Source organism: Dermochelys coriacea, chromosome 7 (genome assembly GCF_009764565.3).
Source record: "Dermochelys coriacea isolate rDerCor1 chromosome 7, rDerCor1.pri.v4, whole genome shotgun sequence".
Taxonomy (NCBI): Eukaryota; Metazoa; Chordata; order Testudines; family Dermochelyidae; genus Dermochelys; species Dermochelys coriacea.
Genome location: NC_050074.1, coordinates 90,877,756 through 91,141,889, shown reverse-complemented (window position 1 = coordinate 91,141,889; position 264,134 = coordinate 90,877,756). Strand labels below are relative to the sequence as shown.

Sequence of the window (264,134 nt, the reverse complement as noted above, 5' to 3'; positions counted from 1 at the left end):
CAGTCGGGTGTGCTGACCAGAGCGACCCAGTGCCTTACATGCTGCAACCTGCACTTTGAAAAACCCTGGCCTAGAGCACCGAAGCCAGGCTACCCCCAGGGCCATACCCACATCCTGGGTTTGCTGGGTAGCAGGGAATGGAGGAAAGACCATAACTGTGTGCCCCTGCTCTTGATAATGCATCAGTCAAACCCCACTCCCAGGCCCCGCTCTAAGACTAACTGAAAAATCAAGACATTATAAATAAACCAACCAACCAGCGATAAGGGTGACTTATTCCACCTTCTGGTTTTTGAGAAGTTAGGAGGAAAGCCACTCATCTCCCCACTTGTGCTTAATCCGGTCAGGTTCAAAATTCAACCAACCAAAAAGCGGGAGTCCTCACTGGCTGCTTGGAAAAGGGTGCCAATTACCCTCTCCATGTCCCTCTCTCCCTCCCCACCCAGCTTGTGCTACTCTCCAGTCTCCTTCCATGTTCCTTACCTTCCTTCTGTAAGATCGCAGCTCTTTTATCTACACCTGAAAGGTCTCCCCAAGACTTCTCTGAGCTGCCTGGCTTTGTCTGGACCGGAAGCTAGTTTCATCGGCCATATCCATAGTGGCTGCTGAAGGGGAGGTTCTCCTTGTAGAACTCCTCCTATACAGCCTACACCTTCTTGTGCAGATGGTGGAGTCCCCCCGTGGTGCACCAGAGGTTGGCCCTGGCTTGTGTTACCAGACTCAGAGACTTTCTGGACTATGGTCTGACAGACTGGGTGGACTCCATGGCACTTGGACAGGGCATGGGGTTGTCCCCTCGGCGCTTTCCCTTTAGCATGTTCCAGGAGGTGAGGGCAGCTGTACCCCTGCTTCTCTCCCTTTTCTCAAGCAGGCCCTGCAGGAAAGTGCTCCCCCCACCTCTCACCCTGGACCTCTGGAGCTCATTGTTGGCCCACTGACCCACGAGCCTTCCTGGCTAGGCCCAACGCATCACCTGAATCAGCCGAACACCATCCAGCCAGTCCATCTACAAACTGCACATAGACAACATCTTTACACAGTCATGCCACATACTATCTACTTCCTTGCCCTCTTGTCCCATGCTGATGTCAAGTGATGGGACTTGCTGCATCTGTGGAGGGCAGGGAGCTCCAGTGGGGTAGTCTTTACTCCACTCTGGTTCCATGGTCACTGGAGATATTAACTGTCATTCCTTCATGGAGTCATGTGTACCTGATGCTGTTCAAGGAATCCCGACACCCATCGCTTCTGCGGCAAGAGGGAGACCCTGATGTAGAGTGCATCAGGATGCATTCCCTCTTCCAGCTTCTCTAGAACCTCATTGAGAGGTTCTGGCTGCACTTTTCCCCTCACTTCTTTATCCTCTCACATCCTATCCATCCATCAACCTCATCAGCCTCTTCCTGGCACTTGTCAAGATGGCCATCCACTAAACCAGGAAGAGGAAGTTGAATGGTGTTGGGGGAAGGGCTCTGCAATTGTGGATCCTAGTTCTGGTCCCTCGTCCAATCACACCTCCAGGCAGAGTTTCTCTGGGCAGTGTCCACTGACTCTTTAGACACCTTTGAGGAGCAGTCCAGAGTTCTCTGCTCAATGTCTCCTTCTAGAGCCCTAATTTTTAATCTTTGACCCACACTCCTGTCCTTGTTTTCTCATTTGTTGTCCCAAGAAGTCATTTGGGATCAGTGGTTCCTCACCAAGGGCTGAGGGGGTGGGCATTTAGCCTTGGGTGGGTCGAGGTCCACCATTTCCTAGATACCATAATAGGTACCTTCTTTCTTCCCCCATTTCCCTCTCCTTTTTTCTCATAGCCTTCTACCCCACCCATTCTATTTCTTGGCCACCCCCTATTCTGGTGCACCAACGCAGTCACCCACCTGCCCTTCTTTAGTCAATTCCTATTCTTCACATCCCCTGCCCCTCAGTATCCCTACTACCCTCACATTCTTCTTTCTAGGGGCCACAGGCCAAAGTGCTTCAGAGTTAAAGAAATTTCCTAGAATGCATGTGTGACAGACTAATACCCTTGTATTGGCACCCTACACCCTATTGTACTGATCTTTGTTCAAAATATGCCTTATAAGGTATCACTTAAAAACTCATAATTTGTCAGTCATTATTATCCTGATTCAATGTTGACATATTTTATGTGACATTATAATAGTACCCTGTATGGTGTTATTAACACATTCCAAACCCCACAGCCCTGCCCAAATGGAAGATGGCAAACAGGTCTGTCCTAGACAAAGGAATGGTTTCAGAGTAGCAGCCGTGTTAGTCTGTATTCGCAAAAAGAAAAGGAGTACTTGTGGCACCTTAGAGACTAACAAATTTATTTGAGCATAAGCTTTCATGAGCTACAGCATCCGATGCATCCGATGAAGTGAGCTGTAGCTCATGAAAGCTTATGCTCAAATAAATTTGTTAGACAAAGGAATGTGTGCTCTGCTTAATTTGCATTTAAGCAGTAAACAGAGGCAACAAAGAAAGCTCAAATGGGTGAGAAAAAGCCAGCAGGGAACATCATTCCCCACAGACTCTTTGTCTTCTAGTGCCCAGGTAGAAATGTTTTCCAAGAGGGGGACTGAAATGATAAAAAGGAGGGGCAAACATCTGCTCAAGGCACCCCTTTTTATCCCCCCCCCAATTGCATTCACTACACCTGAAGAGAAAAAGGAAAGAGTTGTTGGACTGTGGGGGAGGGATCTTGACCTACAGAGTTTGGTCAGTAAGCATGTGGTGAGAAACTTTGCTTGAATCTAATATAGTTTGTTAAATTAGGCATTAGTAAATGTTATTGTTGTTTTCCTTGTAACCATATCTGAGTTTTATGCCTCATTACTTGAACTTACTTATAATTCATCTATTTGTAGTTAATAAACTTGTTCTACTGTTTTATCTAATCCAGTGTGCTTAAATCAAAAGTTTCTGAATAACTATTTGAGATAATAAATTGGCATATTATTCTTGTTAGGGAATAATAGACTTGAAATATTTGTACTGTCTGGGAGAGGTAGGGCTTAAGTTCAGCCAAAGCTGTCCAGAGTAGAGCTCTGGTAAATATTTTCAAATCTGTGGGGCAGAAGCCCTGAGCCCCAGTGCCTCTGGGTGGGGCAGAAGCCCCCAGCCCCAGGGCTTTGGGAAATACTGTATAAGAATTTAAGCCCTGGTACAGGCCATGTTCCTGAATATGGGATGGGAGCAAAATGTGTGTGGTGTGAGAATGCTCTACAGCAGTGGTTTTCAAACTGCGGGTCGCGACCCAGTACCGGGTCATGGAATGTAAGGCACTGGGTCGCAGCGGTTCTGGTCCACAACACTGACCGGGCTATTAAAAGTCCCATCAGCGGTGCTGCCCGGCTAAGGCAGGCTAGTTCCTACCTGTTCTGCCTCTGCCCTGAGCACTAGGAACCAGCCAATGGGAGCTGGGGAGGGGAGTGGTGCCTGTGTCCGAAAGCTGCGTGCAGCCGCTTGTCTGCCTTCGCCTAGGAGTCATACCTGCTGCTGGCCACTTCTGGGGCACAGCTCAGTCCGCAGTGCTGGACAGGCAGGAAGCCTGCCTTAGCATCCCCGCTGCACCACTGACAGGGAGCTGCCTGAGGTCAGCTTATGCTCCAATCCCCTGCTACAGCCCTGACCCCACCCCAAACCTGGAGCCCTTTCCTGCACCCCAAACCCCACATTCTGGGCCCCACCCTAGAGTCTGCACCCGATCCCAGAGCCCAAACCCCCTGCCCCATCCCAGAACCCCCTCCCACACCCTGAACCACTCATTCCTGGCCCCACTCCACAGTCCTCACCCCAACCTCTGCCCCAGCCCTGAGCCCCTCCCAAACCCTCATCCCCAGCTCCGCTGGGTCATGAGCATTAACAATTTTCTTAAACTGGATCACCAGAAAAAAAATTTGAAAACCGCTACTCTACAGTGGAGACAGTGACATTTCAGAAAGTGGGAATACATAGGGACACTGCAGAAAGGAAAGTGTAGCAAAACTTGTGACAAAATTGCATGATATTCCACATCTACCATTAAATACTTGTTTAATCCACCAAATGGTCATCTGCCCTCATGACACCTGTTATTGATAAATTTGCCAAGTGAGGGATTTACGGTGAGGACACGTGGCAAGCTTCATGGTCTGAAGAGACCGTGACAAGTAGTTAGATTGTCTGAGACCCCACTCAACGTCATATCAGGTTTGATTTACTGCAAAGGCAACAGAGCTTTTTGAACCAGTTTTTGTACCAGACATGGAATTTGTGCTTCAGCGGAACTTCGGTGGCATTTTAGAGACAGTCCATTATGTCAGTGTGGGCAGCCACAAACCTTGACCCACATTGTTGAGGACTGCAAAATTACTCAACTTCCTGGAGGTCTCTGTGCCTTGAAAAATGGTTGATGATAGCTCTGTGGCTTGGGTTGATCTGATTGCCTATGCCAAATAAATAAACTGCAAAATGCCTGGGCATGGGAACATTCCAGAAAAAAAGGCATGAGGAGTGGAGCCCAAGAATGTCCCAGCACATTTGGGGTATGGGAACAATCCAGAAGGGATATTATGGAATGCATAGAGCGTGTGGGAATGTTCCAGAATGTCTGAAGTATTATGGAATATGGGAATATTCTGCCATGTCCTCTCTTTCACTACCAATGATTTCACATACAGTATTTTTGTGTGAACAAGCACAGAGAGTTGGTTGTTATGCGGACTCAATTGTCAAAAGTATAATTGGCATTCTTAGTACAGCACCAGGAGCAGAGTTTGTTTAGCTTGAGCTTCTGATTACAGTTGCATGGCTTTGGCTTTGCAACAGCAAAGACAAAATATTGAAGAGTTACTGGAATTATTAATATTTTGGAATGATCAGTAATACAGGGATATTACCACAAAACCATATTTATATCATGCATTTTAAAGGGAAAAGATGTTCTGTTCGAGAGTTTTGTTTGGCAATTCCTTTAGATGGGCCTCCAAAAAAATAAAATAGGGGTAGAATTCTGCATTCATATGCATGCTCAAATTCCACTGACTCCTTATAAAAATTTACTCCTCCTATCCTATCAGCCGCCCAACATCTTGTCTTTGAACAGATTTGGGAGTAGTGAATAAAAGCAACTTCTTATGTTTTAGGTGGGTGACGCACACGCCAGTAAGGATAGAGAAACAAGGAGACTTGAAGGGATAAGTAACATGGGCAAGAAAATAAGAAAAATGAGATTCAGCCTGGATCTAAGTAATAGCAATTGGAATAATGAATTTTGCATGGGAAAGCAACACTGAAAGTAGAAATCCTGAAAAATGTAAATGAAGTTACTTTGCAATGTGTGTAACCCGATTTGTTAATCATATCTTGATTACTTAAGAATTCCCAGTTATCACTCTGAGTTTTGACAGGTTCTTGTCTTAAGATAAGGCCCAGTATTCTTAAAATTACTGTTTAGCTGGGAACCCTGATATAAAGTAACACACACACTTTAGGAAGAGTTCTATATTCATAATAATTTATTAATACATTTAGCAAACACTCAACACAAACACTCAAACCCAGCAAGGTAAAGAGAGATGATACAAAATGTACACTTGAACATCCATATACTCACACCAGCCCTTGCAGAACAACCTAAAATGTTAGCCATTATCTTCCTCATCACCATTGGCCTGATCATCATTCTGGCACCTCCCAAGCACTAAATCTCTCTCTCCTCCTGTCCACAGATTGGGATACAACTTTTATAATATGTTACGCTGATGCCACTCTGTCTAATGCATATTCAGTAGGAGTTTCTCCCCTCTTACGTATTTGTATTTCCTCACTCTACTAATGTTGGGGTGCACTTCTCCTATAGGTGAGCATATTAATGATCTCAACTTATTATCATATATGTCAATTTGTAGCCATTGTACTCTTGTGGTCAGAATCTGCAGATGTTCCCATCCTAAAATATAAAAAAAACCTGGTGTTAGCTCATGTTCCTGTGGTTGGCTGGTGTTGTTAAAGACAAACTTCCCCCTTAAACACTCTAATTCAAGTTCCCCAAAATTTTGGGAATGTTAGGCCATTTATCTGCACCAAAGTTCATAGGCCTCAAGTCTTATGCTAACTGCTGAAGCCAATGTCTTCCAAAATACAGGTCTGTAGGTTCCTTGTGTTATTGCTAAAGAAAGAATTGCTAAAGATAGCTCTATAGGCTACATGTGAGATGGTCACAAACATCTTCTCACAGTGTAATGAAAGTCTCTGGTTAGGAGCAGCATACAGGTACACCATGACACATCAGAGCTAACTTGGCACAAAGCCATATTACAGAAAGCAGTGCTGCTGGATAGCCAACTCTGGAAATTGAAGAACAAAAGGAGATAGCCCATGGCAAGCCCTGTTTACGGAACTAATGCTGCTCATTGATTACAAGGCAGAAATAAAGCTGTCTGCAAAAAAAGACAAAAACTACAACAAAAATCTGATCACGGATGAGCTAAAATGAATTGGGAAAATCCTCTCATTGCTGAACAGAACTCCAGCACACAGCTGATTTGTTACCCATTATGTCAACGCAGCAAAAACAAATCAGAGGTATGGTCAATTTAATAAAACCATTTCTACATTTCAGGCCCCAATCCATCCAGCCACTTAAGCACTTTATTAATTTTAATTACACAAGTACTCCACATGAAGATCTGGATTTGCATGTGCATAATAATCTTGCACTTTATCTCTTATTCTCACTATGAATACCACTAGAAAAAACACTTGATTATCTCCACTTTTCCAGTACAAGCCAAAGGACCGAGGGGATTTCACCCTGCTCTCCTATGTATAGAATTGGTTAAAATCTCCACTCTAACTCCTCATGTATCTCAGAGTTACAGTTGCTTGCACAACATTACTTCCTCTTTTGTTTTATTTTATAAACTGCAGCTAATAATTTTTAAAGTAATATTTTCAAATTAATTATCTTAGGTTTCTTTGTCTAGGAATTTTACTTTAAAGTTTGATTTCCACACCCCCGATATTGGAGAAAGTTTTGGACAATCACTCCTTTTATATTTTCTTGTCTCCAAGTGATGTTCCCCCAATCCTTTAAATTGTTGTTTCTTTCTGTTTCTGTCTTCTGCCTCAGTCTCTCCCCCTTTCTCTGGAGTTGAATGAGATACAGTCTTCTAATGCTCCCTGACACAGGTGGGGCTGCTCCATAGCACCCCTGCTGGGCTAAGTCTGGCACTGCAGGCACTCTCTACTTTGGTTTGCTTGGAGCAGTCTGTTTGGAACAGGATGGCTGGTGCCATAAGTTTAGCCTCAGTCTTTAAACAGTTAAATAATTAACTCAGAATTTGGCTGTCTGTGCCTTGAGAAACACTTATTTGTCGCACTTGAATCCAAGGCCTTGACCGGCTTTGTTGGTTCCTCATTCCCAATCTCAATTTGCCTGCCCTCAGAGGCTGCAGGGAAGTTTTCTTAACTGGCCTACTGGCTCTCAATTGGCCAGTGTGTTTTCTTGACTCTTCTAGGCCTCTGAGGACTAAGTCTTGTGGGCAGTCCAACCTGAGTGGGTTTTCTTTGAGCAGGGTGTGTGTGTGTGTGGCAAAGTTGTACAATATGAGCATGAGGTCCTTGTTATAAAACATCACAGCTAAAGTGAACTACTTGTTACCAATATAAAAAAGGGTAACCAACATTTTTGGGGGAGCATGCCCCACCCAGTCCCTCTGCAAGATGTTAGTCAACCCTACCTACTTCCAGCATGGACCAACCTTTAGTGATTCTTGTTGTGAAGTGACATGCTATAGTCATGACCAATAGGTGGCTCAGAAATATTGATTTTCTTTTTTAAAATATTATTTTAAAACCCTTTATTTTCAATACACATCAGGTTTAAGGTAGATGGCATGTGTGATGCTCCCCAAGGATACCCAGGGTTGTGAGGCATCTTGCCACCAGCTACCCTTAGGGTGAGGATACCTTGTCTGTGCCTACCATGGGCCAGCTCCATGACTCTCCTAGATACTGGTAACATAAGTGCTCCCCTCTCAGTCCAAGCGTGCTCTCCTGTCCCTCATGCAGGCTTGTGATAGGCACATTCCAACCCCTGAGTTCTCAGAGCATCCCTTTGTGATATCTAGCCTCTTATCCATTGGATGCTCATAGAATTGCAGACTCCCAGTCCTCGAAAGGAAGAGTACACTGCAGCTTACTAATTACACCTCAGAACACAGCTCCACTTTATTCACAGCATTTAGGTTTGTTTAGTGAGAAAGCAAGTATAAGTTTGTTTAAAAAAGGACAGAGATTTAAATGACAGCAAACAGAAATATTGGAAACAAAAGGTTACATATAAAATTAAATAAATAAAAGAACACATGTTTTAGAGCCTGAACTCAACTCACAGAATGCCCTTTTGTTAAATGAGAGGTACTGCTTCCCCAAAATCCTTCTCATAGTGCTTTGCAGCCAAGATGGCTGAGATCCTCTTTTCATGAGACCAAGACTGCTACAGCTTGTCCACATAAAGAATGCCCAGGCACCCCTAAATATATTAGACCAGTCCCTTGTTCTTCACCTGTAAACAGTGTTTCCCTCCCTCCACCTCACTATTCACCCCTTCCTGTTCATTTCTTCTCTTGAAGTCACTGCACACCCTTCATTAGCATTTGACTCAGATGCAAAAAGGACTTCCATTGTAAGACACACAATGGTCAGTCAGGGAAAAGAGTGTCTCCAGCCTCCTGTCTGGTGGAAACTGTCTCAAGGCATGTCACCTCTGGGACCTCCTTTGATTTCATGGCTTTAAGAACATAATTCCCAATAGATATGCACATATCTCCTTATAGATTATCTACACATACATTTTTCCAATTATGACAATCAGGGTGACACAGGCTTTCAAGACATTCTCGAAGTAGTATGTAAATACCAGATCCAGGGGATCCCTGTAACCATTTTGCACTCTTCCAGCTGGGTTCAAGAGATTCTTGGGTCACAGCATCCGAATACTTGGCATGCAAGTGCTGTGCATTTGTGAAAATCTCTTTGAGAAATACACACAGGCAGCATGCATGCTATGCACTGGAATGACTCTACTTAGTCCTGTAAAGGAGCCAGCAGAAGTGATTTTTCTAACACTAGATCTTAGGATTTGGCAAATCAGCACCTTGCAATCACAAGGCACATTGCTGGGAATCTGTGGAAAGAAGTTTCAATTAATGTAGACATGCAGATACTGCTTAGGCTACAAAGCTGACAAACACAGACAAAGAAAAAGGGATAAAAAGGGTCAGTTGCTCTGTGCACAGCAACCACCACCATCCCCATTTCCCACTTCCATTATCCAATTATCTCTTCTCAGTGTCTACTTTCAAATCCATCCTTAAAACTCTCTTTACTAGGATGCCTGCAAAAAACTTGACGATGGTTAGGCAGCTGAGATCACTCCTACCAAACTGACCTATACTATCTTACTGTTTATTTGTACTCCTTCATCTGTCTACATCCAACACTTGTATTTTACATAAATGACCAGCCCCTCGAGGCAAGGCCCATCTTTTTTCTATTTGTACAGCACTTAGCACAAAGGGACCTCTGTCCATGACTACAGCTCCTAGGCATTACAATAATAGCGGTTCTAAGGCACCAGTTCAGGTACAGTGCTCTAAGGGAACACAGTAGATAAGCACCTGCAACATTAATCTGTTCATCTGGCAATGAATAGCACAACTGTTCGGGAGGGTCTTCTAGGCATTATTATTTCAGAGTACGAGAAAGAGAAAGGGAATGCTGTTCTCACTCTTCCTGTTCTTACATCTTTGGAGCTGTCAATATACATTTGGCAGTAGCATCCCCACTTATCACAAATGTATTGATTTGTTATAACTTGCACATTTAACACTCTCCTTTTTAATTTCATTATACAATCCTATATCTACCTCAAAAGGTATTATTTTTCAATTATAAACCATTTCTTCAGAGCTATGGATTTTAATCTCTCTTAGGTCTTTATGTTCACTAAGATCCTTTTGTCCATACAGGATACCTATCCATGCTCTAACCCTACTTTCAAGAAAAAAGAAAAGGAGTACTTGTGGCACTTTAGAGACTAACAAATTTATTTGCGCATAAGCTTATGAAAGCTTATGCGCAAATAAATTTGTTAGTCTCTAAGGTGCCACAAGTACTCCTTTTCTTTTTGTGAATACAGACTGACACGTCTGCTACTCTGAAACCTACTTTCATGAGGCATTTTGAGTAGAGGCTGGCCCACCTGGGCTTCCTGCCTTCTGCAGGTGGCAGCAGCTTCCACCACTTGGTGTCAGGGTGGGACATAAGGGAAAGGAAGTGCTCTCAGTAGTGTTGTGTGGCCTTAATTAATGTTTGTAAAATGTGTCAGAGCCCCAAAGAGGAAATAGTATAGTGCTGCAAAGTATAATTATCCCACAGAAGAATCTGGCTAAACCAGAACTTTGGTTCCACTGGAGATTGGAAAGGATGTGACATTTAGCAAAGTATGTCTCCCCACCAACCAGGATAGGGATATTTAACATACATAATAAGGATTATTGTCCATAATGACATTGCCTTAAAAGTTTTTGTGAGAGATTTACCTCCTAGGAGATCAGGTCTCTGACACAGCTAAGGTGATTTTAAAATCAAAGGGACTGACAAGTGATAATAAAGAGCTGCTCATTCAGACATCTAAAACTGCAAGGCTTTGGAAATACCTTGTCCTACCTTGGCATGGTTGACACAAAGCTAGAGGGGAAGAATGAATATATCTTGTGCCATTTCTGGCACATCAGATGTGACACATAAATCAAAGTGATTGATAACAAAAACACCTTGGATGAAAAAAAAGATTTTGAAAAATGGATGTGAATATTAGAGCTCATGGATGTGTGATATGGAGAGGACTAGTTAGAGTGCAGCAGGGAAAGTGCAAAGCAGCATGCTCTGCAATCCCTCACCATACAGCTCTACTAATGAGCCTCACTTGATAAATAAAACCCACCCTGGTCTTCTGGTCCTGACTCCCCATACAGCGCCATCATTTGCCCGTCAAGGTTCCTTCCCCACTCTGAACTCTAGGGTACAGATGTGGGGACCTGCATGAAAGACCCCTAAGCTTATTCTTACCATCTTAGGTTAAAAACTTCCCCAAGGTACAAACTTTGCCTTGTCCTTGAATCCTATGCTGCCACCACCAAGCGTGTTAAACAAAGAACAGGGAAAGAGCCCACTTGGAAACATCTTCCCCCAAAATATCCCCCCCAAGCCCTACACCCCCTTTCCTGGGGAAGGCTTGATAAAAATCCTCACCAATTTGTACAAGTGAACACAGAACCAAACCCTTGAATCTTAAGAACAATGAAGAATCAATCAGGTTCTTAAAAGAAGAATTTTAATTAAAGAAAAGGTAAGAGAATCACCTCTGTAAAATCAGGATGGTAAATACCTTACAGGGTAATCAGATTCAAAACGTAGAGAATCCCTCTAGGCAAAACCTTAAGTTACAAAAAGACACAAAAACAGAAATATACATTCCATTCAGCACAGCTTATTTTACCAGCCATTAAACAAAAGGAAATCTAACGCATTTCTAGCTAGATTACTTACTAACTTTACAGAAGTTCTGAGTCTGCATTCCTGATCTGTTCCCGGCAAAAGCATCACACAGACAGACAGATCGACCGACTGACCGACCGACCCTTCCCTCCTCCCCCAATTTGAAAGTGTCTTGTCTCCTCATTGGTGATTTTGGTCAGGGGCCAGCGAGGTTATCTTGGCTTCTTAACCCTTTACAGGTGAAGGGGTTTTGCCTCTGGCCAGGAGGGATTTTATAGCACTGTATACAGAAAGGTGGTTACCCTTCCCTTTATTTTTATGACAGCACCTAAGTCCTAACTTGCAATACGCAGTCCTGTTCCATTACTGCCCACACCCTAGCTCCACCTACACACCTCAGTCCTGATTTGCACTGGGGTCTGTCTTGAATGGTTAATTGTGGACAACTGTCACTTAAGGACTAAGCTGAGAGATAGGCAAACTCATTCTATTTATGATCTATATTACATTTCAGTCTCCTCTTTAGAGGTTAGAAATAATCCAAATAATGATTGTAATAGTTATCAGCTAAATCAGCATCTCTTCTGGATTACAGATGATAAAAAGTTTGACGCCAAAGATGTACATTCTGGTAATCTTTGTCAAAGTCTGGGAAAGGTGTTCAGTTAATTGCTTTTTTATTTCTATTTTCATACTCAAAATATATTTTTAGGAACATTTCCATGCCCCAAATGATTTTCCCTGAGTTCTACTACCTTGATGAATACCTAACAGAGAGCATCAGAAAGCATTCCAGCAGCAAAGTAAAAGAACTGATGGAAAAGCAAGCAGACAGTTGCTGATGCAGAGAAGCTGCTCCTAATAATATCACAATGTTGTTTATGAATATTAGCAAGCTGCTTCATTTGAATGGCTTTTTAAGAAAATGCTAACCAGGCATGAACAAAACCTTTAATTGTTGCACAGGTGTTCCATGATTGAAGTATGCTGCAGAGTTCCAGATCAAATGGAAAATACAAGTACTGGGTGGGAAGTGGAGGGGAAGTAATAGTACTTGTACCTTAATAAACACACTTTCTCCACACAACACAAAGGGATATAAAAACCAGCAAAACAAACTAAAAGACATGACAGACAGATTGTGACGGGGTTAACACTGAAAGAGTTAACTGGAGCTGGCATGCTCAATTAGGGAACCTGGTTGCACCTATAGGGTGGGCCAGGTCCAATTAAAGATGAGTTCCAGTTGGAGAAGCAATTAAGGGGTTACTTTAGACAAAGGAAGGTTGGAATACCCTTACTGTGTGGTGATAGAGAAAGAATAATAGTATAGTCCAGCTGTTTGTAGTAGCGAAGCTGGTAGGAGAAGAAGCCCAGGGGAATAATAGCTTTCTCTCTGAGGTAAAGAACTCTGGCAAAAACTTAGGAAAGATATGGAGAAGTTCCTGGAATGATGCAAGCTCCAGTGATGAGCCTTGAAGAAAGGGTAGAATCCTGATTTTCAGGAAGGTGCTTGCAGAAGATCAGAGCAGAGAGGGATGAAAAATTGTGCCTGAGAATGGTAGAACTAGCTTGAATTTGTTTTTGTTAGAAGTTTATTAGGGGATTTTAATTTAGAGCCCTAGGACCTTCCTGCCCTGAGAAAAGAGTAACAATAAAAGGCCTAAGAAGATAACGAGGGTTGGTGGTTTGAGATAAATACAGCTACATACTTGTGCTAGGAAGGAGGGGCCTGCAAACAGGTTCAAGAAGATGGAAGTCTACAGAGGCTATATAGAACTTGCCTGCTTACTGCAGGATACCTGTACTTGGGTTAAAACCTAGGGGAAAGATAGGATCTGGATTTCTCTGTAGGAGTCCTGATAAAGGTGGTGGAAAGACCCTGGAGAACAGGAGTGGAATGACCAGTGAGTGTGGACTTGGATCAGGGATTGGCTGTGAGGCTCTTGGACTTTTGTTTGTGGGACTCTCTTGCCCTTGAAAGGGTGAGACTCTAAAGTGTTCTGACTGGAGGGCTGAGTAATGAGATGATGCTGACCACCACAGGGCTGGAGTGACTTGGCAGGGGGCACAACATGAAGAGAGCCCGCTGTGCTATCAACAGCTGTGTGTGGGGGTGTGCTGACTAGTGAGTAGCTCTGACAGAGAAATTTCAGTCACTGGTTTTGTCTAGTAAGCATTCTTCTGGCTCTGATTTATTGCCGTTTCCCCAGTGATCTGCAGTGTAATCCTTGTCTTGACAAAATTATAGATCTTCAAAAATGATTTCCTGTATCTACCAATTTAAAGAGATTGGAGAGGATGCAGATGTACAAATATTGCAATGAGCTAATATGGGCATCAGGGTGGTGGAATGTTGAGAGGTGTATACAGATGCAAAATCTATATGGTCTCTTCAGATTCTTTATATAATGTGTTCTGCAAACTGCATAAATTAACAAATTACCCATAACATTTTTAGTGACTGACCAGTAACACTTTTCTGTTGTAGCAAAGCCAAATTAGTTTCAAGGAACTGATCAGTATGATTTATTCATTTTTGCTTGGTGTTTCTTCTTAAATGCACATCAATTTTCAATACAGAAGCTATGTTTAGAACGCAATTTAGTAAATTAATGCATTGTTCTTTTGAAAACATCCAGCTGTTGTTTCTTGAAAATGCCTCTTGTTCCCACTGCAGCTTTGCTTACTTTGTTGTGTATTCACTGCGTGGTAACATATTTCTTTAACAGCTAATGTCCTGATGAAAGACATTTTCAAATGGTCCCATTTGGGCATAAACTACTGGTTGCTCTTAAAATTTCTTGCTCATCCTGCTCGCCTGGTAACTTAATTCAAGGTACAGTATTGACTAGATGTGATGTTGTCAATGCCTGGAGAATGTTTTAAAAGTTGAAGTGACTTTGGTCTATTTCATTTTCCTTCCTTGTCTCTTTATTTCTCGTCTCCCCCCCCCCTTTTAAAATGAGAGATGTTACTGGCATTGTCCTTGTAGGAAAAATAGAGGCCTCACTTCCATTTTACTTCCCTTTACCTGATGCCTGTTCCTTCTTCCTCACTCACTTGGAGCCTTCATGATGCTCTACACTGCAGTGATGCCATGAAGAAATACTAGTCCAGCCATAAAAAAATCAAAATAGTGTTTTGGTCCCCAAGTAGACTAACCTGCCTTCTCATGGTCAATGGTTATTACATATGTATACGATGCCCTATGGGGAAGGGTGGGCCTTTATTTGTAAAATGGAGATAATATACCTGCCTCTCTGGGGCATGTTGGGGTTAATTTTATGAATGTCTATAGAATGCTAGAAGATGCTGAGCAGAAGACAGGGACTAATGCACCAAGTTTCCCCCTACAACTATTTATTTCCTTATGGTATCATTATAAGGTGGATTGTGATCCACCTTGTGGTTCTAAAAATGTGGGGGCAGGGAAACCTGTGCTCTGAAAGCTTTGAATACGTTGAGTAGGATTTTAAATTAATCTCCCCTTTGAAAATTTTGTGATGTGGCCACTGTTTTGTCCCTCTATTTTCCCCTAATAAAACTACTCTACACCACAACATTTGAAACAATATAGATATTGACATTGGTTCATGCAAGATGTGGTGTGTTGCAGTGCAGGCAGAAGTAAGATGCCCACAAAGATGTGGATGATTTCAGCCATGCCAAGTGCTTTATTAAAGCTAGTCATCACTACTTCCAGTTTTACAGAGATATACTGTTAACTCTTTCAGTGTTTTACGCACAAGGGTCAGTTTTCAAAGGCGAGAATGGTAATGTATTTCAGAAATTGCCTTCTTGTCAAAGTCAATTGAGGACAAAAATCATGGGGATTGAATATCTTAATTGTCATCTTCCAAACTAAGTGAGGCTCTTCCAGAAGAGAACTTTAGGTTGTACTAAAACTACTACTCCTTTTCCTATGTTCTTCATGATCAAGGGTGAATTAAGCTGTTCCTCATTGCTCCATCTGGAAAATGAACCTGTATTAAGCGATTTGCCAAAGATACAGGAGTTTGTGGCTGAGCTTGGAATGTTACCATGCCATCCTGTGCACTAGACTACCATGGCTTGTATAACATTTTTCAGGTCTCTGTAGTTCAGGGACGGGCAAACTTTTTGGCCTGAGGGCTGCATCAGGTTTCTGAAATTGTATCGAGGGCTGGTTGTGGAGGCTGTGCCTCCCCAAAAAGCCAGGCATGGCCCAGCCCCCACCCCCTGACGGCTCCCTGGGGACCATTGCTCCATCCACCCCCCACTTCCTGACTGCCCCCCCAGGACCCCTGCCCCATCCAACCACTCTTTCCCCCTGACTGCCCTGGACACCTCACCCCTAACTGTCCCCACCACCCCATCCAACCCCCTTCTCCTTCCTGACTGCCCCCCTGGGACACCTGCCCCCATTCAACCCCCCCATTCCCTGCCCTCTGACTGCCCCAACCCCCATCCACGCCCCTCACCACCCCCCAAACTCCCCTGCCCTCTATCCAACCCTGCCTACTCCCTGCCCCCTTACCGCGTTTCCTGGAGCACCGGTGGCTGGCAGCACGGCTGCACCAGGACAGGCAGCCGCACAGCATGGAGCACCGGGTCTGGCTGGGCTCTGCAGCCCTGCTGCCCAGAGCATTGTACCGGCGGCGAGGTGAGGCTGCAGGGGTGAGGGACAGTAGGGGAGGGGCCAGGGGTGAGCCTCCCATGCCAGGTGCTCTGGGGCTGGGCAGGATGTGGCCTATGGGCTGTAGTTTGCCCACCTCTGCTATAGTTGGTTAAAGCAACTATAAAATGGGCTAATTTGCTTCTTCAACTTCAGAGTGGTTGGAGATTGACAGATGAAACATTGAGCCACATTTTTCAGATGAGCTAAGGCACCGAGAAATGCAGTGACTCAGCTGTTAGGACCCGTGACCTAGTAGCTTAGGAATTGACTGTAGAAGCATTAGACCTGATTACTGGTACTTTGTCAGCAATTTTTCCAGTTCTTGGGCTAATGGTAGGCTGTGCTTTCATGCATGGCTCATTACCCATGTAATGAGTCATGTCCAGTGTGCAATGAGTGAGGCAGGACGCTGTAGAAGACACTATTGACTAGCCCTGCTCGTTACATTGGAGACTCTTCCAATCCATTTATCAAAAAAGTAAAAGCAAACAAAATAACCACAACCTATTTCTTCACTTATCTACACAGGACAAAATATGAAATGTGCTTAAAATAAGGAAAATTCCAGAAACCTAATTTAAAAACTGAATGTTGTCAAATAAAAATGCATCATTTTACAAAACCCAAGCATTCTAAAAGCAAGAAGGTATAACAATGAGCATATAGTAAACACTGTTCTTATTAGGTATAGACAATATACCCTTAACTGTGACCCAAAATAAATACCCTTTCATCACATTCAATATATAAAACTGTGTGGAGGTTCACATAACCCAGAGTGATGGCAGGTGAGGTGTATGCTCCTGACCTAGAGCAGAAGTTTTCACCAGGATAGCTTTAAACCTTGCTATTCTTCCCAAATCAACAACCTAGCAGCCTCTTAAAACCAGGCTTGTAGGAGGGGGAAAATGGAAAAATTGTTGACTCTCCACCCCACCCCACTTTTATTTTTTTTTAAATCAAGATTTCCCAGACTCTTCAAATACAGAACTGGCTCCTCATAACCTGCCCAGGACCCAATCAGAGAGCAGAGGCTAGCCTGGGGAAACCCAAAAGCTACAATGCAGAAAACCCTGCAGGAAATACAAAAGGGTACAAGTCTCCTTGCAGAGTAGTTAACTTCTGTGCATAAAACAGTAAATTGTATTAAACTGGCCAAGAGCCTCTGAGGCAGAGTGCCGGATCAGGAACCATAAGGACAGAGAAGCTACATATCGGGCTCAAGTTGGCAAAAATGAGCCTGAGAAAACTGGAAGATCTGGAACAGAGCAAGAAGATGAAATGTGAGGCTAGTAGATCTTCCTGGAAGGAAGATGTTTGTAACCGGATGACTGTCCCCTCTGAAGGAGTTAGGTCCAGTGTACCAGGGAGGATTACCTGCTGCCCAATAGGGCTTAAGGCAACCTACAGCCTATCAGGGTAATCTGATTATGGGTCATGAGACATTTTGCTGACATGGACTGTCCACAGGCACGGCTCCCGGTGGTTGCAGTTTGCCGTTCCTGGCCAATGGGAGCCGCAGAAAGCGGTAGGCTGCAGGGACGTGCTGGCCACCACTTCCCGTAGCTCCCATTGGCCAGGAACGGCAAACTGCGGCCACTGGAAGCTGCAGGGGGCTGTGCCTACTGATGGTCAACATCAGCAAAATGTCTCGCTGCCTGCAGTCAGATAACTCCGATGGCCCACATGCAGCCTGTGGGTTGCCCACCACTGGCTTAAGGGAAGGGACCTGGGCCTTATACCAGGGAAACAGCTGAAGGCTGTTGGAAGATGGCTGCACGACAAAGCCAGGTTCCTGCAAACCTCTGAGCTAGAGGGGACAAAATACCAGTGAGGCAGGTCTGTGGGAAAAGGCCAAACTCCAGGTAAGAGATGCTGGGAAAGCAGGAAGATAAACCTCCCCTAAGGGAGGACAGGCTGTGCCCAGCTTGCAACTGGGGTGAAGATACCATAAGGTTTTTTCTTTTGAAAGGCTTTGTGCAGGACTTCATAAGTTGGACCCCAGAATGGAAATGTTTTGAAATATCTCAGCTGTGAAGGCAAGACTGAGGCAGGCCTCAGCAGAGTCACACTTGGTGAGAAGTGGGTGCTACAGAGCAGGCAGTGTTTTTGTTTATAAATATCTTTTAAAGGCAACTATATGCAGTAGTGAACTCTGAGAATGGTTGAATTACAGTCCACCACAGCCCTGTACCATAGCCCCTTGCTGATGAGCCACCATGACCAATGATAAAATTTCAAGATAAGGAGGTGGTTTAAAATTAAATAGGGAAGTGACCTCTAATTTACAGGGAGAAAAGAAAGGTTCCTGCTTGCCATCTACGTGGCCAGTTGGAGGAGAAGGATGCAGTTTATTCCATTAGAATGACTGAGACAAGGGATTGGCCTTTGCCTTAACGTTTCCTGAAAGACTACATCTTATATACAGGATTCAGATTAAATTTAATCAGAATCCTACAAGCTAAACTTTATTGGCTCTTGTATAAAATCAATATGGATGTGAATAATTCGTTTGAGCCCAGCGGATTTCTGCCACAGAGAATCCGTGAGAGATTGATGATACTCTTTTTTACACATCCTAAAGTCACTTTTTTTTTTAAAAAGCCATATCCTCATGCAACAATTTTCCAAATGTGTTGCAAGTTTATAACTAATGTTTTTTGGTATGACAGGGTATGTTAATGAGAAGAGGAGGGTAAATTTGTTCCCCTCCCTTTAATAGCTATACAGACTGAATACCCTACAATAAGACCTCAATAAAGCTGATCCTCTATGGCTAATATTAAAATGTCTAATAATATATCTTAGTTTTAATAACATTATATAGGATCATAAAACATTTTGAGGAAAAGTATACAAATTGATATTTCCCTTGCTATATAATCATACTAATGGCATCCTTTTTGAGAAACTAAAAACTACTAATTTGAAGGTTAAGGCATGAAGCTGATGACTTCATTACCATAACTTTTCCTAATCCCAACTATCTGAAGCATGAGAGTCCTGAGATTTCTTCTTGAAACAGGTCCTGTGTGGCATTTGGCTTGGTTTTTAACCCAGTACTGTGCAATTTTTAGTAGGAATGAGGTGTCCTTGAATTGCACATCACTGAGAAGTGTACTTATATATGCTAAAAGTGTTTCAAAGTGTGGGGGGGAAATAGAGCTAATAGATGCATTTTCAATTGTAAACAGAAACTGTTTATTGGCCACAATTGCAGCAGTGTGACAAGTTATTAGATTTCCTCTTTTAAGAGTTCAAAAAGTGGAAGATGGATAATATTTTTAAAAGGGGAAAGGCCTCCCTGGAGTGGAGGCAGTGGAGAGGCAAGAAGAAAGGCCTCTGCAGAAGACCTTGGGTCAGAGGAAAAGTCTAGGTTTATATGTGGAACATAATCTGGAACTGCCTGGAAGGAAGAACCTGAATAAACCTTAAGTGTTGTATTAGTCCTTCCTGGGCTGGAAGAGACAGGCCAGCAATTCACAAGCAGTCCCACTAAAAGCTGTAAGGGGTGAAGGCTGCCACATGATCTATTAGCACCTGGTATGTCAGCAGCACAGGGGAAGAATCAATGTAAAATCCCACTAAACATGTCTTATACAAAATATCTTTTTTTTTTTTTTCAACAATTGAAATCAAGAATCTGGAGAAATAATAGATCAGTATATTGCCAATCACAAATGGATGGCTTATGCAATTATCAAATATTAAAATGCTAGTAATAGAGATAAGAAATAAAGAAAGTTGGAGGAGACTGCAGAGTCCACACTATCTCTACCAAGAGCTTTAGACATATACTAAGCTAATGAATAAACTCCAATCCAAATGCAGATCATCCGTGGATCAGACACCGGTAATGGCCCAAGTAGCACAGGGAAAGCATAAAACAATCCGAAGTTATGCAAGGTAGATACAGATGGTTCAGAATACTGTTTGGGATCAGTAGAATATCAGTGCCACCAGCAAGATGAACCAATAGGAGGTGCAAGAATCCACATCACAGCGGATGACAGTCTGCTATTGGACAAGGATATAGCACAGGGGAAACTGTGACAGATCGCAACCCTAATCTGTCTGCTAGATTTACTTCCCCAGTTTTTCTAAAATTAAATTAAAACAAGGTGAAGTTTCAATTGACTGCAATACCATATGTGAGAAAGTTGCTGACCTACCAAAGGCTATGACCTGACTCTAAAACACTCTGAATACAGCAGATGTCCACACCTAAAGATCAGTTCAGGAATTGTAGAGATGGTGACGAACATCCTATCCTGAAACATATGATGTGAATAAAGAAGCATCCATACAATATGGTGCCAGTGTGATGGGGCTTAGGGCATCAACCTGACAAAAGGGACAACAGGTATCTTTTGCATCAAGGTCACTGTTGCCAACCAACCAAAGACATACCTAAATTGAAAAGGAATGTCTTAGAATAGTGTTTGCAGGTGAAAAATTCAACCAGTATTTTCAAGGATAGGAAAAAAAATAGAGTAGAAAGCGATTAGCCTCTACACCATTTTTAAAAAGCCACTATCAGTGGCCCCAAAATGCCTTCAGAGCATACTATGGAAACTGCAATGCTACAGCTTAGATGTACATACCTGATTTCTTATCCAGAATAGCCTTGCAGCATGAAAATTGGGCAAATGAAAAAGAATGAGATCCTCAACCTGTCAGGAATATAGAAAATAGAAAGACAAAGCATCAACCCAGCCAGCTATGTGCCATGTGATGGAGTGACCACCCCCACACAGGACTGAAAGGGGTTAAGGTGACCAAGTAAGCCAATTAACTCCACTGGGTGCACCTGGAGGTGGAGCCCGGGAGCATGCTACTAATTAGAAGTAGGCTCAGCTGGACAGGAACAGGTGGGGCTAGTATAAGGCCCAGGAGTGGTGAGCAGTGAGGGGGCAGCTGGGAATGACTGTAGGAAAGCAGATAACAGTTAGTTACTTTCTGGGAAGGTGTAAGAGACTGTGGAAGACTTTGTTACGGCCTAGCCAGGGAACTTCCACTTTCTCGAGCCGAGAGGTTACTGTGGGATAGAGAGAGTTTTTGAAGGACACAGCTGCTTTGCATGGCCCTTTGCCAGATAGTAGAAAGCCCCCCTTTAAGAAACACCTAACTTTATATTCATGAGCTGTTTTTGTGTAATGCTTATTAATGCTGACTGTCTGCCCCTCTGTCGGATTCTGTCCCAGGCAAAGCTCCGGTGTGCTGGGTTCCCCGCCTCCATGACTGCAACACTTGGAGTCCCTGTTGCGGGTGGGTCACTAACCTTCAATAAAGCCAATAACTCACAGCTGTGTGTAAGCCTCGTTTTTCTCAGAGTACTTCTGCCAGGCCTGTGGTGCTTCGAGCACCTTGGCCCAGAACAGAAGGGGTTTTTGATGCTGGAACACTCAGAGAGAAGGAAAACCGGGTGTGGTAGGAAGCAGTCCAGAGAAGGAGCAGTGAAGGCTAAGAGAAGTGGCACTGAGGCAGTGGAAGGGAAGACTGCCTAGAACTGCGAGGGAGAAGGGAATTTGTTACCTTGGAAGAGGGAGAAGGGAATTTGTTACCCTGAAAGAGGGGAATGCTAAGTGACTTGCCCGGAGGGTTGAGTCACAAAGAGGATATTGTGGTTCCAGGAATGACAGACGAGCTGCAGACCTGTGAAAGAGACAGAACGATGGCATGGAAGGGGGCATTGACCTCGAGCTAATTCCCAGAATGACCAGACCAGTGGTGAGTGGTGTACCTATGACATGCCAGTTTCAAGGCAGAAGCTAGAAAGAATCTGAGAGCAAACTATATAAGACAAAGATTTAGAAGTGCTCACGTTGACTTTTCTGTCAGCATGGCCAGACACCAGGGGAGAAACTGCACCTGCCTTGCAGGGAATCCTGGAACTACAGAGAGGAACTGAGTGTTCAAAATAGCATCCTATATAAAGGCTCTAGAATCCTAATACCGAGATGACTGAGAACAAATTCTCTCAAGAATACATCAGAGCCATTCTGGAATAGAAGCATGTCTCTGGCTTTCTAGAGATGCCATCTCCTTGGTTGGTCATGTCTGGCCAGCATATTAAAGAAATGGCGAGCAGTTGTGATACATGTGAGGAAATGCAGGACAAGTAACGGAGGCAGTGAAAATACACAGCATCTCTAAGACCATGGAAAAAAGTAGGAATGAGCCTTTCCATTGCAAACCATACAAATTACCACATTATTGTAAACTACTTTTTAGACTTCTGTGAATTAGATGAACTGTTGAACTATATTGCAGTGACCAACATGGAGAAACCAATGAAGCATTTCACAGCTTAGGATACTATACCTGCTACAGGTTTCAGAGTAGCAGCCGTGTTAGTCTGTATTCGCAGAAAGAAAAGGAGTACTTGTGGCACCTTAGAGACTAACAAATTTATTTGAGCATAAGCTTTCGTGAGCTACAGCGGATGCATTCATTGGCATTTATCCGATGAAATGAGCTGTAGCTCACGAAAGCTTATGCTCAAATACATTTGTTAGTCTCTAAGGTGCCACAAGTACTCCTTTTCTTTTTGCGTATACCTGCTACCGTGTCAGACCCCAATTTACTTGCAAAGAGATTGAGTTCTCATTCCTGGGTAAATTTCATAGTCATACCACAGTCAAATGGAAAAGTTGAATCAGCAGTTAAAATTGCTAAGACTCTACTAAAGAAAGCTGCAGCAAGCAAAGAAAATATATAGCAAGCCTTTCTTGAGTGGAGAAACACTCCCACAGAAGGCTTTAAGAATCTAATCCAATGTGTGCATCTTGATATAAAACATACTTTGGTGCATATAACCCAAGCATTGTTACAGCTGGCAGCTGTGGAAGGAGTAGCAGACAAAGGGAGACACATGCTAAGGCCAAAGTTTACAATGACACACAAGCTAAGGATCTCCCAGAACTACAAATGGGAGACCCTGTCAAGATCAAACTACTTGGGACAAACCATGGACTTGGAAGCAAGCTACATATGAACAGATAAATCCTGTTCATATAACGTCCCAGTGGATTGGCAAGTTCACCCCCTACAAAGAGAGACATGGACATGCAGGGTGGTGAAATATGCACTCTGCTGAGATATGAATATCAAGACATAGAAAGAATGCAGGCCAATGAGTGTCCAATAGATGGTGGAACAAAATATCACCAAAAGAATTAAGTACAAGGCAGTCTCCTGTCACCATAGGAGACTCTCATTTGCTCAACATCTAACTGCCTTGCATTTAAGGTGTATGCAAGACTTTGTATTGTACTAAGCAGTGAAAGAGAACACTTGCTTGGTAACTTAAGGTATTTTCCTCTGCATTTGGGAGAGTTAATATGGGGAGGGGAGGGAGTTGGTAGTATGAAAGACTTTTTGCTAAGTGTACAGGCAGTTAATAATCTTTTAACGTTGTGCTCTCTCTTATGACAAAAGAAGTGCTAGCATTAGAGCTGGATGAATAACTGATGCTTTGTTTTGTTTGTTGGGCTTTTTAAAAAGCCGGGGGAGGGGAAATAACTTATTTCAGGTTAGACCAAAACACGCACTTAAATATTTTTTTGGTGAATCAAAGTAAACTTCTTTTTGGTCAAACAAAGAACCTAGTTCAATCTGAAACAGTTTTGAGTACTTAACACTTTTAAAATCAGAGGAAATTTTTAAATGAAAAAGCAAGATAAACTGAAATTGAAATGTTTGGAATTTTTTTCAAAATGAACAATTGTGAGAAACTGACATTACTATTTAAAATGTGGTGTTGCTGAATTTGCATTATTTTGCAGGAAATTTCAGTCTACAAATTTTGCTCACCTCAAGATACAATACCTACATTCTTAGTAGGGAGCACTAGATGGTGATGATGATTAGATATTTCCTTGAAGAACTCTATTTTCAGGAAGTGCTGGATGACCCCGCACTCTACATTGAAGAAGATATAAAGCCAGATTGTTGCAGTGTCCTGATGCTGTTTTACTAGTTGAACACTGTAACATTGCCTTCCCTCCTTCAAAATCCTTTGCAATGCAACATGCCTTATAACTGCACTACATTAGCATTTATTATGAAGAGATGTGTATTTAGCCATTTTGATCCTCTGAATGGACAGAATCCCTACTCCTCTTGAACAAAGCACACACACCCCAAGTTCGTCCTTCCCAGGGTTTGGTTTTCCTTTGTTCATTCTGAGGTACAACACAGCATAAACCACAGCCTGAGCTTGCCCCTACCTAAATTTTCCCTTCACAATCTGCTCTGTACTAGCTCATTCCATGCAAAAACAAGATTCCTCCCATCTTTATATCCTGTTAAGAGGTAATCCCATCTACCTACCAATGTAACTCGGCATACTTAGCCTGGATTTTGATTCACATTTAACCTGGGATAACTCAACAGAAGAGCCCTGCATTCTTGGGGGGGGGAGGATGTAAAAGTCTGCCACCCTGTAAAAGTATATAAAAAAAAGTTGAATGTTCATATATAGCAGTATACTTGCAAGTTATTTTCATGTTTGTTTTTAAAAATGTGTTTGTATTTTCACTACAGTATGCAATTGATTGTAATAAACTTTGGAAAAAATATTAATTACAAAAAGAAAGCTTTACTTTTGAGTTTAGTAGTATAATAATAGTTTTGATTTTTCTTACATTCTTACTATAATTAACAGTTCTCTTGCCTGTGCTGTTTAATGGTCAGCTAGAGCCCAGTCCTGCAAACTGATCTGTATTAACAGACACTTGCATCTCGTTGCCGTCAGTGGGGCTCTGTGCAAGTGCAATGTTAGGCTGTGTCTCTTTCCATGCAGGATCAGGACATAATTTGTAAATTATAGGCTCAATTCTGTGAAGAGCTAGAGCCAAGCTCCTCAAAAGTGTTTAATTCCCTTTGATTTCAGTGGCAATTAGATACTTAAATACCTTTTGAGGATCTGGGCTCAATTCTCTTTCCCCTATTGAGTTCAGTTGGAATTGAGAGTGTACATCAAGTCACAGAACTGAGCCCTTATGCATCTGCATAAAGTAATTAGGAGGTCTTGCATGGACAAATGCTTTTATCAGTGTTTCTGACTTTGTAATTAAAACTCTTGTACTAATACAGCCTTACTGATTAAAAAACCACACCTAGTTTACCTCTAATGATGCTGAATCACTCACAGTATGAGACTTGCATTCCTAAGCGCTTTGTACATCCTATAGTTTAGGACTGTATTTATGCACACACTGAATATGCACCATTCCATTATCCTTAGGGAAATTAGATCCACAGAGAGGGTTGTTTAAAGCCTTATCTTTTTAAACAAATCCATTTATAATAATGATAGGTCAGAGCTACTTACGACCTTAAAACCATAAAACAAATTAAATGGCTAATAGGAAACTAGTATTATTGGAGGCCTATGGAAGATGCATATGGAAAGTCTCCTTAGTACAGAAGAATAACACAGAAATGATGGGCAGAACATTTTCAGGCTTTTTTTAAATGAAGCCCAAGTGAACTATTAGAAATACATGATGAAGACCAACCATCAGAGCTTGATATTGACTTAGGAGACATTACTATGGAAGAAGTTTAGAAAAGCCATCAGTAAATGTAAAAATCAGAAAGCAACCTGGAGAAGATAACATTAGTGGAAAGCTGATTAAAGCAAGTGACAAAACATCTCCCTTCATCCCCCCCTGCCCAACATTCCTTGGCATTTTGGATCGAATATGGAGTGAAGAAAAGAACCCAACCCAGTGAAAGAGAGGCCTCGCTAACTAACTGGGAGGAATCACATTATCTCAATGCCTGGGAAAATCAAGTGCAATTTCAGTCTGGAACATATCAAGAAACAGAGCTCTTACTCAGAGAGGAACACGCAGGTTTTAGGCCACTGAGATCACATACACACCATATTGTTTTGTCAGACGTATTATAAAACAAAGCATGAAAAGGCAAGAACCTCTTGAAATAAATTTTGTAATTTCCAGAAGGCTTTTGACAGTCTTTGGAAAATTATGGCATACTGTGGAATACCAGCAAAATTGAGAATCATCAAGGATTTAATGATAATGCCAAATGTACAGTCAGAGATGTGGACAACAGGTGTCAATGCTTTTCAATGACAACTGGAGTAAGGAAAGGATGTATTATAGCCCCCACTATTGTTTGTTTGAACTGGTCATTGACTGTCCTGAGGAAAGTAACCAAAGAATGCAACCAAGAAATTTTACAGACAAATGGTAAAACCCAGTTAGATGACCTTGTTTTTGCTGATGACATTGTCCTGCTTAATACTTCATCGTTGCTTAGTGAAAGAAAAGACCCAGCTTTTGGCAGACACACATCCAAGTTGGTTTGTTCTCAACAAGGGGGGAAATGGTGGCAATATGCTGATGTCCAGCAACAAATATCAAAAGTAGCAAACAACTTTCATAAACTTGAAAAGATTAGGAAAAGTAGCACTAGCACTGAAACAAATATGAATTACGAGCACTGCCATCATGTCTGTCGTCCTTCATGAAGCAGCGTAATGGAAATCTACAATGGAATCTGATAAAATTAGTTCATTGGAATGAGTTTCTTGCAACATCAGAAATTCTAAGTAGAGCAACCCAATCTGAAGCATCAAACGGGTAAAAAGACAATAGTGGACATATTTAGGATATGCTTTGATGATGCCAGCAACATGACTTCCACATCATCATAATATGAATACCATTTGGAAAGAGAAAGAGGGTGACTTAAAGGAACATAATACAGAAAGAAGCCAAATCCATTAATATGGACACTCTGAAGCCTGAATAGACCAGCCCAAGACTGAAATAAATAGCTGACACTGGTGGATGCCCTATGCATTTTAGGGTATGAGAAGATGATAAAGAAGGAGAGAGGTACTGGACCATACTCCATAGTTGTATAGCTATGCCGTATTTTTACTTTTAGGTTAGTTATGTTACCATTTACATAGCCACTATGGGTTTCTCAAATCTTTTTGGATGTACAAGAACAAGGACCCTGCTCCAAAAAGCTTTTAAAAACTTGAACAGTGGATGTTTATAGCCCCTAGAAAAGTGGATCAAGTTATTCAGTATCAATAATCATTATGAATTTAGCCTGATCTTAATCTAATTGTTCACAAATTGATCCTAATTTCTCCAAATGCATTTGTTGTGTGCGTAAGTATCCACCAAATACTTTGGGTATGAAATTCAACAAGGCCTATACACTTCTGAAGTCCCACATAAGCAGTTTTGATAGCTATGCTGCCCAAAGGCTTTGAACGGGCTGAATTTCACCCTGATTGATCCTTTTCCTTTACTGTTAACAAACTGGTCTCAATGACTATTCACAATTTGTTGTTGATGTTATCATCTAAGTCTCATGATATTGGACCTGGTCCCTGATAGAACAGCTGAATTCTTTTAAACTGGAGAATAACAAATAACTGCTAATGAGTAATGGACTACTGGTACAAAGTAATGGACAAACAATCATTTGTGCAAGCTTCAGAACTTCAGGATTTGTGAACACTTTCATGAATGCCCATTCTGAAAAATAAAACAAATAGCAGGGGAATGAACTCATACTGGGCTCAGATTCACAAATAAAATTAATTAATCAGGCTTCTTTACCATTCTGTCAGCTCTGCTAGTGTATTTTATCTTGAATAAAGTAAATTAGACTAGTTTTGGATTTGAGCAATGTTTGGAGGCTACATCCCCAGACATCCAATAGAAAGGGAAATGATTTATTGAAAACGAAAGGTCTAGTCTGAGACAGATGCTAAAGAAGAATCTTAATTGGAATCCATATCTTAGACAAATTCTGTTATCTTGGTTATTTTCAGTGATTCCAGCAGAACTGAGTTGGCTCAGAGACTGCCTAGTGTCACAACTCGTTCAAAAACCCCTTTTTCTAATCTGGCCTGTTATTCCTTACAAATACACAAGGCTGAAATAAGGTTCAGTCCTTCCTTCCTGCCCTGTAGTTCAGCATCAGTGGTGGAACAAAAGATGCTGAGTACCTTGCTTGGTGGCTGTCATTGGTATGCTGAGATGGGAAAAACTGAGATGATTCGTATGGAGCAAAAAACTAAACAAAAACCTGAGGTGATTCCTATGCTGAGATGAAAAAAGTTGTTGGGACCCTACGGATCTTAGTTTGATAAGGGCCTCCACAGAAAAAGAAGGAGCTCTCACTTTGTATACAGACTGAATTTTCAGGCCATCACACTGTTTCTCAGTCTCTAGAAACAGTCTTCCTTAAAACTTAGTTTGCTATCTCTTTAATTTTGTGCCTTGACTGTAGAAGTACAATGCTATTAATGTAGAATTACTATACTACTGATGCAAAAATAATATGATTGGTACACCACTTGTAGTGACTGTGAAATTGAATTATAATCACAAAGTAATTGATACCCCTGACTCAAAATAACTTGTATTGTGACAGCATTGTCACTGCAGTGACTGTGAGGCAACAAAACTATGAAGTGAGTGTCCTGAGATCTGATGGTAAAGAGACTGTAAATTTAATATACATCGTTACAGCTGTGCAATGGACTGCCAATTCAAATTTACTCCAAACGGAATATGATTGCAATGACTGCAATATTATTTACAAAGCAAATAAGCTTCACCATGACTTTTGAGTGGATGTTTTCAGAACATGTAACAAGATCTGTAACGAGTGGATGTTCGTTTTAGGACTAGGGTTACCTGTGATCTTTAAATTTCGAACATATGTCAAACATCTCATCTTTTTAATCTTCTATAGTTTTTCTACGCTTTGGCAAGATTCAGTTCAGCCTTGCTACGTTAGCTGCATTTCCTGTTGGACTAGGGGGTAATTATATTGCCACTTTGACCACTCCAAGCTCTATTCAGGAACAAACATCATCCCTTTGGATGTAGGCCACGTAAACTGTATATAATTCTATGGTTTGGCGCTTGCAATGCGTAGTTTGGAGTTAAGAGAAAATGCCTTCTTGGGCATCAGAATTTCTCCGATATGAGGATTTTTAAAAGTTTGTTACCAATTAATCTGAAAGTTTCCTGTCTGTGGGTTACTGTAAAATTACATTTTGGCTACTCTGCCAAAGTCTAAGAAAATGCGACGTACAATATGGTAGAAGCAAGGAATAGGCTAACCATGAAATGTCTCTTCTTTTATGGGCATCACAATATTAGTCCAGTTATCAGAACCAATGTTAGTTGAGATGAGCTTCAGCAGTTGTGACCATTGTTGTTTAAAGTCCAGCCCTGTTTCCTAATGGAGAAAACCAGACAGAGAGACCGGACACGCACGCACAAGGAGAAAGCAAAGAACAGCAAAAAGTGTTGACAGGAACAGCACACGGTCTTATCTGCTACTCTCAGGACTTTTACAAACTTATCAGTTTTAAGGGTATTGCTTTTAGCTGCCTTTCTAGCCACAGGCTTACAGTAAAAATATACATTCTTGGCCAGCTAAGGCAAACTCTGCTATCCCTCCTTTTTCCTTCTCGCTACTGATAGAGAAGAAATAAGATAGGGAAGGAAAAGGACACACCGGGGGAGAGGAGGAAGGGAAAAAGTTTCATATCCCAGATGGTATTTGGGAGGTGGTGATGTTATTTGGGTCCCTCTCTTTGGCCCATTCTGGTCAGGACATGTCTCAGGATTAGGACAAGAGGCCCAGTGGTTTCACAGTGGATCCCAAAGCTACGGAAGACTGCGTGTGGCGGCCATGTTAGTGAAATCTGCTCCTTCCTGTTCTCCCATTTTTCTGTTAGCTAGTATTTGCATCTGCTAATTTTTCCTCCCAACATCTTTTTTTTGTGTTTTAAGTACCTCAAAAGACTGTGATGGGTAAAATAGCCCATTCCGTCATTATTTTGTCCACCAAGTAGTCCTAACTTCTGACATGCTGACTTTGGTTCATTGATTTCCGGTCCCACACTTTCCTTGTTTACCAGACATGATCTTAACACAGTCCTTGAGTTATATCAGTAGGCCTTTGCATTAAGACTAATTCAGTCTGTCTTCCTTTTTCATTTCTTCCCATCAACATTTATCAGTATATGTGACTGGAATGTTTCATAAACTTTTATCCACCATCCTATAGGTAAGCTTACAATTAGGGTAAATATGTTGAGGTCTGAGTAGGGAAATTTCAAGTGCAATAACATTTTAATGATTTATTTGACAAATTTTGGTTTCTTGCCAGCATTTTATTTACTTAGAGGTACAAAACACCTATTAAGCATTGACTAATTTTGTGTACTTTTCAAAAGGGATTAAGTGGTAATTCCATACTTGGCAGTAGATAGTATGTTTTGTGTGAATCAGGAAGACATTGTCCAGTTTTTGTTTTGGCCTCTAGATCTAATGTTCTGGGTTTTTTTTTTCCATATTTTAAGTTTTTTTTGTTTTGTTTTGTTTCAGATTCTACAAGTTAGCCAAGATTTGTTATGAGAATCAAAATGTGAGTTCTGGCTGATTCTCCCACCCTTATGTGCTACAGTTCAGTGTTTGGTCATGGTACTTTGAGGACGCTATGGTAAGAAAAAACCTGTACAATTAAAACTGTATTAATGTCCATATCTGCACCCCAAAGTGTAAGGGTGGATTGCTGGGCCAGAGCCTGTGCCAAGGGAATAAGGTCTCTACATAAATAACCCCGGCCCCCTGTAGACTGCTTGGAATCAGTTAGGTTTGTGGGAGGATCCCATGGCCAGCTCTGCAAGTTTGTGTGTTTTGGGGAGGGTGCGGGAGGATAAACCTTAGCTGTCCCCAAGAGAATGAAAGGAGAGGAACTTGATGAGGGGTTCCTTACAGAGATTCAAGTCTAAAGGAGGAAGGGACTTTCCATGGGAGAGGATGATTCAGATTTAACAGTTACAAATAAAATCAAACCAACAGTTCCTAAATCAGCTCTGAGCTGCAGTTTTGTATAGAGCTGTTCAAATAACGGACTTTTTGCTTTGTTGGCAGTTCTGGAGGCGGAAAAAATGTTTCAGGTCTAAAAATAGTTTTGGACAAAAAATTGTGCCCAGCTGTAGTTCAGTACAGAGCTGTAAAAGTAATGGTGTCAGTGTGCTCCCCTCCATGATGTCATCCTGCTGCGCACATGCAGTTGCCGCCACACTTCCTACCTTCAGAGCACTGTGCCACTACTGGAACTGCAAAGAGGAAGAGCAGTAGGATTCTTTCAGGGCCTAAGTAGCAGCTAGCCAAAAAGAATGGTAGGAGATCCTTGAGGGGAACCTTAACAAGCCTAACTAGGAGCGCACATCTGGTTTTCAGAGGATCAAGGGTGTAAACTGACAGCTGAAAAGCTCCTAAAAAGAGGAGTATGAAAGGCAGGCTATGAGAAAAGCCTTTTCTCAAAAACATGGGTGTTGGCTGAAAAAACCCTTCCTTTTGTCTTGTGGAATTTTAGCCTGAAGGAAGTAGGATGTCTTATGTTTTGGACATGTAATAGAGAACGTGTGCTGCCCCAGCAGTTGACCTAAAACCCTGTAATTATTGGTTCTTTTCCTAGCAAGAGCAGTTAGTTTTGGCACAATCTTGGTATGCAATAATAGGAAAAATAATCTGAGAGGAGAGAATAATGTCCTTTCACTTCAGTCTGTTCTTCTCTCCCTTGAATTCAGGAATACTGACTAAGGTTCCACCCAAGCCTATTATAAAGCTGAGTCACAGAAACATACTGAGTCACAGAAAACTGGAGCGGCATTAGGGAAAGATTCATGCACAGAGCTAAGCAATACATTAGCCAGTTAGCTCATAGTCCTACTCCTTTGGCTAATCATCATGTGATGCAGACACAAGGGATATGTTTCACAAGAGTTGGCAAAGTAGAGTGGCCTAGTTAAATCAGCTATGCGTTTCTATACCCAAATGTCAATGAAGACGCAATTTCTAGAAGCCTTCCTGGAAATACTTTTCTGTGAATGGTACAGATTGTAAGATCCTAAGGGCTTTCATAGTTCTCCAAAGTGTGACTACTCCTGTGCATGTGAAAATGGGGGATTGGATCAGGCATAGCATACCTATGTGCACCACTGCTTTCTGTGTGGAGTGCACTGGACATGCATGCTTTGGAGGATGGACTTCTGATAAATTTGGCTCAAGATTTACCACACTGGATTAGTTCATGTTCCATGTAGTTAATTAATCCATCAAGTCTCATAACTTGCCTCCACACCTAATACCTGATGCTTGAAAGGATGGCAAATGCTCACTTCTACTGTGCCTAGCCACTTGTACAATGTTATTCATGGGGTGAAAAATTCCTTCCTGTTTTCCTTTTGAAAGCTTGGGGTGGGCAATGCAGAAAATGTGAACATTATGTTCCAGCCCAGAAATCTAAAGTCTAGATTGATCATACACCTGAAGAAAATGGGCTGGGACAGAACAAAAGGAAGTGGCGGAGTAGTGATAGTAAGTAAACCTTGGGTTAGAGCCACATATTTTTGTTTTGTTTTTTTCTGTCATTTGTTTTATCCACTTGTTTTTGAGGGAAATAGTGGGGCATAGCTTTCTGGGAAGGAGTCTTTTCAGGACAAATTTAAAGGAAGAGATATTGAAGGCAACATTGACACACTGTATACTTTCTCTCTCATATGCATATTTTCCTTGTAATAAATCTTAAGCCAAACAGTCCCCTTTGGCCCAGAACTTCACATTCCTTCTCAAATATACTTTAAGAAACTCCTTCCTACACTCTTGGCATTGTACAGAAGGCTAAACAGGTGAGGGATGGAAAGTATTTGCTCAGCCTTGAGCACTGCTGCTATTTGCTCTGATGAGTAGCTCACAAAAGCTTATGCTCAAATAAATTTGTTAGTCTCTAAGGTGCCACAAGTACTCCTTTTCAAGAAAACGTACAGCCTGAATTATGAAAATTCCTGGGCTATCAGTGAAACGTAAGCTTAGCTTTCAATTTAGCAAGCAAAAGCCACCTGCCAATTAATATGGGTTTCCTTTGGTGTATATATTATAGGGAGAAACTTGGAGAGAGAATGCCTAGAATGAACTCCAAATAAATTTATGCTAATCTGATACTACAGAGGAGCAACAGTCATACCTTCATTTTTTTTAAAACCATGGACTCTATCCCCAATGCTGTTTTTGCTGTCTTTATTCCTTCCCTCTTAAGCAGACACCTTCATTCTGGCTGGGATGGCACTCAGCCAGCCTTATGGGAAGTAGGGTGAATGGGAAAGTAGATTATAGCACAAATGCTAAAAGCAGATCAGCAGTCACTCTTTTCCCAGGAGGCCTGATTCAAAGCCCATTGAAGCTAATAGGAGTCTCTACATTGATTTCTAGGGACTTTGGATCGTACCCAGAAAAAGGGCATCCACAGACTCTGGGATCAGTGTCCTCTCCTGTGTAATAGGCTTGTGCCTTTCAGTTGATAGAAGAATATGCTGTAGTGGAGAGACCTCAACGTTGAAGCAAAAACAATATGAATAAAATTATAATTTATCCTTATAAACAGTCCTTTACAAACCTGTCTGCACCTTTGTGGAATATTAAGATAGCTACAAGTTTGTGTAGCAAGGATGCTTGAAAATATAACACTACCTATAGTTATTTATATTATATAATGTTCAAGCTCATCAAAAGAAATTGCAGGAGGCTTCTGCTTTCTGTCACTATAGAGATAAGCCAAATGTGAGGAAGATAACCTCCTCTTAGTCATAAAACCATGTTTATTACCCCTAAGAGTGTTTATACATACTCCAGAATGCATTCTTTTTCATTCCTATTTTGCTTTAATTTTCACAGCAATGTCATTATGCTATGTTTTGAAAAGTGGATGTGTGAAAGGTGCTTTCTATAGAATATTTAATAAGAGTTTTAACTGCAAATTTTATATTGTAACTAATAAATACCATCTAGTCTAAAAGGTAACTAAACCAGAATGTCTTATCAAGACCAGGACACCTCCCTTTGTAAAAAATATTTGTTGCTACAAATGTAATCCTTGTCTCGAGAAAACCATGTAAAACATTTGTGTCTTAAGAAAAGACCTGATTTTGTGTGTGTGTGTGTGTGTGTGTATATATATATATATATATATATATATATATATATATATAAATAAAAAAAAAGTAAGGATGTGTTGCCAGAGCAATAAATCTAGCTTATGAAATGGGCTTTTCTACACTCCCAAGAAAAGTCTATAAGTAAGCCCCCAAAAAATTGCAAAAATATGCTTGTTGAAATGATTTTTTTTATAATCGCTCTAAAAACGTCATTGAAAAAAGCCTTTCGGAAAAAACATGCAGTTGGAAATGTTTTAAAACTTTCTGTTTATTCCTTAAATGTTGAAATGGCAAACACCTTTAAGAAATGCTGTAAGAACCCATTTGAGTGTAGAATATTCATATTAATGGAGAATTGATTAATTAGCTATCTGGCAAACTCAAGCAATTTCCTTTTCCCTCCCTCCCCCAAGTCAGGAAGACAAAAATAATCATCTTTCCAAAACTTATCAAGGATCAACAACTTTTTTAATAACTATTCAGGCTAAGGGTTCTTTTAAGAATTATTGAATTTTAAAAGGCTATTTTGAGAACTAAAAACTATATATAAAAACAGGAGTATTTGGATTTCTTGAAAACAATTTCATTGCCTGTTGAACTCTAATAAAACTGAAAGAATATCTCAGAAAATGGGCTGAATACAAAGGGTTAACAATCTAAATTTTAAAATGGTCTGAGAATTTCCTGCCACAAAGAAAATGCAACTCTCAAGGAAGAATTACAACCCTAATGCACATATGTATTAACAAACTACATGTTCATAAGACTAAGAGGCTCCTAACAACAAACCAGGATGGTACTGAGCCAGTGAAAGGATTACAGCAACTAATTTTAAATAAATCTAAACAAGCATGAAAAGGGGTTTATTTTCCTCTAATTTCATGAAAATAGAAAGGAGATGAGTATACAAACTGAAATGAGCACTATCTTACACATCCTCTGCTACCCCGCTTAAACACATCAACACACATCAATTTATCCTGACCATTCCTACAAACAAGCTGCCATAGACAGCTAAAGGAAGCTAATATCAGAGAAACCTCAAGACAACCAATCCAAGGAGCACCTCATGAAGACTTCAACTAAGACATTAACTAAGGGCATGGCTACACTTGCAGATGTAGAGTGCTTTGAGTTAAACCTGCATTCAGAGAGCGCAGTAGGGGAAGCGCTGCAGTCTGTCCACACTGACAGCTGCAAGTGCACTTGCATGGTCACATTTGCAGCACTTGCAACAGCATTGGGAGCGGTGCATTATGGGCAGCTATCCCACAGATCACCTCTTCCCATTCTGGTGCTGTGGCTTCTGGGAATGGGGCGGAGGGTGCAGAGCATTCTGGGTACTGTCCCAACACCCTGTGATGCATTGTTTCGCATCCCAGCAATCCCTGTCCTTCCGTCCACAATTGACGCCATCTTTCAATGTTTTTTGTACTGCGCGCTCTGTCTTCCCTTTCGGTCTGCGGGAAAGGAGCCTGAATTGCTGAGGAGTATGCTGACGATTCTCGCCAGCACATCACGTTTGGCAGTCGAGTTATTCCTTATGATCCAAAGTGACAGTGAGGGGTCTGACGATGATATCGACTCTAATGCATATGACACGAGTTGCTTGTGGCATTCACGGACATGCTCACCACCATGGAATGCCACTTTTGGGCTTGGGAAACAAGCACTGAGTGGTGGGATCACATCGTCATGCAAGTCTGGGATGATGAGCAGTGGCTGCAGAACTTTTGGATGAGAAAAGTCACTTTCATGGGACTGTGTGAGGAGCTCGCCCCCACCTTGCGGCACAAGGACATGAAATTGAGAGCTCCCTGACGGTGGAGAAGCAGGTGACTATTGCAATCTGGAACTACTGTTGCCAGACAGCTACCGATCGGTCACTAACCAGTTTGGAGTGGGGAAGTCGACAGCTAGAATCGTGTTGATGCAAGTTTGCAGGGCCATTAATCGCATCCTGCTCAGAAGAATCATGATTCTGGGTAACGTGCATGACATTGTGGATGGCTTTGCACAAATGGGTTTCCCTAACTGCAGAGGGGCGATAGATGGCACGCATATTCGAATTCTGGCACCAGTCCATCTGCCCTCTGAGTACATTAATCGGAAGGGGTATATATGGTTCTCCAGGCGTGCTTGGATCACCGTGGGCATTTCATTGACATTAACGCAGGCTGGCCCAGAAAGGTGCATGATGCACGCATCTTTCAGAACACTGGCCACTTCAGGAAGCTGCAAGCTGGGACTTTTTTCCCAGGCCAGAAGATCACCATAGGGAAGTCGAAATGCCCATTGTGATCCTTGGAGACCCCGCTTACCCTTTAATGCCATGACTCATGGAAACCCTACACAGGGACCTTTGACAGCAGCAAGGAGCAGTTCAACAACAAACTGAACCGGTGCAGAATGACTGTGGAGTGTGATTTTGGCTGTTTAAAGGCCCGCTGGCGCTCTCTCTATGGGAAGCTAGATCTGACCGACGACAGCATCCCCGCAGTTATATCCGCGTGCTGTACCCTCCACACCATTTGTGAAGGGAAGGATGAACGATTCACTCAGGCATGGAACTCAGAGGTTCAACACCTGGAGGCTGAATTTGAACAGTCAGAGTGCAGGGCTATGAGAGGGGCCCAGCACAGGGCTGCAAGGATTCGGGATGCCTTCAGGGAGCAATTTGAGGCTGAAAGTCACCAGTAATGTCTGGTGCCCTGCACGGGAGTGAAGTGCAGAGGTTTCAATGTTAGTAGGAATCTGTGTTTGCTACGCTGACTTGCAATGCCTCTTTCTTTCCTGGGCTAAGGTATCTTTTACTTTATGCAATAATAAATAGTGTTTTCAAAGCCAAAAAATCCATTTATTGAAAAGAAACACAATGGCTTGGGAAACACAAAGTGCAAGGGGGTAGGGTGGGGAATGGTACAATCACAGATTTTTGTATGTCCTGTTATCATACTCAGCCTTCCTGTCTGGAGTACTGTGCAATGAGTACTGCGCTTCAGGATGGCTATACTGCATGGTGATAGGGGTTGATTGCTGTGGGTAAAGGTCATAGTTTTCAGGGCTGGGTGGTGAAGCTACAGGTGTTGGAGGCAGCTGGTGGCAGTAAGAACTCGGATGTTGGCGAAAGTGGGTTGGAGGTGACATGGGGGCACAAGGGAAAGAGTTTTAGGACAAGGGCTGCAGTGGGGGCGGGCATGGTAGTGCATGGTTATGAGCACCTGTATAGAGTCTGCTTGGCGCTCCATTATGCTTAACAGCCGATCTGTGCTTTGCTGCCGGAGCACCATGCTGTTGTGCCAGCGCTCCTCGTTCTGCTGGAGGATTCTCCTTTCACTGTCCCACCACTCCTGCACTTTTTGATTTTCATTACTTGAATGCTGCATTATTTCATGCAACATGTCTTCCTTGCTTCTACGTGGCCTCTTTCTGATTCTTTGGAGTCTTTCAGCCGACGATAACATGGATGGCTGAGATCTCTGTTGCATTTTGCTTTTACAGATGCAACCTTCTTAACAGAGGCAGCATTGTTCACATCAGACAGAGCAATGATTCCCCCGTACTTGGGGGCAAGCACAGTCTACATAATAGCATAATTTGCCTGTCCCAAAGCGAGCGCATATAACCCACGGGAGTAAGCACAGGCTCAAAATGGTGAGTAAGCACAGGATCAAGCATGACTGATTGTTTCACAGCTGTACTGTCCTCTGGGTTTCTGTGGCTTGGGGAGAGCCAACAGCGGCAGGGGGCCCCTATACTGAACACTGTCCCCACATTTTCCACAGGAGTTCATCCTGGAAGATATCTTGCTGCTGAGGGTGACCTGGGAAGCAAGGGAGGGTCTTATATTGCAATGCGGCTTCCTCCCTGGCCCATATGCAGCTTGCCTGTGTGCAGCAATGGTCCTCCCCACTCCTCACGGGCCAGTGGCGCGAACAAGTTAGCCTGACTGGGACAAGGACCACAGTGGCTCTCCCAAGAAACCTGCGCAAGCGCATTGCCCAAGTTCTGGATGAGACCTTTGAGAGTGCACTGAGGCCAATTACCGTGATGTGAGAGAGCACATCAACGCCCTATTCCACATCTAGGCCTGCATGCAGCCCTAACCCTCCTCACCCCAAGAACCTGCACCAAATAACTTCCTTCCCAAAATAAAAGCTGCTTACCGGGAACCTCCTCTGGTGTTTGTCCTTCCCCAACCACTGGCTGCCGCGACTGGCTACCTTCCTTCTGGCTTGAGAACAGCTCCTGGATGCATGTATTTTGGGATTCCTGGGTGTCTTCCTCCACCTGAGCACCCTCGCTCCCTCTTTGCTGCTCCTCTTCCTCCTCCTTCCCTGTTGCACTGGGCTCTGAGGTGTCCATGGTGGTACTCGGAGTGGCGGTGGGGTCGCCCCCAAATATCACGTCCAGCTCTTTGTAGAAACAGCAGATCGCAGGGGCAGCACCGGAGTAGCTGTTTGCTTCGCGGGCTTTGTGGTAGGCATTCTGCAGCTCCATCACTTTAACCCTGCACTGCAGTGCGTCCCGGTCATGGTCATTTCCATCATGTCCCTTGAGATCTGCCTGAAGGTATCGTTAGGCTTGAGTGCAGCTGGGACTGGACAGCTTCTTCCCCCCAAACACTGATGAGGTCCAGCACCTCGCCATTTCTCCATACTGGGGATCGCCCGGAGCATGAAGGCATGGTCACCTGGAAAGATTCGCTGAGAGCACTCCACGCCTGGCTGAGCAAACAGGAAGGGAATTTCCAAATTCCCAGAGAATTTAAAGGGCGGGTCTGATGGTTGGTCACCTGACGGCAGGGCAGTAGAGTGCAAAGGGATGACCAGAGTGGCTAGAACAGGCATTATGGGACACTTCTGGAGGCCGATCAGAGTGCACTAACAGACCAGGGTGCCCCAACTGGTGCCGCGGTGTTCCAACAGGGGCGCACCAAACGTTATTCCACTTTGCGAGGTGGAGTACCAGGAGCGCTCTAGCTGCGGAGTCAGAGCGCTCTACGTGGCTTGCCAGCGTGGACGGGTAGTGAGCTAGTGAGCCCGAGGCTCCTTTAATGCGCTCTAACTTGCAAATGTAGCCAAGCCCTAAGACACTACCAAGGGATTAGATTTTTTTTTAAACTGTTCTAATGATTTTAGTGGTAACAGTATATGGACATGCTGTTATAACTTAAAATATTAACAGTTTCTCCTGTTAATCACCAAACCAATAGACCATGTGTTCCTGGATAGGAGACGAACTAACCAGAGAAAATAGTGGGATTCAACTGGATTTAAGATTCTTACTATTTATTAATGGGTCTGTCTCAAGACAGCTCTTTAAAAGGATTCTTCTAAGTGACTGATTAAATATCTTCTTCGATTTCATAGGATTTAGTAAAATTACTTAGCTTTCTCTTATACAAACTGTCTAGTTATTAATAATAACCAATAGGTTCTACCTATCCTTAAACTTCTTTTGTTCATTTATAAACAGTCTGTTTTCTTTTGATACACTAAGATTGAACTCTCTCTCAATAATTTTGGGAAATTAAGACCATGGTCTCAATTTACAAAGAGGAATGTCCCCCACCAAAGGTGTGTCTACTCTTACACGTGTCTCTAAGAGGTCCGCACAGAAAGGCACAGAGAAGAGATTATAACAGAAGTAACTGGTTTATCATTTGTGTTTTGTCATTTGTATTGGTTTGTTTAATGTTTTCTTTTCTTTAATAATAAAATAGCCCTGATTTTTAACTGATTATTTTGCTTAATTTTAGTCATGATGTCCCTTAAGGTATGTAAAAGAACTTCTGTGACTAAAACAGTGGGAGTCACACATTCCTCAATTGTCAGTAAGATAAATAATTAAGAGCTGGCCTACCACTTCTTGTTTTTCTAGACTAGTAATTTTGGGGGTAAAATTACTTTGGTGTCCAAGATAATTGAAAATGATCACTTTCTATCCCACAATACTGCTTACATGTCATGAACTTTTGGGCAAATTTTGTAAATATATTTTGAAAAAGACACTTGTAACTACACAAATACTGCATTTAATTAAGAACCTTAAGGCCCAACCTAAAGAGCAACTGCTAACTTATGCAAAACAGTCTATTTAGAGACAAATTGCCCTGTATTTTTATAGATTGTGTTTTCTGCCATTTTTTATTTGGGACATATTTGCAGGAAAGATGGTGATGATGAAGATGATGGTTTCTTAAAAGTGTGTCTGCTCCTGTTGCTGTTTTCTGCCTGAAATATTAATCCTCTATTTGTGACACATCTTCCTCCCATCTCTTCAATGTGAGCCCAGGTTCCATCGTAAGCCTGAATGTATACACAGCGATTTTTAGCCCCACTATTCCCAAGCCAGCTGCCCCGGGGCCAGCCACGGCTGTGCTGCAGGTCTTTTATCCCTGTGCAGATGTACCCAAAGGGAGCAGGTTGGGGGGAAAGCCTGAGATGGTTTGTAAGTAGCAGGAAGATCCCTGAGGTGAGCTGCTGGTGTCTCTGGGGAAGGGAGGCAGTGTGGGGAATCCTGCTGGGAAGAAGCAATCTAGGTGGACTTTAGAATGGCCTGAGATTGACAAAATAAATTACTTATTTAGAGATTTATTTGGACTTGCAGTTGGACCTTTTTGTTACTGTGGAAGGGGACTGAACTTTAAAGGGACCTGGCCATAGGGCCAGACCACAGAAGACCAAGATCAAGACAGAGACAGGCTGTTGTGGGGCCCCTAAAGTGACCACACAGGAGTGTTAGAGATGAGGACCTCTGCAACACCATGACCAGATGTGAGGGCAGGGGCGACGAGTTATATGGGCCTGTGGTGTCTGTGCTCCAGCAATATTCAGGGCCCGGGGTTCTGACTCCTTCAATGTTCAGGGACGGGTCTCTTCCCTGGCCCCACCTGCCGCCCCCATGTGCCTCCCCTGAAGTGTCCCCCGGCCCCACCTGCTGGTCCTGTGCGCATCCCCCATGTCTGCGCCTTGGGCAGTGGGGAGCTGCCCTGCTGCTCTGTGCTGTGCTCCCTCACTAGCTGCTGCTGGCTGAAATAAAGGGAGCGGTGCCAGCGGCAGGCTGAGGTGGCCACTGTGCCTGCAGAGGGAGGAGGCACACACGTAATGGCAGCCCTCACATCCCGGCACTCACCAGGAGACAGACAACTCTGAGGGGGCTTCCTGGAGTCTGGACCTGAGCAGCTGGGGTTTGGGTGAATGTTGGACTCATGGCGCCCTGCCCCCCCACCCGCAGTGACCACTCCTGCCCCACGCTTGGCAAGGGGCAGCTCCATCCCCCACCCTCAGTGAGGCTACGGTGAGGTGCAGCAGCAGGGGAGGAGGCATACATGATGGCAGCCTCTCCCCGGTACCCACCACAGGGGAGGTGAGGGGGCTTCCTGGACCTGAGCAGCTGGGGCTTGGGTGAGTGTCGTGACACCCTGCCTCCCATCCCGCCCGCAGTCCGCGCTCCTGCCCCAGGCTGGGCAAGGGGCAGCCCCATTCCCCACCAAACAACGATGAAAAGTGTTTGCTGTCTCCTGAAAAAATCGCAATAGAAGGGGCTACACTTTGTTTTAATTTTAGAAAGTATTTGCTTTTGAAGGTCATTGATCCAAGAGTGCTTGGTTGTTTCTGTATTCAAGAGTATTAGTAAAGTTGATATTCTTAGTTAAATATTTTTTTCTTACGATAGTGATATTGTGTAATATAGGGAAACTGTTAAATGCTTACTATTTCCAGTCCATTTTTACATTATTTAAAAAAATATATTTAAAAAAAATATCGGCTTACAAGGCAGGGAGGGGAGACTTGGACCCATTCTGGCACCACCAAAAATTATACAAACCTGCTGCCCCTGCGTGAGGGGGGTTTCCAGGAGGTCAGGGTGCATGATAACATGTTCTTCACTGTAATCCAAGGAAGTGGTTTAGCAGGAGTTAAAGCTAGGGGTCTTCCCACACTAGTTGTTTCCTAACATTTCTAATAGCACTCTTACTGTCCATGTCGACTAGCTAAAGCACCTAGGAAAGCCAGGCTGTCTATCCTCAAGATTAATATTTTGTCTGTAACCTGTTAGCTTTTCCATCAGCTGCATCAATCCCATCAATCCCAAACTGCATCGCTCACTGCAAACAATACTCTTCAGAGGGGAATAATTATTAGGATTTTGTTAAATTATTATTTTTGAGGACTTTCTTTTTCATGGAGGTTATGCCACTGTTATTGTAGCAACACTGTCACAGTGTTAGTAGGAGTTTCGCTATTTGGGACAAGAGGTCACAAGAAGCTGTAAAACAATATGGTACCTCTTGTCCCAAATGCTGAAACTCCAGTTAACAGTGCATCAGTGTTAACGCTATAGCCGTGGCATGAACAAATGAAATAAAAGGATATACCTCCACATGAATTATAAAGATTTGAAATATATTCCACTGGTCACAATACAGGAGCCATCAATATTCTCAACAAGTCTTTCCCCAAAGATTGTCACCACTGAGACTTTTCTGAAAAATGCCCCATTGTTGCTCAAGCACTGGTGCAGTTCAACCAGTGCTACCTGTGATGTGTGACAGAGTGGTGAATATGTGAGTGGCCAGTTTGAATTACGGTTCTATCAGCGACACTGGGAAACAACTGAAAAGGAGAAGTCTTTTATCTTTGGAATCCACCCGACCACTTGTTTCATCCATATTCAAGATGAAGAATATGTACTGAGGAAGCAATAATAAACCTTGCTTTTTGCAGAGATTTATTCAACATTTTCATTAATGATCTGGATGAGGGGATGGATTGCACCCTCAGCAAGTTTGCGGATGACACTAAGCTGGGGGGAGAGGTAGATACGTTGGAGGGTAGCAATCGGGTTCAGAGTGACCTAGACAAATTGGAGGATTGGGCCAAAAGAAATCTGATGAGGTTTAACAAGGTTTAACAAGAGTCCTGCACTTAAGATGGAAGAATCCCATGCACAGCTACAGGCTGGGGATCGACGGGCTAAGCAGCAGTTCTGCAGAAAAGGATCTGGGGATTACAGTGGATGAGAAGCTGGATATGAGTCAACAGTGTGCCCTTGTTGCCAAGAAGGCTATGGCATATTGGTCTACATTAGTAGGGGCATTGCCAGCAGATAGAGGGAAATCGTTATTCCCCTCTGTTTGGCACTAGTGAGGCCACATCTGGAGTACTGGACCCAGTTTTGGGCCCCCCACTACAGAAAGGATGTGGATAAATTAGAGAGAGTCCAGCAGAGGGCAATGAAAACGATTGGGGGCTGGGGCACATGATTTAAGAGGAGAGGCTGAGGGAACTTGTCCTATTTAGTCTGCAGAAGAAAAGAGTGAGTGAGGATTTGATAGCAGCCTTCAATTACTTGAAGGGGGATTCCAAAGAGGATGGAGCTAGGCTGTTCTCAGTGGTGGCAGATAACAGAGCAAGGAGCAGTGGTCTCAAGTTGCCATGGGGAGGTCTAGATTGGATATTAGGAAACACTATTTCACAAGGAGGGTGGTGAAGCACTGGAATTGGTTACCTAGGGAGGTGGTAGAATCTCCATCCTTAGAAGTTTTTAAGGCCTGGCTTGACAAAACCCTGGCTGGGATGATTTAGTTGGGGCTGATCCTGCTTTGAGTAGGGGGTTGGACTAGATGATCTCCTGAGGTCTCTTCCAGCTCTGATTTTCTATGATTCTATGATAGATGAGAATACAGCATCCAGTTATGGATATGATTCATCCAGTTTTGAAGTTCTGCTAGTAGGGAACAGGACCCCGATTTAACAAGATAATTAAGTATGTGCCTAATTTTAAGCACATTGATGTAAATAGAGTTGTATTGATATAACTTTAAGTCCCATTGAGGTAAATAAAGCTACTTGCATATTTAAATTTAGGCACATGCTTAAGTACCTTAATGAATCAGGGCCTAAATTATAAATGAGATTATACCAGCTCTTGGATTACCCTCCCAAATGGGTCCATGTAAAACAGCCTAGATCTTTAAGAAAACCTTGGGAAAAAGACATAAAGAGAAATGGATCAGTGTGACTAGTGCTAATGCAGTATTGGAAATTAAAATTTCCTTCTATCATGATGTCATGTGGAAAACTCCAGAACCGACGGGGAAAGGTAGAGTGAATGAGAGCTAAAATCTAACAGAAAATTTCCAGAATTCATCTTTGCACCACCAACAGGAGACATGGCCACCAGCCTAGAAAATGATCTAGTGATGTCTCTGACAGATGCCATGAAAACCATTCCCTGCAACTATCACACTTTCTTTTGCAAACTAATTGTGCCAAGCCTCAGTAAAATCAGACCATAATTCAGTCAATTTGGAAAACTACCAAAAGGACCAAACTGCATTTAAAGGTACTTAGGAAAAATCATTCCTCAAGACTGTTTCACCATTTGAAGCAATAAAATTCTTTGATAGCTCTGATAACTAAAACCAGGTTGGACGGAGCTACCCTTTAAAGTATAGGAATCTGTGCTTTGGACGTTCAAATAGGATATTGAAAAAATGTTTGAATAGATGTATAGTGGCACTTATATTGGCCAAAAATGAGAAACTTTTCTATGACCAAAGCTCCAGATATTGTACAAATGATATCAGGACAGACCAACTTTCATATGCCTGCCAACGTGCTAGTGACTGTTGTACAATCATACAAGCATACAAGCCAAATGCCTTCATATTTGCTTTCTCCCTTAAAAATTATATAAGAGCTCCCACTTCACATGTGTGGAGGGAGAGGAAGAAAAGTCAGGTCAGAGGCTTCAGGAAGGATTCTTCATCTGATAGGATTAGGTGAGTAGGACAACTTTATGCTGGAGGTTCCAATAGGCTTTGGCACTTAGCTGAGTCATGTTGGGGATGCACAGGCACTTGTTCAGATGTCTACTTGATGGACTCCATCTATTTAGGCCAGCCTAAAGTCTAAAACAGTAATACATATACACTTGGTGCTTTAAAAGGGTCCAATTTCACAAAGTTGAAAACAATTATGAGCCAAATCCATTGGGAGACAGAATTTAGAGAAAATGGTAATTGCTTAAAATTTTTTTACTAAATAGCCCCAAAGCCACACTGTTTAAAAAAACATCCTAAACATACTTAGAGGGGAAGTGAAGGCAGCTATCGAAAATCAATATAAATATAAAATCTCTATCTTCCTCCCCCTTCTCTCTCTCTCTGTATGTATGTGCGTGTGTGTGTGTGTATATATATAATATAAATAAAACCAATGAAAAAAGGAGAAGTTGATAGCAAAAAATATAAATCAGGAGCTAGGAATTATAGAAAATTGATGAGGAAAGCAAAAGGACAGAAGGAAAAATCTCTGGCCAGCAGAGTTAAGGAAAATAAGAAGGAAAGTTTAAACTATATTAGGAACAAAAGGAATCCTAACTATGATAGTGGTCCATTTGTAGATGTAAATGAGAGAAATATAAATATTAACGAAGAAAAGTGTTCTATAAATATATCTGTTCTGTACTTGGGAAAAAGCCAGATGATGTAGTCCTATCATGTGATGATGAAATATTTTTAATTCCAAATGTAACTCAGGCGAATATTATATAGCAGGTACTAATGTTAGGCACTTTAAAATCAGCAGCTCCTGATAACTGATATCCAAGAGTTTTAAAAGACCAGGGCAATGAGTTCTCTGTCCCATTAGTGTTTATTAGTTCCAGAAGACTAGAAGAAAGGTAATGTTGGAATGGCTAATACGGGACTCAATTAATAAAGATTTCAAAGATGGTAATATAATTAATGCTAATCAACATAGTATTTATTTTCCATAAACCTATCAGACTAATGTTCTTTTTTTTTTGGCCAGATTATAAATTTGGTTGATAAAGGTAACAGTGTTGATGTAATATACTCAGACTTTTGTAAAATATTTGACTTGATACCACATGAACTTTTGATTAAGAAACTAGATCAATACAAAATCAACATGGTACACATTAAATGGATTAAATACTGGCCACGTGACAGGTGTCAAAATTAATTTTGCGTGCGGAACTATGCTCAAGCAGGTTCTTGGTTTTATACTATTTAACATTTTTATCAATGACCTGGAACAAAACATAAAATCATTACTGATAAAGTTTGCAGATAATACAAAAATTGGGGGAGTGGTAAATAATAATGATGATGGGTTACTCATAGAGTGTGCTATGGATTGCTTGGGAAACTGGCTGAAAGCAAACAATATTCATTTTAATATGGCCAAAAGTAATGTCTTATATCTAGAAATAAAGAATGTAGACCATATTTACAGGAAGAAATTACTCTGAAAAGAATTTGGGGCCATGGTGGATAATTAGCTAAACATGACCACCCAGAGTGAAGCTTTGGCAAAAGGGCTAATGTGATTTTTTTGTATGTATATTACCTTTGTATTTGGCACTGGTGTGACAACTACCGGAATACTGTGTCCAGTTCTGGTGCAACAATTTAAGAAGGATGTTAAGTTGGAGAGGATTCAGAAAAGAGCTCCAAGAATCATTAATAGATTGGAAAACGTGTTATACTGATAGAGTCAAGGAGCTCAATCTATTTACATAAACAAAGAAAAGATTAAGATGATTTGATCACAGTTTGTAAATAGCTATATGGGAAACAAAAATTTGATAATGGTCTCTTCAGTCTAGCAGACAAGGATATAACAAGATCCAATGGCTGCAAGTTGGAGCTAGACAAATGCAGATTAGAAATAAGGCATACATTTTTGAAATTAGAACAATTTACTAAGGGTTGTGGTGGATTATCCATCACTGAAAATTTTTAAATCAAGATTGCATTTTTTTCTAAAAGCCATGCAAAGGTTTGAACAGGAATTAATTCAGGGAAACCCTATAGACTATGTTATACAGGTCAAACTAGAAGATCACGATTGGCCCCTTCTGGCTTTATAATTCATTAATCTTTTCCTAATCAACTAGTAGCCAGATTTCTAGCCTTTCCTTTAGGTCGCCAGTTCACACTATGCTCATTCTAGACAGCTGGTCTCTGGCAAGTTTCTCCTCTTGCCACTTATCTGTTTCCTAACTCCACCCCATTCCTGCAGTATCTGGCTTCCCTTACACTTCTGAATGACTGTCATCTTAGCATCTAGCTACCTTCATGATGGGAATCAGCATAGAACCCCTTCACGGGGCAATCTGTTCAGCCCACTTTCCAAGAATGTACTCCTTGACCAAATGATCCTTTTTTCCCTGGCAAGCTGTTTCATTCACCTGTGTTAGTTTGTGCATGATCCTGATACCGCAAAAAGCACAAGACCCTATACAGATGCTCATTCAGCATATGCCATGAGCTATTTGGGAGTGCTATTTCTGCTGTGGACATCTGTCTTTATGACCAATAAAATAGTACATCCTCCAACAACCTTGTCTCCTTTCTGCAGATGCTTGCTCAGGCCTTGCTTGACTGTATTGTGTCCTTCAGCCTTTTGGGTTAATGGATGTCTGGAGGTGCTCTCACCTTGTAGTTAGGCAGTACTCCTGGCTTACGGCTACTCCCAACTGTGTCTCAGGGGCTATACTGGATCACTTTTGTAGCACGAACTCAACTATGAATATGTCTGTTCAGTCTTCCACATCTCCCACTCACTTGTCTGAACATCATTGTGTTTCTGTTAGTGAGTCTTTCCCTCTTCTGGCTTGTGCTTCCTCCTGGCGCTTTAATGCCAAACCGTTGTAGGACCTGAATTTTACCCAGGTGTTTGCTGTGTTCTGGGAGTATTGGCAGTAGCAGAAGCCCTTTGTTTGAGTCCCGGAGACAACTGCTAGGATGTTGAGAAGGTCGAATTCCAGCTATTCTGCCATGAGTACATCCAGGCTGCTATTCAATCCTTTCATCATGCTATGAGTGCCTTGGAATGTAACATCATGGAAGTATATGTGGGGAACCTAGTGCAGATCCACCAGACTCTTACTGAGAAGGTGCCAGCTTCTGAGGTGCTTGCTGGAGGAGAAGGAGCAGGGAGCCCTGGTTTGGGCCTGTTTCACACACCTGTATAATATCAGTGCTTCCACATGTTTTTTATTTTGATTTGGAGAGAAAGACTGTGGACTGCCAGCAGATTCATTGTCTCTGGCAGCCTGATAGTTATCTGATGGCTGACTATGCAGAGATCCAGAAAGCAACTGTTTCCTTTTACAGTGTGCTGTACTTGCCTGAAGCTGTGATGTGCTGGTGATGGAGAAGCCATACCAGGGTTAACCCTGTCTGACTGGTGGGAAACAGTAGTGTCTGGATGCTTCTCTATCATTACAGGAACTCTCTGCTATGGTCCAGCAGTTCTGTACAGGCAAGACCTCAGGTATTGACAGGCTGTCCTCTGAATTTTTGAACATTTCTGGCGTCTTATTGGTTCAGATTTTTTTCCTGATGGAATGCGTCCAAGAGAAGGAGCTGCTTCTTGTGACATCCTGGCACCACCACTGTCATGTAATTATGATACATTTTGTACAAAGTATGCTTTGTGAAGTATCATTCTAAAAGTCTTGATTTGCTAGACATTAATATCTCGTTGGATTGAATGTGCTATAGTATGTAAAGTTATTAAGTGTGGCTATGTATATACTCCTGAAACATGTTGTGAGGTTAAGAACACCCACAAGCAGCCTTTCAGGTACAGCAATAAAAAGGCCAAACAATGTTAATGGCTTATTGAAAAAATACACAGAAGCACAAGGTTTACCCCAGGAACTGTGTACAATAGAAACTTCTTCAAGATAGCACTGCACAATGAGAACTGTTTGACTCAGGTCACAGCAAAAGAGCTTTCCAGCAAGTTGGAAGAAGATATAAAAGGGGGAAGTGACATCATGACTGGACCTCAATCCCCACACTAGAGGACACCTAAAAACACCTGAGGAACAAATACTGAACTGGGGGAAGTGCTGGTCCCAGGCTAAAGGAATTTCTAGCCTGTGTACGGAAACTCGGTGGACTGCTTGTATCATCAGCCAGGGTGGGATACTGCTAATTCGGACTCTATCTACCTAGTATTTTAGGCTTAGTTTTCATTTTTGTTAATTGGCTAAGTAATCTGCTTTGATTTGTTTGCTCTCACTTAAATAATTTAAAATCTATATTTCTGTAGATAACAAACCTTTTTTATATATTACCTAAAACAGTGTGTGTTGGTTGAAGTACAAAGGGAAAAAAATCTCAGCTCAGGAACAAGAGTTGGTGCACGTCCACTTTCCTTTGTAGAAGTGGTGGACTGTGTAATAAATTCATACTGGTCAGGTTTTTGACCAGGGCAGGATGGTACAGCTCTGGGGTCCTAGGTTGGGGAGCTGGGGGCATATTTTGGCTGCCGCCTCTCTATTGTGGGTTCATGAGTGGCTGGCCAGAGCATTCATGAACACAGATGGGGGTGATCCCTGCTTGTGGATGTTGGTGTGAGTGCAAGTCTGGAGGACTTTGAGAAAAGGTTAAAAATATTGGGCATATTTAGTCTTGAGAAAAGAAGATAATAGGCTTCACATATGCTAAGTAAGGACTGTTAGAACATGGGCAATGATTATTTGTTCTCCATCTCCACGGAAGGTAAGACAAAAAGTAATGGGCTTAATCTACAGCAAGGGAGATTTAGGTTAGATATTAGGAAAAACTTTCTAACTATAAGGGTAGTTAAGCTCTGGGATAGGCTAACAAGGAAGGTTGTGGAATCCCCATAATTGGAGGTTAAGAACAGGTTTGACCTGTCAGGGATGGTTTAGATTTACTTGTTCCTGCCTCAGGACAGGGGGCAGGACTTGATGACTTCTTGAGGCCTCTTCCAGCCCTACATTTCTGTAATTCTATATTTTTACTTTCATAAATGTTTAAATCTGGATGTGGGATTTATTGCAGTGGACCAGGGGAGAGCTTTTGATAGACTTGACGTGTCTTTCTTTTTAAAATATTGGAAACATTTTGGATTGGGCCAATTACTTCATTTTTTTTATTGTACCATAATGTTTTAATGTTTTAAAGATTTGGAATTGGAATTGGAATTAATTTGCAAACAGGATACAATTAACTTAGGCTTGAATAGAGACTGGGAGTGGATGGGTCATTATACAAAGTAAAATTATTTACCCATGTTTATTCCCCCCTCCCATGCCCCACTGTTCCTCAGATGTTATCGTCAACTGCTGGAAATGGCCCACTTTGATTATCACTACAAAAGGTCCCTCCCCCGCACTCTCCTGCTGGTAATAGCTCACCTTAAGTGATCACTCTCATTACAGTGTGTATGGTAACACACATTGTTTCATGTTCTCTATGTATATAAATCTCCCCACTGTATTTTCCACTGAATGCATCTGATGAAGTGAGCTGTAGCTCATGAAAACTTATGCTCAAATAAATTTATTAGTCTCTAAGGTGCCACAAGTACTCCTTTTCTTTTTGCAGATACAGACTAACACAGCTGCTACTCTGAAACCTAAAGATTAATGGGGGGTCTTCGCTGCTGCTTACCAGTACATAGACCTGCTCTTCAGGGGTTCCTTCTTTCTGGGATGTTATCTGCCCTGAGCCTGGAGCCATTCTTGTACCTCATAAGAAGCCCACTGACTGGCCTGCCTTTGCCCAGGGAGCCGGATGCTTTCCTGGTTTGACTGTCAGCCTATATTGATGACATCTCAGATTTTATCAGGTCTGAAGATTATGTACAGGCACTTTACACCTGTCTGCAAGTACACGAACAGGCTTCCTTTGCTTGAATCAATTGGGCAAAGAACAATTTGATCTTACTGGGATCTTGGCAGTAGGTAGTGGTTCCCAATTGCTGCCCTCATAATTCCAATGGGGGCATCTCTGGGATGAAAGTGTTTTATTTCTGATCTGAACAAAATAGATATGGGAAACGCTGTGGAGGGTGCAAGGCCTCTTGCAGAAATGGTGCTGGCTCCTTACTGGACTTCCTTTTTGGGGATAGGCTTTGGTTGCCAACAACTTCATGACCTCAATGTTGTAGCACCTACTGCTGTATCTGGACCCTCTATCAGAACTCCTGGACTGGATTCAGAGGCACATCAACCATTTTTTGGAACTGTTATACCTGGTTTCACTCTGATTTGCTGTTCTTGCTGATAGATAAGAGAGATGGGGTCATTGACTTAGTCAGTAGGGTGTCAACGTTTTGCATTTGGTCTGTTCAGTGGCTTTCTTTTCCCTGTCATGCTGGGGAGATGGGCTTTGACTCTCATTTGTTCTGCTAGGACATGGTTACTTAGCCTGGATTTACCTACATTCTGCAATGGCCTTTTCAACTCCTGGTGACTCCTGCAAAGTGCTCAGCCAAACCAGGCATTTTACAGTCCACGGCTCTTGGACAATACACATTTTTTAACCCCCTTTTCCCCTCCAAAACTATCTCCTCCAGGAACCTTCTTCTGCTTTTACCCAGGCTGGGTTGACCAAGCTTAACCTGCCCGATTGCTCCTGGTTGGTTGAGTTGGAGTTGGTGGCAGCCATCACTATTTAGATTGGCATCTGATCTGTGTGTTTTTTGGGTAAGAGCCTCTCTGATTTAGTCTCAATAATCTGCTCAGTGTCTGCAGAGATTTTTTGCAGAGGGCACTCCTGCATTCCCTTCACAAGCTATCTTTCCTTCTGTGACCAGGATTTGGTTACAGCTGGGCAGGCTCTTGTCCTGAAAGTATCTGACAGATGCTTTCTTTTCCACTTATGAATAGGGCCCTTCCAAATTCATGGCCATGAAAAACGCCTCTTGCAACATGAAATCTGATCTCCCCTGTGAAATCTGGTGCCCAGGTGGAGGCTCCTTCCCTGTACAAGACTCAAGATGCCAGTCCCAGCAGGGAATGTGGAGGGACAAGACGTCCTCTTCCCCTACAGGGGTCGCACCCAGGGCAGATCAGACCCACCTCTGGGAACCTCTCCGGGCTGCAGGAAGCTGCACAGCTCAAGTTGTCACTTCCCCACATGGACAGGCTACAGTTCAATCTGTCTCACACACACACACACACACAAACAAACCCCACACAGAGAGGCTGTGGCTTGAGCAGACACATACACACCCCTGAGCGGAAAGGCTGCTGCTCCAGCTACCAGTCCCCAAAGCTGCTGGGAAAACCATATATATGGTAACCCCCCCATATCCTGTGATCCTCACTTCTGCACTGCTGCTGGCTGTTGCACTGGCTTTAGAGAGCCAGCTGAACAGCTTGGAAGGCAGAACCACTGCGAGCAGCAGGGCAGAAGTAAGGGTGGCAATCCCATGACCCTACTACAATAGCCTTGCGACCCCCACCACCCATGGTTACAACTCTACTGTGAAATTTCAGATGTAAACATCTAAAAAGGTGAAATTGACTAATTTTAAAACCCCCTGGCTGTGAAATTGACCAAAATGGACCTTGAAGTTGGTAGGGCCCTACTTAAGAACAAGAAGCAGCTCTATGGTTTCTGAGTCAAGATGCAGCATTATGCTTCCCAATCTGATCTCCTTGATACTTCCTGGAAGATACATTTGTCCCTGAGTGACTCCATGTCCCTGGCCTGGAGGATGGTTTGCAAGTCTCACCTTCCTAAGCACTTGGGTAACTTGAGCAGTGGTGAGTGTTGCTTCTTGGCGCTACTTAGCGACCACTTTGTGAACCACATCACATCACCAGAGGAGTGTAGGCCGCACCTCTTTTGTTTGGCCCCAGCTATAGCCTTTCATTTTCACTTCCATTGTCCCTGTTTGATTCCTCTTTTTGATTTTTTGCAGCAGCTTTTCAAGGGTTTTTGCAGGTCCCTGTTAATTTTGGGAGTGAGATACAGCGCTCGCACATGGCCTGTTTTCTGCCTGGGCAATTTTTTTGCTGGGTCAGGCCAAACTGGCCTTTTTGACGGCAGGGGCAGAGGGGTATGATGCGTTGGTGCTGTTCTGTGCACTGCCTGCCCCTGGCCTACTACATCTTTTATAGCTGCTAGTCTGGCCGCCTTGTGGTTGATAGATGCGTTCGCAGTGTATTGAGTGAACTCGGCGGGGGTCTCTAAGGTGCCACAAGTCCTCCTTTTCTTTTTGCAAATACAGACTAACACGGCTGCTACTCTGAAACCTGTATGTTTTATATGCGTCCTTCTAGGGGTCACACGTCATGTTTCTCTCAGGCCCACAGACACATGAAGGCGCAGGCACCCTCCCCAGCTCGCTCGCTCTCCAGTCTCCGCCTCGTCCAGGGCTCCCGTGTGTGCGAGGCCGGGCTGCGGGCGGCGTGGGCGGGTCTCCGGGGCGGCCGTGGGGGGGGGGGGTCCCGCTGGCGCGGGCGGCTCGCTGCCGGGTCCCCCCGGGGAGGCGCGGAGCCCGCCAGACCAGCGGATGATGGCAGCTGCGCAGGACGACGCGGGCCCATCACGTGGGTGAGCCCTCCCCGCCCCTCGCCGTACGGGACCTACGGGCCGCTGCCGCCGTCGCCCAGGGGACTTCGCCAGTGGCCCCGCCGTGCGCCACAGCTCGGAGGGTCCTGCAGCCGCCCAGAGCCTCGGCGACCCGTCCCCAGCACCCCGACGCCCACCCGCGCTGGGCTTCCGCTGCAGGAGGCGGCCCGGCCCGGCCCCCAGCCCGGTGAGTGCCAGGAGCCAGCCGGCCTGATCCTGCCCAGGGTCCCGTGCCCCGCTGGCAGCCCCCGTCCCCGGAACCCGGCTGCGCCCTCGAGAGCCCGCAACAGCGAGCGCGCGCGCGCCTGTGTGGGGGGTGGCAGCGAGCCGGGGCTGGTGTGGGCAGCGAGCTGAGTCAGGGGGCTGGTGGTTAGTGAGCTGGGGAGGGGGTGGTTGGCGAGCCGGGACTGTGGGGGGATGGTTGTGGTGCTAGGGGATTACCGCGTTGGGGTGGGTGAGGGCGGGAGGTGAGGTGAGGGTGTTGGGTGGGTTTTTGGGCCAGGGAGGCTGGTTTGTTAGGTGGGGACAGGGTGTCAGTGTTCCAGGACAGGGTGGGGACGTGTCAGGGTGTGTGTGTGTGTGTGCAGGGAAGGAATGGGGTTGCTGTCTGGATTACAGTGTTGTGATGTGGCAGTGTCTGGGAGGCTGGAGGTTTAGTGTGCCAGATCAGAAGGTAGCTGATGAGAGGTGCTGGCAGAGGTTAGTGAACTAGGGAATAGCTAGTTTGCCATTGGGATTGGGGCACAGTGCCAGAGTGGAGAGGCAGCTGCTGAGGGATAGGGTTAGCGTGCCAGGTTGACCGGGGGCAGATAGGTGACGGATGAAGGGGCTTAGAGTGCTAAGGTGAGGATTGCTGATGGAGTTGCGAGGGGGGTGTGTGTGTGTGGTGAGAGAGAGAGAGAGAGAGTAACGAATGTGGCCCTGTTGGTTTTAAATGCTGTAGTGTCTGGAACCTCAAATTGCAACAAGGGGGCATATAAAAGGATGATCTTGTCGCTAGCCTTTCTACAGTCAAAAGGTAGTTTTAGGATTTTATGGACATTATCTTCAGTGATGGAAGTGGCCCAGCGATGTGTTTTGAGTTACAACCTGGGGCAGATAAGCAGCTGCAGTCACAAGTTCTGAATTCTTGAGGGAGGAGAATGGCATCTCTTAAGGCCAAAGCTGTTGGTTACATCTCTGCTTTAACCGGGGAGCAGTGAAATGGGAATAGTCAACCTAGATCTTTGTGGGATGAAATTCCAGGCTGAGCTGGGAATTCAGCAATAGGTACAAAATTCTCTTTTGTGAATGCTTACAGGCTTTCAGCTCCCCACAAGGCCCAGAGCTATGAGAAGTGAAGGAGGCAGCAGTAATGAACTCTTGCACACAGCTGCTTAGGTAGACTGATTTTGTTTCTTGGTGGTTATTGGAGGCACAGTTCCAGGGAGGCTGCCCATTTCTGTAAGGGAGGCCTGGACTGAAGAATCCTGGTGTTGCTTCCTCTGACTCAGCAGTCTTAGCTCAAAGACTCATGGATTGTGGCCCAACCACCCAAGAACTCCCCAGGAAGGGTGATCTGTTTACAATAGCCCCTCTAAGGACTATACTGGTGTCAAATTATAAAGACCTCATCTGAATTCCCATCTTCTATACACAAAAAAAGGCTAATTTTTGTTTTCTTATGTGACTGGGGAGGCCTGTACTGAAGAGCCCTGGTGTTGCTTCCACTGAGCCAGCAATCGTAGCTCAAGACCCATTGATTTGTGGGGAGGTGGGGGGTGTTAAAAGGCTGGGGATGGTTAATGTGCTTTGTGGTAGTGTGCTCGGATGGGTGAGTGCTTAGTGAGGGGTGTGTTACTGGGCCACAGATATGGGTTAGTATTACTATTCCCTCTAAGCTGTGCACGTGTGCGTGCGCACACAGATCCTAACCCCCCGCACACAGTGAAACACTGCGCGCACAAAAATTTGCACAGAAGTACAACAATTTGCACAGAAGAAATTTTTTGTGCACATGGCCTGTCAAAAATTTGCACAGAAGAATTTTTTTGCGCACATGGCCTGTCAAAAATTAGAGGGAACATTGGTTAGTATGCCTGGAAACTTCAGGTTTCCAGTTTCTGTTGTTAGGAGAAGTGTATGGAGACGCAGACACCCCAACCTCCCTTCCCCAAAAGTTTTAATATTGACTCAAATATTTTACTTTATTGGATTTTAAAATTATAAATGGAAATATGGGCCTGAAATTACAGCGCTTTCTGGTGTGCACAGTTTTATAAATAAGGAAAACAACTATATAACCATTGTAAAGGATGACAGGTATATACTTTATTTTTTGTGGAAAGGGATAGTCTCAGCTCAAATTTGGATTCGGATGTGAGTTTTGTAAAACAATACTTGGTTCTCTATTGCTCTTAGAGCTTTTGTCATGTCTTCCTGGAATCTAGATTGAAAAATAGATTTTTCAAATAAATAAGCACTGCCTTGTAGGGTTCATAATCCCAGCATTGAGCTACGCCTGGATCCTGCATTGACTGTAGTAGATGTTGGGAACTCTCGGTACCTTGCAGGATCAGACCCAATTGTATTAGAAGCTGAAAGTGAAACTGACCTGTCTATATGTCTGGGCGGAAAGATATTCAAAAAGTGTACAAAAATCTTGTAATTCTGAGGTGGTGGTGTAGCAAATAAAGACATTTAAAAATAGTATGAAACTGACATTATGCCCCTTAAAGTTTTTGGGTATTGCTTATAAAACTAGTGACCTAGGAGAGGAAATACCACCCAGAAAGACAGAATTAGCCTTTCAAATTTGTCATTGGGATCTGTATACACCTCCCAATTAACCCATAAAACTTTGCTTGCTGAATGAAGGGCCAAGTTTTGCTTATTTTTTAGGTAGTGTCTTTGTGTCTTATTTATATTATAGGAGCTTGTAGAGGGATCAATCAAGATGGAAGGCTGCAGTTTGCTAGGTGTTATCATCATCATCATGTTCCTATTACACCTCTGGCATTTAGGTCAGTGACAAAGCTCCTCCACTCCTGTCTGTTTCTGACAAGTCTTTCAATGGTTCCCCAGCTGTGCCCCAGGTTTTTCAGCTCGGCTTCCACAGCTCTTTGCCATGTTGTTTTCGGATGGCCTCATTTTAGCTTGCCTTTAAGTGTCCATCTTATTGCTACTCTGGTTATGGAATCAGTTTCCATCAGAAGCACATGACTGATCCAAGGCCTCCTGGCAATGATGGTGCTCAGATCCTCTTGGCTGCACTGTGTCAGTAGATCTTGGTTTGAGATTATTCGGTGCGAATATATGGAGGATTTTTCTGAGGCAGGTTGTATAGAATGAAGACAGTTTGGACAGTCATACTTACTCATTCCCCAGCATTCTGCACTATAAAGTAGTTTTGAAAGCAGGGTGGATTCGATTTAAATCACTAGTCAGGAAGACTTGATTTAATCATGAATTTCTACATAAAAGTGCATTCTTGTTGATTGTTATAACCTTAATACATATTCTTCACAACTTGGAGAGGAATGCAGGTTTCATTTTTAAAGTGATTTATTTTGAAAACTTTTCAGATTAGTTTTACAGCTATATCAGAAAATGAATGTTTGTTTGGTTATTTCATTTACCAAAGGTAATTGAAGCAGATATTTATGAAGTCAGTGGGAGGTGAACTATCTCCAGTTCAACAGGTTTATCATTAATATTTGGAGGATTTTCTTGCCATGCTGTATTAGGAGGAGAACATCACCAGAAATTAAATTGACTGTGTTAGCCAGGTCAACATGAGAAACGTAAAATATTGGCTTCTGCAATTAACTGGGTCGTCTTCACCTTCATTTTCCTGTTTGTTCATAATCTGGAAAAGAAAAACAAGCTTTCCTGCTTTTTCAGGTCCCAAACGATTTCTCAATTTGGAATGAATTAGTCCAAAGGAAGAAAATATTCTTTCTATACTGGCAGAAGAAGCTACTGCTCTTAAAAGTGAGATTATCACTTAAACGGTCTCTGAATCCAAGTGCTTAAGCGACTTCCGCCAGTTCACTGGTGTGACTTTCTTTAAAACATCATCAGCAAATGTATATTTCTTGAATGGTTCACCCTTAACTCTGAAGTTTATTATAGTTGGCGTTATGGAGGGATGATTGCTGGATGTCCATAGCCAACTCCTCTTCTCCAGCAGTTAAGGTTTGACCCTGATACCGAGTATTGAGAATATTTGCAAGAAAATAAGCTGGAGATAGTGCTTGTCCTATTTGGTTTTTTTTTTTAATGCTTGTAATTTAACTCTTACTGCATATTTCTCTTTTTAAGATCTCACTCAGTTCCTTCCAAATTTTAACAGCATCAGCAGTAAAACAGCTATTTCCCTGCATTTTGTTCAAGACTACAGAAATCGGCTTCAGGCTACTCGGCATGTGTTCAACATTTCACTTAAGCCCAATGTTGAGAATGTTGGCTGTGACAGTGCCATCTATTTTTTCACGATTTTGTTCACAAACTGTCAGCAGATTAGGCCAGTTCTTGGTATAGTGCTCAGATGCGAGTTTGATCACACGTCTTGTGGGAGAGTTAGCTTTATTCCTCCCACTTTTTTCAGAGCAGCTGCTGCAAAATGGTTGTTATGGGAGTATTTTGAAATTTCAGCTATATTATCTTAATTAAAGCTATCTTTAGGTAGTTTTCCTCAAAAAGCATTTTATCATCAATTTTTATCAACCCTGGTTGAAAGTACGCAGCTCTGATAGATCTTGAGTTGGGTTTTGGTGTTGTATTTTGATGGTTTCCAGACTGTATTTAAGCTCCTGAAGATTTTCCTGGCTTCATTGATTTTTTTATTCCGGATGTCCTGGCTCGTTCCACCATCCTGGCTGATGGTGCTGCCCAAGTATGTGAATGTTTCTACATTGGTGAGAACATAATCCTCTATCTGTACTGGTGATGGTGAGACAGTATTAAAGGTCGTGATATCTGTCTTACTGAGATTGATTTTTTTCAGCCCAATTTGCTGGCTAAATGTAGGTGTTGTAATACATAGTAATAGACAGTCTCTGCCTCAAGGAGTTTACAATCTAAATGAACAAGACAAGTGAGGAATGGGAGAAAAGAGGCGGTACTGTCACTGTTATGTTTGATGGAGAACTGCCATGCTGGTGAGTTACATAGGGATTGTGACTTGCACAGGATCACTTTCCAGATCTGGAAATTTGACCTACATATTCTGAGTCCCAATGCAGTGCTTTAACCCCAAGACCATCCTTTTTCTCAGATTGACTGGCATCAATATATCAGCCTGCATCAACAGAGTTCAGAGAGGTTGCATCAAATCTATTGAGGATTTTGAGTCTTGAGTAGGTGAAAATGATGATTGTTAGTTTTCTTTATAATAATTTGAAAGTTACAAAAAAAGGAATTGATCCTTCACAATTCAAGTCAGTCAGAGTTTTGCAATTGATCTTTGTAGAATTGGATCCCCTGTTTAGGGTTGCCAACTTTACAGTTTCTCAAAACTGGATGCTACAAAACTGCCCCTGCCCCCAACCAAAGGCTCAGCTTACTATAAAAAGAAGAGAGAGGTTGAAGGAGACTGTGTCTCTCCTGCTCCGTCCATCAGCAGCTCTGAGGCAAAGAGTTTGCAGGGAGCGATGGGGGCAAGAAGCGGGGGAAGGGGGAGGAGCTTCCTGCAGCTGGGGAGGTTCCCGGAGGTGGGTCTGACCTGTCCCTGAGAGCAGCCCGTGCAGGGGAAGAGGAAGTGTCCCTCCCCAGGCCGACCAGGACTAGTACTTGGGGGCCTCCAGCTCTGCCTCTCCCTGGCTCTGGGCCCAGTATTCTTGGGTTGAAGGGGCCTTGGGCTGGGGCAACAACGGAATTGTGATAACTGGACTTTTGGCCTCTGGTCAATTCTTCTAACTGGAGACTGTGTAGGCCTCCTTAAAACGGGACACCTGGCAGCCTTACCTGTGTTAGATTTACCTTGATTTTTTGTCTTTTGGATTGAAATTATGTATGCTTTTCATTTTAGGTTCTGTAGTTTTTTTGGCAGATAATGTTGCATATTATACCTCTACGGATTTAGTAATTGGAGAGAACATACAAAAATTTTATTTGGTTGAAAGTGGAAGATAAACACTTCATTTTTGTATTCAAAGGACTAAATCTGGAGTGACTCCATTGAGGTCTAAAGGTTTTCTGCAGGTTCATGTGTGTCACAGAATGAAACTTGGCCCAGAACTTTTTTAAAGTGGATTTATAATGTATATAACAAATTATGGTTCCAAGCTGCTTATACCATGTACTTTGTTGTTTTCCCCTTAGTGCCTAGAAGCTATGTAGAACTGTGTATTTTTTCATTAGTTAGTTTTTATTTTTAATTAATACCTATTGCATATAAGGAAATGATGTGTGTGTGTATATATAAGTTAAATTAAAATATTTATTGTAGAAGTTAAATATTTAATTTAGAAGTTTAACTGTAAATTAAAAATTTAATATGACTGAGATTAACACTTTATTTTCAAAAGACTGTATTGGGAACTTTATAATTACCCCCTTCGTTATTTGCGCGCGCGCACACACAAATTTCTTTGTGAATACATTGGAAACAAACGTGCAGCTGTTAGTGTTCAGCCTTCACTGAACAATTATTACCAGTATGAAGTATGACAGCTATTTTTCATTCTAAGTATGACTTCATTGGGACTTCTGACCAACATATGTTGGGCTAACATATATATCAGATTATCAATATCCTCTTTGCTTGTAGACAGGGAGGACATAAAAAGATTGCTTTAGGAGTGTAACTTTGGGAGCATGCCTTTCCTGTAAGGTGAAGGTGAAAATGCTGCACAAGGTATTATATTGAACCTTTTCCCTGTACTATATTAATATTGATTTTAACAATAAGCCTCATTGATATTGATTGTTTAGTCCCTTAAATATATTTCAGAATGAATCATTGTGTGGTCAAGCAACTGGCCGTATGATTTAACAGGGACTGCCCGTGGAGTCTAGCCCTAAGGAATCTTGGAGACATCTGTGTGGTAGCAATTGGTGAATAAAGACTTTTCAAGGGAATCACTGTATATCTTGTAAAATACCAATTAAAACAATCCAGGGGACTTTTCCCATCAGATTATACTTATTAGGGTAAGTCAGTCTGGGTTGTAAAATCTTGATAAGCCCATTTAAAAAATGCTAGATTAGTTGCTTGGTATGGTGAATATTGATTCTCTTCTAATAACTCTTAGCATGATACTTGTTTGGTTGAACAGGATTGTTTGGCTCCATAAGAGCCATATTATGTAGTCAAGTTTTTGAAGCCTCACAATGGAGTTGCCCTAAACTTTGTGGCTATCGCAACTATTGCTCATCTGAATACAAAGCACTAGCATACACAAGCATTATTCTTTATCAGAGAACTCTTTGCGTAAAAACCTGTACGTTAAGATGAGACTGTCCATTTTGGTTAAATCTGCTTATTTCTTCCTGTCCTCCGCCTGGTCCTTTTCATTTGTCTCCTGAAACACCAAGAGCTGTTGCTAGAGGGGTTTTACATTACTTAAAGAAAGAGGTAATGACTGCAGTATTCCATTTCTGGTGAGAGCAGACCAAGAGCTGGAAATCTAGGCAAGACCTTGTTCTAGTTGCAGTCATCAACCTCTTTGGGCCTTAATTACTACTAAGGAGGCATTATTAACAGAAGGTGGGAATCATAAATGTTTCATCCCTAGCTTACCTGAGTTGAAAGTAGATGAGGGATAATTACCTGAAGCAATGGCAGCTTATAGAAAAGCTGATGTATACCTGTACTACTTTGGATGGAGCATTTCTAGAACTTTCTGTTCCTGAGGCGTCTTAAGGCTTCTCTTCACTGTATGGTTAGCTCAAGTTATAACTTGAGTTTTCCCCCTTCTCCGCACCCAGAAATCTCTAGCTTGAGTTGAGTGGTGCTTTAGGCTTGAGCTAGCTAGGCAGTGGGGATAGGTTGGAGCTTGAGTGCTGCTGACCTGGAACTAGTAATACAGCGAGGATAAGTCATAACTGCTAATCCTGTCACTTTGCTGCTAATCAAACCTGTATAGTCATTTCTCAGGATGTGCTTTCTCAGCACCATTAGTTATAACTCTGTCCATACACAAAAATCTCTAGCTCAAGTTAAGTGATGCTTTAAGCTTGAGCTAGTTGGCCCATTGATAGGGCCTTACCAAATTGGCAGTTCATTTTGATCAATTTCACGGCCAGAGGGTTTTAAAATGGGTCAATTTCACCTCTTCAGGAGTGTATGTCTGAAATTTTGCAGTGTTGTAACCCTGGGGGTCCAGACCCAAAATGGGGTTGTGTGGGGTCACAAAGCTGATGTGGGGGGGTCCACAGGATTGCTACCCTCTCTTCTGTGCAGCCGTGGAGCTTCCTGAAGCCTGGGGAGATTGCCACAGGTGGAGGTGGGTCTGATCTCCCTCATGCTGCTGGGAGCTTTCAGAGCAGGTAGCATCCGCTGAACTTCCTATTGCTGGGGGAGGTACCTGGAGGAGGGTTTGGTCTCCCCGAGAGCAGCCGTGCAGGGGAAGAGGAAGTTCTGTCCCTCCCCAGCCTGTCTGGGACTTGCAGCTAGGAGCCTCTGGCGGGGCCGCTCTCAGCAGCATGGGGGAGGTTAGACCTGCCTTCACCTCCGGGAATCTCCCCGAGCTGCAGGAAGCTCTGCCTCTGCTGTCTTCAGAGCTGGTCTCTGAAGGCAGCACAGCCGCGGAGCTTCCAACAGCCAGGGGAGGTACCCAGAAGTGGGTCTGATTTCCCCCCGATAGTGGCTGAGCAGGCGAAGAAGAAGTCCTGTCCCTCTCCAGCTAGAGGCACCCCCAGCCCTGCCCCTTCCCTGCCCTTCCAATAGCTAGATTTCATAGGGGAGATCTGATTTCACGGTCCATGATGTGTTTTTTCACAGCTTTGAATTTTGATAGGACTCTACCCATTGGGGGTGTAGTGTGTGGATTGAAGCTGAAGTAATGCAGTCGGGATGCAACAGTTTGATTTACAGCAACTCATCATCTGCAAATCCAATCACTGTATTGCTAATCAAATTACTTTGTGTAACTCCAGTGTTTTGAAGTGTGATCCATCATTCTAATTCAAGCTAACTGTCGGAAAGAAGACAAGTCTTTGCAGGATTGAGGCCTAAACCCTGGCCTACACAACATATTGATCCAGTGTAACTATAAAACTGTATTTAAATAGAGTTAATTAAAGTGGTGCAAATTCCTATGTAGACACCTTTCTCCTTTCTGTAAAATTCTGTTTGTTTTCCTAATTTTTCCCCTTCTTTCCCTCATCCATTTGTTTTGATCATGTGTTGCATCCTGTCTGACATCTAGAATGTAAGCTCTCTGGGCAAGGGCTGTCTCCTTTATTATCCATCTGTACAGTGGTAGCGCAGCAGGGGCCTGACTGGAGTTTGTAGGTGCTGCCATAATACTAGCAAGATATTTCAAGCTCATTTTAAATAGCTATTTGAATAGATTCATAGATTTCAAGGCCAGAAGGGACCACTGAGATCTAATCTAATCTGACCTCTCGTGTAGCACAGGCCATACAACTTGACCAAAATAATTTCTAGAAGAAAAACATCTTTCTTTAGAAAAACATCCAGTCTTTATTTAAAAATAGTCAGTGATGGAGAATCCACCAGGACCCTTGGAAATTATTCCACTGGTTAGTTATTCTCACTATTAAAAATTTATGCCTTACTTTCAGTTTGAATTTGTTTAGCTTTAGGTTCCAGCCATTGGATAATATATATCTTTCTCCATTAGGCCTGGTCTAGACTCTGTAAGCGTCTACGCTAAACTGTAGCTCCCACCAGTGTAATTTGCACGCTGCACCTATTTAATAACTCCACCTCCGCAAGAGACATAGCGCTTAAGTTGATTTAGTTAGGTCAATGCAGTGTCAGTATAGACACCGCGTTGCTTACATCAAATGTTGCTGTCTACAAGGAGTGTAGTGTGGACATGTAAAACTGATTCAATTACTCCCTGGCCCCCATCTCCTTTCCTTTCTTTCCACATTTGCCATGCACTTGGTGCCAGGGGAGGGGATCAATATGGAGGACAGCATGAGGCACAGTTTCCATACCCAGCTGCTCATAGAGTCTGATTGCATGAGCCACCCAGCTATGGAGTTGTCCAAACTATTCCTGAGCTGCAGCACAGGGTACCATGGACGGGACGTGGTACAGGTGCAACTGGAGCCGGTACTCTTGTGGCCATTAATGATAGCAGCGGCTCAGACAGTTCTTTCTTCTAAACTCTGTCTGTCCTCCTCCCTTAGCCTCCATTCCTGGTCCAGGAACTGCCAAGCAAATGCCTGCTCCCTCACAGCAGCCTTGTCCTCAAACTGCCCACTAGCCTGGGCCTTGCTTCTTGCCATGCCTTTCCACTAGCCAGAAGTCCCTCTGTGTTTGGTACTAGACCTGCTTCTTGGCCCTGTCCAAAACTTCAGCCATCATTTCATCAAGAAATGCTCTTTCTTGGAATGGTTTGTGAGGGTACATTGGCCCAGGCTTCTGCTGAAGTGTGGATGAGTTGTAGCAGTACTGCAGTCTGTAGAGTTGAGGGGCCTGCAATAGGACAAGATATAGGTCCCACAGCTCAGTACAGGAGCACAGAAAAAATCCTTGTGGAATTTGAAGGATATAAAATATTACTTTTCCAGACTGAACCTTAGTATTTTGTGAGCGGGACCCAGCTGGGTTAATTGCAGCGAAAGAAGTGCAGAGACAAAGGTAAGTTTTAAAAATTGTAGCTGTTTTTTTTTTTTTTTTTCTTTTTTCCCCTAAAAATTTCAGAACAACTTGGGGGCAGTCAGTGGCTGTGCTACAGAAGGTTTCTCTATCATTTCATATGAGGTTTCATTTCCACATTTTGGAGGACATAAAATTCTGGTGGTGCCTGACTGGCAAAGGGAGATATTATTCCAAGCTGCCGCTGGGAAACCAGCAATGTATGCAGCTGAAAGTAGTCAAACATTTAGTGATTGAACAGTACATTTATGAGTGAGTGGGCTGGGCAGCTACTGAGGTGGTCCTGGAAAATGCACCCTTACCTGAAACATGACTATTTATCTGGAATTCCTGCTAGAGGAAAAATTTGCAGCTATCGGCACTCAGGATTGGGTCAGAATTCATGAGGGAATCAATGGGATACTGTGTTAACTTCCACATGGCATAGCTTGTTATGACTGCATGCAAAAATACAGAACTCCACGGTCATCCTCCTTGCCCCAAAGTACATTTCTGGATAAAATTTCAAACCCCAGTCATATTTGGGACAAATGATTTTGTCCCCTATGGATTACATTTAACTGAAATGGACTAATCTGTACATAAAACACATTTCTGCTTTCCTCCCCCATGGTTCACTGTTTCCAGGCAGCTAATTACACCACTGAGACAATGTAAGGTTATTTTTAAGAAACAAGAATGTACTAGCAAAAATCTGTGCTTTTTCAGTAAATATTCACTTTCAAGGCTTTTTTTTACTGTTTGCATTTCCTGGTTGTCATTTTGAACTCCCACCTGTGGGGTGGAGGAGAGTTATAGGAGGAAGGGGGATGCCAAGGTGCTGGCATCCAATCTGCTATTAGTGGATACATATTGCTAGCTGGGGCTTGTAATAACTTTTGCATTGGTTCATAGAATGGAAATCCTCCCATTCCCATATTAATAAACATGAAAATGGAGCCAGAAACTTACCAGGCTCTGAGGCAGCTTCTATCCCTTCTTTTTCTATTCCTGGTTATGTAGTGAGCCGTTTCTCAGAGAGGCATGGAAAAGCTCCTCTGAGTAAGGCACCCGGATATGCTGCAGCTGCTCCTGTGGCTAAGCCTGCTTTGGGACCGGTGTCAGCAGCAGAATCACTTCACTGGCCTCATTAGGTGCTGACTCCCATCTGTTCCCATGCTGGATTATGGGGTCAGCAGGTCCTCATTCAGGCTGACCAAATCATCATGAACCACCATAGGCCCTGTGGTCAGCTCAGTACCCAGCACCTAGTCAAACTCCTCATAAAATGGGCAAGATGTCATTGACTTGCCCAAGGTGTGGTTGTGATCCCTGGTTTTCCAGTACTTGGTCTTGAGCAATTTAATTAGTTCCCTATACTGGTCACTGGTCTGGTAAATTTGCAAAATTACCAGCTTTCTCATGCTTCTTCATTCTATGCGTGGTTATTCCAGGTACTCTTAGGTGGATAAGGGTGGATAATTTTTTTTTAAATTAGATTTTATTATTTACATTATATTTTTAAAAATCTGTTTAAAATGAAATCCTGAATTTTATACAAAACGTGGTAATGTCTAAATTTATAATCTCTTAAAATATTTAAATAAAAAAATACACTGCATCCATGAGCATTTTTCAAAAACGTTGAGTTAAAGGCTGCTTTTCCATATAAAGAAATGACCAGGAAAGACATCTAACTTCTGAGGTCAAGCTTTGTAAATGTGGCACAATAGGTCAACCTAAGTAATTTAGGAGACTGTCTCATTTTCAAGAGTTTTAGGTGAGATTAGGAATTTAAGCTCCAGTCACTTTCACTGAGGCATATCTGAAATATTTCCCCAGCTTCCCTGAATAATTAGTTCAATTCACTGAATACAGTTAATTTCTCTGTTCAATAAATAATTGAGTTGTGAATGTGAAACATATTTTGGATACATAAATTTCTCTTATCAAAACATTTAAGGTTGTTTTTCTTTAAAAAAATACATTTTATACTGTTGATAAATTGTATAGTCAGTTGCTTGACCACACTTTGGTTTGTTATGAAATATAATCAAGAGACCAAATAAATGTCAGTCAGTTTTATTAATATGGTACAGGAAAAAGTTCTATATGATACCCCAGTCTCCGAAGAGCAGTTCCATGCAGCGATGTAACGTTCACTTTATGCAGGTGTGTGCGTTCCATAATTACGCTTTTAAAGCCATCTTTTTATATCCAACATGCTTACCAGTAAAAGGTATTATATATGTCACCTGAAACTGGATTTAATTAAAAAGAAAAGGAGTACTTGTGGCACCTTAGAGACTAACAAATTTATTAGAGCATAAGCTTTTCACGAAAGCTTATGCTCTAATAAATTTGTTAGTCTCTAAGGTGCCACAAGTACTCCTTTTCTTTTTGTGAATACAGACTAACACGGCTGCTACTCTGAAACCTGGATTTAATTAATTAGCTTTTGACTTTGTTTCTGGTACCCTGATGTACCCCTTTATCTTTTGTTTTGAACTCGTCCATTCTAAATCATGAAGTACCCTTAACTTTGTTCTGAGCACATGCATTCCATGTATTATGGGGCATGAAGACACCTTTATCTGTGTATCAGGATAAACAGATTTTTTAGGGTAACTCTGTTTCTGTTGCTATGAGGAAACAGTTATATGTCCTGATACTAACAGTTTTCCGATCTAATTAAATCAAAGCTTACTTCAGGTAATGCAAGGCATTATGGGATACTTAGCATAAGTGAACAGGATTATAATAAAGGTACAAGCCAATTTGAGCTATATAAATGCCATATTAATACTTGATAATATGTATACTTAAAGGCTTGGAATATAAATTGTGAGTAGTATTATCAGCATTATATATATATATATATATATATGTATATATGTATGCTAGTCATTGTATGTTAGTCAGCAGGCGCCCACTTATTGCCTTGGTGATCATTCAAGGTGACACCTTTGCCAGACTGATATATGAAGCAGTGGTGAGGGCCTTTATATGTGATTTAAAGCATTATAACAACCTGCGTAAGCAACAAAGCATAATCAATACAGGTAAAACTAATACCCCTTGTAACACAAGTGTAACGCAACACTTTCAATGTCACCTCTATCCAGGTGTGGGAAATCAGTATTTCAAGATCCCCTCATGAATAAGGTTATTCAAGACGTGTTCTGCTTTTTGCATGTTATTGCTAATCTGAACAATGTTATGTCTTTTTTCTGTTTAGTACTGTTTTTAAATTTAAAGCAAGTGGGTTAGTATGTACATTAAAAACTTGGAGATAAATTTCAGTTTCATTCTGGTATTGGAGCTCTGTGGGTAATAGAGTTGGTTTGAAAAACTGGGGTAGGCATTATTATAGTGTGTCCCACAGTGTTATATAAATGGGGAGTAAACGGAAATTTGGAATAATGACATTACAAGTGAGGCCTCCATATAATTAGTTTCTACACAGTTGACATAGTGATGTCGACACCATGATAGAGGGTTCTGGATCACACGGTGTACCAGAAGTAGTGCTTACTACAACACTCTAGGACTTCAGAAAATGCAGTTCAAACCCACCATACCAGTTTGGCTCTTTATTCCCATCTAAGGGCTCAGTCAGAAGAGTTACTGGATGTGGTCTTTCAGTTTTAGCACTAGGTCCATGCTTTTGTATCCAGAGACTGCAGATTCAATCTTTGTAGTTTGTCAACCTCTGTTTCTTTGGGGTAAACTTCCATGGTGGGCATTTTATAACTTATACTAGCATAATTTGTCTGTCTGCCCCCACACTCCAGTGTGACACACATATCATGTGAGACAATATCTGTAGTTGGATCATTTGTGGGGGAATAATCCCTGGGCTTCTGGGTTTAACAGCATGTGTTTCCACTGCATGAACTGAAGGACTAGGGCCTCAATATGTAGGGTTGCTAGGCTTTCACTTCCATTGCCGACACTTTCCAAAAAGCAGGAAGTACCTTGAGTTTATCCAACTCATTGTGACTTAAAACCTTAATGGTGATCTCAGCAGTATTAAATTAGAATTGCTTTGCAAATGAATGGACTGGGACAATCAGAAGTGCTGATCTCATAGGAGAATATGAGGTTGCTATTGAAGTTTTACCTGAGAGAGTGAGTAGGATTAAAATGGATTATGGATTGCTTTCTCTATCTGTTGGAGATGGAAGTGAATACTTTCTTTAGCATCACATGTTATCAGCGGTGTTGTAGGCAATATGAAAGTGGCAAGGAATGCTGCACACTTGTCCCTTAATTTGTTAGTATGCCTTGAAGGAGTTGAATAGAAGGGGTTGGGTCCTGCAACCTTAACTGTCACTAAACATAATTTTTGTTTGTTTATATTATGGATCACATTCTGCTCCAGTGCTAATAAGCGATGGTCACATAAACACCACCCTATACCGGAAACCTACTGACCGCTATACTTCTCTACACGCCTCCAGCTTTCATTCAGACCACACCCCACGATCCATTGTCTAAAGCCAAGCTCTAAAATACAACTGCATTTGCTCAAACACCTACAAGATCTCTCTCAAGCGTTCTTACAACTACAATACCCATCTGCTGAAGTGAAGAAACAGCTTGACAGAGCCAGAAGAGTACCCAGAAGTCATCTACTGCAGGACAGGCCCACCAAAGAAAGTAACAGAACGCCATCACCTTCAGCCCCCAGCTAAAACCTCTCCAACGCATCATCAAGGATCTACAACCTATCCTGAAGGACGACCCATCACTCTCACAGATCTTGGGAGACAGGCCAGTCGTTGCTTCCAGACAGCTTCCCAACCTGAAGCAAATACTCACCAGCAACCACACAACAAAAACACTAAACCTGGAACCTATCCTTGCAATAAACCCCGCTGCCAACTCTGTCCATGTATCTGTTCAGGGGACACCATCATGGGGCCTTATCACATCAGCCAAACCATCAGGGGCTCATTCACCTGCACATCTACCAATGAGATATATGCCAGCAATGCCCCTGTGCCATGTACTTTGGCCAAACCGGACAATCTCTGTGTAAAAGAATAAATGGACACAAATCAAACGTCAAGAATTATAACATTCAAAAACCAATTGGAGAACACTTCAGTCTCTCTGGTCACTCGATTACACACCTAAAAGTTTCAATATTACAATAAAAAACTTCAAAAAGTTCCAGTGAGAGACTACTGAATTGGAATTAATTTGCAAACTGGACGCCATTAAATTAGGCTTGAATAAAGACTGGGAGTGGATGGGTCATTACACTAAGTAAAACTATTTCCCCATGCTTATTTTCCCCCCTACTGTTACTCTCATCTTCTTGTCAACTGTTGGAAATCGGCCATCCTGATTATCACTACAAAAGGTTTTTTTTTCTCCTGCTGATAATAGCTCACCTTTAATTGAACACTCTCATTATAGTGTGTATGGCAACACCCATTTTTCCATGTTCTCTGTGTGTGTGTGTGTGTGTGTGTGTGTGTGTGTGTGTGTGTGTGTGTGTGAGAGATCTTCCTACTGTATTTTCCACTACATGCATCCAGTGAAGTGGGTTTAGCCCACGAAAGCTTATGCTCAAATAAAATTTAGTCTCTAAGGTGCCACAAGTACTCCTTGTTCTTTTTGCTGATACAGACTAACACAGCTACCACTCCATGATACTATTTTCATTTGTGTGAGTCTAGAGCAACTCCACTGTCTTCCATAGAATTGTTCCAGAATTTATGTACTTAACTGGGAGCAGGATTAGGTCCCTTATATGCATGGCTTGAGTCAGTTTGTCATAGCCCTCTTTTATTATTTATCACCAATTTTCAATACAGGTTGCCTAGGGTAACAATAACTGCCTAAGAAAAGGTAGGGAAAAGCCAATGAATGCCATAAGTGAAAACATGGATTTTTTTATAAACATATATTAGTTTAGTTTATCCTTCTAAAAAGGGGTTGAGGTTTTCAAGTAAGGCCGGGGCTAGTCTTTTTTGAATGGTCTCCCTGTGATGAATATTTATTCTCAGTTGTTTATTTTTTGAGGGACGTGAAATAAAAATTGTTGCTCTTGAAGGCTTTTTTGTAAACTTTCTGAAGATTTTGCTTGCTTTATTAAAACTTTTCATTCAAGCACAGAACTTCTAAATGACTGTTCACATTTTAAATTCGAGTAGAGAGAGAGCTGGGCGTTTTAAATGTTTAAAATGTCTCTAATGAGCTTTATTTTTACTGTGAAATACAAATCTTAAAAATATATATACTGACAAGAATGAACTTGTGCTCCAGCATTTTCACATTAGGGACCTGATACTACAGTCACTGATTGAGTGGGCAGGGTAGAGCCTTGCAAGCCAACCCAAATCTGTCAGGAAATCTGTCAGGACTCGACTACAAGTGTGAGGTTCAAGGTCAGGTCTGAAAATGATGTGGCAATCTTGGTTAGGGTCAGCTGTGCTCAGGTCAGGTTTCGGCCTTTAAAATTAGGCTCAGGCAGGCCTCTAGGGCATGTTCCTATTGACTCTGTTGGGACTCTGTGTGGGCATAAGAGTCAGTACAGTTCTAGTTGCAGGATCTGAACCTAGGAATGCAATTACTGGATTTGTGAATGCAAATCTAGAGTTTGGTAGGTGTTTGTGCATTTTTATGGGTAGACATGTAACCACCAATAAAATGTTGATTTTTGCTTTACCACCGCAATATTACTGGCTTCAGTTTGTATAGATTCTTCATGTAGCTTTTATTAACCCCTCCAAACCCTTCTCCTCCCCCCCCCCCCCCAAATTATTAGAGTTGCTCTTATGATAAAGCCCTGGCTGGGATGATTTAGTTGGTGTTGGTCCTGCACTGAGCAGGGGATCGGACTAGATGACCTCCTGAGGTCTCTTCCAACCCTAATATTCTATGATCCTATGATAAAATTAAAGGATATGACAAAAATGAGCCAACATGTCCTAGGCATGACAGTTACTGGCATGCCTTCTGGTGAAGTTTTAAGAATGGGGTCTTTTGACATGTATTCTTCCAAGCTTTTTTCTCCTTTAGACAAGAAATCACCAGATGCCAAGTAAGGCTTTCACAAGGTTTATCTTACGTACTGAACATTTTATTGCTAAAGCAGCATTTTAAAAACAGCTGTTCTGATTGCTATGATTTATGTTGGCAGGGTGAGGGCAGCACTGTTCCTCCTTGGATGCCTTTCTGTTGAAGTGAGATCTCTTTGGACACCTCTCAGTGTTAATTTTTCAATAAGGGAAAGGAGCAGAACTGTTCAAGAATCTGGGGTAATTCTTGCCTTCCTTCTAACCTTGAATATGACTAATGATTATGTTGTGTATGTATTGCATATCAATGACCAGTTTTTAAATAGGGCAGTAAATATAAATGCTTTCATAATGTGGTGTTGCAAATGTCCCCATGTTATACAGGGGTCAGATTCTGCTCTAATTAAAGCCAGTGAAGTTTTGATATGGAATTCATTGCGAGAGGGTTGGGTCCAGTACATTGAAGACTTCATACTCTGCAAAGAATCAGAAAATTCATAAATGATAAGCCTATGATCTTAGTTACCTTCTCAGGCAAGATGCTGCAAATGCTAAGTATGAGTTGTGCTAAGTTTTACAACTATCTTTCAGAGCAATATTCTGATGATCCTCTTATAAGGGGCAAAGTGTGTATTTATTACATGCACACTGGTTGCCAGTTAAATTAGTATTGAAAAGTACAGATTGTCCAAGGGAATCTGGTTCAGAAAGATGGAGTAAAAAAACAAATTCTACCCCCTAAAGTAATACATAACTATTACACAGATTTCAATGGGAAATATATACACACATCTTCAAGCAGAATATTTTGTCCAAAAAACTTAACTCTTTTTTCCCCCCATCTTTTGAGTCTGACATTCAAGTTGTTTCTTTAGGCTTCCTGCAAGTTGTTTAATTTACAGTAAGATATTACTATTATTAAATCTTTAAAAGGATCACTTTCTTTCCCTTTTGGATGGTGTACTCCAGTGGCGGGCCACACACGTCCCGTCATGGTAATTTGCTGGCGGGCCGCCAGACAGTTGGTTTACATTTGCACGGCCGCCCACAGCTCCCAGTGGATGCGGTTTGCCGTTCCTGGCCAATGGGAGCTGTGGGAAGGGGCGCAGGGAGGTGATGGCCGCTGCTTCCCACAGCTCCCATTGGCGGGGAATGGCGAGCTGCGGCTACTGGGAGCTGCGAGCAGCCTTGCAAATGTAAACAAACTGTCTGGTGGCCTGCCAGTGGATTACCCTGATGGACCACAGGTTGCCCACCACTGGTGTACTCGATTAGGAACGGTAGGGAGGAGAACTTGCAGAAACAAGTATACACCTCACTGCAAAGGTAATTTGGCCATGTGACTACTTAGTCAATATTTAAAGAGCTCTCAGTTACAAATAAAGGGCCTCAAACTTAGGAACATGTTGAATGATTTCATTGTCTTAGAGGGCCAAGGTGGCTGAGGTAATAATTTTTTATTGGACCCAACTTCTACTCCTTCTGGAATTCTGTGCCACTGCACATATGCAGAATTCATGCCCCCTGCAGATTTCTTTGCTTCCCTGCAGAAAAAATGACTTCTGATGGGAAAGCAAAGGGAAGCCACAAGAAGGGTCACGCTCCCCTCCACTGCAGCACAGGTGCGTTGTTTTGGGAACCCAGAGCAGCTGGTGGAGAGAGAAATCAGGGGCGGGACTAGGGACACCCCGGCTGGTGGCTCCTGCTCTGCGCTGGGTTCATCTGCTAGTCCTGGTTGTCTTGGGGGCAGGGGAGGATGGACTTCCTCTCCCTCTGCAAAGAGTGGCTGGGGCCAGGTCAGACCCCCAGAAATTGCCTCTGGCTGCAGGAAACTCGGGCACTCCCTACCCCCGCTTTTTGCCCTCATTGCTTCTCAGCCACGGGGGACAGGTCACTGTATGGGGAGCTGATCCCCCATCCGCCCAACCCCTTTGCATCCGGACTCCCATATTCAACCCCCCCATGCTGATCCTCACTCCCCCCGCATCTGAACCCCCACCCCACTGAGCCTTATTCCCTGTACCCATACCCCCCCACTTAGCCTCTTCCCTTGCATCTGGACTCCCACCAAGCCTCCCACACTGAGTCTCCTGCACTCAAACCCCCACCCCGATGACCCTGAGCCCTCGCCCCTCTGCACCTGGACCCCCAACAAGCTCCCCCCATGCATCTGGACTCCCCTACCCTACTCAGCACTAACCAGCTGCATCTGCATCTCCCCCACCCTACTAAGCCTCGCTCCCCCACCCTGCTGAGCTCCCCACACCCAGACTCCCCATGCTGAGCTCCAACCACTTTCACCTGGACCTACACTCGGAACCCCGCAATGAGCCCCTGTGCATCCAGATTTGGCTCTGCACCCAGACCCCGAACCGAACCGCTCTCACTCAGATTGCCCCACACAGAACCCTCTCAACCCACATTTGGATCCTCCTACAATAAGCCCCTTGACACTTGGATCCTGCTGGGCTGAGCCTGCCTGCCTATACCTGGTTTTCCTGGCATGAAGGGGCAGTGCCCCAGGGTGTTTCTGGGGGCAAGCCCAGCCCTTGACCTGTGTCAGAGTCGGGTGAAGTCTCACTGCCAAGTCCGTGTCCTGTGGGAAGCTGCAGGGTGATCTTCCACCTCCGTGCAGCCAGTGGCCTGTGCTCTCCTCTGCCATGCTGGAACCTGCAGAATTTTAAAATACTGTGTGCAGAATTTTTATCTTTTTGGCACAGAATTTTTAATTTTTTGGACACAGAATTCTCCTGGGAGTAAACTTCTGTTGGTAAAGAGAAAAGTTTTTGAGCAGCACAGATGTTGCTTTTCAGCTTTTCGAATGTTATCTTTTCTTCACTTAGTTGGTGTAGGTAGCTTATGTATGTGTTCTGTTACAGAAAGCAAGTTGTTGTGGTCTGTATTTTACATGATTATGTAATTCAGCTCATTATAAAGACTAAACCACGTGCTTTACTAGCAGAAGGAAAGCAAGGTGATTGTGCTCTGTCTTTGTGAGTCTAAAGTTCAAAAGTGCAGGTGGACTGCTTAGTCTTAGTGATTGAAGCAGATAGTCATGTGCCATTTGAGCAATTGAGTGGTTCTGTTTTTCTCAATGCTATATAAGCAATACATGAGATTCTCTCAAGATTGTGCGTGTCAAGAGTCTGAAGTTTGGGTCAGCTGAGTATAATGAGATGTACTGTAAAGGACCCTGACTTTAAAAATGAAGTATGTTGTATTATATTATTCTAAAGGCATTTGTTTGTGGTTTTACTAGACTGTGTATTAATTTTTTCCTCCATTTCATATTTGTAGTGGGAGCTGAGAAGTAGGGGATTGAAAATTGGATTGTTTAATTTCTGAAAATAATTAGCAATTGAAGTGATAAAGAATTGTCACAGGTGAGATGAGGTGGCCATCAGCTGATTGGATTACATTTAGTCTAGGGTTTGAGGCAGAGCAGGAGTGTCAGACCTGATGAAATTGAGAGCTCTGAAACAGAGAGGTGTTTTTTTTTTTTTTTTTTTTTTAACCCAGAATAGTTGAGGATTCTTTTAATCAAAAACCCACAGTTTTGGAACCTATTCTACATAGTTTTTATGCACATTTTCTGTTTTTAAAAATAAAACAAAAATATGTTTTAAAAGATCCCCTTTTCTCTAATAAAATAGGCACCTTTTTGTGTATGTGTTACTCTAGATATCATCTTTCCAGTTAAAGAAACAATCTAAAATTACTGTACTAGGAAACTTACTGGCAGTCACCAATAACTATCTCCAACAGTACTTCTCTCCCCCATAATAAACAGTCCCTTTCAAGTCCTACAACTCCAAACACCTGAATAAACAGAAAAATCTTGCATCATGTCTTGAATGTTCAAATCTGGGTTACTTCAGTGAGGAATAAGTTCCAAATCTGAAAGCCCCTAATGAAGAAAGCGGTCCCAGCATCTCCCCTCTTATTTTTAAGTGAAGTGGCTCTTGCTCATTGCTTAAGCTGATCTCGGATGTGCAGTTTTGCATGGGGAGAGGCAGTCTTTAAAGTAGGCAGGTTCGAAAAATGGTAGGGCTTTATAGGTCAAAACAAACACCTTAAATTCTGCATGGAAACCAGTAGATTCCTTTGTTAGTGACATTGGTCAGCTGAGTAATTTCTTGCTGGATACTTTGATGTGAAGTACATATGTGCTTGGGGAACATAAATAAAATTTCATTCAAGTGAAAATCATTCAGAAAATTACTTACCCAATTGTATGTGTTACAATTATTTAAGGTTGACTACAGTTCCTTGTTCTGCCACTTGTTACAGCGTACAGGAAGGTAGACATGCTTAAATGTTAGTTCTTGTGTGTGTTTGGGCATCTGTGTTTGTACAGCCAATTTTGGGCTTTCTCTATTATCATATTAATAGTTACCCATTAACATGTAAGAAAATGTGCACTGTTCAGTTGATATCTCTCTAGAGGGTTGATGTCCATGAAGTTAACAGATCTGTAGAAGTATTAGAGGCCAACCTTGCAAAAAGTGAAATAAGAAGAAAGCTATGTATATTCTATACAATATATTATATTGCAATATATTATAAATGCTGTATTATGGGAATGATGATTAACCACCTCACCCCCAACTGTCTGTATATTAGCTTTCAGACTACGAGATGCTGGTATCCACAACAGAGCAAAGTAAGTAGATATGCTGCAAGACATGGCTGACACAAATAGGAATTGAGAAATTTTTTAAAATCTTCTGCAAGGATATTACTTGCCTTTCTAAAATCATATTCCTGTATTTAAGAACCATACCAAAGTGGATGACAAACTACTGGAGATACCAAACAAAAAAGTTAAAAACTAATCACTTTTGACATGATAGTCCTCATTTTATTTGGATTGTATGAAAGAGCATATCTGTGCTTAGGGAAGTGGAACATTAAACTTAAATCAACATAATAGGTAAATAAGTATAACAAAGTTCAAACACCCATATCTGCTGTACAGTGGAAACCTCATCTAATCATCAAAATAGAGAAAAGATTGGTGGGGAGGAAGAGAATTCCAACTGCCTTTCCCACCGAGGGGAAAGAAGGGTATCACACTTATTCAATAATTATTTAAAAACACAGTAAAGTATTCCCTTAACAGACACAATTGAGGTTGTGAAATACAAAAAATAGGGAAGTGGGGAATAACAAATGAGGCCAACTTAAAAAAAACCAACTCGTAATATTTAAGTCAGAAGAATGATTAGAGAAGCGCGGAGAGAGTTTCAGTCTTTAGGGCTCATTGCAGGAAAGGCAAGCTAATCAGGGACGTGATGCTGAGATTCCTAAAATGCAAGTGGTATCGGAGTGCAGATAAGTGTCAGCTAGACTCTAATATAGGTGAGACTTACACAATTCGGGGCTTTAAAAACTATTTATGCCAATTTAGAATCAGCTTGCTGCTCTAGAGACAGTGTGAATGTAATATGATTGCTCAAATCAGCTGTTGTAGGCCGAGCAAGCTACCAATGACAGAGAAAGGATGGAACTGCAATAATCAAGCCTCCTGATCATGAGGGCATGTTTTGCTGATTCATTACAGGTTAAATAACTCTGCGTATGCTGTACCTGACATGGTTTATCATTGACAGAGGATGGTCAAGGTTAAGCCAACATTCTTATTTTTCTTCATTACATCTGTATGAGTTCTCCTGAGTATGTCATTGGGGTCCAGGTGCAGCTGTAGTTGAATAGTTGCTGTTTCTCCATCAGCCCAATAGAACAGGAAAGTGGATTCTGAAGAGTAAACTATTAAATTGGTGGGCTTTGTAGGCATCAGTGTTAAATTGGCTAAAAATATGCAGGGCTTAAATGCAATACTTAGAGTGTGTGTGTGTGTGTGTGTGTGTGTGTGTGTGTGTTATATTTCTTAAGTCATTTACATGGAAGAAAGAAATTGAAGGGACAGTCAATTTATTTTTGACTAATTTAAAAAAAATCCAGTTTCTGTCAGAGTACCTTTTTAAATAATATGCTCTGAAAGTATTTGTAAGCAGTTATGTAAAAGTACATACGGGTTTTTTGCTTCTTGATTGATGTTTACAAAGTCTATTAGCAGTGGAGGAACAGTTTACCTATGCAGAGGAAACATTGAAACTGTACACAAAGTGTTGGAGGGTATGTCTACACTGCAATTAGCCACCTGCAGCTGACCTGTGCCAGCTAACTCGGCTTGTGGGGCTCGGGCTGTTGAATTGCAGTGAAGATATTCAGACCCGGACTATAGCCCAAGCCCTGAGACCTTCCCATTTTGCAAGGTCCTAGAGCTTAGGTTGCAGCCCAAGTCTGAACATCAACATTGCAATTAAATAGCCCCTTAACCCAAGTGAGCTCCATGAGCCAAAATGAGCTGGCATGGGCCAGCCATGGGTTTTTAATTGCAGTTTAGGCATATCCAGAGAGACAAGGTTGATGAGGTAATATCTTTTATTGGACCATATTTTATTGGTGAGGGAGACAAGCATTTGAGGTTACCCAGAGCTCTTTAGGTTTGACAAAGCATTCTCAAATATGCAGAATAAACAAGATGGGAAAAAAGAAATCTTTTTGTTAATTTCTGAGTTATAGTAATCATAGGTCAAGTACAGACGGTACAAAACTTTCAGACAAATGAGAGTTTTTTTCCAAATAGATAGTGACTATGTAAAGATAAAAGGAAGAAGATACTGAGGATGCCCTAAAAGTTAATGTTACAAACTAACTTTACACGAGCCTCAAGTTAAAATGCTGCGTACGTTTTAGGTTCAGAAATTTATTACAAACCAAAGTCTGTCTTAGGGCATGGCTACACTTGGGAGTTAGAGTGCATTAAAGCAGCCCAGTACACTCTAATTCACAACGTGTCCACACTGGCAAAGGATGTAGAGCGCTCTGACTCTGCAGCTAGAGCGCTCCTGGTACTTGACCTCAGTGAGTGAAATAACGTTTGATGCACCCCCGCTGAAGCACCACGGCGCCAGTGTGGACGTCCTGGTCTGTTAGTGCACTCTGATCGGCCTCCAGAAGTGTCCCATAATGCCTGTTCTAGCCACTCTGATCATCACTTTGAACACTACTGCCCTGCCGTCAGGTGACCAACCATCAGACCCGCCCTTTAAATTCTCTGGGAATTTTGAAAATCCCCTTCCTGTTTGTTCAGCCAGGCACAGAGTGCTCTCAGCGAATCTTTCCAGGTGACCATGCCTCCACGCTCCGGGCGATCTCCAGTATGGAGCAATGGCGAGGTGCTGGACATCATCAGTGTTTGGGAGGAGGAAGCTGTCCAATCCCAGCTGCGCTGAAGCTGTAGGAATTACGATACCTTCGAGCAGATCTCAAGGGACATGATGGAAAGGGACCATGACTGGGATGGGACAGGGACCATGACTCTGCAGTGCAGGGTTAAAGTGAAGGAGCTGCAGAATGCCTACCGCAAAGTCCACGAGGAAAACAGCTGCTCCTGTGTTGCCGTCTGTTTTATCACGGACTGAAAGACTCCAAAGAATCAGAAAGAGGCCACGCAAGGAAGACATGTTGCATGAAGTAATGCAGCATTCAAGTAATGAAAATCAAAAAGTGCAGGAGTGGCTTTTCTCATCCGAAAGTTCTATAAACTTTTTAATGTTTCTATAAACTTTTAATGTTTATGTTTATAAGCAGCTTTGTGACTTTGAGGAACAGCAGCATGTGAAACTGAGATCAGTGACCAGAAGATCACCATAGGGGAAATCAAAATGCCCATTGTGATCCTTTACACACAGGAGACCCCGCTTACCCTTTAATGCCGTGGCTTATGGGAACCATACACAGGGAGCCTTCACAGCAGCAAGGAACGGTTCAACAATAGGCTGAGCTGGTGTAGAATGACCATGGACTGTGATTTTGACTGTGTAAAGGGCTGCTGGCGCTCTCTCTATGGGAAGCTGGACCTGGCCGATAACAGCATCACCGCGGTTATATCCGCGTGCTGTACCCTCCATACCATTTGTGAAGGGAAGGATGAACGATTCACTCAGGCATGGAACTCAGAGGTTCAACACCTGGAGGCTGAATTTGAACAGTCAGAGTGCAGGGCTATGAGAGGGGCCCAGCACAGGGCTGCAAGGATTCGGGATGCCTTCAGGGAGCAATTTGAGGCTGAAAGTCACCAGTAATGTCTGGTGCCCTGCACGGGAGTGAAGTGCAGTGGTTCCAATGCTAGTAGGAATCTGTGTTTGCTACGTACGATACACTGACTTGCAGTTCCAGTTTCTTTCCTGGGCTAAGGTCCCTTTTTATTATTATGCAATAATAAAGAATGTTTCCAAAGCAAAAAAAATCCATTTAATGAAAAGAGAATGCATTTATTGAAAAGAAACACAACTGCTTGGGAAACAAAAGGGCAAGGGGGTGTGGTGGGGAATGGTACAATCACAGGTTTGCGTATGTCCTGTTATCATTCTCAGCCTTCCTGTTTGGAGTGTTGCGCAATGAGTGCTGCACTTCAGGATGGCTGTACTGCATGGTGATGGGGGTTGAAAGCAGAGGGTAAGGGTTGTAGTTTTCCGGGCTGGGTGGTGAAGCTACAGGTGCTGGAAGCAGCTAGTGGCAATAAGAACCTAGACGTTAGGGAAAGTGGGTTGGAAGTGACATGGGGGTACAAGAGAGAGAGTTTTGGGACAAGGGCTGTAAGGCGGGGGGGGGCGGCGCAGTAGTGCTCCGCCTGCATGGCTACAAGCGCCTGGATTGAGTCTGCTTGGCGCTCCCTGATGCTTATCAGCAGCTCTGTGCTTTGGTGCCGGTGATCCGCATTCTGCTGGCGGACCCTCCTTACACTCTCCCACCACTCCTGCACTTTTTGATTTTCATTAAGGGAGTGCTGCATGACTTTATGCAGAATGTCCTCTTTGCTTCTACGTGGCCTCTTCCTGATTCTTTGCAGCCTCTTGGCCAGTGATAACACGGACGGCCGAGATCTCAAGGTTGCATCTGTAAAGGCACAATGCAACACTTAACCGAGGCAGAATTGTTCACACCAGACAGAGCAATGATTCCCCCGTACTTAAGGAGGGCAAGCACAGTCTACACAATCACATAATTTGCCTGTCCCAAAGCGAGTGCGCATAACCCCCAGGAGCACCAAAATGGTGAGTAAGCATAGTGTCAAGGGGAACTGATTCTTTCATGGCTGTACTGCCCTCTGGGTTTCTGTGCCTTGGGGAGAGCCAACAGCTGCAGGGGGCCCCTATACCGAACACTGTCCCCACATTTTCCACAGGAGTTCATCCTGGAAGATATCTCGCCTCTGAGGGTGACCTGGGAAGCAAGGGAGGGTCTTCTACTGCAATGTGGCTTCCGCCCTGGCCCATATGCAGCTTGCGTGAGTGCAGCAATGGTCCCCCGCCCCTCACGGCACAGTGGCACAGACACGTTAGCCTGACTGGGACAAGGACCACAGTGGCTCTCCCAAGAAACCTGCGCAAGCGCATTGCCCAAGTTCTGGATGAGACCTTTGAAGAGATCACTGAGTCCCATTACCGTGATGTGAGAGAGCACATCAACGCCCTATTCCACATCTAGGAATGCATGCAGCCCTAACCCTCTTTGCCCCAAGAGTCCACACCGAATAACTTCCTTCCCAAAATAAAAGCCACTTACAGGGAATCCCCTCTGATGTTTGTCCTTCCCCAAGCATCGACCGCCACGACTGGCTACCTTCCTCCTGACTTGAGAACAGCTCCTAGCTGCATGCATCTAGGGATGCTGGGGTGTCTTCCTCCTCCTCCGCACCCTCGCTCCCGCTTTGCTGCTGCTGCTCCTCCTCCTCCTCTTGCCCTATTGCACTGGGCTCTGAGGTGTCCATGGTGGTACTCGGAGTGGAGTGGGGTCGCCCCCAAGTATCGCATCCAGCTCTTTGTAAAAATGGCAGGTTGCGGGGGCACTACCGGAGCACCGGTTTGCTTCACAGGCTTTGTGGTAGGCATTCCGCATCTCCTTCACTTTAATCCTGCACTGCAGTGCATCCCGTTCATGGCCCCTTTCCATTATGTCCCTTGAGATCTGCCCGAAGGTATCATAATTCCTATGGCTGGAGTGCAGCTGGGGCTGGACAGCTTCCTCCCCCCAAGCTCTGATGAGGTCCAGCACCTCGTCATGGCTCCATACTGGGGCTCGCCTGGCGCGTGGAGGCCTGGTCACCTGGAAAGATTCGCTGAGAGCACTCCACGCCTGGCTGAGCAAACAGGAAGGGGATTTTCAAAATTTCCAGAGAATTTAAAGGGAGGATCTGATGGTTGTTCACCTGAGGGTAGGGCAGTAAACTTCTAAGTGTGACTAGAGTGACCAGAGTGACTAGAACAGGCATTGTGGGATAACTCTGGAGGCCAATGAGAGCGCAATATAGGGCCACGGCATCTACACTGGTACTGCAGCACCCCAGCGGGGGGACATCAAACATTATTCCACTCTCCAAGGTGGAGTACCAGCAGCGCGGAGTCAGAGCGCTCTATGTGCCTTGCCAGTGTGGACGGGGAGTGAGGTACAGCACTCTGGACGGCTTTCTTGTGCTGTAACTCGCAAGTGTAACCAAGGCCCCAATTTCTCAAGCACTCCCAAGTCACAGTTCTGCAGACTGGAGATTTTTATTTACTTGATCAAACTATCCTATTTTTCTCTCCTCTCCCCTTCACAGCATGTTTAATCACACTACTTTCACACTAAACACACCCATAACAACAGGGACATTTTATAAACAGCTTATGCCTTTGAGGAAGAGCAACATGTGAAACTTACATCATTGTGGCAGCATAAATTCTGCTAGAGTGAGTACTGAAGCTAAAAGTGAGCTTTAAAGTATTGACAATATAACTTAAATGTGAAATTTCACTATTTAATTCGTGATCAAACTTCAGTCACTTTGGGAGAGAATTTGGGATGGAAATTGGTAGGTATGAGTCTCTCTTATTCCATTACTATCCCTCTTTCTTTGCCCTTTTCCCATTGAAGTATTTGTTTTAACTAGGGCTGTCAATTAATCTCAGTCAACCCCTGTGATTAACTGAGAACAAAATTAACGCGTTAATTTTTTAATTGTGTTAATAGCATACATCTGGTCGGAGGGAGGCATGGGCTGCAGAGGGACCTGACAGTGTCCAGTCAGATGCAGTAACCCAGTCTGCCTCCGGAGGGTGGGAAGAGGAGAAGGAGAGGAGAGAAAAGAAGAGAAAGTGGCTCCCATTCCGGCACCGGCAGAGAGGTAGGGATCTTGAACCCACCCTTGCCTCCAGTTGGCCCCTCACTCTGGGGATCAACCCCTTCTTCCCGCGCCATGCCCCAAGACTCCTCTAAAGAAGGAACAAAAGTAGGACTGAGTGGACTTGTAGACTCTACAATTTTACATTTTTATTTTTCAGTGCACTTACATGGGGGGAAAAAATCTACTTTTCTAAGTTCATGATAAAGAGATTGCACTACAGAATTTGTATGAAGTGAATTGAAATACTGTTTCTTTTTGTTTCTTTTTTATAGCGAAAATATTTTGAATAAAAAATAATACAAATTGAGTACTGTAAATTTTGTCTTCTGTGTTATTGAAATCAATATATTTGAAAACGTAGAAAATATCCAAAATATTTAAATAAAAGGTATTCTATTACTGTTTAGCAGTGTGATTAAAACTGTGATTAATTGTGTTTTTTTAATCTCATGATTAATCATAATTTACTTTTTAATTGCTTGACAGTCCTAATTATAACTTTATATATATATATACACACACACATTATTCATAAGCAAGAGGAGATCAAATGCCTTGACAAACTAAATAGAAACTTCGACCAGCAGCACTTCTACTGTGAGGCATAACTTTGTTTCAGTAACTGAAAATTATGCTTTCCTCTTTTAGCCAGGTCATATTGTGAGAAATTACTTGCACGGCTCTAGAAATAAAGCTAACTGGAAACTCCTGTATCCACAAAACCTGACCTTGAATGTATTTGTTCTTTTGTACTCGGATCTTCACTCGTCCGTGCTCAGAACAGTAACTAATTTATACTGGTGTGTAGTTTTTTTCATGCAAAGCTTCTATATTTATGCTTAGGGGAGGAGAGATTGCTATAACTTTTCTGAGGGTTTTATATATATCTTCATTTAGTGTGGCCCTTAGGGGTTACAAGTAAAACTGAGCAGAATAGATATTATGGAAGTAAATACGGTGTAGAAAACAATTAATGAAGGACTAGATTAAGGGAGTAGTAAATCACTGTAATACAGTACACCTCTTAAATTGCGAGCTTGAGCTTTGTGATGATAAAGTAGTTAATATACCATGGCTTTTGGCCAGTGTGAACTGAGCTGGGGATCTCTGTCAAACTAGATGGCATTCATGTCACAGCTACTCTGAATTCTCAGCAGAAGGAACTGAGTGGACATGGAGATTAAGCTACTCTTCAATTTCCTGAGGTGGAGTATCCAGCTGAAGGTTGGAAATGGTGTAGGGAAATTTGTCCTGCTGTTCGTGCTGTACTGATTTTCAGATAGATCTACAGTCTGTATGGTTGTCAGTTTGGCACACTTTGAGGCCCGAACTCACTAAAATATAAATAGATTTCATAGATGTGATTTAATTTTCCATTTCAGTTTTGTACATTTATGTACTGACCTATTTGCAAATTATTTTTTGATATATGAAGGAGGGGAGATTGCTTTTCAGGTGTGGGCTATATGATTTTATTTCAGGAACGTTTGCAGGGGGTGGAGATAAAATGTGGCCTTTTAAGATAAAGACCAAACCTCCATGGAGTTCAGAAGACTTTTCACTCTCTTTTTTTCATTGCACGCTGAAGCCCACAACTTAAAATACAACATTAGGGTTTTCACTAGAAATACTTCAGGAAACACTGCAGGTATTTTGATATGTTGGTTTTCTGCATTCTCTGTGTTACACTGGATTGCCTAATCTGTTTTGTGTAACCTTGTTTTTGCTTGTGTAAAGAAAAATGGAAAGCTAAGCTGTAGTTTTTAGTGTCGTGCTGGATTTTTGATTTGAATGGTACTGAAATATTTGCAATGAAATATATTTCCTTTTTTGTATGCTGTATAAAGCAATTCTTTTTTTAAAGAAAAAGTGAAACTGTAAATACTCTATTAGCAGTCTGATTCAGAACCTGCCTTTTCATAGGAAAGGTGTGCATGACTGTCAGTGTCCGAAGTAAAGTGATGTTTAACAAGTTTGTAAACTGTGTGGGGTTCAAATCCTTGAGAGCCTTTGTTTTTTTTCTGTTAAATGTACCTCGGCTACATGTTCAAGTACTGTAAGTAGCTTCAGGTTCTTATATAGTTTGAGTGAAGGGTGTTTCTCTTTGGAATTAGTTTGCTTTACCCCTTAGGAAGGCTAAGCACTTCTTAAATAATCTGTTTAATTAGGGTTACAATACGTCCGTATTTTCCCAGACATGTCTGGCTTTTTGATTTTTAAATCGCTGTCCGGAAGGAATTTTTAAATATCTAAAAACGTCTGGGATTTTGTCATTATTATTTTTCCCCAAAGAAGAGTGGATCATTCAAGAAAGAGAGTGAATGTTGATCACTCGAGAGAGTGCCTGCTTTTTCGCCCTAGCTCCCAGCGCTTGCGCCATGAAACAGCTGTTTCGCGCAGCTGGGAGAGAGGGGGGAGCAGGGGGAACGTGGCGCGCTCAGGGGAGGAGGCAAGGCCAGGGCGGAAATTTGGGGAAGAGGTCCAATGGGATAGGGAGGGGGCAGAGTTGGGGCGGGGACTTTGGGGAAGGGGTTGGAATGGGGGAGGGGAATGGGTGGAGTTGGGGCAGGGGGGCGCAAGCAAATTCCCCCCCCATGGAGTGTCCTTTTTTTTTTTTTTTTTTTTTTTTGGAATGTTCCAATATGTTAACCCTAGTTTCATAGTAAAGATTCCTTCAACTGCTTCTTTTTTCTTTTTTTTTGCATGTTACAAAATGTCTTCTGTCACAGTGCCTGCTTGCTTATTTAGTTCCCTTAACTGTCCCAGTTCTACTCCAGTTGAAATCAGAAGTAGAAAAGTAGGCAAATTTTGGAGACAGCACAAACTAAAGCTTCATTTTGTATATCTCAAAGTTCTACAGAGAAATAGCTTGTGTCATGTCTTAGCAAGCTTTTAGAGTAGTGAAAGAAATATGGTGAAAAGTACTTCGTTGTGCAGTGCTGGCCATCCAGTGAAATTTTTTTGGCATTTTTCTTTAATTTCAAAAGTGTATTATTTAGTAATGTTTTGCTGCAAATATATATGGTAGAGCAATAGCAGAAATTGTTTCCACATCACCTCTTTAGAAGAGGACAAGCTTTTTGTCCCCTTGTTTATTTTGCTAATATGTTTGTAAAATGATAGTGTTGGGGATGGAGGGTAATGGCTAATTTGACTGCTCATGGAAGAGTGTGACTGGTGGGTCCAGCTGTGGTTGCGCATTGCTTAAATTCATTGGCAGAGTAACAGTAAATTAAACCCCAAGAAGGTCTGTAGACAGAAAAAGAGCATTTCTCCTTCGCATCTTACCAAACTGAAGTCAAGAAGATCTGAATAATTAAGGGACTACTCAATCTTACAGAAAAAATGTATTTAATTGTACTGCAGGAGCAGCATATTCAGAGGAAAGACTCGAGGGTGTTGGTTTTCTATAAATGAGTGCCCTGGTATTTGGTAAGAAAGTGCCCCCATGTTGCTTCCCTCAGTCCTCCTCATTCCCTGGTTTTTCTGTTTTGTGCCTCTGCAATTTCACTTGAATACCTTGATCAGGGTTTAAGAGATTGTGCTCTGTGCAAACTACAAATTATAGTTGGTAGTAGAATGGGTCAGGGAAGGAGACACCACTAAATGGGAAAGCTTTGAACTCTAGAAACAGGGCCCCTCTTGATGCTCCTGGAACTGTAACATCCTTAATATTCCCGCTGTCTGACTTTATAGGACCAGGATTTCTAATTTAAGTTATACCAAATTATAGGTCTCTTATGTTGGAAAATGTCTAGTGCAGAATACTAAGCTCCTTGTCACTGATGATAGTCTTACTATTTAAAACTCTGGTCTTCAGAGAACATTTTTCTGTAATAGTTTCTTTCACATGTTGTGTGGTGTGTTGTTGCTTTTGGGATGGATATGAATGTTTAAGATGTGTGTTTGAGTATACAAAGATTAAATTTCATTACCCAGAGTTAAATTAAGTTCAAGAGTGTGGGAAATTTTCTTGCTCCATATGTGTACAGAACCCACTCTGTGGTAAACTCTCATATAGAAGGATTGTGCTTGTACTGCTGCAGCACACTGTCCTTCCTCTACCAACACCAGAGTGACACAGACAGTTTCATAGTAGTCTTTCCGTCAGCACCTCTCAGCAGCCCTGGAACATTTCATCCCTTGTTGGGAGAAGGACAGAAAAGAAAAAATGAATAGAAGAGACCAAGTGACCTCATCTTTCTTGTTTGCTTATTTCTCTCTCTCTTTCTCCTGCTGAGCTCTAACCACTTCTTTCTTCTTCTCAGCCTCTCACTCTCACCGATTCCTTTCCCTCCCAGTACAGACATGCTTTAGTCTTCTCTAGTTTAAAACAACCCACCCTTGATGCTTTTTTTCAAATAATCATCCAATCCCTCTTCTTTCCATTCATCTTCAGATTTATTGAACATGCTGTTAATTCCCAGGGAAACTGTACCTCTGACCCCTCCTGGTCTTTCCATGTGCATGCCCACTAGGTCTCAGGCCTCATACTGTCACCTTCCTCTTGGGATGGAATCATCCAATTCTCCCACCCTCAGATGTGGTGGCAGGTTGTAGTGTAGTGTAGTGTATCAACTGTGATCACCTCACCAAGTCTGACTTATGTCCAGACTCTGTTGTTCTGTTCTCTTTGGGGCAATGACCATGTAATCAGTGACCAAACAACTTCCTAAAGCAAAGCATTATTTAGAGCCAAAGCGCTTCAGAGACAAAATATCTTAAAAATAATAAAATAGGCTGTCAGAGGGTTGCTGCACCTGTATTCCCTTTCCTTGGTCTCTTGAGGACACCCACTTAAAGGTTTCCTGCTCCCAGCCATCACCTCTCCTGGGCAGAGACTTGTATCTTACTCTGTCCTGACCAAGGGTTTTAAGGCTGCACAGCTCCCTGGATTTAAAGACTACCTAAATAGGCCAGTGCCTGTGCTTTGCTTTCTCTCCAAAGACTATGATAACTATATTGCCCACAGTTATAAGTTACTACACAGGTTCTTCTGAACAAGCACATTTATTCTTAAGGTAAAAGCATTACAGTGAAAACAACAAAAAAAAATACAAGTTCCTATACACATGCTAAAAGCTTACCATAGGTTACCCATCAATACAGTGGGGCTCTAGTAGATCAAGTTCTTCCAAACCTTCTGTAAAGATTGGAGGCTCCTCCCCACCTTTGGAGAGAAAGTCCTGTCTGAATGCTGGATCAGAAAGAAGCCCTGAATCAGCTGAAACTTACCTAGATTTCAGTAAGGCATTTGATACCGTGCCACATGGGGAATTATTAGTTAAATTGGAGAAGATGGGGATCAATATGAACATCAAAAGGTGGACAAGGAATTGGTTAAAGGGGAGACTGCAACGGGTCCTACTGAAAGGCGAACTGTCAGGTTGGAGGGAGGTTACCAGTGGAGTTCCTCAGGGATCGGTTTTGGGACCAATCTTATTTAATCTTTTTATTACTGACCTTGGCACAAAAAGTGGGAGTGTGCTAATAAAGTTTGCAGATGATACAAAGCTGGGAGGTATTGCCAATTCGGAGAAGGATCGGGATATCATACAGGAGGATCTGGATGACCTTGTAAACTGGAGTAATAGTAATAGGATGAAATTTAATAGTGAGAAGTGTAAGGTTATGCATTTAGGGATTAATAACAAGAATTTTAGCTATAAGTTGGGGACGCATCAATTAGAAGTAACGGAGGAGGAGAAGGACCTTGGAGTATTGGTTGATCATAGGATGACTATGAGCTGCCAATGTGATATGGCTGTGAAAAAAGCTAATGCGGTTTTGGGATGCATCAGGAGAGGCATTTCCAGTAGGGATAAGGAGGTTTTAGTACCATTATACAAGGCACTGGTGAGACCTCACCTAGAATACTGTGTGCAGTTCTGGTCTCCCATGTTTAAAAGGGATGAATTCAAACTGGAGCAGGTACAGAGAAGGGCTACTAGGATGATCCGAGGAATGGAAAACTTGTCTTATGAAAGGAGACTTAAGGAGCTTGGCTTGTTTAGCCTAACTAAAAGAAGGTTGAGGGGAGATATGATTGCTCTCTATAAATATATCAGAGGGATAAATACAGGAGAGGGAGAGGAATTATTTAAGCTCAGCACCAATGTGGACACAAGAACAAATGGGTATAAACTGGCCACCAGGAAGTTTAGACTTGAAATCAGACGAAGGTTTTTAACCATCAGAGGAGTGAAGTTTTGGAATAGCCTTCCAAGGGAAGCAGTGGGGGCAAAAGATCTATCTGGCTTTAAGATTCTACTCGATAAGTTTATGGAGGAGATGGTATGATGGGATAATGGGATTTTGGTAAGTAATTGATCTTTAAATATTCAGGGTAAATAGGCCAAATCCCCTGAGATGGGATATTAGATGGATGGGATCTGAGTTACTGTAGAAAATTTTTTCCTGGGTATCTGGCTGGTGTATCTTGCCCATATGCTCAGGGTTTAGCTGATTGCCATATTTGGGGTCGGGAAGGAATTTTCCTCCAGGGCAGATTGGAGAGGCCCTGGAGGTTTTTCGCCTTCCTCTGTAGCATGGGGCATGGTTGACTTGAGGGAGGCTTCTCTGCTCCTTGAAGTCTTTGAACCATGATTTAAGGACTTCAATAGCTCAGACATGGGTGAGGTTTTTCATAGGAGTGGGTGGATGAGATTCTGTGGCCTGCGCTGTGCAGCAGGTCGGACTAGATGATCAGAATGGTCCCTTCTGACCTTAGTATCTATGAATCTATGAAAACTCAGGATATTTATCCAAAAGTCCTTCTTTTGTCTGTTTGGCCACTAGAGAATCCAGTTTGAACCAGAATATGCAAGCCTCCCCTGGCGATGATACTTCTCTCGGGAGCTTATAACCTGATTGATTTGCCTTAATCACCATCCACTATTTTTGTAGATCCTGGAGGAGCTGTGGTAATTCATCCCACTCTGAGTCCCTCCACTGGCTCTCCTTTCACCTGCATCAGATACTAGCTATTGCTTCACCTTTAAGATGCTTCATAACTTAGTCCAGCCCTAGATGAGGTAGTAACCTATCATGAGATTGATCCCTGCCTTTGCTCTGCCAGTATTCCCAGCCTTCTACAGTCCACCATTCAGCTTCCTTCCTAAACACCTCCATGCTTTCTCCTACTCTGGCCCTCATGCATGGGAAAAATCCTAGATAAAATCCAGATATCTATTACTTCAACCTCCTCCACATCCGTCCTTAAAACTCACCTTACCATGATCCCTACAAAACCCAAAACTATTCATCATGGCTAGGCAGGTGACTTAGTCCTCTTCCCCTTCTTTTCTTTTCCTCCTTCCTTACTCTTTATATCCAGTTACAAAACCAGTAACAAAGCTGTGCCAATTCTTCACCGGATTAATCTGTGTCTGATATTCAAATTTTAATTTTTTATTACACACATTGCTGAAATATCCATTCTCTGTAACCCTTACATAGCACTGGGATCTTCTTGGATGAATAAAATGTTTAGCATACTATATAAACTGATTATAGCGGACCTTTGGAATGCGGCCATTGCTAGAATGTAATGCGAGCAAGGTGTTATAGAACATAACACATCAGTTTAGGACAAGACCTGAAACCGAATGCTGTATCAAGTTGAAAATGTATGGGTAACACAGGTGGGCAGAATGTAACTACCAGAATTTTAATTTGACCAGGACAGTAGGACCAACACCCCTATTTTTGTGTTTAAAGAATAAATTGCTTCAGAATTTTTAATAAATACAATTTTAAACACTGTTATCTGTTTATTTCTAGTTTAAACAGGAATTATTTCAGGGAAGTTCTAAGGACTGTGTTACTCAGGCAGTCAGACTGGATGATCACTACGGTCCCTTCTGGAATTATAATCTCTTTGGGGAAAAAAGTCATCAGTTTCTCGTAGTTCATTCACAAAGTATATTACTGAACTTTGCTGGATGCCCAGGAGAAAAACCAAAAGGATGTCTGAAGAAAAGTGACTTGACATTTGTTAAGATGAGGTTCTGTTGTGGAGAAATATATTGGGAACTGACGAACAAAGTCTAATAGAAATGCTTTCTGCAAGTGGATCTGTTAATTCTAGTTTAAGAGAGGATATTTTGTGAGAGAGCTGCTGTGCGTTTCCATATTATTAGACAGCAGCATTATCATTTTGTCAGTTCAGACAATGCTATGAATGGATCCTTAGTTTGTTGTTCTCCAGCTGGGAATTTTGCTGCCCTGTTGTTTTTTTTCCCTATGGGAAATACTGTTTGTTACAGTCAAAAGGAAATGTAATATCTATTGTGTTTTTGGCCACTTGTTGAGCTCTGCTTGCAACAATGGTTCTGTGTTAAATGGCCCTTTGTGATAATCTGGGATAACTGAGTTGTTTTTTCCTAGACCTGTTTTTCTTTTTTTCACACTTTAAATAGCAAAAAAACAAAAACGATCACACATCATAAAGAACTTACAGTAGTAAAGGTCAAAGTTGTTTTGATTCCCTTGGTGTGTTTAAATCTAATGTACATAGGATGCAAATCAAGGAGAAGAGTCTTTAGCTGAACTGGTAGCCCTGTAATGGCTGGCCTGCAGGGAAAATAAAGTTTAGTTTTCATTTGATGTTCCATATTGGCATTTATAAGATTTGAAGAAATAAGATGTTCCCTTCTCCTACATGGGGGAAGAAAGCCAGTAGTTTAAGGTTTCTCAACCTGCAGATTGTAAGCACCTTCCTTTTTCTCTCTCTTTTTTACTCTCTCATCTGTGTAACATAATTCCAGGAAAGTCTCTGTGTGTCACTCTGAAACCTTTTATATCTGTAGAATCAGTGTGAAGCTATAGAAGCAGCTACAAGTGTAATTGAGAATTCTCTTTGTTCAGAATAGCACCAAGCTGAATCATCACTGACTTTCATGGTCTGTTACTGTCCAGTTTTTAACTTCTCAGCCATTTTGACTTTACAGATTACACCAGTTTTGTGTACAATGGCAGTAGGGCATGTATCTGTGCCGCGTCAAGAGTCCTAGATTATTGTTATTAAAAAAGTAGGTTAACCAAGCACCACTCTTACTCTGCAGCTAATTTGTATGTGACAGTTTCATGGATTGTATGAAGGAGACTGCTCAGATGGCGGATTACTTGGCCCAGCTGCCTTAGTTCTTCAGAAACACCCACACAGCAATACAACCAGAACACACAAATTTATCCCTAACACACATACAGTCCCTCACCGCAGTTTACACCTCACAATCACCACCAGCTGTAAGAAGCACAGATTTTACAGGATTGTCACTCTGCATCACTGTGAAGCCTAGAATATCTGAGTCAATATGAAGTGATAGAAGCAGCTACAAGGATGGCTTAGAGTACTTTTTGTTTAGAATATCACCCGGTTCAATCAACACTGGGCCATCTGAGAATCAGATGGAATGTTGGAGTCCAAAGTTTCTGTGGCAGTTGGAAAGAGACAGTTGATCAGAGAAGGTGGGAGGAACAGCTACAAGGGGTAATAAAGAGGTGGCTATACCTCCACAGCTCTGTGCACAAATTTAGGGGAATATGTACAAATAGCAATATTGCTCACTACAGCACATGGAACCAAAAGACCCCATTTTTGGCTTTTTTTTTATACATGACTTTACAAATTACACCTCTGTGACAGCATGGACTTCCTGCTACTAGTTTAAAAATAAGTTTCTATCCTTTATGGTTGCAGAGAGAACCTAAAAAATAGGAAAATCACACAAACTGATATGATGCCTCCCAAAATCTCAGCCTGAAATAATTGCTCTAAAATGAGTTTTCAGCCAGGGGCTGCAAATCACTGTTGGAGTCATGGTCACTCTGCCCCTCCTGTATTGGTAAATGGGAGTAGGCACCTAGATTCTGGCTACCTAGGAGCAGGGGTTAAGAGACACCACTTTGGTTAGTAGATACCCCTTTCCAGTTGCAAATATCTGCTGCTTTTATATTTCTAGGAATAGTTAATTCAGTTGTTACTAGAAGGGGGATGAGGTAACTAAAGCTATAAATCATTCTGTGTTTGGAATGGGCACAAAACAGTATGAACAGCTAGATTCAAGAGTGATTCTACTCTGATGAAGTGAGCTGTAGCTCACGAAAGCTTATGCTCAAATAAATTTGTTAGTCTCTAAGGTGCCACAAGTACTCCTTTTCTTTTTGCAAATACAGACTAACACGGCTGCTACTCTGAAACCTGTTACTCTGAAAGTGACGCTAAATTGGCATTGCGGGGATACGTTTGTGCATATTTTACTTGCTTACAAACAAAATGGCTTTTAACTGCTACTCTTGTGAATTCAACCTGGAATTTGAAAGTCCTGCTGTATTTGTTCTCGTCATCGGAGTTTAATAATGTTGGTGATTTGCTAGCCAGAAAAGTCCTGCTCACTCTCCCATAGCTGTATTGGTTCTGCAGTGTTATCAGACAAAATGTTAGGATTTTTTACACTAGCAATGGAAGCAGATATGCAATATACACAGTGAGCTTCTTGATTAAGCAAATGCTATTTTTACATATTCACAATTCTTTCTGACCATAACAGCACTTGAACCAGTGGACCATTTTTTCTGAAATCTGAGAGAGAGAAATTAGAGTTGTAGCCTGGGATTTGGGAGACCCAGGGTCAGATTCTATTCCACCACAGGTTTCAGAGTAGCAGCCGTGTTAGTCTGTATTCGCAAAAAGAAAAGGAGTACTTGTGGCACCTTAGAGACTAACAAATTTATTAGAGCATAAGCTTTCGTGAAGTGAGCTGTAGCTCACGAAAGCTTATGCTCTAATAAATTTGTTAGTCTCTAAGGTGCCACAAGTACTCCTTTTCTTTATTCCACCACAGGCTTCCTGTGTGACCCTGAGCAAGCCACTTTATTCTCTTTCAGTTCCGTATCTGTGAAATGGGAATAATAGCACTTACACATCTCACAGCGTTGTTGTGCAGATAAATACGTTAGTGTTTGAGACTCTCAGATACACCGTAATGGGGGCCATATAAGTACCTAAAATAGCAAAAGTATTAATCTCATATAAGGCCTGATCCAGCTCATAGAAATCAATGGAAAGGCTAAGTTAACTAATGTTTATATAACACTAGGAGATCCTCAGATGGAAAGCACTGTGAAGCAACTGCATGCACAGGGAAAAACTTATACAAAATTCTCATTGGTTCGCCTGACAACTCTGTTGACTTGGATCACTTTTTATTCCTTTTCTATTACTCTTCCTTATGAGCAAGTTCAATTAAAATGGAAGTAAAAATGGGTCTGGCTGCTAGAACTTTGTGAACACAATGGCTGCCATTATTCTGACATCAATACAACTGTGTTTTGTAAATTTTTGCAATGTAGAAGAGGCCATTTGGGCAAAGGTTAGATTAGGTTTGTTCTCATGCTTTTGGAAAGCATAGAGGCCACTAAATGCATGATGTGCTTTCGTGATATTCTGTCCCGAGCCAAATCTGGTATATTACGGGATTAGAGGCCTGTGAGGGACAGGTGTCTCGCTCCATCCAGCCTTTGTGTTTTAGGTCTTCTCGATTTTTTTTTTTCCCATCCTGCTTTTATTGGGTCAAAGTAAAATGTGATTTTTTTCAGGGAAGTTGGTAGGTGTTCGGTGCATATGACCATGCCACCTTGGAGAGTGTAGGGCAGGGGTGGCCAGCGTGTGGCTCCGGAGCCACATGTGGCTCTTCAGAGGTTAATATGTGGCTCCTTGTATGGGCACCGACTCTGGGGCTGGAGCTACAGACACCAACTTTCCAATGTGCCAGGGAATGCTCACTGCTCAACCCCCTGCTCTGCCCCAGGCCCTGCCCCCACTCCACCCCTTCCCCCGAAAGTACTGTGCCTGCCCCCTTTCCCCTTACCCCCCAGAGCCTCCTGCGCGTGTAAAACAGCTGATCATGGCAGGTGGGAGGCATGGCGGAAAGGGGGAGGTGCTGGAGGAGGCAGGGAGCTGATGTGGGGCTGCTGACGTATTACTGTGGCTTTTCGGCAATGTACGTTGGTAAATTCTGGCTCTTTCTCAGGCTCAGGTTGGCCACCCCTGGCGTAAGGCAACCATTTGAAAACACAGAACCGTTAAATTAGAAAATAGATCTATTCATTTGACTTGAATTCATACTGTTTGATGTTTTTGTTCATTTGACAGTGCTTCATCGGAATGGTGTCCAACATCTTTTCAATCTTGACAGTGAGTGGCCATGTCCCCTAGATCAGAATACTGACCACTATTGTATAGCCGTAGTTGATGAAATAGAAAATATTAATTCTCTTATTGGAGAATTTTGGCAGCAGCCTGCTTTCCAGATCTTCAAGGAAAGCCACGTGAAATGACACTTTCTGTCACTGTTCCTCACAGGGACACCCTCTTGTACACAGAGAAGAAATTGTATAACTGCTGCATCAGTTTTTTAAAAAGATGCTTAGACCTTTGATCTGTATATTAGACAAATCAGAGAACTAATTCAGCACTGTTTGTCTGCAGTGGCCTTAAGACTGGAGGTCTTCATGCATGACATAGAAAGTGTACTTTTAGTTATATACCTATATATTAGATAGTACCTACCAAAATCTGTATTGGAAAAAGGTGGATTAGGAAGATATAGTAATTAGGGACAAACTTTCTAACTAGTCACAATTTGGTACAGATTAGTAAATGTTAAGTGTCTCAGAGAAGTTAAGTAGAAGTAAAGTACAAATTTGCAGTTTCTCTGTAATTCAGAGGAAAATTACTGAATTTTTTTTTTACTCCAGCTTTTATGTTAAAATACAAATTATTTTTACATGCCTTGACTAGTTAGATCAGAGTTTCTATATGTTTCTAGTCCTTATAGTCAGAATGCAACTTGAAAATGAGAGAGCCCAATTTAAACTAATGTGTTATCTTCATGAGTCTCTAGACATCTTGAAACAAAAGCTGATGTATGAACTGCTCTAGTCATATAAATAGAGTATTAAATCTGAACCATAACAACGACAGCTTACATAGCAATATTGCTAACCATTTCACTGCTAATAGGCTGGGTGTTTCTGCTACAACTATGTGCTTATCTCACAGTCGCAAACTGCCTCCCACTTCTCTCCAGGTGATTGGGGCACAAGATGGGTATGGTTCAACTGAAAATGAAGAAATAAAGCAATACAAATAATAAGATTCCTAAACCCAAACTTGGAGTGGTTAAATAACCACTATTTCTTTGGAATTCTGTAGGTGTGCTTTCTCAGCATGTAGTTGCTGAGGTAAAGGTGGACCTCATATTGTAAATGAATAGTTATTTGGTGCAAAATTCAGTAGTACTTTGGAAGTATTGTAGTATCTTGTGAAAAGGTGTATAGGAAAAATATTACATAAGATAATAGTGAAATGCTGGCTAAATTCAAGGTCTGATTTTATCAAGTCTTTTAAAACCAAATATATAGGCTTGTGGCTCAATCGACCTCTGAAACTCACATCCCCTCTCACTATTAAGGGTGCTCTCTTGCTCTGAGGATCAAATTGAGTGTTTTGAAGTTGTGAATGTTTAACTAGTTTTTCAGTTCATGGAGTCATTTGCAGTTTTCACTTTTTAAAATGTTTCCTTATATAGCATGATCTGTGAGGCAAGACTTAAAAGTTCATTAATTATTCAGTTGGAGCTGTTCTGTGTTATATAGAAAAAGCAATATTTGACTGGCCTATGTAAGTGGCTTAGTGTGAGACAAGTATATTTTAGCGTGCTCAATGTCTTGTGACTCTCATAACTGAAAACAGTCACATGGGCAATAGTCTCAACTGTAGGTAGGCAGTATGTTTTAACCAGCAGGATTTCTTTATTGAGAATTCAGTATATTAATTTTGTGTGTAGAATGGCATCTTTTGAGCTCAAACTCATTTTCTCTCAGGCAGTTTCACATGTAGTTCATTGATCATGAAACATGACACCATTAAAAGTCAAACTAAGATATTTTAGTGGTTAAAACTTGTTTGAGTCACCTTATTTTATTGCAATAATTCGTAATAGTGCAGCTTTCTGGGGGCTTCAGAATGTAACGACTAACTTTCCAGTGCTCAAAGTCCTTCCAGGGCAGCATATGAGGTGCTTTGACAACTGTTTTCCTTATTAGAAAGATGAAGGAGACAACTAGCCCTTGTCATATGCATTTCCTATGCTGCCTGCTCTATTGATTATTAATTTAAAATAAGGTGAAGAAAAATTCAGAAATGTAGACTACCTTCGGTCTTCCTATGATAGAAATGAGACCTAACAAAACCCTTTTTGAGAAGTCTTCACTAACATTTTATCTTTAACTTCTAATGTAAAATGGAAATTAGATGGGTTAAGGTGGAATTTAAATAGCAAATAGCTAAAGACATAAACAACAGTAAATTTAAATGAATCAAAAGCAGGAAGCCTGCAGTCAAATTAGTGAATCTGGTTGACTATGGGGGACATAGGGGAGCAATTGAGGAGGATAAGGACATTGCAGAAAAGCTAAATGATTTCTTGGCATTAGTTGTCACCATAGAAGTTATGGTAATAAGCTGTCCTCTTCAGGTAATAACAGATGTTGTTGTCAAAAGAGGAGGTACTGGAACTAATAAAAAAATAGCACCAAATAACCAGGATTGGATGATATATATCAGAGTTTTGAAGGGATGTAGGAATGAAGTGTCTGAGCAGTCGGGTAATATGCAATGTCATTAAAACTGTCTACTATGCTATAAGACTGTATGGTAGCAAGTGCTTTTTATCACTCTCCAAAGGTAGTAGGGAATTGCAAATTAGTGAGTCTGTGCACCAGGAAAAGTGGCTGACATTAAAAAATTGAATGGTAAAACTTGCTTAAATGTGATGATGAGGTAAACCCACACAGCTTCTGAAAAAGAAAATTATGTTGCTTACTGATTTAGAATTTTTTGAGCATATCCAGAAAATAGTGGATAAAGGAGAATGAGATGACATTTACTTGCATTTTCAAAAGCTTTTGTTAAAATTTCTCAGATGCTAACAAGGAAATTAAGTAGCTATTGAGTGAGAGGTAATGTCATGGATTAGAAATTGGCTAAGGGCTTGTTTAAACACACAAATAGTACCTCTTTAACTATGTCAGTAAAGTTAAGCTGGTACAGCCTCTAGTGTGGATGCACTTACAATCAGTATAGCTTACTCCCATATGGGAAGGAGAACGAGCCATACTGTCTGCTACAAGGCATGTACATTCCAGCATAACTGTCTCCACAGTAGGGATTGTACTGGTACAACTAAGTTTTACAAAAAAAAAAAAAAAATCACACTCAACTTTAACTAAGACAGCTATCCCTGCTCAAAAACTGTGTAGACCAGGCCTCAGAAAACAAAAAGTTGGAGTATATAGTGAATTTTAATTATAGAAAAAGATGGGGATTCATAAGTTTCCATACTAAAAGTTACTGGGATTATGAAGAAGCTTCTTGGGCAGGTTATTCCATAACTGTCTGCCACAAACGTCTTGAAACTTTTTCTGAAACATCTAGTACAAGCCACTGTCTGAGAAAGAATGCCAGACTAGATGGGACACTGTCCAGTATAGGAGTACCTATGTTACTCAGTCCTTCAGACAAGTGTCCTGCCAGGTAAAAGGTAAAAATTGTTCATTTGTAAGCACAGCATTCAATTAGAAATACTTAAATCTACTGTTCAGTTGACTTTTTAATGAGCAAATGCCAGTATATCTTTAAAAATTTCTTTTTTAAGATGAGCTTCAAAAGCTGTTTTGAGTCTCTTCACATTTTTGGGTTGAAACTTAAGGTCTATGAAGATCCCCTTCTGTTTAATTTTTAATTTTTTTAAGCCCTTTGTTTTCACAACAAATTCCATCAACTCAGCAACCAAACAATGGCTCAGTAATCTCCTGGTCATCGCAACTCAACAAATCCTAAAGTTCTTCCTTAGGGCCACACAATGTATCAAATAGACCCTGGACCAAGAATCTTGCAACTTAATGTTGATGGAGTCTTACTGTCAAAATGCGAGTAGCTTGGAAACCTGCTGAAGACTCACAATATTGACATCCTCATGCTGCAAGAGACCCATGTTAGCAGTGGCCGACAGGCTAGGCACTACTATACCTATGGATACAACCTAACGACTCGCCATTATCATCCGAAATATGGCTTGGCAATATACATCAAAGACGCGTGATTTTAATGTTATTTCACCCACTGAAGAGGAGACCACATTTACCACAACCATCAAAGTAGGGGAGCTCCACATTACCAACATCTATAAAGCCCCTAGCACAAAATGGGCAAAACCAGGGCTACCCAGCACTCCTATTCCATGCATCTATATAGGAGATTTTAATAGTCACCACACTATGTGGAGCTATAAAACAAATGAAATGGATGGCAAAGATTTCATGGACTAGATAGCTGCACAAGACTTGCAATTAATCTATAAAGTAAAACTATGATCAATATTCCATTCAAGCCACTGGCATTGTGGGTACAATCCAGACCTAACATTTGTGTTTAAAGACAAAAGTGGAAACACTCTCATCACATCATGTGAAGTACTACCACCTTTTCTGAATAGCCAACACAGGCATAGAAATTCTTGTGTTTTTTCTGAAACTGGTAGCATGATGGAATTTTACTAAAGCTGATTGGGATGCCTACAGATTTTTGAGAAAACTGGTGCAAGGGTTCCGGTGAGACCAGAATGCTATCAAGAGTTTGCAGGGCTCCTGAAAGTAGTAGGAAAGAAGAACATTCCCTGAGGCTTTCAGAAAAAGCATACTCCTGGCTGGATGAAAGAGACGCAGGAGTTGCTCTGGCATACAACCAGACCAGGAGCTCTCAAACTGCAAAAAACCCACTACACTCCCTTGACACAGTAAGATGCCATTCCTGGCTTTTCTGTATGCAAAACCTTGATTTCGCACATTCAAGCCATCGAGCCTGGACACTATTGTGATGCTTTGAGTCTGCTAATCCCACAGAGTATTGGCCACCAAAAATTCGGGCAAACTCAGTAGCTTCCAAACTGGTGGCGCACACAAAAGGACCACTTGATAAACACACAAGAAGTGTATCAACAACTCTACCAGACACTTGAATCAGTCCCCTCAGGAGAACCTTCCACTATCAGCATTGAGGAAGTAAAAGAAGGACCTGCCGTGATGAATATAGCCCTGCAGGGATACACAATATATATCCATGGATATAAAGCGGATGTCTGTGGTGCTTCAGGGCTCTAATGACAATGACTGAGCCCAGCAGGGCCGTGGCCAGCAACCGGGCTAGGAACTGTAACGGCGAAAGCAGCAGTATGTTGGATTGCCGCTCTCAGGAACTAGCGCCCAGCCCAGGCAACTCCTCTAGCGTGATTGTGCCACCCCCAGCTCTACTTACTGGTGTGGGCACCAGGCTCACCGGCAGCTGTCCCTGGTCATGCTGGTATGTGCAAGCCACTCGCATGCTCCTGGACAGGAGTCTTGTCCACGCAGCAGTGTGTGACTCCTGCCCACGGATTTTAATTGTGTATCTGTGCAGGGTTCTAGGAATGAAAATGGAAGTCTGCAGGCCCTGACGGTATTCTGTCAGAATTCTTCCACCATCTTGGCCCCAAAGGACTACAATGGCTAGCAACATTGTATTCTGCTACCTTAAGGACAGTACAGATCCCTGAAATATGGCGTGAGGCAATGGTAATTGCCATTCCAAAGCCTGGGAAGCCCACTGACGAAGTAGGAAGCTATCGGCCGATTTGAACGTATCATGCTCAAAAGAATGAGAACGCCCTTTTACTGAGTCAATTATCCCTGTCAAACAGGCAGGCTTCCGACCAAAACGCAGTTGTTGCGACCAAGTTCTGGAACTCACAACTCACACTGAGGCTGGCTATCAGAAAAAAACTAAAGACTGGTGCAGTATTTGTCGACCTGTCATCTTCGTATGATACTGTACGGATTAAGGCCCTGATGCTGAAACTTGCAAAAACTGTACCTTGCTACCAAACACTTTGCCTGTTTGTGGACCATGCTGAGTAACAGATGCCTATGTGTTTACTTGCGTTATAAGACTGGATCACCCCATACCATAAACAGTGGGCTACCAGAAGTTTCTGTACTCAGGCCAACCCTTTTTTAATATTTACATAAGTGACATGCCTCCAATTAAATCACAAAAATTTGGATATGCAGATGATCTTGTCATGACAATCCAAGCACCAAACCTCCCTGACACTAGGAGGGTGGTGAAGCACTGGAATGGGCTACCTACAGAGGTGATGGAATCTCCATCCTTAGAGGTTTTTAAGGTCAGGCTTGACAAAGCCCTGGCTGGGATGATTTAGTTGGGGGTGGTCCTGCTTTGAGCAGGGGCTTGGATTAGATTCTCTTCCAACCCTAATCTTCTATGTTTCTATGAAAAGGCGGTAACTGAGGACCTCCGAATTATGGAACAATACTTCTGGAAATGGAGACTCAAACCAAACCTTGGAAAAATAATAGTAAGCAGCAAGCATTTTTCATCTCGATAATAGGAGTGCCAAAAACACAGTGAAAGTAGCTTTCTGTGGTAAAAATGTGCGACATGATTACGCCCCAATATACCTTGGAGTGAAACTTGACCACATCCTCACTTTCCGTGATCACCTTGAGAAGGTAGCTGCAAAGATAAAAATGAGAGCCAGCATAATTCAGAAACTAGGAGGTACAACCTAGGGTGCATTGGCATGAACGTTGTGAACATCTGCAACGACTCTTGTATATTCGATAGCTGAATATTGTGCACCGGAATGGAGCAGATGCATCCACACACGACTTATTGACAACCAGCTGAATACAGTAATGCGTGATGCAGTGAATCACTGGAACACTTAAATTGACTCCAACACCATGGCTACCTGTTTTGTCTAACATTGCTCCGCCGTCGATATGTCAAACTTCTGCAACACTCTGTGAAGGTCAGCGAATCCAAGAAAACACACGTCTTCCTATCCACCAAGACCTTGACAGTGCCCCCCTCCCTCCCCAGCATCTTAAGTCCCACAAGCCTTTCTGGGAACATTCACTTAGCTTCATGCAATCAGGCTGTGATCAGGAGGAGGCTTGGAAAGCAGAATGGGCTAAACACAACTTAATAAGCACCTTGTGCTGGATCCTGCTCAGAAGGTTCCTGGGTTCGACCTTCCATGCTCATCTTGGTCAACTCTGAACTGAATCTGAACCAACCATGGTAGAAGCAGACATCTAATGCACAAATGGAAAATCAAGGACTCCCCAGCTTGCGCGTGTGGCTCTCCATGACAGACCATCAAACATATCACTACCTACTGCCAATTTATAAATATGAAAGAGGCATCCCTGCTATAAATTTTGCCACTCCTGATGTAGCCATCTGGCTTGATAAACTTTCCCCTCTGTTTTTTCCACCAAATGCATCCGATGAAGTGAGCTGTAGCTCACGAAAGCTTATGCTCTAATAAATTTGTTAGTCTCTAAGGTGCCACAAGTACTCCTTTTCTTTTTGCAAATACAGACTAACACGGCTGCTACTCTGAAACCTAGGTGAAATTGTAGTTGTGGCTCTATACAGCTATACAAAAGAAGAAAAAGTTGCAAGTAAGCTATAGATGTTTTCTCTAAGGTCACTTAGATTGTACATAAGGATTAAAGCCATTAGTTGAGTATTAAGAATGGTTGCCAATACAAAATTTAACTGTCCTGTGATTTAAGGAACCAGCTTGTCAAATAACTACAGAATTCATAATCTTTATGAGCCACATCAAAATTACACCTCTGAGACCTGTACAACCCTGTTTTGTTAACATTAAAGCCAATGTTTGAAAACCATTGGTGCCTAAGATTAGACTACTAAATCTTAAAGGGTGCTAAAATAGAAGTGGCTTAATCTTCAGATATGCTGTGTGCACACAGCACCCACTGATGTCATTATGACTTACGACACACTTCTGAAAATCAGGCCACATTTATCTTTGTGTCTAAATATGGATCTAAGAATATAAGTTTAGGCATCCAGATTGGAAATATTGGCGTAAGACTTTCTAAATCCAAAACGTTTATTCCTTTTCTCCCTCATAACAATTATTAGTGTTTTTGTTGGCCTTGGGGTAGAAGTTGGGGAAGCTTCAATGGCATAATTAAGAGAAATGGCAAAGAATTGTTATAGTAAGGGAGCTGTAGTACCATGGACAGCTGAGTGCTGGAAGAGAGAGCTCCTGGCTGGCTGCTGGGACTGAGTACAAGACTTCAGCCCTATGGTAAGGGTGAAGCATTCGTGAAGGTGAGGGGGCCATGGGGAAGTAGCTCAGGGAATCATAGCAGCATTACGAGAAGTTGAAAGGGGAGACAGCGGCATGTGGCTGCTATTCATAGATTCCTGGGCTGGAACCTGGAGTAATGGGCGGGCCTGGGTCCCCTCACCAGCCACAGGTGGAGTGGCATACTCCCTGAGGAGGGAGTTAAACCTACTTCCAGAGAGGGGACTGAAGGCCCTGAAGATGGTCAGCAATTTACTAAACATTGAGCTGTATTGGACTTTAATACACTCCCAGAAGGGAAACTGAGTGGCCCAGCTGGGAAGCTGGGGCCGAAAGGGCAAAACCATTGCCTCCAGGGAGTAGGGTTCAGGGCTGGGACTGTTTAAAGACAGCAGACTGAGACTTTTTATCGTTGAACTGTTTATCCTGTAAATGGTTTTGTTTTGTTGAAAGCTCACAGTCTGTATTGACTTGACCAGAGGGCCAAGTCACTAAGATCTCCTGAGAAACCACTGACGGGGATTATCACAGATTGAGAGAAGTGCAGGCACACACCTGAACAAGGGGACGCTCGAGTGAGGTGAGTGCCACCCCGTTACAGATGTCTTACCTGTAATTTAGATCTCATTTTGCCTTTCAAGAGGTATTTTGTGAATTTAGTTGCATCATTGCCATCACTTTGGGTAATATTTTATCTACTACTGTAAATCAGTACTAAAATTACCTAAAGTTTGGAGGACTACTTTCTTTGACTTTTTAGTTAATTGCCATTCATTCAGCTTTTTGATACTGCAGTTTATACAATACATGTCTAGAAGCAGTTTGAGCCTTCTTTGCCTCTACTTATACCCACATATAGAAGCATAGTACTAATTAATTCAGTATTGCTATTTGTTCTAGAATCTGTACTGGATGGTTTCTTCAAGCAAAGCTTTGATTCAAAAGTATTGGCTTAATACAGAATATGATAGAAAATCAAGGCAATATGCTTAGACATTTCCTGTGCCTTGCTTTTTGCATTAGGCACACTTTTTGCTTGTAGGGTGAAACTACAGCATTTAATGCAGTAAATTCTTTGTTCTAAGGCAGGTAAGATATGCAAATATTCTTAATATTAAGCATCTTGGTGAAATATAAGACCAAAACCCAGATGCAAATAAAGTGTAATTGTTCTAATGGGATTCTGTATAAGCAAGCCTTTGCTGTCCTTGCTACTGGAACCAGTGTGGTCCATTGGAAAGGGTACCAGACTGTGAGCCACACAAAACCTGGCTTCTGTTACCAGGTTTGCCTTTCTTGCTGTGTGACTTTGGCAGGTGAGATGCTCTACAAAAGGAAAAGCAATTGGGCCTTTGACCTTTTCTGATGCTTTATGGTATACATGTTTTTGTTTCTTTATGATCCTTTAAGTTGTGTATAAAAAAATTCCTGCAAGGTGTATCTTGTTGTTTTTCCATTGGGATTTCAATTCTTACCTAGGCACTTTGACTCTTCATAGAGTACTAGAGATAGAGTGATATCATGAGCCAAGGGAATGAAAGTAGAGCTGCTAAGAGAAGGGATTTTGAGAGAGAATGGTTAAAACTCTGATGTTCAACAAACATTTTACTTCAGCGACTAAGATTTCAAATAAGGAAGTCCTTTTATTAAAGGTTCAGCACCCTGACTTCTTCATTTGAAGATTTACATCCCTTTCATCTCCTAGACGCCTTCCAGAAAATCAGTAAAAACTAAACTGGACACTCCTGATATTTTTAAGGTGTGTTTTTTTTGTTTGTTTTTTAAAAAGGATAGAAAAATAACATTCAGCCTTTCATCTAGCATAAAGATGCACAAACCTAGCTTTAAAAAAAATGTTTGTAGGTCACCTTTAACCTCTCTAATAGATTTTCCCCATCTCTAAAAAGCAGATGATGCTTTAGCATATATAAGGAAATAGCACTTTGCATCTCTAGATTCTAAGACTCTGCTAATATTACAGTGAATATGGTCAATGTACAGCAATATTGATTGCAAAGATACAAAACACATAAATAGGAAAACACTTAAATTCGGTTGCTCAACATGTTGCTAACAATGAAGGAATTTTGATGGTTTTCTTTGCATCCCTCACATTTTAAGTAGATTACTAGTGGCAGGGGCTAATAATTTTAAGTTACTGTTTTCTGAAGAGTAGTAGCAATGAGACTGTTCTGGACAAACCTCCGTAAAACTCTGATCTTGTCTTCATCAAAGACTCATTAAAAATCCTTGCCAACTTTTTCAGTTACATAAATATTAACGATGGAACACTTTTTCTCTTCTCCAGGCAACAGCAGCCACTAGCACCCTGTTAATTAAACTTCTCTGTTCCCCTTTCATAGACAGATGCTATGAATAATTTAGTCATCTGCTAATTAAAGATGAATGTAAGTTCAGCAGGCTGAACGTATAAGCAGAAATCCTGTAAAAGAGAGACATTTCCTTCCCTGGTAAATAGAAAGGTTTGATGCTAGATACAGCTGTATATCTGGCAATGGATTCTGTTTTGAATTCTTGTTGTTAAATGATTTGTGCTCAACTTGAAGACTACCAGCTAATGGTTGCACACTTTCCCCAATTTTCAAAAATAATGGTAGCTGTAAAACATATGGGCAATATTTATCTTTGTTTTTTGAGAAAATTAAATCCAAGGATTTAGAATTGTCGTGTAACAGGATGCAGTCTTTAGAATGTCTGGAATTGCATTTCTGTTAGTACTGGAAATGAGTTGGTTTAATTTCATAACTTTTTACATCATTTTCTTTAGGAAAATGTGAACAAATGTCCAAATCATTTGATAGCTTAATGGACGTTTAACTGGACACTTGCTGAAATGGTATCTTTATCATTGTATCATTTTTACCCTCATTCTGCCACTCATTTTCACTCATGTGGTGCATTACGCACACTTGTTAAATCTTAAATTGGTAATTCTTCGGGGCACTTCTTATGCTTTTATATAGCATCTAACAGCAATTTTGATTGGGGTGTTTGGAAGCTATTACAATACAAATGAGAAATAAATCTACTTTAAGTATCTAGTGTCTGTCGTCCTGTCTGGAGTGGCTCACAACTATGAGTGCCTACTTCAGGGTAGATGGTCAGAAAACAGGGCAGACACTCCATGCTGGTAGTGTGTTCTATCATTAGATTTCACCAAGCCAGTAACAAATGTGAACTCCTGGCTCACTATACCAGTCTTACCATGGAGTCACAGACAGTCCCCTTAGACTCTCCACTCTATTTTACCACTTAAAGAAACTGGACTTTTTGATAATAGGTCTCTTAAATAAAAAAGAAAAAAATTACCACATCAGGTTGCTCCCAGTCCCAAGAGACCCTAGTCACTTATCACAGATCAACTGGTACTTTAGATCTTATGCCAAGAACCACACTAGTAGCCAATTATATAATAAAAACTAATGAAAGTTTTATTAACTAAGGAAAGGAAGTGAGAATTATTGAGAGGTGAAAGCAGGTAAAATATATACACAGGTGAGTCATAGTTTCTAATTCAAAATGGTGGCAATGATGTAATAAACTGCCAGTTTCCCAAATGTCTTTTCAGGGTACCAGTTTGTCTCTGGGGATCTTTGCTTTGCATCTGGTACACTTCCCTGTAAGAATCCAAACAGAAGGATCTTTATGAATCCATACTTATAGCTTCTTGTCACAGAAAACAAGCTCAGAGGGTGACTACCTATGTGGGCTTTTCCTTTGAAGACCGAGAGCGAGGAATGCATTTTGAGTCTTTGACCTCCAGTCATCCCACACAATGACCACTTGTCATTTCTTTTCTCTTTTCTCTTACAGTTCTTCATTTGGGCCTGGTCTATATCGGCGCGGGGGGAAAGGGGAGGGAATCGATCTAAGTTACGCAAGTTCAGATACGTGAATAACGTAGCTAAAGTTGATGTACTTAGATCTACTCACCGCGGTGTCTTCACTGCGGTGGGTCGACAGCTGACACTCTCCTGTCAACTCTGTCTTTGCCTCTCACTCCAGTGGAGTACTGGAGTCAATGGGAGAGTGCTTGGCGGTTGATTTATCGCATCTAGACTAGACTCGATAAATCAAATCTGCTGAATTGATCACTGCCCATTGATCCTGCGGGTAATGTAGACAAGCCCTTGCATTCTACAAGGCTTCTTTCTCCTTTGATGGGTTATTTAGTTACAGAGGTATACACAATGTAAATGTTTGCTTCTACAGATAAGTGAAAACAATGCAAGTAACACCCCATTAGTTTTCAGGAAGTTTTAAACACAAAATACACTCTTATACATTTGACAATCATTTTGATCTATACTATTATACAAGTGAATTGGTCTGGCTTCAGCATGCACTGGCACCTGATCTGTCAGTGTCATACTCCTGTTATGTCGGCAAATACTCATTTCCTCTGTAGTTCATGTATTACTGATATAACTAAATGTATGTATCTTCTGATAATTTATTGTTGGAAGCTTTTTCACGGACTACTATTTTCAGACTTGTGTGTGTAAAGACTTATTCATGTAATAGTTTGCAAGTATTTCAGTTTTTGTATATTTTGAATAAACTGCATATTTGACAATAAAATAGGCAACACTTGCATAGTACGCAAAAGTTGTACATTTTTGTTCCACATCAATATATTGTAAATACATGGAATTCTGCAATAAAAGATGCTTTATTTGGTTTTGAGTGAAACTCCAGTTTGTACATATGTAAAAATATCATCAAAATGAGTTAATTAGTGCACACAAGGATAGAATTGTTAAGTCTTGTTTCAGTCTCCTCTTTAGGAATACTGTTGCACATTAAAAATGGTTTTAAGTGGTCATCTGGGGACTAGAATGTATTGGTTTCCATGTAAAGCTGGTCTGTAAAAGCTCAAATAAATTGTAAAATTAGCCTTAAGCACTCTGAAGGAGTTAACTGACAGGGAAATTCCTATTAGAAAGTAGTCCTTTGTGTAGGCTTCACTGCATCATGTTTGAAAAACATAGGAGTAGGACATATGCAAGCAAATGTCCATAAATGTCTAGTATGGACTTTCTTGTATCTTCCTATGAACCATATGGTACTGGCCACTGTTGGGAGAGTGGATTTGTTATTTCACTGGTCTGATCTGGTATTGCAGTTCCTGTTTCCATACAAGATGAAGCCCACAGTCAAAGACGTGATTAATTTTCTATTTGAACCTGGTTTTGTGCAATAGCTGTAGGACCTGCCCTTTGCCTCTTGACTCAGTTTGGGCATAATGTGACAAAGCAAGTTTATAGATATAAACTCTGCATTTTGCTGTTTTTGTCCAGCCTGGTTTTCCCTTCTCATGGATGCAGAAATAATTTTCATAACCTTAACTATTAGACCGTTCATTGCAGCAGCACTCTGCCAGTTTAGTTTTTGGTGTTTCAGAGCAGTTTGATGAGGCTTCTCATCTTTAATTTGTTTAATACTCTTGCAAATCTGTTAGAAAAAGATGCTGCCTCACACTTGCCAGTCATGTGATGTCATATGAAAAACATCAGATTAAGTGAGCTATCAGGGACTTTTCATTTGCCTTGATTTGACCATGTATAACAATGACACTTACTACAGTCTTACTATATCTGTTAGATTTTGGCTTTCTAAAATGACTTTTGCTTGTTCAGCCTTCTCTCATCAGTGCTGCTTGTTTTAGAGGTAGTGCCCTCAGCTGGTATAAATTGGAGTATCTCATTTGATTTAGGGGGAACTACCCTTATTTTATCCCAAGTGAGGATAAGTTTCATGGTGTTGAAATTAAGATGTTTAAACCATCTTTGAAGCTGTTTATCAGTTCTCACTAATGAACATTTGAAGTCAAACATAAGTATATGCTTTTAGGGTTTTCATTGAAAAATTGACAGGTAGGAACGATATTGGCTTCAGAAATCTGTTTGATATGTTAAGTATAGCTATAGTTTTAGATCTGTGTTCTTTTTTTTTTTTTAAATGTTACATTTTCTTTTTATCCATCATGGACCTGATCCAAAGTAGTAAAGGTATACTACTGCAATATTTTACCTATTACTGTTTAAACCAGGATCAAGTTATTAGAATAGCGATTCCAAAACTTTTTGTCAGCAAGACCCCATTTTAATAAATTATTTCCTGCTGGGACCCCAGACAGCATCGAGGATGCCATTATAAAGAGAAAAAATGGCATCCTTCACACAACATGATCTCACACACGCCATATGAGAGAGGTCTCGTGACATGGAGATCCTAACCTTGTGTGAGGTCATGCTGCATGAAAAAATGGTGTCCTCCGCACAGCGTGACTTTGTGTATGGTGTGTATATGAGGTCTTGTTGGACATCTTGGAAACTGCCAACTGATGTGCTTAGACTACCTCTGAGTCTGTTTCCCCTGCAGCTTGGGACTTCAGAACCCTGCCTGGTTTAAGTCAGAAATGCTTGCCTGCTACAAACCCAGACCCAGGTCTGAACAATATCCCACAAAAGCTGTGCAGGCTAAACTGAAAACAGCTTAAGAAGTGTTCCTGTCTTCAACACTCAGATGCCCAGCTCCCAGCGGGGTCCAAATCCCAAACAAATCTGTTTTACCCAGTATAAAGCTTATACAGGGCAAACTCATAAATTGTTCCCCGTCTATAACACTGATCGAGAGATATGCACAGCTGTTTGCCCCCCCCCCCCCCAGGTATTAATACATACTCTGGGTTAATAAAAAAGCGATTTTATTAAATACAAGAAAGTAGGATTTAAGTGGTTCCAAGTAATAACAGATAGAACAAAGTGAATTACCAAGCAAAATAAAATAAAACAAAACACACAAGTCTAAACCTAATACAGTAAGAAAGTGATTAATGATGAAATCTTACCCTCAGAGATGTTCCAGTAGGTTTCTTTTACAGACTAGCCTCCTCCTAGTCTGGGTCCAGCAATCACTCACACACGTGGTTACTGTCCTTTGTTCCAGTTTCTTTCAGGTATCCTTTTGCGGGTGGAGAGGCTCTCTCTTGAGCCAGCTGAAGATAAAATGGAGGGGTCTCCTGGGGCTTAAATAGACTTTCTTTTGTGGATGGAGATTCCTCCCTCCCCCTGTGTAGAATCCAAGCTACAAGATGGAGTTTTGGAGTCACAAGGGCAAGTCACATGTCCATGCATAACTCAGAACTTTACAGGTGGCAGCCCATTGTTCACGTGCTACCTTGAATGTCCTCAGTTAAACTTCTTATAATGATTGGAGTCTTTGAAGATCCATTGTCCATTAAGTGTTTCTTGATTGGACACTTCACTTGCAAATTCCTTTCTAAAGAAGCTGACCAAATGCCTTACTTAAAGCTGACCAAATGCCTTAAGGCTACTTAAAATCAAACAAGTACACAGCCTATATTCATAACTTCTATTACAAAAGTGATACAGGTATACAAATAGGATGAATATATTCAGTAGATCAGAACCTTTGCAGAGATATGTTACATGGCATATGTAGCATAAAACCTATTCCAGTTATGTCATATTTACCTTCATAAGCATATTTCCATAAAGCACTATGGGGTGCAGCGTCACCATACAGTAATAGGTAAAATATTGCAGTAGTATGCCTTTACATACCTGAGATAGATTACATAGAGGGATGTTTGGACACTTACGGATTCTTCATCTTGTCGTCTTCCAGTTGGTTTCCCTTGAAACTGACACTGAGACTTGTAATTTGTTGGTAAAGGGGTGAGGGAATAAGTAAACATTTAGCAGGCTGATGCTGAACAAATAAAGTAACTATTACCCTGATTGTCTGTATTGGTTGCTGATAAACCAACAGATTAAATTTCTTGCTTACAGTTAGAGCTGAGCAAATTTTTTACCAAAACTATTTGCAAAAAAATGAAGATTGGGTGACACTGAAACACTTCATTAATTTGTGTTGAATTCATTGTTTAGGTTAAACAAATTCTAAAAAAATCTCCAAAATATAAACGTTTCATGTTAACATTTTAAAACTAAATGTTTTGGTATTTTCAGTTTAGAAAGACTTTCAGTTTAAAAATTTCCTCTAGTTTTTATTAAAAATTTATCAAAAGGGTCAAAATCTAACCATTTTAAATGGCCAAAATCTAACAAAACATTTTGATTTTTTAAAAAAAATAAAACATTTTGTTTGAGCTGAGATTCTTTATTTTTCAAAATGACCAGCAAATAAAAAAAAAATCCATTATTCGCCAGCTTCACTTGCAATATATATAGTCTTTAATCTAAGCTAAAGAGTCGAGCAGTAACCACATCCCCAATATTTTTCCTGATTAGTTGAAATAGCAAGTTGAGCTGTCATTATTCAACGTTGAGATTCCATCTGAATCACTCCTGAGATGGGGATTTAATTGCTTTCAGGACAGATTAGAGAAAGTCTACAGTCACTAATACAGGGACTCCAATAGAGCCTGGTTCAAGTCCTTCTTACTCAGAACATATGAACAACCATTTTTGCTGCCCTTTTATTAGCAGTTCCTCTCTGTGACTCCCCCTCCAACCCCCATTTTGGCTTGGTTGGCTGCTTGTGTGACTTCCATGCTAACATAAATATCCTTTGTATTAGCATTTGGCTGGATCTATTATAATTGAATTATTTGTTTTAGGACCAGGAGTAATCTTTACAACTTTTGTTCTAATATTTTGTTTGATGTCAGACTAGGTGAAATTATGTTTAACTTGGTATTACTGATTTTGGTTGTATCGATTTTTATAGCACTTCGCATACAGTCATAACTTTTCACTTTTCCCATTAAGGTTGCTGACAACTTAGTGGAAATGCATTTTGGCTGACTGGTTCTGAGATCATCATGAAAAGTACTCATGAACTGTATTTTATATGCTGTAGTTGAAATACTGTATGTGTGAATGGAGTTTAAGTGCAAAGAAGGTCATCTTTGCAGAGAGACATCCTTGCCGATCTCTGTGGATTTTACTCTTCTGCAATCTTCCTTTCTTTTCTCCATGTTTCCCAAATAAGGAGTAAACAGAGGCTGAACTTCTTCTTTGAGTAATATCCCTGTGGGTGCTCTACTTCTGGTTCTCATGTGCCCCATGTACCTTCAATCGGAGAATTTTGCAAGCAATATTCATTCAGTCCGGACATGTGCTCTATACATCCTTGTGCCCTGCACTAAAGCTCCTGAGATGGAGCTATAGCATGTCCACCTTGAGCATACCTTGTCTATAAAAAAATTTTCTAGAGTAAGTTTAGCTTAGTATAGTTGTTTAGTTTTACTAGTGTGAGGACTATGCCTTTTTTCCTTTCTCCTCCTTTTGGTAAGGATTGCCTTCCTCAGGCGGGCATGTCCGGCTCTCTGGGCTTCAAATGCTGCTTCATTTGCTGGGAGGCCATCCTGGTTAAGGACATCTACTCCAACAGTGTTTGCTGCCTGGGAGAGAGTCACATCCCACAAAAGTGTAACTTCTGTTTAGCCCTTAAATCCAGGATGAGGAAGAACCGGGAAATCAAGATGGGACTTCATATGGTGGAATGCTCCTTCACACTGTTTCCAAGCCAGGTCAGGAGAACTTGTCTGTACATTAGTCTCCAGGCAGATCCATTGCCTCTTCAACGTCAGCTTATCCCTCCCCTAGAAAAGGAAAGGCTTCAGAGACCTCCAAAGGTCCCAGAGAGAGGAGCTGCAACTCACCTCGCTGAGAGTTTGCCCCTAAAAGACCTTGATTCCCCCCCTCTGGGTCGATGGTCTTGGAATCGTTGACGTCTTTATCCATTATTGTTTAGGCTACAGATTCCTCCACTACCAGTGGAGTTGGGGAAGTCTGTAACTCTTAAATACGAGCAAGCTTCCATACTAACTGGGTATGTCAGGCTGTCATTGCTGAGGGGCAGTTACTAGCTAGGACATCACTTCAAGCATCCTTAGATGTGGCAGACAGCATGGCTCGTTCTGTCTCAACAGCGGTAGATATGCACAGGGCATCATGGCTTCAACAGTCCTGGTTTTATCTACTGCTGGTAGATAGCATGGTTCTCAGAGATCCCGCCCAATACAGTTTTTGGTTTTTTTTTCTGGTTCCAGAGTCCTATTGAACCCCCATAGAAAGAAGCACTGGTTCTGCAGGAAGAGAACCACAAATCTATCTGTTTGTTAGTCTTTCTAAGGTGCCACAAGTCCTCCTTTTCTTTTTACAAATCTATCTGGTTCAAATACACAACCAGCTTCATCATCAAAAGACTAGTTTTACTGGGCTGTTTGAGGGTTTGAATCTTCCCCACTCTTTAGTCTACCAGTTGCAGTAGTTTGCCCACCTCCCCCCATATGGAAACCAACTCTCCCATTTTCAACAAGCAGGGGAATAAATTACTACAGACAGATGGGTTTTGGAGAGGGTTACATCAGGATACACCATCCACTTTACATCCCTCCCCCCGAACCTTCCCTTCCCCTCTTCAGAGACACTTCTCATGAGCTCCTGCTGAGACAGGAAATAGATTCCTTTCTTCCTCTAGGAGGAGTAGAGCCTATCCTTGATCAGCATAAGGGGAAAGGTTTCTTTTCAAGTATTTCCTTGTGTCAAAGGAAAATAGAGGGTGGAGATCAATTTTAGATCTAAGGTTGCTAAACAAATTTGTAAAGTCTCAAAAATTCAGGATGGTGATTCTGGCAGTGATAATTCCTTCATTAGTCCAAGAGCATTGGTTTTCAGCCCTTGATCTACAAAATGCATATTTGCATATTGTGATGCAATCATCTCACAGAAGATGCTTGTCTTTTGTGATAGGCCAGGATCACTTCCAATATCAAGTGCTTCCTTTCAGAGTCTCCTCAACTCCGAGTGCTCTAAAAAAAAATTCTGGCAGTGATGGTTGTTGAATTTTGTTGGGAGAGAGTTGTATTTCCATACCTTGACATTTGGGTGTTCAAGGGTTGGTCTTATGAAGAAGTGCTGTCAGCTACCCAGAAGGCCCTATTTTTGTTTCTATGCTTAGGCCTCCAGCTCAATGTCTAGAAGTCCACACTGAGAGAAAACACACTTCCAAGGGGCATCCTTGGATACGCTGACTGCCGGAGCTTATCTTCTCATGGACAGATTTGTTACTCTATTAAACCTTATCAGAACTATTCAAGTAAGGCTTCAAACCTTAGTGAGGAACTGCCTCCAGCTCCTGGATCACATGATGGCTTGCACTTTTGTCACAGACCATACAAGATTATACATTCTCTGTTTTCACGGGTGGCTCAGAATAGTCGGCTCACTAAACAGACACAGCTTAGATGAACAAGTTTTTGTTCCGCCCCAGGTGAAAAATCCCTTGATTGGTGGAAAGAGCACCACAACATCAACACTGGTTTTCTGTTTCTCTGGCCAGTGCCAAAAGTTACCTTAACAATGGATGCATGACTGCTGGGATGGGGGGCACATATTGATGCTCATGCAATCCAGGGAAGATGGTCACCTGTTGAAACTAAGGGTTGTCAGGAATGTCTGTCTCCTTTTTCTGCCTTTCATCAGAGGAAAGTCTGTTGAGATCATGATGGACAATGTAATCGCATGTTTTTATATCAACTGTCAAGGAAGCAAGAGATCTCCCTTTCTAAAACAATAAACTTAGGGAATTGGTGCATAGTCCATTGCATTCACATTTCAGCAATGCTCTTTTCCAGAGTGCAAAATGCCATGGATAATGCCCTCAGTAGGCATTTCTCCCAGGACTACAAATGGGAATCGAATCCACAAATCCTACATGACCTGTTTTAATGTGGGGATGTCTGGAAGTGGACTTTTGCCACTGCACAAACAAAGGCTTGTCTGTCCTATTAAAGAGGAGGTGTAGGCCTCCATCCTCTGTGAAATGCCTCCCTCCTATCTTGGATGAAGGGCCTGTATTAAGCATTTTCCCCAACACCGCTAATTCTAAGGGTGAGGAACAAGGTCAGGCAGGACAAAGCCAAGATTACCCTACTAGTCCCAGCATGGCTGAGACAGGCATAGTACCCGTACCTGTTTTCAGTTGTTTCCTGGTTCAATGATCAATCTTCCATGCATCTGTGATCTGCTTTCACAAGAAGTTGGCTGAGTGCGTCATTCCAACCTGGAAGTTCTCTATCCGCAGGCATGGCTCCTCGATGGTTTGTGGGGATAGAATCTACTTGCTCTGAAGAGGTACAGCAGGTATTCTTAAACTGCAGGAAAGAATCTACCCATAGTACTTTCCTTCAGAAGTGGAAAAGATTTAGCTTTTGGTGTGAGCATCCGGAACTCAGACCTGAATAGTCTTCATTTTTGCTTATCCTGGTTTACCTGCTGCAGCTGAAGAGAACAGCTTTATCAGGTGTCTCAATCAAGGTTCATTTGGCTGTGTTAACAGCATTCCCTTCTCCAGTAGAAGGGTTCTCAGTGTTTTCTTACTCTATAATGCAAAGGGTCATTAAAGGACTTGGGAACCTCTTCCCTCAAGTTTGGGAGTGGGTCAGTCTAAATCTCAGAGGTCTCACAAGACACCGATTTTAACCAAAGGTGACCTGTTCCTTACTGAATCTGTGTATGAAGATGGCCTTTTTAATAGCCATTACATCAGCTCGAAGAGTTAGAGAAATCAGGGCCTTGATGGCAGATCCTCCTTTCAGGGTGTTCTTCAAGGACAAGGTTTCCCTAGGTTCACACCCTAAATTCTTATTTAAACTGATGTCTGAATTTCAGCTGAACCAGACTATCCATAAGGAGGTTTACCTCCTCTCCTGTGCCTCCCCACAACCACATAGCTCAGGACAGGGAGCTTCTTTCTATACCTTAGATGTGAAAAGAGCATTGGTCTTCTATCTAGATGGACCAAACCATTTTGGAGGTCTCCTAGACCAGTGGTTCTCAACCAGGGTACACGTACCCCTGGGGGTACGCACTGGTCTTCCAGGGGATACATCAACTCATGTAGATATTTGCCTAGTTTTACAAGAGGCTACATAAAAAGCAGTAGAGAAGTCACAAACTAATATTTCATACAGATAATGATTTGTTTATACTGCTCTATATACTTTGCTTGCTATGAAAGAAATCTCCTCTTTCCTGCCAGGGGATTCGCCCGTTCTGCAAGGTCACAATCAACATTTGTGGATCCACTTGAGAACATTCCAGTAACTGAGATTTGCAGAACTGGTACGTAGTCTTCAGAATGTATTTTCACCAAACATAATGCCTTGGTCCATGCCTGTGACACGTCAGTTGGCAGTGCAGTTCTGTCCTCAATACTGGACTCTATTCCAAAGCTCTCTCCTCCTTCTAAAGATACTGCTTGGAACTCAGTGGAAAATCCATAGGGATGGTACTCACAGAAGAATAAGAGGTTACTTACCCTGTGCAGTAATTGTAGTTCCTTGAAGTGCGTCCCCCTATGGGTGCTCCACTGTCCACCCTCCATCCCCTCTACTTCAAAGTTTCCTTGGTGGACTTTGTGCTAGAGAAGGAACTGAGGGCAGTTCACCTGCACAGCTCTGTATAGCCTTGCTGTGGGCACATGTGGATGCATAGGGTGCATGCGCAGGCCAAACAGACACTGCTAGTAAAAAAAAAAAAAAAAAAAAAAAAAAAAAGCTATTTATCTAAAATGAGATACGTGCTACGTAACTCAAAAGTTTCTATTAGTAAATAACAGATTTAGGCCTGAATCCATATGCTCTGCTTTCCATAGAATTACGAGTTTGCAAGCAGTCCACTTGACTTGTTTTCATTTCTTCCATTTTGTTACAGTTTTGAAATTGTTCAAAAATGTGGTGAATCTTTTTTGTGTTCTCAGATTTGTCCTGAGTTTAGACTCGCCTTTTTAGTGTCCTGTGTCACGTTTTTGTGTGACAGCTTTTAGTAGTAATAGTGATTGTCTTCGTTTTGCTTTTAGTCATAAAGTGTCTTGTTTGTCTCCAGCAAATTCTCTTCCTGTGTCGGTTTCGACACTATAGATATAGCCCTCTCTCCATAGATATTGAGATGAAGTGTTTACAGATCATTCAATATGTTGAAGCAGGGTGACTTATTTGTGTTTTAATTAATGCACAGTAGTGCAGTCTTAACTGTTACATAGTCAGCATCCTTAGGTTAGCTCTCATACAAGATATTTTTTCCTTTCTATTGTCTTGTTAAATATTTAACTCTTTCTGTTTTTGTGTTTACATAGCCACTGGTGTATAGTCATACTTAATTATTTATAAGATGCACTAACACGTTTTCCCACATCTAATAAATACTTCAGGTGTGAGGGATGTGAGCAGCATGTTAGGAGATTTGCATGATATCTCAACTTCATGGTTTCTGTCTTACACCCTTTGAAAAATGCAAAGAGAAGTCCCCTTAAAGGTAGCCTGATAGTAATATGCCTGTCCTAAGGCAGGAGTATGAGATAAGTGTGTGAATGTAAAAATAATAATAATAATAAAAATAAAATAAAATAAATACACATGTTCTTACAACTCTGGTTGAGTTCACCTAGTGGCCAGTCGTCAGGCTGTTTTATAATTTGACCGAACCTTTAGATCTCCTGTGCATCCAAGCCAACTGAGTCTGGACAGAGTCCAGGTGTGGTCTCTGACTATATGCATGCTCCCAGAGGAAGATTCTCTGTGTGAAGCCCTTCCTTTGGACATAAGACTCCACTGTCCAACTGCCCTAGACCCTAAGACCAGTACTGAACCTCCCAAACCTCCCCTGTCATTTATACATGCTTCCCACAGAGCTCCACCCTTGTGAGTGCTCTGTTTTACAGTTTATCTCCTCAGGGACACATGGAGTGTAAGGAACAGGCATTGCACAGGAACTGCTTCAACACACACACTTGAACTCTCTTGTGTTGTCTCAGAATACAGATCCAACAAAACAAACACCTGAATGCAAATCTCTGCCATGACCCAGAGTTCTCAGATTCTGTTCAGTGTCCTTGGGGCAAGAGAAAAGCCTCTCTTGCCTTGTTGCTCCTCCAGCTTTGTCCTTCTGCTTCTGGTGATGAAATGGCTCCCCTTGCTCAGAGAGTATGTCTGTTTTAAAAAGCAGACTGTAACACCTCGACTGTTGCTCCTCCTGTTCTTGGATTTTCCATGCTGCAGTGCCATATTGAGTTGCCGGCAGAGGGTGTGATGGGTTTGGTCACAGAGACACCCTTGAGACTGTCACCTGACGTGTTGGAATTACCTCTGAGCCCGTTTTCCACTGCCAGCTTGGGACTCCAGAACCCTTGTCTCACTAGTCTGCTGCAACACAGGTCTGGTCCCAATCCTTTCCCCTGGAACAGTTCTTGTTACAGCTCCGGTGGTAACTCGGGGATTTCTCATGACTGGCAGTCCCCTTTGTACTGTTCCACCCCCTTTTATATCTTTGGCACAAGGCGGGAATCCTTTGTCTCTCTCTGGGTTCCCACCCTTCCTTCTAAATGGAAAAGCACCAGGTTTAAGATAAATTCCAGTATCATGTGACATGCTCACATGTCCCGTGAGACTTCATTACTCACTGGCTGGCACCCACGGGTATACAAGAAGGCTTATAAGTAAACAGAGCCATTTACAACCAGTTGTCCAAGTTAATGGGATCAATGAAGATTCCAAGCCACCATTAATGGCCTACACTTTGCATAGTTACAATAGGACTTCAGAGTAATACTTCATATTTCTAGCTTCAGATACAAGAATGATACATTTATACAAATAGGATAAACACACTCAGTAGATTATAAGCTTTGTAATGATACCTTCCTTACAAGAGAGCTTTTGCATAAAGCATATTCCAGTTACATTATATTCACATTCCAAGCATATTTTCATAAAGCATATAGCGTGCAATGTCACAGAGGGTCATTAACAGTCAATGATTCTGCAGATAGCAATTCAGTTGTTCCACTAGTGTAGAACTATTGTTTTAGATTGGTCTACATTACCAAGTTTTACCAGTAAAACTTGCCTTCTGTTTGCCCAGCCTTGTGAGTCCACACTCAATTTTGAGTCCTGTTTCATGCCTGCTCTTTCACCTGGCTCCTGACTGTCAGCTACCAAACTGTGAACTTCTGTTGGTCAATTTAAACTACCTCTGGCTCTTGGCACTCTTCCACTGGTACAATGCCTGTGTGGATGCTGCATTACCTGTACCAGCAGCAATCCCACAATTCCACTGTCCTTGTGGCAGTGATGGTTCTGGTTAAATGTTTGAACTCTTCTGCCCTGGGGTCACAGTGTCCGGAAAAGCTCACCTGCCCTCTTTCCCTTAAAATCCACAGCATGTTTTCGAAATGCTTCTCTTCCTGCATGTCCACTGCCAAATTGCAAGCTTCCAGAGCATGATTACTACCTATTTCTCAGTTGTCAAAGCAGCTCTCTTTCAATGTCTTTGTGCTGGACAGGTGATGTGAGCTCAGTCTTGGAGTTGTGAGCCATGGCCTTCCTCATCCAAAAGTTCTGCAACCTTTGCTGGTCGTCCCTTCACAGACCCAGAAGTGCTGCTCCATGTGTGTAGCTGGTCAGTGAATGCCTGCAGCAGCCAGCAACTGTCATTCACTCTCTGAATCATCCACTTCTCATTTTTCATTTTCACTGTTGCATAATCCATCTGGTGTGGTGGAAGTTGTAGTTCCACACATACAGGAGGATTAGTCACTCTGTCACTAAAACAGAAAAGACTGCTGCACTGATCTGTTCAGTATCTGTGCTTCTGATGGTCAAATAGCAGAGAGATTGAAAACCAGAGTGAATAAGAACAGTGGGATGGAACAGAAGAAATTGTGGGAATTTGATCCTGTCAAGGTTCCTTCCCCACTCTGAACTGTAGGGTACAGATGTGGGGACCTGCATGAAAACCTCTTAAGCTTACTTTTACCAGCTTAGATTAAAACTTCCCCAAGGTACAAACTATTTTACCTTTTGCCCTTGGACATTATTGCTGCCACGACCAAACATCTAACACCGGTTACTGGGAATGAGTCCGTTTGAAAACGTCTTTTCCCCCCAAAATCCTCCCAAATCTTATACCCTCTTTACTGGGGAAGACTTGATAAAAATCCTCACCAATTTGCATAGGTGAACACAGATCCAAATCCTTGGATCTTAAGAACAATGAAAAAGCAATCAGTTTCTTAAAAGAAGAATTTTAATAGAAGAAAAAGTAAAAAAAAAAAAAATCACCTCTGTAAATACCTTACAGGGTAATTAGATTCAAAACATAGAGAATCCCTCTAGGCAAAACCTTAAGTTACAAAAAGACACAAAAACAGGAATATCCATTCCATTCAGCACAGCTTATTCTCTCAGCCATTTAAAGAAATCAGAATCTAACGCATATCTAGCTAGATTACTTACTAAGTTTTAGGACTCCATTCCTGTTCTGTCCCCAGCAAAGGCATCACACAGACAGAGAGAGAGGCTTTGTTTCTCCCTCCCCCCCCCCAGCCTTTGAAAATATCTTGTCTCCTCATTGGTCATTTTGGTCAGGTGCTAGCAAGGTTATCCTAGCTTCTTAACCCTTTACAGGTGAAAGGGTTTTTCCTCTGGCCAGGAGCGATTTTAAAGGGATTTTCCCTTTATATTTATGACAGACCCCAACTCTCAGAATTCACCAAAAGCAGCACTGGTATCCTACATTTCAGTTCAGAAATTTCAGGCAGTGGCACAGTGTTCACTGGGCTGCCTACCTAAAATGCAGGAAACAATCTGTCACTGTGAGGATGTGCTACACCATCAAAGGCAGCTACGTATGAACACAGTCAAGTAACATACTAATGTCAGCAGCTGTGGGCAGCAATTTTACTGGTGAAACTTTGTAGTGGTAGATGTGGTCACTGTCTCCCAGGTCCCTGCTACAAAATGGCTGACCTAACTCACAGTGACTATTAGAATCATAAATGGTATTACTAAAAAAGGAATGAATTGACATGCCTTATTCGCCAAATAGTCACTTGTCTTTTATTGTCATCTCTTGAAGATCTTTCATTGTTCACATAGCTCATTCAGATTGCTTAGGAACATTTTTTCAGCTGTAGATAATCTAAGGACTTTTCTACATAATGGGATAATGTGATCTTCGGGGGTGTGATTTCTAAGCACATTAACATGTTGCACATTAATTGGTCTGTGTAGACCATCTGGTGTGCACTAGTGCACTTTAATGTAGATACTGTTTCAAACAGCACTTTGTTAAAATGCACCAGCAGAGTCTACATGGACCAAATAATGTGCAACACGTTAGTGCACTTTAGAAATCACACCCCACTGGAGCACAATACCCCACCCTGTAGACAAGCCCCACATTTAAGAATCTGTTCTTATTTTCATATTTTCTTAAAACTTGGTTAAGGCATGATCAATGACTATTTTCCCAACGAGACAAGCGGACAAGTAGCTGCAGAACTCAGGATAACTTTTTCTATTCCCTAGCAGTCTTGGTCTCAAGATTTTTGGTGGCAGTTCTGTTGAAATGAATGGTATCAATGATGTGAGTAAGCTGTAAAGTCAGATGCTTAAGTTGTAGCCACTTACCTCTTGTATTTTCAAACAATTATAGACTTCATATACAACAGATCAATTGTATTTAACAGTAGGAAGTTGTTTGATGATGAGTCATAACTCTGTGATTATTTTGTTAGCACAAAACAAAACAAACTGCCAGAATGTAGACTTGTGAAATAATTTGAAGGGTTGGGCAGGAAAAGGCTATTTGTAATAATACAGAATCGCCTTAATTATAATTAAATTAGAGCCTCCCTACTACTAATGCCACATTAAGGTCTTGAAATGAAATACTCAAGTCAGGAAATATGATAAGTTAAGGCTTCTATTATGATGAGGAGTTCACTTAATTACATGTCCTCTGTGTTTTATAGTAGGCACTAGTAATGAACAATACCTGGATGTTTACTTTTTCAAGAGATGAAGTAGAAAATTCTACATGTGTGCAATTTGGCATAGTTGTGGGAGGAAAAATAAAAAATTGTTTTATTATTTTGAGTGGTTGGCTTTGCAAACTTAATGTTGCACTAATAGTCACTTTTTTGTGAAGATGGATCCAAGATGCAAAGTTCAGCTCTGAATTTTGAAAAGAACCCTCTCTCTGCCCACACCTACACTAATAAGGGACAGAGTAACTATGGGCCGAGGGGGGGTGGGAGGAGAGGAGAAGAGCATGTGGTGTGTGGGAGTGTTGTGTTCATTGTGTTGTATCAGTCCATTATGGAAATACAACTCAGTTATGAGATTTGGATCTGACTTTAGAATCTGACACTACACTGAAAACAACTTTCACCTCCAACAACATATAAACTCAAGAATATTTGATTCTGGAGTTTTGGTTTGAAACCACTCTAGATTCTTGCATTTAATTTCTGGGGCCATTTTTAGACTAAAAGGAAAAATTCTGAGGAATTCATTTGCCAAGATACAAGCTCCATGGGTTTAGCCATTGGAGCTAGTAAATTTATTGCCTTGGGATTAATTAGTAGGTTTGTAAAGGTATAATGATTCTGGAATCCTTAGTTGAGAGCTAAGCAACAGTCCTTGCTCCAAAGTTATTCTACCTCTCAGGCTTACAGTTTCCTCCTCAGAAAATGAGTTAAATTCCTATACCAAAAAACCTGTACAGTTCACTGTGTGCACTGTGGTCTTACAGCAGTTGAGACTTGTGTGGTTGTATGTTAAGGCACGGTCATAGGATACTCCTGTTCTAAAATTGCACTTCACACTTTGATGGCATACTCAAGAACCATACAGTCCATCTGAGCCATGTTATTTTTAAAGAGAATCTTCCCAAAATGCTGTGTATAAAGCTCAGCTGCACTATTTCTGGCAAAAGCAACGAGAGAGTTCTTCTCCCTTTCTTTCTCCTTGTCCTTTGCCTGAGGGATCAGAGGTACAGTTTTCACTCTTTTTAATGACTTGTGAAATGAAGACTCTCCTGACCCTGGAGTCTGAAACAGACGAGTCAGGAGGAGCTGGTGTCAGTTTTGAAGTTTCTGGGGTTCTCAGCCTTCCCACTAGTCTGTGGAGTAGCATCAGCACCTGAATGGAGAAATGTCTGCATATTCTTACAAGATTTTCCTCTTTTAGTTTTCCTTCTTTCCCGGAGAGAGGGGGGGAAAAGGAACCCTCCCCACCAGTTCCACAGAAGAACAAGATGGAAAGACACACAGTCTTCCATTAATTTCTCAACGGCCTCAGGAAAAAAGATCCCAGGTGCAATAATTGGCTCTGTCACCACCTTGTCCCCTTGTGATTCTGTAGTGAACTGGATGGGTGGACAACTGAATTTAGGAGAAATGAAGAAAATGTGGGGCCAAATAAATGAGTTGGGAAGGCAGGAAGGAAGAAAATGGATGGTGAGAGAGAGTGGAGGAGGTATCTGAGAGAGAAGGGGAAAGATAATCCTAAAGAAAATTTGAAAACTAGATGGGGAAATAGAGGAAAAAGTTGAGATTTAACAGGATGTTTGAGATTGAGATTAACAATTGCTCATCAGTGGTGCCGGAAAGACTGCAACATTGTGTATGGTGGGTAGGGGGGTGTACATTTGAGTGGCATTGTGACCTGGTGCACAGGTTTGCAATGCTACTCAAATTTAGCTTCCATGTGACTAGAATAATCAGAGGTATAGTTTTCCATCCCAAAAGGGAAACTTACAGGTCAGCCATGTGTGTGTTCTGTTCAGTGATATCCCCTACAGTGCTCAGAATCACATACCTTCCTTTGCTTTTGGTTCAGACATTAGACCCAGTGTGAAAGTGCAGAGCCATTTTACTGACTTTACTGTGAGCAGCCATATCAGACTGAGTTATAAAAGGAGACTAAGGATCTCTCTGAGGAAAGGAGATAGAAGATAAGACACGAAGGAACTTTGGCTGTGGTTTGCATGTTGCTCTAGGATATAAAACAAAATTTCACTCTCCTTTCTGAGTATTTTTGTTATTAGGTTGGTGCGTAGAGGCAGAAGCACAGAAATGACCTGGGAACTACATCCATTCACACCTCCATCCAGTGCTAGAAAGTAACTTTCTGGCCCGCTGGAACAGTGAGGAATAACCTTCCAGATACTGATCTGCCAAGTGAAAGAAATCATTAGCTGTGTTGTTTCCCTGGGGAAATTGGGCCAGTAATACTGCGAGGCAAACAGACCTTTCTTTCTGCCTTCCAGATGCCTGCCCCACCAGCCTGACCTTTCTGGAACACTCAAGGAACACTTTCTGGAACACTTTCTGAGCCATTCCCCCACCCCCCACTCTTTACTTTATCCTCTCTGCTTGCTAGCCCCTTGCCTGTGGGTGACAGGTCCATCCTGGTTCCTGGACCTGTCTGGTCCCTGGCAGTGAGAGGAGCTACTGCTGCAGTTTCAATAGCTGGTAGGTGAGGGCCCAGCATGCAGCCCAACGCAGAGTGACCCAGATGACAGCTGGCCCATGGTATGTTCTCTCCCAGCTGTGAACCTGTTCAGATTTTAAAAATTGGGAAGGTCTATGGCCCTGTTTAAAGAGGGGGGGCATGCATGCCTTCCCCATCTCCAGCACCTGTGCTGCTCCTAATCCCTGAGAAATTGCTTCAGACTCTCAGGCAAATGCTTCAGTTATGCTGATCCCATACTTGGGAACCAGAGCTTGAGCCTTCCTTTTGTAAATGAAACCTAAGATTCCTGAACACAAGATGCATCCCAAGAAAGGGTGGGGGAGAGAGGTCACTGAACTAGTCCAATTCAAGTTCTGATCCTGTCTCAACAAGATGCTTTTGCATCATCACATGACTTAGAGACTCATCAACACCACAACCAAAATCAGTTTGACCTCTTCTGGTGTCTTTTCTTCAACTTTAACCACTGCACAAAACTAGGAAGAATTCTATGTAGGAGATTTCATGAATATTTATTTTCAACATGCAGAAAGACCTGGCAAGACCAATGAAATGAATAATAAAACTAAAGAAATGAAATAATTTTGTTTGATTATTCTGGCTTATTATTTTCTTCAGTGCTTGCAGAACATGCTCTGCCACTGCAAAACTACTTGTGCAATATATGGAGTTTTTTATTCTATAGCAGATAGGTTTTTAAAATAAGTTTCTGCAACTGAGCATTTTGTCAACATGAAATCTCCAAAAAGTCACTGAGAAACAAGAATGAAGTGAGCTGTAGCTCACAAAAGTTTATGCTCAAATAAATTTGTTAGTCTCTAAGGTGCCATAAGTACTCCTTTTCTTTTTGCGAATACAGACTAGCACAGCTGCTACTCTGAAACCTTTCAAGAATGAATAGGTAAATATTCCTCAGTTGTGTACTCTCAAACTTGCACATGGTAAAATGGACATTTTAAAAACAAACTGTATTGTAGTCCTTCATAGAAAGGAATTTGCTGTTTGAAGCATAGAAAACTAAGAAATATGCACACTAGTGATGCATCTGTTAGAACAAAACCCATCTCCTTGCGTGTGTTGTGGTTACCAATCACTCAACACAAACAGATTGTTTCAACAGCTCTTATTTTTTAATTTCCTTATTTAAAAAAAAATCTCAAATCTGGCATATAGACCCATGGGGAGATATGAGGAAAAATGTAGGTTTGTGATACTAGATATTAATGAAGACTTACTTTGGAAATGGGTTACTATCTTATACAAAGCTATTCCTGTAGCTCTTAGCAAAGCTTAGCTTGTTAGTTTGCCACTCTACAGTGTGACAGATAGGAAAATAAATTAAATTCTTGTTTGCTGGTAGTTCCTATTATGTTTTCATACACTCTTAAAGCTCTTTGGGTTAATATTTGATTAAACCTGAAGAGACAGGCATGGAATATTGTTTATGGGGATAACCCTAAAATTTAATATGCAACAAATTCAGTATGGCGTTTCTTCAGCCCTAACAATATTACAAATTTTAGTTTAAGTTATGGGGAGAATAGTCTCCCGTACTTACTGTGGCCTTGTCTACATTTGTGACAAGGGTAGGGCATGCTTCAGTGAAAGGCAGGCTGTGTCCATGCTGCATTGTGTAGCTACACACAGCAGTGAAAGGCTCTTGCAGGGGAAACGCAACAGGAAGGGGTGCCCACAGCTTCCACCTGCCAGACTTTCAATGCACCAGGGGAAGGCTCCAGCAGGGGGAGGCAGCATGATATTGTAATAACAGCATATTAGAAGATGTTGGAGGCATGGCTTGGGCATATAGACAGCTGTGTGGGCTATGTGCCGTAGAACAGTGATTCTCAGCCCAGGGTCTTTGGCCCCCTGGGGGGCTGTGAGCAGGTTTCAGGGGGTCTGCCAATCAGAGCCGGCATGAGACTTGCTGGGGCCCAGGGCAGAAAGCTGAAACCCCGAGCCATGCCATGTGGGGCTGAAGCTGAAGCCCAAGCAACTTAGCTTTGCAGGGCCTCCTGTGGTGTGGGGCCGGGTCAGTTGCCCTGCTTGCTACCCCCTACTGCTGGCCCTGGCTATTATATGAGGAAAAACAGTTGTGGCACAGATGGGCCATGGAGTTTTTATAGCATGTCGGTGGGAAAGGGAGAGCGGGGTGGAGGCCCAGAAAGAAACAGATTTAGAATCCCTGCCCTAGAATTCTGGTGTGTATGTACTCTACTCACCTAAGCAGTGCCTCACTGTCTACACTGCTGTTTATGCTGCTGGGAGTGCTCTGAATTTGCTCTGTATGCTGCTCTTAACTGTAGACCTGCCCTATGAATTGGTAACTTATTGCAGGTATGAAGTTTGCAAACTGGAACTTAACTGACCAGGATAGATAGTCAAAATTGACTAGGAGTATTTATATGATCACTTTGACTTTCTATGTTAAATATTTTCCCATTACTACATTTACTGGTATTGCAAATGTGGAATATAAAATGGTTAAAGATGAAAAAATCTAAAAATTTTATTTATTTCAGATTTGACCTACCCTAAGTTTGGGTGAAAACGGGAGGTTGTTTTTTGTTTTTGTTTGTTAATGTATAGCAATCTACCACAATGTCACTAAGGTTAAGAGGGTAGAGAAGGCAATCTCTTAGGAAAGTTGTAGTTTATAAGAGGTTTCAAATGATGTAATGCTACCTGGTCTTCAAATGGATGAAGGAGAGGATATTTAGGATTGAACAAACAGTTCAAAAATAAATTGCCCTTTTCCTAACATGAAAGAAGCTTTTCCTGCTTTCTTTTTTTCCCCTCTTTGTGCTTAGATATTTTTGTTGTCATACTTACTTTTGTGGTTGGCAGTACCAGATATAGATTTCTCTAAGACTTTAATGAACTGTCTAAATACATAATTTCATAAACCATGTTAACATGTCCTGGATGACATATAAAAATAGGACTTACTTCATAGAGTTGTCCTATCTGAAGATCCACTTCTGCCCTTCCCCAAAGTTTCCTTCTAGTACCAGAAGGTCTACTAGCATTGTTACTCTAATTAAGAATTTCTGCTTTAACTTTAATGCTGACTCTTTTAAATTTAGATCTCTTGTGGAGATTCTTCAGTATTCAGTGTTCTGGTTCCTAGTAGAAAATGTATTAGTTTATTCAAATTTACTTTTTTCAAAATAGAAATGTTTACAATGCTTTTTAACACTGCAGTTTTGTTACTGTTTCCGGCATAAATGCTGTTCTCCAGGGATTTATGTTGTCAGTTTCTCCTTTTTATGGTGCATTGAAATTTGGCAAGCCAGATCTGCATTATTTTTAAACCTTTTGAAAAATGGATTAAAGTATCACTTCTCATTGGTGAAAATTTTTAAATGTGTTATTCACACACTTTTCTTTCTTGTATTTTTTTAAAGTTTTATTTGTCTTTTGCTAATTGAGTTTCTCATACTAATTATTTGTATTATGGTGGTGCTTGAGGCCACCATAGAATGCCCCCCCCGGCCCCTTGTGTCTAAGCACTGTATTTCACAGATGTGGTTGAACATCCCTGGCTAGACACTTGCCAGGCTGCTGCGAGGGGCATCGAAATGCTGAACTGCACTGGCTTGTCGGGGCCAGGCAGAATTTAGAAACTGTACCTCACTGTAGAGCTCTAGAGAGACACTCCAGGAGCAGATCTTCTGTCTGACACCCTTTTGGCAATAGGAATCCCCCACAGTCCAATTGCGAAGTCCTGAAAGTAGTGATGAATCCCCCATGCCTCCTCAGCAACTCTTGCATGTACCCCAGAATCCTACCCCATGTGTGATTTTTTTTCCTGGTTTACAGTATAACTCTTCAGAGGCACACAACCATGAAAGCAAACAAACATGTAGACTTTACACAGGATTCTAAACACAATTTACTCTTTGCTTACAGATCTAGACAAAATAATAAACACAACTATATCCATTTTCCTTGGCTCAGTTTCCTCACGACTCTGGAGAGTTTTTTGGACTTTGGCAGAGTCCCTTCTTCTCCCCCCTACCCTCCTGCATGTAGTTCTGATCCAGAACATGGACTCTCTGGTTCTTCTCTCCCCACCACTTCTGAGACTACCTTCTCTTTTATAACCTCCAGCACCCTTTTTCAGGTAGCCACAAACCCCCCACGCAATGATTTCATTGCCAGGCTAGCTGTCCCCTAATACAGCTATGAAGGTTCTGAAAAACTTGGTGAGCTCTACTGTCACTGTGTTTGCATATGCTAATTTATGTAATAAAAGTTTCTAGATGTTTGCTGTAGTATAGCCTACACAGAAAGCAAAGATGCATGTTTTTGTAAGAGGAATGCTTCTTTTAAGGGTCCTAAACTTAAAGGCTGTGAGTATAATGGAATAACTGTTCCATTTTGCCAAAGTAGACCCCACATATTAGAAGTTGTATTGGTTTCATGACAGATCTTCTACTCCATTAGTCAGCTGCAAACCCTGTGAACCTGCAAAATGTAACAGTAGGTTTTTCTTCGGCAACACAAAATTTAGACATCTTTTCTCTTACAATTCATTTATTTGATGATAGTTTGGCAGCAAAATTATGACCAACAGCGCAAACATTTCTAAATTTCAAAAGCTGTAGGTAATTGTGATTTAAGGTACTTTGCTTTCAGAGTTAACATAAAATCAATCTCCTCTTGTCACGTTCTTCTTCTTCCTAGGAAAAGAAAGATGTGAATTTTAAGAGGATTTGTTTAACTTACATGGGAACTGATGCCTGTTACGAATTATTTTACTTTATTGGAAATTGTTCATCTTTGAAATTGATAAGCATTTTAATGTTTTAAGTTCACTCTTGGTATTGTGGGTTCTTATTTTACTTCATTCACCTATTTTAATGGGATTTGGACCCTAACCAGTCTTGTAGTAGTACCTTAGTAGTACCACGTGTAGCCTTCAAGCTATGAAGGTGCAGAGCTACATTTTGACATAATAGGTTACGTCAGTTGTTGTGACAGTACAGATGAAAATGAACAAGCCAATTTAAGTGTTGATTTTGAATTTAATACCTTGTTCAACTAGATCCTTTGGAAGTTCTCTTCCCCTCATTTTGTGACTATAGCTGTTTGAGGAATTGAAACAGCCACCACTGCCACACAGTAGTAAATGTCTTAAAATATTAGGCTTGCATGTTTGAATTGTAGGATTTGCAAACTAGATTTTACCTTTGAGAATGTATTACCTTTTGGTTGGAATAAAATGGCCATTTTAGGAAGATGGTCTTATCACCGAAGGTCAAGATTCAATGACAGGAGACTCGGAGTAAAATCCTGTCACCAATGACATAACCCCATTGACTTTGATGGGACCAGGATCTCACATGTTGTTTATACATGCTGGTATACAGCAGGTATTCTCTGTGATCTTAAGTCAGTCATTTTGAGCCCAATCATACAGTCCTTACTTACGTGAGTAATCCTATTTAGTTCAGTGGGCTATTCCTAGGATTGAGCCCTATTTCCCTATGCCTGATGGGTCGAATGGGGATAATATCCCCTCCCTTATAGGATTGCTGTAAAATTTAATTCATTAATGGTTCTGAAGTCTTTTGATCTTAGTTGGAAAGTGCCAAAATACCAAGGTTTTTTTGCATTGTCAAATGTTGGGTGCTTGTGAAAAGAAAATTACTTCGTGCAAATGCTCTACCAAAAGATTACACATTCAAATTAAATTTCAATGTATTATTAAAGATATCATATAATCATGTTGGTTGTTTACATTAGTGGTGTTCAGTGAATATGGACGTCAACATGAGAGAGAATTACTTAAATGAAGTGCCTGGTGTTGAAAGAGCTTGCTTTTGGGAACTTGTTACATGACACTTGTTCCATCAGCTGTTTTCAGTCTATTAATTTATGTATGTAGCTACTGAACAATTTATAATTAGAAATATATGTAGCCTGCTAAAATCTTTCTGGAGAAGCTAATGATTTTACTGTGTTTAGAAATACTAATATAAGTTGCTATTTTTAATAGATTATATATTTTTCCATTCTGTGCCAAAAATCTCATTTAAAAGTGAAATTATAAATATACTCCATTAATTAACTAAAGTGTAGGTGATTGATTGACCGAAAAGCTCATAGACTACAAATCTAATGAATTGTACATTTGAAAGCTTTGTAGTATGGTGAAAACAAAAGCATTATTTTTTTGGACACTGATTAAAGCCAAATTCTTCTATACTTCTTTTGTCAGTCACCTCTCTTTTTAAATATTATATATATTACAAATCCTGTTGTAATGACACCAGTCTCATTAATTCAGCAAACAAACAGGTACCTGCCCTGCAAATAAGATTTTGGATTAACTGAAGAAGAGAACAAATTTTGGAACAGAATATCAAACATTTTCTCTTCTATTTCTGATTATCTAGAAAGCAGTCTCTGCAGGCTTTAGTAGCAGGTACAATTGAAATTGTATAAATGTGGATTTTTTGGCTATTTCATGCCGCTCTTCTTGTCAAGATGCCATCTTAAAATGTGATTCACAGAGTGTCTGCACAACTTTCAGGCTGTAGTTTTCATTAAAACTGGGAATGACTGTGACAAATACTTGCTAGACAAAAAATGGACTCTTGGGAATCAGGATACCTGGGTTTTGTTCCTTAGTGTGGTTGCTCTTAGATATGGCACACTGATTCTGTAGTGCAGGATGGTTAAGTGGATTAGACTTGGGTCTGCCGTTATAGATATGTGGGTTCTGTTCTCAGCCAGAAATGACCTTGTGCAACTTCTCAGTTACCTCACTTGTAAAATGGGGGAAATACTTGCCTGCCTTCTAAGGTTTAGGTGTAAGCCTTGCACCGTATTGACTGTTTTTGGTTACTGTGGCTGATTATTTTTGATTTACCTTGGATAGGGACATTGTGTTTGAGTGGTTTGACATGATTACGTGTGAGGGTGATTATGTAATTTTATGGCGTACCTTTGGTTTTCTGGATTTTGGAAGTCAGAGCGAGGTAGTGTTTGCCATTAGCAACCTTAACTGTTAACAGTTTTTATAAGTCTGATATAGAACAAACAGACATACACTGTTTGAAAATGTTAAAACATTTCTGTTTGATGGTATCTATATTCTTTTTGTAGATGCACAGAAAGTAGAAAATTACCTTTTGTTTTTCTGTATGCTCAGAACAAGCTTTTAATCCAAAGCACTGTCATTAATATGATGGAACAGAATTACCTTCTCTTTGATTTTTATTTATACTCTGTCAGGCATAATAATACGAGCTTAGTGTTCTTGTGTTTACATCAGAAGTACTACATGGTTAAACAGAAACAATAGACTACATTGTGACAATGGAAGGTGATGAAAAGGTTCCTTTATATAGGTCCAGGAAAAAGGCAGGTCTATTGCCAACGGAAGGCAATGATCAATTTTTTTCATACTTAAGTTTTCCTGCATTTTAGTTCAACAGGATTGTGATATTTTCATAATAAATTGAAGTATATAGCCAAATGGAAAAATGAATTGAATAGTGCAACTTGGGCCCTCAGTTCCAATTCTATGTGACCCACTGCCCATAAACAAACACTAAGATGATTTATTTCTGGAAAGGAAAGAAGAGAGAGGTGAAACCTTAACTTTTTGTGTTTTGTCTTTTTATTAAGGAAAGATAAGTGCAAGAATTATTTTCTCTCTCTGTGTGTATTTGTATGTCTATCTGCCTACATAAGAACACTCACGCAGTGGAACTCCTGTATTTCCAAAGTACTTGAATATACTTTGTAAAATCAGTGGTTCAGTTAGCAGAGTCTCTGCTGAACATACAGAGCAAGCCAAGTCTCCACAAAAGAGGAGGAGAGGTTTGCTCTGGAGATTGTCTCCGACAGTTTCTAAGCATTACAGGAGCAGAACTTCAGTTTGTGTAAACCCAAAGGTTGCAACTGGAGTTTGATAAAGTGGGGTTGTGTTATGTGTTTAGAATTGAGTATTTTGAAGGTCTTGAATTAGCCAGTGGAGAAATGAATATGAAAACAGCATGCACAGGTAAAAAATTCCTTCAATGAATGGCTGTAATTGTCCTGTATCTCATTTTCGTTGTGTTTTGTCTGGCCATGACTTAGTGATCGGACCCTTTTTTCATGAATTACAGTATTGCAGTACATTTCTGGGTAGCTAAAGTTAATATGTTGAATAGCTGGCAGCCTGTATTGTGCTGAAGGAGTGGTATTTCCTATAATATATATGTGATGGGTTTGGTCACAGAGACCTCCTAGGGACTGTCACCTGATTTGCTGAAACTACCTCTGAGCCTGTTTTCCCTGCCAGCTTGAGACTCCAGAACCCTGTCTTGTTGAGCCAGACACACTAGCCTGCTGCAACACAGACCCTGGGTCTGAATCATGCTCTCAAAGCCGGAGACTATCTGAAAACAGCTCAGCAAGTACTCCTGTATCCAGCACCCAGACACCCAGTTCCCAATGGGATCCAAACCCCAAATAAATCCGTTTTACTCTGTATAAAGCTTATACAGGGTAAACTCATAAATTGTCTGCCCTCTATAGACAATCATCTCATTGATAGAGAGAGATGCACAGCTGTTTGCTCCTCCAGGTATTAATCACTTACTCTGGGTTTACTAATAAACAAAAGTGATTTTATTAAGTATAAAAAATAGAATTTAAGTGGTTTCAAGTAATAACAGACAGAACAAAGTAAGTTACCAAGCAAAATAAAACAGAACATTCAAGTCTAAGCCTAATACATTTAACAAACTGAATACAGGTAAATTTCACCCTCAGAAATGTTCCAATAGGCTTCTTTCACAGACTAGACTCCTTAATCTGGGCTCAGTCCTTTCCTTTTGTAGAGTTCTTGTTCGTTCCAACTCAGGTGGTAACTAGGGGATTTCGCATGACTGGCAGCCCCCTTTGTTCTGTTCCACCCCCCTTTTATATCTTTGGCACAAGGCGGGAATCCTTTGTCTCTCTCTGGGTTCCCACCCTTCCTTCTAAAAGCACCAGGTTTAAGGTGGATTCCAGTATCATGTGACATGGTCACATGTCACTGTAAGACCTCCATTATTCATTACCCACCTCAGGTACACAGAAAGGCTTACAGGTAAATAAACCCATTCACAACCAATTGTCCCAGTCAATGGGAGCCATCAAGATCCTAAGTCACCATTAATGGCCCACACTTCGCATAATTACAATAGGACCTCAGAGTAATAATTCTATAATATTTCTAGTTTCAGATACAAGAATGATACATTCATACAAATAGGATGAATATATTCAGTAGGTTATTACCTTTGTAATGATACCTTACAAGAGACCTTTTGCATAAAGCATAGTCCAGTTAAATCATATTTACATTCATAAAGCGTATGGAGTGCAATGTCACAATATATTATGTTGACAGGTTTCAGAGTAGCAGCCGTGTTAGTCTGTGTTCGCAAAAAGAAAAGGAGTACTTGTGGCACCTTAGAGACTAACAAATTTATTAGAGCATAAGCTTTCGTGAGCTACAGCTCACTTCATCGGATGCATCCGATGAAGTGAGCTGTAGCTCACGAAAGCTTATGCTCTAATAAATTTGTTAGTCTCTAAGGTGCCACAAGTACTCCTTTTCTTTTTGTGAATATATTATGTTGAATTTTTACGGTGTTGAAGATTTTTTTGTCTGTGGCTTAACCAGAAGTTTTAGATCTGAGGCCAGTCCCATAAAATTTGTCAAAGTAACCTATTTGCCTGTAACCTCCAAGAGAAACTGAGAGTGTTGGGTTTCATTTAATTAGTTGCTGTGCTTAAAAACAAACAAACCCCTTCTCTTCACTTCGTTCAGTCCAGAAGTGAAGACATTTCTTGCCATAAATAAAAGTGTAAATATAATCTGAAGTATATTTTATTAATAACTGACATTTCTGAGCTTTTAAGCAGGTGGCAGCTATTGTGCTGAGTGACATGTTAGTTTCAAACAAACAAACAAATGCCCCAAAACACTCCAGACACCGTTATTTCTTGCCCTTGGTGTGTTCTAAGCAAAAGCCTGTTTAAGCTGCAAATGAAACAAAATTGCATGTGACAGCTATTGTGATAGCGACTGTGGTTGGCTCAAAGGAGAGAACCAGTTATCTTTAGCAAGTACATAAAATCATGTTTCATGATTCAGTTATTAGGTATAAAGCCAATGAAAAGCTGCAGGTGGCAGTAGAAATTTTAGAAAAAGGATGAAGAAAATTACACTGCAAAGATGGTTACGAAGAAAGTAAAGCTGTAGGCAACTACCCAGTGTGTTAACATTTTTCAGTTTTATTTTACAGAACTTTTAATTTATCCATACAGACATTCAAATACAGCGACAAAGAAAACAGAACAGGAATATGTATTTAACAATATCTCAGTACGAAATATTCATACATAAATATTCCTGAGGATTATACGATAAGTAATTCCCTAACACCCCCCTGTCTCCCCCCCAACACACACACACACACACACACACACACACACACACACACACACACGAAGCATGAGAAGCCTAATCTATCTGAAGTCAGTTTGTAATCCTTCTTTCATGAAGGACCAGGCCAGGTGTCTTCACAGTTGGATTTTGTGCACCTATACATTATCAGTTTTTCCATGAGGATAGTGTTGGTTAGCTCAGTCAGTCAAAGAACTTGGGGGGAGTAGCAAATTTCCATTTTTTGGAAAATGACACTTTTGGCAACTATAAATGCTGCAGCAATCTATTTCCTGGCATTTCTCAAACAGGGTGGATCTTCTGGAATGTCCGAAACACAGAGGCTTGACATATGGGTGAGCCCTACCCTGGTTGCTTTAGGATTTTGTAATATCTTACCAAAATTGTTTACTGCAGTTGATAGTGATGGAATCAAAGAGGAAGGATTTTTGAGAGTGAGAAGAATATCATCTGTCTGTAGACTAATCTTGTAGTCTTTATCGTGATGGTAATTCTTTCAGTGGAGTGGTAATTCTTTCTGTCTAATTTATGCTGCTAGTTGTTCCATGGCTATATCAAACAGTAGAGGCAATGGACAGCAACCCTCAATACATTCCTTGATGTAACTGAAAGGTGGAGAAGAAAACACCATTAGTCAAAACAAAGGCACGGGATGATTTGTAAATAATATCAATCCAGATCAGAAATTTAGGTCCAAATCCTAATTTTCTCAGGATTGCTTAGAGGTATGGCCCTTCCATTTGTATAGCCCCAGTTGTTTGTGCCTTGCAAATTAAGTAGAACATGTTCCGAGTATTGTCTGACCCTAATATGTGGCAAATAAAACCCTCCTGGTCTGCATGAATGATTGATGGAGCAATGTTGTTTAAGTGTGAAAAGAGAATCTTTGTCAGAATTTTATAATCTGTGTTCAACAGAGAAATTGGGCGCAGTTGCCACAATGAAGACTGACCTTGTCTTTTTTTTAGAATTAGGGTAATCATCGTTTTCCTCATGTCCTATGATATTATTTCTTTTGTAAATATTTCATTAGACTTCTGACAGTATCAGTACTATTTGGTTGATAAACTTCTTATAAAATTCTGCTGTAAAGCCATCATGTCCAGTGTCTTGGCTCAAGTTGAGGAAATCAATTGCTTGCTTCACTTGTAGATAGATAGCGACAATGTATTTATAAATTGTCAAATAGATTGGAATTTAACTCACTGTGAGATATGTCAAGGGATTCATAAAAGTCTTCAAATTATATGTTAATTTTATCAGGTTCTGGTATGGAAAGACTATTCTGTAACAAGGGGGATATAATGTTGTTAGAGGAAGCCATTTTAATTTTCCTTGCTAGGAGTTCGTTCGCTTTATCCCACAATTCATAATGCCACTGTTTAATTCTATTAAGCATGAATTGAATCTGGGTGGACCGTACATCCATTGTATTTGTATTCTGAGGTAATGAGCAAGTGCAACATCTAATTATTTTGCAACCTCCTCTGCTTTTCTTCCTTCCTTCCTTCCAGATGCAAATTTTAAGGTAGCCTTCAGTGTTTCCGATAAAGTTATAGTAGAGGAGATGGCATTTGTATTTGCCTGCAATAAGTTGGTAATGGATGTTTCAATCATCTGAAGAAATTTAAGATCTCTGAGTAGAAGTGTGTTTAACTTCCCTCTTGAGGATCTTGTATTACTATGACCAGTGTCTATATGAAGAAAAACTGGACCATGATCAGAGATGATAATACTATTTGGATGATCGCAATGGTCCCTTCTGACCTTAAAGTCTATGAGTCTACCAACTTCTGCCCCCAGACATGCAGGAGGTCGAACTGTAAATATCATAAAAAAATTAATCTGGAATAGGAGGCATGAACCAGGGAGAAATATGTGTAGTCATGCTTTGTAGGATTCTTGTGTCCAAATATCCTTCAGTTGGGATAATGAGTGGCTTGCAAAGGGCTAAGCTTTTCCCCTAAAGCACTGAGATTTGTCTATGATCTCATCCATGACCGTGTTCCAATGTCCTCCTAGTACCACTGAGACATCAGCTCTGTAAGAAATAATGCCATATGTTATATGCAGTGTTGTTGTGGGCATGTCAGTGCCAGGATATTAGAGACACAAGGTAGTGGGGTAATATCTTTTATTGAACCAACCTCTGTTGCTGAGAGAGGCAAGCTTACAGAGAGCTGTTCTTCAGGTCAGCTCTATGTAAGCTTGAAAGTTTGTCTCTCATCAACTGAAGTTGGTATAATAAAAGATATTACCTCACCCACCTTGTCTCTCTAGAAATAATGCCAGTTATTTCAGCGATAAAGGGTGCATGGGTTGCCTGATTTTCCTAATCACAGATCCTTTTTTTCAAGACTTATACTTGGCAACTTCTTTTCCCTTATGAGAGGATCATGCTGTTACCAGAGTGGGATCTGGTCTCAATTCCTATAGTGCTTGCCAAGCATCTGATTTGGTATTTAAGTATTTCAATGAGTCTGTCATCTGCATTATGAAAATCGAGAATATTTGTGGCTGTATTGAATATGTGATCCCCTGGGAGCTTGTTTGATGACATTAAATATTGCTCTCTTCTTGCTTAAATTTGCAGAGAAGTCTGGATACAAAGAAAATTTTAAAGCCTGATATTCAAGAATTCCTTTTTGCCTAACACATCAGTTTAACTTTGTCATTAAATCTTAGCAATTTACAGATGATAGGTCTGGGGTTGTTCTCTCCTCCTGGCCCTTGTCACTTGAGCCCTTTCAGCTTCCAGGGAAGGCAAACCTGGATCCAAATCCAGTACCTCAAAGAATGTATTCTGGGGAAAGTTAATCATGTTGTTTCCTTCCACACCTTCCAGGATGCCCCCAGGAACTGCAATTTATTTCTGCATCATCTGTTCTCAAGGTCTCCCTGTTTTTCTTCAAGACTGGTTAGTCTTTGCCTTAAGGAAGCATTCTCCGTGTTAACCTCCTTCAGTTGTATGGCAGATTTTTGTAGTTTGTTATCTAAATAGATCAAAGGAGCTTTGACTTTTCCCACATTTTTAGAGAGCTCACGTATATCTTGAGATAAAAGATCAAATTTGGTAGTTAGAAAGTTCTTCATAGCTGCAAAGTCTTGTGTGAGAGACTGTTGGATTTCCTCGGCCTTACCTTTCCTTGGATACTCAGGCTTGGGTCGATGGGCATTTCTGTTTTCCCAGCAGGATTCATAACAACACAACAAAAAAGGATCTCTCTCCTCTAATTAGTAAATTTCTGACCAAGTTATGGCTTACATATGTGGGAGCCACATGGGGGTGGACGAGACGAGGGGTCAGGCAGCCATCTTCTCTCTTGGTAATATGACCCTCTGTGTGTCAACATTTTGAGAGCCCTAGAATGTTCCTTCTAACCATTTCCCATGTTTTAGCAGTTATAATATTGTATCTCTAGGCCTCATGTACATAAATATTTGGAATGATGGTTGAACTGTTTCTTTTCTTGTTGCCTATTCATTTTGCTTCCCCAGTGCTACCCAGGCACAACGCTTAAACATATTGGCTCAAGGTGCAAGAGCATAGCATGAACTGGAAATAAAGCTTGGTTCTTCTTCATGGCAGTTCAGAGCAGTAATAATAAGCTAATACGGGAGTGTAGTTTCTGTATTTTTAAATTGTGTATCCCTATGTAGTTCAAGGAGTTTGTAGGTTTTGGAAAGTGATGTCACACTTCACGGACCTGAAATTTCAATGAAAAATGGGAAATATTTTGCTGATCTCTTTTCTTCATCTCCCATTTTTCAGTTAGCTCTAGTGTGGAAAAAAAATGTCACAACAGTGCTTTGCTCCTGTAAATAATATAAAATTGTTTGAAAACACTGTCTTAAGACTGCTGCACTAGAGATGTCTAGCTCTGGAGAGATCTGGACAGGAAAAAGCACAAGAACAGAATCGCACAGACACACCCCTAGAACCCCGACTAGAGGTATTCTATCTGCTACCCAAGATCCATAAACCTGGAAATCCTGGACGCCCCATCATCTCAGGCATTGGCACCCTGACAGCAGGATTGTCCGGCTATGTAGACTCCTTCCTCAGGCCCTACGCTACCAGCACTTCCAGCTATCTTCGAGACACCACTGGCTTCCTGAGGAAACTACAATCCATTGGTGATCTTCCTGAAAACACCATCCTAGCCACTATGGATGTAGAAGCCCTCTACACCAACATTCCACACAAAGATGGACTACAAGTCGTCAGGAACAGTATCCCCGATAATGTCACAACAAACCTGGTGGCTGAACTTTAGACTTTCTCCTCACCCATAACTATTTCACATTTGGGGACAATGTATACCTTCAAATCAGTGGCACTGCTCTGGGTACCCACATGTCCTCACAGTATGCCAACATTTTTATGGCTGACTTGGAACAACGCTTCCTCAGCTCTCGTCCCCTAATGCCCGTACTCAAACAAGCCAAGTTTTTTGTTTGTTTTATTTCTAACTCTCGGGTGTAAAGTTAGTTAAAAACAGAGAGGCAAACATGAGAGAGCCCAAGGCAGAAACAGCCAAAGAGGCTGCCCACAGGAGAGAACTGGAGGCATCGAGAGAGGCAGGAAAAAAACAAAGAGGCTGTCCATAGGAGAGCTATGGAGGCAGCGAAAGAGGCAGAAAAAAAACAAGAGGCTGCCAACAAGAGAGCTATAGAGGCAGAAAAACACCAAGAGGCTGCTCACAGGAGAGCTATGGAGGCAAAGGAAAAAGAAATGGAGTAGAGGGAAAAAGAGAGGAAGCATGAACTGGAGTTGGAGAAGGTAAGGGCTGAGCGGAATCTAATGGATAACCCTAACCATCCTTCCCCAACAATCCACATATGGGAGCAACTATGTCCACAGTATGATGAATCCAATGATATTGCTGAATATTTTCTCACCTTTGAGAGACTGTGCACTCTCCATAAAATTCCTGAAGCTCACAAGATGAGCACATTGGTCGCAAAATTAACTGAAAGAGCTCTGGACATATTCAATAAGATGCCTATTGATGAGGCCTCTGACTATAATAAGTTCAAGGATTTGGTTTTAAAGCAATTTCAAATTACATCTGAAACGTACAGAGTAAAATTTCGAACCGTTAAGAGGGGGCCTGGATTAAGTAATGTGGCTTATCTAAACCAGATGAAGGATCTGTTGGATAAATGGGTCCAAGGAAGGGGTGTCACTAGATTTGACAGAATGTGTGATTTGATAGTTTGGGAACAATTCCTGAATATGTCCAAGGAGGAAAGAAAACAGTGTTTATGGGATAAGGAAATGGACTCAGCAGAAAGTCTTGCTTCTTATGCTGATTGATACAAGCAGTCCCAGACCGCCAGAGAGGCGGGGCAAAGCCAGAACAAAACGGGTGGAGGGAGGAGAGAGGAACAACCCTGGTCGCAGTTGGAGCGAATACTAGAAGGGACACCCTCAGACCACCCCTTACTACTGGGGCAGCCCAAGGCCCCAACTACACACCAAGGAACCCTCCAGACACCTTATCATCCTGCCGCACCATTCTCCAGCAACCCACCTTGCCCCAGTGACCCGTCAGCTGGCCGATGTTTTAAATGTAATGAGCTGGGGCATGTGAAGGCCAGCTGCCCCAAGAACCCCAACGGATTACAGTTCATTGCACCGGAATCACACCAGAGATCCTCAGGCCCAGATGCCTCCCAGATACCCTCGGAGCGGAGGAAAACTGTGAGTGAGGGGCGGGAAGAAGGTCACCGCATGGAGGGACACTGGAGCACAAGTGTCGGCTATCCATGCTTCCTTAGTGGACCCAAATTTAATCGACTCAGAGATCCAAGTGATAATTCAGCCCTTCAAGTCCAACTCTTTCAGTTGGCCTACAGCCAAGTTGCCTGTCCAGTACAAGTGCTGGTCAGGAATGTGGACTTTTGCAGTCTATGATGATTATCCCATCCCCATGCTGTTGGGGGAAGTCTTGGCCAATCATGTGAAGTCAGCCAAGAGGGTAGGAATGGTCACCCGCAGCCAAGCTAAGCAAGCTGTCACGCCTAGCTCTGTTCTGGAAACTTCTACCAGGACCCGGTCAGAGGTGATGGACCCGGACCCCATGCCAGCATCTGCAACATCAGTAGTGGATCCAGTCCCAGAGACTCAGACAGAGCCAGTCCCAGAACCGTAACCGGCGGAACAACCAGCACCAGACCCATTGCCAGCACTGAATCCACTACTTGCAACCACAACACCAGAGGGCCCCACTGAACCTGAACTGGCAGCAGCCGGAACCTAAACCCCAACATAGTGCACCAGCGGAGAGCGGTTCACAGTCAACGGAAACAGCCCCATCCCCTACATCACTTCCAAAGGGACCAAGCCTAGGTCCACAATCCAATGAGGAACTGATGTCTCCAGCATCGGGGAACAGTTCCAGACCAAACTGGAAGCAGATGACCGCCTCCAGAGAACTTGGATGGCGGCACGGAGCAACCCACCACCTCTCAGCTCTTCTAATCGATCCAGGTTTGTTGTAGAAAGAGGCCTTTTATACAAGGAAACTCTTTCTGGTGCATACCAGGAAGACTGGCATCCTCAGAGACAGTTGGTAGTTCCAACTAAGTACCGGGTAAAGCTCTTGAGCTTGGCCCACAATCATCCTAGTGGCATGCTGAGGTGAACAAGACTAAAGACCATTTGAGGAGGTTATTCCGCTGGGATGGAATGGGCAAGGATGTTTCTACCTATGCCCGATCTTGTGAGGTATGCCAAAGAGTGGGGAAAACCCCAAGAGTAGGTCAAAGCCCCTCTCCAGCTACTCCCCATCATTGAAGTTCCATTTCTGCGAGTAGCTGTGGATATTCTGGGTCCTTTTCCAAAAAAGACACCCAGAGGAAAGCAGTACATACTGACTTTCATGGATTTTGCCACCTGATAGCCGGAAGCAGTAGCTCTAAGCAATACCAGGGCTAAAAGTGTGTGCCAGGCACTAGCAGACATTTTTGCCAGGGTAGGTTGGCCCGTCAACATCCTCACAGATGCAGGAACTAATTTTCTGGTAGGAACTATGGAAAGCCTTTGGGAAGCTCATGGGGTGAATCACTTGGTTCCCACCCCTTACCATCATCAAACAAATGGCCTGGTGGAGAAATTTAATGGGACTTTGGGGGCCATGATAAGTAAATTCGTAAATGAGCACTCCAATGATTGGGACCTAGTGTTGCAGCAGTTGCTCTTTGTCTACAGAGCTGTACCACATCCCAGTTTAGGGTTTTCACCATTTCATCTTGTATATGGCTGCGAGGTTAAGGGGCCATTTTAGTTGATGAAGCAGCAATGGGAGGGGTTTACACCTTCTCCAGAAACTAACATTGTGGACTTCGTAACCAACCTACAAAACACCCTCCAAACCTCTTTAGCCCTTGTTAAAGAAAACCTACAGGATGCTCAAAAAGAGCAAAAAGCCTGGTATGATAAACATGCCAGAGAGCATTCCTTCAAAGTAGGGGACCAGGTCATGGTCTTAAAAGCGCTCCAGGCCCATAAAATGGAAGCGTCGTGGGAAGGGCCATTCACAGTCCAGGAGCGCCTGGGAGCTGTTAATTATCTGATAGCATTCCCCACCTCCAACCGAAAGCCTAAGGTGTACCATCTTAATTCTCTAAAGCCTTTTTATTCCAGAGAATTAAAGGTTTGTCAGTTTACAGCCCAAGGAGGAGATGACGCTGAGTGGCCTGAAGGTGTCTACTATGAAGGGAAAAGTGCTGGTGGAGTGGAAGAGGTGAACCTCTCCATGACCCTTGGGCATATGCAGCGACAACAGATCAAGGAGCTGTGCACTAGCTACGCGCCAACGTTCTCAGCCACTCCAGGGCTGACTGAATGGGCATACCACTCCATTGACACAAGTAATGCTCACCCAATTAAAGTCCAACCTTACCGGGTGTCTCCTCAAGCTAAAACTTCTATAGAACGGGAGATCCAGGATATGCTACAGATGGGTGTAATCCATCCCTCTGGCAGTGCATGGACATTTCCAGTGGTTCTAGTTCCAGATGGGGAGCTACGTTTTTTCATGGTCTACCATAAGCTAAATGCTGTAACTCGCCTAGACAACTATCCAATGCCACGCACAGATGAACTATTGGAGAAACTGGGACGAGCCCAGTTCATCTCTACCTTGGACTTTTCCAAGGGGTACTGGCAGGTACCGCTAGATGAATCCGCCAAGGAAAGGTCAGCCTTCACCACACATGTCGGGCTGTAGGAATTTAATGTACTCCCTTTCGGGCTGTGGAATGCACCCGCCACCTTCCAAAGACTTGTAGCTGGTCTCCTAGCGGGATTAGGAGAATATGCAGTTGCCTACCTTGACAATGTGGCCATATTTTCGGATTCCTGGGCAGAACACCTGGAACATCTACAAAAAGTCTTTGAGCACATAAGGGAGGCAGGACTAATTGTTAAGGCTAAGAAGTGTCAAATAGGCCTAAACAGAGTGACTTACCTTGGACACCAGGTGGGTCAAGGAACTATCAACCCCCTACAGGCCAAAGTGGATGCTCTCCAAAAGTGGCCTGTCCCAAAGTCAAAGAAACAGGTCCAATCCTTCTTAGGCTTGACCGGATATGTTTGGCGATTTGTACTGCAGTACAGCCAAATCGCCGCCCCACTGACAGACGTAACCAAAAAGAAACAGCCAAATGCCGTTCAGTGGACCAAAGAGTGTCAGAAGGCCTTTAACCAGTTTAAAATGACACTCATGTCTGACCTTGTGCTAAAGGCCCCAGACTTTGACAAACTGTTCCTAGTAACAACAGATGCGTCCGAGCGTGGTGTGGGAGCAGTTTTAATGCAGGAAGGACCAGATCAAAAATTCTGCCCTGTAGCGTTTCTCAGCAAGAAGCTGTCTGAGAGGAAAGCCACTGGTCAGTCAGTGAAAAAGAATGTTATGCCATTGTCTATGCTCTGGAAAAGCTACGCCCATACATTTGGGGACTGCGTTTCCACCTGCAAACCGACCATGCTGCGCTACAGTGGCTTCGTGCCGCCATGGGAAATAACAAAAAACTTATTTGGTGGAGTTTAGCTCTCCAAGATTTTGATTTCGACATCCAGCACATCTCAGGAGCTTCTAACAAAGTGGCTGATGCACTCTCCCGTGAAAGTTTCCCAGAATCAACTGGTTAAAATCGTCCTTGAGATGTGGAAAATATTGTTAGTCTTTATATACTTGGTAGTATATTTAGAGGTGCATGTGTCTTATTAACTCTGTTTTCTCCTAGAGCTCCAGGAAGAAATCACAGCCAGCGTTTCACCCTGTCTGTGATTTGGGGGGCGTGTCATAAATATAAAGGGAAGGGTAAACACCTTTAAATCCCTCCTGACCAGATGAAAAACCCTTTTACCTGTAAAGGGTTAAGAAGCCAAGACAACCTCGCTGGCACCTGACTAAAATGACCAATGAGGAGACAAGATACTTTCAAAGCTGGAGTTGGGGGGGAAACAAAGGGTTCTCTCTGTCTGAGTGGTCTTTTGCTGGGACCAAAGCAGGAATGCAGGTCAGAACTCCTGTAAAGGGTTAATAAGCAATCTAGTTAGATATGCGTTAGATTCTGTCTTGTTTAAAGAAAAGGAGTACTTGTGGCACCTTAGAGACTAACAAATTTATTAGAGCATAAGCTTTCGATGAATCCGATGAAGTGAGCTGTAGCTCACAAAAGCTTATGCTCTAATAAATTTGTTAGTCTCTAAGGTGCCACAAGTACTCCTTTTCTTTTTGCGAATACAGACTTAAACGGCTGCTTCTCTGAAACCTGTCTTGTTTAAATGGCTGATAAAATAAGTTGTGCTGAATAGGATGTATATTCCAGTTTTTGTGTCTTTTTGTAATTTAAGGTTTTTCCTAGAGGGATTCTCTATGTTTTGAATCTGATTACCCTGTAAGGCACTTACCATCCTGATTTTACAGAGGTGATTTTTTTTACTTCTATTAAAATTCTTCTTTTAAGAAACTGATTGCTTTTTCATTGTTCTTAAGATCCAAGGGTTTGGGTCTGTGTTCACCTATGCAAATTGGTGAGGATTTTTATCAAGCCTTCCCCAGGAAAGGTGGTGTAGGGCTTGGGGGGGATTTTGGGGGGAAAGACGTTTCCAAGTGGGCTCTTTCCCTGTTGTTTTTGTTAGATGCTTGGTGGTGGCAGCAATAAGGTCCAGGGACAAAAGGTAAAATAGTTTGTACCTTGGGGAAGTTTTAACCTAAGCTGGTAAAAATAAGCTTAGGGGATTTTTCATGCAGGTCCCCTCATCTGTACTCTAGATTTAGAGTGGGGAAGGAACCTTGACAAATGGGGTAGCTATGTAGGGCGACTTTACTCCCTCTGTTTTGACACTGTTTTGACCCAGAATTTAATATTGAGTTATACGTGATAGTTCTTCTGTTTCCTAATAAATTTGTACAAGTGGCATGAGCTTTGGAAAGTCTGTGAAGAGAGAGGCACCATATTTTCTCATGCAGCTTTAGACTTCAACTTTCCTCTGGGTTTTATTATAGTTAGTTTACGAAATGTTGTGAAAATCTCATTTTGCGTGGGGTTTTGTCTATATAGAGACATTTATAGTCCAAGACATTTCAGTAGGGATAGGTTCATTTTAAAACCATGATCCAAACACTGTCTAATGTTGGGGAAGTATGGTACCAGATCCAAACTGTGGTGTTTGGTCCCTTCTTTAAGAATCAGTTTTTAAAATATTTCTATCATTATGCATAAAAGATTCCTTTTTAGAATAAACCATTTGCTTTTAATTAACAACCCCCAGCACGTTCATGATGCAAAGTAAATATGAAGTTTGAAGATTAGTGTTGCAAGTCTACATATCCCTTACAGGTAAGGTATGGCTTCAAGTATAACTCAGGTTAGTGGCTTTCAGTTTTTGCCTAGTAAAAATAAATTAATAGCATTTGTTAAAATGAACATGTTAGTGACACCTTTTTTATTTTTCTCTCCCCTGAGTTTTTAACTTACGCTCATGTTTCAGAGTAGCAGCCGTGTTAGTCTGTATTCGCAAAAAGAAAAGGAGTACTTGTGGCACCTTAGAGACTAACAAATTTATTAGAGCATAAGCTTTCGTGAGCTACAGCTCACTTCATCGGATGCTGTAGCTCACGAAAGCTTATGCTCTAATAAATTTGTTAGTCTCTAAGGTGCCACAAGTACTCCTGCTCATGTTTCAAATGATGTTATCTGGTCCATCAGTTTCCTAGTGGGATAATGTCTATTCTATACAGACTTAATAGCACATTGGCATTAAATGGCTGGCTGACTGAATGGAGGAACTGAGAATTGAGTGGTCATGGTAAAGGAACTACTGTAATTGCTCTAGGTCAGAATTGGATTCAATGGATGGATACCAAAGGGGAAGCCCACACTGTTGCTGTCTATGCTGTTCTGGTACAAGAACCGAAGAGTCTATTTCATTTTCAAATCCTTTCCATCTGACACCATTCATGAGCACTAAAATTACCTTTTTAACAAAACGCCAATGTTAATGTGTTATATAAAGAAGCACTTCGGTACTGTTGTTCTTGGTGGCATTTTTGAATAAATTCGCTTGACCATAATTATGGTAATGATCTTGATTTCCATTTCAAGTCCAGGAAGCCAGTGTGTGCTGTTGATATTTTTTGTGTTCAATTGGTTCTACTTTCTGTTTTAATTTTGGTATGATATAGTGTTTTATACTTTATTGCTGCCAACCGAAAATGGGCTTGCTGGTGGGTGTTGTGGGAGTTAGAAGTGGGAGGAATCCAAAATCCTGAAGTTCCAGTTGAATCATTCATCTGCTTGACATGTTCGAAGACTCTGAAAGGGTTTATTGTAATGGTTTCACATTGACAGCTCCCTGCATTAGGGAATAGTTGGCATTTGCATGCAAGTTTTTGGGCTGTTATTATGCCTCCTTTTGTTGGCTTGTTTTAGCAAGCAACAGAAATTGAATATGTTGTGGAGGACACAGTCCCTTTCGCAAATAAACCAGTTTTTCTGATGATAGGCCAGGCTTTCTAAAGATAAAACTTTAATTTAGTGTACTCCTGTCAGTAAACAAGAGCCCATTTTGGGGAAAGCAAGATCACCTAAGTGTGGAAGCCGAGAAAAGTGGCTTCAAGAGGGAAGATGTAAAGCTCACCTCCATCAGGCTCCCATCCTATGTTTATGCCCTCCATTAAAATCCAGGTCTACAGATATTCAATGACCTTCCCTAAAAGCATGAAACAGTATTTAGGCAAGAAAAGCAGAGCCAGTAATAGGAGGAGGATGGCCTTTATCTGAAGGACTAGTGGAGTATATGACAAAAAGGCTGCTAATGCTGAAAAGGAAAAGTGTCATGAACAAAAATTCACAGTTGCTAATGGGGCTTAATGGCCAATGAACAGACATACTCACAAGTTAACTGATTAAAAATGTACCAGAAAAAGAAAAAGTGAGCCATTTAATCACAGATGCTGATATCTGTGTTTAGCAAATAAAATCAAGTATGGGTGGGGGAAAAAAAGGGAGGGGAAAGAAAATGGTAAGAAAATTGAGACATGAAAGATACAATGATAAAAGGGGGGGTCAGGAAACCTCAAGAGAAGGAGTTCACTGTGTGGCGTGTAGGAAAAGGTCTGTTGAATCTGCATTTCAAGAGTGAGGTCTCAGTAATAAGGCAGGTTTCCGAGTAGCAGCCGTGTTGGTCTGTATCCGCAAAAAGAAAAGGAGTACTTGTGGCACCTTAGAGATTAATAAATTTATTTGAGCATAAGCTTTTATGAGTTACAGCTCACTTCATTGAATGCAATAATGAGTAATAAGGCAAACTTTCTATTTTCCTCAGCTAGTGTTAGCAGCCCCCTAGGAATATTATTTCCAGATTATACTAATTAAAAAAAATAAAGATGCAGCGATGTGGAAAGAAAAGAAATAAAAGGGTATGTTAGTATAAGGCCACAAATTTATTATGACCTATGTTCTCTGGCATTATGGCTAAAGCAGAATCTGAATGAATAAGTCAGGAAAGAGTTTAGAAAGAGACATAAGGATTTGACCTTCTTCAATAAAGTTTTATTCTCAGTGAAGAAAGTAAAAAGATCCTCCACTCTTGCGCTGATAAAAGAAACTCAGGGAGAGTAATCTGAAGTTGAGATGGAGCTGAATTTCTTGTGAATAGTAATGCCTGTTATTGTACAAAAAGAGAAGCACTGTATAAAAAGAGAACAAACGTATGATTAAGGAGATACAGTCCCAGTAGGTTCTGAAGAGTAGGTCAAAGAGAACTGACTAAAAAAGCCAGAATTAATTTGGACTGCCAGAATAGGAGGAGAAGGGATGAGTTAAGATATTTCTACATTAAAAATTGAAAGTTTTATTTGGAAAATATTCCTCAAAGAAATTAGATTAATAAAATGAGGTTGAGGGTGGCTATAATATGTGTTGGTCATAGGAGCCATAAGTGAGTTTTCTCTCTCCTTTTATAAATTGAAAAGATTTCTAAAGTTAAATAGCTATATCTCTGATGGTGTCCCCTGACTAGATATATGGACACAGTTGGGAGACAGGCCAGTCCTTGCTTACAGACAGCTCCCCAACCTGAAGCAAATACTCACCAGCAACCACACACCAGAACCACTAACCCAGGAACCTATCCTTGCAACAAAGCCTGTTGCCAACTGTGTCTACATATCTATTCAGGGGACACCATCATAGGGCCTAATCACATCAGCTACACTATCAGAGGCTCGTTCACCTGCGCATCTACCAATGCAATATATGCCATCATGTGCTAACAATGCCCCTCTGCCAGGTACATTGGTCAAACTGGACAGTCTCTACGTAAAAGAATAAATGGACAAAAATCAGACATCAAGAATTATAACATTCAAAAACCAGTTGGAGAACACTTCAATATCTCTGGTCACTCGATTACAGACCTAAGAGTGGCTATTCTTCGACAAAAAAACTTCAAAACCAGACTCCAACGAGAGACTACTGAATTGGAATTAATTTGCAAACTGGATACAATTAACTTAGGCTTGAATAGAGACTGGGAATGGATGAGTCATTACACAAAGTAAAACTATTTTCCCATGTTATTTCCCCCTCCCCACCCCGCACTGTTCCTCAGACGTTCTTGTCAATTGCCGGAAATGGCCCACCTTGATTATCACCACAAAAGGTTTTCTTCCTCCCCCAACTCCCCTCCTGCTGGTAATACCTCGTCTTAGGTGATCATTCTCCTTACAGTGTGTATGATAAGACCCATTGTTTCATGTTCTCTGTGTATATAAATCTCCCCACTGTATTTTCCACTGAATGCATCCGATGAAGTGAGCTGTAGCTCACAAAGCTTATGCTCAAATAAATTTGTTAGTCTCTAAAGTGACACATGTACTCCTTTTATTTTTGCGAATACAAACTAACACAGCTGCTACTCTGAACTCTAAAGGTAAATGATCTTTCTCTTTTCCATTTTTTGCTTCAAGTGTGCTGCTCAACAAAGAATATACTTGTATGAAAATTGTCATTGGAACATTTAACAAATTTTGACAAAATACTTTTAATCAAGTTAATTAAAAAAGCCCATTATTATGGGGTAGTTCAATTAAAATTATTTGAGAGATGCTGACGCAAATTTAATTTGGCAATTTGTGTTTAATATACACTTGTGTATGAAGGTAATACAGTTATACAGTGGTATATCCGTACAGTATCTTTTATTTTAAGAAAAGAGTAGTAGTAATATACAGTAGCAATCATTGTACTATGATCAAATAAAGCCCCAAGGTAAGTGCTCAGCACCTCATAGGTAAGGCTGTGTTTTAGTCACTGGTATTTTTAGTAAAAGTCATGGACTGGTCTCAAGCAGTAAACCAAACTTCACGGCCCGTGACCTGTCCATGACTTTTATTATATACCCCTAACTAAATCTCAAGCTGGGGGCCGGGAGTGCTGGGCGCGGGGAGGTGGGTGGTGGCATGCAGCCCAGGACCCATGCTGGTGCTGGGGTGGAGGGTAGGTGGCAGCGCGCAGTCTGGGACCCCTGCTGGCGCTGGTGGAGGGGTGAGGGGAGAGAGGAGGCAACAGTGATAGCACACGACTTGGAATCTCTGCAGGGGAAGCAGCGGCGTATGGCCCGGGACCCCTGCTGGTGCTGTCAGGGGAAGGGCTGGCAGGCTCCCTATCCAGCCCCTATCGGCATGTCCCCGAAGCTCCCCTCCCCAAGGTAAATGCTGTCCAACGCCCTGCCCCTCCTGTGCCTAAGCTACTGCTGCTGTCCCAAGGGGCAGCCCCTGAGCAGCCGCACCAGCTGCAGAAGTCATGGAAAGTCACGGAATCCATGACTTACATGACAGACACACAAACCTTACTCGTAGGTTCAAGTGCATAGAGGCAGACCTATTCAGACCTTACTCTGATCAAGTGTTGATTGGCTTCAGTAAAGACTGAAGGAATTGCAGGATATGGATCACTAAATTATTATTTATTGATTGATTGATTTATATTTCCGGAGTGCTGAGAGTCCTAGTCATTGACCAGGATCCCATTGTGCTAGGTAATAAGTAGTCAAAGGATACACTTCTAGTCTGGCAGAAGATACTATCTCACGTTTAAAATGTGAACCAGAAATTAGTTTTTCCTAACTGGTTTGGTTTTTTTTCTGACTGTAAAAGGAGAGAGTTTGCTTCTCACCATTTTATGGACTTCAATGCATAATTATGATTGTGCTGAAAAGGGGATGATGGATTTTTAGTTGAAATTAGGTTTGGTTTTTTGGATGGCTCTAAACAAAGAATACAGTAGTAGGGAACAGAGTAGCAGCCAGGTTAGTCTGTATTCGCAAAAAGAAAAGGAGTACTTGTGGCACCTTAGAGACTAACAAATGTATTTGAGCATAAGCTTTTGTGAGCTACAGCGTCCGATGAAGTGAGCTGTAGCTCACGAAAGCTTATGCTCAAATAAATTTGTTAGTCTCTAAGGTGCCACAAGTACTCCTTTTCTTTTTGCATGGTAGGGAAGTTCACTTCACTGCTTTAAAGGCTTGTAAAAGGTGATCTGTGTAAGAGATAGTAACATTAAATAGATTCTAAGGCCAAGACAAATACTTCAGCACCAAGTTTCAAAGTGTGAAACTGCCATTTCCATCATGTGCTGTATAGTGGTTGGTTGCATTTATTATTTTTATTATCCTGTTCATATTTATTGTAAATGTTATTCCACCTCTAATCCTTGTTTTTTACATTGTCTTTCAGACTGTAAGTTCTCAGGGCAGGGTCTCTTTTGACATGTCTGAACAGCATCTATAAGTAGTGTATTTTGGGTATTAATATTTTAACATTTTACTTTGTCAAATTCTGTCTTTTTTATGTGCTACTAAAATATGGTGCAAATGAAAGGCAAACTAGGGTGGATTTGATTTAAATCATGATATAAATCAGTAGTCAGGAAGACTTGATTTAATCATGGATAGCTACATAAAAGTGCACTTTTATGTAGAAGTTGATGATTAAATCGAGTCTTCCTGACTAGTGATTTATTTGGTTGTTATACTAGTGATTTGGTGGTGGTTATAACCTTAATACGTATTCTTCACAACTCAGAGGTAATTGTAGGTTTCATTTTTAGAAGGTACACACTATACATTCTTAAAGTGATTTATTTTGAAAAGTTTTCAGATTAGTTTTACAGCTGTATCAGAAAATGAATGATTGTTCTGTTATTTCATTTACCAACGGTAATTGAAGCAGATATTTATGAAGTCATTGGGAGGTGAACTATCTCCAATTCAACAGGTTAATCATTAATATTTGGAGGATTTTTTTGCCATGCCTCTTGGAGGAGAACGTCACCAGACAGACATTTAAATAGTTTTATTTAACTAAAACAACAACATTATGTATTCTGGATTTTTTTCTTCAACAGCAAACATATAATATTTTAACAAAATAAGCATATGAATTTTTGAATTTAGTTAAAGATTCAAGTTTTTTAAAATCAGGTTTGTTTTTGTTAAAATTGTTTTTAACTAAAATAGTTAGATGAAATATTTTTAAAAACAAAACAAAAATTAAATCGACTATGTCAGCCAGGTCAACATGAGAAACGTAAAATATTGGCTTCTGCAGCTAACTCAGTCGTCTTCACCTTCATTTTCCTGTTTGTTCATAATCTGGAAAAGAAAAACAAGCTTTCCTGCTTTTTCAGGTCCCAAACGATTTCTCAATTTGGAATGAATTAGTCCAAAGGAAGAAAATATTCTTTCTACACTGGCAGAAGAAGCTACTGCTGTTAAAAGTGAGATTATCACTTCAGCAGTCTCTGAATCCGAGTGCTTAAGTGACTTCCACCAGTTCACTGTGACTTTCTTGAAAACATCATCAGCAAACGTATATTTCTTGAATGGTTCACCCTTAGTTCTGAAGCTTATTATAGTTGCCATTATGGAGGGATGATTGCTGGGTGTCCATGTCATAGCCAACTCCTCTTCTCCAGCAGTTAAGGTTTGACCCTGATGCTGAGTATTCAGAATATTTGCAAGAAAATGAGCTCGAGTTAGTGCTTGTCCCATTCGTTTTTTTAATGCTTGTAATTGAACTGTGTCATTGCATATTTCTCTTTTTAAGAACTCACTCCGAATTTCAACAGTGTCAGCAATAAAACAGCTATTTCCCTGTATTTTGTTCAAGGCTACAGAAATAGGCTTCAGGGTACTCAACATGAGTTCTTAAGCCCAATGTTGAGAATGTTGGCTGTGACAGTGCCATCTATTTTTTCACGATTTTGTTCACAAACTGTCATCAGATTAGGCCAGTTCTTGATATTGTGCTCAAAACAGTCCAATACTGATTTCCATCGCATGTCTTGTGGGAGAGTTAGCTTGGTTCCTCCCACTTTTTTCAGAGCAGCTGCTGCAAAGTGGTTGTTACAGAAGTATTTTGCAACTTCAACAACATTAGCCTTTATTTCTGGAACACTGAAGTCTTTGGCTAGGAGGTGCATCAAATGAGCACTGCAACTGTATGTTAGCTTGGGACTCGCTTCTAAATAGTTTCTTCTCATCTTGGATACATTTGCAGCATTGTCTGGGACCAACTTGCATAATAGACATTTGAATTTTTTTTCACAGTTTGTTATAGTTTTTACTGCTTCTTCTTGTAAGTATTCTGCTGTGTGTGCATTTCCTGATATATCAATTGTTTCTGTAAGGAAGTCATTCCCTTCTTCTGTTAAAGCAGCAAAGAGTCCTGTGGCACCTTATAGACTAACAGAAATATAGGAGCATAAGCTTTCGTGGGTGAATACACACTTCGTCAGATGCATGTAGTGGAAATTTCCAGAGGCAAGTATAAATATGCAAGCAAGAATCAGGCTAGGGATAACAAGGTTAGTTCAATCAGGGAGGAAGAGGCCCTCTTCTAGCAGTATAGGTGTGAACACCAAGGGAGGAGAAACTGCTTTTGTAGTTGGCTAGCCATTCATAATCTTTGTTTAATCCTGAACTGATGGTGTCAAATTTGCAAATGACCTGAAGCGCAGCAGTTTCTCTTTGAAATCCGGTCCTGGAGTTTTTTTGCTGCAGATTACCTTTAAATCTGCTATTGTGTGTTCAGGGAGATTGAAGTTTTCTCCTACAGGTTTTTGTATATTGCCATTTCTAATATCTGATTTGTGTCCATTTATCCTTTTACGTAGGGACTGTCCTGTTTGGCCAATGTACATAGCAGAGGGGCATTGCTGGCACATGATGGCGTATATTACATTGGTGGATGTGCAGGTGAATGAACTGGTGATGGTGCGGCTGATCTGGTTAGGTCCTGTGATGGTGTCGCTGGTGTAGATATGTGGGCAGAGTTGGCATTGAGGCTTGTTGCATGGATTGGTTCCTGAGTTAGAGTTATTATGGTGCAGTGTGTAGTTGCTGGTGAGAACATGCTTCAGATTGGCAGGTTGTCTGTGGGTGAGGACTGACCTGCCTCCCAAGGCCTGTGAAAGTGAGGGATCGTTGTCCAGGATGGGTTGTAGATCACTGATGATGCATTGGAGAGGTTTTAGCTGAGGATTGTATGTGATGGCCAATGGAATTCTGTTGGTTTCTTTCTTGGGCTTGTCTCACAGCATGAGGCTTCTGGGTACACGTCTGGCTCTGTTGTTCTGTTTCCTTATTTCCTCATGCGGGTATTGTAGTTTTGAGAATGCTTGGTGAAGATCTTGTTGGTGTTGGTCTCTGTCTGAGGGGTTGGAGCAAATGCGGTTGTATCTCAGCACTTGGCTGTAGACCATGGATAGTGTTGTGTGTCAGGGACAGAAGCTGGAGGCATGAAGGTAGGCATAGTGGTCGGTGGGTTTTCTGTATAGGGTGATGTTAACGTGACCGTCACTTATGTGCACCGTGGTGTCTAGCAAGTGGACCTCCCATGTAGATTGGTCCAGGCTGAGGTTGATGGTGGGGTGGAAGCTGTTGAAATCGTGGTGGAATTCTTCCAGGGTTTCCTTCCCATGGGTCCACATGATGAAGATGTCATCAATGTAGGTAGTGTAGCTAGAGAAGGGGCGTGAGTGGACGAGAGCTGAGGAAGTGTTGTTCCAGGTCAGCCATAAAAATGTTGGCATATTGTGGGCCATGTGGGTGCCCATAGCGGTGCCACTGGTCTGAAGGTATGTATTGTCACCAAATTTGAAATAATTGTGCGTGAGGATCAAGTCACAGAGCTCAGCAACCAGTTGTGCTATGGCATCATCAGGGATACTATTCATGACAGCTTGTATTCCATCTGTGTGTGGGATCTTTGTGTAAAGAGCCTCTACATCCATGGTGGCTAGGATGGTGTTTTCTGGAAGATCACCAATGCACTGTAGTTTTCTCTGGAAATCAGTGATGTCACAGAGATAGCTGGGAGTGCTGGTGGCGTAGGGTCTGAGTAGAGAGTCCACATATCCGGACTGTCCTTCAGTGAGTGCCAATGCCCGAGATGATGGGGCGTCCCAGGATTTCCGGGTTTGTGGATCTTGGGTAGTAGATAGAATAACCCCAGTCGGGGTTCTAAGTGTATGTTGATTTGTTCCTGTGTTAGTGTAAGGAGTATCGTGAGTAGATGGTGCAGTGTCTTAGTGTATTCCTCAGTGGGATCTGAAGAAAGTGGCCCGTAGAATTTGATATTGGAGAGTTGTCTGGCAGCCTCCTTTTGGTAGTCAGACCTGTTCATGATGACAATAGCACCTCCTTTGTCAGCCTCTTTGATTATAATGTAAGGGTTGTTTCTGAGGCTGTGGATGGCATTGTGTTCTGCACGACTTAGGTTATGAGGCAAGTGATGTTTTTCCAGAATTTCTGCCTGTGCACATTGGCAGAAGCATTCTATGTATAGGTCCAGACTGTCATTTTGACCCTCAGGAGGAGTCCATGTGGAATTCTTCTTGTGCTGTTTGTGGGAGGTTATCTGTATATCAGTGCGCTGTTCAGTGTTATTTTGAAAGTATTCTTTGAGTCACAGATGGCGAAAGTAGGCTTTTAGATCAATGCAGAACTGTACCATGTTTGTGGGGGTGGTGGCGCAAAAAGAGAGTCCCTGAGATAGGACAGACTCGTCTCCCGGGCTGAGTGTGTAGCTGGGTAGATTGATGATATTGCTGGGTGAGTTAGGGGTACTACTGTTGTGGCCCCATGTGTGCAGGTAGGATTTTAGACAGCTTAGAGTCCTTTTTCCTTTGTAGAGAGGTGAAATGTGTAATGTAGATCTCCTGTCTTATTTTAGTAAAGTCCGTTTGTATGGACGTTTGGTTATTTATGAGCGTCTCCAGGTTGGAGAGCTCTTTTTTGATGTTTTCCTGTTTGCTGTATAGGATGCTGATCAGGAGGATCCTGAGTTTCTTTGATAGTGTATGGTATAATCTCTCACTGTGGTCTGTGCAGTATGTAGATTGCAATGGATTTTTCACCTTCAGTTCATTTTAGATTCATAGATACTAAGGTCAGAAGGGACCATTCTGATCATCTAGTCCGACCTCCTGCACAGCGCAGGCCACAGAATCTCACCCACCCACTCCTATGAAAAACCTCACCCATGTCTGAGCTATTGAAGTCTTTAAATCATGATTCAAAGACTTCAAGGAGCAGAGAAGCCTCCCTCAAGTCAACCATGCCCCATGCTACAGAGGAAGGATGGACATCATTTATTATGATGTCCATCCATTTGCATTTGAAAAGGAAGATATCTGTCTGTACTTGTGGAAGTTTCTTCATGAGGTTGATGGATTTCCACTCAATACGACTAAATGCAGTGCCTTGCATGGTGTCAAGTATCAGAGGGGTAGCTGTGTTAGTTTTCTGTGTGTCACAAGCACATACAACGGGATCATTGTGTATATTGCACCACCCATCAAGACTCAGGTTAACAATTTTACCCTCTAGACCAGGGTCGGCAACCTTTCAGAAGTGGTGTGCCAAGTCTTCATTTATTCACTCTAATTTAAGGTTTCGGGTGCCAGTAATACATTTTAACGTTTTTAGAAGGTCTCTTTCTATAAGTCTATAATATATAACTAAACTATTGTTGTATGTAAAGTAAATAAGGTTTTTAAAATGTTTAAGAAGCTTCATTTAAAATTAAATTAAAATGCAGAGCCCCGCGGACCTGTGGCCAGGACCTGGACAGTGTGAGTGCCACTGAAAATCAGCTCGCCTGTCGCCTTTGGCACACATGCCATAGGTTGCCTATCCCTGCTCTAGACTTTTTGCACGCTGCTCAATTTCTCTTTCATACAGTTTATCCAGCAATTTGCCTGTGACATCTGCGCTGTAGGGTGGACTGTATTCTGGTCTTAATGACTGAACCATGTTAATAAAGTGTGGGTTCTCAATCATATGGAAAGGAGAGTTTGTTGCATAAACAACCCAGGCAATTTTTTCATCAATTACACCTCTTTTTGTAATCTGTTGGTTCTTATAACAAACTTATCTATGGTTGTTTCTGGATGATGGAGATTTTTTTTCTTTTTGCTACAGGTGATATATTGTGGTTATATGATATACATGATATGACTGAAACACTGTCTTTGGCAGATAACTCTGAAACTATAGAAAATGATGGTGATCTTGAAGGTGGATAGTCTTCAGAATCCTGAATGTTGAGGATGGATTCTCCTAAACAAAATAAGTCAATACAGTTATTTAATTATTATTACCATACTGCTCATTTAGTACTCATTGCATTCACTGACACTCTTTACTACTTTAAAGGTGAAATTGTAAAAGGAAGATCTGCCTATTTCAGCTAATTATTTTTTTTATCACAGCTGCATCTAAAATGATAGTACCATAGAGTAACAACTATAATTTTTGCTCAAACATGAGAATTCAAGAATAGTCCAGAAGCAAGACAGGCAGTCCTTAAAAAAGAAGTATGAAATAAAAAAGTTTACCAACCTGAAGACCCTGCATGTTCAGACATGTTCCTTTCATCATCTCCAACCCAGCTTCTTCCTGAGAAGGAACACTTCTCATGATGTTGTTTCATTCAAGCCTTGCATTTCTTAGTTGCACTGTTTGCATTTTACATGCATGCCTGTCTTACCCATAGGTAGAGGAACTTCATTAAAATATTCCCAAACTGGGTCTCTTTTATGGCTGCTGCCCTTATAGGTTTTCCCTTCTAGTGAGAGAATGCTATGGTAGAGCTCAAATCAATGAAGGCTACACTGAGAAAGACCTCAAGACTTCTGGAATATGCTGCTCAAACAGTTTCACTTTTGTTTCTACTGCCTGTCCCTCCCTTCTCACATTTATCTCCAGACTTCTTCTCCTTGTCCAGATCTATTCTGCCCCCAATAATCTTCTATTCATTGAAGTTTATGAAACTTTGCACTTTTAGAGAGAGGTAAGAGATTAACTCTGTGTACACAAATTTGCAGAGGGACAATAGGGTTGAGGTCTGCTATTTCTCACCTCTATATATTTATTTAATTAATTAATTAATCATTTGAAAACATTTTTGCTGTTAACAAGCATTTTATCTCTGGAGACACAAATCCACAGTTTGAGAACTGCAAAACTAAGCGTCTCTGGTAGTATCTTCTAGACTGAGCACTGAGTCCCATTGGGTGGGTAGATAGAAAGATTAACCTAAATAATCTATACAGAAGCCCCTGGAATCCCATAAGATTGGGTCCCTAATCCATGAACTATTGGAACTCATTTACAAAACTTTTCTGAAACATTACATGAATATATTATCTCATACTATAGAATTAGAATTTATAATCTCTATTCCTCAATGAGATATCTTTGAGCTATAATATATCTTAATTTAAATTATCTTTAGATAGGTTTTTTCCCATAAAAAGCATTTTATCAAAAAAATCCATTTTTTTTAATTTAAAAAAAAATAATTGATTTTTATCCACTGTGCTCTGTGCAACTCCAAAAGAGTCAGTGGGATTACACAGAGGGTGTATAGACAATAAATTTGGCTCATTCTGTTTTTAACCCTAGCCCAGATCACCCAACACCAGTCACATTCAGTACCTTTTTTGATTTGCATCTGATTCTAGTTCTACTGGAAAGTGCTGGCTCCAGATAGATAGCCCCGGATAATAAGAAACTGAGATTCATGTTCGAACACTGATAGACAGTGTAAATAGAACTGAACATTGTCACTTAGGTGATTGTGCTGTGAAGCTATAAAAATGCAGACTAAATCTGAGAAAATAAATATTTAAGTGAGATAGGAACATGGTTAAAAAGGGTAGAAACCATTTTGCAGTGTGTTCAGTTCAATTTTTAGTGCTCTTTTGCTTGCCAAATTCATTATTTTAAAATATAAATAAGCATTGCTTGGCATATCAACTGAAGGCACGTAGATGGTTTTTAGTGGAAAAACTGCATTCTACGTGAACTCGTTCTGATTGCACTGCAGTGGTTTTTCAGTTTTTGGTTTGCAGTGGCCCACAAGCACAAATGTGGCACATCTTGGCTCCATTAACCAAGTATAGAACATCCGTAGTGACTTTTTGAAACTTATTCACAAGTTATGTAAATGCAAGACATGATTTTTGTTCTCTATGCTGCTTCCTGGGAGGAGCTGAGCACATTTGCTCGCACTGATGTTCTGTTGAATGGAATTATAAGGTGTTTAGCACCTCCTAAGGGGTCATTCGATGAAGTGAGCTGTAGCTCACGAAAGCTTATGCTCAAATAAATTTGTTAGTCTCTAAGGTGCCAGAAGTACTCCTTTTCTTTTTGCGAATACAGATCTAACACGGCTGCTACTCTGAATCCTAAGGGGTCAGTAACTTGAAAGATCAATTGTTAGCTAGACACCAGGGGCTGGTCTCCACTAGACACAAAGGATTGACTCAACTCTGTTTACCGCTTGCCCCTTAACAACTAGGCCCGTAATCCTGTCAAAGAAGGAAATTGAATTGGTTTGTTCTTGACAAATCCGTGCTGGCTATTATTTATAATTTTTTTTATCCTCCAGGTGCATGCAAACTGATAGTTTAATAATTTTCTAGGTATCCAAGTTAGGCTGACTGGTTTATAATTCTCCAGGTCTTCTTTGTTTCCCTATTTACTTTTCTGGGACCTCACCCATCCTCCATGCGTTTTGAAAGATAATTGTTAATGGGTCAGAGATTGCTTTATCTCGTTCCTTAAGTACTATAGGATGAATTTCATCAGGCCCTGCTGACTTAAATACATCTAACTTATAGAATATTAAAGAATATTTACATAATACCTGATGATCAGCTGGCAAGAGCAAACAGGACAAATGCCCAGTTTTGCCAAATGGCCGGGACAGGGCTTAAAAAAGAGACTGTCCTCGCCAAAACAGGACATATGGTCATCCTACTTTAATATTGCCTCCTTGAGAAACTGCCAGCTCTCCTGAACTCTTTTTCCATTAGATTTTTTTCCCATGGCACCTTACCTACCAGTTCTGGCAGTTTGTTAAAATCTACTTTTTTGAAGTTCATTGTCCTTATTCTGCTGCTCTTACTCCTTCTTTTCCGTACAATTGTGCAATCTATCATTTCATCATCACTTTAATCCAAATAGCCTTCCACCTTCAGATTTGCTACCAGTTCCTCTCTGTTGGTCAGAGTCAAGTCTACAGTGGCTGTCTCCTGGTTTCTTCCTCCACTTTCTGGAGCATAGAGTTGTCCCTAACACATTCCAAGAACTTACTGGAAATTTTCTGTTTTGCCATATTGCTTTTCCAGCAGATGTCTGGGTAGTTAAAGTCCCCAATAACTCACCAGCTCTTGTCTTTTTGTGTATTTCAGTTGTTTGTTTTAGAAATGCATCATCTACCTCCCCTATCATGGTTTGTTGGGCTATAGTAGACCTCTGCCATGATGTTGCCCCTATTTTTTACACCTTTTATCTTTGCCCACAGACTCTTAATTGGTCTGCCTCCCACTTCCTTCTGAACCTGAGAAAAAGTGCATATGTTCTTGATGTGTAATGGAAACGAAAAATGTGCTTGTATATATAGCAGACAGGGTGTCAGATAATTTTCCTCTAAAAGTAAATTATAAAATCTCCTCTAAAAATAAATAAATAAAAAGTCATCACAGGAGCAGAAGATCAAGATCCCAATCTTGCAAACATTTAATTTCAGTGGCACTACTCACATGCTTAAATCTATGCATATTAACTAGTATCTTACTATAGACACAGTCCAATTTTAAATCAGAGGAATAGTAAGTTGCTTCTTGTGCAGTGGGAGTAATAGTTGCAGAATCTATCCTAAAGCATTACATTTTTAATATTTTTAAATTCTAATATATGTTAAAATGCTCACTTCACCAAAACTTTGAAAGAAGGAAAAACTTTAAAACAACTTTGTTCACTAGATTTATGATGTCATCAATATGCAAAAGCAAACTACGAGATAATGATTCTCAAGGAAAAGATAAAAAACATAATTTTGTGGAAAACATAAATGTATTAAGAGAACATCAAATAGAGATTAGTTACTACACTGTATGCCTCTTGTGGCACTTAGTAATGAAGATTCAGGAACCTCGTGCTCTCTGTAAAAGGGAGATCCTCTTTGTTTGGGATTTATTCCCTGTGAGGAAGAATTGTAACAGAATAGACCTTGTACATTGTAACCTCTGTATCTTGTGGACTATGACTCCTCTGCCTTTGCTTTCAAGGAGAAGTAAAGGTAATAAGTGCAACCACTCCTTTCTTTCCCATACTGGAAATGCCATCTTCCAATCTAGAATGAAACTTTGTGTGCCACAGGTCACGATACAAAGTCCCTACTAAGTGGAAATGTTTCTTTCAAACATGATGCTGAACTGAAATGGAGATTTTTCATATAGTAAACTTATTGTTAGCTTCATTATTCTTGTTTAAAACACATCTGAAACGTACCATGGTAGTGCTGAATACCTGTTTTATTTGAACTGCATAATACTTTGTATGTTCTGAAAATGTTTCAAACTGAATGATAGTGAAAATGTAACTGTATATAGTATGTTATCCGATATAGCTTTATTAATTATCTCTGGTAAAGAATCTATGGACGATATTCTTAAAGTTCCATAATGGAAATTGTGGCGTTCATAATCAGTAATCAGTTCGTAATCAGTTCGTAACAGTTCAGCCATCACAGGGGAAAATCTTGAAGTTATGAAGGATATTCCAAAGAGAAAAAGCCATGCCTAACTAGCAACAGCAGAAAAACATACATAGCAAAAGGCTGCTGTTGTATGTGTATATATATTCAGCAGGACAATCTTAGATTAGTATTATCTAAAAAATTCCTGACTATTAAATTTAATTAGAGATTTTGGGGCAAATTATTTTCTTGACTCACGTGTCACAAAGAGAATGGAAACTAACCTTATCCTCCTAGATGAGTATTTATGGGGGGGCACCCAGTGCATGTAGAGACCATGTAGACAGCTCTTACAGGGTCATCTACCCTGCAGCTCTAGAGAGGAGTGAGTGGCCCACACAGCACCAAATGAAGATAAAAGAGCGCATGGTCCCTTGGGAACCATTGACAGCTGTGCACTTTAGAGTTAACCCCCAGGCTGTTCTAACTTGCATGAAAGGCCACAAACAGAATCATGGAGCTGAAACTGGCTCTGTGAATCTGGCATTCCAGTTTTAACTGGAGTGAGCTGTGAACTAGGTCTCTGCAATGCAAATTAATTCAGTCATCCAGAGATAAAATAGAGGGTTATTAACACATCTGATCAGACTCTTTGCATGACACAGCCCTGAAGAGATCTCTCCAACCGAAGTAGTGAGAAATTACAGTCTTTAAATTTACCCATCACTAAGCTACACTGCACCATTGAGTGTAAGAAGGTTGTATAAAAAAGGTAGTACAAAAAGCATGATGTTAGTGCACAGATGCTTAGCTAACAGGCCACTACCTTTAAACCTTTTGACTTTAAACCTTTTCCTAGGAAGAAACAGGACTTATTTCTTAAGGAAACATTGAAGAACTGCACTGTTTTCCTGAAGATGCTATATCATTTCAGTCTCTACGTAAAAGAATAAATGGACACAAATCAGACGTCAAGAATTATAACATTCAAAAACCAGTCGGAGAACACTTCAATCTCTCTGGTCACTCGATTACAGACCTAATAGTGGCTATCCTTCAACAAAAAAACTTCAAAACCAGACTCCAACGAAAGACTGCGGAATTGAAATTAATTTGCAAACTGGATACAATTAACTTAGGCTTGAATAGAGACTGGGAGTGGATTGGTCATCACACAAAGTAAAACTATTTCCCCATGTTATTTCCCCCCCCCCCCCACACACTGTTCCTCAGACGTTCTTGTCAACTGCTGGAAATGGCCCACCTTGATTATCACTACAGAAGGTTTTCTCCTTCTCCCTTCCCCCCCCCCCCCGCTTTCCTGCTGATAATAACTCATCTTAAGTGATCACTCTCCTTACAATAAGAAAAGGAGTACTTGTGGCACCTTAGAGACTAACAAATTTATTAGAGCATAAGCTTTCGTGAGCTACAGCTCACTTCATCGGATGCAGTAGCTGTAGGTCACGAAAGCTTATGCTCTAATAAATTTGTTAGTCTCTAAGGTGCCACAAGTACTCCTTTTCTTTTTGCGAATACAGACTAACACGGCTGCTACTCTGAAACCTCTCCTTACAATGTGTATGGTAACACCCATTGTTTCATGTTCTCTGTGTATATAAATCTCACACTGTATTTTCCACTGAATGCATCCAATGAAGTGAGCTGTAGCTCACGAAAGCTTATGCTCAAATAAATTGGTTGGTATCTAAGGTGCCACAAGTACTCCTTTTCTTTTTGCGAATACAGACTAACACGGCTGCTACTCTGAAATATATTGTTTCAGAAAACCAGCTCCAAGGAAGAAAGCAGCCCACTGAACTCTCTGCTCTCAGCTTTCTGGGTATTCTTGTGGAGAGACTGAATGTAATAAGCACTTTCAAAAAGCTTAGATTAAGTTAAATATCTTTCTTTAAGAAGGCAACTGAACTTCAGAGGAAGACCAGTTTACTAATCTAAGAGTAAAAGTGATTACTAAGATTGTTTGGAACATCTCAGAGAGGAATAATACAACTAACAGCAAAGACAGCCTTCTTATGCAGTGGTGTAAAGTAAGGATGGGAAAAGACTGAAACTGTTTGAAAACTGAAGTACATAAGATTTGCTTCAAGAAAAGGAGGACTTGTGGCACCTTAGAGACCAACAAATTTATTTGAGCATAAGCTTTCATGAGCTACGGCTCACTTCATCGGATGCATTCATTGGAAAATAAAGTGGGGAGATTTATATACACAGAGAACATGAAACAATGGGTCACTGTAACTAGAGTGATCAGATAAGGTGAGCTATTACCAGCAGAGGGGCGGGGGGAACCTTTTGTAGTGATACTCAAGGTTGGCCATTTCCAGCAGTTGACAAGAACGTGTGAGGAACAGCATGGGGGGGGGAGTAACATGGGGAAATAGTTTTCTTTGTGTAATGACCCATCCACTCCCAGTCTCTATTCAAGCCTAAGTTAATTGTATCCAGTTTGCAAATTAATTCCAATTCAGCAGTCTCTTGTTGGAGTCTGTTTTTGAAGCTTTTTTGTTGAAGAATTGCCACTTTTAGGTCTGTAATCGAGTGACCAAAGAGATTGAAGTGTTCTCCAAATGGTTTTTGAATATTATAATTCTTGACGTCTGATTTGTGTCCATTTATTCTTTTACGTAGAGACTGTCCGGTTTGGCCAATGTACATGGCAGAGGGCACTGCTGGCACATGATGGCATATATCACATCACATATAGATGTGCAGGTGAATGTGTATGAATCTGATAGTGTGGCCAATGTGATTAGGCCCTCTGATGGTGTCCCCTGAATAGATATGTGGACACAGTTTGCAACGGGCGTTGTTGCAAGGATAGGTTCCTGGGTTAGTGGTTCTGTTGTGTGGTGTGTGGTTGCTGGTGAGTATTTGCTACAGGTTAGGGAGCTGTCTGTAAGCAAGGACTGGTCTGTCTCCCAGGATCTGTGAGAGTGATGGGTCATCCTTCAGGATAGGTTGTAGATCCTTGATGATGCGTTGGAGAGGTTTTAGCTGGGGGCTGAAGGTGATGGCTAGTGGCGTTATTTTCTTTGTTGGGCCTGTCCTGTAGGTAACTTCTGGGTACTCTTCTGGCTCTGTCAATCTGTTTCTTCACTTCAGCAGGTGGGTATTGTAATTGTAAAAATGCTTGCTAGAGATCTTGTAGGTGTTTCTCTGTCTGAGGGGTTGGAGCAAATGCGGTTATATTGTAGAGCTTGGCTGTAGACAAGATTTGCTTCGTGTTCAGTCCTTACTTGAGATATGATTTTAGATGTTTATGAAGAGGAAACCAAAACGCAAACTAAAGTCAAAGGTTGTGTAGTATCTGTACACTCATACTGTCAAATATTTCTTGATCCATTTGAAGAAAGAGAAAAAAACTGGTGTTATGATTCAACTGAGTTTCCAAAAGGGGTTGGATTGTTGGTAGGCAGAATTATCAAAATCTTGTTTTGAGACTTGTACATATACAAATATATATATACACTAACAAAACAAATGCATATTTATATATATAAAGGGAACTTTTAAATCCACTTTTGTGTTGGGGAAAAACATGACATGAAAGAAGATTCTTGAAATAAATTGACTTTTGGTTTTGAATTATACCAAGTTAATCAGAGAATAGGAAGGGGAACGGAAACTCTGTTTCCGTTGCACTTCAAGATAGTGACTCGTGGAGTATGACACAGCATTCCTCTTTTGAACTTTAGTTGACAAAGCATGAGATATGTTCTATAGTATGCTGGGAACACCTTTCTTGTGTAAATGGTCTGAAAATTAAATCAAATTTTTGGTGGCAACTTCTAATAAAGGCTATATTCTATTGGAATTTTAAATCAGCTGAAGTATTAAAGAAATTAAGTGGCTTTCCTTTTTTATGTTGTGTTTTTTTTAAATCTAGCTTCCTTCCTACTTCCCTCAGTTTCTCTTTCCATTAGGTGAACTTATGTTACAAGAAGGGGGAGAAATGTTTGGCTCAGAATTGGTTGCAATCTGAAGCTGGATCTCTGCCTTCCTATTTCTTCCCCACCTCTTTTGAAAGATTCATCGGGATACAGCAACATTTACGACACTGAACATTGTGACTGGAGATAGGCTTACATCAGAATACAGGAATCTATACTCCTGAGGTCTGGGAAAGCTGGAATCCAGATGTGAGCTTCATGACATGATTCCATTTCTAGTTTTGGACCTTCTATGTGATGTGGATTTCTCATCTCCTCCTTAGCTCTCTGCCTTGTCTCGAGACTAAAGTGAGCCTTTCAAGGTTGGAAGAAGGCCTCTGCCTAGGCCAGGTTCCTAAAAGCTAACATAAATTCCAGGCTAAGTCTTCTAATGGTGGAGCAGGCCTTTGCCAAGGTTCAACTCCCAAGCTTCACAAAGTCTTTCAGGGCTGGAGTTTCTAAGCAAGCATTTAACCAAGCTCCTAGCCAGAATCAATTAACCATCTCAGTGAGAGACCATTCTGTGACAAGCCCAGTTCTTCAAATACTCCTTCCACACTGCTCATCCCATAAACAGTGCTCTGCTCATGTGCTGCATTTTTCTTTCTTTCCATGCTGTTTTCTCCCTGTTGTTCTTGTTTGATCGTCTGCTCCTCCTTTCAATACCATGTTATTGTTCATAAAGATGCAGAAATGGTGCCTATCACTTCCAGAAGCAACTCTTGATGTCATCAAATGACACACTGTAGATGATCCCTTGGTGAAGCCATTGAATTTTGTTTCTCTCTCTCTCATTCCCCCCCCACCACCTGAATCCACTATGGGAGCTGGAGACCTCAGACTTAAAACATTGGAGTCAAGTCTGTGCTTTGGTGCAAGACGTGCTTACTCCATTTTGTGACTTTCATGTGTTTCCTAAGTCTCTGAATGTTATTGACTCTAAAGACAAGTCTCTAGACAAGTTTTTTCATGTCATATAGGGGAGTTTGAATGGCTGATTTTTTGTGTACCTTTGGGTAGAATTACAGTAGTTAGTGACCAGGTCTTCAGAGGTTCTCAGCTCCTGTAGCTCCCTTTAAGCCAAAGGGAGCTGCAAGGGCTCAGCATCTCTGGAAAGCACGTCATTAGTAGTTAGTCCCCAATTTATTTTTACCTGGTACTTGAAGGTTTATAGAATTACAGAAAAATATGTGTGGGATTTGTGTTTGTACCATTTCTCCTTAAAACAGTATCTGTTTCATTCTTTGGATGCTAGTCATATTCCTCCTATACAAGAACTTCTGGTCAAAGCTTTAAGGTCTTGTTAGGGTTCTTTGCAGCCCCCATCTCTTGATGGATCAAAGAATGTATTTGTTTGACTTTTAAACAGCGGCAATAGAAACAATCAAGGAACTTGCACAAAACCACCAGAATATTTTAAAGAGAGAATTTTCTATATTCTTTCCTGTGACTCTTTTATAACACCATATTTCCTGATAGTGTTTTTGGTTGTGATAGAGAGTAATTAAAGCAACTGAATAAATACATGCTGGATAATTATGCTGGTTCAATAAATGGGTAAAATCAAGGAAAGCTCTGATATAAGCTACACAGGTTTGTGGCACATACAGTCATGTTTTTATTGACTATAAATAAGGAAGTGTTAGGAGAATTTGATATTAAATCCATGTGAGAACTGAACTGTCGGTTTGCTTTCTGGTAGGTGGAGATACAATAGCAGAACACTAACAAATTTGGAGAATGGAGGGAAGATGTGATGTGTATAACAAAGAAGATTACAGGTAAGCAGTGTTCTCTTTATATAGGTGATTTAACTGAGCTTGGATATGTCATACCTGATTTAAAAAAAAAAAGCAGTTGGACAAAATCATTTAGACTGCATCAAGAATAATCATCAAGGAAAAGTGCAATAAATTTACATAACAGGTTAAAAGTAGTGGTTATTTAAATTCATTTTTTCATATTTATCTGTTTGTTTGTAATTCTGTAATTAGGATTTATCTGTTCATTGGGTAGGTCAAAAGTATTTCATTTTAAATAATTCCTTTCAAAGAGTATTTTTTGTTTAGTGTCATAAATTTGTCAAGTGTTCACTAAGAGCAAAAATTGAGAGTGATGCATGCTTGGAAACTATACTAATCTATTGAATTTCCATTACTGTCCATAAAACCAGTTCCTTGTTTCAAATGATTTTGCAATGTGTTAGTTGTTATCAGTGAGTGATACAGGTGGATTGGAATTTCATATCACTACTGTCTATGAAGAGTATTCTGAAGCCTGAGATCCCTTTCTAGTGCTATTTTATTTGAATGTGTTTTGGTTCATAAAACAAGTGACTTGAGCAAGTATTTGGTAACCCAACCAACAGATCTACACACAATATTGTGGGCATATGGTAAAAAGATGCTGTGTAGAGTGATGTACGAAATTTATTCCTGTCCCCAGTTTCCCATTTCTTTTATTATACCTCTCTTAGTTTCAGCAGTAATTTCAGCCTATTTAAATACTGCAGCTTGTGAGCTGGTTGACCCAGTAAATTGAGGATGCTAGATTTGTTACAATGTCTATGTTTGTCGTACATGTCACGGGATCCTCGGCAATACTTTGTTCGCTAAAAAAAGGATGATGTAAAAAGGCCTTCATAATTCCCATTTAAATCTTTTAAAATATCTGTGTTGGAAAACATTCAAAATAATCATTTGATTTGATGGTGGTACAGAAAAATGGCCTGTTAACCACATTCCTTCTAAATCATTAATGGTTTGTCAATTTAAGGAAGTTCTTGAAGAAAAAATTCCCGAAATGGTGTATTTAACTCTTGTAGAAAAATATATGGAGCGTGACTTTATACACTGATAAAACTCTAAAATCATTTGCCCATGTTTGTTGAAGTATAGGAGAATATGTGGATTCTCAGATGTGCTCAATGCTGGCCTAATTCTGCTCCCTTTGAAATCAATAGTGAAAAATCCTAAGATTTTTTTTTTTTTTGCTTGATGTGTTTTATGTGTGTGTGGTCTATATATTTATAAAGCTTGGTACCTGTTTTTTTTCCCTTTCTGGTTTTCTGTAAAGTTAAAATTTAAAAGTAGTTTGAATTTAAAGTCAAATGAATACTAACATAGAAGGAAAGATGCTGAAGTTTAAAGGAATCAAGAAAGCATAAGGCCATGCCTAGTCTGATGCCAAATACACACACAACATACACACAATCCATTTGCACTAGTTGACATGAATCAGTGCAATCCTGCAAGTTGTATTGTTGCCTGCCTAAATCAATTGAGAAATCATTTAGCTAATTGGATTTCTTACACAGCTTGAATCCTTATCTTAACCAGAGAGAGAGAGAGAGCGAGTGTGATTTTTCTTAAAAAAAAAAAAACACTAGATGGCATTTATTGCAGTGGAATAAAATCCTGTTTCACAAGGCAGAATACAGTAACGTTTTAATAATGAGAAGCAATCTCTTTCTTAGTTTAATTTGTTAATGGTTGAGGAAAAAAGTGGTTTCTGGTAATTGACTGGTATATATTCATAGAAAGAGACTTGATTGCTTGTTCTAGTGAAGGTGTTGTTTAAATTGCTTTTCAGTATCATATGTTTTAAAGTGACCTATATTGTGCCCGACTAATTTCAAATATTATTTAAGATTGCTTTGAAAATGTTTTGAAGGCAGTAAAACCTCAAAATAATACAGCTATTAATAGTTGTAATTGAAATGAACAGATGCACACATTTGCAGACTTATTTTCCAATAATTTCCCTGTGTACAAGAGACCCTACTATGCATTTCTGATAAACTTTAAAGGTAGTCAGCATGGTGCATTGGAAAAATCACTTTAAAATATAAGAAGTGAACATGGGAATGTAAGAGTTGCCAAACTAGATCAGACCAATGGTCCATCTAGTCTGGTATCCTGTCTCGGAGTGAAAAGAAAAGGAGTACCCGTGGCACCTTAGAGACTAACAAATTTATTAGAGCATAAGCTTTCGTGAGCTACAGCTCACTTCATCGGATGCATTAGCTCACGAAAGCTTATGCTCTAATAAATTTGTTAGTCTCTAAGGTGCCACGGGTACTCCTTTTCTTTTTGCGAATACAGACTAACACGGCTGCTACTCTGAAACCTGTCTCGGAGTGGATACTCTTAGATGCTTCTAAGAAAGTTGATAAAAAACCCATAATAAATTTTCCATAGGATAAGCTTCTTTCTAATGCCTGCGAGAGGCTGTCTTATGCCATGAAGCCTAAGGTAACTGAGGATGTCTTTATTATCCATATAAAAATTACTAGTCTGTTTTTGAATATTACTAACTGAGCTGTTAAATCTTACTATTTATTACTTGTTTGGTGGCAGTAGCTAGAGGCTAAAGATTAGGCCTTCTTGTGCTAAGCACTGTACACACAGGGACTAGTGAAAAGACAATAGTGCAGGGGTGGCCAATCTATGGCCCTGGAGCCACATGCAGCTCTTCAGAAGTTAATATGCAGCTGCTTGTATAGGTACCGACTCCAGGGCTGGAGCTACAGGCGCCAACTTTCCAATGTGCCAGGGGATGCTCACTGCTCAACCCCGGCTCTGCTGCAGGCCCTGCCCCCACCCCTCCCCTGAGCCTACCTCACTCCTCCCCCTCCCCCACCGCAGATCTCCTGCATGCGTGAAACAGGTATGGGGAGGGAGGGGGAGGCGCTGATTGGCGGGACTGACAGTGGGCGGGAGGCACTGGTAGCGGGGTGAGGGAGCTGATGGGGGGCTGCTGACAAATTACTGTGGCTCTTTGGTAAATTCTGGCTCCTTCTCAGGCTCAGGTTGGCCACCCCACAGTAGTGCCTTCCCTAAAGATCTTACAGACTAAGCCTCAATGACATCTTGCGACATGACTTCTATAGATTGTGCTACATATAAGTAAGAGGATTTATTTATCAGTTTTAAATTTGTTGTCTTTCAGTTTCCTTGGGTATCTTCTTGTTCTTGTCAGAAGATAAATAGCAATTCCCAATATACCATCTGTATACCATTCAGTATTTTATTTCCCTCCATCATATCCCCTCTTTTCCCCTTTTCTCTAAACTAAAGCAGTCCCAATCTTTTCAGTCTCTTTTCATATGAAAGCCTTTCCATGCCTCTAGCTTTTACAGCTCTCTCTCTCTCAATCCTTTCTATTCCTACATTGATTGATTGATGAATAGGGTCGCCAGAACTGAACACAATACTCCAGGTGAGTGCGTACTGAAGTTATCATATTTTCAGTAGTATTTTCTGTCCCACTGCTAGCACATCCTAAAATTTTTCTAGTTTTTTGACGGTTGCTACATGTTGAGTAGGTGTTTTAATTGACCTTCACAAGGACACCCAGATATTTCCTCAATGTTTACAGTTAATTTAGCATTGAGAATAAGTAGTTCAGATTATTCCTTGCATTGTGCATTACTTGCATTCATCTGCCATTAAGCAACTTCCACACTGGCAGGTGGAAGAAAAAGATGAGCTACTAAGCCCCCTCTCTAGTTTCTGTAATCTGCCATTTGGGGATTTAAATTTCAGTGGTTTGAACCCTTTTCTGAAATACTCTCTCAGTAAGATAAATTATCAGATTTCAAACTGACATTATGTAACAAATTGTTATGGGATATTTGGATCATGTTAGCAAAGTAGCAAAGATAGATATTTGTGCTTTTTCTTTCCCTATAGTTTGAGCTACTACAATATTAATTTAATATTAAGTTTATGCTGTCAGCGATTGGAGCGGAAGCCTCTCGTGTCTAATATAAAATTCTTACTGGCACAGGGAAAATGGGACAGCTTTCAGAGTCGGTTCTCCGCTCTTTATGCATATATACTGCATTCGTTGTTGTGCTATGTAAGCATCTCGTGGGAAGGAGGAGATGAAGCAGAGTGAAGACAGTATGACAGAAGGCAATGTCGAGAGCTGTTCTCCCTCTTTCCAACAGAAACCACACATGCATGCATTCTCTCATAGTGCAAAGCACCATAGAGTCACATCACCATGAACAGTAAACACAACACATGGGCATCATTAGAGGGTAGTCTTCCTCCACATGTCACTGTTTCACACAGCCTTGCGATGCGCACCGTACCTCATCCCGTCCAGTTAGCCACATTGTCGACTCATGCTCACTGCAGGCGACCTCTGTCCCTGCACCCGGCGACCTCTGTCCCTGGCACCCATGCTTGCAAATCTCGCTTCTGAAATCTAGGAGACCACACACAGGGTAACAGTTCTTTGGCCACCCACTTGTTTTTATCCTCCAGGAAGTTGGAGTTACAGAGTAGAGTTTACAAATACTTTGAGATGTCATAACCAAGTTTACTAACTTATTTATTTGTTTAAAGCTAAATAAATATCTATTGGCAGCTCGCTGGGCACTTACAATACTTAAACTGCACACAATAGTCAAACATATTAAAAGGCATTCCTAAAAAGACTACCTCAGTTCCAGAATCACACTGCCTTTTATTTACCCCATAATACCAGCCAAACCCAGTCCTCCCCATATTCCTGGGGAAAAAATTGGATAACCAGGAGAGTCTTGCATTATGCTCTGAGGTTATGGTGGATCATAGTAGAAGTGAGTTGCAAAGCCTAGAACCTCTGGATGAGAATGTACTACTGTTCAAATTAGGAATTTTTAAAAGCTGTTGTGTGCTTCAGATGATCCCCAGTGCTAAGGTAACAACCAGAACCTTAAGTGTGACCTGGAAATCGTTTAGTAGATAGTACAGATTATTGAGAACTAATACAAAGCAGTCCCTTCAGAAAATACCACTTAGAAAGTGACCAGACATGATCTGTCCTAGCTATGAGTTTCTGAATGACTTTAAGATCTAAGCATTTCTATTTTAAAGTATATTTTAAGATTAACATTATCTGTGTAGTGCTCACTTCAGTAATTCAACCTAAGAGATGACAAAGACATGGATAACGAACTGTGATAAGATCTACCTTTGAAATAAAAAAATCACAATATTCTTGTCCATTGCTCCAAAAAAAGAAAAAGCATTTTTGTCAAATACTGTTATCTGGTTCTTCGGTTTCAGAGTAGCAGCCGTGTTTGTCTGTATTCGCAAAAAGCAAAGGAGTACTTGTGGCACCTTAGAGACTAACAAATTTATTAGAGCACCAATTGCATCCGATGAAGTGAGCTGTAGCTCACGAAAGCTTATGCTCTAATAAATTTGTTAGTCTCTAAGGTGCCACAAGTACTCCTTTTCTTTCTGGTTCTTCGGGTGTTCTTACCAGCCACTAAAACTGCAGTCTAATAGGAACTTTATCCATGCCTGAACCAGCTGAAATCCTGAATAGGTGAGCTCTTGAGGCAGATGAACAATTGTCCAGTATTACCCTGAGATCTTACAGAGAAAGGAGGGACCACCTTGAGTAAATCCATCTATCAGTATGTTGTGGACAGGAGAGTCAAAGGCAGCTGATATATAAAAGAAACATGGATACTGCCAGAATAGGTTTGTTCTATTTGTTTGTATGTTAAAAATAGTATTTGTATGTTTTTGTTTTATATTAGCAAATCAGATATTGTCTGCCCTGTTTTTCTTAAATGCCATGCAAGTCCGACCTGATTAACTGAGAAGGGAAAGTGATTTTGTTTGTATTGTGTAAAACTGTTTTCTTTAACTAATTAAATTCAGATGTCTGGGAAATTATTAGCAGCAAATGTACCTTCATTAAAACTTAAACACTCCAAAAAGTTTACTTTTAACTAAAGCTTGAGAGAAACACCTCTGGGACCTCAGACTACTTCCTCAAAAATAGGGAAGACTAGACTTGACATTCCTGACAGTTCCAAGGGAAAAAAAACAAGTAGGAAAAAAATGTGGAAAAAGTAAAATTTAAATTTAAAAGACTTTAAGGTTGCCTTTTCTTATCATACTGTAAAGTGGGCAGGGGACAACTAAACAAACTAAAAGGCATAAACTTAGTTCTCCAATTTGAGTTTCACTTTGCCCTCTTTGCCTTAATCAGGCTTGGAAGGATTATATTTTTATTGGTAAATGTTGATAAACATTGATTTCCCTGTGCGCGTGCACATGAAAAATATTTCCATCAATGATGATTGAATTTTACAGATAGGTCAAGTAAAAAAAATGCTGCTTGAAAACTTTTTAGAGTTTGATTTAGGGCTATTTATTTAGTATGTTTTGACATATATGATGAGAATTTAATGGTTCAAAGCTTTAACTTTTTCCATCTCAGTGTCTACTGTCATAAATAAATTCTGACCCCCATAATTTCCCACAACTGTGAACATTTAAATTGATAATATAGAAAATCTTAAATGAACATTGATATTATCCATCAAAATTATATAAAAAAATCAAATTCAAGCCTATTTATAATCAACTCCAATAAATTGCTCTAGCATCCTATACTGGGTTTCGGCCGAACTTTCTCCTCCAAGATTTTGCAAATGTTCCTGCTTATGTCAGCCATTTTAATGTGCACATCCTAAGATTACTTTTGACAGTCACTGTATGATTGTTTATGTTCCCTGATGTAACAGGGGCTTTTTAACTTTTTCAAATCTGTCATTTACATTTTAGCTATCTGAAATTTTCAAAGATCAGTGACAAACCAGATTTGTTTTAACTTAAGCCCCTATATCTTCTCAGGTTTCAGAGTAGCAGCCGTGTTAGTCTGTATTCGCAAAAAGAAAAGGAGTACCGGTGGCACTATATCTTCTCAGCAGCAGTGCTGAGAAGGATCTGAGTGTTGTGGTGGATGACAACCTCAACATGAATCAACGATGCAATGCTGTTGGGAAAAAAAAGCACATTTTAGGTCACATTAACTAGGGTTGCCAGGCATCCAGTTTTTGACCAGAATGCCTGTTGAAAAGGGATCCTGGTGGCTCTGGTCAGCACCTCTGACTGGGCCATTAAAAGTCTGGTTGGTGGCGCAGCAGGGGTAAGGCAGGTTCCCTGGCTCTGCATGGCTCCAGGAAGCAGTTGGTATTTCCCTATGGCTCCTAGGCAGATGCACGGCCATGGGGGCTCCTCGCACTGCTCCCGCTCCAAGCACCAGCTCTGCAGCTCCCATTGGCTGGGAACCGCAGCCAGTGGGAGCTGCAGGGTTGGTGCCTGCAGCCAGGGGCACCGCAAAGAGCCATCTGGCTGTGCCTCCGCCTAGGAGCCGGAGAGAAAGGCCAGCTGCTTCGGGGAGGCACCCGGAGCCTGCACCCCGAACCATCTCCCACACCCCAACTCCCTGCCCCAGCCTTGAGCTCCCTCCGACACCCAAACCCCCTTCCAGAGCCTGCACCCCCCTCCCACACTCCAAACCCTTCAGACCACACCCCAGCCAGAGTCCTCACCCCCCCCAACCCAACCCCCTGCCCCAGCCCAGAGACCCCTGAACCCCTCATTTCTGGCCCCACCCCAGAGCCCTCACCCCCTCGCACATCCCAACCCCATGCCCAACCTGGTGAAAATGAGCGGGGGGCGGGAGAGTGAGTGATGGAGGGAGCGGCACTGGGGCCTTGGGGAAGGGGCAGGGCCTTGGGGTGGGGCAGGGGTGTTTGGTCTTCTGCAGTCAGAAGTCTTCTGACATCCCTAACATTAACAGATGCATAATATGCAAGTCATGGGAGGTGATGGTACCACGCTACTGGGCACTGGTTAGGCCTCAGCTGGAGTACTGTGTCCAGTTTTGGATGCCAATGTATAGATAGGATGTAGAGGAACTGGAAAGGATCTAGAGGCAAGTGATAAGGAAGATCAAATGGATGGAATGCGGTCAAATGAGCAAAGTTGAAGGACCTAGGTATATTTAGTTTGGAAAAGAGGAGATTAAGGGAGACATGATAGCAGTCTTCAAATACTTAAAATACTACCATTAAAAAGATGGAAAAAACTCTTTTGCCACAGAGGCCGGGATAAGAGGCAGTAGGGTTCAAATTACAGCACAGCAGATTTAGGAAGGTCATGGAAGCTCCTTCACTGGAAGTTTTCAAAAGGAGGCTGGGTAGCCATCTATCTTGGCTGGTTTAGACACAACAAATCCTGCATCTTGGCAGGGAGTTAGACTAGATGATCATTCCAGTCCCTTCAAATCCTATCATTCTGTGTCCTCATATTATGGAAAAATTTATGGAGGGGCATATGCAGCTGAAGGGTTGCTTTGTCCTGATAGTCTCCAGGATCTTCAGGAATGCGGCAGACTAGGTGAGACTAACAGGCTTAATATATGCAAGAAATACTACCCTCAAACACATGTATCCATTTGCTCTGTGTGTGGAGGGAATTTCTCTGTATTGTTTTAGAGCTGCGCTTCTTCCTCCAAACAGATGGCTCCCACCAGGCTTCCACTGATTGCTGGGACATAGTATGGTACTCTGTTCTTTCTCAGGGTACATTTACCCAGTAGTTAAACAGCTACGGCTGGCCTGCGCCTTCTGGCTCAGGCTGTGGGGCTGTAAAGTTGCAATGTATATTCGGGCTCTGACTGAGATGTAGGACCCCCAAGAGGACTGGGTCCCAGAGCCTGCACTCTTCTGAGCCCCAATGTCTACACCAGAATTTTATAGCCCCATAGCCTGAATCCTGTGAGGATGGGCCAGCCGCAGGTGTTTTATTGCCATGTAGATGCTCTATGAAGTTCACAGAGACAAGATGAGTTTTGTTGCTTGTAGAAGCATTAACTAATCCATTTTCTTACATTGAATTTTATCTGTTCATCAGGGAACTTGAACACCCTGGACACATTCCATTTATTTATTCAGCCAATGGATCATATAGATTTCCAGCTGACAGGAGAATAGTTTCAATGCAGAGGGCGTGAGAAACATCCTATATGCACTGCCTTTTCTATCTTTGTCAAAGTCTGGCTTTTCTTGCAAGTTGGCTTCGCTCTGCACTGTGTTGTTTGCCTATATGCTGGAGATGATACACTCAGCAAGAACATTTCTTTAGGGGGAATCTTACTAAAGTAAGATTAGTTCAGAGTTAATTTTTCATTTTAAAATCTGTTTAACCTAATATCATACTACATAAATGCTGAAAGCCCTAAATTTGTGACAAACCCTGTTAGTCTAATGACAGGTTTCAGAGTAGCAGCCGTGTCAGTCTGTATTCGCAAAAAGAAAAGGAGTACTTGTGGCACCTTAGAGACTAACAAATTTATTAGAGCATAAGCTTTCGTGAGCTAAAGCTCACTTCATCGGATGCATTTGGTGGAAAAAACAGAGAGGAGATTGATATACACACACAGAGAACATGAAACAATGGGTTTATCATACACACTGTAAGGAGAGTGATCACTTAAGATAAGCCATCACCAGCAGCAGGGGGGGAAAGGAGGAAAACCTTTCATGGTGACAAGCAAGGTAGGCTATTTCCAGCAGTTAACAAGAATATCTGACAGGTTTCAGAGTAGCAGCCGTGTTAGTCTGTATTCTTAAAAAGAAAAGGAGTATTTGTGGCACCTTAGAGACTAACAAATTTATTAGAGCATAAGCTTTCGTGAGCTACAGCTCACTTCATCGGATGAAGTGAGCTGTAGCTCACGAAAGCTTATGCTCTAATAAATTTGTTAGTCTCTAAGGTGCCACAAGTACTCCTTTTCTTTTTAAGAATATCTGAGGAACAGTGGGGGGTGGGGTTGGAGAACACTTCAATCTCTCTGGTCACTCGATTACAGACCTAAGAGTGGCTATCCTTCAACAAAAAAGCTTCAAAAACAGACTCCAATGAGAGACTGCTGAATTGGAATTAATTTGCAAACTGGATACAATTAACTTAGGCTTGAATAGAGACTGGGAATGGATGAGTCATTACACAAAGTAAAACTATTTCCCCATGTTATTTCTCCCCCACACCCCACTGTTCCTCTGATATTCTTGTTAACTGCTGGAATTAGCCTACCTTGCTTGTCACCATGAAAGGTTTTCCTCCTTTCCCCCCCCTGCTCCTGGTGATGGCTTATCTTAAGTGATCACTCTCCTTACAGTGTGTATGATAAACCCATTGTTTCATGTTCTCTGTGTGTGTATATCAATCTCCCCTGTTTTTTTCACCAAATGCATCCGATGAAGTGAGCTGTAGCTCACGAAAGCTTATGCTCTAATAAATTTGTTAGTCTCTAAGGTGCCACAAGTACTCCTTTCCTGTTAGTCTAGTTTTTGCTAATGTGTCGTAACCTCTAGTATTAGAGTGGTGTTGTGGTGATATTTGATATTTGAAAGGTTCTGATGGAGAAATCCATCTAGTAATTTTCTTTTTTCCTTTCCACATAACAAATGCTTACCAACTTTTTGTTGATCTTACCACAGCTTGAACTGGCAGATGAATATCCTGCCATGTCCCCTTATACTATGCCCTTATGCAGTTGCTGTCACCTCCTTTTCATCCATTCACTTCTCTGATTTCCCTTGTTGATGAGGAGCCACCACATGCAGCAGTACATTTATTTGTATTCTATATGTGTCTCTCCACCCAGACTGACCCAGCCACTTTTTTCCTGCACCTCCCCCCTCAAACTATTCTCTAGTGTCAGGTGGGGAGGAGGGTTAGGAAATACTGCTTCACAGAATAACAGTGTTGTCTGCCTTATAAAAAAAAAAAAAAACCAGCAGCAAGTTTCTAGCAGTTTGACATATGTGGCATCTAGTATTAAGTAGTTTGGAAGGAAGTCAGAGCATGTTCAAGTTTTTGCTTTCCGAGTCAGGGCAGCAGCTTTAGATTCAGATGTATGTGCGTGTTGGAGAATGAACATTTGTCTCCGTCCTGGTTCTGAGCTTTGTGATATAATACTTTATCCCTGCTTTCTGTTTTTATATTAGTTTATTTTCCATGTACAATGCCATGCTGAATTTTAGCTTTGATCAAATTAATTTAGAGATTTCAATACAATTACTGGATTTGAGAATGCTGTACTAAAGTTTGTAAACTGATTAATAAAAATACATATAAGTGATTGTTTTGCTGGTAAGAGTTGGAACACATTTAAAGTGACGTGGTAAACTTCAGAAGCAATTTAAAACTCCAGATTGTGTTAACTCATCTGAAAAAAATCCTTGGAAGAATGCATTTCTTTATCAGACAATGAAAATGTTTAGTTTTAAAAGCTCAGTAGGTTGACTCATTCTTTTAAAGCTTTAATGGTTAAACCTGCTAAGCAGTACCACACCCAGCATACCATGAAAGCTGCTTTCTATAGACACGTCTATCTCCACTCTTCTAAGCTCTGCAAACTATAGTGAAATGGATCAGCTCTATCAGATGAACAGCTATAGGCTTTAAGCTGTCTATAACGGGAAAGAGTTCCACCCACCCACATAAGTCACAGGCTTTCTCCAGCTGGACTGGATTTCCCAGTATGCTTTTTTCTCCGCCTCTCTTCTTAAGTGCTGCTGACGTCATTTGTACACAGTACACCGAGAAAATACAGCTGGAGAAGCAGCAATCCTTGAGCCCGGCATGTATTTGGTGAGAATGTGCTTTATTTAAATGCTTTATCTGTACATGTGGAATTAAGCTGGTGTGTGGTGTTTGTAGCTGCTTTTAGGGAGGATTTTGCTATGGTTTCTTTTTAGTTTAAAAGTGAAATACAGAGGAAACAGTTTGAAAACTGTGTGACCTGTGAGCATTCAGTAGAGAGGAAGTGTAACATGAACTTTGTAGTTTGGAGGGGAGAGTGTTTAGTATCACCCATGTACTTACTCTCTACACCAATACTGACTTGGACTCTTAATAAGAGTGGAACTTACAGTCCATGGGTGGCGTACCCGAGCCCATTTATCCACTGACGCTTTTAAAAACTCCCACACCCCAATGTGGATCTATGCTGGTTATGTGATATGTGTGTACTTTGTGAACCTTTGGTTTCAGAGTAGCAGTCGTGTTAGTCTGTATTCGCAAAAAGAAAAGGAGTACTTGTGGCACCTTACAGACTAACAAATTTGTTAGTCTCTAAGGTGCCACAAGTACTCCTTTTTCTTTTTTCTTGTGAACCTTGTAACCGATACTTGCAATCCCCCATAACCCAAGCCAGACCCAGTATGTACAGTACCTTCCCTCTTAACTTGTGTAAATTTGATTTTCAACATTAACTTTAATAACATTTTTAAATCTGTAAAAAGCATGTTGAAACACTCAATTGGAATTCTCAAGTTTGATCTTATAGATATGTGTCCTTGCTGAATGGACAAACTCTAAAGTTGACACTTAAAATAAGAAAAAAGGGCAACTCCCAGACCATTAGCAACAAAGCCAAAGGGAGAAAAATCCTGTCATGTGAATTAGATGGCAAAATGTCAGTAAATCAGTAGACCTTAAATTCTGAACAATCCTGTTTTAATCATAAGACGTGTCCAAAGCATAGCAGAAGACCTGAGACTGCACAATAGAGTAAGGGTAGAGAAGAAAATACTACTGCATCTTAAAATGTCAAGAGTACATGATGATTTGAAAAATGGCACCGTATTAGAACTGCATTAAGACCACTTTTAGTCAAGCAATGGCCAGCTAGAATGTTAACTGCCTTTCATATCGTTACCTGAAGAGTAAATATTTCCAAAAGGGGAGGGAGTTTTTACATACACTTTGAGTTTTATGTATTTTTTTTAATTTGTTACCAAGATTCCTTAGTGAATATTTGATTTTAGTTCAGGCTGAAGATGGTGGTGAAAATATTGAGTGTTTGGTTATGGATTTTAGTTTTTTATTTTGAAATAAATTGGTAGGTGTCTTTCTATAAGGTATTCTAGAGCAGGAGGTTTCTCACCTTTTTGTCCTCATTTTTGTGATATCACTTTGAGTCTTATGGACAGCTTCACTTCCTTCTCACAGGTACGTATGTGGACCTTCTCCCATCCAATTAATAGTTGCGTAACATCCCTGTAGCAATTGCTTATGTGGAAAAACAAAAGGCAGGTCTCCATACACCATTAGTGGTATGTGGACCCCAGTTTGTGAACCGGTGTCCTAGTGTTTAACTAGGTGACACAAGTATTAGAGAAAACCTGGTGACTCATGCGGCTATTCTTCCCTCATTGGAGCCAGGGAAAACTGTTGCTGAGCTGAACAAGTTTCAAGGAGAGTATAACCCTGGTTCTAGACTTTTTGTTTTTTAACTATTTTCCGAATAATACATGATACTTTTTGTCCATTTTGTGACAAATACATTTTTCTCCTTCTCTCCCAAACTCCTCCCCTTTTGAAATATTAATTAGAACATCTATATAGGATTTCTTGTAGGTTTATATTTCTTGATGAAATTTAAATATAACTTAAAATACTATAGGCAAGTAAGTATATTTTGAGTGAAAAATAAAATGTAAGTTTTATAATGGTTACTCTTTTACCAGGAGGATGGCAAGTTGCATTTAAAGATAAACTATTGTAGGTGAATTTACACGAAGTAAAAAACACATCAGTTTATTTCTTATAGGTGCTATGTTTTAATACCTGATTTGGATTTAAATTGAATTAAGAAAATTAAAAAATATATCTTTTTAAAATATTTTAAAGTAAACTTGGACTAATGGTCTAACTGGTTTGAGTGCTGTGTGTGCTCTTTCCTCAGGAGAGCAGACAGCCACTCTGCAAACGTTTATTGTAGAGTGACCTTGCTCTGGTTGGTTGCAGAAGGAGCAAGTGAAGTCTCATCTGCATTTTCAGCCCATCTTCAGGATCTCATTAAAATGAAGCTGCTGATTCTGTCCCTGTGGATAACAACAGGTTTCAGAGTAGCAGCCGTGTTAGTCTGTATTCACAAAAAAGAAAAGGAGTACAAAAGGATGCAACTGATGAAGTGAGCTGTAGCTCACGAAAGCTTATGCTCAAATAAATTTGTTAGTCTCTAAGGTGCCACAAGTACTCCTTTTCTTTTTTGTCCCTGTGGAGGATATGAGTTGTGTGACTATAGAGTTAGTATGTGTCAGTAAGCACGGCTTTAAAATATAAACATATGTCTATTAATCAGAAGTAGGTCTCAGACACACGTGGGGGTGAAGTAGAGACCTTAGGATTGAGGTCAAACAGCAATATCCTAGCGAGAATACAGTTTCCCCTCACACCTCCCTCCAGCCCTAGTCTGCTGGGAGGGATGAGGGAGTTCCTATCTGGTTGATCTTCTTGAATCCTGCTGTGAGGCTTGATCTTTAATATTTGCCTTAGGTTAAGTAGCTGATATATTTGTAGATCTATCTTCTCAAGCTTCTGGAAGTGAGAAGACACTTTCTCCATTACACCTCACTCCCACCTTTTACCGTTACTCTTACCACTGAATCTGACATTTTGCCTGTCATCAGAACTGGGAAGGGAAGAGGTCTTCAGTCACCTGTTTCTCCCAAGCATCTGTTCTCCTACCCTATGGATAACTCCAGTGCTTGCTTCTGTTGCTTGCTCAGCTTTCCCAAGCCTCAGTGACAATGATATTTGCCAGTTTCACTGCTGCTCACAAAATTGTGAATAGTAACAGTCAAAAATGATTATTACTACAAAAAGTTGTTTTTTCTCTCTTGCTGGTAATAGCTCACCTTAACTGATCACTCTTGTTATAGTGTGTATGGTAACACCCATTGTTTCATGTTCTCTGTATATATAAAATTGTTCTACCGTATTTTCCACTGCATGCATCTGATGAAGTGGGGTGTAGCCACGAAAGCTTATGCTCACATAAATTTGTTAGTCTCTAAGATGCCACAAGTACACCTGTTCCTTTTACTTTTATACAGAATTGAGTGGAAATGAATAATTTCAGTTAACTTCTTTGAAGTTACTGGGCAGCTTGACTAGATTTGCATTTTAGATGCTTTTATTTTGTGTCCCTTCTGTTGATGATTGAACCTTCTGGTGTTTTCTATGCTGATAAATTCTCGGCACTGCATTGGTTAATTTGAGGATCACTAGTAAGTGAACCTGTTTCACATTCATCACTGCAGCACCTGTAACTGAAGACATGCAGTGATACTAATTCAGGTTTTCATGAGGACAGTTGTTCTCTGGTAATTCTTAAACAATGGTTGAGGTGGTAGAGTTATCCTTGCACTGAAGTGTCTGAGCTTGGCACTGCTCTTAGGATATGTGTGGATTTCAACAATTTCCATCCCACCATCAACCTCAGCCTGGACCAGTCCACACAAGAGATCCACTTCCTGGACACTACGGTGCTAATAAGCGATGGTCACATAAACACCACCCTATATCGGAAACCTACTGACCGCTATTCCTACCTACATGCCTCTAGCTTTCATCCAGATCATACCACTCGATCCATTGTCTACAGCCAAGCTCTACGATATAACTGCATTTGCTCCAACCCCTCAGTCAGAGACAAACACCTACAAGATCTCTATCATGCATTCCTACAACTACAATACCCACCTGCTGAAGTGAAGAAACAGATTGACAGAGCCAGAAGAGTACCCAGAAGTCACCTACTACAGGACAGGCCCAACAAAGAAAATAACAGAACGCCACTAGCCATCACCTTCAGCCCCCAACTAAAACCTCTCCAACGCATCACCAAGGATCTACAACCTATCCTGAAGGACGACCTATCACTCTCACAGATCTTGGGAGACAGGCCAGTCCTTGCTTACAGACAGCCCCCCAATCTGAAGCAAATACTCACCAGCAACCACATACCACACAACAGAACCACTAACCCAGGAACCTATCCTTGCAACAAAGCCCGTTGCCAACTCTGTCCACATATCTATTCAGGGGATACCATCATAGGGCCTAATCACATCAGCCACACTATCAGAGGCTCGTTCACCTGCGCATCTACCAATGTGTTATATGCCATCATGTGCCAGCAATGCCCCTCTGCCATGTACATTGGCCAAACTGGACAGTCTCTACGTAAAAGAATGAATGGACACAAATCAGACGTCAAGAATTATAACATTCAAAAACCAGTTGGAGAACACTTCAATCTCTCTGGTCACTCGATTACAGACCTAAGAGTGGCTATCCTTCAACAAAAAAGCTTCAAAAACAGACTCCAACGAGAGACTGCTGAATTGGAATTAATTTGCAAACTGGATACAATTAACTTAGTTTTACTTTGTGTAATGACTCATCCATTCCCAGTCTCTATTCAAGCCTATTTCCCCATGTTATTTCTCCCCCCCCCACCTTCCCCCCCACTGTTTCTCAGATATTCTTGTTAACTGCTGGAATTAGCCTACCTTGCTTGTCACCATGAAAGGTTTTCCTCCTTTCCCCCCCCCCCCCCACTGCTGCTGGTGATGGCTCATCTTAAGTGATCACTCTCCTTACAGTGTGTATGATAAACCCATTGTTTCATGTTCTCTGTGTGTGTATATAAATCTCCCCTCTGTTTTTTCCACCAAATGCATCCGATGAAGTGAGTTGTAGCTCACGAAAGCTTATGCTCTAATAAATTTGTTAGTCTCTAAGGTGCCACAAGTACTCCTTTTCTTTTTGAGAATACAGACTAACACGGCTGCTACTATGAAACCTGTCTTTAGGTGCTGGTTGTACTCTTACTGTCTGTCTTGTCTGGAGTTATTCTATATAGGTCAATATGATATTAATGATACATACATAACACATACTGCTTTTACATGGAACTCTCATAACAAGAATAGAAATGTTTTGTAATCAAACCTTACATTCTTCAGAGATTGATGACCTGCTTCTTGCAAAGTAAATCTTCCCAATCATTATTGGTAAGTGGATTGATTCAAGCCATGCTAATTAGTCTGCCAGTGGGCAACATTTTGTACCTCTGGCTGTCAGATGGATTAGAAGGAGAACTATCAAACTGTTTCTTTTAAAATTTGAGTTTCCATATTGACATAATAGGGGTTCTATGAAATTAAGAAGATCACAACAGAAATCCAAGAGATTTGCCATGTGGTTTGGAAGAGAAAATTGAAGTTTTAGCAAATGTTATCATTCATAGCTATGGCAAACTTTACTCTCAAATGGCAGATGCACATCACCATAGAAGCACAGCAACAGACTTCTCTGGATATACAAAGATACATGGGAATTGGATAAGATCCTTGCTTCAAAGAGTGTTGGGATCTTAAATTTATCATCATGGCCATAATTCTTTCCTAAGAGGGAAACATTGGGTTAGGTTTGCACTGCAAGTATGGGCTTATCTACACTGCAGTTGCCCCACTGCAGCTATGCCATTGTAGTGCTTAGTGAAGATGCCGTCTATGCTGATGGGAGAGCTTCTATGGACGTAAGTACTCCATCTCCCTGAGAGGCAGTAGTTTTGTCAACAGCAGAAGCCCTCTTGCCGACATAGCACTGTCTACACAGGGAGTTAGATCAGTATAACTACATTGCTCAGGGAGTGTGGATTTTCCACACCCCAGGGTGGCTTAATTATACCAACATAAGTTTGTAGTGTAGACCAGGATTTAGTTTGCAAAAGAAATATTGGAAAAGGAAAGGGAAGTCCATATAACAATTTTATAGGGGTTTATGCTTTCCAAGGTACTGCCACTGAAGAGGAACACTTGGGAATGACTATTTTGGTATTTCTTTATAAACAGAGGTTTCAGAGTAGCAGCCATGTTAGTCTGTGTTCGCAAAAAGAAAAGGAGTACTTGTGGCACCTTAGAGACTAACAAATTTATTAGAGCATAAGCTTTCGTGAGCTACAGCTCACTTCATCGGATGCATTTGGTGGAAAAAAACCAAATTTTTCCACCAAATGCATCCGATGAAGTGAGCTGTAGCTCACGAAAGCTTATGCTCTAATAAATTTGTTAGTCTCTAAGGTGCCACAAGTACTCCTTTTCTTTATAAACAAAAGCTCTGTGATAAGGTTTTTACTTCTAAATCCTTTAGGAACTTTTGAAAATCTCCCCCTTGGGGCACAATCCGTAGCTCTGAGTTAGGAATGGACATTCATTCTCATTCTGTGGCATGCTCTGCCAATTTACCATCCAGGATTTTCCAGCTGTATATGTATCTTTGTACAATTTTTCATTTGCACTACTGGTATATTTGGATGTGCTCTTGGAACCAGGCCACCTAAGACAAGCAGGCGATACAGCTTTGTTTGATTTGCCAGGTCTTGTAGTGAATAGGAGGAAAATCCCCAGATCCTAGCCAGAATACATATTATTTTGCAAGTCTACAGGGAACATGTTCACTATGGGAAACAGAGATCCTAAAAAACCATCCCTGAGTGACTTAATAGTATGGGGCAGATTAGCTAATCTGGTCAAGATACTTCCTCGAAATGCTGGCTTTACCCCACTCACTCATGGCCCACCAGGATAGTGAGCTTGCCAGGACACAACAGAAGTATGCTGTGCTCTGCCAATCCTGCGGTAGTGGCAGCAGAGCCAGTGGGGGGTTGTTCAGGTAGCACAATTTACAGCAGCTTTGAAACTGCTCTAACTTACAATACACCTTCTAGCATCAGTAGGCAGTACAGTAGAACCTCATTTTTACTGATGACCAGTAATATGAACCATTTTTCCTCGTGGGGAAAGAAAATCACATAATGAACATTATGTTGATGAAGAACAAGTCAACCACCCCTCTTTACAGTCCAATGCCTTTAGTGCAGAGATGGGCAAACTTTTTGGCCCGAAGACCACATCTGGATATGGAAATTGTATAGTGGGCCATGAATGCTCATGAAATTGGGGGTTGGAGTGTAGGAGGGGTGAGGGCTTCGACTGGGGGTGTGGGCTTTGGGGTGGGGCTGAAGGATTCAGAGGGCAGGAGGGGGATCGCGCTGGGGCAGAGGTGCAGGCTCTGGGCAGCGCTTACCTCAAACAGCTCCCAGTGTATTGGAAATTGCTCTACATGGGTTTAAAGGACAGGGAAAAAAAGTGATGTGATGTACTGTGCTGCAGCTCTGAGATGTTCAATTTTATGAAGTCCTCCATCCATAATTAGTTCCTAAAATTGGGGTTCTATTATAATCATCTGTGTGCTGACTTGACTAAAGGACAAAAAGGATGGACAGTTACTTTTACGTATGTTCTTCTTTTTGTAAACTGTACTTTTATAGTGCAATCAATTTAATGAGTAGTCACAATGATTTTATCTGCTAGCATTGTGAACGTTTGCAGATTTTCTCAGAGAGAAGGCTTAGAGTTGAACGTTGTCACTGCAAAATAAATAATGAAGTTTTTTGAAATCCTGCATCTAATTTGCAAATACAGTTTTCATAATTCAGCAGTGCATTGTGGTCTAGTGGGTAGAGTGGGTGGCGATGGAAGGTGGATTTCCTGGGTTATATGGCCTCTGCCTTGTGTGACCTTGAGCAAGTCACTACCCATCAGAGGTCTTTTGACTTAATTAACAACTGTGCTTTTAAACTACTCATTTGCTAGTAGAATAGCAAAATAATAGTAATAATAATACTTAGTGTCATTGCTGCTCAGCATATCTAAAAAGAATAAGTAATCTTAACATTTTATATTCTGTTAGCACCCTGATTGGCTCCTTCATTTTGGCAAGCACTGAACAAATACATAGGAAGAGTGTTCCTGCTACATAGAACCTAGTGTCTTAAAAAAAACTAGTTTTAAAATAAATCTAAGTATTAAGAAAATATTTCAAGTATCCAAGTGACTTTGGCCCCTAAGTCCCATTTTTTCAAAAGTGATTTAGGCACTGAGCAGACGTGGGCTTCACATCCAAAATTTACAGATAAATTCTAAAATTTGAAATGAAATTTATTGGTAATTTTTACCAATCAAACATCTTAACAGAGGAAAACACTTAAATTTAAACAGGAAAACAGTGCAAATGCAACTTTAGTGAAGTACCATACTTTTCTATGAGTCTGAGAGTTTCATACATTTCTGTAGTCCTGAGTAGGGATGGGTGCATAGTAGATAATATATATGAACATTTTTAGAATTATTTATGCATAGGGAAACATTTGTGTCTGAAATAGTTGTTTTTCCCTCAGTATTTCAGTTCCTGTATAGTGAAATATCATGAGAGGCCTGTATCTTGTTTTATTTTATCCCCTTAAATGATCCCCAAGGTAAAAAGCTCATGAAAAACACTAACAATCACACACACTTAAGAATTATTCAGATTCCTGCATAGCTCTAAACTTGCCATTATGGAGAGAGAGGAGTAATATAAATGCTGTTCTAGGCAATCGACTTTGTGTATGCAGGAGATATTTATTCTGGGCCTGATTTTTAAATCTAGCTGCCTAAAGTATTCATGCAAAATGCCCTCGGGGCAAGAATAGTAATATAGTTTACAAAATCTTGTGCAACGGCTATCAGTAGTTACTGTAACTCATCAGTGAAATTTCATTTTAAATATAGTGTATATAGTGAACTTCAGTTTGGTTCTTAACGGTTTAGCTTAACATTAATTTGGGCTGTGGTTCTGGCTTATTGAGATTAGCATTGAGGATCTGTTCATGCTTTTTAAAAATTGTAGTTACTGTACTTAACTTTACAATGCTAGGTTCTTTATTCAGAGTATTTTTGTCTATGAAGTTTAAGAAACAATTACTTATAAGTTACATGGATGAATTTGGGGTTTTGCAGTTACGATGACTCTGTAACTGATGTCCTGTTCAAACAAAAACACTTTAAGAATCTTATACTGATTTGGTAGGCTGTTCTCATGAGTTATGATCAAAGATAGGAATGATCAGATAATGGGAAATGTATTTTCATAACCCATATCCATATTTCAGAGATTTTGGTGAATAAAAGTAATTACTGAACATAACTTCAAGTTACAGTAACTCTTTTAGTAGGAGGTTTTGGGTGTTTATTGATATCAAAATGCATCTGTAGTTTTATTTCTCATATAATAAAATTTCTCAGTAAATTCAACTGAGAAATCAGCATAAGGCAGCCAACCTTGCAAAAAGCTTTTATCCCTACCAAAAAAAAGGATCTTTTTGACCTGAAAGACCTTGTATGTTGTAATAGATTCTTTGGACAGATAAGAAATCATCATTCTTACTGTCGTTGCATCAGAAAACAAAACTTTAAAAAATTTAATCAATTAAGTTCAAAATCAGCACTTGTTTGTTCATTCAGCTATAACTGGTGGTACTATTAGTGTATTTAATTAACACCAATATAAATCTTTATACCAATAAGGATCCAGTTTTCCTTTGCTTGACTAGTGTTTTGAGACTCTGCACAATCCAAGATAGCTAAATTAAAGGCAGCTGAATGAGATTTGGGATGGGACAGGGAACATAGCATGAAAGCTTTCGTTACTGTCATGTTGTCAGCTACATAAATTAAAGCTATAGAACCCTATGTCATAGCTACTAGACTCTGTGTTCCTAAACAAAGTAACTTACCATTCTGGGCTGCCTGGATAATTAATATAAGGATTTGGCTGTTCAGGAGTGCACATCTAGTGTAGCTAGGAGACCTCCTCTGACAGACAAGAGAACAGGCTGTTAGCCAACTTTACAGGAAATGATGGCCACTGAGGAGCTGGGCCTTCTCCCCCCTCTCCGGTTTAAAAGGTAAGATGGATAAAGGGTAGTGTTTTCTCCCTACCAGGGTGATTGACAAGAATTACCTGGGAGGAAGGAAGAAGGATATGAAGCCTTTAAATGCAAGTTGTCCTCCTTGAGCAGAGGAGGCGGCCAGTTCTAAATGGACCCATTACATCCCAGCAGGCATATGGTAGCAATTAATTTTTTTCGGATTAAGGAAATGCATTATTGTGGGAACATACTGAGTTTCTTCATTGTTAAACGGTAAGATGCTTATAAATCAGTCACTTTTGTGGATTTTCCAGAATAGATTTTTTGTTAAATATTTTAGGTCTCCCTAGTATTGCAGTGCAAATATATTGGGAGGCTTATTTTAAACTCTGGTGTTCTGTTCTAAAAAAAGTATTTTTTTAAACAGTCTTTTAATGTACGTGTTTGCCTCAATAATTATACGACACGGCAAGTTAGGAAAGAAACAATCTTGTTGTTTGTAAACAGCCAGTCCTGCAAACTTAACCTGGAATCTGAAAGTCAAGATGAGTTTTCCTCTCATTCTCACTCCTGGTAATAAAAGCTACGTATGCCAAGCTCTTACACACATGCAATCCCATTGTCTTCACATGTATGTCTTCAAATGAGAGCTGTGCAACTGCATTTCCTTTCAACAGGTCTGCTTAGGTGTAAATGGCTAAAACTGAAAAATTCTCTTGATGCCATGAGAAGGATCATAATCCAGTTTACTCCCTTATGTTAACAGGAGTAACATTTAGTAACGTCTACACTTGAAAAGTTACAGCGCTAATAGTTACAGTGCCGTTCAGAAAGCGCCAAAGGAAAACCGCTGTTGTGGGTTCACACTGACAGCTGCATGCGCAATAGCATGTTCGCGCTTGCGGCGCTATTCGGAGCAGTGCATTTTGGGCAGCTATCCCACAGAGCACCTCTTTCTTTGTGTATGTCCAGGGATCATATCCAACCTTTTCCTTTGGAGTACGATGCAGCGGGTGCTGTACTTCAGCAGGGCCAAACTGCAGAGGGATGGGTGTTGAGTGCAGTGGATACTGGGAGTCCACAGTACTGGACTGTGAGGAGGGAGGAGTGGAATGCTGTGGGTAGAGAGTGGAACCAGGAGGTGATAAGAGTGTGTTGGCAGTGTATGTGGGGAGGGGCGCATGGGAAAGAGTTTTGCTGCAGGGGCCGCTTTCTTGTGTGCCATGTTCTCCTTTCATTCTCTCTTCTTGCTGTCCCGCCACTCTTTCAATTCCTGTTTCTCGGCCGTGGAGTGAATCATAACATCACGCAGAAAGTCCTCTTTAGTTCTTCTTAGCTGCTTTCTAATTCTGTGCAACCACTCAGCTGCCAGTAACAAAGAGGGAGGCTGGGCTCCCAAGGTCATCTCTGTGAAGTTTAAACACAACATTTTACAGGAGCAATATTGTTTGCAACACACAGAATACCAATTCAGTGATTTAAAACATAGCCAGTACTCACACATCTGTCACTAACTGGCTGACCCAAGGCAAGCACACATGAGCCACAGGACCCCCCAAAACAGAGGCAGGGTAAATCACTCTTCCTGGACCCTGCTGGACCCTGGTGACGTGGCTCTTGGGGAGAGCCAGCACTGGGGGCGGGGCGAGGGGCTGAATAATCATTTCTGTCCTCACACTTTCCACAGGATGTGATAATTATGGAAGATATCTCGCTGCAGAGGGTAATCAGGGAATCAAGAGAGGGTCTTCTCCAAGACTGCAGCTTCCGCCCTGGCCCCTATGCGGCTCGCCTGTGTGCAGCAATGGTCCTCCCCCCCCTCCCCCCCGGCACAGTGGCACAGGAAAGTTACTGTTAATGGGGCAAGAAATAAAGGGCGTGGAACAAAATAAAGTGGTTTCCAGTCATGAAAAATCTCCTAGCTCCCACCTGAGCTGGAGCTAAAAAAGAACTGTACCGGGGAAAGGATTGGGCCCAGACTAGGAAGGAGTCCAGTCTGTGAAAGAAGCTTATTGGAACATTTCTTAGGGTGAGATTTTATCTGTATTCAGTTTCCTACTGTATTAGGCTTAGACTTGCGTGTTTTTGTTTTATTTTGCTTGGTAACTTACTTTGTTCTGTCATTACTTGGAACTACTTAAATCCTATTATAAATATAAAATGAAAATACTGTGTATGAATGGAAGTGAAATACAGCCCCTGAATATATTAAAGTCTTCCAAATAGGGACCCAGTTCTCAGGAAAAGTTAATTATAACAGAATTTCTGTAGAAAAACATCTATACAAGGGGTTTATCCCTATTTCTTTGAAAGTAATAGCACACTTCCCGTCCATTGCCCCTCATAACTTAGCCACCTTCAACGAGGAGAGGAAAGCTTGATTTAGTAATTGGATAAAGTGAACTTATCAGGTATTCTGGGTCCATCAGGATGTCATTATGGAACTTCACCATGCTGTGATGTAGGTCAAAGCATTGTTCTGACCTCTCTATGCCTCAGCTGGCCTATTTTTATATGGTTAATTTACCTTATGGGAGATGATATGAGGCTCAGTGTTTAAAGTGCATTGAGAACCTCAATGATGGGCACGCTTAATTTTATCCTTTCCTTTCCTCTTTGTCACCCACTTCCTTATCTGAGCATTTAATTGACTCTTTTCTGGAAACCATTCCACTTCCATTCTATATTTTGAAAGATTATTTAAAAAGATGCTGTTTCTGAGATGAAGATGAACTTAAGAGTGAGTTGTGAAATTTTGGTCATCCACCCCCAAAAATCATCTAGACCAAAGCAATGATAAAAGTTTAAATGCATAAAGTTACTGAACAAAAAATAAACCCCACAAATATCACTTAACAAAATCATTATCTGTTTTGAAATACACTGTAAACCTTTTTTCTGCTCATGACCAGAAGTAAGATTTCACTAAAGTGCTGCATGTGTGTAAGGGTCTATCCGCATGTAATAATTTGTGAGATTGGGGCGTATAGTTGTAACAGCATCCCTGCTTTTAGGTCTTTCAGGCACCAAGCAATATTTTGATTTAGGCTTAGTGGCAAATAAATATGGCCACTACCAGAGCAATCTGTTCTCAGGGCTGAAGGGCATAATTTGATATTATGTACCTTTTTTCCATGGCTTGAGAATGAATATGTTTCTCAGACTACTTCATGTTTTCAGGAAAAAAAAAATGCGCTAGAGGAAAATACCAAACCACATTTTAACTACACATGAAGTATCTCATTTAATAACAAACTAATAATTAAGAAAAATTTTGAATAGGGACTCAAGATTCTGAGGCTGAAAGGTTCCCCCAAAATATGCGTTTGTTCTTCTTTACATTAATTTAAAGAAATTCAGAGATCTTCCAAGACCAAATAATCCTCCTTCATTGTCTTTCTAAAGGCATGTGTACTTGGTGGGGTAATGTGCCTTACGGCTGTGTGACTGCTAAAGCACTTGTATTGTCTATGTACAAGTGACTGGTATGCACTAAAAATTCTCTAGGGAAGAATCCTTCCGTTGATGTAGCTGTGCCTAATTTAGGAGTTGGGTAGACTTAACCATGGCATGCAGGGCATAACGTTTTTCACAGCCCTGAGTAACGTGGCTAGGTTGATCTAATTTTTAAGTGTAGACAAGGCCTGAGATAAGGTTTCTGCAGTTTGATTTCCTCCACAAAACTCTTCTCTCATTGTTTGTGGGCTGTTTCATTAAAAATAGCTACACTATTTCTAGTTCTAGTTAAATTTAGTTCTCCCTTTCTTTTAAATGTAAAAGATAACTTTTCTTCTTGATTGCAACCTTCTGTGCTACAACAAATTAATGTCCTATTTTTCCTTCATAAAAGAGAGGACATAATCTACCTTTCTAAATACTAGTAATTAAGAGTTTGTTAGGTTAAAATCTTCTATTGTGATCAAGCATCTAGATCAGGGCTGGACAAACTTTTTGGCCCGAGGGCAACATCTGGGTATGGAAATTGTATGGCGGGCCATGAATGCTCATGAAATTGGGGGTTCGGGTGCAGCGGGGGTGAGGGCTCCAGCTGGGGGTGTGGGTGCAGGAGGGTGCTCCGGGCTGGACCGAGGGTTTCGGAAGGCAGGAGGGGGATCAGGGCTGGTGCAGGGATTCAGGCTTCAGGCCGTGCTTACCTCAAGCAGCTCCCAGAAGCAGCTCATGTTCCCCCTCCGGCTCCTACATGGAGGCAGCTGCGTGCTGCACCTGTAGCTCCCATTGGCTGTGGTTCCCGGCCAATGGGAGCTGTGGGGGCGGCGCTTGGCAGGGGTAGTTGCAGCTTGCGGAGCATCCTGGATGCTCCTATGAGTAGGAGCTGGATGGGGGGACATGCCGCTTATTCCAGCAACCATGTGGAGCAGGGCAGGCCTCTGACCCTGGTCCCCATCTGGAGCACCGGAGGGGGCCGGAGAACCGGAGGGGGCCAGAGCCCAGGAGACAGCTGGGCTCTAGCTGGAGCCCCTCACCCATCCCAGGGTGACAGCCTGACCTGTGAGCCAGGTGTGGGGTTCACAGCAGGGAACCTACCAGCCTTTCTTGTCAATTTCAGGGTTCCAGCTCTCCCTGAAATTGACAACAATTTTAGCCAACAGCCAGTTTAAGTAACTGAGGGCTTTGCTATACTTGCAAGTTAGAGTGCATTAAAGCAGCCCCAGGCTCCCTAACTCACGACCTGTCCAAACTGGCAAGGCATTTAGAGCCCCTGGACGCTGCAGCTGGAGCGCTCCTGGTAATCCACCTCCACGAGAAGCATAACGATTGCTGTGCCTTGGCTGAAACGCCCCAGCGTCAATGTGAACGAGGTGTTGCATTACTGTGCTCTGATCGGCCTCCAGAAACGTCCCATAATCCCCTTAAGTCAAGTGACCACTCTTGTCATTGTTTTGGAATCGGACGCAGGAATGCGGATATGCACTTTCAAAGCTCCATTGCTGACAGTCGGCATGCTTATCTGCCCCGGGACAAAGTAACCATTAGTGTGGAATGTTGCTTGCTGTGTGTTGAGAGAGAGAGAGGCAGGAGGGAGGGAGGTCTGCTGTTGTCTGAACTTACAACCCAGCATGCTTACATGCTCTCAGCCCCCCAAAAACCCACTCTCTCTCCCCCTACATACACACAACATACTCCCTGTCACACTCCACATTGCAACCACTTGCATGCTGGGATAGCTACCACAATGCACTGCTCTCTGGGGCATTGCAAGAACTGCTAATGTGCCACACCAGTGTGCTTGAATCTGACAGTGTGAACACACTGCAACACTTTCCCTGCTGCACTCTCCGAGGGCTGGTTTAACTTACAGTGCTCTACATCTGCAAGTGTAGCCATGCCCTCAGTGTCTGTCGCCTTACCTACACCAACATAAGCTCTACACCTCTTATAGAAGTGGATTTATTATGTCTGTGTAGTAGGGCACTTAAATTGGTGGGAGCAAGGCTGTAGTGTAGCCACTGACATAAGTTGACATAAGACAGCTAATATCGATCTAACTATCTTTGTAATGTAGACCAAGCTTCATTAAGTTGAGGCTAATACCACTTTAATATTCCTTGCCTATGTGGTCGATAGTAGCTTTGTTGCATCTTTTAGCACCCTACACAGCTCTGTATACACTTTCTAATATAAATAAGTCAAACTTGAATTGAAGGAAATAGCAAAGTGACTCAGAGCGATTAGAGAAGTTGGGGTTGCTGCAGGCAATGAAGAAATTTTTGTCTCATTAAATCTTACATCCCGGAAGAGAATTGCAATAAAGTATGTTTATTTTTATCTTCATAGTATCCTAAGGGCTTCCAATAATTAAACAGTATAATTGCTGGAGAGAATGTGGATTCATGGTTAGGAAGGAGTCTGTTTCAGGTAGTCCACTGTGGGAGAATAGGAGCCAGTAGGATAAGCATTCTTCTGGCAGTTCTTAAACAACAAATCAGAATCCTGTAAAACACAAACTTCTTAGTAAACATTCTGTGCTGCCAGTGTCCTGTATGAGATTTTAAAGTATTACACATTATTTCCCTGAGAAGTGCACTACAGGTTTAACATTGTATCAAAGAAAATAGAATTTCAGCACATTTATTTTATTGAGTAAAGTTAATAGTATATTGTGCCAAAATATGTCATAACTCATCTCTATTTCAGTCGTTAGAGAAGAAGGTAAGTGGAGGGGAAATGATCCAGTAATTCAAGATTATTTAAACTAGAAGCATACAGTGTTGAATTAGATTTATTTTGGAGAAAGGTAATGTAGGCTTAGACTGTTGTTAATGTTTAATGTTCTGTAGCACTCTTCACAGAAATAATTGAGCATCAGTACATTAGTGATCCAGTCAGTGTAGTTTGGTTTGAGTGATTATAAAGTTTACTGCAGGATTCATTTGAATGCAGTTTATGAGCTAACTGGTGAATGATGCCATAATTTATTTATAATGATAAAACTTATTTCAGATGAACAATTCCAGTCATTTTTAAAAATGTTATTTTGAAAAGAAGAAAAAGGGCTTGTATGGTTCATAGAGAATTTCAGAACTAGACTGTTGAGACTGTTGTTCTGTCAGAAAGCTGTCTAAAATAGTCCGTTGCTTCTTTTGCATGATAACTTTGCATGGCTTTGATCCATCTTGGTTTTAGGAGCCTTTCAGCATAAGGTGTTTTTTAAATGTCAATCGACCTTTGAGCTTACAATGTTTCAGCTTGTGGGCCTGAGTCAACTGAAGAAAGTGTGAGGTATAGGTTTTAAGCTAGAGCTGAAGTCAAAAACAAAAAATGACAAAGATAAGTTGGAAAAATAAGTTCTGAAATAGCTGATTTCAGAGTAGCAGCCATGTTAGTCTGTATCCGCAAAAAGAACAGGAGTACTTGTGGCACCTTAGAGACTAACACATTTATTTTATTTTATTTTATTTTTTATTTATGCTCAAATAAATGTGTTGGTCTCTAAGGTGCCACAAGTACTCCTGTTCTTTGTTCTGAAATAGCTTACATTGTTTTGAATGCTAGTTAATTTTTACAGCACAGTTCTTTTTCTGCTTAGGTCTGTTAGGTAGCTTGTGTAAGGCTCAATGAGAAATGAACCAAAGCATGAACAGTTTAATGATTCATTCCTCAGAGAATCTTAACTTTATACCAGTGAATCTGGCTTTAATACCATTAGCAATATGTTTTGAAACAGGGAGGGACTGCTACCGAGAAACCTTTTTTTAGAACAAATAGGTAGGTGAAACTGAAATTTTTTTCATTCCATTCAAGGTTTTTGCAGTAGAAAGTACCTGAGTCATTTCAGAGATGCAGATAACATCATTGTTGCTGAAATCCAATGGAAACCTTCAAACAATGATCAGAAAACAGAACACAGTGTTCGGAATGTAAGTTTTAAGATTGTTTGCTGCAGATAAAGGTTCCTTAAACATTTAAGGAGGAGAAAAAAAATTAGAAGCTGCTCGACAATTTTTTTACTCAATCCAAGTGAAGTAGACTGTTCCAGGTGATAGGGGAAAGAGAAGAATCAAGACTGGAGTAGAGCCTTTGAAAGGCTAAGTTGTTACCATAAAAAGTAATCTCCCTTTTAGGTTTGTTTGTTTGTTTGTTTGTTTGTTTGTTTGTTTTTAAGGACTTGACCGTAGCTTATTCTACCAAGTATGGCATACAGACATCATCCTTAAAATAAAGCAGAGGGTGAAAGCTCAACAGCGAAGTCAAAAACATTTTTTTGTTGTCAGAAGAACAAGTAAAAACACCACACCTAGGTGAAGGACATTGTGTAGCCTGAAGCAGACAACATGGCAATGGGGTGCTCATGATGCAGCAACAGGAGATATTAGAAGGATTTAAAATAGCACCTAAACCATAGCATAATAGGAAAGCTACGGAAGAAGCTAGTATCTTTTCTTTGGACCTACATAATTAGATTTAGCCCAGAATGCTTGGTAGCACCCTGGTAAGACCTTTGTCTTCAGGAAATAGAAAACAGGTGTGATGCTTTTCTTATATTTTCTTCTATAACTTTTAGACCTATTGCATATGGGGTTGACAGTCATTTTATACATGTTTTAAGCAGGTGTCCCAGTATTACAATGAGTTGAAATAGAAATGGAATATAATGGAAATTAACTACACAGAATTCTTATAGTAAATTTGATGATGCTGTAAACTTTAAACTTCAGTTTGCGTTCAGAATATATAAGGCTTTTAGAGAAGACTTGCTAAATCGATAAGAGGCAAAGATGATTTTTCATTGCTAAATAAATGTGTTGGTTAATACTTGTCGCTTTTAGGAATATAAAATTTTGTGTGACACTATGGAGTGTTTCATTGGCCAATATAAAATTATTACCTTTGCAATAGTTTCAAATATAGGAAGCTCACATACATTCTGAACGAAAAAGTCTGTAGGAAATTGAAAAACTTTGTAGCTCTTCCTTTTTATTTCTCCATTTGCTAAGCTTTCTCATGAGCTCTGATCCCTCCATCTTTGGTAATTTCTTCCTGCCCTGCAAGAGTATAGTAATTTTAATCAATGATCTACACCTGTTCTGGGTAGATTGCAGGCTAAGGCATAAAGCCACATAGATAAAGGGGTATGTGTTTGTGAAAGGGTTTCATCCTGGCAGTAGAAACTCTTGGAGGCATTTTCCCTCAGTCCCTCTGAGCAGTCAGTGGTGGCATCTGTTGTACATTTACATAAAGTACTGTGCACTCCTTCATCTCTCCTCCTCTGAACCATTCCCGTGCGCCCGTTCCACAAACCTCCAGGATTACTTTTACTACTGTTCGTCGAGCTGCTCGGAAATTTTTTTACAAAGGCCTTTTTCATTCTAAATACTTTCGGGGTTTTTTTTTGTTTTTTTTTTAAGCATCAGTTTTGGCAACAGTGCCTGTGGACAGGGAAAATATTTTGAAACCAATTTTTATTTTCATTGTGGAAAATTTTCGTTTCAGAATTTCTATTGACATGTCATGAAATAATGTAAAAATAATTAAAAATGAAAAAAAACCCCATAAAATTCCAAAACAAAAATTGAGACTGCAGAAAGTGAATTTTTTTTTTGGATTTTCCATTTGGCCGAAAATTTCAAAAATATTTGGGTTTGTCTCAAATCAGAATGAAAACAAATTTCAAAACATAGAAATTCCCTGCAAAATGGCAATTCCAAGATTTTACCAGCTCTGTCAGCACTAGAATTCCTTGGTCCTTGCTTATTGTCTTGTTCGCTTTCCAGGAGTGTGGAGAGGGAGGATCCTTATGTCCTCCACCTTCTCTTGATCACCCATTCATGTAGTTAGGCACAGTCTAACTTAAACTAATTTTGGTGTTGTTTATTGGAAGTAGAGTGAACATCACAAGTACAATTAAAAGTCAGCTTGCCAACTCAGGTGAGAGGATGTTTTAGAACATGCACTAATTGTGAAGACCAGTTGGAATATTATTCCTACAGTATATTTATTCAAGGGGGTTTGCAGCGAATATTCAGAATTCACTTCCCAGTTATGTGGTTGAACTGGAATTTTGTGGAACCACTACTATTTTTTGAAGCTGCCATCTTGTGTCCCAGAACCTAGGGTTGTCTATACAAGGATGCGTTGGAAAATTAATCCAAATTAACTAAAGGTGTGAATTAAAAGTGAATTAGTTAAACTGCACTAAATCCCAGTGTGGGTGTTCTCCTTCAGAATTAAAATGACGTAAATAAAATTTAGCTTACTTCACTTTGAAAGAGAATTAAGCTAAACCAAATCAAGATCACATCAGTTCTGAATGAGGCCTTGTCTGCATTAGATACTTACATCAGCATTCCTGTCTGTCTCGGGGTGTGAAAAATCCACACCCCCTGAGAGACATAGAAATACCAACCTAAACTCCAGTGTAGACAGTTCTAGATTGCTGGAAAAATTCTGTTGACCTAGCTACCACCTCTTGGGGAGGTGGATTATCTGTGCCGACAGCTGAATTCTTCCTGTCATCATAGATAGTGTCTACTCTGAAGCGCTACAGTAGCGTGGCTGTAGCATTTTAAGTGTAGACATACCTTGAGTGTCCACACAGGAATTTAATGCAGTTTAACTAATCCACTTTTAATTCGTAACTTTAGGGCTTGTCTACACTTACTAGAGGATTGATGCTGCGGCGATAGATGCTGTGGCGGTCGATTTTAGAAGACCCTGCTAAATCGACCGCTGATTTCTTTCCCGTCTACTCCTGTACTCTACCTGATCGAAAAGAGTACGGGAAGTCGATGGGAGAGCATCTCCCGTCAACGTCGCATAGTGCGGACCCCATGGTAAGTAGATTTTAGCTACGTCGATTTGAGTTACGCTATTCACGTAACTCAAATTACGTAGCTTAGATCGACTTTTCCCTTTAGTATAGACAATGCCTTAGTTAATTGGGATTAATTTTCTTGTAAATCCCCATGTAGGGAAGCCATGATTTTTCTTTGGGAAAAAAAAATTCAGTCTATTGTCCTCAAGGCTGTGAAAATAACCTTTAAAAATGTGAAGACTGTAAAATGGATGCAGTATGATATGCCTGAATCTGTGCAGCCTGGAATAATAGCTCTGAGAGAGGCCCCGATTGGGGGGACATATATTATCACTATTTTCCTGTGAAACTTTGTGAAGGAGTTTAGCAGTGGTTGCAGAGCTGCTACGTTCATGTTGTCAGTAGTAACCACTGACACAAGAGATTGCAAACACATACTGTTCCATTTGTGCACTTGCCTAAGTATTTCACCCATTTTCAAACAATCGGTTTCAAAAAGGCAGCTGAAAATTCTTTTGTCTTTCCACGTTGCTATTGGGAGATTTCTAAAGATACTTTTCTCTCAGCCACTCTGATTTAATTATTAAACTAATGTGTGTTCTTCCTTGTAAGAGGTTTAATAATTGGTAAGGAGACATAGAGAATCATCTGAGAAGTGACTTAATGTTCAACAGAGAGAGAGGGTGTGAGAGGTAGTATCTTTCATTGGACCAACTTCTGTTGGTGAAAGAGAGATCTTTTGAGCTGCACAGAGCTTGTCTTGTACATTGCAAACAACAATTAATGTTCAATAGTCTTTTACCACCTTGGCTTTCTTCAATAATTCATAGGAGGGAGAAATTTTTGCTGTATCGGATTACATGAAACAAGTATACTTTTTAAAATCTACATTATTTAAGAACAAATATTGCATTTACAACAGTTGCTTTTAGATAAACTCTCCTGCCAGTTAATTGACCTTGAGGCTTATGAGCCCTCACCTTGGGACTCACAACTGTAATTAAAGTAAATTATTTAGTTGTGAGCCCACAGTACCAGTCTGTTGGTTACATATGTGTTCATATTTAATATTTTGCACTTTTATCTGGAATGCATATTTTAACAAGGTAACCACGGTGATGATCTTCTTAAAATCTGGCGTTTAGTAGGCTGGAAAAGATAGAAACTGCTGGTTTGTAACAGCAGTTGGTTTTCATAGGATGAAACAAGCAGAAAACTACAATAAAAAACTGAACAATATTCCTGTGTACTGGCAGAAATGACATTTTTTATGGATGTTATTCTGTTACAGAATAAGGGCGGAACGGGAGAGGATATAAAAAGGAAAGAAAAATAGTGAGATTTATCAAGACTGGTAAACCTAAAGTTAGGCTTAAAAGAGTTGATCTGGTCTGAGTGTTTGCCTGTTGCGCCATGATCCCTCTACTTTGCCCGCTTTGTTATTGATGCCAAATCCTAAACCTAATTTACAAGTTTCTTATACATTATTTGAAAAGAGAGTCATTTACTTGGTTTTCCCAAACTACAAGCTCTGTCACCTCACTAGGACATCAAGATTTTAATCACACAGCAATTGTCATTTTGGACCAGTAAGGCCACAGATTTAATCACCCAATAGGCTGTTCTCTAAAATGAAAGCTGAAATATTATTAAAATCCTAGAAGCTGACCCATTAAGAATCACGGCCTTGTGGTGATTGAAAAAAATTGCCATCTGAATCATGAATGGTATGAAATCAAGCATTCTTATTTACCCTCTCATAATACGTGAACAAGAGGGCATTCAGAGACTGAAAATTCAACAAATTTAAATATGAGGAAAGGAAATACTATTGTACTATAAACTTTGTCCGAGAGGTTATGTAGACTAAATGTTTGGTGGAATCCAAAAAAGATTTGACAGTTTGGTGGATAATGAGAATTTCAACAACTTTGATCACAGTTCCCTAATTTTTGAAATGTTTCTCTTTCTTCTTGTGGGGTGCAAATCTTATGCAAACAGGAAACTGAATCCACAAAGTACTAAGTAATGAAAGAAATGTTTTCTCTGTCCTGTTTTCTCTACCAGCTATAGTAATTTTAGGTGTTACTTGTAACCATAGCACTTCAAAAATATCAGTAATTTTTTTTGTTTTAAGATTAAGATACTTAAGCTTGTTGCCTGTGCAGCACTCCCTGGTCTTAATGGAGTAGGCAAGAAGAGACTGCTATTGGTAATCAAACTTGAGTCTCTCAATTAGAACTGCCATTAGGCAAACAGTGTGGTTTTTATGAGTGCTGTTACAATTGTTCTGCCACAGTCTCAAACCCGTCTCAGATTAGAGTGTTTCATGGAATCTCATTGGACTTGGGCTGATATTGTACATGCCCTCTCCCTCCCTACATCTGTCATCCTCTGGTGGCAAGAGAAGGGTGGATTGGTCTGACAGTGTTCCCCTTTACCAGAATCTTGTAATGGTTCCAAACTGTTACACTTCCCCATTTTACTAATTTGAATGGAAGGGGAAGGTGGGTATCATTACGGCTCACATTGCATCTCTTAAAAATTCTATCATGACTGTTAGAAGGTAAGAAGGCCGCATGATCCTACACATCATAGGCAGAGGGCAGTGAGATGTGCTGTTTTGTTCTGTTGCAGCCACTGATACAGTGTGCTGCTGGGTTGGTAGTGTCTATCAAGGCTTAACTCGTGCATTGTCACTTTTAGCAATCTTGTATGTAAGCTTGACAACATAAATTGCATTAGATCTATAAATGCAGTGACTGGTCTAGTATAGTTCACACACTGTAATCATCACTTTTTATTCATTTACACTTGACTCATTCTGAACCAAAAAAAGAAACTGAAGGTGTGGTTTTTTTTTTTTTTTTTTTAGCTTGGAACAGTAAAAGTGCTAATTCTTAATACATGTGATCATTTTTAAATTTAATAGTTGTGTCTCAGAAATGCTTTTCCTTTGCAACTAAAGTATAATAGAACTTCCGAGTTATGAACTGACCTGTCAACCAAACACCTCATTTGGAACCAGAAGTATAGGCGCTGATTTCCATGGGGAAAAATTGGTGGGTGCTCTGCACCCACTGGCAGCTCTCCACCCCGCCCCCTCACCCCAGCTCATCTCTGCCTCCGCTCCGCCTTCTCCCCTGAGTGCACCGCCGCATCCTGCTTCTCCCCCCTTCCCCCAGCGCTTACACTGCGAAACAGAGAGGGAGGGGAAAAGAGGAGGAATACGGCACTCTCGGGGAAGAGGCGAGGCTGGGGCAGGGATTTGGGGAGGTGTCCAATAGGGGCAGGGATGGGGCGAAGGCGGGGCTGGGGGGGAGCCCGAGCACACACCAGCGCTAAGGAAAGTTGACGCCTGTGACCAGAAGTATGCGATCAGGCAGCAGCAGGGAAAAAAGAAAAAGCCTATACAGTACAGAATTTTGTTAAGCATAAACTACTAAAGAAAATAAAGGGAAAGTTTTTATTAAAAAAAAAAGATTTGACAAGGTAAGGAAACTGTTTCTGTGCTTGTTTCATTTAAATTAAGATGGTTAAAAGCATCATTTTTCTTCACAGTAAAGCTTCAAAGCTATATTAAGCTAATGTTAATTTGTAAACTTTTGAAAGAACAACCATAACATTTTGTTGAGAGTTACCAACATTTTAAAGTTACAAACAACCTCCATTACCAAGGTGTTTATAACTGAGATTCTACTGAGTATTATCTATTGCTCTCTATATATTGGTCAGTCAGCATATCTGTCTTAGACCCCATATGGGTTTATAACTTACTTTTTGAAGAATAATTCAGCCTGGAGCACTTTTAAAACAAAACAAAAAAAAACATGTTTGAAGTTGCTTTATTTTTGCCCATGGTGCTATAAAATAAATCCACATCTCAAAGCAAATTTTTTTGCTCTTATTGTACCACCTAAAATAACATCCATGTTTAATCAGGATTTCTGATGGGCTATTGAGTATTCCCATAGTAAGAACTTGTGAATGTAGGTATTTGTAAAACTAAATTGAAGATTGAACTGCCATGTCCTTTTAGGTCAGCTAATACTGCACTTGCTTTTAAAAAAATCAATTAAGTATTTGTGCTGTACAGAATGGACAGAATACTATGAATATAACACTTTTTAACAACGTTCTATAAGTTCCAAAAAAGGCCAGAGCATTGTTTCTCTTAGTATTTTAAAATGTCAGTATTATTTACATGGCAGGTTTTAAAAGTTACAAGGATCTTTCTGACAATTTATATAACCTTCCATGTGGATTTTTATCTTTCTAACAGATTCTTTAAATTTAGAGTTTTTAAAAATATTTTTCTCATCCTTTCTTTTCTGGGATTATAAATCATGCATGGCTTCAGTCAGTGTTTGCCGCCTTTTGAAAATTGAGGCCTCCTTCAGGGAAAATTAAACCAGACACATCTCCCTTCATCCCTACCATGTGGTATTGGAGGCCAAGGCAAATTAACAGTCACTCAGAGTAGATTGTGTAGATATTGTGATGCTGCTTCTTGTTTTTACAGGTTTTAATGAACAAAATTGTTCACAAAGTTGACATTTTGAAGTATCATCATTGGCATCTGAATTAGCATCAATTTAAATGACTGGGGCTCTTCACTAAGAGCTGTTGTTTCAGGCAGACATCACCGCATCGGTTACCTGCAGGTTAGGTGGCAAGATTTTCTTTGCTACTATAATAGGTGAAGACTAAAGCTAAAAAAGACAGCTGAGACTCTAGAGCACAGTGGAGTCCCAGCGACACCCCTTTTGATAGTCCTTTGTACTCCCCATACTTTGGAACACCCTGTTTTTAAATGAACCTCAATTTGTCTAATTTTTTTCAATGCTTTAACTGTACTAGGATGAATTATATAAAAATGCTTCCATTCTGGGTTCTGTACACTAAGGTTTACAGTACTGATGTCAATCATCTGAAAAAACAAACCCCAAAACAGGTTCCTGCACTGTATTGATGAATCTGAGGATGCTCTGCTTCTATATACGTGAAGAAAATAGGTTATTTGGCATGTCTCAACTTCTCTTTTCAACATTTTTACCAGTCTTTATTGCTGAAGGTTGGTTTAGGAATATCACTGTATCTCAGGCCTGGTCTGCAGTAGAAACTGCAATAGGTTTAACTACATCGGTTAGGGGTGTGAAAAATCCACATTGTGAGCAGCATAGTTAAGCTGACCTAAGTCCCCATGTAGGCAGGGAGGTGGATTACCTACACGAATGGGAGAATCCCTCTCATCGGCATAGGTAGTATCTATACTGCAACATTTTAAGAGTAGACAGTCCCTCAGTTATACCCTATTACCACTGCTGCTTCATTAATCAAAAATCAAAACTACAAGTGCATGATAGGTAAATTGCTATGCTCTACATTGTTGTCTGTCATCGTACTAGATTTCTGTGTCGTCTTTTTAACGTGCTTCTTTCTCCCTGCCTTCCCCAAATGTGATGGAGCTGTAGCTTCAGAAGCTTTCAGGATTTCTTTCAGCAGAAGCAAATGCCAGCAAGCTTGTACAGGCATCTTCACCAGGCCAGAGTGTAGCCAAAACTCTCAGACTTTATCACCTTACTTTCATTAACAATCACACTAATTTGGATTTTATTCCAGCTAATATTCATAAAGCTACAGCATCCACCAACCACAGATTTTAGTTCCCTGTTCTGTGTTATTTGGGGCTACATATGTGTTCAACAGATAAGAGGGGAATAATATAGCTTGACATCTTGCTCTCTTCCAATTCCCTCAGGATTTACAGCGTTTTTAGCTACTTCGATGTGTAAACCGTGTCCACTTACCAATATACTCTTTAGAATGACTTACCTCCATTAGTTGATTAAATCGTTATTCAAATGTCTGTGCATGTGTATCCAGTAAGTAAAGTATTTAAGCAGCTTTTTGGTTTCTAATCCAGCTCAGATAATCTCTTTCAGTAAATTGTGGTTTTTTGTTTTGTTTTGTTTTTTAATGTTGAGAGCAACATGGAGATGAATAATGTTACACAATTCAGAAAGGGCTGTATGATCACAGGCTTTGGAGCAATTAGTAATTTGCAGAGGCAGAGTAAAATAAATTGGAGCTGTGTGGCACTGTACATAGCCAGTTGTGTTTTGATAGATTGTGAAATATTACCTGGACCAAAGGTCACATCTTTAATTTATAGGTAAGACCCTTCAATTTCAGTTTAAACCGATTTTTACCAAAAAATTCCCAGGTTTTACAAAAAGTATTATTCTTTTTTTTTCTGATTTTTTCAGCCTACTTTTTAATCATTCAAATATATAAAAAATAACTTGTTTTATTAGGAAATTACAATACATTGCATGAGATATATGTATTACACTCATACATTAGTCTGTGTGTTTATGCAAAGCTGCCTGTTGAAGGAAGGCTATGTATTAGTCTAGAAGATACACACAATGAAGAGGCACGCACGTGAGCTCTGATGCACGTGCGCATCTGAATGTACTGATGAATCTCACGCCCATTACTTACACATTTCAAGCTGTTAGCAGATAACAGTTTAAAGATCTGACATACTAAAATGGGAAGAGAATGAAAATCTGTATCAGAATATGTTTCAGAACACAAAGTCGTACAGTATTTCAAAGTTTGAAAAAACAAAAACAGGAGAAAAGGATGAAGTTGAGTGCATGTGCTGCAAATGGTGCGTCTTAATTATTAAATGTAAATATTTATAGGCAATTAGTTCTAAGTCTACAACAGCAAACTGTTTATTCAAATGAAAAGTTCTATTTGGGGATTAGAGAGAGATTGTTTTCTTAAATTTAGAGGTGGATTGTGTTTTGAGTTCTGTTTTAGTTCTGCGGCAAACCACATTGATGATCGGAGTTCAAAGCATTAATCTACTGAATACTTCCCCCCCCCCGTCTTTCTATTCACCAAAATAAACCCTGATGTTTACCCAGAAAAATTAATAGTAGGGTTTTTGCACTGATTTTCACCTGTTTTTGTTCTTGTGGTAATAAACACTGATACATTCCTGGGAAAAATAAAATAAAATAAAAATGAAAACAGGGCCCTATTTATAGGATAGTCTTACTTGAACAAGACTATTTTGGTGCAAGGGACAGGGCAGCTGTGGGGTGGCTTGGAGCTCTGGGGCCCCCACCACCTGTGGGGACTCGGAGCTCCAGGACCCCCTGCCCCCAGTGGCAGAGGGGAGCTGCAAGATCCCCCTACCCCCTCCCCAATGGTGGGGAGCTGTTGGAATCCCCCAGCTACCACTGCAGTGGGGATCTGCCAGGGTACTCCACAGCCCATGGTGGTGGCCAGGGAGCTGCTGGGGTACTTCCCGCTGCCCAGGGTGCCTGGGAGCTTGGGGGCCCACTGTCTCGCAGTCGGGAGTACCTTACAGCTCTCTGCTGCTGTGGGAGGTGGCGGGACCCTGCAGCTCCCAGTCACCAGGGCTGAAGTCAAGGATTCCGTGACCTCTGTGACAAAATCATAGCCCTAGTCGTGGGAAATCGTAATGTGGAAGACAGATGAATTATTGCAAAAAAATATTGGGATATTGCTTTCTATAATGGTAATATTATTTAGAGTACTACAAACTTCATATTTTAGACAGTCTATTTTAGAATAATTTAGAGACAATATTACCATTGAACTGTTCAAATAAAACCTTGTGTTAATTTTTTTACAGATGGTGTAAACTTCCACATTTTAAAATATAGGAAAGGAAAAAGCAAGCCCAGTTACTGTAAGTATGCAGATTTCATGAACAATTTCTAAATTTTATACTATCTCTGACTTAGCTTCAGTAGGGTTGCCAGTTTGGGCTGGATATATTCTTGGAGATTTCTTCATGTGACATTTTAAATTAAAGATTAATCTTTAATTCTTGGAGACTCCAGGCCAATCCTGGAGGATGGGAACCCTAAGCTTCAGTGAAGTTACTACTGCCTCATCAGTGAAGAGAAAATCAGACCTATTATGTACCAGTGATCCCTAATTATACATTGTGTTTTTAAACAGGCCTGGAGTCAGGTATATGATAACTAGAGTCTATCAGGTTTAAATATTAAATCAGTAAAGGTTATAGACAGAGCAGTTGCTTCTGTGTCAGTTTATAGGGTACAGTGTTTATAAATCTTCAGAAGCATTGCATTTAAACTAACAAATGCACGTAAGAGAAAATAGCTATTTTTCATTACTGAGAGTTGTAGAATATTTGAGCCACCTGCTGATTGACGTTTAATGAAATGTTCTGTGTTTTGAGTATGTTTATAACAATTTTATGGAAATAGGATAGGTATCATTCTTTTTTTATGTCCCAAGAATATTTTTCATTTTTTAAGTCTGGAATTATTTGAATGTAACCTACTTTCTGGGCTAGTAGGGAGACAAGTGAGTGAGATCTAGTAGTATTTTATACTGTACTTTAAACCGTAGTCTGCAACTGTACACTGCAAATCTCTGGTTTAGCTGTGAAGTATTCAAAATACATCAGTTTGATGCCATGCATCACTGACTAAAAACTACTGCTGCAGAAAAAAGAAAGTCTTTAGTTCTTCGTATGGCAGATGATGAAGTAATTATTTGAAAGAGAGATGGTGATTGAGAAGAACCCTACACAACATATGCCATGGAATCAGTAACTGGAGTTGGCAGGTTGCTAATGTATACTTCTATAAATACTTTAGGAAGAAATTTAATATTTTTTTCACAGTCCTCGGTGACAACTCCAATACCTTTATGTAAAACAGAAGATAAAAGAAAAAGTAGGCAACCAGATGTTAATAAATAAACAAGTGTGAGGGATGGTCAGAAGAACTTCATTTTGAAATGCTAATCTCTATATGGTTTCATTAAAATATTCAGAATTTCTAGAACAGTGCTATAGTTGATATGAGTAACATGTCTGAAATCCTGTTTTCTGTATCTTTTTTATATTTGTGTAAATCTCATACATATATACTGTCTCAGTAACCTTTAAAATATGTTGATACTAATACTTAAAACAAGAAATGCTTCCCAGATTTTGTGACTGCTCAGTGAACAAGCTCTATTTCCTTCAGGCAACTTAGATTATGGCCTTGAAAATCATTTAACTGCTCTCATGGGACAGACATAATGGCCATTTATTTGCTTCATGGAGGTGCAATTGTCTAAAATTTTCTTCCAAATTTAAAAAAACTTGTTTAACACATGACATGTAGAAATATTAAGCACATTGAAAACACTAATTTCTTCTGTGAATATTACACACTTTTGAGCCAAAGTGTTGCTTGTGTGCATATGGTTAAATGCTGAGCTGGCACAGAAAGTAAGACTGCAGTGATTTTGCATAATCAAAGGTGGATTGGGATCTATGAAACTTCACAGAAACGTTACTCAGCCTTAGGCCAGAAGACACTTAAGTGAATTTGGATAGAAAATATGAAATTAAAATCCAGACTGCCTTTCTCTGTATTGGACTTTACATGGAGAAACAAAATAAATAATGAACCTCTATAGGTCTTCAAATTGTCATGAATATTGTACTCAGCAGCAGAAGATTTTGGGTCTGAACCTGCTTCCGTTGCAGTTGGTTGGAGTTTTATCATTGTCAGGATTGGCAGTGAGTGTGTTTAATTTTATTGCATTTTAAATATCAAGATGTGAATATTGACATGAGGAGACTAAATATGTTTAAGAGCATATAACTAAGATATATCATTAGTAGTCTAATTGCACCCACCCCAAAAAAGGAAACAGGGTTTCTAGGTATTTAAGTACTTTTGCATAAGCAATTGCATTAATCACATATTCAAAATTAAATACTAGTAACAGTTTCCTTGTTCTATAAAGAGACATGAAAATAGAGACATAGAAGTAGAAGTAATTTAATACTTTCAATGAAATTTTTTGTGCCTGTATGTATGTGCTATTTAAACTAGATTTAAATTATAAACACATGGTTAAGACCCATCTACATTGTATCACTGAATTATGTTTTTAAACCATAACAGGAGACAACAGTGTTGTAATAGGTACACCCTTGGGTACCCCTCAGCTCTGGCGCCATGGGGGACCCCTGGAGCTCCCTAGCCTCCACTGGCAGCAGGGACGACCCCCCGCAGCTCCCTGGCCCCTGCCATTAGCAGGGGAGATCCCTGCAGTTTCCTGCCTCGGGGCAGGAGCTGGAACTCCCAGCTACTTGGCATCTGCCTAATACCTTCCCATTTTATCATGGATATTTTTAGTAAACGTCAGGGACTGGTCACGGGCTTCTGTGAATTTTTCTTTATTGCCTGTGACTTAGCCTAAAATATTCTTGGCAAAATCTTAACCTTGACCATAATTTGCCATTTTGCCATGATGGCCAGACAGTTTCTATGGATAGCCATTAAATTGCATGTTTTTGGTTTTATCTAAGATAGTTTAAGATTTACATACTGTACATAATTTGTTGCTAAGTAACAAGAAATGCTGCATCTTAAATATGGTCTTGGTTTATTTTTAAATCACCATAGTCCTAGTCTGAGTGATTTCTCTACATAGGTTGTTAATTAAAATTGAGTTCTATATATATTGTCTCTCTCTTTTAAGGGCAAACTGCTGATCTGTTTTGACCTACAATTAAAAACCCTGGTTGCGCTGACTGACTAACATGCCCCACCTGAGACTGAAAATGAAAACTGGCCTTAATTTTGCCACAGTTTCATGTAATCTCTACCAAAGATCTGCTGTACAGGATCCTGTACTTTGAGAAGGCACATACATAATAATTAATGTGAACTCTTCCCAAATTCCAAATGAAATTCAACTATAGTATTGCCAAGCCCAGTAGATCAAAAATTGAGTCAGACCCCCTTCCCCCCCCCCCCAAAATCATACATTTTTAAAAAAAGGTCATCATTGTGCATTTTGGTCTGTCTCTTGATTATTATTAATTTTTTTGGAATTCCCTCTGCCCACCTCCAATGTGTATGACAGTAAGTGTTGCCAACTCTTGTAAATGTATTGAATAAAGTAACTTTGGCCCCTGCTGTTGGAGCTCTCACTGACTGCCTAATGGTGCAGAGCTTCCAGCTTCTCAAAATTCTAATTAATTGTGTCCCCTACCCTCCAGGCCAGCAATTAATTCAGCCTCCCTGCTCCCACATCTGTTTATCCCCAGTCTCCACATCAGTTCTGCTCTTCCTGCAGCTCGAGGGTGGGGGTGGGGTCGTCTCTCCCTTGGGGACAGCTCTGGCAGGCTTCTCTTCTGCCCTTTCCCAGGCCTGTGGTTGCAGGGAGGATGGGAGCAGAAACAAGCTATCCCATTGTTCCCAAGACGGGAGGGGTCAACACCATAAGTAGCTGAAAAAACTGTATAATAGCAAACCCAGCAAGCACCTATTTGTTTTGCAGGTTGGTCATGTTCATTAGGAAATGGAGGCAAGAGGCCAGCAGATCAAATTCTAGTCAGGCATCCAGGATGAAAATGAAGGATTAACAGTTTGTCTATCAGAAGTTAATTTTTTGTCTCTTACCTGGGTTTTTGGTTGTTTGAGACTACTCATGCAATAGGATTTTTCCTACCCTGCCCACAACTTTACAGTTGCCAATTGTTGAAGCAGAAGATAGTTGAAATACAAACCATAACACCCAATTTTCAGTGTGACTCAATACATTATAGAGAAGATCTGTGTTCAAGTATTGTTTCTGATTTGTGCTGGAAATTAGGAATAAGTATTGTTTCCTGGCCTCTTTCTAGCTCAGTGGATGTTTACAAACTTCCGCACTAGAAACTACTTTTTAAAGTAATATGTTACTGGTAATACAATATTTGTCACATAAAATATTAAACCGTATCCTTTGAACATCTGCTTTCATATAAAGCTTTATTAAGCACATTACAGTCCAAAACACACTGTGGAAGATTTGCATTTGGAAGAACAGGTGTCACCTATTCTTCTAGTTGAATTTAAAAGAGAAAATAAATGTTAGCATTGTGAGGCTGAGGCTGTGAGTTGTGCAATTTTAATTCTGTGAGAAAATTGTTTGCTTTTACCTTAGTTATAAGAAAAGAGTGGTTTCAATGAAGATACCGTTTTTTTCCTCTCTTACTGAAGTAGTTGTTTGAGGTGCCAGCTAATGAATTTGTAGCAGAAAAAAAATTAATTTTGTCAGAAACATTAAATGCAATAAAGCTATTGTACATGTTTGTACTGTTGTTTTTTTAGGTTTTTTTCTACTAACTTTTTATGGCTGGTTTTGTAAAATATTTTGAATTAGTGTACATATTTCACAGACCATTTGATAGTTTTTATTCATAGTTTCCTTTACATTTTCCTTTGTAAACGTAATAATCAGATTTATTTCTTCAGCAAAATCTTTTATTTTTCATTTGGCAAACATTTTTATGTTGCTGATATTTAGATTTCCTGAAGCTCATCACAAATATTGATGACCCTCCATCAATAATGGCTTTTTGTTATTCTAAATTAAGGATTTTCTGCCTTTTTACTTACTTATTAAAGTTTTTAAAATAAAATCTGTTTGTGATATATTTTAAACACTCTTGACTGAATAAGTTTAATCTCCTTCTTGCTGATTTTCTCCAGGTTTTTTCACTTCTTTCTCTTCTTCCCCCAGCCTCCTTTGCATCTGAGAAAAAAGCAGTTTCCTTCTTTCCTGTCTTTTATCTCACTCCCATGCAGGGTTTCCAACAATCCCTTATTACAAGGGACGTCCCTTATTTTTTTTAATCTCTGTGCAACAAGATTGGAAGTTGGTGAGTGCTGCAAAAAGCAGCAAGAAATTACTCCTGGCCAATGTAGGTGAGTACTGCTTATTATTATTATTTATTATTACTATTATTATTAATAATATAATAATAATATAAAGAGGAGAGGTGGGGTGGGCGGTGCTAAGAAAACAGTCCCTTGTTTTTGAAATAGTGTTGGCAACCCTGCTCCCACTTTATGTCCTGATGCACTCCTCCTACATGATCAGGCATTTCCAGCAGGAAGTCCAGAAGATCAAATTTAACACCATTAATTTGGGCTTGAATAGGAACTGGGAGTGGCTGGCTCATTACAAAAGCAGCTTTGCCTCCCCTGGAATTGACACCTCCTCATCTATTATTGGGAGTGGACTACATCCACCCTGATCCAATTGGCCCTGTCAACACTGGTTCTCCACTTGTGAGGTAACTCCCTTCTCTTCATATGCCAGTATATTTGTCTGCATCTGTAATTTTCACTCTGTGCATCTGAAGAAGTGGGGTTTTTACCCACAAAACTTATACTCAAATAAATCTGTTAGTCTTTAAGATGCCACCGGACTCCTGGTTGTTTTTTTGAATACAGACTAACATGGCCACCCCCGATACTTTTTCTAATAGTTGCATAGGGTCTTTTGAGCCTGGAAAGGCACATCATGCTTGTCCTGTGCAGGAAAGTTACCACTTGTCAGGTGGCTGTCTTCTTTCTTGTGTTAAACCACTCAAGATGTATGCTTTACCACTTTGCTAGTGTTAGCAAAGATATAAACCCAGGGGGATGCAGCCCCATACTTTTCAACAGAGGCGCCACACAAGCTCTTACTTACCTTGTGAACCTGAGAGAAATTGTAATAATCCAATTTTTTCTAGATGACAGATATGACATCTGCGGTCTGGAATTTTTTTTTTTTAATTATTAAATACCCTAAATTACTGGCTTGAGCTCCTTCTAACTACACAGCTCTTCCCTCCTTCTTCCAGGGAAAATCAAGGGCCAGTTATAATGTTTCGTTTGCTTGTATGGGTATAGTCAGCAGTTTACAACTAAGAAAATTAGATTGTTGGAGATATGCTCAGTATTTAAAAAGAAGTAACCCACAGCTGCCGAAGTATTTCTTAAATGGCTAACTGCTTGAACAATTGATTAAGCAGAACTAGCAAGAGAATCTCCAATTTGGTGAGTTCCAGTAGTGTTACAACAGTGTCTTGATCACATCTTCCCACTTAGACTGGTTTCAAAGGGAGGCATGGCCAGTCCTCATTTGCTTGGGGGAAGGGAGTCTGTGATGTGGAAGAAAGGAGGAGGTTTGAAGCCAGTGTTTGTACCTTTTCCCAGATACTGCTGCTACATTATAATTATTATTATATATTTGCTGAGTGTGGACAGTGTATGCAATCTCCTATGTGGAACACAGAAGAAGATATGGTCCTACCTCACTATCTACATGCATAAGTAAACACCAAAAACACAGTGCCTCTGGATGATTAGCAGAAGAAGGTTAGACAGATGTTTCAGTTTTTATATATGTCTGTTACAGCACAGGATACCTTGTCAGAAGTATTTTTTGTGTGTTGTCACAGGGCCAGGTACAGCTCAGAATTTTTTTCACAACTTTCAATATTCTGCCAGTGGCACACATGGTGATGTGCTTCATGTGACTCCCAGGGCTTGTTTAAACCAAGTGCATATGTGTGCATATGTGTGCATATGTGTGTGTATGTATATATATATATATATATATATATATATATATATATATATATAATGCGCGAACTCAAAGAATTTATGTTTAGGTACTTTTTAGCATCTTTAATTAGATAAAGCTGAAACAGTGGTCAGGTTTCCAGTGTGTGCTTTTTCTTGAAGTTTTTACTTTATATTTTTTAAGCTGTAAAAATGAAAGCTTTTTAGTTGTGTCCATTTATCCAGTCATTCACCGTACAGTTTTCAGTTTTGTAGGTAATCAATGACCTGTCTGTGTAATAGTCCTGGCTTCCTGGGAGTTTCTTGAACAGACTCCACAGCATTGCAGTCCATCTTTACTTTTAAGACTCTGCCTAATTTACAAAATAAGCACAGCTTCTACTCGGGCACTAGCTAGTTCCCTAACATTTAGGAAATTACCTTAATAAAAATACTGGGTCTGCAGCCTAGCTTGACTGCTTTCGCTGTACTGATGTTCAAAATTTTTTTTTCAATGTGATTGACAGAATAATGCTCTCCAAGAGAGAAAGGAAGGAGGTTGCTAAGTTGCAGACAGTTATGGATTTGGGCAATGATCTCACCTTTGGTTTGAGAAACTATACGTGCATCTAACCATTTTCTTCTATAGATACTTAAAGAAGTTCCATTTTCAGTGTCAGTAAGACAGCAATCATTCACAAGCAATTAAGGAAAAACCCTTTATTTTCAATTTACACATGAGTTTATTGAAGGTGTGATGCGCCTTATCCCTCTGAACTATCAGATAGCTGGTATCAATAGTGTGTTACTTTCCATGTTAATTAGATACAATGCTTATGTAAGTGCAGATAATTATTAGCCAAATTTTCAATAAGCAAATAAACCACAGAGAAACTTGGTAATTTGATTTCATTTTCATAATGCATGTGAGTGTTTTATTACATAGTCATACTATTTCCCAAATAATATAATAAAATAATATTTTAAATAAACCACATGTGACACAGGGGTGCATGGGCTGCCCTCACTGAAAATGCCAACGTCAGGGCAGGCTGCAAAATGAGAGCAGATTCTACCAAAACTTGTGAATAACACTGGAGTCAGACTCACCAGCCAGTCACAAACTGTGTTCCTGATCCCCCACACTGGTTATCAAGAATCTAAAAAAAGAAATCACACAGTCCCCATTATTGCATTCCCGTTCTCTGGCTCCCAGTCGGCACCTCAGTCCAGTGCAGTGGGAAGTTATTAAAAAAACTCGGCTCACTACAAAATGTTCTTCTGAATCCCAAAGGGCCAGCCATATTGCCAGGTCAATATTAGGTTGGATCTTCCCAAAATACCATGCTGCCAGCCAATTCTTTGGTGTCTAAAACTAAAGGTTTATTATAAAGAAAAAAGAAAGAACAAGAAGAGAGTTCTTAAATGGTAAAGAAATCAGATACACACAGGGACTTCAAAGTTCATATATCAGGTTCTTAGCAGTGTTGGTGAGTTTTCTGGCTTAAAAGTCCTTCTGGAATACATTTACAGCTTGGATGGTTCATTCAGTCTTTTGTTTCAGTTTGTAGAAAAGTGTTTCAAAAGAAAAGTGGTAAGAAGCAGGAATGAAGACAAAATGGAGATGGCGCAGCTGCCTTTTTACATTCCTTTTGCCATGTGGCTTGTACTTCCTGTGTCCCAAACACAAGCTATACAGCACATGGGCATGCAAAAGCCTGAAGAGTTTTCTGTCCATAGGCGTGCCCCTACAAGTTCTGTTGAGTCATAAGGGTGTATACCCTGGCTCCTTTCAATGGGTTTATTGTAAATCTGATGACCCTTGATGCTAGGCAATGCTGATGCCAATCTGTCTGTGGGATGTCACCCAAAAACAAAGCACAATTTTGGAAATACGAATACCATACATATCTATAACTTACAATACAAAGGTGATACAAACATAAACAAGCTCATCATACTTGGGAAAACAGCATTTTCACAGATACCTTACATGGCATATCTGGTCAAATTCCTTGCAATTTTATAGTATTGGTAACATTAATATTATAAACAGTCTCCAATATTTCATACAGCCTCACACCTCAGATACGCTATTATAGTGGAGCTAGTAGTGACACACATGTATTTAAGGTTGTCTAACACTTCCTATAGTGAGCACTCCTGTTTTAGGTTACTTGTAATTTTGCCAAATTTTAACTGTTTGGGTGGAAGCTTTCTGGTCTCGCTGTCTGCTTATGGCTGAAATTCTCGGACAAGTGCAGCCCTTTCCAAGAATGAGGTATATTTTGGGGAAGGGAGAGTTTTGGTAATGTTAATTTTTTTCAATTGCTTCTTTGAGCTCCAGCTTCTCCATGGTTTTGAATGAAAACTAGAATTTTGATGGGGCTAATGCTGGGGTCTTTCATTGTCCCAATGAAAATTCAACCAGATTTGGGTAAGGTATAAGCCTCAAAAATTACCATTTGCACATAATTGGTAGATTTTTTGAGAGGCTTTCTGCTAAAACCTCGGACTGTTACTCTGCAATGAGCATGTTCCAGCATCACTGACTCTCCCACTGCACTGAGCATGCCTCCTGGCGCCATAGAACTTGAGCTCTGGCTAGGACACAGCAGCAGACACCCCTTTAGCCTATGGGAAATGAAGCTGTGCTGGGCATCAGGAGAAGACTGTGAGTTCTAGTGTTAGCTGTTGTATGTATAGGTACCTGTGTAATTCATATCCTTTATTATTCAGCAAGACTTTATATCCATAGACTTGGGAGGCAGGCAGGCAGGCAAATATTGCTTTCCACTTTTTACAGATAAATGAGCAGTTTCACAAGGTTACAAGTAAAGTTTGTCATCCTCCAGTGGCTTTGTCCATATATAGGAAAAAAGTCTACTGCTGTTTGCTGCTGTTCCTCAGGTTCATGTGGTAGAGGACTATGCTGCAGAGCTAAAGGTCCTAGGTTCAAATCCTGATTATTTGGGAGTCAATATGGTTCTATATGAAGGAATTGCCAGTGTGTTTGTGTGTTGGTTTCCCTTTTGAAAAACTAGAACTTTACATATAAAACTATATTTTAAGGAACATTCATGTTCCAAAATCAAGCACTCAAAAATTAGGAAATACCGATGTTGAGGCTGGCCACACAACCTTAAATTGACTTCTTTGTGTAAGAGTATTATGTTAGTCTTGTCTCAATTTCAGTCCTCTTAAAATAAGCTTAAGTCTATTGTGTATATCTGTATTGATGTGGAAGATGAGTTGCATATCTCAACTGTTCAAAAATAGCCTAGATTTCAGCTCATTTTATCTCAGGATCTTTTAAATAACATTTAATTTAGTGATGTAAACTTGAAAACATCAAGGTAGTTATTGTAAGTTAGTTACTTGCTATCACACAACCTGTGCCTGGTATTGCAGATACCTCATTATTGTGATGGTTGGCGCAGTATAAATGCTTTGGTTGTGTCACACAGTATGTAGGTCCAACAGGGTCAGGAAAAGTGAGAGAGAAACTAAACGTGGATTTTCCTCGCTGTAGGGTAAAAGCCTCCCTGTGTTTCATGGCTGTGCCTTGGAGGTAAAAAGGCAGTAGCTAGGGTTCCTGCCCTAGCATTCCCTCCATTCCACCCCCATAATGTTCACTACTTGGAGCAGGCTTTAACTTCTATACCTGTCATGTGGGGAGCTGCCATTCTTTCCCCTTCTCTACCTGACAGGATAAGCAGCTGTACCACTCACTTTTCCCCGCAATCTCTTGTCCCCCACCTGCTCATACATGCATTTGCCCTCCATGTTTTCCTCCCTTTTCCTTCCATCTCCTACTCTGTCTTCATTCATACTCCATTCCCATGTGCCTTCTTTAGTTTGCCTATTGCTCCTTACATGCCCAACTCCTCAGTGACCTGTTCCATTTCCCAACACATTTATGCTAACTGTTGCCTCCACAGTTTCATTCTCAGCACCTCCACATTCTCCTGTCCCCTCATATGATACCTAAAGGACCACCATCTTCCCTGAAAGTAGCCTGGTTTCAGCCTCACTGGAAACAATCGGAGGTGACCATCTTTGCTAAGCGGAGCCTTAGCTGCACTTGCGAAGATTAAAGAGTCCTGGCAGTCATTTTATTGAGGGCAGTCTGTGGCTTCAGACTCATTGATAGTAATGAGAGGTGATGGAAATCCTGAGCAAGAGAAAATAAAAATCAGAAATTCATTTATCTCTCAGAATGTTGTGACTTGTGATAAATGTGAAGAATTGGCAATACATCGTTATAGGAGAAAGGCTGAATGTAGGAGCCAAGGTTTCTGTGTGTGGGAAGTGTGTGATCATGTAATTAAATGCTGTTTCTTAATGCATACACACAAGGGGATTGAATACACAGGCAACCCTTAATTCAGGCATGTCCTAGCTTTGGGTATTCGATTTTAAATCTTTAATATTCTTTCAATTCTTTTATGTAATACAGAGTGATGTCTGAATATTGGTTATATATATTGTGGGAAAACACAATTGATCTCTGTTGTACAGTGGGAAGAAAGTAATTTGTTAGGAAAACTCAATAGTGTTGATAAATGACATAGTCAATTGCTGGATTACACTTAATTTGTTAGGAAATGTATTCAAGAAACCTAATAACTCATATCAGTCAGGTTTATTGCTATAAGCTAATAATAATAGAGTACAGGAAAAAGATTCAGTATACCACCAGGCTCTGGGAAGCTGTCCCATGCAGCACATAGCAGGCGTGCTCCCAAAGTTATTCCCCTAAAGCCATCTTTTTATATCCTACCTTTTTACAAGTAAAAATACTGTGTAAGTCATCTGAAACTAGATTTAACCAGCCTTTCTACTTTGTTTTTGTGGTACCATGGTGTACCCTTTATCTCTTGGTTCCGAACACATGTATTCCAGGTCCCAAAGGACATGAAAACACCTCTTAGGTCTGTACTAAGGTAGTAAAATCATATATCTTGACCTCTTCCTTTGGGACATTCCAGTACAGGCCTATGAGAGTAAGACCCTTTCCTTTTGCTCTAGTAAAACATTCATTTGTCCTGATCTTGATAGCTTCCCTATTTGCTCAAGCTATAACTTACTTCAGTGAATCCAAGGAGTTATGGGATACTTAGTGTAAGTGAGCAAGTGTTTAGGCTATATAACTGTTGTTATATTTAGGCTATATAACTGCTGTTCTATTACTATTATGTGCATAATATATACTGATATATTTATTGTGCTGATAATGTGTACTGGCAATGTACAGTATATTTTTTGTTAGCCCAGAATATATTAGTCAATAGTGAATCAGTTAAAGTGGTATTTCCATAGTAACATAACAAAGGCCTGCTTAGCAACTGTTTGGTTAACAAAATTGTGGGCCAGGTGAAAGCCTAGCACAATAATGTTTGTTAGTCTCTCCATAACTACTTCAGAGAAGCAGGCAGAAGAGGAGAAAAAGTTATAGATAAACTAGTTTTATGGGTATGAATAGAAGAACTGAATGGAAGGAAATGAGACAAATGAGGTTTGAAAGAAAGAGATCTTCATCCTTGAGTTTGTCATAAATAATACAAAGAATGATTGTTATTTATAAAAAGCATTTATTAGATAACTATTATCATATATCCCAAATGTCACCTGAAGATAATTGTTTTAGCTACTATCAATCTGACATAACTAAGGTATCAGTGTAACTGTAACTCAGTTCTTCTCACCTGTGTCATTTATCTCTGTGTGATTCTGTTTGTGTTACCGTTTAACTGCATAGGTTTTAACTGAATTCTTCAACTGTGGGTGGATTTATATTAGTAGTTTAGAAAATATTTTTTCCTCTCCCTGGAATGTTAAAGATGTCCTGATCAATTAAGGTGATATTAGAGATACTTTTTCTTTTCAAAGGTGAACATTTAAGTTGTTTCAGCTGTGTTGAGAGTATCTTTTTATCTTCCATTGCAGTCTTCCATTCAGAATGTGAACTTCGTCACTGTAATTCAGGTATTTATTACCTCTAATCTGATTATTACAATGTGTTCCACCCGGGGGCTACCCTTTGAATCAATGGCATTGGAGTAATTTTTATAGTGGGGGTGCTGAAAGCTATAGAATAAAACTCCAAGCCCTGTATATGATGGAAACCATTCAAGCCAGTGGGTGCTGCTGCACCCCTAGTTCTAGCACCGCTGCTTTGAATCTACTCAGAGGTTGCAACTGTCTCAAAATACAACAGCACAATTGCTGAAGACTCTTGTGCTCAACATTTGGTGATGCCTGCAGTGCTGTAAACTAACTTAAACTTTTACTGTAATGTTTTAAAGCCTTCAGTTATATAATCAGTCTGCCTGAGACGCTATCCCATCAGCTGCCAATCATCCAGGGTACAATCTCAAAATGACGGGAGGCAAGGCTGCCTGGCAGGAGTCAAAGCAATTTTGAAATATGCCCTGTAGATATAGATTTTCTCTCCCTGATGGGAAATGCACACACTAGAGTTTTATGCTTTGGCTATAAACTTAGTTTCTTTTTAATCTTACATTGGTTTGTAGGCCTGTTGGTATATTATCATTGAGGTAGTGGAATGGTACTGGTGTTGTTGTTGTTAATATTTGTATTACTGCAGCATCTAGGAAGTCTAGTCATGAACCAAGACCTCACTGTGATAGTCATTCAAATACAGAGCAAAAGAGTCGGTCCTGGCCCCAAAGAGTTTACAGTCTAAGTACTAAGGCACACTGTTTCATGCCAGCATTGGTGATAGTTTTGGTTATATATATTTTAGGCACAAAAATCTATCACTAATTAATATTCAGATTGTTACAGTAACTTCTTTAACTTTTTGTTTAATATTTATTATATAGACACTGTCGACTTGACTAGGCTTCAAAAACAGTGTTTGCTAAAGGAAGATGAACTCAATTTCTGGAAGACTTTTTGTTTGTTTTTGATTACTTACTATTGGATCTTAACGATAAAAGTAATGTCACTAAAACTGCAAGCTAATGTGCAGTCCTAGAATGTATATAATGTAGGGGGTGACTTACAGAGCTTTGTTTTAAGAACGACTTTCTTACTGCCTGTGCAGATATTAAGCTTTTCAAAAAGAAAAGTGAAAGCTCAAAACTGCATGGCTATTGGTGAATAGCTATTCACAGCTTTGAATTGGCTGTTAGTTACTTTACTAATTTCTGTAATGATTGTTGCCTGGATAGGAAAGGACTTCACTGAGAGAATAAAAACATAAAACAAGAATGAGGAACAGATGATCTTGTACTTCAGGCATGGGACTTGGAGTTAGGCGGGCTGGTTTCAGTTCTTGGATATTTCGCTGTATTTCTTGGCAACTTTGGTCAGTGTTGCCAACTCTCTGATTTATCCTTTCATGAGATTTGGCCCCTGCTGCAAGCAGTCTTGCTGATGTGTCAAGTTCAGGCCATTCCATGATTATGAGGAAGCAAAATAAGAGAGAGAAATTGACTCCCCTGCAATGCTTGTAACCTATGGAAAAGTGCACTAGATTGCAAGTCCAGGTACCATGAGTTCTAGTCCCAGCTCTTCTATTGATTGCTGCGTCTTTTGTGCACACCACAAGGCTTACTATAAGCCAAGATACTGCTGTCTTGGGGGAAGGCTATTATTCACTTGCTTCCCAAATTGGATAATTGACACCTTGCAGAAGGTAATCTCATTCACCCACTTTGGGCAGAGCTGAGAATAGAATTAAAGTTTCTGATATAACTGAGACAAGTCTAATCGCTTTTGCCACACAATAGTTCAGAAGGAACATGGCAAATTTGATGCTTAGATGAGTGTGGTTCTGTCACACTTTAGCAGCTAAATCGCATACTGAGGTTTGTGACTCCGCTGCTGCTTTCGTGCAAAGAGATCTGGCCCACTAGCTTAAGTGGAAGAAGCTTATGCTTATTACTAATGCAGTATATACTCCTGAGGGAATTCTGCACCAAAAAATTTAAAATTCTGCGCCAAAAAATTATGCACACAATATTTTAAAATTCTGCAGATTTTATTTGTCAATAAATAAATGTGGCTCCAGTGTGGCAGTGGGGAGCACAGGCCACTGGCTGCTTTGAGGTGGGAGATCACTCTGAAACCCCCACCTCCCCTGGTACAGGGACTCGGCAGTGAGGCTGCATCTGCCCCTGACACAGTGCAAGAGCTGGGCCTGCCCCAGAAACACCCTACGGCTCTGTCCCTCTGCGCCAGGCATACCAGGTATGGGTGGGCAGGCTCATCCCAGCAGGATTCAAGTGTGGAGGGGATCCAGATGTGGGGTGAGAGGTTTCTGGGTGGGGCATTCTGGGTGCGGGTGACTTATTGGGAGATCTGGATGCACAGGGGCTTATTGAGGGATTCCAAGTGCAGGGGCATTGGGACTCTGCAGGAGATCCAGGTGACTGTGGTTGGGGCTCAGCAGGGAGGTATGGGGAGATTGAGCTTGGCGGGGGGTCTGGATGTGGGGGGCTCAGTGGAGGGGATCTGGGTGCTGGGGGAGTGGGGCTTGATGGGATACGGTCCCGGAGCAGCGGGTTGGGCTTAGTGGGGGCAGGGGAGAGGGGGTCCAGGTATAGGGAGGTAGGACTTATCAGGGTGAGGGTTCGATGGGCTTGTTTCCGCTTCCCACATTTCCCCTATCCCCTTTTGTTCCCCAATTAACCTTTAGGGAGCCACTTGACAAAGTCAGTTACTCTCAGGTGGACCTTCAAAATGCACACTGGGCCCTGATTCCCCTTAATGGAGCCAGTCACCCTGTGAGAACAAGTAACTGTACATCCGGCTTTATCTAGTTAATTTTCATATCTGTAGAAAAATAGTGAATGTGGATTATTTTTTTCTGCGTCAGATTAATCAATTAACTCAAATGGATTCCTGAATGTGCAGATCCCATTCCCTGCCCCCCAGAGCTTTCAAAATCTATCCCTGCCTGCCTGCTTTTCCCATGTTTCTTCCCTTACCCTTTGTGAAGCTTTTATATCATGCAATGGAAGACTGTTTAGTCTGCTACTGTGGGTATCAAGAAGCTGAAATTATCAAACTGGGCGTTGCTACGTGGCAAACATAGACCATACATATGGGGAAATGGTACCATGGAGTGCTCTCTTGTTCTGCATTTGGACAAGATGTTTGAGAGTTCTCATAAAATATGAGCGGCAATACCCAGGCAGAATGCCGTGAATTTCAGGTGCAGTTTTTGCCGCAACTCAGAATCACCCAATCCTATCTACTTTACTAGCAGCATGGAGTATTTGTGGGTTTAATGTTGGCATTGAGAAAAGAGGCCCCATGAAAATTATATAAATATTTATTTTTCCATAAACTATTAATCTAGTATGTCTTTAGATAACTTTTAAAAGCATACTGTTTACTCAGCAGATTGTAATAGATTATGCTACTCTTTGGAGAAGTTTGATTTCCAGCATATATTCTAGCAGGATGTTTGGCAAAACCCACTTCCCTAAAATTGCCGTTACGCTGATCTATCACATGGTTTAGCCTGTACATACTCCTTTATGTTTTTAAGAGTGGTTATGTCTGGTTGCAATAGTGTCTTCTGTGATCCAAGAACCTCTTAATGCCACCCGGCAAGGAAATATAGAGGAGGACAGTATCTCCTGATTCAGGTATGTACATTCTGGTTCACCAAATAATATCATGTGAGGTCTCAAATAAAAGCCGGAGTCACACTGGCTATTTATATCATCATGAAATATATGTACAGATACTTTTGCATATATACTGAAAATATATTCTTACAGTCTGTATCAAGGTGTCAGTCACCAGCAGAGGTAAAAAAAACCAGGTTTCTTGTCAGACAAGAGATGTTAATTCACCTGTCTCTCTATTAGCTTACAATGATTAGTTTACATACTAACACAGTGGATGCCCTTTTACATACAGAGTCAAATGCTAACCAAGAGACGTGAAATAAGCAGGAAATAGCACAAAGGAAAAAACAAACCACAGCGGGTTATCCTGTCTAAGAGTAAAGACAATGAACTTTGGAGTTCTATCTAAGGGGCAAACAGACACCACTTTATCCTGTACTTAGGAAGTAAACTGACATCACATTTACACTGATGAAAACAGGACCGTAGAAAACTCTGCAGAGGTGAGTCTTCGAGTGAGATAAACTTCTTTGGACAGGAGGTTAACCTGTTAGTTAAGTTTAGTCTCTAGAAAGTGTATTATGATTTTGATTCATATATAACCATTTGTTTCCAGTATTTTTACTTGCTGTCCCTTTCATCTTCAATCTTTGATAATAAATGTATTCTTGTTTTCACTGTAAACATTTATAAGAGCTGAGATGTTAAGCATAGTATTGATCCTGAGTCTAATCTTACAAGCTGGTGTGCTCTTTTCCTTTGAGAACAGTAGACCTGGTAGTTCTGTAAATAGCCAGTGTCAGGCTGGATATCACAGGGAAATGCTTCAAAGGGACTTGGGGACAGGGGTGAACCTATTGTTAAACTGCAATGCAAGGTAAGGGCTGGCATAGCCCAGACGAGAGTGCTTAACCTCAGGGAACTAACACCCAACTAAACACAAGAAAGACTCCCTGGCACTGGAGGGAGTGGAAACATGGTGACTCACAAGCCTGAGTACCTCAGTAAAATTTTGTTGTACCAGTTGTCATAGTCTATAGAATATTCTAATCTTTTGTATTCTTTTAAGAGTATTGAAGCATTTATAAAATTTGTGGACAACACAAACCCAGGAGGCATTGCAAGCACTTTGGAGGACAGGAATAGAAGTCAGAGGGATTTAGATATATTGGAGAATTGGTCTGAAAGCAGCGAGATGAAATTGAGTAAAGACAAGTGCAAAGTACTCATTTAGGAAGGAAAAATCTAATGTGCAACTACAAAATGAGTAACAAATGGCCAGGGTCTGGGGATTATAGTGGATCACAAACTGAATATGAGCCAACAATATGATGCAATTGCAAAAAAAGATAAATATTCTGGGATATACTAACAGGTGTGTATGACGTGTGTAAGACATGGGAGATAATTGTTCTACTCTACTCACCTTGGCACTGGCCTGTGGCATCTCAGCCGGAGTATTTTGTTTAGTTTTGGACACCACACTTTATGAAAGATGTGGACAAATTGGAGAGAGAGATTAGAGGAGAGCAACAAAAATAAAAGATTTAGAAAACCTGACCTATGAGGAGAGGTTGAAAGAACTGGTTATAGTTAGTCTAGAGAAGAAAAGACTATGGGGCGACATAACAGATTTCAAATATGTAAACAGTTGTTTTAAACAGAATGGTTGTCGATTGTTTTCCATGTTCAGTGAGAGTAGGACACAAAGTAATCAGCTAAGTTTGCAGCAAGAGAAATTCAGGTTAGATATTAGGAATAATTTTTCTAATTGTAAGTATAGTTAAGTACAGGAATAGGATGCCAAGGGAGGTTGTAGAGTCCCTGTCGCTGGAAGTTTTTAGGAACAGGTTGGACAAACTCTTGTCAGGGATGGTGTAAGTGTACTTGGTTCTGCTTCAGTTCTGAGGGGAATGGACTCGATAATCTCTTGAGAACCCTTACAGCCCTACATTTCTATGACTTATAGCTTGCATTTTGCTTTGTATTGTACATTTTATTTTGTTGATTATTTAAAATTAAGTTAGTATGGAACTGTTAAAATTACAGATTATAATAAACCATAACTTTAAATCAGAACTATTGCAAAGTTTGGACAGTTAATATTTACATCATGGGTCTGAAACCACTCCAGCTGCTTAGATTTCATGTTGCATCTAAAACTGGAAGGGTCTATTTTTCCAGTTCAGATTTCAGTCAGACCAAAAACTTGTGATTTTCAATCTTTAAGATGGCTGAAATCTCACATCATCAGTCGACTACCTATACTTTCAGCTAAAATCTTGTGAAAACATCTTGAGATGAGCATGATTTGCATCAGACTCCAAAGAGTGAGCATAACATACATTAGTATGGAAGGGATATAAGATGATAGGAGCTACATCAGTAAGATCACACAGTTAATGGATGAACATGTAATGATTTTACTATTTGTATTACCTAGCTCAAGGAAGCCTAGTTCTGGATCAGGACCCCATTGTGCCAGGTGCTGTAGAAACATGGAACAAAAAGAGGTTCCCTGCCCCAGACAACTTTGTATTAACTGTTAAAATGACACAGAAGATCAAACTAGTAACTATCTTGAGTATTCAGAAACTAACTTAAAAAGAAAAGTCATATGCATTTGTCTGAATTTTAAAAGCTACTTCTTTCTTCATGCTCCTATCTAGATACTGCTTCTTTGAGTTAATTTTTTCTTATGAACATAAAACGCAAACTTACTGGTTAACACTGTCTTAACACCTTTTATTTTTTTTCTCACTAGAAAGAAGAGTATAAATGCAAAAAAGTTGAACCATTCCTGGACTGACCCCAATATATTGGTATTTGTACAAAGTATTTAGAAACTTGTACTTGTCAACTTGCCAAACTGGTTTTTGCTGCACATCTGATAGGATGAACAAACCAAAAAGAGGCTTTTTGTTGTATTGGAACAATAGCAACTGCTGCCTGGTTTAAAGTAAACTTAAGACTGCATGCATTTGCCTGACGAAATGAAAGAAGTGGCATTCTGGTCACCCAAAGAGGTGGCAAATTGGCTGATGGAGAATGCTGTGCCAGAATACTGTGAACCATTGGAATTTTACACTGGGCAGGATTTGATCAATCTAACTAAGGAGGATTTTAAGAAGCCACCTTTGTCACGTGTGTCTTCTGACAGTGGGCAGAGGTTGTTGTACATGATAGAAACTTTAAAAATGGAGCACCACATTGAGGCGCACAAAAATGGGCATGCCAATGGGCACCTCAGCATCAGTACAGATGTCACCACGAGTGAAAATGATTTCAGCACTAAAATCAAAATGAATGGGATGCCAAATGGATATAGGAAGGAGATGATAAAGATCCCCATGCCAGAGCCAGAGCGTTCCCAATATCCTATGGAGTGGGGGAAGACTTTCCTGGCTTTTCTTTATGCACTTTTCTGTTTCATCTTTACAACAGTGACAATCTCAGTCGTTCATGAACGAGTGCTTCCCAAGGAGGTGCAGCCTCCCCTACCAGATGCATTTTTTGACCGTTTTAACCGTGTGCAATGGGCCTTTTCTATTTGTGAAATTAATGGCATGATCCTTGTAGGACTCTGGTTAATTCAGTGGCTGCTCTTAAAATACAAGTAAGTACAATTTTTTGCAATGGTGGTGTTTGATATACTAATCGCTTTTGGGAGAAGCAGGTATTTAAGGTATAAAACTGAAATCTTTGTAGTCTTTTTAAGTGTTTCATTTTCTTGGGGTGATGACTTTTTTTAAAGTCAATGTACTCTTGGCAGACTCAGAAAAATCTAAATATTTATAACATAGTCTAAATAGATTTTTTTGGAGTGTACATATTTTTTGTTCATAAAGTACAGAATGGAGCTAATCCTAAATACTGTGGTTAGTATAAATATGTGGACTTGTCTTTACTTCAGAGTGAACTCAAGTATTGCCCCAAATTCAAGTCCTGGCCACACACAAAAACCATTAACTTTTGTAGGTGGTGGTGCTTTTAACTCAAACTAGGTCGCAGCTTGAATTAACACAGCTCAATAGCACAACTCCTTAGCTGCTCTCAGAATCACTCTGCATACCTCAAATATTCAGTTTGTCAGTGTGCCCACTCACTTGAGTTAGGCCAGCTCAAGTGTAGATAACCAGAGTTAACACCATAGTGAAGACCTATGCTAAGAAGAATATATCACTCTTTTTTAAAAGTGCAAAAGAAGATAAACAAACAAAAATAGTGAAAAATGCACAAAAGATGCAAACTGTATCATGTGAATAAAATCACATGAATAGTTCTGGGATTTCTGCATTTTAGCTAGCCATTTTAAGATGTATAGATTTTGTCTTCCATGAGATGGGGCAGATAACGTCCACCTTAGACTACCAGTAGATAAACCAGTTTGGTAACTGATTAACATCAAATTTATCTCCTGTTAAGCTCTGTCAATGAAGTATTCAAAGCATTGACTTTTTTTACCAGTATCAGGATTTTCAGCAAGAATAAGCATATTTGAGTTCCAGAAACCAACTATTAAACATCCAAAAAAGCAGTCTTGATAATCAGCATTGGACGGAATTGAACACGAATGACATCAGTGGGTGCTCACAGAGTATGGCCACTAGCAAAGTGACGTGTTCAAGCGTGTCATTGAAAGGAACGGAATGCTACATAAACCTTTATGGCCCTTGACTACAGAGTATGTCAGAATTGTCTACATGGGCTTGGCAGAAAAGCCTGAGGGTGAAAATTGCATGAAACTTCCATGTAATTTGCTTAATAAATCAAAGTGGATTCCCACAATTTCCCCTTCAAAAAAAAAATCCAAAAATTGCCCTATCACTGTATCAGTTATATCCCCGGCATTCCATGCATCCTACCATCAGTTAATCAATATTCTCATCCATCCTGCTGCCCGCACATTTCTTCACTTTCCTCTTTTCATACAGTGAAGCAGTTCTCCTTTATCCATCTGCATTCTGTTCTGCCCAACTCCACGATATCTGAGCCTCCATAATCAATCCCCTCATTCCCTACGGTCCATCAGTACTCTCTGCCTTTCCAACCTCTCCAGTCCACATGTTCCCTCTACCCCTTCATCTTTTCTCCCAGAGTCTGGTGCCTGGTTTGTTTTCTGAGCAGTAATTTTCTAATGGCCATTTCTTTTTCTTCCTTCAGGCAAACTTAGAAGTATGGGGCTGAGGGAAATGGGCCAGTGACTGAAACTCTCTCTTCCTCAGCCAGCTGCTCAGCACTCTTCTCTCCCTCTCTCCAAGTTCCCTTTGTGTGTCTGATAGGAGGAAGACCGAGAGCTGAGAGCCCAAATGTCTACACTGCAGTAAAAATCCCCAAGCTCCCTTCGTGTGTCTCAAAGGAAGAAGACTGAGAGCTGAGGGCTCAAATGTCCAAGCCCAAATGTCTACACTGCAGTAAAAATCCCAAAGCCTGAGCCCTACGAGCCCATGTCAAATGACCCAGGCTCTGAGGCTGCAGGTTTTTTATCAGAGTGTAGGCATACACCAAAAGTCTTGCATGTGAGGCAAGTTGAAAATTATGACTGTTCGGTTAAGAGGAGATGAGCAAGTAGACACGGTATGAATATTTAATAGTGAATGGAGAGGTACATTATTCTCATAATACGTGAACAAGGAAACATCCAATGAAACTGAAAGACAATCAATTTAAAACTGATTAAAATAAATATTTTAATACATTGTGAATATTTGCATGTGGAACTCGGTGCCCCAAGATATGACTGAGACCAAGATCTCTGAAAAATTCAAAAAAGCATTATACATTTTTATATAAAATGAGAATATCTGCAGTTATGACAGATAAGTTAAAAAATAACAGATATGAACTTCTGACAGATATGAAATAACAGACATGGACCACTAACATGGGGAAGAAGAAGCTTTATCTTTGGGCAGATTATTCCATAGTTGTCCATTGCAGAGTTTCTTGAAGCTTCCTCTGAAACATCTGGGTACTGACCACTGGCAGAGACAGGAAAACTGACTTTGTGGTCAATAACTCTGATTTGCTAGGGAATTTCCGGTATTCCTGTTCAGAGTACAATTCCAGGAAAGTTTACATGGATTAATCTGAGCAACTCCAATTTAAAGAAACACTAACATCTAATGCCAAATTTCCAAGATGCTCATGAAGGTGGTGCACAAGTACTGCTTCATATATGCAGACTACATTTATGTACGCTATATGTTGAACAGAATAAAATATGATCAGGAGTTTCCCTTCTAGTGAGAGAAGTGAGCTATGGACTGTTTTATAGCTTGTTTATATATTTACAAAAGACATTGTCAAGAATAGGTCTCAATTCTGCTTTTGAGTGGCTCCATGGAGTCTCTTTTCATTGTTTTCTTTTTATAGGTCTTAAAGTGATTGTGCAAGTCTCATTCATGTTTCCTTTTTTTGAAAGGGTGGGGGAGAAGGAGCTATGGTACAAAATGTGGGTACAAATCAGTATGAGTATCAACTGCCCCAAAGCCCCTATCAGCTAGGTAGCCTAAGGAGGAGAGAGAATTTTACATTTGAGACCTTCCAACCTCCCACATCTTCCCTGGTGTCCAGGAACAATTCCCATTTTCTGGTTGTCTCCTGTGGCCTTACAGATCAAAAGTTCCTACACTTACAGGAAAAATTCATTCTTTCATTTTCTGGATTGCCTTCCTAGATACTACTTTCTTTCCATGCATATGACTCACAAGTCAACCAGCACCTTGCTACCCTCAGTCATTGTCTGGGATGGTAATGTGTCAGGTAATTATACTTGATCTGTTGCCAAGTTGTTTGCAGTTTAAACCTACTCTTGCTGAACAGCTACCATGCCCAGCATGGACATGACATAAAGTTGAAAATGTGGGTGATGAGAGGTGTATGAGATGCTTTCATTTGATGATTATTAATAGGTACATCTGTGAAGGAAAATAAGGACATATGTTATGCTTATAAGAAGCACACGGGATCTTTTTCAGGGAAAAAGGTAATACGCCGCATTTATTGAAAATACAACAGTTAGCATATGCGTTCAGTTACACAACACACACACACACGCACACACACGTCCTGCAGATGGTCTTTATAGTTACCAGTCTGTCGTAGCTCGAGTCAATCTAATGGCCAATTAGATTGAGCACTAGTGAGGAGCTGGGCTCTGTCGGTCGCCATCCGACGCTCTGAGGCTTTGCAGGACTGAACCCAGAGTTCTGTGGCAAAACACCTCAGCTTTATACTTGTAAATTTCCATTTTAGTGTATGGATTTTGCAGTGTTATTCTGTAATTGTTAGTCCTTAAATAATGTTAATCTTGGGGTTTTCCACTTTTATCTCTTATTTGTTGTCTGGCTTTCAGGGGTTTTTGCCTCATCTCTGAAGTTGTCAATGCTGCTAACTCATTTTAGCACCAGATAAATGGATATTTTCTGATTATTTTCTGTTCTCTCTCCAAGTCTCTCATGTCTTCTTGACCATCTGGACGTTTGTGATGGCTTTCACACTCATCCTTAACCATGCACACATCCTTTACTCACACCAAACAATTTTACAGAGAATTTCAGACAGGATTACATTTTAGAAAGGGTTATGTGGTCACTAAAGGGATTACAGAGGAACCTCACATAACTTTGTTTGCAATGCGGATAAGAAACGAGACATTATAGCAAATACTGTAATGAAAACTTATTCTAAAACAAAAGGTGATCATAATCATCTATAAGGACTGTTCTGGTCTGTTCCTTCCTTAACATTAGTTCAGACATAGGCAGCCTGTCTGATGCAATTCTACCAATGTCCCAGAGGCTCATTCCTTTCTGCTATTCAAAAATGGTGCCTGGCAGGATGAAATCAAATTGTACATTAATACATACTACATTATTATAACCATCAACCATTATAACCTCTAATACAAGTACAAATATAAAATCCTACTCCTTCACACATCTTTGGCCCTGATGGAAATGCATTATATTGGATGGAAGGACTTTTTTTTTCTTGAAGATCAGAGTGGAAAAATAGTTTGAAAGAAGTGGAGTTTCCTATGTTTTTAGGCTATAATAAAAAACTTGTGATTTTGGTACATGATTTTTTTTTAAGTTATGCTGTTTTCCTAGGAAACTTTTGAAACATTATGGTGTTTCAAACTCTGGTATACTTCCATCACTCTGTGTGGCATTGGGCATATTATTAAATTTTCTGCTCTATTGCTGGTAGCAAAAAAATACATTTATTTTAATTTTGAAAAGTTCCCCCATAATGATTTAATAGAGCAATCTTTCCTTTTGACACTTTATCCGTTTAATATACTATTTTATACTTGAAACTCCATTACATTTCTAGTGAATGCTGTGTTCCTAAAAGAAAAGCATATCATGCCCCATTTTATGTTGTAAATTGCCTGAGCCCCATTTATTCTTACAATTGTTTCTGAAACTAGTAAATTACCAAATCATTTCTACATATATACAAAGGAAGGTGTGGGAGAGAGATTTAACACAGTCTTGTTTTCCAGCTTTGTTTGTGGGTGTTTGTGACATACCTGGGTATGATCCAGACCTGTGGGGGGCTGTGTTACCCCTGCCCTGTAACCTAGGATGCTTTGCAGTTGTAGCTTCCAAACTGGACTACACACAACCAGCCACCAGCATGTAGGCCACTCTCACATGTGTTTGTATAACTTCAGCCTACCAGTCACATCTTGGTTATACTGCAGGGTATACACTATAACAGGGGTTGGCAACCTTTCAGAAATGGTGTGCCGAGTCTTCGTTTATTCACTTTAATGTAAGGTTTCGCGTGCCAGTAAAACATTTTAACATTTTTTAGAAGGTCTCTCTCTATAAGTGTATATATTATATAACTAAACTATTGTCATATGTAAAGTAAACAAGGTTTTCAAAATGTTTAAGAAGCTTCTTTTAAAATTAAATTAAAATGCTGATCTTACACCGCTGGCCTGCTCAGCCCGCTGCCGGCCTGGGGTTCCGTTCACCTCGTCCGGCAGCAGGCTAAGCGGGGCCCTGGCTGGCAAGGGGCCAGCAACCAGAACCCTAAACCGGCAGCAGGCTGAGCAGAGCCGGCGGCTGGGACCTCAGACCGCCAGTGGGCTGAGCGGCTCAGCCCACTGCCGGTCTGGGGTTCCATCCACCAGCTCCTGCCAGCCAGGGTCCCGACTGCTGGCCCCGCTCAGCCCACTGCCAGTCTAGGATCCCTGCCCACATCGAGTGGGTACTTACCATCTCCCTGGTTCTTAGCCCATTCTCTTCTTCTCTCTCTGCACTGAGCTGAGGGTGGGAGTACACTGAGCACAGAACTGGGTGTTGGGGTGTAGGGTCTGGCCAGCAGCTAGAATGAAGGGCTCAGGGTTGGGGCAGGAGGTTTGGGGGTGGAGTGCTTACCTGGGTAGCTCCCATTTGGTGCGAGGGGTGGAGGTGGGAATAGGAATGTAGGGGGTGCAAGAGTCAGGACATGGGGTGTGGGGGGGCTGGGTATGTGTGGAGGGGGTGCAGTAGTCAGGGCCGGGGGCATGTGTGGTGGTGCAAGAGTCAGGGGAAGAGCTGTTGGGGGCTGGATATGTGGGGGAGTGCTGGAGTCATGGCTGGGGTCATGGGGGGGTGCAGGGCTGGAGTGTGTGTGGGGTGCAGGGGTCAGAGCAGAGGGCTGAGGGTGTGTAAGGGGAGTGCAGGAGTCAGGGCAGCAGGCTGGGGGTGTGGGCTGGGGTCATGGGGGTGCTCCCAGCCCCCTGCCCGAGCAACTCACTGCGGGGGGCTGGAGAGGATATGCCCTGATTCCTCCCCACGGCCCTATCTCCACCTCTTCTCCACCTCCTGCCCAGAGCAGCGAGCGCACTGCGGCTCTGCTTCTCCCTCTCGCTCACAAGGGCCATCAGCTGATTGGCGGTAGGGAGGGAGAGGAGGAGGGGCAGGAACCCAGCACACTGGGGGATGCGGCGGGAGGAGCTTGCCTACTCTGCAGCAGCAGTCTGCAGGACCAAGCTACTTCACCCTGCCCTGGGGGCGGGCAGGATTTTTAATGGCTCGCTGCTGCCTGCCGGGGCGCCGGCTTGGGTTCGGCAGTGGGCTGGACGGGGCTGGGACTCGGCAGGCAGCAGCGCGCCATTAAAAATCAGCTTGCGTGCCGTCTTTGGCACGCGTGCCATAGGTTGCCGACCCCTGCACTGTAATATACATTAGCCTCTTATCTTAAATAGTTACCCAGACACTTCAACTTAATCACATTGGATTATATAAAACAACAAAACAAGTTTACTAACTACAAAGAGAGAGATTTTAAGTGAGTATTAGTAATGAGGCATAACATTCAGAAATGCTTACAAGAAAAACAAAGATAAAACAGAAAGAAAAGGAGTACTTGTGGCACCTTAGAGACTAACAAATTTATTTGAGCATAAGCTTTCGTGAGCTACAGCTCACTTCATCGGATGCATGCAGTGGAAAATACAGTGGGGAGATATATATACCCCAGCCTGAAGCAGATGTGCAGGTGAACTGATAACGTGGCTGATTGATTAGGCCCTCTGATGGTGTCACTTGAATAGATATGTGGACAGAGTTGGCAATGGCCTTTGTTGCAAGGATAGGTTCCTGGGTTAGTGTTTTTGTTGTGTGGTGTGTGGTTGCTGTTGAGTATTCGCTTCAGATTGCGGGGCCTAATCACATCAGCCACACTGTCAGAGGCTCGTTCACCTGCGCATCTACCAATGTGATATATGCCATCATGTGCCAGCAATGTCCCTCTGCCATGTACATTTGCCAAACCGGACAGTCTCTATGTAAAAGAATAAATGGACACAAATCAGACGTCAAGAATTATAACATTCAAAAACCAGTTGGAGAACACTTCAGTCTCTCTTGTGACTCGATTACAGACCTAAAAGTTGCACTGTTACAACAAAAAAAACCTCAAAAACAGACTCCAACAAGAGACTCCTGAATTGGAATTAATTTGCAAACTGGACTGGTTTGAGCATTAGCTTGCTAAACCCAGGGTTGTGAGTTCAATCCTTGAGGGGGCCATTTACAGAACTCGGGCAAAAACTGGGGATTGGTCCTGCTTTGAGTAGGGGGTTGGACTAGATGATCTCCTAAGGTCATTTCCACCCCTGATATCTATGAAATGACACCATTAAATTAGGCTTGAATAAAGACTGGGAGTGGATGTGTCATTACACAAAGTAAAACTATTTCCCCGTGTTTATTCCCTCCCTTCTCCACCCCCCACTGTTCCTCACACGTTCTTGTCAGCTGCTGGAAATGGCCCATCTTGATTATCGCTACAAAAGATATTTTTTTTCTCTCCTGCTGGTAATAGCTCCCCTTAACTGATCGTTCTTGTTATAGTGTGTATGGTAACACCCATTGTTTCATGTTCTCCGTGTATATAAAATCTTCCTACTATATTTTCCACTGCATGCATCTGATGAAGCGGGCTGTAGTCCACAAAAGCTTATGCTCAAATAAATTTGTTAGTCTCTAAGGTGCCACAAGTACTTCTGTTCTTTTTAAAGATAAAACAATTTCTAGTTCCTAACTTAACAAACCATATTAGATTCAAGCAAAATTTCTCACCACATGCTTCCAGCAAGATTACTGACCAAAGTCTTTCTGGTCAGGAACTCCCCCCCCCCCCCCGCCCAAACCTTTCTGAGAGTCCAATGGCTATTTCCTTTGTTGTCTTATTGGGCAGGAAGACAGGATTGGAGGGTGCCTTGGGGTGTTTGTGCTTCCCTTATATAGTTTCAGGCCCCCCTTTTTGAAAAACATTTTCTGCTGAGAACCAGCAGATAAAGAGTCTGTGTGGAAGGATATTCTTGGCTGGCTTCTTTTCCCCCACCTGTTTGAGCTTCCTTTATTTCCCCTTCCTGCTTGATGACTCTGCTTAGTCCTTAAATGCAAATTAAGGCACAGGTACATTCCTATGTTTAGGACAAACCGGTTTGCTGAGTTCTGCCTGGGTGAGGCTGTTGGGTTTGGAATGTGTTAATAACACCATACAGGGAAATCTTATAACTCCACCTATAATGTTACCACGCATATTTTATCAGGACAGTACTGACCACCAAATTATAAGTTTCTAATGATACCGCACAAGGCATATCTTGTACAAAGATTATTACAGTAGGGTGTAGGGTGTGAATACAGGGGTATATTCTGTCACAGTTTTAGCTTCTGACAGCAGAATACAGTTAACTCTGGTTCAAAATAATTCCATGTATTGTCACAGAACATTCAATGAAAATCTAGCGATGTGAGCATAGTAGTACTGATTTCTGAATCATTTTGTCCTATAAATGAAGACAACCCACACACACTCTCTAATTTATTTTCTTTGAATATGTGTCAGTGTCGATCCTACTGTGCATATGCATGTGGACAAGATTAGGTTTTTTTTTAAAAGATCAGTGCCAGATACTGGGCCCATATCAACCCTTAGTGCTGCCCTTTGAGGAGGAAATATATTCCTCCTCGCCATTGCTGACATATTCCTTCTTACCAGCTTAGAGCAGAGATTCCTCTTCTTGGGTATTGTAGAATGACCCCCAAGGAGGGTATTGGGAAGCCCCCAGTCAGAGCGCCACACCAGCTGGTGCAGGAGTGGCACTGGAGCGGCTCACCCCAACCTGACCAGTACCGGTATAGTATGCCAACGTGGCCCCACTGGCCTTGCTGAGGATTATCCTCCCACATATCATGAAGCATATCATCCTCTCCAAAGGAGATCATGCTCCTCAGTGGCTTCATACCAGAACTGTATGTGGTTCCATAAGAATAAGAGGTGTGTGACACAGAGGCCCATTGCCAAAGCGTCTTTTGTTCTTTACCAACACTTCTTTGCCAAACCCATCTTGCAGGATATTTATCCATAAGGGGTAACATGTAAGGTATCTACACGAAGCACATAACTTCTCAAGATTAATAATTATTGTGAGATATATGTACAGGTAATATTTTAATGAATAATGTACCTATGTTGAAAGTATGCATTGTGTCCTTAGAGTAAAAATTAGTCACCACTGCATAATATGTCTCAGGGATGTTCCATTCTAGGAGGAGGGAGTTGTCACCTATCCCTGGATAGCCGATGATGTAATTCAAGGCTCTATTGACTATAGAGTTGCTCCATCCCAAGGCTATCAAAGGAAAACTATCAGAGACCATTGCAAACACACAAAACCACTTGGAAGTAAAAAAAGAACCATTACAACAGACCGGGGTTCGCCCTGTCTATGAATAAAGATAAAAGACTATAGCACAGAATGGGAAGGCGCACTCTGAATCCGTTCACAGAGGAAACATCTTGTGTCATTGAGGTGTTTTCCTGAAAGTTTGGTTCCTGATTCCTGTAAAGCCATCAGCTCTGCAATAGACTGATCTTGGGGTGGGGTGGGAGGGACCTACCTGATTAGATAGGAAAGGTAACTATTGTTAAGTATAGTCAGTAGTTCACATTTTACTGTTTTGTTTTGTATGAGGACGACACAAGATATCTCATTGTATACCTCTCCCACTGAACATCAAGGCCCACTCCATCACAGCTCAAACAACATCCTCTGCCTGCTTCCGTGATCTGCCAGGCAGCAATGTGGAGTAACCCACTGACCTTTATCAAACATTGTGCATTGAACATAATGGCTAGATCAGATGCCAGAGTGAGGAGAGCAGGACTACAATCACTGTTCAACTCCTCCAGCTGACACTAGAGAGTGTCAGCTTAGAGAGACAAGGTGGATGAGGTAATATTTTTAGTGAACCAACTTCTGTTGGTAGGAGAGAGACAAACTTTCAAAGAAGAGCTCTGTGTAGCTCTAAGACTTGTCTGTCCTATCAATAGAAGTTGGTCCAGTAAAAGATATTACCTCACCCTCTGTAACATCCTTGGGCCGACATGGCTACAATACTGCATATAGCTGACACTCCTCATTCTCACTATCCTAAGGGGATACTGCTTGCCAGTCACCAACAGTGGGATCCATAGACACGTACTCAAGAGAGTAGTTACATTTGCTATTGTAACTGGTTCTTCAAGCTGTTGTTCATTTCCACATTCCATTTCCACTTTCAGAAAGCTATCACAGCTTTTGAATGGTGAGGGAACTGAGGCAGGGTCATAGCCTCTCTGCCCTTTTGACCTCACAGAGGAGCACAAGGTAGGAGGCACATTGATTTAAAAAAATCTGATTTTGTGTGCTTGAGGCTCATGTGCACCTATAGTGTGGGCTGCACACTGACTGCAACATCTTGATGAACCACAGTTCTTTGAGTTGGCTGCCTCCTAGATTTGTGGCTAACCTTTTCTCCCTGTAGAAACATAACTAAATGAGCATTTTAGAGGAAGAAGATTCTGAGAACTATGTTATGAGTTTAAAAACCTGGCATTTGGGTAAGTATTCCAAACCCTAATATGCTCAATCAAGTGATTAGCCTTTTAACAAGGAGACCAGAAATCTTTGACATCATAAGTAGGATATTTATAATACAACTTCCTTCATTGCTTTTTACCTTTATAGCTGTTAGTAATTAAAAGACCATTTGGATTATTCTCAGGCAAACTATCAGAATCTTCTGAGATCTTCTGAGATGACAAAGTAACCGTGGAGACAAAGAAAAAAGCATTCATAGGTATAATTATTCCACTGGATAGTGAAGATAACTGGGAAGTCCCTGATATTTTACCATAGGTTGCATGTTAATATATCAAATGACATTTTGACTTGTTGGTTAAACATTATCTCCATTTTTGTTCGGGCAAGGTGAGGCCCTGAAGTTCAGGGTCCAATTCAGGAAAGATCCCTTTTTAGGGAAGTTAAGCATATTTAAATGCTTTGCTGAATCAGAGTCTTGCTCAAAGGTACATAGTGAGTTGGTGCCAGAATATGTGTTGGGGTTCCAAGTTCCCTGACTACTTCTCTAACAACTAGAAAATCATACTTCCCCATGAATCAGTTATTCCTTTAACTTTTGTAAACCGTAATAAATAGATTTAATCCTAAATATATTTAACAAGAGGATTTATCTGAGATAATCTAATTTGACTAGCTTTTATTTTCTCAACAATAATGCTATGGCATATGAATAAGTTATTTAGCCAAGTGGCTTAATTCTTAACTTTTATATAATATATAATGATATAAAAATGGAAAATAATAATATAGAACTTTGAGGATATTTTTGGCCAACATTAATAATATTTAGTCATTTACTCTATGCTTTCATTAACTCATTAACCGGTAATTAAGTCTTTGAAAATGTTGCTTATTACAGCCACACACCCTGAACCATCCTGAATTTAATACTAACATTTCTGTTCATAAATCTAAGAAATGTAAATTAATTTAGCTTGGGTTTTTTTGTTTTTGAAGAGCAAACTGTGCCAACTAGTGATGCATGCATCAATAGCATTATATGAGAGGATTCTATTGTATTGTGTGTAGATTTGTATACTGCCTTCATCACCATAGTATTTGCGTGCCTGCCAATAGAGCTTTAAGCATCATAACTAATATCTGTCGTGTTTGTTCTCTTATCCTCTTCCCAAGGAGAAACGTGTGTGCAATGGAGTATTTTATTTGTTTTTTTGTTTATTTGTTGTTCATATATGCATAAAATATATTGACTTTTCAGGCTAGATTCCCATTTGCAAAAACAGCAGTGGTGCTGCCCTCCTTATACCAAATAGCCCAGTGCCCTAACCATTGGAGCTATGGAGTCATTTTCTCTATCACAGTAAATGTATAAGTATTTTGTATAAAGTGTGACAGTTTCAACAGGGGAGAGACCCTCAGAATAGCCAATAGCCTGGTGCTTAGCATATCTGGGGGAGCGGGGAGACCTAGGTTCAAGTCCTAGCCCCAGAGTGGAGATTGAAATTTCTGTCACATCCCAGATGAATGCCCTAATCATTGAACTACTGCATATAAAGGGTTTTGTGAATCTAGCCTTCATTTCTTTTGCTTTTATTAAAAATACTCCAAATTAAATGTTTTGGTAAACCCTAAATTAAAGTTTTAAGACTTCTTCAATTAATTGAAAATGCTAAAAAAAAAAAAAAAAAAATTGGCTTCTATTCAACCAGAGCCACATATTTTTTTATTTTTCCAGAACTATTAGCAAACCAAAAAATGAATTGGCACAGTTCTACTGAGTATGACTAAGGGTTGCAGAATCCACCTGTAATGTAAACTATCTACATACAATGCATAAAACCATTACACTCTAGTGCAATTCCTCACAGTTGGGTCTCAGAAGTATATTACAAGTTAGTAGCCATTTGTTAATTAGTGATCTTAAAAGTATTGTTTGAGTCTCTCTCCTTTGGTGTGCTATAATGTTATAAATAGTTGCAGCAACCTTGTCAGTACTTGCAGCCTCAGAAAAACAGTGGTATTGAATTTTTACTTCACATTTGCCTTTTACAGTTTATTCTGTGTCTTTACCCCAGAGTCTGCTAAACCAGTTAGTTTAAATAGAACTAAAATCAGAGAGCTATATATAGTTTAATAAAATGGATGTTCAGTCTTGAGTAGAACATCTTTGCTCCTTAGTTAAATTGATCTCTCTAATGGAATAATGCCCTTATCCCAGCTTGCAATAGTTACATCCATGGAGATATAGTCTGATAGTACAACCTTAAGCCTTCTCCTGTTTGCAAAAATATTTACTGTTTCAAGAGGAAGTAATCCTTCTTTGTCTGAAACGTATGTGTGTACACAATATATTGTTTGAAATCTTTCCATCAAAGCAGTACATTTAAATCTCTTTTGTAATATTAATCTTAGCATTGTTAAGTCATGCTGTAGTCAGATAAATAATACTGTAACTAATTGACTCTGCCAAAGGCCATTAAAAATCAAATTGTCAGCCATTTGTGAGTTTCACGAGAGCTCAGTTTGCTACTGGTTGTTTTGAAACTTTACTTGTTTAAAAGGTATTAGATGTGTTTTTGTCTGGATTAAGTGCTTTTAAAAACGTGAAATTTGAAAGCAGTCACAAGTAAATGCTTTAGGAATCCTTGCCTAAATACGTAGTTTTTACTTTAACAGAGATAGTCTGGGGAAGGAGAGCAGCAAGAGTGGGAAGGGATAACTTTTCAATATGTTTACTATATATCCTTCTTGCAGACAGCTTCTCTTAAAGTATTCTATGGAATGTGCTATAATGTGTAGAGTAATATATCTGGGGCCTTGTATGGCAAGTAGAGACAGTATGGGAGAAAGGATAATGTTTGATCTTCCCCAAGCATTCTACTTTTGGCTGGATAAGAAACTGCAAGCCTAGTTTGCCATCATTTCCTCAGTTTAAATGCTGATTATTTTACAAAAGCAAAACCAACATAACATGTAACTAACCAGGTTGTACAAGTTCTTCACCAGATTTCTTCTATGTTAAGTTTCTTTCCTCTAACCTTTATCTGTTGTTTTTGAGAATGATATCTCAGAGTGACTCTCTTACTCAGCACAGTGAGGCTTAATCCTGATGGATCATATATATTCTTACCACTATTTAATATTATTGCTACTGTTATTATAGTTATTACTACTATAATTACATTGAAAGTTGGCAGCAGAAGGCTAAGTGGGCCAAATTTTGGGCTGGCCTCAACCTGTAACCTAAAGTTATACTTGTATTTTGTGTGCAATTGGTACTTGCAAAGCATGCATTTCATTTTTAACATGAATTTGCAATTAGGGTAACAGCTAATTATCAGGTTTTCACACTCAAACCTGAATGGATAAAACTTGCAGGTATAATTATAGAGGTAAATTTTGAAACGTGACTGATTGTGTTTTCATGAGGCCACTGTGGATCCATGGTATTTAAACCTCCAGTTCTTCTTCAAGTGCTGGTTCCTATATGTATTCCTCATGTGGATACACATGTGCAGCATGCACCTGAGTTCAGAGATTTTAACAAGCTGTGTCTGTTGGTCCACATATGCTCAGTTGGTCTCCTCATGCTTCTGAGCAAGAGTAGAAGAGGCAGTACAGTTGACACCCCCCTCAGTTCCTTACCGCCGCATGGTCCTAAGTCAGATTTAATATTCTCTCTCTCTTCAGCTTTCAGAGATCCTGCAGATAAAATAGTATATAGTTTATTCTTTTTAGCTTAGTACAGCTATAGTTTTAGTGTCATTTGTGCACTTTGCTTCCCAGGAGCGGGGACTACCTCCCTGCGGTCTGGGCTTATGCCCAAAGTCCCAGGCTTCAAAAACTGCATCTCCTGCACTAGATCCTTCGGTGTCAATGATGAACACTAATGCTGTCTACTGTCTGGGTGAGACACATATTTCTTCTGTGTTTTTCGATCATTTCCACCAATAAATTGCAAACCCTGTGAGCTTCATTTTAGGAAACCCTTAATGGAGAAGGCCCTGCCCCCCTCTGATCTGGGCCAGGGAAACCCTCCTGTACACCAGCCTCAATAAATGAGCACATGCCTAGGAGCAGAGCCTTCAATTTCAAAGCCCAGAGACTCTTCCTTCAGGGCTTCCCATGAGAATAAAGGGCATTCTCATGGGCGCAAGGACAGATGCCTGTCAAGAATGTCCATAAGAGATGCGCTCCTTCCCTGAGCCGATAGAGGTTGGGTGAGCCTTCTAAAGGAGGGCAAGTTGGTGGCAAAAAGAGCTCTTCAGGTTGAAGTTGATGCAACAGATATAGCATCCAGAAGCTTGGCCACAGGTGTTTTTATGAGGAGGGATTCTTGGTTGCAATCCTTGGGCTTTCCCAGGGAAGTGAAGAATACTTTTCAGGACCTTCCCTTTGATGATTCAAACCTCTTTAATAAGAAAATGAATGACTCTTCATTCATTAAAAGACTTGAGGGTACCTTCCACTCCCTATCTGTATTCCATTACCTGCCCTCCGTCCTCTCTGCTTCTGGTCTGGTTGGATTCACCATGAGAAGAGAAATTGAGGGGACGTCAACCAGCAGTACCTCTGATATCCTCACTCGAAAACACAAGAAGACCCACTGTGCATATGAGGGCCAATGGACACTGTTCATTAAAATGCCTGGACTCGGATACATGCTCATGCATATCCATGTGTTGAATACAGATACAGACCACATATTTCAAAGGACTTCCGATATTAGTAAATAACCTCCATTTGTCATTGGTTGGTCTAATTCAGCTTTGTAATAATTGTATTTCTGTATTTTAGATTGCTGATTCTCTTTCATGAGTAGCATTTTTAATGCATATGAGTAAATCGAATATGATTGCTCCTTTTGGAAGATAATTCACTGTTCATAGATGCAGAGATACTCCGCAGAGATTAAAGGAATTCAGCCTCTGGCTAGAAACCTATGTTAGTTTTGGACTGGCTTTGTTTTCTACCTTTAAGCTATGAGTTATTTGTATTTATGAGGAATGGTGGTAGGAAGGGATCGTAGGTTAGTGTTTCGAACGGGACTAAAAGTTAGAAATTTGGGGTTTTGTCTCAATTCTGCCACTGAGTTACTGTGTAATCTTAATTGCATTCTGTGCCTGTTTTGCACCTGTAAAATGGGAGATAGCTTCTATTTACTACTGTTTGTAAAGATCTTTAATATTCTTAAATGAAAGCTGATGTAGATGCATAAAGCATTATTAAAATTACTGAGCTTGAATTGTCAACATGATATTCTAGACTGATGCCTTTCATGTTTTTAGACAAATCTTAGTAGAATTTGTTTTCTTAGAATGACACTTTTTTTCCTCCCTGTCTCCAGGTCTATTATTAGCAGAAGATTTTTCTGTATAGTTGGCACACTGTACCTATATCGGTGTATTACGATGTATGTAACTACATTGCCAGTACCCGGTATGCATTTCAACTGTTCTCCAAAGGTAAGTTTTTCTCACCGCAATTCCATTTTGTAGCTTCTGTTCTTTTTCCTTTTCCACACGCCAGAGATCCTTAATAACTGTGAACAGCCCTGTTGATTGTAACTCTCATATAAGTTGGAATGGCAAGGACGTTTTTTCACAGATCGTCAATGCTGCGAATTTGTCAACCCGGGTGCTAGCTGTCGAACAATGCAAAGCACTCCCTTCTCAGGCCTAATTGACAGTGTTTGTATCAATTTTTAACTATTTTGATTAGGGGTGTGACTTTTTTGTTTTGTTTTTTTTTACTGACAGTGGAATCTGTACATCCTATAATGATATGCAGTTACTGATGTAGAGGTGCCACATACCACAGTAGCTTACTTCTAGAGCTGAGCAAAATTTGAAACTTCCATCTCATGGGAAATTCCAGTATTTCAGCATTTGTGTTTTCATCCCGAATTGAAGAGAAAAGTTAACATTTGGAAAATTTTCATGGAATTAAATATTCCAAAAAACTTGATTTCAAAAATATTAAAATGTTTTCTCCTTTTTCAATCGAAACAAAACCTTTCATCATTCCTGAAATCACAGTGTTTAATTTCTGTTGGTTGAACTCAGGTAGGACGCTTCGTTGCAAGTTAGTTTGACATTAAACTGTATTTCCCCATTGTGGCGCATTGACACATATAATCATAGAAGATTAGGGTTGGAAGAGACCTCAGGAGGTCATCTAGTCCAATTCCCTGCTCAAAGCGGGACTAACCCCAACTAAATCATCCCAGCCAGGGCTTTGTCATGCGAGGCTTTAAAAACCTCTAACGATGGAGATTCCACCACCTCCCTAGCTAACTCATTCCAGTGCTTCACTACCCTCATCCTGAAATAGTCTTTCCTAATATCCAACCAAGACCTCTCCCTCTGCAACTTGAGACTATTGCTTCTTGTTCTGTCATCTATCACCACTGAGAACAGCCTAGCTCCATCCTCTTTGGAACCCCCCTTCAGGTAGTTGAAGGCAGCTATCAAATCCCCTTTCCCTCTTCTCTTCAGCAGACTAAATAAGTTCCTTCAGCCTCTCCTCATAAGTCATGTGCCCCAGCCCCCTAATCATTTTCATTGCCCTCCACTGGACTCTCTCCAATTTGGGGGGCCCAAAACTGGATGCAGTTCTCCAGATGTGGCCTCACCAGTGCAAATAGAGTGGAATAATCACTTCCCTCAATCTGCTAGCAGTGCTCCTACTAATGCAGCCCAATATGCATTTAGCATTCTCGGCAACAAAGGCACACTGTTGACTCAAATCCAGCTTCTCGTCCACTGTAATCCCCAGGCCCTTTTCTGCAGAATTGCCGCTTAGCTAGTCGATCCCCAGCCTGTAGCAGTGCATGGGATTCTTCCATCCTAAGTGCAGGACTCTGAACTTGTCCTTGTTGAACTCATCAGATTTCTTTTGGCCCATCCTCCAATTTGTCTAGGTCACTCTGGACCATATCCCAACCCTCCAGTGTATCTACCTCTCCCCCCCAGTTTAGTGTCATCCACGAACTTGCTGAGAGTGCAATCCATCCCATCATCCAGATCATTATTGAAGATGGTGAACAAAGCCAGCCCCAGGTCCAACCCCTGGGGAACTCCGCTTGATATTGACTGCCAACTAGACATCGAACCGTTGATCACTACTTGTTGAGCCCGATAATCTAGCCAGCTTTCTATCCACCGTATAGTCTATTCAATCCATTTTTCTTTAACTTTCTGGCAGGAATACTGTGGGAGACCATATCAAAAGCTTTGCTAAAGTCAAGATATATATGTCCACCACTTTCCCCATATCCACTGAGCCAGTTATCTCATCATAGAAGGCAATCAGGTTGGTCAGGCATGAGTTGCCCTTGGTGAATCCATATTGACTGTTCCTGATCACCTTCCTCTCCTCCAAGTGCTTCAAAATGGATGCCTTGAGGACCTGCTCCATGATTTTTCCAGGGACTGAGATGAGACTGACCAGTGTGTAGTTCCCCAGATTCTCCTTCTTCCCTTTTTTTAAAGATGGGCACTATATTTGCCTTTTTCCAATCATCCGGGATGTCCCCTGATCACCACGAGTTTTCAAAGATAATGGCCAATAGCTCTGCAATCACATGAGCCAACTCCCTCAGCACCCTTGGGTGCATTAGATCTGGCCCTATTGACTTGTGCAAGTCCAGCTTTTCTAAATAGTCCTTAACCTGTTCTTTCACCACTGAGGTGAACATGGAAGTTGTATTTTGGGAGCCTGTTGGGCTCTATTCTCCGAAGGACCAAGCTTTACAGCTGGACTATATCTGCGATTCACGAGTCCCCATACAGTTTCATCAAAGGGGAGTCCAGAGGGCATTGTGGGATTTGTAGTCCTCCATAGAGCCTGACCTCCATAGAGGTCATTTGTAGTCCTCCATAGAGCCTGTAGGTCCCATGAGGCAATGCACTAGTAGGAAAGTGCAGTGTGATGGGGCAAGGCCAGATGGCTATAGAAAAGTAGTGGGAGATAGATATATTAGCTCCAGGATAAACAAATCCCTGGTACCAGGATAAGTGAAATGACAGCTGCTCCAGGTCATTTAAGACACCTGGGGCCCATTAAGAACTTTCCAGAAGGCAGGGAGAAGGCTAGGTTGATTGGGACACCTGAAGCCAATCAGGGGCTGGCTGAAACTAGTTAAAAGCCTCCCAGTTAGTGAGGTGGGTGTGCATGTCAGGAGCTGTGGGAGGAAGTTGTGATGTTGGAGAGACTGAGTAGTACACACCATATCAGGCACAAGGAAGGAGGCCCTGAGATAAGGGTGAAGTGGAGCTTGAGGAAGTGAGGACTGCTGTGGGGGAAGTAGCCCAGGGAATTGTACATGTCATGTTTCTAAAAGGTCAGCTACCATAGCTGCTACTATTAGAGTCCCTGGGCTGGAGCCCGGAGTAGAGGGTGGGCCTGGGCTCTCCCCCTGATTAATCATTGAGACTGGGAGACAACAGAGACTGTACGAGGAAGGATACCTTCTCCTCACCTCTCTTGCTGGCTTATGATGAAAATGGCTCAGTAGACTGTGACCCTTGTTTCTAGAGAGAGAAGGGTTACATCAGCCTCTGAGGCTAATGAAATCTGCCAGGAAATGCAGGACCCCCAGAAGCAAGGACAGAGCTTTGTCACAACAGTTTAATGTTTTGTAGATTTGATTTGAAACGAAGCATTTCAGGTTAGTTAAACAAAGTAAAATATTCCAATTTGTATCAAACTGACCCAATGAGAAATATCTTGTTTCCATTTTTCTAATAGAAAATCAAAGAGTCTTTGAAAAACAGAAATTTTCCAATAAACAAAATTAGATTTTGTGGACAGTAAATTTTCCATCTTAATGATTTTCTTATGGCAAATTCCCACCCAGCTCTACTTACTCCCCTAAATTTACAAGACTAAGCTATCCTAGTATAAGCACCTTTTATATGGGTATAATTGCATCTGCACTAGGGGAGTTGTACTATACCAGTTTGAAACCAATATAATTTAAGCGATACAAAAACTGAAGACAAGCTGTAGTGCTCGCTCACTCTCTCCATAGCATTCCTATCCCTCACCAGCCTAGATGTTAATTATGGTAATTATTAAGCTTGAGAGAAATAATCTAATCAGCCTATTTGAAACCTCCCCTGTACAAGCTCTCTACGGCTTCATCCACGTTTTTCTGTATTGGTGAAACTCCACTTCCAGAGCAGAATTAGTTGATAGGCCATCTTAAAAATCCAAAACCCCTTAACCTACTGTACAGTAGTATTGCTACTGTTCTTTTATGGGTGGAACTGCACTAATGCAGAAAAATGCCGACATGTTGTTAAAGTAGACAAACCAAAAATGTTTGGTTTCAAATAGAGAAAATGTTCCAATGAGTGTGCTGAACAGTGATGGAAATTAGCACTGCTTATATGATGACAGTGTAGTCTTTGCCAAATCGTATGTGGCTGCTTGGAGACATAAGTCTTTGTAAATGGAGGAATGGGTAGGGACATGAGAAGGAGAAATCAGCAACATGTGTAATCAGTCAGTTAAACAGTGAGCCACTATAACTACAAAAAGAAAACAGATACTATAATTCCAAACTGAGTAAATCTGCCATTTCTGAAAAGGAACATTCTTTATTTCAACAGAAATTAGGCAGATTTTCCAACGTTTTAAGTGACCTTTTATAACAAGGACTAACCTGCAATGTACTGCATTACTGCAGAGTTTTGATATATTTATTAGCTTCTCTTGATCTTTCTCAGGACTTCCTTGTAAAATACAGAACATTTTCAATCCCAAAAATCCCTTGTCATCTCCTTATCTGAGTCAAACATAATTTGAAAGAAATGATTTGGTGTTTGGGAGCATTCTAGGCTTTTATGGGTAATGCGGGAAGTGTTTATAATCATCATGAAAGATGCTAAACAGATCCTTAACATTAGAACTGTCTGAAAAGTACAATTCATGCCTTCTGTTGAGTTTTTAAAACAAGAATGATCTCTAAAATAAAGAAATGTTAGTCTTCAGAAGACAAATGTATTCAGTAGTGACTGGTTTAAGTAGTACATGTTTTGTTCTAATTATTAGATGGTTACCATGGCTACTTTAGGCTGTGAACCTCTTTAAAATTAGATTAAGATACAGCATGAAGAATTACCTGATTACTACACTAATCCATTAGATCCTAGCTGGTTAATATACTAAGCCATTATATCCTACGCTTCCGGGTAGTTTGTGGGCATGCAATACAGTCTTTTCTTTGAGTGACTAATATACCCCTGTTATGCTTGCAACAAAGTGTAAAAAAAATTCCATTACTTCCATTAGTGGCCTCCTTTGAATGAATTAAAATAAAATATCTGATCAGAGTCACTCCAGCAGGTGTGAGCAGCCCAGGCAGTATCTCACGAACACTCCATAAAAGAGTTAGTGATCTTCTGGAAGGAGCCAAAACCTTTGTTTGGAGGGGGAGTGGAATCTTCAGAAACAGATTTTTAAATATATATATATATGGTGCATTCCAAAGGCAAAACAAAACAAAACAAATCTCCAGAAGTATCTTTGAGCCTAAATCATTCATTGCATAGATAGTTTAAACATCAAGATGAAGGGATAAACCCAGTCAGATATGTAGAAATCTACCTGGCCCTTCCACCTACTGTTTGAATTGAAGTAAATTTGTGTGCGTGCACACATGCACACACGCATGCACATGCAGCTCCTCTGTAGGCTACACTAGTTGAATTTCTTTCAAAATGAAAAGTGGAAGCTAATGTTCTGAGGCCTCTTAGATTTTACAGTCCAACTGGTTGTGGTTTGCTGGCAGTGAAACCCACTCCAGTGAGCCAGAGAAGGCTTGTCAGACTGACAGTGCTGCTAGGAAAGGGGAGTAAGTCCCAGGACAAAGTTGGTATATGGATACTTCAATGCATCCATGTGTTCCAGGGAGCACAGGTGGACAGAGGTCAACAGTAGAATCATGAGGAGAGGAAAGGGCTAACTGTAAAAGATGGCCACGGGTCAGCCTTGTTCTTCTCATTGATAATCCCTTGTGCTTGGGGTGGAAGACGGGGTTTCCATGCCAGTGGGCCAGCTGAAGCTAGAGGGAGATAGTAAGCCTCTGAAGAACCAGAGCTTCATCAGAGGTCAGAGAAGCCTGTACACTGTTTCTTGCTTCAGACAGGGGGCAGGGAGACACGGCAATGCCGAACCCTTAACTCCAAACTTATACTTCCCACATGAAAGAACAGCATGTCATACGCTTTTCCATTTATGTCTGCTATAAATATAAATTATAGTGTTGCTGAAAAAGGTTAAGCTTTTCATTACAGTGTGAGTTGGATGAATTTGGTGAGTCTCTTGTGTGTCTGTATCCTTGGGAGAGGTGTGAAGTATGTTTAATGTTGTGACTGGATGTTAAAGTATTATAAACAAGTTTTCCAGATCTTGTAAGTTCTTTTTGTATTGTGTATTTGTGTGAATATGTTTTGCTCTTAACAGTTTTAGCTGGTTTTTAATAAGCTTTTGTTTGTGGAAACAGTCTGAATGTGTCTAGTTTGTGGTAATACTTCATCAATCATCTTTCTATTTAATAAAATGTTTTTGGAAACTCTGCCACTCTGCCTTTTTTTTTAAAGCTTCTTTCCTGTCTTTCACATCACACTTTTCTTTCATTTTGTAGTTATTAACGTTTGGCTTCTTCCATTGTTCAGTACTCATTACCTATTTGTCCCTTGCTAACACTTTTCTTCCCCTCCGCTACCCCCGCACCTATTTCTTCTTCCTTGCATTCTCTGTATTGTCTCCTCCATTCCTTCAGTTATTATCTCTCCATTTCTTATTCTTCTTCTCTCCATAATCTCACTTCTTCCCAATCTCCCTCTTTCTTCTTTTTTCTAACATGTCTCCCCAGCCTTTCCACATACTCACCTTACCCATCCTAGTCATCCCAATGCATCTGAATACTTGTGATAGGCAGGAGAATTTTGCTTCAGTCATAGACCACTGTGTCAATTTCTCTTTCCCTATCCTTGTTGCAGAGGGGGTTACTGCAAAAAATAGGTTTTTCAGTCACTCTTCAGAGGAGTGTAATGAACACACTTCCTTCCTCTTCCTTTTTTGGAGAGATAGGAGCGTATAGATAGTTCGCAGATTGACTTTCCCCAGGAGACAGCTAAGGCACCAGCCTTCAGTTTTTTGTACATTGGTGGGATTAGTGAACAACAGCCAGTAAGTGATAGTGTTTCCTCATCTTCTGTGTGAGAGCTGCTCTACCTTCCTGAATACTAAGCAGCCTGGTAAAGGAGGCACTGAATTGTATTAAATCTGTGCCTAGATGGCCTGGCTCCACAGCCAGAGGGAAATGGCCATACCACAAAGTGAGCAAATGTACAGTTATCTAGCACTCACTGCACATACGACCAATGTCCTATTTCCGCCAACTTTGCGGAACTCTCTTTGCGCCAACTTGTGGAAATGATACAACAGAGATGGAAATGGTGTACATAATTTATGGAGGCATTTCCAACACTGGATACACTGGATGGTGGCCATATGAGGAGTGGGTAATAATAGGGGAATATGGGTAACCAGAACTATAAAGCTTTACAGCTCTTCTTTATGCAGAAACCATTGTGTCAAATTTCAGATGTTATCACACCACATTGAATGTTAAGGTGGTATTTACTGTTCAGTCAATCTCATTAAATTGGACAATTCATCCAATTTACTATTGGATTAATTTCTGTAGGAACAGCACTGTTACTAAGGGACTTTATTTAATTCATCTTAATTGTTTACAGTTTATCATTATCAAATTAAAAGGAAAATGGGAGGTTACCAGATTTAATGAAAACACCCAAAAATTGCAGTCTGTAGCTGGAAGAATTTGATACTTATTTTTTGTGGAGGCATTGGGCTTCAGAATATTTGTTAGACGAGATTTTTTCAAAGAAAAGAGACATAGGTATGTAAAGAACATTTTTGCAATCTGTGGCATTCAGTGTATAGGATTTTACTGGTGCTACAGATAGATGTTCCTGCTGCTTGATCTGCTTAATGCAGTGGTTCCCAAACTTGTTCCGCCGCTTGTGCAGGGAAAGCCCCTGGCAGGCCGGGCCGGTTTGTTTACCTGCCATGTCCTCAGGTTTGGCCGATTGCGGCTTCCAGTGGCCGCCGTTCGCTGCTACAGGCCAATGGGAGCCGCTGGAAACAGCGGCCAATACGTTCCTTGGCCCGCGCTGCTTCCAGCAGCTCCCATTGGCCTGGAGCAGCGAATGGCAGCCACTGGGAGCTGTGATTGGCTGAACCTGTGGATGAGGCAGGTAAACAAACTGGCCTGGCCCACCAGGGGCTTTCCCTGAATAACCGGCGGAACAAGTTTGGGAACCACTGGCTTAGTGTGTCATCTTGTAATCCCAGAAAACTATTTCATGTTTTTTTAGCTATTGTGTTTATATTCCATTGCTGTAGATGTTTGAATTTTTATTGTGATTTTTTCTTTGTGTTGGTCCATTATTCATTGGAAGAAGTATGTAAGTTGCATGATAGCTCATGTAGTAACATAACCTATTTTTTTCCCTCCACAAACACATCTGTTTGCCAATAGAAACCAGTGTAGCTCCAAAAAACCCTGTATTCTAGGAATTGGATTTAGGCAAGACTATATACATTTGAATAATCTGTCAGTTCTGTATTTTGACTGCCTGACCTTAGCTTCTGGGTTCTCTCTCATTCTTAGAAAATAAGCTAAATTTGGAAGACCTTTTACTATTGCTGTACAAATTATTTGCCTGGTTGACTTAATTCTTTTGCCATTCATATGTGAGAAAGAGTGACCACTTCACTATTTTCTGGAGATGTAGCTGTAAAGGAGATAGAAAAGCTGTTTTGCTAGGAGTTGTTTTCCTGTTTTCCCAGGATTCCACAATATATATACGGGGCTTACAAAGCATTCTCAGTTATAGTTGTGTAGCTACCATTGAGAAAACTAAACAATTACCTGAATTTAAAGCTCCCATTAGAATATTTTTTCCTTACAGTAATGAACAATGTTGAATGTTGCCGGAAAAACATCTGCACAAGAATGTCGTAAACGGCAGCACTTATAAATATTTATGAATACCAGAGAAAATGATTTCATGTTACCTATTTTAGTGTTACCATAACTGATAGTGCTCTAAAATCATGGCACATTAATTGCTAGATGTAATAGCAGTACCTATGGAGTTATTGCTTTGATCCAGTATAACACCAAAAAGATATGTCATGTTGATTATTTTAATTTAAAGTGAATGAGTTAAGTCTGGCTATTTGTTAGTTTCTTTTCTCCCCAAACCGTTAGCTATTTGCAGAGAAAGGGGAAGGCCCTGATCATTTGTTCTCTTAGGGAAGTCTCCATAATTTTTGGTTTCCTATCTTAGAAAATATAAATCTATTTAATTAGAGTAACACTGTATGCATTTTCATCCCAGTAATGTTTTCTCCATGTTGTAATCCCAAAACAATTCATTTATTTTTTCACCATTTTTATGTATTGTAGTCTTAAAGTCTCATTGTTATGCCCCAAAGATATTTGGCAGTAGTCTTTGGAACCAGTTGGTTTTTTTTCTCATTAAATAGCTCATGTGTAAAGTTACCGAGATAAAGGGTCTGATCACACAAATTAGTAAGCATCCTCAAGTCCTATTAGCATCAATGGGAGTCAGGCTTGTTCAGCATTGAATTGGAGATGCTCTCATAATATGTTAATTTTTCATATCTTTAATGCAGTATGAAATAATCTTGGTTAAATATGTTCTTCTCTTCTTCCACCAGCTTTTTGGAGATTGGGAGTCTCACCTGAGGAGGATAATGAAATTGCTTGCTGGAGGGGGGTTATCTATCACAGGATCCCACAACATGTGTGGTGACTATCTGTACAGCGGCCACACAGTCATGTTAACACTTACGTATTTATTTATCAAAGAGTGTAAGTTCATTACAATGTTTATGGAATTTAATTTTGTATATAATTAATGATTAAAGAATGTTCACTGTCTTGATCCATTAATAGAATTAGAGTGAAAAACCCAGCTTGTTCAAGTCTATTCAGTAATGTAAGACAATAAAATATGCTTTGACTAAGAAAACAGGTGAAAATGGAATAACACTACTGTATGATTTATACTTGGATTATTCATTCTTATTAAAGTATATTTTGACTAGAACATGATATAAAACATACTTCACGCTCAGTGAATATAGTGCTTTTGTCCAAGTATTTCAATCTTTTAACAGCACAAGCCTCACAATACCTCAATTTAATAGGTAAATATTAGCATACTTGTTTTGCAGAATGGGAAATGTGGCACAAAAAAACTAAGTGACTTTCCCAAAGATACTGGAAGTTGTATGCATACAATTGAAGGGATGATCAAGCCCAAAAGTTTACGTATACACAAAATCTGGTAGGGAAGAGGAAAAAGGAAAAAAGGAATTACAGTCGCCATGTAGTATGTATAATTACAATCCCAAAGTACTTTATAAGGTTATACATACTTCTGTTTTTATAGACTGAGATAAACTAGCCAAATAGTCACAGGTGTAATTTTTTGGGGATTCAATTAGTGTTTCCTTTTTTTAGTATCTGACTGTTGTCGGTTGGCATGCGTGTTGCTCTCTCCGTATGCTATCCCAGCTCTGCAAAGAGAGTTGGTTCAGCAGTCCTTGATAGTACTATCCAGAAAGAAAGACCCCACATGCACTGTTCAGTGACAAAGATTTATTGCTGTCAAGGCACAGTACTAGTGGTTACAAGTATGCAAACACAAGTGCCCAATGGGAAGGAGTGGTAGTCAGCAGCCAGAGTCTCCTGTCCCCTAGGCCACATAAAGGGTTATGGTGAACTACCCCAACATTTGTAGACTAACAACTTATGTACCACCTTATGTATTCCATGACATCTGCTTGTTACTTCTCCTTGTATCTTGCTCCAAGCATCTCGGCTAAACATCCCTATTTATCACTTTTGTCAAACCCTCTTATCTGGTGTCAGGATGAACTCGGGCTAATTTTTGTAGAGCGTGTTTACACACATACCCAGTATCTGTTGCTTCTTAGGAGCCTGTGTTTTAGCAACACTAGCAATACTTTTGCCAAGGTCTTGTGTCAGACAGTAAACTTGTAGCATCTGCTGTAATACATGGCTTGACTTCGGTTCATGACATGCCTTAACTTTGATGACTGTGGTTCAAGCTTCAGATCTTACAGCAGGCCCAGTGCTCCAGATTCTCGCTCTCTCTCCCACACCTATGAATACATTTTAAAAAAATATACTGATTACTTTTCAAATTGAGAAGTAAACATTAAATATTTTGTTATTTTGCAATCAAAGTCTTATTGTGCAATTCACGTGCACAGTTGTTGTTGTCTAACAGTCTATTGCTTCTAATTATAAATTACTGGCTTCCAGAGTAATAAATTAGTGTTTTTAAGTAATGTTATCAGCACTCTTTTAAATAGTGATTAAATGGTGATTATTTTTCTTGCTTTCAGATTCACCTCGGCGACTTTGGTGGTATCATTGGATTTGTTGGGCTCTTAGCATAGTTGGGATGTTCTGTATTCTCTTGGCTCATGACCACTACACTGTGGATGTGGTGGTGGCTTACTACATCACTACAAGACTTTTCTGGTGGTATCACACAATGGCCAATCAGCAAGTGAGTTTTCACCCAAATATTTGGTTCTCCTTGGTTCTTCATCTCCTTCTTAAGAACGTCAATAGATGAATTATGATATGTTGTTTTGAGACTTTTAACCAGGAAATATGAATGGATTGTTCTCCCCTCACATTGTGCCTTAAGGGAGAGAACAGAAGACAAACCCCAAGAATTCCTAAAATCCAAACTTGTATAGAACACTTAAAATAAAAAACTACAGAACTTCCAGTGATGGCAGAGAAGCATGACAGGTTTATTCTTCCCTGCCAGTGGGGCTCCATCACTCTTATCTTGATCACCAAAAATGTGGGAAAGCCTGCCCGCCAAACAAGCAGTCCACCTTCATTTTTTATTTAATTTTCACTTTTGAAGGATGTGTGTTTTTGAATTTTGGGCAAGGTGAAGAAAGCAAAATTGTCCACTCTTATGGTATTAGGGATGTGGAGTGGGTAGAGAAATTTGATTTTTTACAACTCTGATGCTCAAAAATCAGAAGACAGACCTAAATTTATTTTTGTTTTAAAATCTCATTATTTTACTGCTACTGTCATGTGTTTGAGGGTCTTGTAGAGTTAAACCGATAGCAATGTTGACTGACTTATTTTTAATTTAGTCTGCCAAGGTTCAGTAATGTAGAGTCCCGGTTTAAATGGAAAATCCATTGACTGACTTCAGACTTGGGCAAAAATTTAGTGCCTATTTTTACTCAAAACTATTTGCTGATCTTCAGAAAATCTAAGATAGGAATGGAGTCTCTTTTGATCTAAGATAATAGGTCAGTGTAAAAGTACTATATTTGGAAAATTGATTATATATCCTTTAACACATAGTCTCCTTATATGCCTGCTATGGCTCCAGTTCAGCATAGCACTTGAGCACATGCTTATTCAGGGCCTACATGCAGTGCTGAAGTATGAATGTTCTGTGAATCATCAATGTTCCATAATTTCTAGGTTATACCCAAAGCTTCTGACTAGAGGGAATAAATATATATATATATTTATATATTTGTTGGAAAGAAAGCTGCTAGATGTTGGTTCATGACATGAGAAGATGGCAATATATGGTCTTGACAATTAATGCCAGCAGCAAAATTGTTTTAAGTTGATAATATAAAAAGTAATGCAAGCTTAAGGGATTACAGTACGTTTTATATTATAATACAAACCTCGTACTGATAGGTTTACTGCTGTCAGAAAAAGGAATCAATGCATTTTGTAACTGTAAACTAGTGAAGTGAAAGCTAACTTAAAGCACAATGGTGGAAATTACACTACAAAAGTCTTATTATGGGAAACGCTCTACTTTGTTGAACAGAAAAACATTGGTTATCCTGTCATCCAATTTTCACAGTAATGATATATCGGCATATATTGGTTCTGGGAATCATTTAAGTGTGTTTGGGAATAGAGACTAAAGGTAATCCATCAAATCTTGTGTGTTTTTGATACCAGCTGGCCCAGGCAGGATGGTTCTTTTGCGATGGAAGACTTATATAGTAGCAATGGTTGTGGACTATTGAGTTTACGTTCAGCTGAGGAATAAATCATTCTCTAAATGTCCTTTCACTTTGTCTTGGGTGCCCTTACTCGACATCCAGTTGCAGCAACTGTGATACTTCATTAGCCATTTCAGGGTGATTGAATAGCAGTACTGTACAGTTTGGGAATATGGAGGCTCAGGATTGACTTCAGAGGACTTGGGTACTTCAGTCTTTTTCATGAAGAGTAGGAGAACTCTAGATAGGAAGAAATCATCTTTATGGTATAGATCGGGTGTGTGATATTAGTTCTGTAGTCTTGTCAAGAATCTTATCCACAAGACAAGGCACAAGACAAGGGGTCTACATCACAGTTCATGCTGTATAACACAAGGTAAATTGGTAATATGATTATTGTCATCCATGATCATGGATTATACCTCTATTTTCACTGTATTACTGAGAGCTGGTTCAATTACAGTACAACATCATCATTTTCTCCTGTCCAGTATGTGGTTCAGCATTAGCCCATATGCAATTTGGAAATTGGCACCGCTGTGCTGACTGCATCTGACTGTAGATGAAGGAGGTCTCCCATTTCTAACCTGGATTCACTGGAATGGGTCTATCTTGTCTATGAGCCTCTAGAGATGGAACGAAAATGAAATATGTTATATGGGCCACTTGCTTATATTTCCTACTTGGGCTAATATGGTGCTTGCCCAGTTTGGCACTGGAATCACTAATTCATCGAACCTTCCAAACAGCATGGTTGCTGTGCTGCCTCAGTGTCTGTCCAAAAGTTGACGTGGTTGAACTATAGCTGACTTAAATTGACCCAAGACAAGAGTCAAGAGATGTTTGCAGATTAGAGAAAGCAAAAAGAGGTTATGGCAGAGGTTGTTAGCCCCTTTAACTATATTGGGTATGTCTTTCTTTTGTTACTGAAGACATGTCTACACTGTCCCACAGTTTAGACTAAGGAGTGATGTGAATAGCAGCGCACACCAAAGTACTGCACTGTTAACTCCCCCATGTGGATGCAATAGTCACAAATGTAAAGGTGCTGAGTTCTCACTGATGCAACATTTGTGTGACTTCAGGACCTTTAATTTTGCTCCCACAGCTTTTACCAGGGGAGCACTACTACTGACATCACCCGTTAGTCCAAACTGTGGGGCAGTATAGACATGCCCTGGAGTTGGCAATCCTAGATTATGTTGATTCCTTACTTGTTTCTGGATTCCCAGATGATTCCAGAAGCCAAGTGTGCTTTTTGCTAGTTTGTGACTTTTTTCCCTATCAGGTATGAATCTCTCCAGAGTCATTCATGCTTCAATAACCTCCAGACTGGGTTGCTGAAAAGCTAAGGGTTAACCACTTAGAAACTTTACCTACTGCATTGCTTGAACACCAAATTATTTACTGGTGTTTCACACAAGAAACATGCCTGTGCTCCATAAAACTAGCTTGCTTTATACATTGCATTGTTACAGATGTTTCTTTTAATCTGGAAAGTTCTTCATAGTTTGGATCTTCCAGCTGTCTATAAAAATTCTCTCACCTAGGACAACTCCTTGACAGTTGAGACTTGATGTTAGTGTGGAACTGACAACCCCTAGAGGACAGAGATTTCTCATAGGGCTCCCAAATCCATAACTTGCTTACTCACTTGGCCCAGTGGAGCTGCAGTTTGACTATTAGGACATGTTCAAGGAGAGTTTTTCGGGGGCAGTGGAAAGGAAGCATGTGAAAAACAATTATTTTTATCAAGCTGAAGTTTTGTCAATGTAGGTTGGTTTTGGTATGTGTTCATATTTTTAATGTAAATGTGCGTAGAGATAGGAGGCAGGTACTATGTAAATTTAAACAATAAATTTGTGGAGAATTGCAGAAGATGGTGCCAAACAGAGTGCATTAAAGTAATGAAAGAAATTGCTGTGCTTGTTGGTAATTATTTTTTCCTAATTATCTTTGTGCAGGTGCTAAAAGAAGCTTCCCAAACTAACCTCCTTGCACGGGTGTGGTGGTACAGGCCCTTCCAGTACTTTGAAAAGAACGTTCAAGGAATTGTACCTCGTTCTTACCACTGGCCCTTCTCCTGGCCAGTGCTGCATCTCGGTAGGCAAGCTAAATATGGCAGATTGGTGAATGACACATAACAGCTGTAAAAAGTGGGGGGAAAGGAACTGTCCAAAGTGCTCAGAACTCCATGAGCGAAGATGCCATAAAAAAGTGAACTGCTCCCTAATCTTTTATCTTTTAACCATTAGCTTCAGCTAACCTGTTCAGTTACCTGGAAAGCACTGTGATCTTTTTTTTCCTCTCCAAAGGATCTGCGTTGGACAACAATAAAGAAAATTTAACTTATCATGCACTGTATACATTTCTTGTTAATAGATTTGGGATTTACATTACCCATCACCATGTTCCTTTGTATATGATGCAACAGCATAAATGAAAACTTTTATATCATAGGTTCTGGTCTTTCCAGTCACATCTGGGAATAAAACATATTATTTTCTTGGGAAAACATACTTTTCATATCTCTTGCCCCAAAGATTGGGCTGTAAGCCATTTTCTAGCAAATGTCTATATGAAGGTTTCTAAATACCTGACTGGGGAAAAATTAAAACTCTTTCTACCTGTTACACCATTTCAAATAAAATGATAAGACACAGAAAGGTTTAGTAACTTTTCATTTTGTAAAATCTGCAGTGACAGTGTCAAAAAGTGCAAAAAATAATATTCTGTTGTAAAGTGATTTTCTAAGTATTTCCTAACTTTATTTTTCAAAATATGTATGAAAACTAAATTTAAAAAGATTTTTACATGTCAGAGAAAAGAGAGTTAAAATAAAAAAAATGTTTCTTGGAAGAGAGAGATTTGTCTGTTTCTAGTGCCTTTCTTGTCTTGATTGTATGGTCAGTAGGCAGTCTTAGATGTTCTTATTTAAAATAAAATATTCCATGAAAACAATTATATGTACTGTATACATTAATAAATTTTACATTTATAACTAAATTAAACTGGAAATTTACTTAAAATGTTGAAATTGCTATTAGTAGGGAAAAACCAAATCAAAGGCTCAGATCTTGTTCACACATTGTGGGCAGGTCATAGTAAAATGTAAGATTTAAATTATCTTATATATATTATATTATGATTTTATTATCTACTCAGTAGCTGGATTTTAACTGTCAAGACAACAGCCATGGATTCCCTTTTTCAGGAGTTTTATAGCTGATCACTGACTTCAAATTGAATAGTTTCTCCATCCTTTAATGAAAATGTTGTTGAAAAACAACAACAAAAATCTATTTCTTTAAAATATATTTGTGCAGAAGCTGCATGTACCTCTAAGTTTCACTCCTACCATACATACTGTATGTTTGGGGAAGTATTCTCTGATATCCTTGCCAATGTGCAGAACAAAATAGATTTTTAAGAATGAAGAAGATATCCGTTCTGTATTTTATGTGAAGCAGAGTTATCTTCTATAGGGTTTTTGTGTATTCACAAGGTGATATTTGTATTGTAAAACAATAATGGTGAAGGAAAATAAAGAGACTTTTAAAAAATGTATTTTCTTTTATCTTTTCAATATGTCTTAAATTTAATGGTAGGTGTACACTCTAGAGCCTTGTCTTTACTTTTCTGTGTTTTATTGAATGGACTCAGAATTGGACTTTATCAAAACAGCATTCATTTTTAGCCAGTGTTCACATTTTACAAGTCAGTGCATTAATGCTATGGAATAGTAGTAATATTTAAAAGTCTAATAGGATGTCTGACAGACCTCCATGTGCTGTTCAAGGATCAATTGTGATCCACAATGAGGAATTGCTTCAAGCTCCTAGGTGAATCTACCACTCTGAGGTTCACCATCTGGACAAGTTAGTATGGATCTCAGACAAGGTTGTCATCTCTGAATTGGTGCATGTGCCAGGACAACGTATGCAGGGCTTCCCCTCATCAGGAATCCACCTCCTCCTTTGTCTATTGTTGTCATCTCTTATGGGTCCCTCGTTTGTACCCTTAGCCTCCTGCTGCATTATTACACCTCTCAGCAAAAGTGGCTGTTGGACGCCATCACCTCTGTTAGATTAGGGGAACTGCACATGCTGATAACAGATCCCCCAGATGCTATAATCTATGAGTCCACCTTTCCAAGGTCGTATCTGATTTCCACCTAAATCAGTCTATATACTTGTCAGTGTCTTCCAAAGTCACATGCTCACAAGGATGAGCCTTTTACCTGGACAGAACAAAACCCTTTTGAGTTTCTTACCAGCTCTTCGTATCCTATGCAGAGCAAATGAGACATCATCCTATTGCAGCATGACGGCTCTAAATGGATTGCAAGCTTCATTGTCAAACCTATACTGCCAAAGATATCAAATTTCCTGAGAAGCTGTCTGCATTCAACAAGAGTGCACTTATCCATCCTCATTTCCTTTTGTGGGAAATGTTCGTATCGTTGTCATCTGTACAGTGGTGACCTGGGCCTCGGTCCACAGATTTGTTAGATAGTATGCAATTACAGCTGCATCAAGAGAAGAGACAAATGTAAGAAAAAACAGTCCATCTTCTGATGAGACACCTAGCCCCATATCTACTGATAATGGCTTTGTCTTTGTGACATTTTGGGGATCACCCACACCAGTAAGGGGTTCTGTCACCTCCTACCTTGTAACATTTGGTGCCTCTATGCTGCCATGGTTCAGAGCCCTGACACTAGTAACCAGCCTACAAGCATAAAGGTCTCACTCTGGCTTCCACCCACTATTTACTCCTTGCAGGGTGACCCCAATAGCCCTTCTGGTCCCAAGTCTCTCCTTCCATTTTAACAGGATTTGCAGTGTTCTGTTTTCTTTTTTGTCAGACTGTAGTAATTCATGGTTACACAGAGTTTGGGAAACACTTTCCTTCCTTAGGCCGTGTCTATGCTTACAAGCTTACAGAGGCATAGGTGTACCGATCCAATTGTGCAGCTGTAAGAGCACTCATGTCGTCATGTTATGCCAATGGTAGAGCAGCTCTCCTGTCGACATAATAAAACCTGTTTCAATGAGCGGCAGTAGCTATGTCAGCAGGAGAGCACTTTGCACACAAGTGCTTATGCCAGCAAAATGTATGTTAATGAGGGATGTGTTTTTTTTTCACACCCTCTGTGACAAAAGTTTTGCTGACATAAACTTTACTTTAATGGTCCACCATTGTCTTTCCCTGGGTTGTACAATGCTAGGTATTTGGAGTTAGTTTAATGTAAACAACTAGCCTGGGAGGTGCCCCCCTCTCTGCCTGATTGCTTCCCCATACTCCTGTGAGGTGATGCTGTAATTGTACACCTTAGTTACAGTTACAGTTTTCTACCTGTATATGCATGCATAATTCATCTTCAAATGACAAGTTAAAAACATTACTAGCATTTATAAAAGATCTTATCTGACACACATTTATACCCAATAACATTGTATACAACCAGTTGATTCACTTGCTTGTTTTGGGGGGTTCACACCCTTGTTCTCCTCTGCCTGGCCCCTGATTGTCCTGGTAGTCATATACAGTGTAATAGGATATGCAAGCACCAATAGAAATGGCTATTCTGCTTCTCATAACAGTTTGTTCTTTGAGATGTGTTACATATGTGCATTTCATGACCCGTCCTCCTTCCTCAACACATTGGAGTCTATCATTGATATCCCAGTGTGAAGGAAATGAAGGATGATCAGTGTGGCTCTGCTCTTTATACCCTTCATTCGTAGCATGAGGAAGTCAGGGAATAAATGGGGCCACACCTATCGGTACCAGGAGGAGATGCTCTCTGGCATCAGTGCATGATATATACATACACCTACAGTGTAATGGACATATGCAACTCGTCTTGAACAGCAGTTACGAGATCATGAGCTATCAATTCTTAAGTGCTCATATGGTGCCAGTTTCTGGACAGTCTCCATTATGCCTTGTTTTACACAGAGCCCCTAGTTTCTTGCAGCTATTTTAAATGAAGGGGGTGTACACACCTAATGGGTTTCAATAAAATATAACCTAGATCATAACATTTGCAACTGCAGGGCTAAAAACTTGATCTAAAAATTAACAAAACTTAGAAGTTGATAATGCTTGGGAAAGATTCCAGATCTCAAGGGTAAGTGACTAGATTGTCTAGATTTTTCATGGTCACACATAAAAGATCATTGGCATTTGTATGAATATATAAGCATTACATTAAATTGAATCTGCTCCATTCTGCATTATAGTATCTGACTTACTGCATGAATTTTGCTAAAGATGTTTTGATTCGCACAGTGAGTTTTCATTAAATTAAAGAAACCAGTCTTGATTGATACTTTCTGTTATTTGTACCCAAATAACTGTTGGGTAACTGGAGTTACTCTTGTCCAGTGGATACCATGTGAAAATGAGATAGAGAGGATTTGGGAACATGGAAAATAAAATGTAAGATGTGAGACAAAACTGTACTACCCAGGAATAAAGGGGGCAATTAAGAAGGATAAAGCATTGCCAAGAAGCTACGTGATTTCTTTGCATCAATATCCACCACATAGAATGTTGGAAAGATATCTATTTAGTTACAGGTAATAAAGAGGGAAACTTGTGCTTCAAAAGAGGAGATACTGTAACAAATTGATAAATTAACCAGCAACAGGACACTAGGACCATATGATGCAGAAGTTCTGAGAGATAGGGCAAGTTAAAATTTAACCTGCAGGGACCATAAACCAATGTGCAGCAGCTGAACATTTGGAGTTTGATACAATAATTGGAGAATAACCACCATAATATATCACACGGTCCCCATAATCAAGGAGAATTTGTCCATCTATCTCTGAAATTGTTCAGATATGGTATATTTGCTTTGATTCTGCCATTATAATTTTCTAAAAAAGTTACAAAGAGCTGCTCCTGATCATTTAGAAAAAATGTATGCACAAGAGGCTCAGTCTCAGTCTGGGGGTCTTGTATTGTGAGGGTGAGGGAGGTTGGAACTCTCCTAGCTCTTAAAGCTTTGAGCCCATCTCCTGTGTTCCATTGGAATTGCCGTGCCCTCCGTCTCCTTTAGACCTCCTCAGACCCTTTATTACCACAGTTAGCATAGTTGCTTCCCCGCAGAAGCTTTGTCTGCTGCTGATCCATCTCTTTTCTTGGAGGCTTATTTACTTTTGATGGTTCTGCTGGATCCTTTAGTGGTGTCTCATCAATCATTCCAATTAGGCTGTTTTTTAAGTGGCTTCAGATATAGGTTGTCCCCCCAGTCTCTCTTGAAACCGGGTTGTTTGCTTGCTAAAAGCAGTTGTTCTGTCTCTGGATGACTTTTTCCGGGCAGGATTGTGTAGGTGCAATTAATATTTCTCTTTGTTCCTCTTTTTCTTAGAAATAAGTGCAGATGACAGTCACATAATTCCTGTGGTGTTTTAGAGAACCCCTGGCCTGCAGCTATTGAATAATGTAAATTATTTTCTCTAGTTTTGTTGAGGCATGTTCCTGTCAGTAGTGGGAGGCTCAAAAGGCTGGATGCTGTATTTCCTGCCTGCCAGAAAAGGACTTTGAGGTCAGAGTCAGAAAAATATTTGAGGCAAGAGGATCAGAGATCTAGAAGTGCAGTGAGGTTGATGCCATAGGGAGATGTGCACCAGTGCACACTTGCTCTGGGCAGTGGAAGCCGTTCGGTATAGTGTCTCTGATCTTGTATACCTAACAGAAGAGACAGTCCAATGTGTCTGTTTCAGTGCATCGCTGGAATCATAGACACTTGCAGAGGAGAGGTGCTTTAGCTCCTTAGCAGGTTTCTGATGCAACAGATACTGATATTATGGGATCAAGCAGCTTAGCGCATTATGTCTGGGAGGAAGGGTCTGGCACAAGTGCATTAATACATTGCAGCCTTACTTTGGCAGACTGACTGTGTGTGAAGCCAGGTGCCTCTGAATCATTCCTGGCCTCTAAACCTTGACACAGGAGGGCGATGTCCCAGGGCATTTGGCCTCAAAATCTCAGAGCCCTGGGTAGGCAAGTGGAAATCCTGTGTGCATGGTATCTAATCAGAAAAATTTAGAACAGTGGGGGCTGCTTGGGTGCCTGAAGGTTTTCAAATAACTTCATTTAGGCAAAAAATTTGAAGCTGAGCACTTTTGAAAATCTGGCCCTGGGCTGGGATATAAATGCTTTCAAAATACATAAATAGGGTTAAAGTATTTTTAAAATACATAGAGAATGTGTAGTAATAGTAAATTGTAAATACAAATACAATACTACTCAATCTGAGAGGCCCCAGATAGAGTGAAAGGCAGTTGATGGTGCAAACGCAGGAGTTTGGACTGACTGGGAGCTCCAGGAAGGACGATGGTTTTCTTTAAACAATTTAAACGACGTGGGCAGGCTACGTTCAGCAATGGACAAGTAAAACAGGAGTAACCACTGGTTAGGAGTGTAACTGCTAGAGGAGCAGGGTTTTAACAAGACCTACATTCTACACCAGTCTCTTTGAGGTCTATGAGTGTTGGAAGTGAGTGAGTCATAGGCCAGGCCATCTAACTGAGTAAGTTGATGGGAGGGTCAAAGTCCTTGTGTGCTGTACTAGTTTGATATAAATACAGAGATAGCTAGTGTATGTGCTTCTCAAGATGAAAAGCAAT

General features: G+C 40.8%; 1 protein-coding gene and 1 long non-coding RNA gene across 24 annotated transcripts; one reads left to right on the top strand and one right to left on the bottom strand.

The window, feature by feature from the left end:
* Positions 1–53,367: 53,367 nt before the first annotated feature.
* On the top strand, positions 53,368–259,056 carry SGMS1 (sphingomyelin synthase 1). Of its 23 annotated transcripts, none has more exons than XM_038408557.2 (12): positions 53,370–53,809; positions 166,925–167,003; positions 206,592–206,648; positions 211,511–211,695; positions 219,274–219,312; positions 222,875–222,950; positions 223,228–223,438; positions 225,700–226,551; positions 242,666–242,783; positions 252,106–252,259; positions 253,825–253,991; positions 257,454–259,056. In XM_038408557.2, exons 8-12 carry the CDS (start codon positions 225,911–225,913, stop codon positions 257,631–257,633), a joined length of 1,260 nt encoding a protein of 419 aa, XP_038264485.1. In that variant the 5' UTR covers positions 53,370–53,809; positions 166,925–167,003; positions 206,592–206,648; positions 211,511–211,695; positions 219,274–219,312; positions 222,875–222,950; positions 223,228–223,438; positions 225,700–225,910; the 3' UTR covers positions 257,634–259,056. The 23 variants fall into 23 exon arrangements, with proteins under 23 accessions (XP_043375980.1, XP_043375982.1, XP_043375976.1 ...); XM_043520030.1 differs by adding an exon at positions 224,131–225,349 and having other exon boundaries at positions 222,875–223,679; XM_043520033.1 differs by lacking the exon at positions 211,511–211,695.
* On the bottom strand, positions 156,230–157,166 carry LOC122461226. Its single transcript, XR_006283059.1, has 2 exons — positions 157,123–157,166; positions 156,230–156,840 (listed from the first exon to the last, which is right to left on the bottom strand). It is a non-coding gene; the product is annotated as an uncharacterized LOC122461226 (long non-coding RNA).
* Positions 259,057–264,134: the final 5,078 nt, after the last annotated feature.

Bases quoted from the DNA above. Each gene is read 5' to 3' on its own strand.
- SGMS1 (XM_043520042.1), top strand. From the start codon at position 225,911: ATGCATTTGCCTGACGAAATGAAAGAAGTGGCATTCTGGTCACCCAAA. The intron at 242,784-252,105 runs GTAAGTTTTTCT...TTCTTCCACCAG, and splicing joins ATTTCAACTGTTCTCCAAAG to CTTTTTGGAGATTGGGAGTC. The intron at 253,992-257,453 runs GTGAGTTTTCAC...ATCTTTGTGCAG, and splicing joins ACACAATGGCCAATCAGCAA to GTGCTAAAAGAAGCTTCCCA.